Source organism: Aulonocara stuartgranti (genome assembly GCF_965226115.1).
Source record: "Aulonocara stuartgranti genome assembly, chromosome: 13".
Classification (NCBI taxonomy): Eukaryota; Metazoa; Chordata; class Actinopteri; order Cichliformes; family Cichlidae; genus Aulonocara; species Aulonocara stuartgranti.
In genome coordinates, this window is record NC_138949.1 from 6,246,658 (window position 1) to 6,535,015 (window position 288,358).

At 41.0% G+C, this 288,358-nt stretch overlaps 4 protein-coding genes across 22 annotated transcripts in view; 1 reads left to right on the plus strand and 3 right to left on the minus strand.

Moving 5' to 3' along the window:
- Positions 1-3,915: 3,915 nt before the first annotated feature.
- bcl11aa (BCL11 transcription factor A a) lies at positions 3,916-63,401 on the minus strand. 2 transcript variants are annotated; one of them, XM_082558113.1, is made up of 4 exons: positions 62,510-63,401; positions 56,556-56,715; positions 52,032-52,481; positions 3,916-9,761 (listed from the first exon to the last, which is right to left on the minus strand). In XM_082558113.1, the coding sequence occupies exons 2-4, from the start codon at positions 56,608-56,610 to the stop codon at positions 7,519-7,521; spliced, it is 2,748 nt and encodes a 915-aa protein (XP_082414239.1). In that variant the 5' UTR covers positions 56,611-56,715; positions 62,510-63,401; the 3' UTR covers positions 3,916-7,518. The 2 variants fall into 2 exon arrangements, with proteins under 2 accessions (XP_082414239.1, XP_082414240.1); XM_082558114.1 differs by lacking the exon at positions 62,510-63,401 and having other exon boundaries at positions 52,032-52,478; positions 56,556-56,938.
- A 3,847-nt stretch (positions 63,402-67,248) lies between these two features.
- Positions 67,249-186,366, minus strand: rims1a (regulating synaptic membrane exocytosis 1a; the record flags this gene model as incomplete). Of its 12 annotated transcripts, none has more annotated exons than XM_082558092.1 (34): positions 185,824-186,366; positions 181,820-181,894; positions 149,324-149,534; positions 143,536-143,547; positions 117,926-118,197; positions 113,618-114,312; positions 105,610-105,650; positions 104,162-104,275; positions 103,932-104,031; positions 98,455-98,578; positions 95,189-95,235; positions 92,838-92,950; positions 92,614-92,744; positions 91,887-92,058; positions 91,564-91,711; positions 91,269-91,325; positions 88,343-88,508; positions 87,794-87,898; positions 87,287-87,346; positions 85,195-85,272; positions 83,183-83,272; positions 81,936-82,019; positions 80,282-80,338; positions 79,912-79,977; positions 76,105-76,214; positions 75,896-76,014; positions 74,414-74,574; positions 73,964-74,178; positions 73,102-73,134; positions 71,958-72,123; positions 71,412-71,524; positions 71,217-71,318; positions 70,938-71,077; positions 67,249-69,614 (listed from the first exon to the last, which is right to left on the minus strand). In XM_082558092.1, the coding sequence occupies exons 1-34, from the start codon at positions 185,982-185,984 to the stop codon at positions 69,396-69,398; spliced, it is 4,557 nt and encodes a 1,518-aa protein (XP_082414218.1). In that variant the 5' UTR covers positions 185,985-186,366. The 12 variants fall into 12 exon arrangements, with proteins under 12 accessions (XP_082414218.1, XP_082414214.1, XP_082414219.1 ...); XM_082558088.1 differs by having other exon boundaries at positions 92,838-92,953; XM_082558093.1 differs by lacking the exon at positions 91,269-91,325 and having other exon boundaries at positions 92,838-92,953.
- A 7,727-nt stretch (positions 186,367-194,093) lies between these two features.
- On the plus strand, positions 194,094-227,857 carry asrgl1 (asparaginase and isoaspartyl peptidase 1). Of its 7 annotated transcripts, none has more exons than XM_082558148.1 (8): positions 194,136-194,169; positions 203,217-203,322; positions 222,763-222,958; positions 223,423-223,565; positions 223,881-224,035; positions 224,582-224,703; positions 226,122-226,232; positions 226,932-227,857. In XM_082558148.1, exons 3-8 carry the CDS (start codon positions 222,763-222,765, stop codon positions 227,135-227,137), a joined length of 933 nt encoding a protein of 310 aa, XP_082414274.1. In that variant the 5' UTR covers positions 194,136-194,169; positions 203,217-203,322; the 3' UTR covers positions 227,138-227,857. The 7 variants fall into 7 exon arrangements, with proteins under 7 accessions (XP_082414270.1, XP_082414273.1, XP_082414274.1 ...); XM_082558145.1 differs by having other exon boundaries at positions 194,137-194,169; positions 222,735-222,958; XM_082558144.1 differs by lacking the exon at positions 203,217-203,322 and having other exon boundaries at positions 194,094-194,169; positions 222,735-222,958.
- Positions 227,858-285,104: 57,247 nt separating this feature from the next.
- Positions 285,105-288,358, minus strand: part of ogfrl1 (opioid growth factor receptor-like 1) — a 10,500-nt gene continuing 7,246 nt past the window's right edge. Inside the window, exon 7 of the mRNA XM_082558139.1 lies at positions 285,105-288,358. This exon is cut by the window's right edge and continues 155 nt beyond it. Coding sequence (XP_082414265.1) covers positions 287,967-288,358 — 392 coding nt within the window. The 3' untranslated portion in view covers positions 285,105-287,966.

The window sequence follows — 288,358 nt, forward strand, 5'->3', positions numbered from 1 at the left end:
GCATCCACTGTGATTTTAAATGCCCTACTACTTTGTGCCTGATTTGCTGTCATTCCCAACCACTTCCACTTTGTTATAATACCACTAACAGCTGACTATGGAATATTTAATAGTGAGGAAATTTCATGATTGAACTTGTTGCACAGGAGGCGTCCTATCGTGGTACCATGTTGGAAATTGCTGAGCTCCTGAGAGCGAACCATCATTGTTTGTATAAGCAGTCTGCGTGCTTCAGTGTTTGATTTTATATATCTGTGTCCATGGTAGTAATTGGAACATTTTAGAAGTGAGTCTTCTAAAAGTCAGGACATGAAAGTAACTTAGCAAACTTAGTTGCACAAACTTTGCTTTTTAGTTTGTTTTCCTTGCATCCCTTTGCAGCCTTTGTTGTTGTAGGGAAATCTGAGGCTTTTGCACCTGAGGGCTGCCCAGTACAAGTGACATCTTTAAATGCTCTTCTCTGCACCAGCTGAGGTACACTGCCTTGGTCAAGGGCACCAAGCAGGAGAAGTTGTTACTCCCCCAGCAGCAGTGACTGCAAGATGTTAGAAACCTGCTCCCAGTCCCAACCAGAGATCCGATTACTTCCGAGTAACGAGTAAAATAAGGAATTACTATTGCAAAAAAAGTAATTGGATTACTGTTACTTTCCCATAAGCAAGCTGCGTTACTGCGTTACTAAACCGTGATTTCGTTTGCAAGAGTGTCTCATGACAATGACGTAAGTGAGTCCGACGTTCGTGGCAACAGCTGTGTGCAGATCAAAAATGGATAATATATCGATATATCGAGTGCGGGAGAGAGCATGAGCGTGCAGCGTTTAAAGCGTGGAAGTACTGACCTTACTTTGAGTTTGATTCCGTAAAAAGTGACAAAAACATTAGCGTCCGCTGTTCACTGCGTGGGAAGAAAACTTATTTTACAGCGAAAAACCCCTAAAGCACCGAGTACGCTGCCACAGGAATGTGAGATTCACAGAGAAACTCCTGGATCCTTCCACTGACAAAAGTTAAAGATCAGAGATCATCTCTGAATTGCGATGTTTTGTGCAAATGTATTTCAACCTAACATAACTCTGTCTTTTAAAGATAATTTTGGTTCTGATTCAGCAATATTTCCCACTTCTTGTGGGGTTTTGAATCACTTCTACTGTTTAGGTCAGTAACAGCATGCCAGGTTTGGATAGGATCTGAACAAATCATAAATTTGTTTTTGACCATAAGTCTTATTTTTATCATAATGCAGCATGGCCACATTGCTCGCTAAAGCTACAGTAAATAATAAAGACAAATAATTAACAACATCACTAGTTGATGTGCTGCAGATAAAATCTGGACTGGTTAGGGAATGGAAAATAACAAGAAACTTTAATAAATAACTTACTGATAACAGCACTGTGTGGAGTAATGGGAGAGTCCAAAACAGTGATAAAATCTATGCATGAAATCCAAGCTAACAGTAGCAAATGGGAGAATAAAACAAAGGAGAACAGAAACATGAGGAAGATACGACAAACTGTCAAAGACTGAGGGAGAAAATGGCATCTAAATACAGACAAAGGTGGAAAATGTGGCAGGACGGCAGTGCATTGGTTAGCACTGTTGCCTCACAAGCTGGTGGGTTTCAATGCACCATCTGACCTGGACCTCTTTGTGCATATTCTCCCTAAACCTGCATAGCTTCTTTCTGGGTACCCACAGTCAAAAAACAATGCAGTCAACTGATGATTCCTAACAGACAATAAGTGTGAATGTGAGTGCAAATGGTTGTCTGTCTTTCTGTGTTGGTCCTGCAACAAACTGGTGACCTGTCCTGGTCATACCCTAACCTTGCCCTATGGCAGCTGGGAAAGAAACAATAAGCTCTGGACAAAGATGAACACAAAAGGTACAGAATTGAAACTCAATACAAACCCAAATGTAATAAAATTCAGGATGCCGCATAGATTAAATAACAGATTAAAAGACCATGACACAGGTTTCATTTAATGTCTTAGCATTCACTAGTTTACCAGTGACCTGTCTACAGCAAGAGTTATGTTTTGTGTCAAGCACATTAGAGTTAATTAAAGTTTCACACATCATAGCACTAGTCTTTAAACAGGAGTGTTTAAAAGCTTTTTAACTCCAGACAGGTAAAAAAAAATCTATATAAAGGACTCAACATTAACCAGATACTAATCCTAACTCTAGATGGCTCACATGAAGAAAATGTTGATTTTGTGATCGGTATCCACTGCATGCATATGCTAAAGAGTGTGTGCAGTGTTGATCAATATTATAATAATAGCTTTGAAAAAAATACCAAACAACAGAGAGTGTACACATTTCTGGACTGTTTAAAGATGTGTTGATTTTTTCTTATGCTGCGTTAGGTGATCGGGGAAATCCTTTATTACGTTTCCTGATTTGAATGATTCCCACACTAAATGAAATTCACAATGACTAAATCTTACATGTAATAGCAGGTATGCGGGTGTTTTATAAGGATGCTCAAGTGTGTGTGAGAGCTGGATAGAGGGGTGTGGTGTGTGAAGGACACAGTGCTGATTGATCCTGACAGTTTTATGAGCCTTTGTGACTACTGAACAAACAGAGGGGTAATGGTAGATAATGATATTTACTTAAGTACATTCTGTGAAAGTATATGCATTCATACGCTGTATGTATATACACATGTGTGTGTATGTGAGACTGAGGTCCCATAAGGGACATCTATTATCAGCAACAGACACTCACTGTAGTCTGAGGAGTGACAGCATAGCGCACACATGTGCTTTAAGATAGTGTGCAAACTAAGTGGAAATAGTACCCACGTGCACTAAAACAGCTAAACAGCTGGACTGTGTTGACCAGCAGATAGGATGGCACATACACCCCCCCACACACACACGCACACACACACACGCACACACATACACAGAGCAAGTAATATAGTGGCCATAAAGTACTTGAGCAAAGGCTAGGGTGACTTCTGGGGTGGAGAGCTGAGTTCATTAGGTTCAAGGAACAGTGTGAAGCAAGTATGTCAAACATCAGTCCATCAGGGGCTAGAACTGACCTGCCAAATCACTCTAATTCAACCCACTGGATGTCTTTGGAAGATGTGAAGATGAGCAAAGATTTTGGACTTTTAACTGTAGCTTCATAAGTTTTTGAGCTTCTCCTACTGATAGAGACAGCACACTGATAGCTACACCAAAGTAACTAAGCAAGAAATGAACAATTAAAACTGACAGAAAAAAATTACAGAAAGGTTCATGTTCCTTCACTTTATATATATATATATATATATATATATATATATATATATATATATATATATATATATATATATATATATATATTTTAAGTAGGTTTATATATATATATATATATATATATAAACCTACTTAAAATGTAGTCCCAAAGAGTCCATATGCTGACAGATTTCTTCCATGACCATTTCTTCATTATGCAGACAAACAGTTGAAATCTACTTATTTTTCTTATATTCAATGTGTTGTTAAACTTGTTACTGACAGAAAGAGGATTTTCACTGGTCTGGCCCACTGGCCCAGATCAAAGTGGGTTATATGTGGCCCACGATGTAAATGAGTTTGGCATCAATGGTGTAAGCCTTGTATGTTAAGAAAATCAGATCAGACACTCGCTCACTCTGTTGGGGGAACTGAGCGTATGGACTTGTTACAAATGGCTTTTAATGGAAGAGTTTTGACCATTTTTTAAATAGGAGATTCAAAAAGATACAACAGTAATTGCTTGATGACGAGTTTGCAACTAAAACATAGCTGTAGGGTGGGGTGGGGGTAATTACATACACATACATGCATGCATACTTGAGATAACTTGACACACACACACACACACACACACACACACACACACACACAGTGGAGATAAGCAACAAGTGCCATTATACTTTCATTTTTTTATTAATTGTTTTTTGATAAAGGGACAAAATGGGTGTGTGAACAGGATTATGCAGACATCTGCCAGAAAACACAGACAGTGGTTTTCCCAATACAACTGAACAGAGACCCCAAACAAGTACAACAGAAATTAAAGAGCTCCAATGACCATCGGCCACCATTACAAAAAAAACAAATTAAAATTTAAAAAATTAAAATTATAACATAACCAAAAAAAGTAAGAAACCAAAAAAACCAAAAAGAATCCATTCCATGTCTCTGTTTTAAACAGAGCATATAGGTAATAATAAATAGTAACTCCCATAGTAAAAGATAAAGTTCAAGTTCAAGTTACAACAAACAGCTCTCAGAACAGGAATAGAAAAGGCTGATAACAAAATATTCCGCATTGCCATTTACAAAAAAGTCTCAACTCAAGCAGGCTTCTCCACGTCCCCCGGGTCATTTTTAAATATGCTTTGCATATGAAAGTATACCCAATCTAAATATAAAGCACCATTTAGTATTTGGCAATGAAAAAAACTGCAAAACATTAAATTTGTTTTTCAACGTATTTATTTTGACGCTTTTTCGTAATCCATGTACTGCATATGAAGTTTTTTTTTCTTTTGTTTTTTTCCCCCCTAGCTTCTTGATGTTGGAATGTTGTCAGGTGGGAGGGGTGAGAGAGACAGAAGCACACAACAGAACAGGCCGACGTCAGCTTGCATTACTGCATACAAGAATGGCAGCGGGGGGGGGGGGGACAAGGGAAGGAGGTCTGAACCAAAAAGCAAACATATGTACAACCACCTCTGTGGACAGGAAACAGCAGCGGCCATCTGATGGCCCCACGACGCCTCCCAATGCCACATATTTTAGCTGCTTTTTATGTTTTTTTTCTTTTATTTCTTTAAACATACAAATAATTCGCACTATATTATCCTGCCAAATTAAAAAAATATACCGTGGCAGCTTGGGATTTTTTTTCCACTACCAAAAGAAGGTATGGTAAATACCTTTAGAGAGAACAAGCAACAGTTAAAAATACGAGCCTCAATATAAATACTATAGTGCCTACTCTAAGTGAACATTGAATTCAAATACAATTCTAGAAATACAGAAAAAGTAGACCATAAATGTGTTTAAGCATAGGAATCGACATGAGTGTGCATTTTCCTATATTTTAAGTTCTTTATTATATATTCATATATAATTTTAATCCTTTCCCCAATGTATTTCAACCTGAAGAGCTGTGAAGAGCCAAGGCAAAACAAAATACGGAAAAAAAAAAAAATCACAGAGTTTGTTTTTTTTTTTTGTTTTTTGTTTGTTTGTTTTTCATCTTTTTTTTTGTATCATTTCATATATACTGTGATCGGAGTCTTGAACACCACCAAGACGCTGAGGAAAAGAGAAACGACAATTAAACTTAAATACATCTTCCCCTAAGAGAGCGTGAAGTGTTATTTGAAAACAAAAGTTTATTTTCATATCTATAATTAAAGGAAGATTTATACAAAAAACAGATTCTTGCAGTGTGGGCAACACAACTTGGAGTGTCAGTTGACAAGCCAGTAAGGTCTATAGATTATTCAGGTACAGACGACAACAACAACAGCTCCTTTAAAATAAAGAAGAAAGAAAAAAAGTGGATGTTACAGTGGCCAGCAGGAATGAAAACTGTGTCCATTTGACGGCCGTGTAGGAGCATCGGTTACTCGCTGTGAACCTTTGAATTTACAGATCTTGCTGACAACAATGAAATATCAGCCCAGGCTAAATGTTGGGGATTCCAGGGGTAACAATTTGACAAATGGTCAAAGGTGAAATGGCAAGGGTACAGAGGTCACGAGGGTGGAGTTACAACATATTATGTGTCTTATCTTTTACTGTTCAGAACAATGGGACCCTCATTGTCTGACAGCATTTCAGTGAGGTTTTCGTCCCCTTTGACGTAAACTTGTAAACAGGAAAAAAAGGAAACAGTGCACTTTATGTCCTATAAATGACAATCTAGCTTTTAGACTCAACCTGCATTGGTGTGGCACAATGCACGAGAGACGTCAGTACGTACCCCAGGTGGAGTGACAAGTGAAAACTGTGAACGGCTTGAATGAAACAACAAAAAAAAAAAAAAATCTGCCTTTGGGTTAAAAAGCAACAGCAAACAAACAAAAATGCTCTGCATTAGCCTATACACACTGATTAAAATGATCTCATTCTGATTTTTTTGAAAGAGCCCTAGAGTACAGATAGATTTTTTTGCAATTCTCTATTTTTTTCTCTGCAATAATACTTATGACCCTGTTTTGATACTGGAAATGTAAAGTGAAAGACATTGCCTCTAATCCCCGTAATATGTAGCTTCCAGTTCTGTGTAGCTTTCTGTCTGTCTAGCTTGTAGTTATTTCAATGCTCTCAAATAAAGTTAGCCTCATTTGGAGCTCATATATTACTTTATGCATTGTTCCACACACTGACGTATTGAAGCAGCGTTGTAGGTTTGTGCTAACGCAGATACATGACACTTCTCAGCCATGCGTTGTATCCCTCAAATTCAGGATTGTACACTACAGGTTACCTTTGTTTTAAAAGTACCTCCTCACCAAAAAACAAAACTACAAATAATTCAGATATACACAATACTGCTTGTACCATGCTTGCCATGAAATCCACATATTAAAGATAGCCTATTGAACATGTAATAGGTAGCTAAATGATGATTAAAGAGAACTCGCTGATCTTTCATCATGAATCATCACAGTCCATTTGAGCAGTCAGGTGCTTGATGCAAGGACCTTCGCTGGGTGGCTTATGTGACCCCAAACTTATGCCAGATAAGGTTATGGCCGATGCAGTCTAAAGATATCAAAGGCACTCTTTCTTATTCTACCGAATGATAGTACAAATTGAATTCTAGCACACCCTTGTCTTTTTTAAAGAAATTTCAAGGCCCACTTACAGTTTAGTCCTCAAGCCAATGCATGTTGGTTTTTTTAAACCCTGTCTGAACATGGTATCTTTTAGAAAGATCAGGATAAGTGCATTTCCAGGGTTGTAAGAAATGGATCAAGTCAAAGAATGTTCACTTTCCATGTTACAAAACAGAACTGTACATGATATGTGTTACAGAATGTATGCAGCATGGATGTATCTTTCTTGTCTTTTCTCTTTTTGAAGAATAAAAAGAAAAAAACTGAACAAGAGAAAAACAGCAACACATTTACTCAACAACTAACCAACCAGGGACAAGTTCTTTTCTTTTTTTTTTTCTTTGATTAGCAAAAACATACTATGCATGCTGACTAATTCTTAAAAATGGAAAAGGAAAACTCATAAAAGAAAATAGTACACAACATGTAAATTATTGCACAAGAGAAAGGCTCGAAGTTTTGCGTCAATGCAAGAGTATTGCCCCGATACAGATCATGCATTCAATGAGTAATGGAAACAGGGTGTGCTGGTGCAAAGCACATGGTCTTAAACTTCTGCCAGATTGGCAAAAGTGGTGTGTTGGGATTGGGGCAAATCTACAAGGGGCAGGGAATAAACCGGGGACTGATGGTGGACATAACTGCGGGGAAAAGGTCCCATTGTTCGGCCTTCTACTCTGACTTAATTTCGGTACTCAAAGGACGGTCACTGTGCCATTTTTTCATGTGTTTCTCCAAGGTGCTGTAGACACTGAAGGGCATCTGACAAATTTCACACTTGTACACGTCTTTGCCCACCTGACCATGGGTCTTCATGTGGCGAGTAAGTTTGGAGCTCTGGGCACATGCATAATTGCACAGCTCACACTTGTACGGTCTTTCCCCTGTGTGGCTGCGCCTGTGCACTGTCAGGTTACTGCAGTTCTTGAACACTTTGCCACAAAACTCACAAGTATCACTCCTGCGGCCGTCCTTGGAGCTGGGGCGCCCAGGACCACCGAGGTGTGGTGTGCTGCCCCCACTGCCTGTACCACTACGGCCTGACATCCCACCATCCAATTCCCCCGGAGGGGTTGAGAAACGCAGGCTGCCGTTCTCTGAAGAATGCTCCGATGAGGATGCAAAGGGCGATTGTCTGGAATCCCCAAAGTTCAGAAAAGGGTCCTTGAGTTGTCGGGAGGCAGCATAGCCAGCCAGCCACTGAGAGTAGACATTCTCAGTGTTAGGGATTGTAGAAGTGGGCAGGTCAAACTCCTTTTCCAGCTTGATACGTTTAGAGAAAGGACTGAGTGGACTGGGACTACCTAGAAGCAGTTTCTTGGAGAGGCCGACGGAGGCGGATTCATTAGGTGATGCTCCTCGACCGTTGACCGTTGAGACTGAGCCCTCCTCCCCACGATCGGTTTCCAGCACTGAGTCTCCATCGCATATCTCACGATTGTGGTGATGGTCTCGGTTGAGGTGGTGGTGCAGGTGGTTCTCTTGGGCCATGGCATTTCGTTTGTGTGCATTTAGGGCTTCACTGAAGTGCTGCATGCTCGCAGCAAGACCCATTCCCTGCATCACCTCAGGCAGCGAACGAGGGATCGAGCCCTCATCGGCCACTCCTCCCAGTCGACTTCCGATGCTGCCGTTGTTTTCATGCTGACGTGCCGTTTCAAGGTTCAAGCCAAAGTGATAGCTGTTATTGTTTCGTCTTGCTACCCTCTCTCCATTCTGCTCTTCCTCCTCCTCCCCCTCCTCTTCCTCCTCCTCTTCTTCTTCCTCCTCCTCCTCTTCTTCCTCCTCCTCCTCTTCCTCCTCCTCCTCCTCTCCATTTTCACGTAGCATACGGTCATTCTCACTTTTCAGCTTGGCCACCACTGACTTGAGGGCATTGCTTGCGCTGCCCACATGCTCACTAGTTCCAGGCTCCGGGGATGAGGCTGTAGAAAGCCCGTCTTCTGACTTGCCTGTATTTGGTGAGGACGATTTATGCATGTGTGTCTTCATGTGGCGTTTCAGTTTGCTAGCCTGTGTGCACGCATGATCACATAAGTGGCATTTGTACGGCTTCTCTCCTGTGTGGCTACGCCGGTGCACGATGAGATTACTCTGAAACTTGAAGGCCTTGCCACAAAATTCACAACACTTTGATTTCAACTGGGTGGTAGAGGAGGGTGTAGCCCCTGCTGAGGGGAGAGGGGTAGTGGGCGTGGTCTGAGAGCCCACAGGTGACTGCATGGAACCTGGAAGAGGCGGTGGAGTAGCAAGATATGGAGGTTTGCTGCCCCCTGCACCTCCTGTGCCTCCACTTCCTCCTCCTGTCTGGAATGGCTGGAGTAAGCGTTGCATGGGGCTTGGCCGGCTTGGGGACAGCGGGGGAGTGGACCCTGAGGTGTTGCCCGCCAGTTCCCGAAGCCGCCTTGAGAAGTCCATTGTTGGAGGGGGATCTAGAGGCAGAGGAGGATTGAGGCGCAGCACCCTGTCAAAGGCACTCGGGTGGTGGGCTGCCAGCGCCAGCTCCTCTGGGCTCAGGTGGTGGGGGTCCAGGTGGTTCCTTGGAGGGGGGCTGAAGAGGGGTGGTGTTGGGGGGAAACGCTGATGATGGCCACCACCAACAGCGCCAGTGCCAATGCCACCTCCTGCTCCAACACTGTCCCTTCCACCTGAGCCCGAGCCAGGGATGCGCAGGAGGTTGAAGGGGCTTGCATCAGGAGGCAGATGAAGGCCATGAAGTGGAGGCTGAGAAGGGCAGTCTGCGCCTCCGCCAAGGGAGGAAGGGCCACCCATGCGTGGGGTCAGAGGACTGCCATGTTCACTTTCCAGGTAGATACGGAAGCCGTGGGTGTTCTGAGCATGCTGCAGCAAGAACCAGGCGCTGCCATAAGACTGCTTACATGTAGTGCAGGTATAAGTGGTAGGCTCCTCCTTACCTGTTGTGACAAAGAAAAAAGAATGGGGGTTAGAAGAAATGATCAGTGACCTTCAACATGATGCAGACTTTGTTACATCTGAAACAGTTAATGTTATTGTACAGAAGCTGAATTCTTTTAAACATTTAATGCATTTCAAATGCTGCTCATTTAGTGTCATTTGACTCATTTTCATTGAAACAGCTGTACATGAACAGTGCTATATACGGAACGAAACACATGAAGAGCAACTTTGTTCTCAGCTGAACCAGTCTTTAAACCTAAGGCCTAACTGTTACAGCTTTTAAAAGTGGTCGGCACATGGTGTTGAGGGCTTTGCAAATACAACAGTAGCTTTTATTGAGGTCATGCCCCACATGAGTAGCATGTGAGAAGTGTGTGTGTCTCTCTCTTTTTCTCCCAGACTGCTTTGGGACATAATTTCTCCCTTTAGACTGACTGTGAGTCCTCCATTGTCAGCAGGAGAACAAAGAAACGGGGCTATCCCAGCGGACGACCACTTCCCACTGATCTACCAAAACAGAGGCTCACTGACAAACACACACACTCCCGAACACACAGGAGAGACAACACAGAAGAATCCTCCAAACTTGTAATTTACTACTTCCTTATTTCTCCAGCAACAACCTAAATACATTAACCACCTGATTCACTAGGTCATTGGAAACCTGTCTGGGGTTACAATTAAGAGTAGATCCATCCTGTTTCATAGATTTCTTTTACCTGCCAGGCGGTGTACTGCAATGACAAAATATGTGACTTCATTCAAAATGTAACATGTTCTCCCTTCTGAAAATTTGCCTATCACACATACGGTTAAAGCAAAATTCAACCGTCACTCATGGCAGGCTCTGGCAACCTGGAGGTTGAAGCCATGAGTAGTCAGAAATGCTCTTCTATTTTTATCTCAAATGTATGCAAGTTCATTGACATAAACTGTATTTTAGAGTCATATGTACTGCCCACACTTAAATGTGCATGCACACCCTTATTCACACAAACACAACAGAGCAGCTCAATCGCCCAAGGATGGTATAACAGTAGGAGTGCGAAAACATTTAGGCTCCAACTGGAGAGGAAAAATAACCCCTTCAGTCTGCTTCAAAGCATCTTCTGTCAGTGAAGCATGTAGAGTCACTTTGAGACAGCAACAAGAGGAACATCTAAAACAATAATTGCCTTTGAATGGCCCTGGTGACGATGACCTGTGGCAGGACCCGCAATGCATGTGTAATCTCATTAGGGCACTGATGGACGGCCATCAGCTCGTTTACAAGATTAGATGATAAACAAACCCCGCCATCACTGCCATTCAGAGTGCCTTCCACTATTAAGCACTGTGCAGCAAGGGTACATTAAACAAAGTGAACATGCAGATATGCACATTTTATACATTAACGAGTTTATGCATGATCAAAAGCCCAAAGCAAAAGAGAAAATATTCAGATAGACAGCTAGTGTGAGGTCAGTCTGGAATTTTAATTTACACTAAAACAGAAAGTAGCTATAGCATAATAGCTCTATATGTGACTGTACTGAATGACTAACACCATAGCTTTGTCCCTTTCACTACCAACAATCGTAAAATATCTCATTTAATGCATAAAATGCTTGAGCTGTCTTCAGTGTGTGGGTAGAAATAGAGTTATTTATGGAATAACAACAACTGCAATGAAAAAAAAAGTCAAAAAGTTGTAACACATAATAAGCTGAAACAGGCAATATTATTTCAAAAGCAAATGGGTGTCATTCTCGGGGTCGTAATATTGATGCTAATTATCTCAGATGATTTTTTGGTTAAAAGCTATTTTGTTGAATCGTGTCGTGGACAATAAATTACAAAACACCCCATTAATATGTAAACAGGTTAGGTGGGTTGTAAAAATACACACTAAATTGGGACGTATCACCTGCTAATTACTGGCAGAACAAATACGGCAAATTAACAGTGATACTAAAAGGATGTCATGGTTTAGCGGAAGCTTTTAGACGTCAGCACACTGCAATTTACCTCTAATAGCCAGAAAGAGAAAGTCAAAGAGGTTTTAGGGATGGAAAAAATACTTCAACAAATACATGCAAAGAGAAAATCTCTGTGTACGAGTGTGTGTTTAAATGAGATCTAATTTTACTGACAGTACAGAGCTTACAGACAGCGATTTAAATTGACAAAAGAAATGTTTTTATTCACATAAACGACAATGAATTGCGACAGAATAGCTTGTCGTCATAAGGAAGACATGATTGAGTTAAAGTGCGTGTGCGCGGGGGTCTGTCTGTCTGTGCATTTCAGCATCTGGTCGAAAGATTCGCCTTCATTTCCCTTCCCTTTTCCTCTCCCGGCTTCTCTTTCTGTACACACACACACACTTATCCCATATGACCAACCATTTGCAAAAGCAGCCAAATTATGGATCATTAAAATCGGCACAAATTACCACTAATTGTAGGCACCTGCAAAGGATCTAACCTGTGAATATCATTTGCATTATCAGGACCAGGGAGGATTCATTTATTTATTCATGTTTTTTCCCTTTGGTTGATCTGCTCTGGTCTTGGACACTGACAATAAAACTGCACTTTTTCTACCTGGACATTATTTGGCCTTCCCCTTATTGACTAGACAGTAATTTCAATTAAAGGTGAATCTATTTTTTGTTTTGTTTTTTTCCCCTGCCTGCCACAACTTTGGAAAACAATTTAAAATAATACTCTAATAGCCCAGAACTAGGGTGAGAGTTGAGGTCCTATTAGCTTAGAGCCAATAGGTTTAAAGGCATCTGACATCATCTGTCATCGTCCCCAGTTGGTTACCCCTCCCTCAGCCTGGTTCTGCTACAGGGTTCTTCCTGTTAAAAAGGAGTTTTTCCTTCCCACTGTTGTTGTTAGATCGCTGGGTTTTTTCTCTATTATTGTAGGGTCTTTACTTTACAATATAAATCTCCTTGTGGCGACTGTTAATTTCAATTTAATAGAATCTGTAATAGAATCCTCTAAACACTTGGTTTCCGACAAAAGCTGACTTAAAGAGATGGGGAAGGTGCCTAAAACTGCTTGTTTCATTCAGTGGTTGAACAGAGGATGTACCGAGGCTCAGTACAAAGCTACTCGAAGAATCCAAGCATAAGAATATGGAGAATAATAGGTCCCCTTCAAGCAGTTACAGTTTCAAGCAGTAATTCTGAATACAATCATCAAGGTGCCGGTCTGACATCTCTATTTTCATACACACAAAATGAATGAGTCCAACAGAACAGAAAAAAGGTACAATGTGTACTGAGTTAGCACAGTGTGAGCAAGTATAAGAACAAAAGCTGCCCTGTATCTCCCTGAAAAATGTCACTCTATTACAGACTTTTCAGGCAGAATAGTATCTGAGGCATGTTTTGCAGCAGTCAAAATACGACTATTAGTAGGAAGGAAGTCTAATATTTGTCTTACTTGCTGTGTAAAAAACAGAAACGCTTGTTATATAAAACTTAAATGGAGCTTCTCATGAGTTCCAAAATGTGCATATGATTTAGTCCAGTGGGACTGGGAACCCTACAAATAGATGCAAATCAAATCTGACAAAATAGGAAATATGTTTCTCATAAGGAATAACCTTCATGCCTTTGCTTCTGACAAAAATGCCTCTTTGGCTAAAGCGGTCACATGTGCAGATCATTTCATTTGTGCAGACGCTCACAATAAGCTTTGTTTTAAGACATCTTGTGGCAAAATGCTTGGGAATCACTGGTTTATCACCTTCTTTGAGAAAAGTTTCTCTCTATATGTGTGGTTCTGCTCAAACTGATACTCCTACAACACTATACAGAAATCTTTTTCTGAGGAATGTGGTGAATGTGCACTTAGTGTAAATCTTCAACTATGTCATTAAATCATGAGTATCTGCATATTCATAATTTTTGATTCATTCTGTGTCCCCGGGAAAGTACTGTCATTTGATTAAAAAAAAGACTTGTATAAAATGTTGACATTACAAACTGTCTGAAAACAAAAGAAAAAAAATGTTTCTCTCTGTGTATAAAGATGTGTGTAAAGTATTAAGTAAAACAAGTAAAAGGCACAATAGTGTAACTCTTAAGCTAATACGCGCCTTTTTGACTCGTAGCTCAGACTTGTCTGCATGCTGATTGAAACTGTAAGGTTAATGGATTTTAGAGTAGGCGACCGCTCCACTCTGTCTCCCTGTAATATACTCCCATCAGCCACTTCATTAGGCAAACTCTCCACCACTCCAAGGTAGAAAAATGAAGTGAGAAAGTGGAATGGAGACGGTGGAATGAAGACAGATCGAGCCAGAGAAAGAGAAAGAAAGAAGATGCAATAGAAGTAATCTCTGTGGTTTAAGTTTAGATAGAGGTGACAAATACCTCGCACAACTTTAAAGTTTGGCTGCACGTGTGCACCAGGTATATGGAAGGAGACGGGTGGGCAGATGGGGGAAATAATAACATCCGCTTCTTTACCGAGGGTAAATGTCAGAGCCGTGTGCCTGCTAGTGAGACTCCAGAGGACACACACACAGTTTCAGAAATGTCCTAGCACTCAATACCAGCCATGCTACAGTGACAAGCGCAGGCATTAAGCCTTATTAAGCCAAGGGCATTGCCTGGACACTTATGTGGTGCTAGATGGGAGAGGGAGGCAGTAAGACAGCTTGGCTCATGTTTCACAACTCCTTTGTGTGTGAGAGAGAGAGAAGGACAGAGTGCAGCAAGTTCCCCTGGCTCTACCCATCCCTCTCAACAACGAAGTGTAACACTCTGAGCCAATGGCTGTGCAAGGGGCTGAAATAAAGCCAGCGCACCAAAGCGTACAGCGACAAAACGGATAGATTGAGACCAAAATACACCAGAGCATCATATGTGGTTCAGGATTATTGAAATTGTTCTCCCAAGTCTTGGCATTCAGAAGGTGAAAAATAATTATTCTAACAGACACATCAAAAAAAAAATTGAACGCATTGCTTGGTGGTCAGGGTTAGGGTCAGGGTGCTGCACTTTGATAGTCTCTCTCTGAAGCTAATTTGTTTTACTTCACTTTAATTTTCAGCTTTTCTTCTGCTGTTATCAGCTATTTTTTTCCTTTGCTTTATAGTTTTTATGTCAACTGTGCTGTAATACTTTTTTTCTTTTTCCCCAGTCATACAGATACAGCCACTTAAAATGGTCACCTCGTCCCTGACAGGACCAGGATGGAATCCTGACCAACTGCCAACTGATAGATGCTCGTAATGATACTCCCCGCGTGTGACGTGGACAGCGCAACCATGAGTAGTGATGCCCCTGAGCATCATCTCTATCCTGTCGCTGTGAACACATGCAAATGGTATTCCAGGAATCACTGATAGAAAGCATTTACAGAACAATCATCTTCTTTGTATTTTGTATAAACTTTATTACAAAGTTCAAATGAGGAATTTTTGCTTTTCTCATTTTAGTGTTTGTTGTTCAGCTGCTGTTCTTCATTTGCATATCGTCAGCTTTTGAAATAAGAGCCTTCTGCAGACAAGCAGCAACCCGCATGTGACAGTAACACAGAGTGTGTTACTGTAGCTAATACACCTGCAGTCTTTGAATTTATAACTGTAACTTAAAAAGATGCAGAAGTCATTTCTACTTGATTGAATGATCTCACAAGTCAGAACATGCCTGTTTAGTTTATTTAGGCCTCAGTCAGAGAAACAGTTTTCAGTGCAGAGCTGCGTTCATGAAAACTCCGACATCAGAATATTAGTCTTTTTATATTGGGGTAGATGTTCTCTCCTCCTTGAAACAAATTGAAGATTTCAACAGAAACAACAAAAACTAAATATCAAGTAGGAAAACCCTAAATTTATGGAATTCACATAGTAGTATAGACTGCATTTTTTTGGTAGTCTTATAATGTTGTCGGCCACAGTGAAGACATAATGTCGATGCATGTAGTCACATTTTGAAGGTTAAAATGGCAAAAAAAATCTTCTTTTCTTTAAATATTCAAAAAATAAAAACGTACTGAACGATAGATGCTTACAGCATTTGAAACTGTTTTCCACAAGTTGCTGCAGTGACACATGACCTGTTACCTCCAAATGTTTCATGCATGTCTGTGTAACCAGAACAAGACATGTTGGTGGCACTAAATTAAAAGCGTCAGTGTATCTTTAAGATGGCAGCACATTTACAGTATAAAATGATTTTTATTGAATCCACCTCAGAACGTCAGCCAGCATAGTGGTCTGTCCTTCAGCCAGAATTCTGGCCTGTAAATTAGCTGGACTGCCACCATTACATCCCTCCACAACCAGCTGGGAAACAAAAATGGATGCCAGGTCTTGGCTACCTTCTAAGACAGACCTACAACTATCCTTGTAGCTTTACATGAATTCTTTTAATTCTCTATCATTTATGATGATTTCTCCATAAATCTATCCTCCTTATTTCCTTTCTTTTCTCTTTTCTCTTTTTTTTGGTACAAGCTAGGACTCTCCTCTTTATAGCCCTCCCCTCCCTTGCTCTCTCTCTCCTCCACCCATCGGTAGTTCTCTGGTGGTGTCCTTGGCTGGGTCCACCTCTGGGCGAGATGATAGTAATTGAGGTAATGGAACATCGCTAAAACAGGATTAGGTACGCATACTGAGAGTGAGGGACAATGTCCCTTAATACAATTTGGGATTTCCATCGGAGCCTCAGGCTTTCAGGATCTGCTGCTTGTATTTACATCTGGGCATCGCCGCTCACCCCTGATGAACCCCTGCTTTACCTTAAAGGGATACCTCAACATTTCACTAGAACTTCAGTTCTTTCCTTATGCTTCACCAAGCATGTCTTGCAAAGCTGGGGTTATGTTCATTTATTGTCAGATTAATTGTCTTTTCCTCTTTTTTTTAAAGAACAAAAAAGAATGAGGAATGTGCCAAAGCAAATAAAAATAGAAATAATTGAGCTGTTACATGTTGGTAAAAGGTAAGCCAGTCAGTGCGGGTCAATCTGATTTTCAAGGAATTTAACAGAATGCTATTAGAAGAATCTGCAAAAAAAACTGCAACAGCTAATGCCTATGATTGAGTTCAGTGATAAATATGAATAACTAATAAACCTAACAATTAATAGCTTTAATATTTTCAATGATTCGTTTGGTTGGGGCAATAAAAGTTTGCAGAAACATCATGGCTTGGGTTAAATGTTCCCCATCAAACAGTCAATTTCAGGGCTGGTCAGACTGTAACTTTAAAAAGGGCTCATAAATATAGGCAATAAATCTGTATTGCAGTGATGCATATATACATCTATGGAACATCTAGCATATTTTATTATAACGAGTTCTGCTCACCCTTGGCCTCACTCTCTCTACACATCCTCAGTGACTCAGATACTTCGGTCTCATACTTGATACACTGACTTACTTACTTTACTATATAAAAAGTCAGTTGTGGCACGGGGAGCAAACCATACCAAAGAAAATGATTTTTAAATGGCTTCAACAGGACATTGAAGTTATTGACTCCCCTATCATAAGCCATCCATCGTCTTCACCTCCCTTCATCTTTCCCCCATCATACAGCACTAAAGTGTAGCAGCTGTGGTTTGCTGCTTCTTCCAGCCTACTATACGTCTCACAAGCACTTAGCCATATCATTGTTGTCGTGTGAAAATCTTGCTACCCTAATTATAGTCGCGTTTCAAGTTTGTCATCTCGGAGCAGCATGTTTGTTCGAGCTGAAGATCAGTGCCCTCTAAACGAAACCATCTTGAGACCAAGTGGGTTTAATTCAGAAAGATGAGGCAAAAACAAGGCAATTACCAAAACCATGGTAAGAACAAAAATAAGAGTTTGGCTGCACTGCATACTTGAGTGTCATCCTATTATAGTGTCACTAAATTCCTCTAATTGTTATTTTGCCATCATTTGCTGTCTTGCCCTTGTAGCGAGTTAAATCCTGCAGCTCCTTTCTGTGCAGTCCATAGAAAAGCGATCTGTACAATCCTCCTGTCCTCCAATTATTTTCCCCTTTATGCTCGGGCCTTCTTACTAACTGGATGGCAAACAATTGGAATGCAAACAGTGGCAGCTGGTGTCCTGTCCGCTCACTGAGGGGAACGCCGCAGTCAAATAATAACATGACAGAAACTGCTCAAAAAAACGGCACTATGCTTGGAAGGAAATCAGCCACCATTAGCAACTATGAGTCACCAGCTAGCTCAAAGGAACTTCCTCAAACACTGCACTTACAAGGCAAGTATGTCAATCCTATTGCAAAGTTGTGTAGGCCGGGGGGAACGTACAACACCAATTACCTTGCAAGATAGGAAAAAGGTTCAGTGTTCCTCCTTCTTGCTGTTACACCGCACCCTGAAGTGTTTGTTCCCTCAAGATGGACTCAAGGACTCGACTTCTTTGACAAATGTAATGACTTTATTTCTACATCCATACATTTTCATTGGCGTTTGCATCTGCTGGTCCAGGAGGCCTTTGACCTCATCTAGATTCTTTTCCTTACAAAAAAGAAACAGCTGTGCAAACACACAGGTAAGGAATGTTCATCACAGCATTGCTTTGACCCTATCTGACTGTTCACAAAACTGTTGTGTAAAACTAAGGCAAATGCTTTTAGTACCACCCATGGCACTCAATGCCATAACTGCATTCATGCTTGAGTATGTTCATACACATGATGCCAATCGTCATACTATACCCCAGTTAATCTGAGAATGTCTTGATAAAATCAATATATATCCCGTGGACTATCAGCTTTCTTTGCAACAGAATAAAGTTTTCCAAAGTAAAGACAGAAACTCTGCAAAATAAAAAATATATATTTTTATCTTCAAAAGAAGGCAGATCAATCAGCAATGAAGTTGCCGGATTTATAGATGCTCAATCAAAGTGAACATCCAAATAAAATAATACATAAAAACACCTGCCAATGGCAAAGACCCACAATCTGAACTTAAAATAGCTGCGAACAAAAAGAAGCCTCCAGACCTGACAATAATGATCTGGTATTTTTGTGAGAGAAAGAAGGTAGAATGCATTTGAATGACCAAAAACAACAATGAATTATTGAGCCAGCCTGATTACATGCTGTGTGTGTGTGTGTGTGTGTGTGTGTGTGTGTGTGTGTGTGTGTGTGTGTGTGTGTGTGTGTGTGTGCCCGAGAATGTGCATGTCAGTGTGGTCCTGCTAAACAGCCATACACTGTAGGCTGATGAGCAAAAATACCAATACCGTCTGTCACTGTGTGTGTGTGTGTGTGTGTGTGTGTGTGTGTGTGTGTGTGTGTGTGTGTGTGTGTGTGTGTGTGTGTGTGTGTGTGTGTGTGTGTGTAGGATATATCAATACCTTCTGTCTCTGTGTTTGGAACCCCTGCTGGGCTACAGACTGTGCGATCTGCAACTCTCTCACCACTCTACTCGTGTGTGTCTGTGTGTGTGTCCATCCAGCCACCCATTATAGCTGCAATGTGACAAAGCTTCCTTTTCTTTCTCCTTATGGCATACACAAACACACACCACCGCTCGCTTGCTCTCTGGCTCTCATGCACACACACACACACACACACACACACACACACACACACACACACACACACACACACACACACACACAGTAATGTATCTCGTAAAGCCTGTTCTAATGACACAGCCTGGGCCCTTAAAACTGTGTTTATAAATGTAATTAAATGCACCGGCCTTTGTAGAAGCATCCAAGCACACTGTAGCAATGATCCAGTGTGTGTGTATGTGTGTGTGAGGGAGAGTGTGTGTCCATTTAGAAGACCAGTGCTCATGATGGCAGGGACAGCCTCCACTTAACCCTAAACCACCATGGTGAAATTACAGAGCATCCAAATTACAGCACTTATGTGAGCAGAGAAAGAGAGCGAGAGACTGGGGTTTGAAAGAGGAAACTTAGTCCTGACACACAAACACACACACAGTACTCAGTGACTCAGTGTGTTGACTTATACTTAAAACCCATGATGTAGAAACTTTCCTTCATCTTCTAATCTGTTGCAGATTGCTGACCTTAATCAGATTTGGGAGAATCGTGCAGATATTTGATCGATTACATCCTTTATTAAAGCCATATCCTTTACAGAAATGATGGACATTCCCATTGGTTTGTGGAGTCAGGTTTGTTTGCCAGATATGGTATCAAAAAAAACAAGAGGATGACTGCCAAAATGCAAAGGTTTACCTTTGACTGATAAACCAAGGGCACTGTCCACTTATACGATGGCAACTTATCAGTCATAAGGTAGTCACACACTCGAATCATACCCTGTATTCAAAACTACACCAACTGCAGGCTATGTCTGTGTTTCATATAAAGTCTATGATCAGACCCTTTATTAAATGATGTAAAATGTTCTGTAGCATTTTTTTGTCTCACTTCCTATAGATGGAGTAAATAAAATACATCACGTACAGTTGTAGGCTACATTTCTTAGGCAATATCCAGGCTGACAGGCTGCTCACTGATTTGACTGCAGCAAGACTGAAATGTGCAAAATACTGCAACAATTAGAGTCCTGTCCACACAAAAAGTAAAAACAAGTTTGGGCATGAAACCTTTGCTTCAACTCAATGCAAAATTATCCAGCCACTGCCCTGGCACCAAGTGTTCATGAATATAATCGATGTCCTGTTCAATAAACCAAACGGCTGTTATTTCAGCCCCTAAATGGAAACCTCTTGATCACCAGTATAGCTCACTAGTAACTGTAAGCACCACCGAAGGGCTCGCTGTGGGGAGAAGGTTTTACTGGCTAACACCAAAAGCCACAGAAACAATCACTTTTTTGGAAATAGGTCACATTCAAAAGCTTACATTATGTAACAGTGTTATGAATGGTGACGCTAACTTATGACATTCACCAGGTGAACCAATTAGAGGTAGACTGCATTTAACAGAATGCTAAACACGGATACTTTCAGACACTAGAGTCACCTTTTAATGAACTGTTAATGCAGTTTGACTTTTCAGTTTTTCTGAGATTTCCATGACTATGTCAAACAGGTAAAAAAAAATTAAAAAAAAAAGAAAAGAAAAGAAACAAACAAACAAAGAGAAACAACATAGTATGGTGACCCTGACAGGCCAAATGCACTGTCAGGTATCAAGCATGTACTTCTGCTGTGTTTTCTGTGCTTTCTGAACATGTCTGCAGCTGTAGTGCATTTGACCTCTCAGGGCCACCATACTCCCCTTTGGTGTCTGAAAATCGATAACATGTGGATAAAGCAAATTCCAACCATAACCCTGGATTTGGTGAATATTAGGAGGTTCACATAAAATCCATCAAAAAAATGTAGGGAAGTGCAATCTAATGGATATGGTGTCAGCTGGTTGTTTATAAAGTCACTAAATGATCTGAACTAAACATTTAAAACACTGTTCAGGGAGTCTGACGACAGCGGGAAGCTGTAAAGACAATTTAAAGTCTCTCTTTCACAGGATCTTCTGTCAAATATTCTCAGTCATTCAGTGATGTGCAGCTGTGATTCAGATACAGTAGGTTAACATAAATGATTGATCAGAATAGGTTGATGTACTTTTTCCTAAAAAATACACATGCTTTGTTTTCCCTAGAAACACACACACACTCATGTGTAAAATCTCTGATGAGATAAGAGCTCATGCTGAGAAGAAGCAGATTTTCTCTAGTGCCACAAGCAAGAGGTTGGTGGTCACTAAAGGCACACGCACACACACACACACACACACACACACACACACACACACACACACGTGTATATACACAAAGCCAGTCTGGTATTGAGTGATCTGAGGGACCTGCAACAGCTGCCAAGTAGGACAATTCAGTCATCAGTGTGTGTGTGTGTGTGTGTGTGTGTGTGTGTGTGTGTGTGTGTGTGTGTGTGTGTGTGTGTGTGTCTTGCGGTGACCACAGTGGGAGATCACTCTGAGCCGAGCAAACACCTCAGCTGGCCGGAGGCCCTCACACACAATCACACACACAACACAGCACTTTGCTTCCTCTCTTCATCTAATCCCTCCTATGTCCAGTTGGCTTCATCCCTCCATCTGTCCATCAACACTGCATACAGGTGGCTGTCCTCACTCTTTCTACCCCGTATCACTCGATCCCTCCATCCCACTTTTTCATTTTTCCTACACCTTGATTCCGTTCTCTGCCTCTCTTCTTCCCAACAACATCAAAATAAAAATTAGAAAGGGAGGGGAGGGCAAAACCATGGAAATTAAGGAGGTGGTGTGTGAGCAGACACAAGAGGAGCACGATGAGAGCCTAAAACACAAAGAGCCCCACACACACCCTAAGCGCCCACACACACAGACACACACACAAAAATTTACGCAAGATGTGGACGAGCTGTGACTCGACCGAAGAAGCTGCCAAAAACCTTTCGCTCACCTATTCTTTCACTCCCTTACACTTTCCCTACTCGATTTCCTCCCTCTATCCTTCCATCCTCCCCTCTTTTAATCCCTCCATCTTCCCCTCCCAGGTGGGAAGCACTCAGCGCCGTCTCTTTAATTGTATTCATCCGACAAGGCCAATCGATAGAGGACATATTTAATACAAATTTATGACTATCAGCCATCAGCGATAAAAAGCCTTTTTTTTCTCCTTCCAAGATAGCTCTTGCTTGTGGTGAAAGAGAGAAAGGGGGAGGAGGAGGAGGAGGAGGAGGAGGAGGAAGAGGAAATACAAGCCATCCTGCTTTTAACACAAACAGCCTCCCACAGTCTCACTGTCCGACCTTGGAGAGATACGGTTTAAGCTGTAGGAAAAAACATGAGAATTCAAGATTTTTTTTCCTTCTTCTTCCTTTTTCCTTTTCAGAAAAAGCTTTAACTTCAAGAGGGTCTCGGGTGTATTTGGGAGTTTTTTGGGATTTTTTTTTTGTAAAGGCATTTGATTTTTAGTGCACAGTTCACAAGAGGATTTCAGAATGGACTCCGGCGCAGCAGCAATTTTTGGCAGGCACAATAAATAATTATATCGACTGGTTATTTTCAGATTTGAGTGTGATAAACTGCTCCTCCACTGGGGGAAATTACAAAAACAGAAGCCGAGTGTGCCATTAAGATAGCAACATGATATACTTTACATTCTCAGGGTTGAATAAGTTGCGTTTTAAAAAGGCCATTTCTGGCTATTTCCACAAATTGCTGCCTCGCGAACTCGTGAAAGAGGACGAGTCGTGCGTTTGTGGAGAGTTCAATATTACATTGCCTATCAAAGTTTCAAGGTTTGCCCACTGTTCTGTTACTTTCAGAGACAAACAGCAAAAAGGAGTGTTGCAATGAGATAAAGCACGAAGACAAACTCCCCTTCAGCACTCCTTCACAGCCCTGTCTACTTAACAAACACTGTAGGCTTGATTCATTAGCGCTGCAGTCACTACACCCCGAGAGCCCTATCGATCCCCCCCAGACGTTTTCTACAGGCTGTTGGGAAAAAAAGACGAGCAGAGAAAGATGGAGAAACCGAGGAAGGGCAGAAGAAGAAGGGAAAAAAAGCCAAAGAGACAGGCTGAATATATGGCTCTGTTAATACGGAGCGAGCAGCAGTTTACCTGCCTCTTTAAATTCATTCTAGTGTGCGAGGCGACTGTGACGGCTCCCGGACAGAAAAGCCCTCCACTCGTCGCCAAAGGAAATCTTTCTCTCTCCAAGAGAAACAAGGTGTGCATGAGCTGGAACTGAAGTCAGAGGATGGAGAGATTTTGTGGGGTTTGTGTGAAACCACCAGTCAGATACATTGGAAACGCAGCGAGGGTTAGTATTTTGGGGGGGTTGACTCATCCTCAGTGAGAGAAAGTTTGACCCTGGTTCACACCCCCAAAAAACTTTTTTTTATATAGCATAGTGTCAGCTTTCAATCATCAGAGGAGCTATGGTAATCCTTTAATGCACACATACAGGGTGGGTTTTACAAACTGACCCCCCCCCCCCCCCCCCATCCCACACACACACACACACACACACACACACACACACACACACATACTTAGTGTGAGTGTGAAGACAGAGTGACAAAAAAAATCTGATTTCTGTCGAGTAATTTATGGCAAGAACAACCAACATATGCATTATTCATTACAACGTTTACCACCATTTACCCTGTTTTAGACTTTGCAAGCTGCATTTAATGCTTCATAGCTTTTAAAACATTATATTTGCGACATTTAATATATAAGACTCTATGAAGTTGTTGTAAGCAGGGGTATACACTTCTTCTATTTTCATAAAGCATTAACCTTTGTTAATTAATAACAAATTGATAGTTAATTAAACTGTAGTTAAAAAACCTTTTTCCCACTACTAACCAATGGTGAAATAATCTTTTATAATTCTTACTTATTAGTTATTAATAGTTTGTTCAACCATGTGACTCACAGGACACAGAGGCCTGTTCACCTTCTCTAACTGTTTGGTGTAAGCGTCACACTTTCTTGGTTGGACTCTGGGAAAAGTTACAGTTTGGGTTCAAAAGTAACCAGTAACAGAAAAAGATCCCTCTGAGTATCAGACAGGCTCATAGATCTGTACAGTAACATTTAGTAATAATTAACAAACACTTCAAATTATATCATCTCTTATTGGCTTTGACACACAGAAATATCTTGAATTGTTTTTATACATGCAATATAACATTACTTTATGTATACAAAATATCTATATAAACAGTGTTATGTTATAAGAATATAACTGTTTGTCACCTAAATATAAACCTATAGAACTGCATTATTATTTTGATATTTTATATTTTTAGTCCAAAAACTAATAACAAAGGTAAGCATGAGTAAGACTATTGACTATTAGCACAACAATAAGCATAATTATTATTAATTAGCTTTTCACTGTTTATTAACACCAAAGTAACAATTTAAATACATTTAATTAGCTATGAGCTTTCAATTTATAACTGAGGATTATTATGAAGTGTTAGGGTTATGAAAGGCTGCTGTAACATATAATGTAATAAGGGTTAAAAAGCCTTGGAAATATTAATATGTTGATGAATTTCGATATTCATGTATTTTTGTTAAATAATTATAGTTACAGTTTAATACCTTTCCCCATAATACAACGCCTCACCTGTTCATTTACATGTGTAATGTAAATGTGTACGTAAAACCATATTTTTACAAAAGGAGAACGTGAGGTTGCAACCCTCTGAAACTTCTGTCATGTAGGATGTAAATGTGCATAAGACACTTATTTTTATACGCAAGAATTGAAATGCAAAATCAGATGTTATATCACAAAAAAAGAATACATCTCCGAAAGCCACCACACCGTCTCCCATATTGTGTCACCACTGGGGCTGTGAAAAATGGTTCCAGCATGCCGGTGACCGGTCAGCACCTGCGTGAGCATATGGTACAGACAACATTTCTGAATGATAAAAGACTTCTGTTAGTGTGTGAAACGGTATTCATTTCTGCATACACAAACATGCTCACACACACACACAATGACATATGCCTGGGGCCAAGCCACCAGCGGTGGACAAAAAGGCCAGTAAATAATTGAGAGGTGTGAAAAGCAAAGCAGAGTGGGAAAGGAGAGGGCGATGGGCGGAGCTACAGTACACGTGGAGCTTTTTTTCTGCTGATCTCGTCAACTTTGAGCGAAAAAAGTGCAGTTCAAAGCTAGTTTCTCGTGTCTAAACATCTTGTTGTCTGCAGCTTTGTGTGTGTGTGTCTAGGTGTGTCTGTGTGTGCTGTGTTGGGTCCAAAGATGCTCCATTAGTGATTTGGAAAGTGGTGTGGGGGCCTGGCATTCCCATCAGGCCCAGTATGGCCTAAGTGCTGCACCACACACCCTCCCAAACCCTCACCAACCCCACCCTCATGGACACAGCCTGGATATGGGAGCCACCCCAGCCCCCCTTCCTCCCAACTCTCCACCAACCCTTATCCCACCTAGTGGGACAACCTAGTAGCGCCTCTCAGTCCAAAACACCACACACATACACACACACACACTTATTCATGGTCCACTAATGACCAAACCCAAACAGCTCCCAAACAACTCTAAAAAGCTATTAGGAGAGGGCATTTTGATGAGGAAGTGATTTTTTTATATGCCATTAAAAGCCATGGATAAAATGGGCGTTCGCGTAAATACAGCCACAGGTCGGAAGGGGATAGCCAAACAAGGATAATTGAGAAACCATACTTCCCCCCGAGATAAAGGTAAAGGAGTGTCCACATGTTGCTCTCTGTTAGTGAGGAGCAGTTGGCCAGTAGTTTCCTCTAGTTTTAAACATACTTTTTATGACCTTTTATTCTTTTTACCAATTAATTGTGAACTTGCATTTCTTTTCTTTTTTTTTTAACTCTTAAGCTCGCTTTTCTTTACTGTTGCTGGGAGGCCTTAAATACTTGCCCTCCATGGCCTCATAATTCATGAGATTTGTTAAAGTTGCCTCATTATGCTCATTCCCTGCTGTATATTTGGGGGGGGGGGGGGGGGGGGGGTTAGGATTGGCTTTGCATAATTCACAGTTGCAAACAATCCTTATTTAGTTTGGTGCAACCCCTTTCATGAAACAAGCTCCTTTAGCTCCACCCCCTTTCCCTTTAAGCTAACTTCTTTCTGATTGGCTGTGTCCTCAAGATGACCATATGACCACAGTGTTTGTTGGAGACGTGATAAAGGACCTCAACACACTTAAAATTTGCATTTGACATTTTATAATTTCCATGGATGGATTGTAGTGATAGTGGTGCATAATTCTGCATAGAAATTGTCCTCACCTTTTAACTGTTCAAGTGAAGAAACTCAGTCACAGAACTGAGTCTGTCATTCAACTCAATGACAAACTTAAAAGTGAAGTTCCCTGAAGAATGCTTCCCATGCACAGACACACCTGCACTTAACACTAAATGATTCAAAGCATTTTAGTGGCGTTTTTAGAAACATCTGTCTGTTTGTCGATTCCTTTGGACTTACTCTATACACAGGACCTTGAACATCTGTGTTTTTTCCGGGTTATGCACCCCTCCTTTATTATGATTTGTTTTATTTTGTATGAAGTTTCACCAAATTTGGATTATAGCATTTTAAATCCTCTATAAAAGGCATTGTGTAATTGTAGCATTTAATACCATGTAGTTAATAAGCTGTCCATCTAAACCCAAGGCGCAGCAACTACAGCAGCTCCTGACAGGGAGAAAGAATTCTGGTTCCAGGTTAAACAGGTTCTGTTCCTCACAAGTGGATAGCTTTGGGAATCTCGTCAGCTCATGCTCAGACATGATTTAAGGCTGAACTCTCCACGACACAACTTTTTCCTAGAAGGAAATGGCGAGCTTGGTGTACCCGTTTATTGCTATCCCTCCTCTTCCTTTTCTTTTTGCACCTTAAGATTTTTTAACCAGTTTTTTTCTCTCAACCATCTCCTTTAGAACAGATGAGGGGCGAAAGAGGAAGACAAAACACTGGTCATCATCAAGAAAATACACCTACACACACCTACATGTTCACACACAAACATACACACTCCTGGCTTATTCAGCTTTATCAGCAGGTCATTCAGCACTTCAGCAGTATTTGCACGGCCTCGTGATAAAAGAAAGAACACAAGTGAGAGAGAGGAAACATTCAAGAAGCCTCTGGGCTCAACACACACACACACACATACACACATAGAACACACAACATTAAGGGTAGGATATCTTTCTCCTTCTTGTTAGCTTTTAATAACCCACAAGGCCATCATATTCATAACAGCTATTAGGCAATCTTTAGAAAAATGCTTCCTGATGAGAAGGTCAGTCAGCCTATTAGAAAAGCCTATTGCTGTTTTTCTGATCATAAATCCAGCAGAGTGGCCACACGTGAAGAAAGAACTCCTCATTAGAGCCACCAGTTGCTACCCTGAGTGTCATAATGACATTAACCTCTATTACTGCTCTGAAGAGTCAGTCACAGTCTTTGTGCTTTACTTGTGCACACAAAGCATATGAAGAACATACAAAACATGAGGCCTTCTCATAGATTAAACTCCCATACAGGTTGGGCCATGTCTACTTACTGTCATTTTACCAGAGTACTGCTAATTTTATAGCACTCAACACCAGTGCATGAGAGTCTGAACAGGACCATGTTACCAACTATTAAGCTGCACAAATATTACTATTACTTTAAAGTAAAAAGTGTGAATATCTTTTTATTCAACACAAATTATATTTAAACCCTTAAAAATTCTCTGCACTGATTTTTATTTCTGATTAAATATTTAGATTTTCCTACAAAAACTAACATTTCCACTTCAGAATATCTCTAAACTTTCATTTTTTATTTGTCACAGCAGGAGCGGTACATGTGTTGGCTCATCTTAACAGGTTTTTCATCTCACTATTAATGACACCTGATTTCCTCGCTGTGACAAATGTCTTTAATGAAAGAAGCATTTGAAGAGTAAACTTTTCATTTGAACTGTTTTCCATTAAAGAACAAGTTGCCGTGAAGCCTCCTTGAAGTGTGTTGTTTAGAGTAGAGTGACAAAGACACTGCTCACAGAGGGGGAGTTTTCTGTGGATTGGATTGGAGGGGAAAAACCCTCAGATCTTATATAGATATCATAATATTCTGTACATATTGATCCCTCTTTATTTAACCTACATGCCTCTTTTCTATATGGAGGCCATATAGCAATGTGTCAGGTACACAAATTAATATTTCCTTAACGACAAACTTTAGTTTTACTACAGGGCAGAAGCTCCCTGACCTTGTAAAATCATGCACCACTTCTCTTTAAATCAGTTATACAATTGCTATATTTTCTCAGACCTGCTACCTGTAAGCCACACTCCTCTCTCTCTCTCTCTCTCTCTCTCTCTCTCTCTGTCCATCTAAGTCCCGCCCTCTTTTGCTTTTTTCTCATTCCCTGCAGCTGAGCCTTGTAAATCAAGTTGAAACATAACTCTGCATATGAGAGTGTGTGTGTGTGTGTGTGTGTGTGTGTGTGTGTCCATATACTGCATGCTGCCTACTAACCACTGCCAAAAAAATTTGTCCCAACCGCCCCCTTCTCACCTCCCTATATGTCTCTGCCTATAGGAGGAGGAAGAGCCAGAGGGGACGGAGGCGTGCGTGTATGTGTGAGCGTGTGTGGGATTAAGTTTGGCGCTATCTGTCAGGGTCACACGGGTTGAAGGAACATATCCTGGACGCTTATCTCGAGTGGTGCAGAGAGACAAAGTAACCACACGGTCTGCAGGTCTTCATGTAGAAAGAAAGAGTAGTTGAAAATAAACAGCCACTTTATTTCATCGTAGGAGCAGCTGTAAAATTCCATCTGAGTATTAATCTAAGTAACATCAATCTCTTTCAGCAAGTTAGGCACTGGTGATGGATAAAATAACCAGATCCAGCAAATTACATACCTAAACAATAAAGGTATTTCATATTAATCAATCAAGTCCAATAAGGCCATAAAGCAGTTTCCACACTCATTTCCAAGAATGCCCAAATTCCCTTAGTCAAAGCATTAAAATCCTGCCTAGAACACAATTTTCACAAAAACGTGCCCGCTTCAGTTTTGCTAAAGAATGAGGCCATGTCTGTTTTCTCCAGTCTGCAGGGCAGAACTGTTTGATTTGAAAAGCCAACACAACATACTGCAGCATCGACTGAGTACAGGATTAAAAAGCAGTAAAAGTGACTAACACAAAATAAGTGGAATTAAGTTTTTAAAGACAGACTGCTGATGGTGTAAATTGCACACCAGAATTTATAAAAACAACGACACGTGACACATTTTCTGCCGTCATACCACATAACCCAGTGAGAAGTGTGCTGTAGCAGCAGCTCTTGAAAACAGATATGCCATTAGCTTGAAAGTGCCACAGTCCTGAAACATGGATAATACACATTTCAGGACTACTCTGTCTTTGTCAGAGTGCTCAGGTAAAGGAAGAGGAGGCTGGTTCAGGTTCTTTTAGTAAACATTAAAATTCTCAGAATCACATCCTGTTATGCGACAATAGGCTCGCCCATCCATGGTGTAGTTTTTCTTCTTTGAATGTTGGCTCATCAGAGCAACGCACAGGAAACCAAAATAATAACCAAAAAGGGGGCTTTTAAAAGTATCAAGCAAGCAAATAAATGAATAAATATGCTATCTTTTGAGTTCACTTTTCACCCCCTTAAAAAAACACTGTATGTAAACCAAAATGTTTAAATGCTGAGACAGATTTTTTAAAAATTTCATGACCTATGTAAAAGTATAATTTCAGACTACTTGTAAATGTTGGATATATACTACTCTGTTGAGTTGTTTTGTCATTTTTTCCCCCCACTGTGTTATAGTTTTTACATTTATGATAGAACAGCAACGCAGTAACACCTTGAGTGAAGTGGGTGGTTGAGTTATTGATTATCACTGAAGTAGCATAGATAGGAGTGAGCAGAGTAAGAAAGAAAAAAATAAACAGATCGTAATTTTCTTGCCGGGTATTAATGTATTTGTTTTATAAACAATAAGCACAACGAACAGTTACTGCAGCATTTACTGTGAGGTAAACGCTACTTCTGAGTGCCTAAAACAACGGACACACGGTGCATAAACCCCACTATGAACAAAGTCGTGACTAAAACAAAATTGCAGCAGACTTGATAATCAGTGAAACTGAACTGTAATAAAATAGTGTAATCAGAAACCTTTGAATTCTAAAAGACATTTGAATTTTAAATCATCAGCTTAAAAAGAAAAAAACAAGGACATCAATAGCCTCAGACAAGTTGAGTTCTGCCAAATTCTTTGGGTTTACAGTGCGGTTTTGGAGGCCCCTTTAATGCATTTGGCTCTTCACCTTGTGCCTGGTAGTCCTTTTCAGTAATCAGTCTTTCCCTTTGTTAGAAGACTGTAAATATCACAGCTTGTGTTTACTGAGCTTGCACTGCCTGACTGACTAGTGTGCCGTGTACGTATAAATGTTTGAGAACTTCTGAGACTGAGTTCTGCTTCGATTGCTGCTGTGGCATCCCTCACAGCTCGCAATAACACTGCCACTGGTCAGTTTTTCATTTTTTTCTTTTTTTTTTAAATGTCATACAGTCAACAGTGTCAAAGACGTGAGCCACAGTGTGTCTGTTACTGTAATACAATGTAAATGTAGTGTTCTGAGAAAGACTAATGTGGTGTCAACTTGTGATTACAGCTCTCGTGTTAAAATATGGTAAAAAGAGACCAGTTTTAACCCGACTCTGGCACGACAGAGCTGAGCAATTTTTATGCAGAAACAGTGTGAATGTAGCTATATTCTTTATACGTTGCCGAAACTGTGCGAGAGATAGAGTGTGTGTGTGTGTGAGCGAGGGGAGAAAGTGTCAAAAGCATGCCATATTTAGGCCAGACTGGCACAGAGCGAAGACACCGACTAACTGTTGCTTTTCACACATCGTGCCGACTCTTTCTACCATCTGCCCTCCCTCTTTGTCTCACTGAGCGTCTGTATGTCGTTCTCCTTTCCTCTGTCGCTCCTTCCTAAACTGACGCTCTCTATCTGGCTGATAAAGTCTTGGCTATAACCTCCCACCACCTCCTTTCTTTCTCTTCTGTCCATTAAAAGAGCCTCAAGGTCTCAACAAGGCAGCAAATATATCTATTAAAAAAAAAACTGACGGCCATCATAGCTCTGTTAATGCACTCTCTGGCCTTAAAATGGTTCCTATTTGAATCTTTTCCCGACAGAAATGGTGTTATATCAGGAGTGAAAGGCATCGACTAAGTGCCAATATGTGTCAGAGGGCTGGTGGCTGCAAAAAGAAGAAAGAAAGACACTGGGAGAATTGTTCTCATGGTCTGCTGGTATATTTAGACTAGACAACCAGAGCACGGAACACAAACCACCGTGACTCACACACACAGCGGAGAGATTACAGACACACACATGTGCACAGACACAAATACACTCATTCATACACAAATCATGCTCAAATCAATCCCGTCGCAGACAGCCACGTTTCGCCTCAACGGCCTTTCGCATTTCTCACTACCCGTTTTCGTCAGGCCTGCAGCCAGATGTTCACGCACAGGTGAAAAAGAGGAAATGACCAGTATGAGTGATAATACTTGGTGGGGCAGGTGTCAGCAGTGGTCTGAAGGTGAAGTGCGGCTGAAGTTTAGAAGCTCACTGGTACATTCGGGTTCCTAAAGCAGCTTGGACTTTACATTATTTCCTTTCAGGCATGGTGCAGGGATACAGTTCAGACTGGCTTACCATAATTGGAGCTACAGATCCAATATATGGACGCAGTTACCATTTTACATATTTTAAATCATAATTTCCCCTCTAAAGCACCCCGTGTTATAAATTTATGCTGTTAAATGCTCAAATTTAGCATCAGAGAAAATATTACTGATGACATCATCACAGAGTTATTTTCTCCAATTTGATGAAGCTCCTCCAGACACGCAGACGTAAAAATCAATTTATTATAAAATGTAAAATAATTGATCTTAGTGTTCTTAGGGACGGCACAAAGTCAAATTCAGCTTTAGTTACAGCCGATCAACTGACCTCAGCGTTAAAACTGCACATCTGCAAGCTGCTTTGCAACCCAACTAAAGTGGTCTGAACTAAAATACAGTTCTGGTCCCAGTACCACTCTTCTCATTACTAATCCACACTAACTAGAAGCAGTTTGTTTAGATTTTCAACTCCATCTACTAATTAAAACCATGAGGTGAAGCTGGAAGCTTTTTGAAAACAAGTAAGTGGACGTTTATGAAGGTTTTTTTTTTTAAGAAAAATGATTTTTCAGGAGCTAACTACGTTTTGACGTACTACCCAACTGCAGTCCATTTAGTGTTTGAGGCTCAAAAACACAAGCATATGGAAAGTGCAGATTTCACTGAAGACATCATAAACATTAGCCTGAATGGTTTTCTGTATTTGTCCGACCTTTGCTTAGTGCAGTTTTTTGTTACTTATCAGTCTGAATGTGGTATCTGTGATCGGGATGGGCTCTAACTCAAACTGTACTTACATTATGCTCCACTTACGGAACCTGAAGGTGTAGATTTGGCTCATTAGCACCAGCAGAGTGGAGCTCAGCACCAGTCTGACAGCAGCGGTTGAAAACATTAGCATTCCACATGCTAACAGCAAGCGCTCCTGTAACCGTGGCCGGAGACCGACGGCCAGCGGTTGGGGGGCCGTGTTGAGCTAATAAAGTCTGTTAATTTAATTGGGCATTGGGTCAGTATGTCTGTCAGTGTGTGTTTGTGTGTGTCTGTGTGTGTGTGGCTATAGCTGGCTAACCCCACCAGATGAGCCTTCACCCCAATCACAGCCCCCTTTTCTGCTGGCAGCCTGCCGTTCGACTTGGCAGACACACACTCGCGCGGGGTCTGGTGTGCATGTGTGTGTCTGTGACTGTGTGCGCACGCATGCATGTGCGCTTGAGCCCGTGTGCGATTGCACAAGGGAGAGAGGATTATAGATGTTGAACATACACACGCAAATGAGCACAGGGCCTGACTGGTCTGCATGGCGTGTGTGTGTGTGTACGTGTGTGTGTTGTAATAAAGCCAGCAATGTTTTACTGGCCCGCTGACACAGTGCATAAAAAGATCAGTGGGCCAAATCCATTAGTAGTATAATTGCATTACATGGTAAATATTCCTAAAAGGTCAATATCTCCATTTGAAACATCACCATCATCACAGAGGGCTGCAAACGAAACAGGAATTCTGGGATTTTACAGAAGCTCGGGCCACAAAATTACACTTCTAGGCATCTATTATGGAAAAGATTTGGCCGGCAGGGCCGATTTTCCACCTCAAAATGAGTGAGCGTCAGCTTGTGGCAGTCCAGATGATGATTGTTTAACATGTTGACGATCTGAATTTGATTTTAATACTCCGAAATTCAAAATTTTATAACCAATATCGCCAGTGGCGCCCGGTCGCTTTTTACTCGGGGGATTTAATTGAAGTGATCTTGGACTGAAAATAAGCACGGGAAAGAGAGAGAGTGAAGGAGACAGAGAAACGACGGGAGTGTGGGCGAGCGCGAGACAGCAAGCGTGTGTGAGGAGCTGAGAGTGAAACTAACTTAATTTGGTGTTTATGTAAAGTAAGTCTGTGCATGTGGAGCGTATCACAGATCTATTTTCAATGACGACGAGGGATTAAGACGCTGTTTGGGGGCTGTATGCAAAATCTTTTCCTTTTTTTAACTACTCGGGAACTCACTGTATAGCTACATAATTTTCCACATGCATATGAATGAGATTAATGATAACAATGAACCAATGAATAACCATATCTAGTAGACAATTACAAGTGTCACAGCCCTTTTCTAATTTCCAGATATAACACCCTATGACATAAGAGTATGTGAAAGCGGGGGATGAGTGAAGTGATGTTGAGGAGACCCTGCAGAGTAATCACTCGCTCAAGCAGGAATTGAATGCATAGCCTCAGCTTGATAGTATTCTGTCCTGACCAACAGCAGCGAGCTGCCCTGTGCTACTATATGAAGCAGAGGCTCATGTTTGGATGGCAGGGGGACCATTGTTACACACTGTGACAGGCTTGTACTAATAAACTGCAAATTCATATTTGAGGACAAAAATAATGCGTGAACAAGGCTTCCTGAAGATGCCTGCTAAGAAACGGCTATATTAAAGCAGCTGCTGGCTAAAAATTTGTGCCCACACTATTATTTGGTGTAATTTCCACATGCTCGAAGGGCATTTCATACCAGAAAACATAAAACTAGAGTGTTTGCAGGTGCTACGCCATGAGAGACAAATGAGAAAGTATTTTTAGTTTTGTGAATAGGCACTTTATATTGTAAGATTAAATCCAACAGTATTAGAAAGAAGCCCCAACAATCAGATGACCCTCCTCCCCATGAGCAAGTGTTTGGCAATAGTGGGAAGGAAAAACTCCCCGTTAAAAGGAAGAAACCTCCAGCAGAACCAGGCTCAGAGAAGAAGAAACACTCAGTGCATCATGGAGAGCTCCAGGGTCACCTGATCCAACACTAATTACAAGCTTTTAAAAAAGGAAAGTTCTAAGTCTCATCTTGAAAGTAGAGCCTCTGTCTCTGAATCCAAACTGGGAGCTGGTTCCATAGAGAAGGGGCCTGAAAGTCTCCCACTGTACTTTTAAATACCTTATGTAAGTGAGCCAGCAGTCTGGGACGTGTCTTTAAGATAAGATGGGGCCTGATCGTTCAAGACCTTGTATGTGAGGAGAAGGATTTTAGATGAAATTCTGGAATTAACAGGAAGCCCCACAAACCATGTTTATTTTCACAGGCCCACTGTGTACTGATTCGAGCACAACGGGCTTGACTGACTGACTCGCCAACACTGTCTATTTTATTAAAACCAATATCTGACATAGTTGCATCATCGACTTCAGAAAGTGAGAAGGCAGATGGAGAAGAAAGCAGAAAAAAGAAAAAAGAAACAGGAACACAGAAACACACAGAGGCAACAAAAAAGACAACACATACTGCACGGTATGTTCACTCAAACACACACATAGCCTCCAGGCTATTGTCCTCCACATTTAGGTCACACCGAAACTAACAGCTTCTCACACACACACACACATACACACGTTCCCCAGGAGGTTCCCCTCACCTGCAAAGAGGCCAGTTTGGACACAGTGTCAAAGATTAAACCTGTGTTTTATCTCAGAGAAGGGGGCTGCCTGGGGGGGGGGGGGGGGGGTGCGTGCATGTGTGTAGGTGTGTGTGTGTGCTTATGTGTGTTAACTCAGTCCCCGTTCACTAGAGGGCAGAGGGTCACTGGAGAATACACTTTTTCACTGACACACGCGCACACAGCTGCCCTTCTCTGTGTGCGCGGTCAAGTAGAAAGGTGGATCTGTGTCAGGTAGCAAGGGTATTTACTGTTACTGAGACAAGCAGGCCGAGAAAACACAAACACAGCAGGGGGAGAGAGTGAGGGCGAGTGGGGCGAGCGACTTAGAGGAAGACTGGAGGAAGAAGCAAAGGAGAAAGTGGAGAGGGAAGAGGACGGCTCGCGATGCTTCTCGAGCCTTTCAGGGGCAAAAAAACAGCGCAGTCGTGTGCAACATCAGAGACTTAAACAGGTGGAAACAAAGCACATCAGACTACTCTACACTGCACTTTAATAAGTACACATGTTAACGCCAAAAAACACACTCAAGCAGCAGATGTCTCACAGTGGTGGTGCAGGAGAAGCAGGTGGGAAAAAGTGTGAGCAAAGATCTGACACACTGCAGTTTTAGGGAGGAAAGCCGGGTTGGACGTCCTGGATGATGAAGCAGACTCTATCACAAATTAATTAGAGTGCGACCCAAAAACAGCACACAAAAAAACCCTGCACACACTCCTCACCGCTCTACCATGTGCACCGCTTTCCCATCCAAATCAGCTCTTATATATCAAGAAACCACGCTCTCTTAACCTCCATTAACAACTCTGTCTGCTTACCGCTACACTTAATTCACTCCTCTAATCTTTGCTGAGCCTTCATATAAACATTTTATTCTACTTCTGTTGCTCTTTGCGTGCTTTTGCAGCGTTTTTCTTTTTGCTGGTATTTTTTTAAGTTGCAATTCATTTGATCTCTCAGGGCCACTGGAAATAAATCTGCTTTTATAGCATTGAGCTAAAATTATTAGTCAAGTAATAGATGGATGTTTGAGCACAAAAGCAACGTGCAACAAATGAAAATGTCCAAAAAGCATGTTGGGCCTAGCTTCTCAAACCGTTCTAGGTTGGTATAAAGTCAGATGAAACATTAAGTATTTCATTTTAACTTCATATGTCAATTCAATTCAATTTTATTTATACAGCGCAAAAACCACAACAACAGTCACCTCGAGGCACTTTATATTGTACGGTAGACCCTGCAATAGTACATACAGAGAAAAACCCAACAATCATATGACCCCCTATGAGCAAGCACTTTGGTGACAGTGGGAAGGAAAAACTCCATTTTAACAGGAAGAAACTGGCAGAACCAGGCTCAGGGAGGGGCGGGGCCATCTGCTGCAACCGGTTGGGGAGAGAGAAGGAAGACAGAGAGAACATTATAAATACAGAAAACAATCGGATGAACCAGCGCTGTAAATTCTCCTTCACTGCATCGTGAAATTAGCTGGACTTTCATGTCAATGGTGAAAGGCCTCTCAAAACAAGGCTGCCAACAAAAATCTTCCCTGACTGCTGGGTTTGTCTTATCTGTGCAGACTCACAAAAGCAGAGACTCAACTTGGGTCAAAAGTGGACAACAGAAAGGTGGTTAAAGAAAAGAAACTTGTTTCATTTTCTGTTTATACATAAAAAAATAAGGTTGTATCCTGAACAAGCCCTGGAGACAAAAAAAAGAACTCTGCATCCCTGAAAGGCCTTTTTATTTATCTCTCACTTTACTTATTTATTTATTATTTCTGCTTTCCTGCCATGCGGCCGGGGGAGAGAAGGACCACAGGTGCTCGGGTGAATCCGATGGACATCTGCAATTTATCATTCATACGCCACTGATGGCAGGCCGGGCCGAAATATGGCACGGTAAACACAAACCATAGATCATTCACGGACACAGATACACACAGACAGGCGCCGACGCACACAAACACACATCCGTGCGCATGCACGTACCTAAAATGCATCTTTGAAGACAGATGCTTTTATGCATTCACAGAGCTGGACACGGGTCACACTACAACATGTTTCTTGCAGCGTGGTGTTGATATCTTTTTCTTTCCATCGCCTTCCGCTTTATCTTTGTCCCTCTTTTGGGAGCGCTCGTCCCCCTCCTTCACTTCTATATCTCCTTGTTGATTTCTGGCAGGCCAGACACTTAAAAGCGTAGTCCCACCACCCTCCTATTAGTAAAACAGTAGTTTTGGCTTTCTAATTTGCTTTGTAACGTGTAAAGAGCAAGATTTTATTTCTCTTGAACAATTACTGCTTCCTTCTCTTTGGAAGTCAGAATACAATCCAACTGACTTCCGACCTTAGTTCCGTCTTTCCTTTTGTTTAGTCATGCATAAATAAAGAGATGATAGCATCCCACCCAGAAAAAAAATAGCTCCTATATAAACTTTCCTCCCTTAAATGCTCCCTGCCTCCAAACTTTTAATCCAGGCTTTAGAGGGATATATCACAGTGGGACATCACTGCTGGCCTGCATCTGCCAGAGTGAGCTTGGAGCTGATTTCTGTGTTTACATAAGATTAGAGCACAGGGAGAAAAGAAGGTGGCCGATATGGTAGCTCCAAGCCAAACAGCTCTCATTTCTAATGCAGCAAAAGCTGCCATAAACAGCCTGCAGGAGGGAGGGGGGCTGAGGAGTGATATAGCCAAAGGTAGGACCAGTGAGTAACACCACTTCCAAGCCCGAGGGTGGGTGTGTGTGTGTGTGTGTGTGTGTGTGTGTGTGTGTGTGTGTGTGTGTGTGTGTGTGTGTGTGTGTGTGGGCACGATGGCCTGCTTATTCTGGATTTGCAGCAGTGGTCACTGATCTTAGCCACACTTCCAACACGGCGATATTAAAAACCCATGAGAAAAGCCCCACTCAGGTGTTTTTGTCAAAATAGCATTTAAGGGTATAATTGGAAGGATTTAAGAAGTGTACTTTTTTTGTGAGAAAGAATTTACTTGTGATGGATTAAAGCTGAAAATTCCAATGTGCATCATTGGCAGGGAGGTGTATAGAGGTGGGGGTACTGTGACTGCAGCTCAGCCACCAATTCAAAAAGGCAACAAATTAAATGCTCATAAGAACAGACTTCTGCAACAACTCTTGAGAACCAAAGAAACAAAGCGGCTTTTCATAGCTGGGCACTTCCTCTCTTGGCAGTGTTTGCCAACAGAGGATGCTAATGCGTTTAATGTGTACAAGCTAAGATGTGGAGACACCTGAGGGGTGTACTACAAAATGAGATTAATGGCTTAGCGAACTATGTCAACCTTAAAGTCAGAGTTTCTGTGTCATGAAAGTGGCGCTCTTTTTACCTGACAAAATCAAAGGTGAACACATGGTCAGGAGCAGAATGTGGAAACTTTGCATCACAATTCACCAGGTTAACAATTTTCTGCAACACTAATCTCTTATCTGAAACGGTTACTGTTCATTCAAGAAATAATGTATAGTGTGCCTGCAGGACAGCTTGCTGTAAAAGACGCTGCAGCATTCTCAGCATGTATTTCAGTATATGTGTAAAGTCATGGGGTCCAGTTTACAGCTGCACTGAAGGTAAGAGCACACATAGATTCCACATACCACCTGACCTATCATATGTCGGACATGAAATCATACACACAGTATAGCTCCACCAACCAATGATAAATGACACAATCATGTGACAGCCCTGTCAGAAACATGACTCCATATCTATACAAAATAAAAATCATAAAGATTTCTTGGTCATGGCTTTTAAAACTCTCATGAGGACCAATGATTTGTGTCTCTCCAGACGTACATATTTACAGCAAGCATTTCACCAGAGCACGGCATCTTTCTACACAACTATGTGAGGTTGAGCTCCTGCACGCTCCTACATATCATACCTGTCGTGTATCAACCATGTTTCTCCAGCTGAACATGCAGCAAAGGAAAATTGCCTTTAAACATACAAACAGCCTTGCAGAATTCTGTGGATGTGTGAAAGAGGAGCAAATGATATAAGATATTAAGTTCTCTTTTTAATAACGCTTCATGAGGAACTTCTACACGTGCTTGACCTGCTGACTATAAAAAGCTTCTTTTCTTTATGTCAACAACCATTTTACAGTAACGCAACTCAGCTACTCCCGTCACCTCTGATCCTTGTTAGTGATGGGTTGAGGTGAACATGCCGTACTTTATTATACTGGCAGAAAAACACAGCAAAGCACATCCAAGTAGAGGGCAGAGTCTAGAAGAGTCAACATTCCTAACGCAGCCATTTTTAGAAGAAAAATCGACAGTATCAAACACCTGTCACCTGATCCCAAAAAAACAAGAGTGCTGCAAATATTCCCAGAGCAATACAGTAAGAAGAAGTAAAGAAGCACAGGATAAAGTAAATGCATCTTAAAACAAACAACAACCCCCATGACAGTTACAGCTAAAAGCTCTCCTCTTACTTCCTATATTGCAACCAGACAGCCAACTGACGTGAACGTGCCCTTAAGCAAGGCATCAAACCCACTGAACCTGCTGGGCAGCAGCAGCAGCAGTGTGAATTCACACACAGTGCGTAACCCTCCCTCCTTCCTGCTGATCCTCCTGACCCCGGCTGTTGCTGTAAATATCTGCGTGCTCCTGCACTGTCAACTCGCGCTCAGTTACACAAGCAACAGTTCCACGGAGGTTAAAACTGTATATTTTACTTCCTCCTGCTTTCCCTTTGCCTTGCCTGCATCTGTCCCATCTGTCTAACTCTATGCGCGGTTTTCCTTGTTTTCAGTCTTTCTGTCTCTTGAAGTGAAGGGCTCGGCAGGTCAGGGGCATTAGTGGAAATTCTGCTGTAAATTTCTCTGCCTGTTTGAACTTTTTTGTTGTTGTTGTTTTAATTGTTTTATTTTTTTTATTTTTCACTTTTCTGCTTTCCTTCTTTAACCCTGCATGGCACGGTTTCCATGCCAGCAAACCGGTCTGAACTAGTCCTGCTGAATTATGAGCGCACACGCATGTGTGTGTGTGTGTGTGTGTGTGTGTGTGTGTGTGTGTGTGTGTGTGTGTGTGTGTGTGACAGAGAGAGAGAGAGATACCAAAGGCTGTGTGTGCAGGTAGATAAAAATGAGAATGAGAGCTTACATTGAACACCAGGAGAGGGTTAATATGCAGAGCAGGAGCAAGGAAAGACGGTGTGTGTAATCACGTGTGCGTGTGCATGTGAAGCCCCCCCAGCACACACACACACACACACACACACACACACACACACAGCCTTATGACACCAGTCTCATCAAACAGTTGGACGTCGGCCAAGTTCATCTGTTAATGGACAGTCGCCACCAGGACCCAGTCTTCTCTACCTCGCTCCCCTGCGTCTTTCTCTCTCTTTTTCTCCCCCTCACATCCCCTGTCCCCCTAGGGCGTTCTACCCCTATGCCCTCTCCTCCTCATAGCCCCCATGTTTCTGTCTTTCTGCCCCCTCACACCCATTCCCTCCCCTCATTTCTCTCAACACCTCTCCCAGCATTGCAGATTGGGGCCTGCGTTTCCCTCGAACAGCAAAGATAAACAGTGTGTGTGTGTGTTTGTGTGTCCCTTTGTCTTGTCTGTCTGTCGGCAGACGGCGCTCGGGGTGTGTTGCATGTACACACAGACACACACGCACGCACACACACCTATGCAGTGGAGAGTACCTTTGAACAGACGGTTTTCAACAAGCTAGAAACCAAAAAAATAAGGACGGAAATTACACAAAGGCCAAAAGACGAGTTAGCTTCCATTAATTTAAAGGAGACAGACTGTACCTGTGTGTCTGAGTGTGTGTGTGTGTGTGTGTGTGTGTGTGTGTGTGTGTGTGTGTGTGTGTGTGTGTGTGTGTGTGTGTGTGTGTGTGTGTGTGTGTGTGTGTGCGAGTGAGAGAGAGAGATCAGCAGTGTCAGCTACAGTCCTGAGCGTGTTGAAACACATCTGTATTCCTGTGGAAAACTGCAGCACGGGAGAAGAAAAAGTGAAGAAAAAAGGGTGAAGACTGACAAAGAAAGTGAAAAGCAGGGAGAGTAGTTCATCAAAAGCAGGTGAAAACGTTTAAAATACATGAATTTTTTGCAGGGGCAGGAGCTCAAGGAACTACTTTCACACCTCTTCATTTTTTTTTTACATTTAGAAAGACGTCTTCATTTTTAAGCCCACTTTATTTTTATTTGGCGGAGGTGAGCATTAGCAAGTGTTAAGTGCAGCTGATGTGACGCCCGACGTAATTTGGAGGGCAATTTTGTCATCACAGCGGAAGTTAGATGATTGTGTGATTCTGCTGCAGGCTGGGAAATCTTAAGGACTCTCGAAGATTTTTATGATTTAAAAAACGTTCCCACCTTCACAGGAGAAAAAAAGAAATGAGTTACTTTTTGTTCTTCTTTACGTCCACCTTAAAACTTTGTGTTCTTAAACAGTTTTATTAAACATCTGGACAATAATGACTGCCACTGCACTGAAAAGTGTTTGGAAAGCAGCGACTGTTTCCACACTGACCACACACACACACACACACACACAGCAAACAAGTGTACTGCTAAACACCCGCGCACACCGAGACAAAAAAAAAAGTCTAAGAACTAGATTTTAATGGTTCTTTATCTGTTTTTTGGGGGGGATAAATTATCCATTAGATTTCATCATATCTTGCTGGGGCAATTACATCAAGAAAATGATAGCGGGCACAGGATCAATTATGCATGCCCTTGGCCAAAGACCAAGCATCGGGCAGAAGGAGAGGGCATGTATACACACACACACACACATGAAGAAGAGGAGGATCTCATAGATGTGGCCCATCAGTTCATCTTACTGCCTAAAAAGTTCATACGCTTAATAATTTAGCTGTGTTCTGGATACAGTTTCCCAGCTGAATATTAACAACTTTGAAGTGAGTAACAGCAGCCAGAGGTATATATATATAGTGTGTGTGTGTGTGTGTGTGTGTGTGTGTGTGTGTGTGTGTGTGTGTGTGTGTGTATTTGCAACGGGCTAAAAGAGACCTCAGGAAACAGGCCTCGTGAGTCCTACCAGAGACAACCCCTCGAAACACACACACAAACACACACCTTCCACTCGACTGCGTCCATTACACCACCGTTTGTAACATTGCTCATTTCTGGGCAATTAAGAATTCCTTTTCATCGCTATGTAGGTTCACATATCTCCCTCACAGCACTTGTACACAAACTGGGAAGACATGAGGAAAACGAGGTGTGTTTGTGTGTGAGGCTGAGAGAGAGGCTAAAAAGATGAGAGGAGGAAAAGCAACAAAGGGAAGCGGAGAAGAAAACATGAAGCTTAGCGCCCTCGCATTAGTTCTTCTTGGTTGCTGTTCTCACTTTCTTAATTGTCCAGCCTCGTTATTTGATTTAAAAAAAATGGCTTTATTTCATCGACTTTCCCCCCCTTTTGTCTTCCTCTCACAGGAGCCTTTTTCAGAATGAGTTTCTTTTTGAAGGCGTGCGTACAGGTGCTTGCATTTTGTGTGTGCACGTTTTTCTGCTGAGTGCAGAACAATGGAATTCATTTTCTTTCCGTCTCTTTTTTTTTAAAGAGTTTTCACCGATGTTTACAGAGAAACTCACTTAGCAAGACGAATCGCTGTCTCCAAAATGGCAGCCTTAGATGGAGCTGGGGAGGGACGAGGAGAGAGAGAGAGAGAAAAGAGAGGTATCTGACATCTGTTTGTTCAAGGAGAAACAGAAAGCAGTAAGAAGGGGAGGGCGCTAAAAATGAATAGGCTGACAGAACGAGAGAGCGAAAGAGAGATGAGCATTGAGAAATCATTTTACCATGTCAGGACCGACACGTACAGGAGCGAGCCAGATGGTTTGCATTGGGTGTGCTTTGTAAATTTGTGTGTGTGTGTGTGTGTGTGTGTGTGTGTGTGTGTGTGTGTGTGTGTGTGTGTGTGTGTGTGTGTGTGTGTGTGTGTGTGTGTGAGACGAGCAGTGTAATGAGGGAACAGACGAGACATCATGTAAATTAAATATGTCCAATCTCTGGCTCGCCTCTCAATCTTCACACAATAAAAAAAAATGTTACTTTCATTTATATCAGCCTAACAAACACACCCAGCTCACACAAACACACACCCACATATCTCGAAAGCAAGGCACGAATGAGAACATACACACGCACACACAAACACCCGTTGACATGCCAGCTCTGACAAGCGTGGCTGATGTGCGCCACGAATGTGCATGGTAATAGGCCAATCAAAAATGCAAAACAATTGGCAATTACTGTGAGGACCTAATGGTCATTAGAATTTACAACTAGGTAATGAACTAAAGTCTGCCCACTGCATGCATATTCATAAAGCCATTTGAGCTTTGAAGATTAAAGTAGTGCTTAAAATTCAAATGAGCCTCCGCAAATTATCAGGAAAAGTCAGTGCCGCCGCCGCCGCCGCTGCTGCTGCTGGTCCTGGGTGTGTTGGTGACAGCGATGGGGGAGTTCCCCATATGTGCTGTTTGTGCGTTTATGTGTGTGATTTTTTTTTAAGTATTATTAAGCGGCGTGTTCCTCAGCATCTCAAGATGGAACAAGAAAAATTACAGGTTTGTTTGTTACCTGACATATCACATGAAAATAATTTTCTGTGGCAATGTGATGGTTTTTTTAACTCATGAATGGAAATATTCAATTACAGGTTTTTAAACGATACCAAATGCATCTGAAATGTATTACAATTCTTTTTTTGTAATTCCACACCAACAGTCATGTTTTTCTTCTTTCTAATAATCAATATTAAAAGAGCAAATACTGCCAGAAACCGTGGGATCAGGTGTTTTCCTGGATTATGATCCAACAACGCTGTCTTATACAGAACTATTACGTAATGTAAAGGATTCAGAAACGTAGCCAAAATTCGACTATATGCCACGATACCATTTAGTTGAGGACAGCAACTACTGGAACTGTTGAGCGTAACAATATGCCATTTGGTTTTTAACAACTCAGTGGTTCTGGAAAAAGAAGAAGAAGAAAAGATGATACACAGTTCTGCTACTTGTTAGCACTGTCGCTCATGAGAAGAGTAGGGGGCATCATCAAACCTGATAACAATATAATTTTTCCAGAATTTTGCCATTCGTGGATAAAGAGTCAAATCTGTTTCAGAATTTGTGACAAAGCATTTTAGGAGTAAGTTTTTATTATCTTTTATTAATTGTTCATCAATACCGATCAATAAAATAGCTGTTTGGTTTGTAAAATGTTAGAAATTAGCAAAAAAAAAACACATCTCTCACATTATTTTTGCCTACAAGAATTCACATTTGCGGCTGAAAATGCTGATCAGCATGTCTGGTTACTATGATACTGGCTTTGCAAACTAGAAGAGCGAGGCTCATACCTGCTGGAAGTGGATGAGGGAGCGTTTCGGGCTTCTTGTATTTCTGGTGATTTTAGACTGCAGGAGTCAGGCAGTTTAAGGTTGTCTACTCTGTTGCCGAGAGTCAAACGTGTTAAACAAAAAATGGAACGACATGCGTTATCCTACTTTGAAGAGGACTTTATTTGGCACTACGAAATGCTTTCAATTTGCTGACGAAGGACAGAAAGTGGAGGGGAAAAGGTGGCGGGAATGACAGAAAGAAACAGACTGATGCACGTAATGCCAAAATAAAAGATTAGACCCACTCATACAGAGCTGTGCGTGTACAGTAAACACACACACAGTCATAGGGTGTGTGGTGTGTGTGCACGGCCCTCTGCTGCAGTTGTAGTAGCAGTTCAGCCAAGCGGGGAACATAAAACCAGAGCGAGGAGCCAGGCTCCTCCACACATATGCACACACACACACACACATGCATTGTCAGCTCTGGCACACTTCACAAAGGGATGTCCTGCATCCACACTGCCAGTTCACACACACACTTGTGCCACAGTCATGCAGGCCTGTTGTAATGACAGGTACATCTGCATGTACATGTGAATATATGCATGCGTGTGTACGTGTATCTGTGTGTGTGGTGTTTAGAGCCAGGCTGTAATCCAGTGGCCTATATAAATAAGCTTTGTAGTGTATAAACAGTTTTATGAACAGCCCTTCAACTGGCTTCAACATAATAAGAGAGCTGCGTTACATGTGCACCCCCCGAGCAGACCGAGCCGAGTGCATGTGGAATAAACACACACACACACACACAGAGCGAGCAGCGAGTGAGCCAAAAACAGCAGCTTTCCCTCTCACCACGAAGAAGTAAATGCAGCATGGATGTCGAATCATTCGCATAAACACAAAGAGCCAGATCAATAAACAATCCTCCATCACAGAGCGCGTACAGTAGTGGGCTTTGACGTCACGGACGTCGCGGACACGCTGTCACCGCTGTAAATACAGCAAACTGCTTTTTCTTTTCTCATCACGCCTGCCGCTGTCATTGTTTTGGAACGGGGTTTTGCCGGCCATGATCATCTGGAGGTGGTGGGGGACGGGGTCTTTTTGTTTCAACTGATCTGTCGCTGTGTTTGGCCGACGTCGCTGCGGCAGAGTGTCTGCGCCGCACTTCCCAGGGATCAGCTGTCAGTCAAAGTGTGTGGGCAGCGTGACGTCTTTCCCTCTGATTTTTCTTCTTTTTTTCACCCTTTGATGTTGTTGTTGTCTCTTGGTGGCGGTGGTGATTGCTGTCCATGCCCTGTTCTTTTTATATTTAGTCCAAACCCACTGCACATATAAAACTCATCACTTCCTGTGGAAGCAGGGTTTTTTGTCCCAGGAAGACTCAGCAGACAATGCTGTAAATAAAAAACGGCTCTTGTATCCATTTTAAATCATTTCCCACAGAGCTGACAAAGCTGATTTGCACTGTAAAAAATAAACAAAAAAAAAGAGGCTTCCATGTTTTGATCTTCCCATTGCACCTTATGTAATTTCCCACTTCATAGACAGTTCATGCTCTTCTTCTGATTAATTCAAGTCAATTCAATTCACAACAGCAGGCACTTTCTACCCCCCTAACATTCACGAGGTCACCAGCAACCTGTTCAGGCCTAGGTTCAGGTTCACGTCTAGCCTTTTGTATAATATCAGACATACTCAAAAGGAAATCGTACAAGAGAAGTAGCATGAAATACCTGTTTTGCATGAAGCTGAGATGCATTTTATCCCTGACCCTAAACAAGTGGTTCACCTGGCGGATGTGAAGAGGTTAATTAAAGTAAAAACTAGGCGACATCAGAGCGAGATTCCCAATGATCCCTGTGAGCAAGCACCTGACAAAAGTATGAAAGAAAGAACGCCACATTAAGGATTCTATTGTGTGATTTTAATCTATTTGTTATTAATATAATGAGCACTTTTTATTCTACATTGATTATGCCATGATCCGTGTGCAGAGGCATACTCAGCACATGTGCACACGCTCTCTACTCGTCTACTTACTCCAAAACCACCGTAAATGTAAACAGTGTAACATGTGCAAATTGAAACGGACGCTTCCTGCCCAACCGGGCGATGATTTGGAGGAAAAGGCTCCAGCTACTTTTGCAAAATGTTTTGCATAAATAGTAGAAGCCAGCACGCCTTTGCAACAATAATACATCTGCTTTGCATTTCATTGAAACGCTGCCATCTTCTAAGAAGCACTATAACAAAGTGAATCTGACGGTGACAAAGAAGCTCAACAGATCAAAGGTCACAGCAGCCGAGGTCAGCCTAATATGCGTCCAGTGTTTCAAAGAGTCTTTGCTGGAATGTCACTTTACTTTCCTTTGTTAGTCCTACTTCAGTCAAGAAATCAGCTGTTTAATGTCCCCTAGGGGAGTCACAAGTAACCCGGCTGATGTTTCTGTGATGTCATCAGGGTTACCTCACGAGTCAGCCTCACAAACCGCAGCAACCGGGTTTGAAGGATGAGGGGAAATTCTTCTAGAAGCAACTCTCGCTGCAAGGGCCCCCCCTCTTTTCTAGGATTACGTAGATTTACTGTCATTTCAGTCGTCTGAAGGACTCACAAACTGCACGTGTACAATCAGCAGTCAGATCTGATAAAGACTGCTTGGAAGGTTTGCCCAAAATAAACCTTTAAAAAAGTTCTACTTCTCCTACCATCTTGGAACTCTCCACTACATATAATGTGCATGACGTAGAGGCAGCGAGGGTTACAAACGTCAGGACACATCGTGCTTTTGCTGTGTCACCATCCAGCTTTGCAGAAGTTCAAGATAACTAGAGTGGCTCTCTAAATGAAAATGCAGGCTACGTTTTTGTTCAGCGCTGTGACTTATGTAAAAAAACTATGAGCATTATAAAACAGGATAAAGGGCGAATCAACAGGCTTGTCTTTGTTTTATTGCTACTCTTTAACACTCAGCACCAAAAGGCTGTTTTTTCCTTTGCTGTTGTCCATATGCAGAGCTTCAGTTACTTAATCATGAATTTTTTTTGTGAGCATCAAATAGAAAACATTAAGGCCTCTCTGAAGGATTATGAACTTTTCCCACTCATCTCAGTGTGCAGCATGCTCTACCCTGCTGCTGATGTTTCCTCGCACACACCGGCAGCGTTTGCGTTCGGCAGGCTTCCTTCAAGACAAAAGCCACATTCCCACTGTTCAAACGCTGCACTCGAGGCCGCTAAACAAAACGCAGTGAAGGGAAAGAATGAAAGAAAGATGGACATAAACAGAGGGAGGGGGCAGCAACAATAGATTAGTGATGGCAGCCAGCGTGTGAAATCTCTTTGTAGGCTCGCTGGGATGCGCCACAGCACAACACACATGGCCGCACACGCACACACATACACCGAACGTACTGTAATTGATTCAGTATCAATTGGCTGTCTTGGATTTGCATTGACTGCTAATGTTGCAGCGAGATCAAGAGAGAACGAAAGAAAAAGATAGAGAGACACCAGAGCCAAAACAGAAAAAAAGAGAGGACGAGGACAGACGTGAGATGGAGAGCGAGCGATCTGACACCAAGCCAGGCAATGAATGGGTGTTAAAAATGCACTAATGTGTATTGAGGTGGGCAGCATTAGCCGGTGATGATAAGCTAATTGCTAATCAGTAGATCATAGACTAACATGTTACGAGGCTTTGAGCCAGGATGGCTCCTCAGTGGGTTGACTAGCATGAAGAGCTGCATTTGCCTTTTTTTCTTTTTTTTTTTGAAAGGAAGGAAGGAAGGAAGGAAGGGAAAAAAATGGGAATGATAAATTTGTCTCAAGAAATGTAGCGATTTATCATCATGTCCAAGCGGCGATAATATCTGGGTTAATGAGCTAATATTGATAAGCTAATTCAGCTTATCAGCCAATAATTCTCAGTGAAATCACTGGTCAGTAAAGACGAGCAATTCTCCGCACTGGCCGTGTATCAATTTGAGCTCATTAACACAAATATTAGGACTGGTTTTCAGCCCTTTGTGCTAATTACGAGAAATCAACTGACAAATCAGGACAGCGCGGGGAAAAAATGCATTAGCCGTCGAAGTAATCCACGAAGAATTGATGCTAAAATTTCAATTTTCAAGCCTCTTTTTTTTTTTCAATTTGAGTAAAAGGAGCAAAGATGAAGACGCAGCCATTCACACGCAAATACACACACGCACACACGCACACACGCGGAAGCCCCACTCTTTTGAGACATTAGCGATGCTGTTTCTGAATGAGGGATGCCTCAGGGATTATAATCAGAATTTTCATCTCAGTCAGGGATTAATAGAATAAATGGGCAAGAGAAAGAGAGAGAGAGAGCACTAAATGTGTGTGTGTGTGTGTGTGTGTGTGTGTGTGTGTGTGTGTGTGTGTGTGGGTGGGCGTTTACGCTGGCTTTTTTGCATCACGATCTGCATTTTGCCTGTACAGTCCTCACTCTCTCTCACACACACACACACACACACACGCACACAGGTGTGTGTCAGCTCTACTCGGTCGGGGCTGTTTGATATGTAAATAGCAGCGTTCCGGCACAAGTCGGACGCTTTGTGTTCCTCTGAGCCTCACAGCCACTCTGTGCTTCTCTGACCACAGACATATTTTACAACAAGCAGTCGGAGCATCATTATATACATGAGAAGATACATGCAGGAAAAAGTATACAGCGATTAAAAAAAGGGAGGAGGGGGTGCTGTAAAATAATTCCTCCAATGTGAGATGAAAAATATTTGGTTGTTTCTAAAAGAAAGCAGATGGAGACAGAGCAACAACAACAAAAAAGGGGGGAAGGGAAGGAAAAATGAAGATGGTATGGTCCTATTTTATCTGATTTAAATGAACAGAGTAATAATGAGGCAAAAACTAAACCCCAGTAGAAATTCTGTTAGACTGAAAATACTGAGATTAATGACAAAACATGTGTCTACAAGTGTGTAGATTTTTTTAATGGCATTAATTGCATTTCTGTTTTAAGGCCTATCTGTGGGAGCAGAGGCCTCATACACAGCAAGGAGGAAGCAGCAGCCCTCACCTTGCTTTGCTTGTGTGTGTGTGTGTCATTGTTTTTGGATGGCAATAATCTCGGCTGAAATTCCAGCAGATTATTACTTTTTCTTTCACATATTTACTCCACCGTGACAGTTTGAGGTCAATTACGATGAAAGCTATGGGTTTGGTCAGGATGGGAGGGATAAGAGAAAGAGAAAGAGGAGGAGGAGGAGGAGGAGGAGGGAAACGCTGGCTTTGATTATCGGCTATCAGACTGAATGTGTTGCGCAAATTCAGCATGTGAGGTTTGTGCTGGTGTGGATCCAGCGGCTGGGAGAAAAGAAAAGAAGAGAAGGGAAGGGGGGAAAAGGAGAGCGGACAGGGTGTAAATAAAGCAGACGGACAGTTTAAAGGCTGGGGTTTTCCTTTTCCAGACGAAAATTCCCAACATTTAATAATAATGCTCGGCCGGTCTCCCGTCCACCTCGACATCGACATCAGACAAGATATATAACGCTGCCTTCTGAGCGTACAGCTGTTCCTACCAAGACGTTCCCACACACAACGCTATTGAAGCCACCAGACGCCGGTATTATGATGTAAATCGCTCTAATAACCCAGTTTAACTGGTGAGCGTCTGAGTGTGTGTGGGAGTGGGAGTGTGTGTATGGGGGGAGTGTGCAATCAAACATGCAGACGCTACAGAAAGTGAAAAAAAAGTCTTTCTAGAGCCGTAGAGACAAAGGTCAAAGGTCAAACCCATCCCGTTTCCTCGCCTCCACTGTAAATTTTGAGCTGGTGGTTTCGATCACGTTTGCTTCCTCAAACGCTGAAGCGGAAAAAACTAACTGCAACATTTAGGATTCCCGAGTTACGTTCAAGCGACAAAGTGTGCTGCGTTTCAACGCGAATGCGTTTCCGCTGCTCCGTGTCATCTCTCTCTCTCTCTGTAACAGCTAATTTAGTACAGGCAGCCCGCCACTAAAAACTACTGCTAATTAAAATGCACGAGAAAAGAAAGAAAGAAAGAAATGGCGCCGCAACAAATAATTAGTGGCGTTAAGACGCTTTAAATAAACGACTTTCCCTCCATGAGCAAAACTTTTTTTTCTCCCCCCCTCCCTCGCTCTGCTCGCCTCTCATTTGATTCCTGGGAAAAGGAAGAGAGGCGGAGCGGCTAAAGTGGAGGAAAAATAGCCAGTTTTACCTATGAAGTCTGGCACGGAGGTAAACTCAGAGAAGAAGAAGAATGAAAGCTGATGGAGAGCTGGGCTGCATTTAGTCGGGTAAGATGTGGCGGTGGGAAAGAGGGGGGTGAAAACCACACCAAGAGCAGGACACATCTGCTAGGGCCACATGAGAGGGAAAAACACACACACGCACACACACATTTCATGCACACAGATTCTCTGCACCCAAACTCAAAAAGAGGCCGCAGCTACTCCCCAGACTCAAAGTCACACACAAACACACAACTAATGCTGACCAGTGGCACCACAAAGTCAAGGTCACCCTTAGCTCTTTGCAACTGGCCTGTGGGATTCAGTCACTGTGGCCAAGCTGGGCAAACTGGGAAAACACTCACATTCCATAACACACAGACACACACACTGGAATTTTAGGGGAACTGTAGAAGGGGTGCACACACGCTTTTTGTTGATAAAAACACACACATGTAAAAAAAAATTTAAAAGAAAAGAAAGAAGAGAAAGACGCCCTAAATCAAACCACAGGGCGTCAACACTGGTGAACCCTCGCCACACCTGTGTTGTTTGTCTCACAAAGCCCCCCCCCCCCACACACACACACACACACAAACACCTCACACGCTCCACCCCCTTCTAACCACTAACAGCCAATCAGATTTCTGTCACGTGTGTGTGTGTGTCTCAAAAAAAAAACCCCAAACAAACAAAAAAGCTTCCTTGGACATAAAATGTGAAATAATGAAAGCAAGAGCTCAGGCTGCAGAAAGCACACACATCTGCTCATCTGCAGCAGTGAGCGCATCCAAAACACTGAGGAAATAATCTCGACAGTGAGCGCGTTAGAACACCTACGGGTGACATTTCTGACTGTGTCTTGGTCACTTTCTGGCTTCTGTCTGATCTGAATGGTTTGTTCACACTTAAGCTGATACTGAGGGGTCCTCTGGGGATATGATCTTGCCACATGGTGGCTGTGCTTGTATCCAGAAAGAGGTGATGTGTGTTGGTTGGTGTGAAAGCAGTTCTGGTTACCTGGGAGGGGCTCCTGTTTGGGGCAAATGCCCCGGGGTGATGAGAACCGGTCATCATCTTCGTCTGCCAGTGTGGCCTGGACACCCACTTCCAGCCTCCGGCTGCGCAGGGAGCCCATTGCAGGCGAAGGAGTGAGGGCCAAGCCAGGGGAGGGTGAGGGGGGCTTGTCCAGCCCCCTGCCCACAGTGAGGCAGGGCGGACCGTGGCATCGCTTCCTCTTGTGCTCAATGAAGAGCAAGATGTCCGCCAGGGGGAAAGTGGCCTGGCACTGGCCGCAGGTCAGCAGGTCCTGCTCCAGAGACGGGTGAGCGTCATGACCCAGCCGGGCCAGCCGGCCCACGTTCGAGCCCGGGTGGTGCCCGTTGAGGCTGCCACTCTCCTCCGAGTTCTCCGAGCAGCGCTCCGACAGCTCCTCCGACGAGACAACAGCCGTGGAGAGGGGCTCAGCTGCTGGCGAGTCAGAGGGGAAGAGGGAGAGAAGAAGACAGGGGTGGGAGGAAAGAGGGAAATTAGAAGGCGATGCTTACTCAGAACAGAAAAGCAAAAACCACATGTTTATATTTTCCTTTTCTCTCTCTCCTGTAATTCGAACCTATTAATACAGTTGTTTTTTTGTTTTTGTGAGAATTGATGACAAGGAAGAATCCACAAAACCTCTCTCAGTGTGGATCACAGTTAGAGAGACACAAAGCTAAATAAAAGGTCGGCATGCGGCACGCACAATAAGGGGGGTGAGAAAATGTGCCTTGTAATGATAGAAAAGCATGTAATACAGGGAAAATGATTACAACGCGAGCCGGTGTGGATCACAACAATAAATGGTGGGAAATTCTATCCTGAAAAGCTGCAAAGCTCCAATCAGATTGCTCCAAGATAACAATTTGGTAGCCAATGAGAGCTTAGAAAATGATGCTTAAACACAGTATTCACCGAAAGAAAAATAAAATAAAAAAAACTAAAGATGTGGACGAGTTTGACTTGCCTAACCTTGTTTGTAGAGGGTTTGATCCTGTAATCAGCAGAAGGGAAAACTGTCACAAACATGTCCAACATATGTGCCGGGGAAAGGGAAGAGAGGGCAGGCTGCACGAAGAGAGTGCGTCTGTGTGTGTGTGTGTGCACGCGTGCCCGTGTGTGTGCATGTATGCGTGTGGGCGAAATAAAACTCTTCCCTCAATCCTCGGCCTCGATTACATGTGGCTGACTTATAGTTCTTAGATACCAGGCTCTTGTACAGCGGGAAAATCGCCCCAAAATGAGCCGTTCAACCCGATTCCTCACCCCTCCGAGGCCGGATTAACTCCACGCTGCTTTTTTTTTTTAAGAAGCCTTTTGTGGAGGCCAGACTCGTCCTGCAGCAGGAGGGAGAGGAGCGGCGCAGTCGGCCGAATTAGGGAGGCGAAACGGGAGAACATAATTCACCGTCCCTCTTTTAAAGAAAATCTTCCAGTCCAAGGTGAAGAGTGTGACTCTGCACTAGCCGCCTGATGCGTGTTGACCTTCTTTACTCAGCCGCCAATTTCACATTTTAATGAACTTAAGACCACAGAGAATCAAAAAATAGATTTTAATTTTCACTGTCTGGCTGATTGGTACAGATTTTGTCTGATAACAGGGATAGGTTAGAGCTCCTGCGTGTGTGTGTGTGTGTGTGTGTGGGGGGGGGGGGGGGGGGGGGGGTCTAAACGTGGACTACATCCCCTCAAGGAAATATCATCAGAATGCCGCAACCCTGCGCGACATCTGTGCGCAAACTGGGACATGAAGATAACATGGTAAATTCCACCAAGACCGCAGCCCTGCTGCTGCCCCATCAACACCCCCCCCCCCCACACACACACACACACCCCACCCACACACACACACACACTCACACAGTCACACTTCTCTTTGATTTAACTTGGGTCAACACAATGCCACACAAGTTACACAACAGCTCCCAGGAGGAGGAGGGAGGAAGAAGAAGAAGAAGGGGGCATTAAATTCTCCGGATAAAACAACAATAACAACAAAATCTAATGGAAGCTGCATAAGCCCCTCACCTCTAAAGTTGAACTTGAGAGGGGATGTCAGGGGTGTTTAGCAGAGAATGAGGAGAGGAGGGCGAAAGACCTTAAATAAGATTTGATTCAAAAAGCATATGAACGCTAAATTCAACAAAACGTGTTTAAATGAGAGCCGTGTGTCTATTTTTAGAGCAGTGCAGGTAGATGAAATAAACAGGCAGAGAGGAGCAGAGAGGAGGATTATGTGTCTAAATCCACATGTCGGAACATGCACAACAAAGCTATCACATTTCCTAAAGGAGGGGGTGGAATAACTGTAAAAAATAAAGTTATAAATGTTTCATCAATTAGAAAATCATTTCAGCTAAGTCCACCGTTAAAGTTCCACCTCTCTCATCGATCTGTAAAAGTAGATGTTTAAACTGCTGGCTGACTGCCTCCCAGAATAAATTTTTTTTTTTAAATACCATCTTGGCAAAACATGAAAATGACTGATAATGTAGTTTATTCTAGAGGAGGAAACATCACTGAAAAAATAAACAAAACAATAAAACCCCACTGTTAACGTTTTAAATCCAGGCTGGTCTGTATGTGTAAAAGCAAGCACTGGGGCTGCGATGAAAATGATGTTCTATAAAAAACTGAAATGTAATAAAAAATTAAAGAAGAAGAAGGGAAAAAAATCGATATTAAAAACACAGGTGCTAAAACTGAAAACTGACCACACGATGTTGATTGGGTTTTTTTCTGAGGCCAAAAAATCTGAATTGCTTTAGTAACAAAATTTATGCAAAAATAAAATAAGCGTGTGTGTGTGTCAAGTGAGAGCTAAAGGGTAGGGGGGAGGGGTCAAAAGTCTGCAGAGGTGATGTATATTCTGAGTGTAAATAAATGATGCACAAGAACAATAAAAAAGAAAGTAGGTTTGAGGTGATGAAGAGGAATTCAGGATGGGGATGTATGGTGGAGGTGGTGTGTGTGTGTGGGGGGGGGGGGGGGGTCTCCCTGCTTTTCTTGTTTTCTCCCCCCCTCCCTCTTTCCTTCCCCATGTCTTGTACACTCTCCCTTTATTCTAAAGAGATCGCCAAATAGTAGCCCGTGCAGATAGGGGCGGCAGTGAAACTCATCAGGTCCAAGTCGAGAGCCGGATTTTCTGATCGCACTCTGCCTCCTAGCGACGGCACGCGGTCATTGTGACTGTCACCCAACTGGACACACACACACACAGACTCATACAGAAACACACACTCTGTCTCACTCCAACAGCCTAACACGGGCTACAGCCAGTCAACATACCGAAACACCGAAGCGTAAAGATGCCCAAATTCCCTCGTTTTCGTGTTTGCGGGCACTTTCCGTCGCTGAAAACGCTGCGAGGCGGCGCACCGTGCGGCACATGGCGCGGTGATAAACGCCACTTTGCCAATTGCCCTGCAGTTTCTCAGCACACTCATCTGCTCTCTCTCAAAATATCACGCTGAAATAACTCTGATAAAGTGAAATTAATTAAAAGATCCGGCGATAAAAGAACGCCGTGCGTAAAAGTAGATTGTGTCCACGGAGTTCAAACAATTTTGTCAGTTTTTTCCCCCTCACACACGCTGCAGCTCCAAAAACCCAACGGGCTGGCATTCATATCTTACCTTAGCTCTGTATAGCTTGGGAATCTATTTTTTTTAAGTTGGTCCACATTTATCTCTGTGGAAGGAGAGAAAAAAAAGACGAACAAAAAGACCGAGCTGGCTATGCTGTCGTCCTGTTGCTGTTTCTTGTCTTTAACTCTGAACTGCAGGAGGATCTGCACTTTCAGGAAGAAAGCCTCTCATCTAAACTAAACATCAATAAACAGCTTTTACACGAGAGGCACAAGGATTTTTTTTAAGTATAAGAAAAATATCGATCTGTGTCGTCCGTGTTGCTGATACAGAGACTGTCAGACACGAGATTTTTGTCCCCCCCCCCCCCTCCACTCGATCCAAAAATCCACCTCCAAGTTTTTTTGTTTTTGTTTTGGGGGGTTTTCTGAAAATAATCCCAAAAAAAGAAGAGATGTGAGAGCGAGCAGATGAACAAGCAGCATGCAGAACTAGCAGGCAGCGATATTCCGGGGTGAGTTCTCCACGAAGCTCCGCGGAGAGGACGCGCTCTGCTACCGGCAGCCCTGCGCGCTTCCACTGACCGGAGCGACCGCGGGGGCACCGGAGCCACAGCGAGTACATTTAACAGCCCACAGAAGCGAGAAGCTGCGGCGGGTTTATACCCACACACGCAAAACTTTTTCTCTGTGACAGGCTTTGAGGAGGAGGGGGGAAGAGATCTCCGAGCAGCTTTTACGCACGGAGGTGTCGCACTTTCTCGCCACGCTGTTTAAGTCCAGATGACCGCGGGTCCGAGCGGTGCGTCCGGTGTCCAGGAGTTCCAGCTTCGCTCCCGCCCCCTCCCCCCCCGAAAAATCGTAGCTGAATGAAGTGAAAAGGGACCCAGAAATGACATTTTGTTTTTCTCATCTTTTACTTACGCGAAAAATCCCGTTTGCTTAAGTGCTGGGGTTTGCCTTGCTTGCGGCGAGACATGGTGGCTGGCGGCGGCGGCGTTCAGCGCGGATCACATCGGGGAGAGCCAGGGTTAGAGAGGAGACTCCGGTGGGGCAGGAAAAAAAATATCTTCATCCAACGCCTCTGACATCCACGAGAAGAGGAGGCGGAGGGGCAAGGGGAGGAAAAAAAATAAAAATAAATTAGAAATAATATAAAGATGGCGCGGAGGCGAAGATGGATCGCGGGATCGCCGTCATGGCTTTTTTGAGAAAGGAGAGCAGAGAGAAAAAAGAGAGAGAGTGAGATAGAGGTGGATGGAGAGAGAGAGAAGGGGAGAGAGATGGAAAAAATGGCAAAAGCCCCCCCTCCCCCCCACACACACGCCACCCCTCCCCTCAACCCCCCCTCCACCCCCCACCCCCCTCTGAGCCGTGCAAGTTCAAGTGCACGGACGTGACGTTCCCGGCGAACTTGAACGTCAGGCGATGGACAGACACCCGACATACAAAAACATGGGCAGGGCCGAGGCACCCGAGTGGGAGTGGGAGTGGGAGGAGGGACGGACGGGACGCGCAGTAACAACACCAATGGACGGTCATTAGAGAGAGAGAGAGGGAGGGAGAGACAGAGAGCTCGGAGGGAGGGGGCTGGACATGAGAAATAGACCCGGTGGAAGCCAATGGACACAGAGATCAGGGGGGCCGGACAAGAGGCACTTGGAGGGAGGGAGGAGTGTGTGTGTGTGTGTGTGTGTGTGTGTGTGTGTGTGTGTGTGTGTGTGTGAGCGAGAAAGAGAAAGAGAAAGAGAAAGAGAGGCAGAGATGTCTAATGAAAGCAATATGCAGAAAGAGAGAGAGAGGTGGACGCAAAACAGGGCAAGGGAAACCGCGGACAGGAGCTCACTGGAGGGGGCGGATATGATACTGCTGCATATATACAGGAAGAGAGAGCGCGCGCGCGTGTGTGTGCAAAAGTCTGTCGCATGTAGCGGCTTCTGTTCGAGAAAAGCGCGCAAAAATAAGAAAAAGAAGAAGAACGGACACAAGCTCATCTGGACCGTGGACGGCATGCGCACGGACAAGCATGTGTCCTTAAAGCTCGGAAGGTTTTGTTTTTGTTTTTTTTTTGGGGGGGGGGGGGGGGGGGGGGGGTATCAGACAGAGCGATGCGTGTGTTAAAATGACAGACAGCAGCTATCCGGTTGCAGTGAACAGGACAAACTGGTCGGGCAGCCAAAGAAGCACAGGCACCGTCTATAACCTGGGTGGCTTCACATGCGCAAAGTGGGCTGTATCACTGCTGACCTCCCGCAGTAATAATGATCACAATAATCATAAAACACACACTCGTGTTTTGGAACAGTGTTAAAGTGTCAGACTCCAAAAACCTAAAAAGTTTAAGAAATTATTTACACGAACGTTGTTTTATGACTGTTTAAGTGAGTGAGGCAGACTGTACAGCACACTGATGCGCGATCATTTACACCAGCCTGACTTAACAAGGTCAGAGGAAATCAAAGCCTTCACTCCAACTTACAAACAGGGTTTGATTTTTAGTACTGATTGGTTTTAAGAAACTGCTTCGTGTCCTGAAGATCATGCCGGGGTTATTCACGCGAGCGTCACGCACACTGTGCAGAACTTTAACAGAGACATGAGCGTGTATTTTGAGTGGGGGTGTGGGGAGTATGTGCCCACACACGATGAGCACTACAGGGTCAACCCATTGCTTTCTTTCTCCCTATCCAAACTGAAGCCTCTCGCCACCGGCGGGGCAGTTAGTGCCCGCTGTAACAACTTTGAGATGAGCCTTAGGTTCGAGCTGCTTACGGTGCGCAGGGGAGGGTGTTTTGCTGCTGCTGGTGGTGGTGGAGGGTGGAGAAGAGGAGAAGGAGGAGGAAGAGGAGGAAGAAAAAGAAGAGGAGGAGGAGGGGGGAGAGCTTGTAAATACTCTGGTAATAAAGGGGGTTTGGTGATAGAACGGCAGCAAAGACGCGACTCCGCCGGTTTGTTCGGAGGACGCACAGAGGAGAGAGTACCGCCGGGGCCGGGCGGAGGAACCGGAGAAGGAGATCGCTGCGGTATGCCGGGAGGGGGAAGAGAGGCAGACGGAGAGGATCTCCCGGGGAAAAGAAGCTCGCGAAGCACCAGCGGCTGCTGAGCGGGAGGAGAGAGGAGGATCCGGCGGCTGCTTCTGGAGACCCGGAGATACGCGCACTGACCGCAGAGGACGCGCACTTAATACCGAGGGGGTGGTGGAGGTGGAGGGAGGCAAGGCAGAAAGGAGGAGGAGGAGGAAGAGGGGGGTGGGGGGGGGGGGAGAAAAAGAAGAAGAGGAGGCGGAGGTTCAGCGTGACCAGTGAGTGAAAAATTTCTGCAGGTTGCAACTCGCTGCGTGGCTTATTAGACCGACCGGTAGCGAGGCGAGAGAGTGTGTGTGTGTGTGTGTGTGTGTGTGTGTGTGTGTGTGTGTGTGTGTGTGTGTGTGTGTGTGTTTGTGCCGGGGGCGCGTGCACGACGATTATCCCACATAGGGTGATTATCCCGTTTGCGAGCGTGTGGTGAAGTTGAGGCAGATTTAAAGCTGAGCGGAGCAGACGGGTTTGATTTACTGCTCAGAGTTTGATACGAAACAGGAGAGCAGCAGTAAACTACAACATCTGCGTTATTGTTTAAAAGTACAATAATAATAATTATAAAATAATCATAATAATAATCCGTGTTACGAGCTATTCTGTGTGAGTGTAAATAAGAGATTTGTGGATTATTTAATCCAGCGTGTCAGATTTTAACTGTAACCCGTGTGTGTATGTACGTTTGCGTGGATTAAAATATCACAGTAAGTGACATTTAGTTATTTATCTATTGTAGGCAGGCAGTGAAAAGCAAAGGAATTCAGTGACGACGGAGAGAGGCATAAACCTTTCATTCTTCTGTCTTCACGGAGCGCGTTTTGTTTTGTTTTCTTAGGCGTTACGTGGACGTTCATTGTGGATTCCCGGGTTTAGTTTGTGCAGTTAGGGATACGTTTGTAGCGATTTGTTGTTAGAAATGTACTCTTTTCCCCCCTGAGGTGTGCATTGATCATTCAAAAGCTGCGTTAAAAAACAAACAAACTCCGTGCTGAATGTTTCCTCTCTGAAAGCGTTAAACACGGGTTAAAGGTGCCTCTCATTTGATAAATGACTTGGTCCGTTTCAAAGTGGGATAAACCGGGCTGGGTGGAGTTGGGGTGAAGTGGGGTTGTTTCGCTCTCGGTCCGGGGCATCTGGTATCCTGGGTGGCCTGTTGCTCGTGCTGGCGACAGGCGGCCACCGCTTCCACTAAACCTGATCCTGTAACTGTAGAAGGTGACACGCGGAGGTGCACCTGAGTGAGAGAGAGGAGCGGAGAGAGAGAAAACATCCAGGAGCAAGCTGGGAATCTGTCACGTGACTGATCACTGTGGACAGGTTGTTCTAACTTCCTGATCAGCGTCTTTTTGTTTTGTTTTTTTGTTTTGGGGCGGGAGGGGGGGGGGGGGGGTGAAAATTGGCTCCGTGTGATAAACTCTTCGCTTCAGCTTTGCGCGCACAGTGGGGCACGAATGTGACGTTAAACGTGGTTGTAAACAGGCCCGGACCATCAGCGTCCTCTGTCACCCGCACTTATTTAAGAAGGTTTTGTTTTTGTGTTGTTCATTACCCCCGCGCGCAGATCCGAGAACGCCAACCTTGACCTCTGTCTACACCCATCTCCATCTGTCGGCAACAAAGAATGTGTCTTCCTCTTCCTCCTCCTCTGCTCCCGTACATACACTAAGTCACGGTGGGACATTGATCAAAGCCCGCAGCGGTGCTCGGACTCGGGGAGTGAGCCAGGGGGGGGGGGGGGGGGGGATATGTAAATGTTCGGCGCGTCGCCTGATTCCGTCATAAATCAGTCAGGCTGCACGTTTAATGCTGCAGCAAGAGTGTGTGTGTGTGTGTGTGTGTGTGTGTGTGTGTGTGTGTGTGTGTGTGTGTGTGGCTCACTGAGGTCCATATTTAATCTTTTATTACATCTCTGTGTTTAAAGTAAGTGTGTGTGTGTGTGGGGGGGGGGTGTCAGGTGCGTGCGCGCAGATAAAGAGCAGACAGCAGGATGTTAGCTGCTCCGTATGTAGGCCACACGCCGCCTTTTTTAACTTCACAGTTTCGCGCTCAGCACTTTTATTCTCCGAGCACACCTCAGTACGCACTCTCTCACACACACCGGGTGACCGGACACTGGAGCACTTTGACGGGGGGAGGGGGCGTCAGATCGGCGGTGGTCACATGCGCGCCTTCCTTTGCACGCACGACAGCTCCGGGAAAATTGAGGTACTGGGGGCGCATTTCAATATATGGAAATGACCGGGGGTGGGGTGGGGTGCGTGAGTGTGAATGTGGGGGGGCTCCGGAGATAAATCAGCTCCACACACACCCCCTCCGTCCTTTTCCACGCTCCTTTTTATCCGTTTCTCTCCTCCTCTCTCCTGCTTTGATGCTTTTTTAAAAAACAATCTTAATTATCCAGAATCCTGTGCGTAAGAACGTGCGATGTAAACCGGCCTCACACACACTTACAAGGTTCCACCGGACACGTTCCACACGCGTATGCGGCCTAAAACGCTCCCGCTTGTGTAAATGAAAGGATCCGATCTCCATCCTGCCAGTAACACGAGCACACACACCCGAACAATTCGCGCTCGGCTGTTTCCTGAATTTACACACAAGTGCGGAATTATTTAGAGAAGTCAAACCTTTCCATTAATTTCCATTAATTGTTAACTCGGTTAGTACCTGCAAACCTGCTTCTCTTATTCGTTCTGTTCGTTCCTGAAACCACACACCAAACACGACAACAAACCATAAGAAAAAAAACACAGATAAAAAGCTCCAGATCCTGTAATTCTTTTTTTCTTCCTGTCCTTCTTTCTTTCTTTGCGGAGGAATTTCAGGCTCCAGTCCCCGCACATCCCCACGTATAGAGAGCATGCACACACACACACACCTTATTTTTTGATCCCACAAAGCTTTACAATAAGGCGAGCGGGTTGGATTTTTTTCTTTCCACAACGCGCCCATTATCACATCTGGAGATGTGCGCGCACGCCGTTGCGTCGGAGCGCTGGTATTAGATGAAATCGGGCGGGATTACACGGCTATAGAGCAAATTATCACCCCCCCCCCCCCCCCCCCCCACACACACACACACACACACACACACACACACACACACACACACACACACACACAACTTTAGATGCTTTCGTCCTCCCAATCTCCTTTTCGTGTGTGTGATGAGACGGTGAAGGTTCTCAGTCAAATTAAGGAGAGATGAGAGATTTTAAACTTCCGGTCAATGTTTAGGAGTCTGTTATTAATGTGTGGCTCACACCGGAAGCAGACATTTAGTGTGAGTTTTGCCGACCGATAAGGTCAACTGGGAACGCCTCAAAGGACCACAAACCATCCATCCACCTCCATTCACCCATCCTTAGCATACACAGGGGCGTTGATGGTGGCTAAGCCTAAATTGTTGTTAATTTTTCCCTAAATTGGTTCCTTTGGGGATGAACGACAGGAGGGGAACTGGGCACTCGGGACAGCCGAGTATTCGTCTGTCTCCGGGCCTGCAGATGCAGGGAGGGATGTCAGTAATGTCAGACTAGCACCATTTTAAGACTCGACTGCAGAAAGCTGACAAATAATCCAAAATCATTTGGAAAGTAATTTAGGACCAAGTATTATTGGAAACAGCTCACTGACTGACTCACACTGGAGGAAACATGCAAAACTAAACTCCAACAAACTTCAAAGCTGCTTTAAATGAAGAGCTGTATGGGTGCATGGTGTGTGTTTGGATGGTGTATGAGTGGACGGTGCTGATTAGGGTTCAAACAGCGACTAGCTTCGTCAGTCTCTGACACTCACCTTTTCCTGATCAGAATGAGCCCGGCAGCGCATGCGCTTGAAGTGAACGAAGCCTGGCTGATGTGTTTTATGTCGGGGTGAATAAAACCACAAACTCCATGATCGCTGTGACATAACAGCATAAAGACCGCCATTTAAATCAACAAGCTTCCAGTTGCGGTCGCTCGCCTTCTTTATTGTGTCCAAACAAGGACTCGAGCGCCCCCTTGTGTCCAATTGCGATCAGTATGAGAGCGAGTGAGAATATATAAGGGACCCCCGCTTTACAAAGCGCAGAGGGCCCGGAGACTCAGGATAGAAATATAATGGAGATTTATTTCAAATGAAAATAAATAAATACAAATAGTATTTGCTTTATTTGTTTTTGTTTTTTATCATATTAATAGTAGGAAAATACGTTTTGGACAAATAATTAGGTGATTTTACTTTCTGATAAAAACAGTTTTATTCATGTTTTTTGGGTTTGTTTTTTTTTAACGTAATATAAATATAAATTCACTGATGCCTCAAATCAATGAAATCATTCAAAGATTAGAAACTTAAGAAGAGAAGCAGCAGCGTGAGAGCTGCTGTTCAAGCAAGAACAAAGAATCTCAAATGTCGTTTTTGTTTAGTTTGTTTTTCAGGAATTTTTTTAAAGAAAAAAATAATAACAATAAAATAATAATAATAATAACAAATAAAACCTCAGAACTCAGAAATCTGGAAACAAAACCACAAACAAGCTCACCTTTCTGCTATCTGCTCATCTTCACTGAAAACACAGCTTAACGGTTAAATGAGCCGTTTATGATCATATTATTCTTATTAGATTTTTTAAAGCGCCTAATTTTAATTGTTTTGAAGGTTTTATAAATGAATATTTCAAGTAAAGGTATCTGTGCAGTGAGCTGTCAAATTGTGCTCTGAAAAATCTGTAAAAATATTTTATTATTATAATAAAATATTTTCAAATCTTTTATATACATTTTAAGTCTTGTATATTATTATTATTATTATTATTATTATTATTATTATTACTAAGAAATCGTGATCAGAGGCTAAATGATAGCATACGCCATAAATTGGGCCGCTCATCGGAGAGCTTGCAACGATAAATCCTGCTTTTTTCCTCTTTATTTTTTTTAAATGAATATCAATATTTTGCAAAACCCGCACAGAAAGAAGGGGTGTGAGGCAGAGGAGGCCAGTGCTGTACCCACAGCGGCGGTGCGGCCCGGCTGAAGGAGCGGGGAGCAGTGCGTAAGGACTGATCTCACGGCACCGACTTTCTAATGAGCTCTGGAGCGCTGACACACAGTCCTCCACGAGGGGTGGGTGGGTTTCAAACCATTACCACCGAGGGGAGCAGTGTGTGTGTGTGTGTGTGTGTGTGTGTGAGGCTGGGGCTGGTGGAGTGAGGCTGCATGACAAATCTAATGTGACATGACACCCTTCTGTTTCAGTGTGCCTGTTAACCAGCGGCCGTCACACTTCCCCAATCAGCTGACTGCGAACACAAAAAAAAGAAAATAACTTGTGTGTTCGCAGACTGCGTCTCAGAGGACGACGCGCCACGGCTGACAACATATCATTATCAAAAGTGCTCAATTATACGTTATATTGTAACATTCCACAGGCCCTCCTCCTCCTCACAGCGGAACTGCGTCCAGCAGAAGAGGAGGTGACCACACTCACTCAGGTTAGAGCAGCAGATGGAAGCAACCCAGTGTCCTGGTTATTACGGTGTGTGGCTCGTGCTTATCAAGGCCGAGCACTTTCCAAAATAAAGTCACGACGTGTTCAATAAAAGCATAGAGAAACCACAATTATATTATTAATAATAAAGAAAAAACAGGGGGGGCACTATTGGATCAGACCGACCAAATCTTAATATGTTAAATTTACACGTGGCTGCTGATTGGCGGCGTCATTTAAAAGATTGCCGGACAGGTGATCTGACTGGGACTTGTGATAAAGACATGAAATTTCACTCCTTATCTTTGGCTTCTTGTCTACATTGTTATTTATTTTATTACTGAGAGCCACAAACTTTTTTGTTTTTATTTGTGGAACCAGGAGCCCACCAGGAATGGAAGAATTTTAGTTTTTTGTCTCACTGCAGTGCAAACTGTAGACTTGTGTTTTAGGAAGCTAAATGGACTTTTCTCATCTGCAATCTGTATATGAGACCAGTTTGTGCCATAACACCACAGATGCAACACTCGGTCATTTTAACAGAATAAAATGTAATGAAATCTTGTTTCTCTTGCCGTTTTTATTTTTGCCTCTTTTTGTTTGTTTATTGCACTGAGTTTGACACATGCTAAGCATATATGTCATATAACAGCACAACAGGGATTGAAACTCAGTAAGTCTGTATTCCTCCGATCAAAGGCTCAGAACAGTGGCGCAAAAATAAAACTCACAAGCAAAAATGTTTTGCTTTTTAATGCTTTTTGGCTCCACCTGCCCCCCAGAGGTGAATCATCACTGCAAATGTGTACAAATTTGTTTGGAGCCATCACTTTCATCATTTCTGTCCTGATGGGAGTGCTCTCATCCAGGATGAAAATCTGTCTTCTGATGAATGGTGTTCCGTCCCTCCGGTGGACTTCCACAAACTTGGTGAGTCCGTTTTCACATTGTAGCTGTTCCACTTACACGTTTTGGTGATCAAAAAAAAAAAAAAAAAAAAAAAACCTTAATGAGAGCTTGAGGCGTTTTTTCCTTTAATTTGTCACTTGTTCGTGTGAGTATGTCACTATATGAGGCATTTAGTATTTTTGAATGAATTTTATGGGAGCTTTGGGATCGGGATTCACAAAGTAGCATTTTTATGTAAAAGAACAGAAAAAAATACTTTGCAAAAGAAACTATCAAAATGTACAGTATATGTATACAAGCTGAACGCATACTGTGTGTACTTTACAGGCATGGCATAATTTTCAAACTGTTTTCATTTATATTCGTCTCTGAAATATTTGTCAGCACAGTGCATCACCTGTCTTAGTGTAAACCACGCCTGACAGAGGGAAAATGATGAGATCCAATGTTTCTGCCAGATTTGCAAATTGATTCGTTTCAAGTCACCACTAGATGGCACTAAAGAGCTACGAATGTTGCACCTAGGGCTCAAGCGCTTCTTTCACTAACGTACACCGGACTGTATGTGTGTCAAGTAGTTTAGTAACTTTATGAGTTCAATTGTGAAATTAAAAAAAAAGCCAGACTATTTGTTTTGTGGCCAGTGAAAACAAAACCCATGAGAAATGAAAATGAAATCATGACACAGGCTGAGTGTAAAGACGGTATTTGCTCAGGAGGCTGGATGTATTGTTTGCTATCAATCAATCATAAATGCGTCAGAGAACTTTCCATCCTCTGATCTCGTACATGCACCTCCTTCATATCAGCTCACAGTTTAGTGTGTAACAAGGTTTTTATACTTAACTAACACTAAACTAAAAACTAGAACTAGAAGTCAAAATAAATTTTTGTTAAATAAACTAGACTTTTGGCACTGTTACTGTTCACACCGGGTTCTTTCTGTGTGGATCGTGCATGTTCTCCTTGTGTTTCCGTGGGTTCTCTCCAGGTACTCCAGCTTCCTACCACAGTCCAAAGACATGCACCTAGTGGGGTTAGGTTAACTGCTGATTCTAAATTGCGCAAAGGCGCAAAAAAAAAAAGTTTTTTTGTAAAATGTGACGAGCCATGAACTCTCCCATTTTTGCGCTGACACTGACCATAGCTGAGAAAAGTGAGGCCTGAAGTTCTTTGGATGTTGTTCTGGGTTCCTTTGTGACCTCCTCGGTTGGCCACTCCAGCAAAGACTCACCACTCTTCCAGGTTTTCTCCATTTGTGGGTAATGGCTCACACTGTTTCACTAGAGTCTCAAAACCTTAGAAATGCCTTTGAAACCCCTTCCGGACTGAGAGCTGTCAATGACTTTTCTTTAGATTGTGACATGGTGCATTGCTTTTGAGATCTTCTAGACGGCTTCACTTTATCAGGCAGCTTTCTTTCTGGCGTGTGGCTAGTGAAAGTGAACTCAGCTTTCAAAAAAATGTGGTTAATGACAATTAATTCATCATTTAACAATGGGGGTGGCAATTAGGGCCAGGCCGCTGTTCTTTGCATCACTTCCACTTTGTCGCACTGTCAACTTAATGCTGACATCATTGGTCAGGTCCAGCCATCTTCTTGCCTGCCTTAGATGCCAATCAACCCGCACTCTGCATACTTTCTATCTCAGTGCTCCTCTGTCATTTTGTGCAACTCACCTCCTTCTCAGTTTTCGCCTTGCCCTGGTCACTCAGAGCTCCATCCAACCCTCCATCTTCATCACCACCAATAACTGGACTCCAGGGGGTCCTGTCCTGATTCCAGTTACCACTGGCATTGCATTCTGCAGTGATGGGTCATCAGAGACTAATCTCCCAAAAGCTTAATTCATTTCTGCAACTCGAAAAATTATGCTCAATAATTCCAAATGACCTCCTTATTGAAGCATATTTATAGCCACTTGGGGCTGGATCTAAAAGTGAGACAGTTAAGACACAAGTGTACCATCATGTTGCTCATTACCACCATTCACCAAGTTTGTGCTTCTGAAATTGTGAAGAAACCTATATAAAAAAAAAAAATCACATTCAGCATATGACATGTGCCTTTAGTCATCAGGTACACAATAACCTGGGAGCACTGGGTTCAAAAAGGCCACGCTCTTCTTCCACACAGTCTTTTATTTGTAAATAATAAAAATGAACTCTTGAATATAAAACATACACATCAGTAGAGCCACATCTGTTATACAAACAAGAACTGTTGCAGTGAATACTTCATCTTTCGTCTAGTATCGTGGTTTGGGAGTGGGGAGCCATGGGCTGTAAACAATCAGTATTCCTGGAGTAATACTGACAAAGGAAAGGGGCAGTCGGCCGTACCGCCAAGTGCTTCAACAAAAAAACATCTGCAAAATATGTCTGCAAAACCAGGTTTCTTGTTGGCTTTAGAAGTCCAGTCCAAACCAATAAACGGGGGGAGAAAAACATGGTTTTCAGGAAGAGAAAGTAAACTTTGCTCCAATTGGTTCTGCTTGTTTTTCTGCAACTGGGACAAAATCAAAATAAAGGCCTATTGGCGCCCACTTGTGTCTCGTAGCCACTCAGCAGCTCAAGCACTGGGCGCGTATTCCCCTCAACAAGACCAGGAATGTTTGTGTGTCAGCGATGCGTTTGTTCGTTCATAACTTAAGTTCAAGCCTAATTTGTATGTACAAAGTGTGCATGTCTGCGTGTATTGGTGACGGGTGTACAGTCAGATACACTCTTTTTTTATATTCATATATCTATATCTTTATAATTTATATCAAACTCATAATGATACTTCATATACATTTAGCTGTTATACACACATTCTCTATCTCTGTCTCTAGCCCCGACCGTCATAAACTACAGTTTAGACACCTACATCCTCGGATACGCCAGGGGTTCGAGTATGCTCAGTACTACAGAACAGCACTGTTGTTCAAAGGGTTCAAAGAAAAAAATAATTCAGACAATTTCTTTTTTTCTTTTGGAGACTTCCTAATACGGATATTTAGACCCAGAGTGGTAGGCGAGGCCTGGGTGGGATTGTCACCCTCCCCCCCATTAGATCCGCTCTTGTTAGGGGGCGGGGATGGCTTGGCTTTTCTCGGTTTGTATTCATATTCAGTACGAGCAAACTGTACAAGAACATGCAACATACAAGCTGGCCTAAAAGTATGTGGAACTAACACACATAGTCTAGTCTTTTTTTCTGTTTTTGTTTTTTTGAGAATTGTTCCTTAATTTGTCTCGTCTTTCGATTTTACAAAAAAGTAGAGAAACGAACCGAAAAAACGAAACGGAACGAAAGAAAGAAACGTGCATGCAGCTTGGGGGCCGGGGAGGGGGCGTCCCCGAGTCATGCTGCTCCCTCCCACAGGGGGAGTTCGAGGGGTTTGGGGAGGGGAGGAGACGGGCGGTGGCGGTCGGGCGGAGGGTATTCAAAGAAATGTGGCCTGGCCTTTGTCATTGGCCTTTGGCATGCCATCGCTCATAAACCAAACATAGACATACACAGAGGGAGTCTGCACCATGTGGCACCATTCTGGACAGTGGGCAAAAACAAAGGCAGGAAAAAACAAAAGATCCAAAATCAAAAGTGAAATTCTAATCCGCAATTTGGTCTATGTTTTCTTTCCACACGGAAAAGGTTTGGCCTCGATTCGAATGAACGAGTCCAGCTTTTCCTGTCAAGGCTAAGAATGTGCGAGTGCATGTGCAGGCTCCCTTTCCATCACGGTTAAACGGGACCAACCCTCTGTCCCCTTGAGCTCATCACTATCGCCACGGTAAAACCTGAAGAGACAACAGCCAAACCTGTGAAGCCGCAACTATTTGCTACTTCCACACTTTTCCCTGTGGCCTGGCTGTAAGCTCTACTCTGATTGGCTGGAGGGTTACTAGGCGGAGAACCCCACTTTGTTTGGGTGCTCTGATAGTGGCTGCACAAGGAAATACGGAAAAAAGAAAACAATGTTGGACAGAAGCCTCCACTGCTGCAGGTCAGAGGAGAAAACAAAGAAAGCAAAACTTTGAACACAAAAAGGTGTAAGGAGGAGGGAGAGGGAAGGTGTGAGACGTGATTGTCAGACTCCAGCTAAGCTTTGATTGGCTAGTTCTATCTCTCCCTCTCTTTCTCACTCGCATTCCCTGTCTCTCCGTCTGGCTTTTCATCATTTGAAAGAGGGCTTCTCGTCGACATCCTCGGGGCGTGTTGTCACCCCTCTGCTCAGTAGTGGTCCAGTAGCTGTGGTCCATTATTCTATTTTGTCACTTAAGGGGTGTTGAGGGGTAGGCGGTCACCGTCCGGTCACTAGGACCGAACGCCCGGCGGCGGTCCTGAGCTGTCCAGTGACGTCTGAGACGCCAGCCGTGTGAGCGGAGCTAATGTAGGGTCCACCAGGGAGGATGGTGGAAAAAGTTTGTACCAGCCGATCACCGTACTAGAGAGGTCCAGCTCCTCCAACAGTATCTGTGCTACACCCATGAAACATTTGTGGTCCAATCGTCCATAGTCACCCCACACTATCACCTGGAGGAAAGAACGGCAGATGAATTGATTTAGGATTGACTGAAAAGACAAAGGTACAATCACCACAACACATAACCTTACAGATTTCCAGGTTCAACGTGCAAAGGAAAACAAAATGCTCATAATAAAAGATTTTAAAATGCTTTATGCATCACTTCAAATGACTTACTTACCATTTCATTTTACTTACAGTTAATTATTTCTTTGTTTCCTGTAAAAACCTGATTGCAACTAAGTATTTGTAAGCAAATCAAATCACATTCTAATTTCTAATAAAATACACTGAAATTCCTTTAATTACAGGGGACTTATACCCTTAGTTGTGGCCCGTATCATAGTGTTAACGTGTTCCGTTCTAATCCTACTAATTAAGTCAAAACAATAAAATAAACAGTAAAAACAACGCACTTTCTCAACACACTCGTTTTTGGGGTTAAACAAAAACTTGTAATTCCAGAAAAAAAGGTTGTCCACTGTGCTCACTGCGCCATTCAATGATGCAAACGTTCTTCTCGTGCCTGTACCCTGATCTGTGCCTTGATACAATCTCAGTGTCTCTGAAGCCTACAGACAATCTCTTGGACTTCATGGCTTGGTTTGTACTCACATGCACTGTCAACTGAGGCTGAATTTACCACCCCAATTTACCACATTTCCGATTTACCACGTCCCAAGCCTTCCCACGTGAAAGGTAACCTTCCACGTCCCTATGATACGCACCGGATTGTGAATGGACTCCAATGGAATGACGTAATAATCGTATGAGACAGTGTTTTCCAAAGCGATTCATGACAAAATAAAATAAATGTACAAGTGTAGATTCATTGCAAACGGTTCTCATGTTTCCGAACGCGTAACATACAGACGATTTGTCACATATCGTCGGTAATGGACTGCAATCAATCAAACTGCTGACAGGTGATCACTGGAAACAGGAAAGCGTCTCGGAAAAGCTTGTGAATGTACATGTTATATTTTGTTTTTTGTTTTCAGTAAAGCTGGAATAAACCTTATTTTACTTTGTAATTATGGGCATGAATCTGAGGTGAAAAATGAATTTAATCCATTTTAGAATAATGTTATATATGTGACGTGTACAAGAACATAAATGTGGAACACGTTAAGCACTGTGAATGCTCTCTGGATACTCTGTAAAGGCTATGGACTATTGGAAAGTACCATAAGTCTATTGTTCCAAGATATACAGTCTATGGCAGTTTCACTGTAATGTCCCCAATAACACTCTGACCTTTCACTATTAATACATTTTTAACTAGAGCTTCTTCTTTCAACGAGTTTTCCCATAAAAAATGTGATCATTACCTGAAGCACCTTGCCCTGGGGACTCTCATCGAAGAGCAGGTGCTGCTGGTAGAGCGGCTCCAGGGTCTTTCGTGCAATCTTAGTTTTCTTTTTGGCTTTACATGTTCCATTATCCAGCAGGTACACTTTTACATAGGGAGCTGAGAGAGTGGTCAGGAGAGGGTAAAAATAAGTTTTATGGGAAAAAACGGGGACAGTATGGAGGTTGCTTTAGGTTGCATCCACCTTAATTTAACTGTAAGTGCTACAAGGAATTAGTTTTGTATGAACGTGTGTTACCTGGGAGGGATTTAGAGCCTGGTTTGGGGGTAAGGCCTCGTGCCCTGATCACCTCCACCTCCAGCTGGCCTTTCTTGTCCATCAAACCAATCTGAACATCACCTGTTTTTAAAAACAGACCATTTCAGAGAATAATGTGCAACACACAAAATCTCTCTTTCTCAATTGAGCAGAGCTGATGAAGCTGTGACTCACCCATAGCTGGTGTCGCCAGCGTTTGTCTGCCCACTAGCTGACCGGGGCCTAATCCATCCAAGAAGTCGCTGAACTGACTGTCAGCACCCAAACGCATCCCTGAGAAGATCAAACTGACATACACAAACACAAATGAAACCTGTCCTCAGTTTTTGACTCCATCTAGTTTTTAGAGAATCAGTAAAAACTTTTTCCAAAAATTCTTAACAGCATTTGATGTTTGTTGTTTAGAAAGATAACTTTCTGTTCCCTGCAGCCAACAAAACAAAACAAAAATGATCTATTCTGATTGCTAAGAGTGCTAAAAGTAAGTAATAGTCGCAGAGTAGTCACTGATGACAACTCAGACCTAAGAGGGTTAACAATCAATTTAATCATTATTCAGAGAGCTAGTATGTTTGTTGGAGTTGGAGTTAAAATGAAAAAAAGACCCCAAAAATTGAGCTCTTAGAGGTTTGATAGGGAACATAAATACATCAGAGGAACACTGACAGTGCCCTCTGTGTGTTGTCCTGTGTTTTGGCAATATTGTCAGCATGTACGTACTTCCCCTCAGAGCTGTAGCTGTTCATGCTGCCGTCGGTCGACTCTCTGCTCGCCTGTCGGTTCATGGCTGACCCTCCTCGTGGATACTCCACCGCCATGCCCGTCTCCACACTCCTCTGGATGCTGCTGCTGCCGGCCTTACCCACCTTCTTACCTGCTGACGCTTCTGTTGCAAACACAGGAAAACGGGCTTTAGCCACTGGTCTTTGCATGTGTCATTCAACCCTAGGTCCTAATCAGTTATCAGGCATCTCTGATGGATTTCTCTTTTTTTGTTGCAAAAATTCAACATGATAACTACAGCCTAAGATATATCTCTTCAGGCCTTCCCATGCAAAATAACATCCCACGGTGACATCACCAGCATTTCAGTAATACACTATTGTACGACAGACAAATCTATGCAAATCTTTAGATGCTTTTATTTGGGAATTGTAAAAAAATTTTAATGGTACTTAGGTGATGAGGTCACTGCAGGAAAATCTGACTAAAAATCAAAAGTCAGTCCACTCACACCTCAAATGTTTAGCAGGGATGGAAAGGCAAAACTCAGAGGGTTGAGGAAATAACACAGTGTGTGCATCAAAAAGGAAGAGTTCAGTCATTTTCAAAAGCCTGCTGTTTGTTCATTTGTTTTTATCATAAACACAAAGTTCTTTCAGACCCACTTTAATTTTAAATGTAAAATTCAAAGACAAATATTGTATTCTCAGCTCATGAGAACACTCTGAATTCACTGAGTCAGGCTTCTTCCACGACCGAACCAGCCTTTAAGCATAATGGTTAAACAAGAGGGTGGAGTAAGGAAGCGTGCCGGAAACAGTTCAGGAACGGTGTACGGAGTGCTGGGAACATTCATCATTCCTAACTGAACCACTTCTTATGCTTTCTGTGCCTGACTTTGCCCTATTCTGCCTGCGTCTGTGAAAGTGGGACGTGAGTGTGATGTTACATCGAACTGCTGCTATACAAAGTACTTAAGGACTAATGCTCCTCCTGGTGTACAATGTGGGGTCACGCTCTGTTAATGATCCTGTATTTACTATTCTGCGTGAGGCAATGACTAATCAATTACTATTATTACACAGTTAACCTTCCTCCTTGTTGTATCCTACAGTCTCTGACTTCCTGCCTTTTGCTTTACCTTTCTGTCTGTCCGCCGCCTTACCCGCCGCCTCTGAAATAACACACATAACAACAACAAAGCCAGTAAACAACAGCAACATCAGCACACTGGTTACACTGGTAAACTTGTACATTTTTTAAAACTTATTCTTCAGGATTTAGTGACCACACTGTATTTATGTATGTATGTATGTATGTATGTATGTGTCCTTTATAAAATCAAAGTACCACTTATGAAATCCAGCTTGCTTTGTGTAGATAAAGAAGCATCAGATTAAGGAATCAAGTTCAGTTTAAAATGTTATAAATGTGTCCTTGAATTGTGTATTGAAGCGATATCAACTAAAAATTAAATTAGGGCTAAGCCATACTTTTGTGCAATGTGCACCACAAGATGGTGCAGCAATTCATTGTAAGTCCATTATTAAGAATCTGTTATTTACAGTAGTGCCTGGGGAAAGGCAAAGCCTCTCGAGGAAAGCTGGGGCACGGCAAAAAATTAAGAAAACCAAAAAAACCTTCCAGTACACCCACCAGTACACCCACCAGTACACCCACCAGTACACCCACCAGTACCCCGCTGTCGTCTGGGGGTGAAATATTTAGCAAAATTCTGCAAAAGGGTAGTCGTGAAAAAATCCTATTAGTAAGTTAACTTTTCTTGATGAGTTCTTGAGTAAAATTGAATTTTTATGTGAAAACTGTTATTTAACATTTTTCAGTTCATTTTTTTAATGTGGAGATGTATTTTGGTCATTTTTGAAAGTTAACAGACTCACAACACAGAAAGACAGAAAAAAAACAACATTCAAAAGTTTTTCCTTCTGGACAAATCTTTGCACGTCGTTTTTCTCGGACACTTGGTCAGTCTGTTGTCTGACCTGTCTGGCTAAGCTGCGAGGTACTTCGACTCCTTCTGGACGGCAGGATGGCGACAACACGCTGGCTCAGGCTTGAGCGCCGCTTCTTGATCCCGCTACCCAGGCTCCCGAGTGCCGTGTCTGACTGGCTGCCGTCAGCGTGCTCCATGCCGTAGATCTCACCACTGATGCTGGTGCTCTTCATCATGTGGCGACCCGATGCGCGCATGGCTCGGCTGATGGTGACATTATAAATGATAACACATGTTGTGATACCCTATTTCAAAACGTTTAAATGACAGTGTGTGTGTGTGTGTGTGTGTGCGTGCGTGCGCGTGCGAGTGTGTGTGTGTGTGCGTGTGTGTGTGTGTGTGCGAGTGTGTGTGTGTGCGTGTGTGTGTGTGTGTGTGTGTGCGTGCGTGTGTGCGTGCGCGTGCGAGTGTGTGTGTGTGCGTGTGTGTGTGTGTGTACCTGAAGCGTCCCCGGGGTCTCTCTGACTGGATGGACATGTAGCTGGTGCTACTGATGCGAGAGGCACTGCTGGTTCGAGAGATGGCTGAGACGTCGCTGACATCACTGTCTGAGGACTTATGGGAAACATTTTCACTACTCCTCCTCTGGTCCTTATAGAGCTGCATGAACCACACATCATCAAACAGATATTTTAGAAAACTGCTGTGAAAATGAAGCAAGTAATTCTCTACCTTACAGTATAAAGCGCCTTGAGGCGACTGTTGTTGTGATTTGGCGCTGTATAAATAAAACTGAATTGAATTGAATATAAAATGCTAGCGCTCTGCTGCTGCATCCTGATTGGTCCATTTGCTGATAGCACAACACGCTGATTGATAGAAAATTGCTGTTAGTTACAGAAAGGGATTTTACAACATTACATTTGGTGTACAAGCTATTAAAAATCTAAAACTTGAACCAGGTGTTCTCCATATAGACTGTGCATCATGATGCATCTTTTGGTGTGAAAAGTGAGGGTGAAGAGGAAGAACTGCAATCTTTCTAATGACCAGCAGAGGGCAACTCTGAGGTTTCCATAAAGAAGTCTTCTTGTGTGGACCGCTAAAGGGAAAGAACACATTTCACTCCATTTTTCATGGCCTCAGGAAACTTCCTGACATGTTTATGGTCTCAATCATTAGTTTTAAGCTGGTTGTTTCGTAAATCATAGTACGCATTAGAGTGAAAAGGGGTGACAAAGCAGCACAAACCTACTGTGTGCTACCATATGTCTCCCTTGGTTTGCCAGTCAGATGTGCTACTTGGGATCAGTGGGTGACATCACCTTAGCCATGCCCCTCTTTTAAATCTTTTTAAAGTCCATGCAAGCCTGAGTTCAGTACAGTGACAGACACTCATGCATTGCCATATAGGAGGATGACAAATTACAGGGCAACCAGCAATCTGAGTTGTTAGGTGGGACGAGACTACTGTACACTGGGAACTCCAGCTGCTGCTAATGTTTTTAGATGCTTAGATGCATCCAAGCTCTAATCACCTTCCACCTAAATGTTGTGTTTGTTCTGTCTGCTATATTAAAACATGCTTTATTTTCTGATTAGCCATCTGTAATGCATCACACAGACAAAAAGAAGAAGTTAAACTACTGGCATGTACATATTTTTAAACATCACAATATCAATATTAAACTATTTTCTCTAAGGGAAAAAAAATAGAGAAAGCAGACGGTATGGATTATACATTTCAAGATTCCAAGCGTTAACTCAGTTCTTGAGTGGCTGCCCATTTGGAAATGATTCATTTTATGGAGTGGTCTTCACCATTACTGTACTGTAATTTATTACTTTCTCAGACAGTCAATGCAATTCGCTGCGATGCACTTGAGCAGCATTATGGTTCATTCTTTCTGTCTGGCTGGAACCTGTATTGTCCTCCTCCACTCTCCAGACAAGCTTGTTTTAAAGCGAACGGTCAGGCTACCTCTCGTTTATTCTTGAGCGCTCGGTCAAGGTCCTGTTGGCTGGAGGTGGCTGGAGCTGAGACCCGATTGGAATGAACCCTCATCTGGAGCTGACGGACACGCTCCTCTGCTACCAGGGCTGCACGGTGAAGGAAAGAAACTTGAAAAACTAGAACTTAATCGGACACTGCACAAAGATGACCCTATATGGGTCAACCTTTCTTTGTACCTTGTTCTACAGTGCTGCTCTTGGGGGGAAGCTGTGGGAGTTGCCTCACTCTGCGAGTTGATGAGGACGTCACCGAGGAGGAAAGAGACCCACCACTTTGGAGGTGTCCCCTAACACAAAACAACATGACGGAAAGCAGAAAACAGAAGGGAGAGGGGAAGGGGAGACATGGTGGAGAGAAGAAATGTGAATATAAAGGAAGGATGAAAAGTGTGAAGATGGGAAGAAGGGAAAACGATATTAAAGTCATCACATTTGCAGTCGAGAGTGCCATTCGCTGGTGGAATTTGACGTCTTCACGTCATCCCATTCACACAGTGAACAAAATGTTGACAAGTACTCGACATTGGATGAACCTGCTGCAATTTCACATTTCTTGACGTTAGGCGAGTATCACTTAACATAAGGTTGCAAAACAAAGACATGACGACAGAAGCTATAGGAGGAACATCGACGTTGGAAACAAGACAACAGCAGCAGCAACATTTCGATCAAACATCATATTCACAGAGTGAAGCAAAGTGAGGCTTGTTTGGGGTTCACAGTGAGGGACTCTGTTGCCAGTAAGAGAAGCAAATCAAGATTTAAACAGTGAAACAACACACTGAGAAAGTGAAAGCCTTCAGGCACAAATCCCACCACGACTGTACACATCCATCCATTCTCACATAACACATATTCCCTCTCCTACTAGAAATCTTGAAATTTGGGGCTCCTTTCCACTGCACTACTAATAACAAGGGTTATTCATGACATTTTGTCATTTTATTTGAATATAGACTGCAAAGAAGTGGTTTGTAGCTTTTGGATCTGAGAAGTGAAACAAATGTATGAGTGCCTATAAACCAGCATTATTTCTAATGGCCAGCAGGGGGCGACGTCTCTGATTGCGAAAAAGTCTGGCTGAGTAAAAGGCTGTTTTGACAATTGGCCTCCCTTTCACTCAATCTAAACATTTTCTTGATCAGTCTGTGGTTTCATCCTAGTGTCAAGTCTTCTTGAAACCTTCAAGTTTTTAAGTTTTGTAACTTGGATTTTAGGAGACCTGGAATGTAAATGGAATGATTGAACACATTTAACACAATTTATTGGGCTATGTGCTGAATTTAGAGGTTAGAAACAAAGTATCATTCTGATACCAATACCAGCGTTGGTATCAATACAATACACACCTCTACTGGGTTTGTAAATCAGAGGCACCCTTAGCTCACCCGTGAGCAGATATATTCCTGGTCATTGATAAAATTACTGTTAAATGAAGCTTATTCATTGTCTGAGTATTAAAATGTTGAGATATGAACACTTACCAAAAATTTCCACATCCACTCAGAAATTACACATACAATGACTGCAGAGTCCACACAACACATATACAACAACTACACAAACAGCAGCAGCATCTGATGAGATGCAGCAAAGACATTTCACCAAACACACATACAAATGCTGACAGAAGCAGCAGCAGCCCTGTGTCTTTCCTCTCCACGAGTCTCTACAGTGAGCAAACAAGACTCTGCCTCTGGTTAAATGAGTTAGAGGAAGGCTGATTTAAGATGAATCCATTTACCAAGGGGACACAGTGGGGCTTTCTTTCCCCTGGAGCCCATTTAAATGGAGGTGGACTTGTTTCTGGTGTACATCGACACGAGTGCCATAAAAACCCAGAGCCCAGCAATACAGTGTGTAAGCAGCAGCATGCAGGGACAGAAATGAGGTTGAGGAATGGGAAAAATGGGGGGAAAGGAAGAATCCATAAAATATACAAGAAACGATGTTAAATGAAGGCAAACCTAAACAGAGTCGTTTATGAGTAACATTAGTTTAAATTTAATTAACATTTTAACAATACAAACTTCATAAGAAAAGCATGAAAAAGTTTTGCACTAAAGCATCACTACACTTTTAACCATGCCTCCAAACACAATGAGGACTATTAATAGTTTTATGCTTCTGTGTTCACAGCCTGAAGTCGCAAGTGATTGCATGTCCCTCAGATAGTGCTAACCAGCATATGTCAGCTTGTGTTTATGGTAGTAGACTGCACACTGGACCAGCTGGACCCAAATATAGTAATGGATCTGGATGGAAGACACAGCAGTTTCAGTCCTTTACCAGATTCAGTCCCAACATTAAAACCAGGCAAAACAAGTAACACACTGATTTCAGTTGTTACAGTTTACAATACGTTTATATTGTAAGGTGACAACCCTCTATGAGAAAGCACTTGGTGATTGTGAGAAGAAAGAACTCCCTTTTAACAGGAAGAGACCTCTGACAAATCTGGCAAAGCATCAACAGGAAGTAATAAAGAAGCAAACCAAAGGATGTGATGCCAGCATCCCAGTGCAACAGAACAACTGTCGAGGCATGCAGACTCCATGTCCCTACAGATCTCTCCCAAGGTGTCATAAAATTTTACAGGGTGGTTTTAATGTTGTGGCTGATTGGTGTCTATATAAACATTACAGAGGGCAATGTTTAACGCAGATGTTCTTATAATGAAAAAGTGTTTGCATTATTTTTTTAATATGTTTAGCTGGCTGCGCAATTAAGGCTTTGATTCACTGCATATTTCCATGTGAACAATGAAGCCCTGACCCCTGGGTACTCTACTCAGTGTTAATAACTGGCATTTTTACACATTATCATGTCATTATCAGCAGCTCCAATGTTTAAGAAAATATTAAACACAGAACCTAATTTCCTTTTTTATAAGCATTTTAGCACTTTCACTTTGGAGATGCTAATAGTAGCAATTATTCATTATATAAAAAAGTGACTTTTCCTACTACTTAACTAAAAGTCTTTAGTATCCTAAACAAAGGGGCATCTCTATAGTATACATGCAGTGGAAGAATCTAACACTTTTATAGCACTGTCTAAAAAATAAAGCCCTACAAAAGATATGTGGTAAAACCAGCAACATAAATTCCTGGTGTGACACATAACATTTGTATCAGAATATCTTTCATGCTTACAAGGACCACATGGAGCCCTTGGGAAACACGTACTGACACTATGTTCCATATCTCGATCATTTATTGCACGATGATGTACTACACTGTCACTGCAGATCAGCAGATACATTCATCTCCACTGAAATCAATGTGCACTTACAGGCTCTTTCTGACCACGACAACACAGAAACAGCCAATGAAAAAGGACCCTAAGTGATAACTGAAATTAAACTCACTAATTAGCTTGTGCTTGAAATTAGACCGTGGCAACCCCTTAAACTGAAAATCAAAGTGTCAAAACTGCTGTTCCTGCAATGGTTCCTTGCATGTCCTACAATCTCCACAGACTCTCATATATTAAAATGCTGATACAGGCAACTTTACTCAATCGGACTAGTGTCATTTGTGTCAGTGACCTGGTTCTCTTCATCTTGTTTGTCCTATTGGTGCTTTTTGGGATATTTTTAGTATAATTATATGACAAATAAGATCACCTGCTGTCTGGTACAGTCCATTAATGCTAATTTATTAGTCTGCTTACTTAGCTCTAATTAGCAGATATATATGATGCAAATGTGCCACCTTCTGGCTCTAGCAGCAAAACACAGTAGCAACCAAGGTGCTAGCATTGTGACTTCGAAATTTTAGAAATCCATGCTAACTTTCACAGTGGTTGTGCCTAACTGTGGCTAAGCATTAAGGGCCTCAAAAAATACTTGGACCTATTTATAACTACTATCTGCTACCAAGTACTAAAACACAGCTTCTTCCCAGCTGGTGAATGCATCTAAGAAGCTTTGTGTGTAAACAAGCCACCTGAAATACGCTGAGCGTGCCGCACACGCCTTACCTGCCACTGTCAAAGAGCTTCCTGCCAAGAGTGTGGCTTTCAGGTGTTTCCAGGGTCCGAGGCTTCCTGGAGAATGGTGGATGAGTAAAAAGGACAATACACCACAGAACAAAAAAAGATGGATGGATGGGTGAATGAGGGGATGGAAGAGAGCGTGATGGTGGATAAATCATTTCAATTTAGAAGGGCCTGACTCTGTCTGGAGCCGTCAGCGGCCTTATAAGTTTATGATCTGTAAAACAGGAAATAGGAGGAATCCTGTGATGGATGGTATGATGATGATAGGAATAAGGGGTGTTATACAGTCATGCTTCATCTGTAAGTGTTCCTGTGTGTGTGTGTGTGTGTGTGTTCATAAATGTGTGTGTACCTCTTCTTTGTACTGAGGTGAATTAAACTCTCTTGAGACGGAAGTAGCATCCATATTCTCCATTCACGGACATGAAGATGACAAGGATGATCCATGCACCGCCCCACGCACAAACACAAACACACCCACAGAGACACACACACACACATACACGATCACACTTATGATATGAATTGTGGATTGCATGAATTTTATACCACTAATGAGCAATACGCCTTCAAAAAAAGACTTCTCAAGACTAAGAGGAGAAGGAAAGCACACATAAGCTGCGGATGCAAATTCCTAAAACAAAAATGTAACTCGGAGAGACTGTGGGAAGCAAATGCAAAAGGGCAGGATTTCACACCAGAGCCAGTACAAACTACCTTAACTTCAAACGAGCACAAACCTGATACTAAAAATCACAAAGAACAGAAAGTCAACTAAACAAAGATACAGCAACAACAATCACGACCAAAAACTGCTGCTACCACTCTTTGCATTAAAGGGCAAGCCAGAAGAACACAACCCACACACTAAAAGCCACACAAATAACCCTTTACACAATGTGAGCGACAAAGTTAAAGAAAAAAAATCAAACTTGTATATGCCTAGAGGACTTTTTTTTCATTGGGACAAGTTCTACTTTGTAGATCGTATTCACTCTCACTGAGATCAGCTCATCTATTACTAAAGTTTGCAGCAGAAGGCTAAATTGCCAAAAGTGATAATAGATTGTGATTTTATCTTGTATTTGTTCAAATAAAAATGCAGTCAAAGTAAAAGGTAAGTCAATAGCAATAAACCTATATTTCTTGTATATATTCTTGTCTGCTTGATGTGCAACTACAACTAGAAGGTGTTAGCGTAGCCTAGCATGCAGTCTTAGATTAACAAAAAAGCTAGTCTGGCAAAGTCCAACCAAAGTATTACTGCTGGTCATATATTTTCATAAATGTTTCCTAAAATATCTTTTGTAATTGATTTATGATGACCTCATGAAATTTGAAAGCCAAAACCTATTGGTCTAGCAATGAAGTTGTACTACATGCTACAAGTGTTGCCAAATCTTTAGACTTTTTCCTCTTTTTGATTTTGGAAGTAGATAAAGTCATGTCCAGACTTCCCCTTTACTAAGGATCTAAACCTTATCCACCCAAACCTCTAAAGCTCACTAATCAGTTGGCATTTGTTATTTATTGCATCATTAGGACAAAGTCAGGGTAGTTATTACCCCATGTACTGAGTTTAGGCTAGTTTGTGCTATATTTTGTACTAAAATTTGTTTAATTACACTTGTTTTATATGATACAAGATAAAGTCACTTGCCAAACTTGCGGAGAGCTGACGAATTAGAAAGTTGAAAAGGTTAAATTGTAAAATCACTACTAGTCATTCATAGAAATATAACAATCTGGCAAAAAGAGCTTGGCATTTGCCTCAACCCAATAGGACCCAACTAAGCCAAGAATATTTCCACTGGGTTTGACAAAAATGTGTTTCTTACTAAAACTACTGTAAAAAAAAGAAAAGAAAAAAAGAAAGAAAGAAAGGAAAAGAAAAAGAAAGTAACTTGGCAAACTTTAGTGTTTGGGTCATAATGGCGTGAGATTTTAAGGCACAAGTCAAGCTCCAACAAGAAGCAATTGGGTGAGAATGGTCCACAAAAGGGTACCTGTCATCTTCAGGGGAAGCATGTTGAATAAGAATCCTTGGACTTGCCGGACGTCTTCGGGGCAGGGAATGGGACAAAGATTTTCTATGCGTACACATACAAAATACATCACCCATAGGACCAAATCAGCAAGTCATTAAAAATTCAAGAGATTCGCTTTTCCAGTGTCAGGAAAGCGCACAGTAAAAAGTTGATTTTGCTTGCCATTGCTATGGGTACATTTTGACTACCTGGGAGTAACAGAACAGGCTGTAAACACAATATTAGCACGCTATCACCTTATAAACTGAATATGGCAAGTTTGTTCGCAAATGTTTCCCCATTTTCACATTAGCTTTATTTTGTGTTGTGTTTCTAGACACTTAAACGCAAGTCTATATTTTTCTTTTAGCTTTAGCTTTTCTTCTCATTTTCATGGACAGCAAAGATCAATTGTTTGGGCATTTCTTTTCTGCATTAAAACGTGAATCCCACCGTTTACAGTGCAGTTATGTTATCACTTTACAACCAGAAGGAACAACATGAACGACACAGTGACTCTGAAGTAAATGGACAAATGCCAACAGGACTTTTGTATTAAGCATTGAAAAGACAAAAGTAACTAAAAAAGACGGTCTACTGCGAAGCAAGTTCAGAAGACCCAGGCTTTTTTAATCTTTGCTTGCAGGGTGGGTCTACCTTTGATTAATGCTTCACCTGAGGTTTTACAAAGGGATTTCACTAACCAACAGGTGACATCACAGTGACTACATCCATCATTTATTTGCAGTCTATAGGCTCAAGAGGTTTACTTATTGTGTCTCTTAGAATTAGTAAAACTGCATCATTTAGCCTTACTTTTGCTAACCAACTGATCTTGCTTCGTAGTACATCCTTTCGACCGTCTAATGTTGGGAATAGTTTCAAGGAAGTGACAAATCAAAAACTGTAAGGTACAAGTAAGGTAAACTGATTCCTTTGTCTGATAGCTGGTTATGAAGTTGTCTTTAAACTGACCCGAATACTCAGAATGCTGCTTGCCAATGAGACTTTGCAAAAATCACAACATCATCATGAACAACCTTGAGGACAGAGGTAACAAAGGGGATTTGCTGGAATAGTAGAGTGGTGCACAATAGTGGTGTAGGTGGGGTGAGGATGATATCAGGCTAGTGTAGGATCATTCAGAGGTGAAGGAACTACAAAGACCAGGGAAAGCTGAAGTGCAGGAGGACTACAGGAAGGGGGTTGGGTACAGAGGCTGGTACCTTTCAGTCTCTGGTGAGGGGGCATGATTGTTTGGAGCCAGACAGTTGGCACTAGCGCTCCTAACCCTGTCCAGAGAAGGCTGCAGATCACTAGAGGCACCACAGCACAACATGCCATCCAATGGAGGAAGAGGAGGAGGAGATGGAGAGGAGACAGGGTGGGAGGACAAAAACAGACACAAAGAGAAAAACAATGGACAAACAGAAAAAGTCTTTTAAAAGAAAGTCTGGTTAGATTTCCCTAATAATGCTGTTCTAAGAAATTAAACCATGACTGACCCAGCTGGTGTCAGGATGGCAGTGTCTGTACATTGCAATGGTTGACATGGAGATGGAGTATGGAGGAAAATGTGTCTTCTAGCTGTTACTGCCAAAACTAGACTGATTGATCTCTGCATTTTTCCCAACGCGGAACACTTAAACATCCATGTTAACCATAAACCATCATCAATGTGTGTGTGTGTGTGCCTTACCGATGTGTCACCTCACCAATAGACCACAGATGTGTGGTGGAGCGGCATGTCGCCATGACCATTTTCAGTCTCACTACAGAGTTACTTATTTAATATGCAAGCAGCGTGGAGCTACTGATGAAATGGAAATTTCAAAAAGTGGACTAAACTAAAGAAATGAAAGAAAACAGGTTGGAAACTAACCAGAAGCCCCTGCTGTGATGGAAGGACTGAACCGTTAACCAGTCCAATATAAGTTGACACTGGTACTACAAATTGTCTGATGGCTTCAGTATGCTTCAAATGGAGCGCGAAGAGCAAGAGCAACATCTAATAGCACCTCAAAGAACTTTTCTGACAATGAAAATGTCATCTGACTCAATTCTTTTGTTGTCTTTTTTCAAAGTCTTACAGTCATACTTGTTCTCTGTCGCTCTTGGCTAGGAGCGCTCAAGGTATGACAGCAGACAAAAAGTAGGCGCCATTTTTTGTAATCAAGTTCACACAAGGTTCTGCAGAAACCCTTTAATAACTGCTGTTAATAAACAGTAAAATGATAGAAACTTTTATTAACGCCTTAATGACAGTGAATGTTATGCTACATAACATTATACTGAAGCTCTTCTCGTTGTTTATCCAGTTATTCAAAAACTGCATTAGATCAGTGATTGCTAAAGTGTGAGTTCTGCAAGAGGTCATTTAAAATAAAAGCTGTTGATAGTGAATCAATTTCAGAAAATGAGCCAAATGAATCTATAAAAACAAAAAGATGAATAATAGAATGTACTCATGTAATAACTTATGTGGATGCTCCTGAAGAAGACATCCATGCAGGAAGCAACAAGGACTGATGAGGCAATCAGAGAACAAAAAAGTCGTCGGGATTCAGTAACTTGAAGCGATGAGTCAAAGTAACCGCTGGTAACGAGAAGTGGGCGGGTCCAAATGTAAACTTTCTCAACTTCAAGGCAAGTGATTGTATGAAATACCATAGAAGGATGCTGTTGGCTGGAATGTGACTGCATATTAAATACAATATAGCGTTACTAAGGCAACTAAAGCCTGAATTGTCCTCGATTAAATGCGATTAAATGTCTGCAACAAAGCAGCAGGTGACGAGCAAATTGTTCCCTGTGCTGTTGCCCCTTTGGTATTGTGTGCTGATAAGAGATACTGCATTCTTTAAAATGGCCAGCAGGGGGAGACACCTGATGTCCATTTGAAAACAAACATGGGGAAAAGAGCAAACACATTCAAGAAAAGATCTTTCTGAAAACCTTATGGGCTCAATTAAACATCTGAAGTACTATATAATGCAATTAATATTTAATGGGCATTTTTTTTTTTATCATGGTCCCCTTTAGAGGGATAACTTTATTTATTTAAAAAACAAAAAGCAAAATGTTCATCTTGAGGATTCACCAACAACAGGTGACAACTCTGAGCAGGTCAATCTTTTACATACAGTCTGTGATCTACCTTGGTAAAATGTCGACACAGGGAAAGTCCCTTCAGATTTGGACACTTTCTCCATTTGAACAGATTGAACTGAAGACTTACCTATTTGCCTGTTTGCGGAAACTGCTGAACAAAAGTGGCATCTTAGGTGGCAGTGTGTTATTGTGCCTAGTAGGTCTCCTGATGTTAGCATGCATGCAGCAGACACAAGCAGGAAAGGAAGCCGGAAGGAAAAGGAGGAAGAGCAGAAAAAAAGTATATAGGAGTGCATGGACAACCGAAAGATACAAAGGGGGAAAGAAGTGGCATCTTATCCAGTGATCTCATTGATTTTTGATTTGTTAATTATTTAGATTTATTTATCAACATGTTTCTAGATATTGTGGTCATTGCAAAAATCACTGGCTAAGATTTTAGGGTGTTAAAGCATAAGTAAGCACATTATCTCTGCATTAAGAGCGTACAGTCAGCAGCAGCCAGATCTCTTCTCTACAGACAAACTTAGCACTTTACACCCTCCTTTCCTCAAACACTTGTACACTTATACACTTGTGTGTATAAAAAGTACAAAAAGTGTCCTAGGTTAGATACTAACACAGCTACGGTTGTATAGGGGTTTTATATACCTCTAACAAAGGTATATATAGTGTAACTTACCTCTTTGGCTGTGTGCTCAAATGGCAATGTAAGAGTCACTACATTACACGTGAACTTAAAAATATAAATAATAATCAGTAAGAGTCATTACATGAAAACTGTCACGTTTGGGTTCCTAACATTTAAAGGGAAAAACAAAACCCCCAAAAATATAGTTTCCAGTGACCAAACACACTAAACCAAAATGTCTCCTGTGTCTCATGTAATATACGTAATAACTTTTTGGTATTTTGTTTATGTAGCACCAACACTTCTCTCTTAATGGGAAATGTAGCAATCAAGTGTGAAAAAGAAGTATTTTTGGATGAAATAATATTATTCATTTAGAGCCATGCAGTTTTACATAGGCTTACAAACAGCACTGTATATGTGTATATGTGTGCATACTGGTGTTAACGTTGACCACATAGAGAAATTCTGACACATCATTTTGAATTTTTCTATCCAATTAGATTTTACCTCATCTCAGGCTATAGTGTTGGCTGTATTCCTGTGACTGGGCCAAGCTAACTAACTGACAAATGAGCGTATTAATAAAAAAAAAAAGATATTTGACGAGTTCCCGAGCTTTCAAATCGTGCATTATTGCAGGTTTTAAAATATGCTATGAAACACAAAATTCATAGTTTGGTTTTTGTCCAGAAACAGGAGGACCAGTACAGTTTCCATGGAATGACCCAAAAGCCTTCAGACTAAATAAAGATATTGGAGCATCATGCAAAAAGTGCCCTAAATTGTTTCAGTCAGAGACAGAATTGGTGCATATTCATCATTTGGACGTATGAAAGCAGGTGTACACTAAGCAACATTTAGTTTTAAGTCTAGCCTAGGGGTGTCGAACTCCAGGCCTCGAGGGCCGGTGTCCTGCAGGTTTTAGATCTCACCCTGGGTCAACACACCTGAATCAAATGATTAGTTCATGACCAGGCTTCTGGAGAACTTTGAGAAATGTTGAGGAGGTAATTTAGCCATTTAAATCAGCTGTGTTGGATCAAGGACACATCTAAAACCTGCAGGACACCGGCCCTTGAGGCCTGGAGGTCGACACCTGTGGTCTAGCCCCTGCAAGCTGTACTGTTGGACTGATTCTTGAAAAGCAGCAAAGTCTGAAACCATGCATGGTCCTGTAGTGTCCTCTTGTGGATCTGAGGCAGCAGTACAGCTAGATTACCACAGGATTTCAGCTCACTGGCCTCCTTTTTGTCTCGTTATTTAGACATGACACATTCTGTTTTTCTTACAGTTATTTCACTTAATGAACAGACTAAAACCAACTAATGTGTCTGTGTGTAAGGTCTGATATAACTCGGTTCTCTTTTATAATGCTGGGAAGTCAAAGTTTGCATGGGACTTGTTCACATTTCTTTTCTGTATACATTTTACATTACACAGGATTTTTTTTACCTCGATTTCAGAGGCATATTCGTTTCACTCTTAAATAACAGTCTTGAGCGACAGACTGCAATTAGAGACAATCTGACAAAAACACACCTCATCTACAACCAACATGTAAACATGTCACGATTGGCCAGTTTACCTGGTGTGCAGGCACTCAGCACTTTTGCCTCGCATTGATTGGTGGATCGTGAAGACCTCACTGTGGTAACCATGGGGATGGATGACATATGAGGAAATCAACAACAGTTAAAAAAAACCCAGAAGAGCAGAGGGGAGAAGAGAGTGAATAGGAAAGAGAGCTTTGGCTGGTTCCACACAGTCACACAGATTCAGAAATTCAGTTTTGCAACCGAGAGCTTTCAACCTAAACACTGAGGTCTGAGGTCACCTCGTGCAACATGAAACTCAACAGATAGCTACGGCATCAAACGCTTTTCAAGAAACAAAACAAAAACAGACAAAAAGCAGCAACTATTTAAATCTAAGAGACCAGTAAACAAAGTTAGACTTGGCAACACAGGCACTCACACTCTGTACACACTTTTTCAGCGGATGCGGATTTGCACAAAAAACTAGGGCCTTGTACAACATAAAGCAACTCTGATGACATTTACACTACAAGTGGTGACCAAACACAGGCACGCACCTGTCGTCCAGATACCCTTCCCTTTGATGGCGACCTCTACCAGCATCGTAGTAGCGGGACGGAGAACGAGAACGGTGACCGTGAGAAAGCTCATCATCCAGGCTCCTGAAGGAAATGTAAATAAATAAATAAATGGATGGACGGATAAATGAGAGACTGACTTGTGAGGTTAGTGGTCAGGTGGTATTGCGGCACACTGCTGCTCGGTTTCATTTAGCTCAGTCACTAAAAGCAGAGCTGGCAGCACTGCATGTTCTGAGCCAGACAGACATTTCATTAGTAGATGGACTCAGTTTGCTGGCTTCCAGAAACACTCATGTCCTGTCTGTTTTTCCTGAATCTTGGTTTTGCCTCTTCCATGCATTCACTATCGTCTCCCCAGGCCGATATCGGTCTTTTTAAGTAATCATCGTCAGACGTGAATCGACAGAGCTCTTTCACAGGACTCAGCAATCGGTCCAGGGCAGTGCGTTCAAGACAATTTATGGCTAAAATATAACCATTTGGACAAATAATGGGGAGTAAAATCCTGCCTTACTCAACCCTCACCTCTGGGGGGGGACATTGGGTGGCCGCGACCGGATGCGCCCCTGCTCCTCTCGATGAGGGGAGACGGAACGAGAACGTATGTGATGGGTGGGGGTCCTCTGCTGCTCAGGGACCTCCAGGGTAGATGTGGGCTCCCGCTGCCTCTCCCTGCCACGTCCATCTGCTGCTATGGAGAAATGGCAGCACACATGCACACGTACATAAACAAGATCATAGCAAAGTAAGTGCAATTCAGAGTGTATACTTTAACAGTGACAAAACCTTCAGTCTCTAAAATTCATAAGAAAGGAACGGTATTAAGTAGTACTATATAATCCATATACAGTCTCTTCTTGAGTGAATAATATTACTAAAATGGGTTTGTTAACGCTAAGGTTTTCCATATGATCCTGGCAAACATTAATGATATACAATAACTGTCATTATGCATACATGGGAAGATGCGTGGGCCTTGAAGTTGCAAAAATGTGCTAATGGCTTTAAAATATGGCTGCTAGTCAAGATCAGTAGTGGAACATAGCCAGTATAGCCAGGATGAATTAGAGTGAAATGCATTTTTCTACAGTATCTTTTTTTAATCTGCATTGTTTCTTATCCACCACCATATCTGCATGTCAAAAATTTATACCAAAGCCATACATTAGCTACAGTCAGGCCGAATTACATTTATCATTTGCCTGCAAGACAACTTCTGAACTGTTTCCACTTAAAAAGAAAAAAAATCATATTAAATCATAACATCTGTGACTAAATCTTGTTAACAGTCTGCTGTTTTATACCATGTACATTTAATTTCATTCTAGTCACCTGCTACGTTCTGAACTAAACTAATGTCTATTACCCTTACAACATGCTATTAGCCTTCTACACTTTAGCACTAAAAATACAGAGGAATTCATGATACTACCTCATATATGATAATTAAATTCATGTTCATTTTCTGCTACCTTACAGCATTTGTTTATAACTAAGCCAATGTCTGCTACCCTCACAACACATTCTCACCAGAGTGATCATCGTGTAGGTCTGTTCCTTAACTCTTTCTCGATGCATTAATCAGTCTGGATGAAACTTATTAAATAAACCGCGTAGGGTTTGAAATAAATCTGTATACATGAGGTTTACTGTTATTAAATTTAGCTAAAAACCTTTTATTTCTGTGGCATTTGGTCACTGGAATGTATTGTCATGCATGTCTGTAAATACCTGTTAATCAAACAGTGATGCTAACACTGCCTTTAATTGATTTGTCTTATTACATGAATATGTAGCTTGCAATGAACAAGAAGAAAGAAATATATGTAATTTTTATTCATTTGGTGTTTATGTACAGAAGTTTTTGCATTCTCACTATATACACTGATATAGATCAAATAAAAACAACAACATAATTTAACATACACATCTGTGTTTTAGCGAAACACTGCAGGCCTAGCTAGTTTAAGTTACATTTTTATACCCAGAGAGGGTATAAAAGACACAAGAATTCATGCTACTGACCCTGCTTCCACTTATGTAGTTTAAACTCATGCTCATAGCCCTCACAACATGGATGATTGACTTCATGTCAGTAACCTGTTAGATACAAACACTATATAAAAGATATAAGAAGTCATGCTAGTGGCCTTCCACCTCATGTGTAACCTGATTTAAAACCATGCTAATGGCCTTACCTTACAGCATTCCTCTCTATAATTATGTTAATGTCTGCAAGTTTAGCTTTATTCCACATGCAATTTCCTTATATGCCAGTAGCATGTTACCTTATTTTATGTTAAAATACTTATAATTTTTAAAAATCTTGCTAATAGCCTATTAAATTACATTACTTGCAAGTTTAAAATGGATGTAGCCTCCGGGTTGGAATAAAAAAGGCAATAGGTGCCTTTGCCTGCTTTCTGAAGGCCAATACACCAAGGCCAACTGTGGTTGTAAAAACACTTTATTCCTACAGAAGGTTGTGGGGAAACAACCTTCTAACTAAACACTTTCCTGATGAGTTTATGTGCTCAGTAAATAATTTTTAGTCATAAATAAAAAATATAATATATTTTGTAACTCTTGTTCACTTTGTTTCACAATAGAACAATATACAGGGCGTGGTCATTGGCTAATGACGTGTGAATGACTGATTGTTGTTAGCCAATGACTGAGACCCCCTCCCTGTCACAACACTTTTTCTGGAAATCAGTGTGGTGATGGTAAAAACGCTAAGCCCATGGCTTCAAAACAGAATGTCATAAACCTGTGGATGATGTCACAGTACACACATCCATCTTTTTTTTTTTTTTTTGCAAGTTTTGCAGCATTTTCTTTTTCTATTTCCACTGTGTTCAACTAATCTGCTGGTTTTTTCTTAACTTGCATTTGACCTCTCAGGGGAATCATAGTTATCTCCAGTATGGTCCTTTCAAGCACACAGGCCCCACAAAAAAGCCCCACTCACCTCATCACCTGATTTTTCTGTTTAGCAGCCAGTAAGCTGGTTTTAAGGATGAGGGTGGTACCATATACAAGTATAAGATAAATGAAGATTATTTTAAACTGTAAATCTGGCAGATTTGGTAAAGTACACAAATATGCAGTTATCTTTGTACACTACTAAAGTACAACTACTATGTACTACTATCCATACTGGACTTATTGTGAAATGACCACAATCTGTCCCTATTAATGGATAATTTTAAAAAAAAACAACAACAACAACAACATCTGGTGCAATGTAAGAAGTTTTGGGGTCATTTAGAATCTCAAGTTATCAATTTTTAACCAAATAACTTAAATTCTGGATTACGAACCAAGCCTAAATGCAACCACTCTTTAGCAGATCTCATTTTTTAAAAGCTATAGTTACAAATAACACCGAGAACAGAAGTGCAAGCTGCAGAAAACCTGCATGTAAAACTAAGAAACAGTCCCAACCCACCTTTAGATACTACTGCTGTACCCTCATCAAATTCAGCCTCTGTTACACGCTGAGAACCTAAACAGTAACAGACACACACACAAAGATACCCACAGATGTGTACACACACCACACACACATATATATGGATGCACACATCAAATGCAGTATTAGGGAAATGGAGTGAAAGCAGACATTTACATAGACACGCATGCTAAACTGCTTATGGACAGGACACTTACACTTACAAGCAGAAATATATGAAAGAGCTTATGCATGTCATGTTGCACACGACACGAGATCTTGACAGACTTACGCTGCAATTTTTTGCCAGGGGCGTCTATGTGTCGTCGGGGCAGGTATGGGGAGGGCTGGGGCAGTGGTATGGATGAGACATCATGAGTTTGGAGGGGATACCAGTGAGGCTTGTCATCCAGTAAGGCCGTCTCTAGCTCCACCAGGACCTGTTCAAGTCACCAACCACACAGTAAATATGTGCTTGTAAAGAAGTTAAATGTTTAAGGGTTAGGCATTCATTTTTGATGGTTAGGGTTAGGGGCTAGGGAAAGCATTGTGTCAAGTAGATGTCTCCACAAGATATGAATACCCGGCATGTGTGTATGTGGATGTGTGTGCTACCTCTCCCAGAAAGATGCTGTCCTCCTCTGGAGACCTGGGTTGGTCCCACACGGTCAGCTCCAACATGTGGTTTCGGAAATCCCTGCGATGGACGTGACTGTAGACGAATGTCTGGTTCCACTTAGGCTCACAGGTCTTCTTCACTGTTTTTGTCCTTCGTTTGCTCTTGTCGCTGTGTTAAACAACAGATTCTTGTCTTTAAAGTCAGTTGAATGTTGATTTTGATTCTAGTCCCATTTGTGCCTTATTCAGCTGACTGGAACTGCTTTCTTTAAATATAAACGAGATGCTAAACTCACAGTAGAGTGTCTTTTCCCAAAAAAACCCTCTTCGATTGCGTTGTATAACATGATTACTGAAGATGTATTTTATCCATGTGAGGTCAAAGTCATCATCTGCGATCACCCTAACCCTGACTATACTATCAGAACATGAAATTTTTGTTCTTTTTACAAACTGTTCTTCCAAGTCTAAGGGACGAAACAATACTCATTCAATATCAAAAACTTGTGCATATTGTATTATATAAGTATATTCAATGCCAAACTCCAGTGTTTTACATTAAAAGTCACGTGCATGATTTGTGCAGTTTGCATAAAAGAATCGTGTCCTAGCCTTCGTGTCACAAGGGTTTTTTGCAGCTCTTTTGTAAATGGCCATAATTTTCATGCCAAATGAGGGCTAGGCATTGTGACTGTTCAGAGTGCCTGTGTCAGGGTTGGCATACCTGCGGTCAGGGAGGAAGTACATTTTGACATAAGGGCTCCTGGGCCGCCCATCAGGCCGAAGAGAAAGCTCCACAGCCTGCAGCACGTTCACTATGAGCTGGTGACCCACTTTATCGTACCACAGCTTCACCTGGATGAGAAGCAAACAAAAACAAATCCGATGCCATGTCTTCACATTTAGCAAACTTGAAAGGTCCTCCACAGTTCAAGTGCCCACACTCACTGAGAGTCGCCCTGGCATTAACTGCGGAGCATCTCGGAGCATCCCGGGACTGGAGGGAGACAGGACATTTAAGGATGGTCTCTCCATCTTCTGGGACTCAAAAGAACTGGAACCTGCTATGAAGGCAGGGAAAGCAATATGTTTGAAATCCCGAGCAGGAAATGCCAGCTGTCTTTCAGAAGGGAGTCAGACTGAAAACATAATCTGCTCCAAAACCAAAGGTGCGTTCGTTACTGAAACTCCAGACTCCTCAGAAAAGTTCACACAGAAACAGTTTAAAGTATAAGTCAGCTAACCTGTCAGGATGACAAATCACCACGCTTCTGTCCTAGTTAGAGTCCAGCAGGCTTCAGTGTGACTTGGGTCACGAAAGCCTTATATTCAATTACATGATCAAAAGTCATCTAACTAACTGCCTACCAGGAAACTGATCTTCTCCCGCTAACATTCATCACAGATGTCAGACATCAGTTAGTTTCAGGAAAAAAAAGAGTTGTCTAATTAGTCACTCAACGCAATATTAGAGGACATTATCAGCCACATGTTCAGAAAGGGAACAGAAAACTTCTAGTACTCATCAATCTCCACGTGTTTGAAGGGAACTGATTATGCTCATTTCAAACATGAGATTTTTATTCTTAGACTCTATTAGCAGGGGTGCACATAAGTGGTCCACAGGTGCGCATTAGCTGTCAAACTAAAAGACGCGCACCAGAAAAGAAGTTGCAACGTGCGTTTGCATACATAAGATTTTCTGGAGGAGAACAGACATTTGTTTAGAACTCTTAAAGATGTCGAAGAAGCTCCTTTAAGCAATTACTTTGGTGTTCCTCTACCTCCAAAGAAATGTCAGAAGGAGTCCGAACCGCAAAAGAAGCGCGTATTCTCTGAAAAGTGGTTGCAGGAGGTGAGCTGGCTTCAAACAAATGATGAAGGCACAGAGATGTGGTGCAGAATATGCCATGAAAATCCCACTCTAGCGGACAAAAACACTGCCTTTTATATGTACGCAAACACGTGTTGCAACTTCTTATCTATTTTGACAGCGAATGCGCACCTGCAGACCACTTATGCACACCCCTGTCTATTAGAATACCTTTGCATGATTTATTATTTGAAAAAAATCCTCATTTATGTCATATTGGGCTTTCTGGGCACCCTTTCATCATCGTTTGTCTTAGCCAGAGCCGTTTGGCTTAGATGATCATATTAGGACTATCTGCTCTTAGTGATGTCACACAGAGCCACAGATAGAAAAAAAACCTGTAAAGCAGTCTGAATCCTGAGCTCTGCAATCAATTATAGATAAATTAACATCATTATTTGATACTCTGGCTATGTTTAAGATGAGTGTCTGTTTTAAAGAAACCACTCAACATTTTAAGGGCCAATATTTATCTTTCTTGCTGGGAGTTAGATGAGAATATAAATACCAGGAAGAAATCAGTTTAATTTAGCATAAGAAACGAGGCAGGAAAATTTCACCAATGAATGAGCTCTTAATTTAAACAACTCCAAAACAGACATAACTGGCAGAGCCACTAGTGGATGTCATCTATTTAAAAAAGTATAATTTATCTATTAATTAGAAAAGAATAGGATGAAAAAAAAAAGCACATAGTGTACAAACAGCAAGGCAACGCAACTAATAGTCTTTATACCTCACCTTTACAACTCTACTAAAATACAGAAGGGAATATTTTTTTAACCTGTGCCGTACATTTGTCTGACAGTACTGTAAGTTCACAGTATTATTATGACGACTTTTACGCATAAAAAGCTACTTTCAGGTGCCCATTTGTCACAAAGGGTCACCACAGTGGGAAGCTGTGCATGTTTTGATTTAGCAGAATTTTACACTGGATGCTCTTCGTGACACAACCCCAAAGGGATCTGCTAGAATCAAACCAATGACCTTTTGGTTGTCAAGTAAATTTGTAAACCATTACGCTATTGAAAGGACATTTATGACATTTTTAATTAAGTGAATTTACTCAATATTTTTTCCACTAATGAAAACCACAAATTTTATTTTTTTACATTTTTGTGAACAGTTGAATAGTGTTTTTTAAAAACCTTTGAGGTAGTTCTTTCAGTTTTTCTTGACTCATTCACACAAGACCTAATTCTTAGAAAGGAAGAAAATATTTCAAAATTTTGGACTATTCCTTTAAGTTTATATGACATAATATGACATCCATAACATAAAGTATATAATAGTACATCAACAAACGTATTTTTTGCTATAATTCATATCATACAAATGAAATCAGCTAGATATACAGATATACGACATACATAGGTGACAAACAAGCACAGAGCAGTCTCAACATGTCAGAGGAGATACCTACTAGATTCTAATGGAGGGTGGGACGTGTCGGGGATTCTTGGGATATCACTGAAAGAGAAACCGCAAAAACACATGAGTCACAGTTGTACTGGCACTGAAGTCAGACTAAGAATGTTAGATGTAAAAGTGACACACAGGCGTACATGCATATTCAGACAGTAGTTACCACGCAGGGAGAAAGCAGCACTGTAAACAAAGGTTATTTGGATGTTGAGATTAAAGGATCATGTGGTTAAAAAAATGGAGAAGCAAAGGGAGATGTGAGTAGAGCAAAGCTCTTCCCGTGACTGCAGTGTTTCCCAGACTCACTCAGTTCTGTTCGACCAATCACAACTGGAAATTATAATGGGTGAAAACCATTAGCTCATTAGCGTCTATCCACACCGCCATCTTTTCTTATCCATCACCACAACCCATGGGAAACACCAGAATCCACTGCACCAGCTCAATGTAATGTAAAGGAAAAGAAATGGTAATCTGTGTAACACTTATCAGTGTAATTTTCTTTTTCAGTTGAAATTTAAAGTGTGCTAATCTTGGACTCACATCAGGCATGTGATGGTTTTACACATGAAGTGGCAGTGTTTTAGAGTTTTACTTACCAAACAAACCATTATTCAACAATCAAATCCCTAAAAAACATTCTTTTTGAGAGAAATATGGATACCACTCAAAGAGCTAGTGTCTGGACTTAAAGCTAACTAAGATAAACTAGCATAAAGTCTGGAAATAGCTAGGCTAGTCATCTCCTACCTTCAACTTTTTACTTAATGTATAACTGTCAGACTGAAATTTTCTTATTTCTGCTTCAAGTTGAAAGAAAACTGCTTCATTTAGTAAAATTTTTACTTGTAAATTCAAATATTAAACTGATAAGTGTTTCATGGATCATAGGTTGCCTTGAAACACATTCCAAAATCAAAAATAGGAAACATGTATATGGAAAAAAAAATATTGCTTGCTTTATGAAACCCAACTTCAGTAATTCAGAAATAAGGTACCAGGGATACTGTGTGCTGGATTTTATTAATAGACTGTATATAAAAGACAGACGTAGCCATCACACCATCCAGTTTTTAAGTGATGACGTGATGAATCCTGCTTCCAGGCCCAAACTACTGCGTTTAATAAGGCTGTTGTGTATTTAACATGTTTTAATGCTTTGTATCTTGTTGTATTAATCTCAACAAGCCTCCCAAAACAGTCAGTGATCACTGTTGGCCTCTCTCGGTTTTTATTACTGCTATTCATTTTAAAGCTCAGTTTTTAAAACTATAGCTAAGCCCATGCAGCAGTATATTAATGACTAACCTCTTGTTGTGGATCCTGGCATGCGATTGTATTTGTTCGTAACCATCGGGAACCCTCACGTTAACTTTTATCGAGTGCAAAAATATTTAGTGTTCATCCTCCAGCTTCACTGTTTTAATTATGCTAACATAGCTGTGTTGCTAGCGATCACGTAGCACATCATTATACACCAGCTAGCCAAGCTTCAGTAACCCTACAAACTTTGTTAAATTTCATAAATTCGGTTTTCATGGATGCCTGAATGTAAACTTAATTGTTACACCTGGTAGAGCAGCCACACTGATCATTTTATTACAGATGAAAGAGTTTAGACAGTTTTTAACTCTCAGTGACGCTGCAGTGATCGTGTGACTTAGGGACCTGCAGCGGAGTTTAGGCCCAGGCACGGCTAATGACGTCAGACTTAAAGACCAGATTGGCCAGTGCTTTGAAAAATCCTGTTCTTCCAAGTCCTGAGGATTGTTTAATGTTGCCATCTTCAGTTTTTAAAAACAGAAGTTGCAGCTGCGTAGTCATTCTAACTTGTCAATCACAAGACAGGCTGTTTATCTGACATGCCATTCTTATCGTCCTTTTTTGACTCCTAGTGGGACCAAAATTGAACAAAAAACCAATCATGTTGCATTCTATAACAACTGACACTAGTCGTCCTCTTGTGGCCATTTAAAAAAATGCAAGTTTACTTGCTTGCTGTGACCATCTTTTATATACAGTCTATGAATTTACTCGAGGGTAAGACTTAATCAGGAGTTTAAAAAATAGGAATTCCAGATGCTGCACAAACAGCTTAAAAGCTTGCGAAAACACTGATACATTGATGGATGTTTTCCGCTGGCCATTTTGCATCCCAACAGGTAAACTTGTAGTTTAATTTAGCACACAGTGCAGCTACTTTCATAAAACCGTATAGTGACATCAATTAGATTTCTCACTTAACAGTATTACAGTTAGTTCCTTTAGGGATGCAAAATGGCACCAGCAAAACCAAAATAGTTTCCATAAGCGTGGCAGAATTAAAAGGTCCTAAAAAAAAAAAAAAGATTACTTACTGATATTTTCTATACACCCTTCGTGAGTGTTTGGAGAGAAATTCATATATTCAACTTTTTTTTCCATCAATAAGCAGAAAAGTAAAATTTGAGAGCTGCACCAGTGGGCACTTTACTTTTAAAATAACCCACTGGATTGACCTTATTACACACAACAACAAAACGTATTCAAAATACCTGAAACCAGCTTGCACCCTGGTTTGTGTGACGTTTTTGAAATGACAGCTCTTGAACAATAATAGAAAATGAGAGGGTGACACCTCAAACTCCCTCTCTTTGAATTAAATTTTTCCAAAGCTTTGCTAATGTTAGCAATGTAAGAGTTAGCAAGTCTGCTAAATATAAGGCAAAGTTAGTGTACCTGAAAGCATCCAATTCAAAGTATCTCGAGAAAAATGAACTTTTTTTTGTTTACTGATGACTTTTGATACTAATGATTTGAAATGATACACTTAGAGTTAAAAATAAATTTTACTCAGGGCGTCTACTGAATTCAGAAGTATGTTCATGACTGTGCTTGTTGAGCTTTGCAATCCATCGACTAAAAACTTCACATTCAGCTTCTCCTGTCTTTAATGGAGCTTACAGACAGTTTTATTTGGTCAATAATAATTCAGCTTTTACCATCCGACAAATAAAAGCAAGTGCTTTTTTAAAGGGGACATATGAGAGATGGCTATCTCCCAGTCCAAAACTTGGCAGCTGCAGGCAATGGCCAGTTGTTTTTAATACGTTGAATGCAGCTGTGCATCATAACCTCCTGCTTTGTCTGAGGTCAACTCTGAGTCCAAATAAATGTTGCCTAATTAAATAAGGGTTTCAATTTACAAATAGACTAGTAACTGACAAACCAGGTAAAAACATATGACTCTGACAGTATACTGGACGTGTTTCATGCCTGACTTACCCAATAGGCCTGGATACCACCAACTCCACTTGAGGGTCAGCTTGAGACTCCAAGATGATGTTGTAAACCTCCTTCATAGTTGCTCCCGGTAACAGCTTCCCGTTCCACTGCAAAACCTCGTCACCTGAAATCAGATGTCCACATTGTCATAACTAGCTCAAAAGCCATGTCAAAGTAATGGCTGTTGACAGGATTATAACAAATAAAGTTTTTATTTGAAATTAACAAAACTAAATAAAGTTATCAAAGGACAAAAAAACATGACATATGTCAGTAAATGAGTCAGGATCATTGGCATGTTTGAACATGTGCTAATGTAGTAAGTGAAACATTGTTTGGGAAAAGAAGAGCACAAAAGTCTGCAGCAATAATAGCTTAGGTGCAAAGTTATTCTTCCCCCTGAGGTAACAAGTGGAGCATGCGTTTATACAGGGGAACACTGGACCTAGGTGTTCCCAATTCATCATCACCCAACCACACCCCACTGGACACCTGCAACACAAAACACAAAGACAAATACAACCTCCCAGCCCACGAGCCAAAAGAGACAGTGTCGTCAACTGGCACCACCACAGCCTACATACTACCTTAACCTTAGCAGCATGATCCCACATAAGAACATCTGTCAATACGTGTGACCATGGCCACTTCCACATTTTTAGATCTCTTGATTAGCATACACTAGAACTACAAGTTCAGAGACCACGCATCGTATACCACAAATATATAGCATGTGCCTTCCTCAGACTGGTAAGGGAAGTGACATCTTCCAGTAAAAGTTCCAGCAGAAACTATGGTAATATCCGACCATGCCTAAGAATGACATCAGCTCTTTTTTTTTCTTTTGTTCTCTGGCCAGCGCCTTCCCTTGGCACCCCTCGTTGTGACCACAGCTGACACCGGCCAACAACATGCTCGTTGTAGATTACTAATGGATAGCAAATTCACATTTAGCCAAGTCAGTGTTCAGTCGGACTGCAGACACTGTAGAGCTGGGCGATATATCGAGTTTTTAAAAAAATATCGATATATTTTTATACGAGATATAAGATGTGACAATATCCTTTATATCGATATAGTCTATGTTACGTATAATTATACTTGTGGAGCCGCAAGTTTGCCTCTCTTTCGTCCACTTTCGTCTTTACGCAACGTTACTCGGCCTCGCCTCTCCTTCACTGAACACAACTCCCCCTCCTCCCCCATCGCTTCACCTGCAGGAAGCGACAAGATGGACACGGCAAATCTCCATTAACGAGTTACTGCGCATCGCCCCGTGCGTGGGGCTGGACGGCGTCAATGTGTTAGCTAGCTAACCACGCTAACGCCATGCAGCCTAGAGGTGCTGCACGGACTAAAATCCTTTCATTTTCTCAAAAGTTGACAGCGTGCCTTATGTATGAATTCTGGTTGTGCTTGATGGCCGCGAACCGATTTTATGTGGAACACGGCGCTCAGCAATCTGTCAAAAAATGTTTTAATATGACTTTGCTAAGCTACGGAGCTGCACCGCTTGATGGATTGTCGGAGCATTACGGCTGAGCCTCGCGGAGTGATACGTACTGTGCTTCAACGTAATATTACCCTACTGTGTATAAGGACCATAAATGGCACCTGTTGAGAGACGTGGTTGCGAAGCGGATTTCAAACTCCAGGCTGTCAGTCACGCAGTACAAGTTGGGAACAGAGCAGCTGTGAAATCTGTCTTTGTTATTGTGCTCAGCGTCTTTTAGTTTACATTTTGACTGCACAATTGTGAGCTTTTTGTTATGCACAAAAACAACATTGTTTTCTTTTATTTATGGAGCATTATTATTTAATAAATGCTCATAATTTATTTTTGAGTAAATTTGATGTACATCTGCTCTATGTTAATAAAAGTGCCTGTGTGACATCTGGGACACAGCTTTGACTAAGAACTCTCTTCTTGTTCTTACTTTATGGCTTTAAAAAAATATATCGAGATATATATCTTATATCGCCATCCAGCTAAAAAATATCGAGATATGAATTTTGGGTCATATCGCCCAGCCCTAGCAGACAGACATTTAAATAAGGAACAAATACACAACATATGAATGCCACAAATGTCATTCTATACAACCACATCATCCAGACAGACAGTGTAGCATTCCAGATTTTTAATCAATAGGACCATTATCACTCGAACAGATAAACTTTACTCATAAACTTTGCAGATCAAACTTGGTCAATACAGTCATCCAATCATGGAAGTGGAAATGCAACAGGCTTAGTGATACTGACCTTGCCAAGAGTCTAAACAAAACCTGAGAGTGTTGTCACATAATGGGACAAGAAAACAAGGGAGCTAGAAGCTAGCCAGCTAGAAGATGATGGGTCGATGATGTTGTTTTAAAGTATGAACCTGACTTCTGCATCCAAGTACTTACACTTGTCAGCTGACACCTAGTAAAAGTGCTGCTTAATGGGGAATATCAATAATCATATGAATCATCAAATGAATTTGGTGAGTTTGTGAACGTGTGTCAGCAAATAAACGTTTGGAATTTTTCCAGCTCGTCACACAGAAACTCTTTTAGGTGAACTAACAAATTATTCACATTTATGAGAGTTTTGGTGCTTTAAACCAACCACATGCCTAATTCCCAGTACCAACTTTTTCCCTTTCTGTTACTACTAGTGACTGGGTAACCACAAAAGGGTGGTTTCAACAGACAGAGCTGTCTTTTCTTAAGCAACTCTGGTGTAGAAATTAAACAACTCTTTCGTGAGATCTGCTTCACCACTGTGGAAGGACCTGGCCTGAAAGAAGCATCCAACAACAGGCAGCACTTGATCATCAGGACTGAACTGGCACCACTCAGCCTGCTTCGTAAATGAGCTTCATCATTCCTTGCGATGCAGCCAACTTCTATTTTGCCAGCTACCTTCAAATGTATAAACTATGCTGGAAGTCATTCACATAGTCAGTTTAGTTTTTTGGAACATTGTCATCCTTAACCCTCAACAAACCCTCAGCACCGTATACAGAACAGGCAAACACCATGTCACTGGGGCTAAAGCCAGTTGTCACTTGTGAAACTTCTCTGGCTGTCAACATGAAGCATTGAAAAACCCTTCTACCAAAATCTGCCTAAGAACAGTGACTTTAGCATCTGATGAAAATGCTCCAACAACCCTGACTTTGACCTGTCCAGGGTGTACCCTTCCTCTCGCCCTAAGACAGCTGTGATAGGCTGACCCTGACCCTAACAAGGATAAGCACAAGAGAATGGATGGACGGGCCCTGACTTTGTGCTGATAGGCTGATGACTGGAAGTGCTGCACCTGAACTTGTTTTAACAACTGGGCAAACTTGGAAGGTAAAAATTAGAAGCCTGATCATTTTTGCATCACTTTAGGGATTTCAAAGATAGAAATAAATTGTCGCTTTCACTACAGACCTGGTTGTTACCAGTTGTTAAGGATATGCAACTGGGTGATATGACATATGACAATAAAAAGATATTTTAGCTCCAACTTGGAAGGAAGCAAAGGACCCACAAGTTAAGGAGCATATGCTCAAAAGGTTCTTCTGAAAAGGATATTGGGTATTCTGTCATGAAAATAAAACCATCCGGTGTAAACGGTAAATAAGCACCATCACAGGGAAGTTCTTCACATAAGGAACACAAGTGGAGTGTAGCTTGATGTGTTTCAACACAAGGTATCTCAAAAGAAACAGCTAGTCTAGCAGACACATTTACTTGTTTTTTTTCTTCAGAGCTTAACAATATGCCTTCATATGCTCTTTTTCCTGACACAACTTTTTGAAGTGTTCTTCCAAAACAACAAGACTCAAAAACTCTTAAAGAGATTTTATCTCTGAAGCTGCACAACAAATATTATTCAACAAATCAAGCAAAAACTCCAGGTAGTGCCGCTTATAACCTTTCCTATCATTCCTGAACTCCTCACGATAGGAACCATCCCAAAATAGCTGCTTTCACTAACTCAGTGAGTTGACGTTGATGCAAGGAGGTTTAATGATTACATTTGGCTTCCCAGTTACTTGCCATGAGCAGTAAGTTCTAATATATTCCAATATATTCCATAGCCAAGTGACTTGCTCCTAATCACTGCCACACAACTCCCTTCGAGGTTTTACCTCTGAAGATGCATGCCCAAGGCTGATATTATTTAACACATCACATGGAAACTGCAGGTAGGGCTGCTTATTCTCTTTCCTACCATTTCTAAACTGGTCGCGGCAGCCTCAGAAATGGTAGGAAAGCTAGGTAATACTAGCGAGCATCCCTTCTAACTGCATAAACAACACCTAACTAACTCAGGCCTAGTCTTCAAATTGAAAAGGATAGAACAAGGAAATAACTAGCATCTGGCAACAACCTCACACCCATGAAATGCACCCAAGACAAAAAGTTAAACTGCATTCAACCTGACACACAACCTAGCAAGAAACACAACCTAAGGAACAGTGCTGCTATGCCTTACAGGAGAAAAACTCCCATTTAAATTGTTACACATCAACATGTCAACACTTATGTTTCTTTGGTCAGGCAAAACCATGACTGTTCCAAACAACATAAATTTTTCTCACCCTTAATCAATCAGGTGGAAGGACAAACCCGTAAACGCCAGCTAATTGGGAAATTATCAAAGACCAAGGCCCAACTTGTAAAGACTGGTTCAAAACCCATGATAATTAATGGGACGTTACACCATTAGTCAAGTAAATGAATAGAATTGTTCTTTTTGCAAAACTACATAAAGTAACCAAAGGGGAAAAAAATGGTATATGTCAATCAATGAGTCAGTGATAGCATATTTTGTGCTAGTGTGGTGTGCGAAATATTATTTAGGTAGAACAGCTAATTTTGGCTGATCCCCCAAGGAGTTGCCACAATGGGTAGCTTTGCATGTTTGATTTTTTTTTTTTTACACTGGATGCCCTTCCTGACACAACCCTCAAAGGGATTTGTGACTAAATCAAACTAGGAACCTTTTGCCTGTTAGCCAAATGTGTAAACCACTACACTAGAAAAGCAAAAAGGTCTGCAGCATATGGAGTTAAGGATCACAGGAACACTAAGCCCAGGTGTTCCCAATCACTGATGACACAACTACACCACACCAAGCACCTGCAACACAAAACAAAAAGATACTAGCTCTTCTAAACACACTAGCGAAAAAGAAAAGACAACCTGCAGCATGCAGCAGCTGAATAGACGAGGTCGTCAGAACGTACAGCGCATCAGTTATGATAAGAACAACTACATTTTCACTTTGTTAGGCAAGATAAGTGTCAGGGTATCAGGTAAAAAAAAGATTTTTCTTATATCATCTATTGCAAGACATACAATAAGACTCTCTATGTGACAAAGCTTATTAAACAATCGTAGTTAGGACATTTCGATGTTTATAAAGACCTTACATTTGACTGATTATTACTTCCCAGCATTTGTGAGAGGCTACTGTGCCAATTTAATGGATACCTGCTCTCAGATGTCCCACCACATCAGCTAGGCTTCCCTTCTTAACCTTGGTGATGAAGGCTCCTAATCTCCCTGACTCTGTTACTCTGCCTCCCACCACCTGAAGAGAAGCAGACAGCAACAGTTAGTGAGAAATATCTGACAAGTGGACAACACAGGATGGCTCAGTTAGAATTAATAGACAGAAAAATAATTTAAGAAACTGTTTGCATGTCTGTGTGACCTCTGACCTTTAACCCCAGTAAAGCGCCAGCTTCTTTCGGCATGGCAGCAGTTCTCTTGCTGAGGGTGATCCGTCCAATCAGATGGTCTCCCTCCTTGGATGGCTGCCAGGTTACAGGATGCTGCAGCAGGACACAGGAAATGGTAATAAAAATGAGCAAAGTGACACTCAGACACATTCACAAATATGCACACTCACTGGTATTTACTTCATATATACTTTGACAAAACACTTTGAAAACTATCAATAATTTTAACTGATTACAGAGGTAGCTTTAAAAGACATAAGATCTGGCTTTTCAATTCAAATTTTAAGTGCACAAAAGTCTTGTTTCCTAAAAGTTGTTTCTAAGAGAAAAGTGGATACTACTCATAGAGCTAGGGTCTGAATGGTAAGCTTAACCAAGATAATTACCTCCTAGCTTCAACTCAGTACTTACTGTAAAACTGTGAGACTGAAATCAGTTTTTTATTTTCATTTTTAAAAACTTTGATTACCAATTTTCATTCTGGATTCATGTACTACACTGATAAGTGTTTAATGGACAAGGCTTGAAGGCCACTCCAAAATCCAAAACAGGAAGCATACGTTTTGCCTTATTTTTGTAACAGGCTGAATTTCTGTCTATACTGTAGCTGTAAAAGATGCGAGCTCTGATAAACCAGGATTTCTTTTGGATTTTTATCTTACTGACTGGACTTCTACTGGCCACAGTACACAGACTGCATTTAGCTCTGCTCTAAGAAGCCTCGATACAGCAGGACTGACTCATTGCAGTGCAGCTATAAAGATAATGAGTGTAACTCTCCCACAGGTACAAGAAGAAATCATACTACACTTAATGTTTTAATAATTTTAGGTACCATAACAAGAGCTGTAAGCCCATATTGGACTATTTAAAACTTCATAAATTATTTATCACTCTCAGTTAGCTGCCACACAGCCCAGATCAGACAGCTGAGCTGAGTGTATTAATTCAAATAATTCAAAGTCAGTATCTGCCTTTGTAATTATAGCATCATTGTTTTGGCATGGATATGTACCATATATAACATGACCTCTCTAGACTCAGCCCACAATGATTGATTTTAAACCAGGGTTTTTAAGTCAATGGTCACCACCACGGTCTTTAACAACATAAACATACTATCCATGTACTTCACAACAGTAAAGTAAGCATAGTCAATAACCATAAGACATCATGTGTTTTACATTAATAGATTCTTCAGAAAAATTGAAAAAACAAACTTTGTGGTAAGACAGGAGGATCAGACTGTAAAGAGACAAACACTCCATTTGGCACTATTTGGTACTCCAGTACATCCACATAAATGTTTACACACTTGGGACTTTAATTAAAATACAACAATAACACCTGAACAACTTCATGCTGATTCTCAAAACTAGCTTTAATGTATGAAAAAATATTAATCAGAAGGAAAAACACTGACTTACATGCCACACAGTGGGGTCATGTGGGTAGCATTCCCAGTCGCCTGCAAGAGAAGAGAGATCAGATCAGCTGGATAGATGTGGAAGTCGCAGAGGAAACAATGACCTCCCTTATATCTCCTTCTTCTTCTTCGCGCACGCACGCACGCACGCACGCACACACACACACACACACACACACACACACACACACACACACACACACACACACACACACACACATACACACACACACACCCTGTATACACAGCACATACCAGGAGTCCTCACACACACAGCTCAGCCAAATTTGGGGGCTCTTCAGGAGGTACTTGTTTACAATGGGGAGGCTTAAGTTTATTGAAAATTCAAGCCTGGGCTGGAATTAGAAATGTATCACCACGGCAGCAGGTGGCCTAAAAAGTTTTCCACTGAGGCAGCGATGACACCAACGGATGGTTAAGCCTTTTAAAACGCTTTAAATCCATCCAAGACACTTCAGAGATTAGGTGTTATTGATCTCCTCCAGGGGTAATGCCACAATGTAAGGCCAAATACAAGCACAAGCGTGTCAATAACAGATATTTTCTCACATTATTTAGGTATCGGGCATAGGTTGAGCCAATGAAACAAATATAGATATGTGGTAATAAATTATATGTGTTAATAAATATGTTTTGATAACCACTAAATTGATTCACTTATTAAGTGATAATAATACTAACGATCAGTTTTAAAGCTGCTATACATCATAAAAGTTAATATTGTTAAAGTCTAAATCACAAAATAATTTCCAGAAAGTTCTATTGTCTTTTAACATGGAGCATTTATTGACCGTTCTGACAAAATTATAAAAATTAAATATTATTTGCACATACTTTGCACTTTTTCTACACCCAAAATTTTTTGCAATTTATTGCTTAAAAATGTATCGTGCAATTTACTTTTTTTTCTGGGGAGTCCAACCGGTCGCAGCAGATGAACCACCCTTGCGTGCACCTGGTTCTGCTGGAGGTTTCTTCCTGTTAAAGGGGAGTTTTTCCTTCCCACTGTCGCCAAAGTGCTTGCTCAGAGGGGGTCATACAATTGTTGGTCTGTCCTCTGTTGTCTTTATATGATTGTAGGTCTATGCCTTAGAAAATGTTGCTATGATTTGGTGCTGTATAATAAAAACTGAAGTGAACTGATGTAGTCTTAAAAACTCTCAAACCCTGTATGTATCAATCATGATACACGAGACATTGAGGGTTAAATGCAAAGATATCGTTATGGAATTTGACAAAAGTGAGCTAAATAAATGCTAAAATTAAAGCTATTTAAATATTCATTCAAGTGCTTTTCAAAAGTATACAGTGCAAGAAACTGAGCACAAAAGTAAGAATAAAGTTATTAAAATGAGTAATTAATGATTAATGTTTTCTTTGTGTCTTTAAAATGTAAATTGCAGAATCACTTAAAACTGAAATGCAAAATGTTATTTCAAATTAATAAACACAGACTTTAAAGGTCATTTTTTGTAAATAAATTTATAAATCTTCCAAAACAAATCTAAGGCATCAACAGGTTTTAGAAAAATAACCGACATAGCTTTATGCCCCCAAAAATCGATATATTTTGTTGAAGAGATATCAGCTGAAATCAAACTAGGCTCAGCCATACTTTTATCTATACCACAAGTAGACGTAGCACGTCAGCGTCACCTTTGTTTACGCAGGCAAGTCATTTACATATTCAGATTTACAGTGGTAGCCTCCTAAGGCAAAACCTCTTTAAGAAAAGGACTAAAAATAAATATCAGGAAAGGCAGCTGGGTTTTTCTTATACTTTGTGGATAATAATTACAAAAGTAACTTTGAACCAAAAATCAGCGAGTGAGTAGGTTAAAAAGGAATTTTATAGCACTTTTTGTCACGGACCCAGTTCCAGGGATTCGGGGTCCATGAGCAGTGTGGACTACTATTGTAGTTATTATTATTATTATTATTATTATCATTATTGTGGTTGTTGTTATTATGGTTGTGTCTGCTGTCCTGTTTTTCCGTGTTGGTGTACTGTCAGGTGTTTAGGGGTGTGTGCTTGTGTATGTGAGGGTGCGGTCGTGGCAGGCACTTTTAGGCCTGGTGGGTGTGGCCCTGCCAGCTGACCGGTCCCACCCAGGAATCCACACACACCTGGCGCCGATCAAGCCTCGTCAGAGGAGCTTCAAAACAGTGTGGCTGAGAGCTCCTCGACGCTGGATCGTTGAGTGACTTCCCGTCAGTCTTAAGTGTATTGTGCAAGGTTAGTGCAAGTCTACTGTTAGGTTTTGTACTCACGGCTGCCTTTGGTATGCGTGTTTCCTCAGGAGGAATTGTGGCGACCAGGAGGCAGCACACGGAGAGTACACAGGGAACGGAGACAGAGCACGGAGCACGGGATAAAGGAGAAGACACGGAACGGGAGTTGGGATCGCACGGGGGGATTTATTGTTGTTCGGATTGTCACCACTGTAAATAAACACTGTTGCACTGTAGAGTCCTGCATTTTGGGTCCTCCTTTCCCCACATCCCCACGGTCTGCCAGCGAGACCGTGACACTTTTCACAGATAAAAAGCCATAAAGTGCTTCACAATAAAACACAAGAAATAAAAGCATAACATATCATAACAATTTAAAGCCACAGAATAAAACATAGTCTGTATAAACATGGGCTCAGCTGCTTTGTGATGGAGTTAATGGAGGCTATACAACATAAAGACAGTGGAAGAGAATTCCACAACCTCGGTGCCACTGCCTGAAATGCCCAATCTCCTTTTCTATTAATTAATTATTAATTTATTCCTAAGACTGTGTTTAGCTCTAGCTCGTGACGTAGACCAAAATCCAAAGCCTGTACACACGGGCTGCAGGGCAGTGCTGCACTGTGCGCAGGACCTGGACGACACTGTTATGACACAGAGTAAAACAGAGCCGAGCATTCCTAGGAGCCGGGGAAGCTATGAGGTTAATGGCTTGGGACAACTTATAGTGATATTATGTAATCTTAAAGCAAATGCTCAACCCAGTTCTTAGTTTCATAATTTGAGCGTGAACATAGTTTCATGCAGTGGGTGAGCCACATGGCTGCGAGTGTGTATTGTTTTTGTGTTTCGGCACTTTTAATGGCAACAAAGAAAGAGAAAACTCCACTACGGGCTCAGGACACGGTTTTGAACACAACTTGGAATGGAACTTTAACAACAAATAATATTTTTCACGTTTCCTAAAAGAGACAGTGTGAAATAAGCCCTTTAAAAATAAACCTTTACGATCCTAATAATAGAATATTTACAGAAACCCATCAATGTTTCATGGCCTACAAGGAGCCTTTGTGGAGGGTGAATCCACACATAAGGTTTGTCCATGAAATTAACAGGCAAATAGTTACCGTGTGTTAATTTTATGACATTTCTGGTGATTTTACTTTGACTGTGGCTAAAAATTCTTTGCTTATGCAGGAAAAGCCTTGGCCACATGGCCTAAATAAAATGTATTCTCTATAAAGAAGAACCTGCAGTTTGACCAAAACCACGGGAACCGAATTTATCCGGTCACAGCTCAACAAGACTTTGGCATTTTGTTTTTACAGTGTTCTTAAAACCAAACAAAGAGGAGCAAAAGCATTTGGAAGCTGCAAGTGTTACCATGCACAGCTAGCTAGCTTACTATCTCTAATAGAGCATTAATTGGTCCAGGATCAGTATTACAACTCAGCAATTACATTTTCTGAGCATTCAGCTAGCAGGAGTCAGCCAATTCTTTTTAACTATCACTAGCAAACCAACATGAGTAGCCTAAATTTGCCTAAAACAACAAACCTAACTTAATAACATATTTATTATGTTGCATAAATTAATAAAGAAAACACTTGCAATGCTTACCATTTATTCCAGAAGAAAGTTTTACATAACCACAGGCTTTTTTTATTGCGATGCTATAACATCACAACAACGTGATTGGTCAGTTGTAATGCTGATCATGGACAAACATTATTACGAAAATACAAGAACAACACCAACACAGGGATACAGATACACCCTCTAATAGTAAGTTATAATTACTTTTTTACATTTGTAAGGATTAGAGATTGCCTTGCTTTTGAAGAGAGACCCAGATGGCCACTTGAGGACTCGAAACAATAAGTTCAGTTGGAGCAGCCTCTCTCTGTCTCTCGCTAGCAAAGTTGACCCAGACAATAAAGTAAAGCTAGTTTTCGGCTACGAGCCCGACACAGAATCCAATGTATCACTCAGAAGTCCCTTTACTACTGTTCAGAGCTGCGGACCTGTTTTATATACACGCGGAATAGTTTTCTATACGAGATCGCTGCAAAAAGTGCAGCCTTACCTAATGTCCACCCTACTGTTACTCATTTTATATTAAGATTTAAAAATCTAGTTGGTATTGGTATGGCGAGTAACCTTAATAGTAATAAATCACACAGAAATAGTACATTCATGTAGTTGTAAAAAGCATGATAATATATTAAGTAATCCAAAGTACTCAGAATACGTTACTCTAACGTATTCTGAATACATAACATGGAAATACCCTACACTGTATGAGTACCATCTATTGTTTATGACTGTTTATGTCAAGTACCAACTACTTGACAGTACTTACCCTATCACTCAAAAGTCAGTAAAAATCAAACAAGTACCAATGTTGTGCATTTATCAGTACCTGTTAAAGGTTATTAAACACAGAAAGATAAAAGAAATTCTCTTACATTTACCAATATGTAGTAATTTAAACTAATCCGTGATCATGTGGTTAAAAATTCTTTTTTTAACTTCTGGCTGCGTCGGAACTGAAGCTAATTTTAGCTCTACACTTCAGTAACTCCATTTAACTTTAACGACAAAGAGACAAAACTCCTTTTTAATTTTGTAGCCCTAAAAGGCTACTGTTTAAACAGATTACATTTTCAAAAACACAAATACGTATCTATGCTAAACAAGTTATGCTAGAACATGATTTTACTTGTTTATCTTAGCCTACATCTTACACAGGGCTAGCTAGCTCTACAGCAAAGGGGCTGTTAGTTTATTTCTGTCTGGTGCCTGGTACAAGGACACTACATGCAGACATTGAGTACATAAAGGACCTTTTCACAAGGTTCACGTTTATAACAAGACTAGTGGAACACCAGCACACAGAGTAACTATTAGTTAGCTTTTAACTGTAGCTGATAAAACCTGCCAGCATCAGTTATTTTATCTGGCAAACTCGACTATAATCAATAAGTCTGCCTTTATTTACATCTCTATAAAATCCAAGTAAAACCAATTAATCTAAAATGCAATAGATTAAATACTGCCTGACAGAATTCTCAAGTGTTTGTATCATGTTTCCCTTTCTTCCATTGAGAGTGTGAGTTGGTAGCGCATGTTTGTATGTAGGACAATACTTGCACAGATCTACTGTGCCCCGAATTTACAATGATTTACATGCCTGGATGCTCCTTAGCTGCCAGCAACCACATCTTGGCGCTGACCTGGTCTCAGTCTCGAGCTAAAAAAGGAAGCAGCGAATTGCTGCCACACCAATGTGTTTAAAACCTGGCCTGACAGCACACTCTCATCCTAAACCTCCACATGATGAATGTCACAGCGGCTGGTGTGGGTCCAGGCTGGCGCTCTACCCTTTGCTCCACAGAATGCTCCACACTTTTGTTGGTTTCCAGTGAAAATAAAATTTAATGTAGCATGAGAATACAATCAGTGTGATTGTTGGGTTCTGTTAATTATTATTAGATGAGATGAGGAAAAGAGAGGTGAACTCTAAGAGTCACGAGTGATCTTTAAAGGCCCAAAAACCTTTTTAGAAAATCCATGCATCCTTACGTTATCACTTAGCTGAATGACATTACTTAAGCTTGCTGTTACAGTACATGTCTCAAAGGGTCAAACTGCTATCTAACTGCTATTTATGACTAGCTACTAACTACCTAAGGACCCAACTCTCATCACCAGCTACGATCCTCTGGACTAAAATTCAGGTAAGTTTGTGAGAGGAGTTTGCTCTCTACGCAAATTTCTTGATGCGTTTTGAAATGACAGAGCCCACAGGACAAGTGGCAAGAATGGGACTCCCAGGAAGTGATAGAAAAACAGCAGCTCTGAAATATGAGACTGGTCATATTTAACTCAAGCAATGCTTTTGTAGCACTGGTTACAAGCTGCTAAACAGTGAAAAATATGACTTCCTTCCAGCTGTGTATATTTATTTATGGCTTGTATTATTTTTAACACAGTCGGATACATAGCAGCCAGTCCAAATGCCTTGGAATGGTTAGTAGTGAAGTGACATAACCCAGCTTGGACATGACAAGGTTAGAGTGTAAACAGTTGTGTGTGCTCAGGCTTGGGGACATAGTTGGCTATGCAAAGCCACAGAAGGTCAAGCCTGGGATTAACTGGGGTCAAACTGCCCCCATCACAAACACACTACACGCACACACGTACATGTGTGCTCAGTGTGGGATTGTCCTCCCTCAGGGCCAAGCTGAAAACAATACAATATGACACACAGGAAAACGTTCAGATACACACACTTGTTAACGTGCATGGCAGTTTATTGGGTAGCTGCTCATTTTGACAACCCGGACTGCCGGCTACAGCCTGCTGCATGCACGGCACACAAAACATTAGAGAATGTCGCAGGACGTGCCACGTTTCTGCAGGCGCAGCCAGACCACGCCTCTCAAATGTTGCCTTTGCAAAGCTTGTTCTCAAGCCGTTTGGTGTGTAACACATGAGGTTTTAGCGCTTCACTAAGCATTATAAAAAAAACCTGATAAACGAGCAGTGCTTCTCCAAATCAGGAGGTTACATCAGAGTCGCCTCACCTGTGATCAGCGAGCGAAACGTTTGTAGCCTCGCAGACTGACACAGTGCAAGTGAGGATCACAGATGGAAACCGAACAACTGTCTGCACTTCTTAAATTCATTTCCCATAATATAGTGGTCAGATGGGAGCGTTCAAACATACACCCTGCAAGTGCAGCACCAATACAATGAAATGCATGATGTGAAATAAATTCTGTTGGTAAGGTGGGGATTTTTATGTGCCTAATGCTAAAGACCCACACAGTCTAGTGGGTGCCCTGGAGACTGGAATATAATAAAAAATAATATAACATTAACACAATGTCCTCCAGGGATCCCACTCTGGGTTGTCCATAGGGATCTAGTTTTTTTTTGTTTGTTTTTTTAAGTAATTGCTTCACATGTTACTTAGTATAGCTACAGTCCAGCAGTAAACTCTTTACAAGAGAGAAAGCACTAAATGAAGGTTTATGTTCATTCCAAATATTCTAACCGATGGTAATCCAAAATCAGTGGATGAATGTGAGCTAAGAAAGTAAAAGAATATAGGAATAAGAATAAGTTGTAATCTTTATGTGGTAGTCTTTAGAGGTCTTTATGGACTTTCCAGCTGATTTTAAATATGCAAAACATAATAATAACAGCAGGCTAAAAAAATACATGCGCTAGCTCAAAGCTTTTGTATTAAAGGAAAAAATCACCGGTCCTTAAGTTGGCAGTCCGTCAGGCTTATAATACACACTTTTATTGTGAAAGGCAATTTTTAAAAAGCTGGATTTTTTAAAATAATTGAAAATGAATGATCATCTTATTTTATTTATTTGATCTTAACTTACATCTTACTTACTAAAATGTTTTATTATTTTGCATGACTATAAATTTCCATCCTTTATATTATATTGTCTTCCTGGTTGATGATAGTTCACAGCAAAAAAACACATTAAAACAGAGATTTTGGTTTTAAAATCTAAATCAAAAATGTTGTCGCTTGAAGAACAAGGCTAATGTACCGCTCTGACTTAAGATGCCATAAACAAAGGGTAGGGTGGATCATTTCCTCATCTTCTGTCAAAATAAATATCTCGTGAATTGAATGGACGGATAAACAAACAAATGACCAGACAGATATCAATATATGCCACAGTTTCTTCATGAACAGAAGGTAATGATGGATATTCTCTCACCTCTCTCGCTGACACTTTCAATCTCGGCATCCTCACAGCTGCTGTACTCAGGCGTGGTCCCGCCCTCCTCCTCTGAACTACTGACGCTCGTTTGTCTCTTCCCTCCGGCCCCCTGCCCTCGTTTTGACTTGTAGGGCCGCGGCGGTGGCGGACGCAGAGATTCCGATTGATCAGAGCTTAGCGAATCGTTGCGCAGCATGCTCTCAGCTTTGTCCCGTTTGGTCCGTTTCACTGAGGGTCCCTGGCCCGGGGCTGAGCCAGGACCTGAATCAGGAGGTTCTCTGAGTTCAGGGGGAGGGGCTTGCTGTGAAAGAGCATGTTCATGCAGCCCACCTACCCCACCCGCTGTCCTCTGTCCAGGTCGGGCACCGTCCCCGACCTCACCTCCCCCTACGCCTGTGCCTCGACCCTGCCCGGGCACAGGATGGCCCCTGCCTCCAGGAGGGACGGGCCCTGCTTGTCGAGGGGGCGCACCGGTGTGGTCCATGTGATGGTAATCCCCCTCTTCTGTCCGTCTTACTCCAACACCTCCCACAGGATCGTGCTCCAGAGAACGTCCCTTTGTCAGGCGCCGACTTTCCCTGCGTTCCCTAGACTCCCCCCTGAGGTCCCGGTCCATGGAGACTTGGGTCTTCAGCCTGGGCTGGCCTTGCCGCCGCTCTCCCCGACCAGCTCCTCCACCCCGTCCATTCCTCCTGAGGAGGGAAAGTATACAGATGAGGGGTGATGTCAGACAAGATACTGGTTTGGTTAGAGAACTGTTCAGCAGGAAGCTTACAACGGCAACGTGTGAGTGACAATGTTACACAGGTTAATGCAAACTGAATCATCTCATTGTTTTAGCCTTCACTGCCAATAATAATTAACCTGTAAATCAGTATCTGTCACTCGGGGTGTCACAGGGCATTACATCATCACTTAACAAGTCGGCGATAGGGTGTTTTGTCACACAATCTGAAATTCCGAAGTTTTCTGTTCCCATTGAGTTAACAATAAATCATCACATGTGCGCGTAAGAAGGCTCTTCAATGAGTAGCTATATGATTCATTTGGCGGAAAGTGAGTCACAAACCGAGCATCACAGACAGCTGTGACAGCACGTGGAGGGTGGAAGACTTTGGTTAATGTATGTGGCTGCTTTTAGCTTCTGCTTATACAATGTATCCACTTAAGCCATGTGTGACAAATGCCACTGGTGTGATTTGCATCTGTTACCATTTCATTGTTAACATTAGTGTCCACTAACAGAATGTCACAAGTGAAAACTCGTTCTACTATTAAGTAGCCTCATTCTTCCATTACAATGAATGGCATAGGAAACAATGCTAAGAGGCATAATCCATCATTGTATAATGGAAGCAAATGAGGAATGTGGGAGATGGTGCTCAATAACACAAGCATTAGGACTGCTTTCTTTCTGCTGGCTGAGACAACACAAGATAAAATGGGCACTTTTTAACAATTTTACACATTTCACTTGCTCTTGAGGAGGTTTATGAAGTTCAATTATCTGGTGAATCCAGGAATTGATGGCTACCAGTACATTGTGGTTCTTTTGAAAAACGTGGCTCTTGAAGAGGAGCATCTCAAGAAAAGCAGTATTAATCAGTGAACCCCACAAATCCCAAATTATGGAACTAGCAGAGGTCAGAACTAATAGAGTAAAAAATCAAGATATCTTTGGCTCTGTCTTTTAAAAAATGTATTGTATGTATGTATTGCTAGTTCTCCAGCTATACATAAAGGGAGTGCTGAAATGCCATTAGTGCAATAAACACAAAGCAAACATTTGGACATTGAATAACCATTGGCTGGCTGTCCTTTCCACACATCTGATGTGGGATTTATGGTTGTGTGATGATGTCTGTTTGCAGACATGCGCTTATGTGCAGTGCTCTTGGAAGCCAGGGGTGTGATGGTGATGACAATATAAATAGGTCAGAGACTGACTGGTGGAGAACGGAAAAGGATCAACAGCAGAGTTCACCATGAAGAAGAAGAAAACAAATGAGAAAGTTATAAGAAATATAGAGAATGACTGTCATGGACACTTTAGATAATAAATAACATTTGGCTTCACCTCATCTATGCATTCTCCTCCGCTTATCCTTATCAGGGTTGTGGGGTGGCTGGAGCCTATCCTAGCTGGCTTCACCTCATTACAAAGATTCTTTGCATAATATGACTCCCGTCTTCTCCACTCCACTCTGCCCCCTAGTGACAACTCTAAGATCTAGTTGAGGATCTGCAAAGCTCCATGAAGGAGTAATACATTATGTAACATTAACATGTCTCTGCTAAATTTCATGTAGCTATATGAACATGTTATTTTTAAATTGATTTTTTTTCAGTACAGGTATCTGATCACATGTCTTCTTAACCAAAAAGGCTGTAAATCAATTGGGTTTTATATTTTTAAAGAAAACAAAAGCACATGTTTTTGCTGTTTATTGCAATAATATGAGAAATATTCCTGGTGTTACAGGAGGATTTGAGTGGACCCACTGCTGTTCATGTAAACAATGTCAACATCTGTCTTTTTACAGTGTAGTTTTTATTGTTCTGTCAGCACCAGCTCTGGCTTGGGAGATGATGTCCCAGAAAATATTGTCAGTAAACATTGGGAAAGGATAAACACCAACAGTATATTTTTACTTGCTTTACGTGTTTGTTTGTTTTTCTTTTTTTATTATTCCTCAAAACAACCTAATGCAGCGATGTTAGTGGTCATTGTCTTTGGAAGTGATATGATCTGAAAGAGAGTACCATCACTCCAGAGTAACTCCAGCGCGTGCAGCACCTTCTCATTTTTCAAATTAAGGTGGATCCCTCCATTACTGAGTCACAGTATCAGAGGGTGACAAATTAAGGGTGAATCATATGCTGTTGCCTTCACAGTACTCAGGCCTTAGATGGATTGATCACATTCTGTGTGGGAGTTTTTTGAGTATTGAGCTCTTGTCACCTCATTATGTAAATGTAGCAGCAATTTTACACATTGATCTTCATCTCTGTATCTGCATGCTACCATAAAATCCACAGGGTACCTGCACAGATATTAAATGCACATGTTGCTGCAAACAGAGGAAATGTATAAAATTGAGACCAGAGGTGCACATAGACTCATCATGGGCATGGACACTTAATGGGAATATTGGACTTTTAATTATGTTTAATTAATTGTTCTTTTTCAGGGGTAGAAAAAAATCGTACAGCATACATCCTTAATTACTTTATAAAACAAGAACTGGGTGCACATTATTATTATTATTATTATTATTATTATTTTCACTAATCCACAAAAGATCTAAATTATACACACAGTCTCAATTACATGATTCATGCATAAAAAATTATTGATTACAACTGGTAGTTTCTCTTTCCAGCATGACGAGTATTTGTTTTGGTATTTGGAGTATTTGGACTGACCAATACACAAATGGAAAGTGTGCTGCCACATGAACAAGTCAAATGCCTGAAAGGTTTTATGGTCAGACAAATTCAAGCAACTAACCACAATGACAAGAGGTATGTTTGGAGGAGTAAAAGCGAGCCTTTCAGAGCTAAAAAAAACTGTACCAGCAGCCAAGCATGGTGATGGTAGTGTTGTGCTCTGGGCTAGCAATAGTAGTCCACTGTAAAAGTGAATAATGAAGAAGAAGAACTACCTCCAAATTCTTCAACTTCCCCACAGATCAACAGCTGGATGGTTGAAACACAATTGGGTGTTCCAACAGGACAATGATCCCAAACACACATCACAAGTGGTTTTGTAATGGTTAAACAGGGTCATATTAAGCGTGTGGAATTCCCACCACCCCAATCTGAATGTGGACTACATTTCAAAGCTGGGTTCATCCCAGGAAACCAACCAATTTGAGTAAAAAATATCAATTCTGCCAAGATGAGTGGTCAAATATGCAGAATTAAGTCAGAAGCTTATTGATGGCTAGCAAAAGTATGTGGTTGAGGGACAACATGCATATAATTAAACCTGTAAGTCTACTTTGACCCCATGTTCATTTGAGAAAATCCAAAATAAATGCAAAGTTGTGCAGCCAATTCTTATTTTTTAAAGAGATTAAATCAATCATTTGGAAAAACAACTTGTGACCACAACAGCATTAAAAAAAAAACTTTGTCAGCAAATTACTCTCCTTTATATTTTAACATTGAACATTTCTCACTTTTTCAGTGATGTTCATCGCACCCATGAGGTAAAAGAATAAAATATGTCTTTTGTTTGCCCATGTCTGCATATGCATTTTTCCACAGAAACACGGGTTCTACTTTATAGCTCCGCCTTACGTGTCTCGTGGTGGTTCACTGAGCGACCGAGCATCAGTGCCAGGCGCGGTCCCAGGTGCGCTCGGTCGGTTGGGGTCGTAGATTGCAGTGGTGGACCCCGGTGGTGCTTGGGAGCGAGATCTGAGCTTCTTATCCCCGGGAGCTTGGCACACTGATGGCTCGCTGACGGCTGAACCGAGGCCAGCGGGCTTCCCGGGGGGCCCGGTGAACCACTCCCCTGGCTTGGTCAGAATCTCCTGCTGCTTTCGGCAGTTATTGCACACCCAGATCACCTAAGATAGAAGGAGCACGGGTGGGGATTACAATAACAGCCATATGACACATGCATCTTTATCAGCTAATCTGCCAACAAGCTGTCATCACAGAGGTTCTGCACAAACAGATCAGATAATATATGACATATACTTGCATAACACGACAGTGAAGTAGTGATGAGGAGCTGAACGCTTTTCACATTAGTATCACAATAAGGTGTCGAAGAGAAAGGAAATATTCTTTACTGCAGTTAGTAGAAATCATCTCAGCCAAGTATTTTGCCAAGCACTAATCTGAGGCACGGCTGTGACTGTCAAACAGGAAATGGAACAATGCACTTCCTAAAGAGCTGCTCTGCTGCCCAGAAAAAGGTTTTTATGGAAGCTTTTTAAGATCAACATCAAGGCAGTTATAGCAGGGAGCAGCTTTGCTTCCACTGTGGGCCGCTCTTGGCCTCCAAATGAGGAACACAAAGCCAACTGGATAATGAAAGGACACTCAAGTCGCTGCCAAACTGATATCTCCCGTCTTCTTTCCTTCTATTTGTCCCATCACACATATGCACACTGACTATACATTGGCTGTGCTGATGCACTACGGCAAAGAGTGAGTCCAAACGCAGACACGTGACACACGCATCAGACCCACACAGCTGAGTGAATTGCATAACCACTTCGGGATGTAGTGATTACTTGATGTTAACCCTTTTTGACAGTGACAGCTAATTCAGTTTCAAGCGACCAACAGACTTTGTACCACGTACAGTATGTGGCACGCTCAGACTTGGCTCCAAACAAAGCATCAAAGAAGCCTTTGACGCCAGTTTCCACTACTCAGCTGCTGTTAGATACTGCATTCATTCTATGAACAGACTGTAATCACTACGTTAAAGAAATGGCATCAAGTATAAGATGACACTTTTCCCCTCTCCGGTCCTCTTGTGCTGTGCAGCTAATGCCTTAAACCTGCATTTCTTTCTAATGGCCATCAGGCGGCGACTCTGGTTTCAAAAAGAAGCATGACTAGAAGCTTTCAGCTACCTTGGACTGTAACCTCAGTAAACACCTTATGGTCTTGCTCTAGTTTAAAGTCTTGTTGAGGACAACATAATGTTCATTTTGTGCACCGAGATCCCATTAAAGCTGAAAAGCTTTAGGACAGGCCTACTGAGGCCTACTGAGTGACTGACTAGTCACTTCTATAGACTGTATATTAAAGATGGATGCAACCCACCACCATGCTAGCGTTTCCTATTTATCATGTTTTTGACTATATATGCTGGGTTTATAGTTGTTTTTTAAATTGTCTTTAATGATCATTTCTTCTGTGTAGCTATTTTATATGTTTATATGTTTTTCTGCATTTGTTGTGGACAGCAAAGAAAAAAGATCTGACAGGGCAACATGTTTTCCACTGTGCATATAGCAAAAAACTTGAAAACCTATTCAGTGTCTGTTCTGGACTTGGCCTTTCTGTTGCTCTCCCCAACTTCAGCTTTCCATGTATCCACTATCTTCAACCGTCTTCTTTTGACTATATTTCTAAGACTTCAAAGAATCTAAACTTCAGACCAGGATAATCAATATTTAGCTATTGATCCAAAGAAGCTAGATGAGGGATTGTGAAGATGAGTCAACCTATGGTGTTGAAGTATTCAATTCAGTTCTATTTTGTTCTGTGTTTACTATACCAACACGCCAGCAGTCTTCACTCATAACACTTTGGAGGTATTTCATACCTGCTACTGTAGCTTTTCTTTCTACATCTGCAGAGCTTGCAAAGCTTGCAGTCGTTTTTTGTGGTCAAGTGAAAAGCTCAGGAGTACACAATTCTTTTTCATGCTGGCTTCTCTTTCATTTTGGTCTAATACTTAGATTTAGATTTTGCGTTATTATGGTAACATAAGGTGTCATCAGTGACTCTTGTCAGCTCCACTCCACGAGCTCAGATGAGGAGGTGTTCACACAGTGAGAACAGGGAAAGCACCCTGTCTGTAAATGACAGCAGTAAACAGTAAAGTCTCTCACACTAAGACCTTTTCAAATAAATTAGGTGAAAAAGATTAACACTTGATTTATTTCGATCCAGTTGGCATTGATTATTTTATAAATGAATACCAGAGCGATACACATTTATACCTGGACATATTCATTTTACCTTAGAAAGTTGCAAAAACAGTATAACAGTGTAACTAAAGCCTGATGTTGCTTAACACATAATTACTTAACAGTGCTATAGGACTGACACTTGGTATCTGCATGGTATTTTGGTATCAGCATCAAAATTGGAAAAAGTTTTTGTACATTTTTGTACATCTGACTCATCACCTCATCACCCTATTGATACCAAGTGTCAGTAGGGTGGCTGTGGCTGTAGCTCAGGTGGTAGAGGAGGTCATCTACTGATCGGAAGGTTGGTGGTTCGATTCCTGGCTTCCCCTAGTCTGCATGCCAAATATCCTTGGGCAAGATACTAACCCGAAATTGCTCTCCGATGCATCCATCGGAGTATGAATGTGTGTGAATGTCAGTTAGAAAGCATCTAGGAAAAATTTGCTTGTGCGAATGGGTGTGAATGGGTGAATGCACAAGTTGTGTAAAGCGCTTTGAGTGCTCAGAAGAGTAGAAAAGCGCTATATAAGAACCAGTCCATTTAGTCACCTTTCTTGCTTTCACTGCTAAATGTGGAGAGATCAGAATTTTCTGAATACTTTTTCTATCATTTCTTTTTTCTTAAAAAATAAAATGAAAAAGAAGCAAGCTGAGAAAAGGCAAATGTAATATCTTTGGAGCTTCAGCTTTAGCCTAAATAGATTTGTCAAAAATTGAGCACAGCACCAGCTGGTAACATCCATCCACCCATTCATTTTCTTAACTGCTTATCCAGTTAAGAGCTGCGGGTGGGGTGGGCTGGAGCTTATCCCAGCTGTCACTGGACAGGTCGCCAGGGCATCACAGCAGCTTGTTACAGTAAACTTTACTCAAAAGATCACTAACAAAACTAACAGAGGGCTCTGTTCTTCTGCTGTGCTACATGGCGGCTGCTCTTAAAAACAACAGTTTCTCTGTGCACATTCTCCACCACCATCAGCTCATATTGATAAGAGGTGTGGGCTACAGCCCAGAATAGAAAGGCAGAGAGAAGCAAGGACGGCTCGCAGTGTGAATGTAGCCTTACTCAAAGTGATATGAGAGCCAGAATGAGGAAGAAGGAGATGACAGAGGAAGTGAGGCTGGGCGGGAAATAAAGAGACAGTGAGTGGATGGAGGAGGAGGAGGGTGAGTGGAGGTTAGAGCCGGTCCCACTCCTCCAGCCACCAGGGTTCTCATTACTCCTGAGCACTCCCCAATGACTCTTTAAAGAGAGCTAAAATAAAACACTCTGGCATCACCCCGCTTTCCCAACTCTTCTTCTTACCATCTCTCGCTCCTCTTCCTCCTCCCTCCCTCCCGCTCCCTTACCCCACCACTTTCCCTTCCATTCCTCCCTCCTCCAGATTGCTTTTGATTAAAGCTACAAAAGCCGAGGAGAAAACAGCTTTACACCAACGCAGCTATATTTATCCTGCCAAACACCCCAGCACCACCGGGGAGAGAGGGAGACTGTGTGCGCACACAAACACACACATATACACAGAGCAAAGAAAGCAAAACACTGCCTCATGTGGGACATTATAGCTTCGGTGAAAACATTCACCAATCTGTGATTTTTCTGCAGCCAGACCGCCAAGGTGGATGGCTGCCAGATCAACACTGCAATGCTAGCCTATTCGTCCGTACATTGACAGGTGGGCCGACATGCCTCGCAGTCACACAGGGAAGTTCAGTGCTTTCCTAACAAATATTACTGGAACATCTTTATTTAATTTCTTCACTTGGTCAAAAAATCTTTTGATGTTAAAAAGGTGAAAAGAGAAATTTAATTTCAATCTTCAAAAATTTGTGAAAAAAACCCACAAAACACTTGAGTCACATTTGCCAGCAAAGCTATCATTTATGCTAATGTGCTAACATCTCTTTAAATGGGACCAATTAAACTTTTACTTATTATCTGGAATGTAATGTTGTACTTCTAAAATCAGACATAAGTGATTCTAAGAAACACAGTGTCTGCTTGGCCTCCAATAACACAGTGAGAACATTTGACCAGGATCTGTCCTTCAGCGTCCACATTAACAAATGTTTCTGATGTCTTTTTTCTTCTGCACAGTATTGCTAAACAGCCTGTCCCAGAATGATGCAGCAGGAAAACAAATGTGAGCATTTGTTATTTCTAAACCACACTTTTGCAATTCCTTTTTATCAAGTTGCTCTAAAAGCTCCTAGATAATCCTTTAGCAAGGATGTCAAACTTATTTTTCATTGTTGGCCACATTGAGACCACTTTACTTTTTGTTTATCTGCGGTCCCATTGTAAAAAAAACTGAAATTTCTATAGTAGGTAGTAAAAAAAAAAAAAAAAAAAACTATCAGCAGGCCTACTTGTGGTTCCTAAAAGTAGAATGGGATGCAAAGCTTCCAGCTTTCAGCTCCTCCTCTGTGGAGACAGCCACCCACGCTTCTTTTAAGGCTTAAAATTTTCCTTTCTGATAAATCTTAGAATTAGGAGTGGATCAGACCAAACCATCCTTTAGTTATTCTGCTATAGGTTATGTGCAAACCCAAGTTTTGTTTCCTCTGTCATAGACTACAAATTTTAAAAACAACTTGCCTTTTAATTGGGAAATTGTTTTTGAAGCAAAAACGCTGTTGAGATATTTCTCTCATCAGCTGTGTTTGGTGCTGAAGATGACACTGACACATTTTGCAAATTACCTTTGCTGATTTAGTCATTCACAGGGTGTGCTTTATACTTACAATACACAATTCACAGAGAAACTTTTTTTTACACTTTAGAAAGTATGCAAAGAAAGCTTGATCAGAACAACACCATTAATACCTTTTGACTTGCTTCCCATGAAAATAAATAATATGGACAAGATGTGGACAATTGTCATTTTAGTCACATGACACAAAACTATGGAAGAGTGAGGCAAGGAAGAGAGAGGAAAGTAGAACAGAAAGTAGAACACTGGTGAAAATCAATTTCCGAATCCCGGTTTCATGTTTCAACTTTAAGTTTAACACAGACTTCTAAATGAGCATTATTCAAGATGAACGTAAAGGCCTTTAGACAAAAAGGATAATGCAACATTTAACAACATTCTGACAGAGACGCCTGCCGCATATTTTGCTGTGAATGCAGATTACATTTGTCTTGATTTTACAGTGTTTCATTTGATACAACAGGCTCCAACACCACCAACTACAGCTGATGACAGGGTGCAAGGTAGAGGGCTATTGTAATGAGGACCTGCAGCCACGAACAAAAACAAGCAGTTGTGGTCAGAGTCCATCTATGGGGTGAGACATGTTTGTGATACGTTACCTGGCACGAAGTACTTCAAAAAACAGTATTGTTCAGTGTATGTGTTCCACTTTTCAAGACCTTTTGAAGTCCTCCCCCACCTACTACCGTGAACAGAATCCAAATCTGTGGGAAACCTCCAAAGATACATAAAAGGTACCACAACTGATCACTTGAACAATTTTAGACTCTTTCTCTGAGTGATCCCTTTTTTAAATACAGCCAAATTGTCAGCTCAGATGCTGCTTTTAACATATACCAACAGTTAAAAACATTTCAGCGGCGCAGCCTCTTGGTAAAAGCTTGCATGTGTTAGTGGCAATTTTAGGTGTAGTGCATGAAACAACAACATAACGCATTACTGTTGTCACTTGAGTAATCACGTCACAGTTTCAGTTTTGTTGTAGCTAGTGTTACGAAAGTTCTTAAATGGTCTGCATGACTGGCAGATAGGAAAAAAAAACCATCACACATGCCGTTTTCTTCCTACTTATATATTTTAGGTGATTACAGTTTGTGTGCAGGGAAGAAGAAACTTGTGACATACTCTGCAGTTTTTTAAGGGTGTGGAGATATGGACACTTAAATTTTGTCTGCACTAAACCATAAGAGTGTGATGGTGAAGTGCAAACTGCATCAAGGACAGGAACAACTGCATAATACTGCTAACAAAACATCAGGCGGATCTACATGTGGCCCCCTAAAATAATCTCTTGCCACCCCCAGTGCCACCCTAGTGTTGCATATGACAATGCTTATTTAAAAAAGCTACCATTAAGCTAGCATTAACACTTTGAGACTAGTTAGACGTAACACATAATTTGTAGATTACAGTAGCTGCACCGCATATTCCCAACAGCCTAGTACCACTTGGTAGGCTCAGTGGTTACAGGAAGGTATCTTGACTTGCATCTCCTTGGCCTGAATCCCTTGATATGTATCTTCTAGGCCAGTACCACATTGTTACATATCTTCTTGCTCTGTATCTTCTTCGGCAGCAGCAGCAGCAGCAGTATGCCTGTATCCTAAATAAACAAGCTCCCTAGATGCATTATATCCTCTCCAAGGTTTTGACGCAGTAGCTCTGCGGACTCTGAGCTCTGTTGGGGTGACAGACCTGGTCCTTGGGAGTCTGATGGTGCAGCGACACTGACACTTCTTGAAATGGAAGCGAAGCACTTGATGGTGGAAGCAGTTCCAAAGGGAAGGGGGGAGGAGCAGAAAGCCACCAGGCATCATCCTCTGACATCACAGCACCCTGTTTCTCTAGAGTCAAACTACGCAAACAGAAAGACAAGGTTTGAATGGCTGGACTCAAACTAGCTGTGTACGGCTACTTCCATATCTCCTGAATTATTAGCCTCCCCAGAACCTGGACCTCAACATTAAAGAAGCACTGTGGGATCATTTTGACAGAACAAAAGGCAGCAAACGTCCAAATAAGTGCTTTTGCTATCCTCCAAGCAACCTGGAAACTATTCCTGAAGACCACTTAAAGAAAATACAAGAACACTATTCAAGCTGTGTTAAAGAATAAAGGCAGCCATAGCAAATATTGACTTTCAAGCTCAAATTATACCAAACTATACAAACTCAGTTTCTGTCATATATACTGTACTTTACTGTAGGTCTTTTGTAGCTTTTGTATTTGTTTTTTGTCCTGTAGATTTGACTGAGCTACAAAAGAGACTAGGGCTGCCACAAACGATTATTTTGATAGTCGACTAGTCACCGATTATTTTTGCGATTAGTCGACTAATCAGATCATCATCCATTGGACGTACAGCGTACAGCTTATTGCACCAGCAGCATCTGGTCTTATATAACTATCATTAGCTTACAGCTTGAAGTGTTTGTGCTAACTAAAAATAAAGACAAGATGGTAGTTTATTAATTTTTAATGAAATTTGCAGATTGTTTCGGTGAAGTTTAATAAACTCCTTGCTTTCTAAAATATAACAGGACACCGGAGTATATTCTCCAGCGTCTCACACTTCTGATAATCAGCTGTCTGCTTGACAGTTTTAGCTGTGCAAAAACTACAACTTTAATCTCAGCCAAACCGATTTACTCAGGAACAAATAAAATACTAAAGAAAGCCAAACAATAACATTTTTAAGTTATCTAAGTGACTTATATATATATGTTTAACCTGACTAGCGAAAGACGGCGGTGGGTTTGAAAACGATTTGCCGGGAGTCCGGTGTTCTCACGGCTCTAGTTAGCCTAGCCCCCGCCTAGCTAACGAGCTAGTGGGTAACAGACGTCTCCGAAAACGTCGGAGCGCTTTTGAAAATATGCGGTGTCTTGATAAACTGAGCAGATATTTGAGGTTTACACAGCTACATTCTCGCCTGAAAATATGTTAAACGTTTATTTTGTGACCCAGAAAGAATAATAAGAGTAAAGTTAAAACTACTAGCTGCCGTCATTGTTGACAGCTGCGCTATGAATTCTGGGACACAGCTTCTTCTTCTTCGGGGTTTAACGGCAGCTGGCATCCTTGTACATGCAGTGCTGCCATCTTCTGTTTCAGTCCGTTATTACACTCTTAAATCCTACTACTCATTCCTGCGTCCTTTGTGATCTTACAAAGCTTCAAACGATGCGTCGACTATTAAATTAGTCGTCCACGATTTTAATAGTCGACATAATCGTGACTAGTCGACTAATCGTGGCAGCCCTAAAAGAGACCCCTCAACCCAAAAAATAGTTTCTCTTCTTCATTCACATTTTTTTTCTCTAATAAGACCTTATATATCATGAAGAGTGGCAAACACAACTCACTTTATAAAGCTTTACAGATCAAATACTTCTGGTTACTCTAACATTTAGCTGTTTAATATATAGTTGAATTTTCTTGTTAGCAAGAAATTTAATGTTCACCTTCTAGCTAGCTAGCCTTCCACAAGCTAAGTACTGACACAATGTCACCATAAGCCCACGAACCAATGACTGTAAAATGACTGTACTGTACTTTACAGTCATTGCCACAGACCACACATGCCAATTCTCCCGATTTTTCCAGGCGAATCCCGAATTTCAGTGCCCCTCTTGAAAATCTCCTGGAGTCACTCCCAAATTTCTCACGATTTTCCACACGGACAACAAAATTGAAAAACCATATCCCAGATTGGCCCAGCCAATTCCAGTTTCCATCAATGGCTAATGCAGCTACTTAGTTTTAATATTACTCTTATTACTCTTTCTGGTTTGCAAAATAAACTTTTAACATATTTTCAGGTGAGAATGTAGCTGTGTAAACTTCAAATATCTGAGCCGGTGAGAACAGCAAACTCCCGGCACATCGTTTTCAAACCCCAGCGGTCTTTCGCTACTCAAGCTAAACATGATATATAAGTCACTGAAATAACTTAAACATGTTATTGTTTGGCTTTTTTCAGTGTATTATTTTTTCGTGAGTAAATCGGTTTGGCTGAGATTAAAGTTATTCGATTAGATTAAATAAAACGTTATTAATCCCTCGGGAGGGTTCCTCACACAGCTGAATAAACGTCAAACAGAAAACTGATTAAACAGAAGTGTGAGATAGTCAAGAATTTACGCCAGCGTCCAGTTATACTTTAGATAGCAAGGAGCTATGTTTACACATAGCTAACCAGCTAGCTAACCAGTAGGGTTGCCAACCGTCCCTTAAAAAACGGAATCGTCCCGTATTTCGAAACAAAAGTACACGTCCCGTATTGAGCTAATAAGGGACGCACTTTGTCCCGTAATACAGTGAGAACCAAAAGTAGTCTATAAATGTTTATGGAATTAACGCTTTGTTTGAAAACATAATTCCCAGCCCCTCTCCTGCTTTGTGACCAATGAGCTGACAGCACACTTATGACAATTCGAGTATGACAATTCAGATTACCGCTCATCTCATTGGTCGAGGAAAGGTCGCTTGCGGAGAAAATACCGGAAGACAACAGATGACCACAACAAGAAGCATGGCCAACAGGGAAACAAACGCCAACACTGCGGTGCAAGTCTCGGACGACAGTACACCTAAAGCTGGGCAAACACTGTGCGATTTTTTTTCAGTCACGTTATTCAGCTCCTGCTCAAACTGCACGATTGACTCGCAGGGGTTAGAAGTTGGTAGGTCACGATGCAGGTCTTACACTATTGTCGTGTCCAAATTCATGGGCTGCATTCTCCTGAGGCCGCATTTGTAGACCGATTACGTCACAGCGACGCGCCGAAGGCTGTCCAAATTCGTAGACCCCTCCGAATGCAGCCGACAAATGCGTGCTCCTTTTTCCGAATTTGAAGGATGGGTCGGGTGTGTCCTTCGTGGCCCACCATATCCCAGAATTCACAGCGCGGCCCAGCCAAGCTCCAGTTTCCGGCTAATGGCGGCCGCTACTAAGTTTTAAAATTACTCTTATTAATCTTTCTGGGTCACAAAATAAACTTTTAACATATTTTCAGGCGAGAAAGTAGCTGTGTAAACATCAAATATCTGCTCGGTTTATCAAGATATCGCATCTTTGCTAAAGTGCTTCGACGTTTTCGGAGACGTCTGCTTCCCACCAGCTCGATAGCTAGCCGGGAGCTCGAGGGTTACTGATGCGGCCGAGAATGGCACAACTCCCGGCACATCATTTTCAGATCACCGCGGACTTTCGCTGCTCGGGTTAAACGTTGTCAGCCGGTGATCAGCTGTGATCAGCTGATCACGGGGCCGGGGTTAAAAGAGAGACGCCAGACATCATTCTCTTCGTGTCAGGAGCTCCGAAACTCTGCCGACGTCAGTCTCCGCCTGATTCAGCAACCGTGAGTGATTATCCCTTCAATCCTTTTTCTCTTCCCGGCTCCGCTCGCTCTCTGTCGGTAACGACCGTTCCGAAGCCACGCTTCGTGCACTGATCGTTACTAGAATAACTGCGTGCCTGCTCCAAACCCACCGCTAGCCTTCGCCGCGCTTGGGTCTAGCCAACACGCCACACGGGCACGCCGAATTACTGTGTGTAACCCGCCCGGCCGTGACAAACGTAATATATAAGTCACTTAGACAACCTAAAAATGTTATTGTTGGGCTTTTTTTCAGTGTTTTGTTTGTTCGTGAGTAAATCGGTTTGGCTGAGATTAAAGTTATTAGATTAGATAAAATAAAACTTTATTAATCCCCCGGGTGGGTTCCTCCTTGGTTTTTACACAGCTGACTAAACGTCAAACAGAAAACTGATTAAACAGAAGTGTGAGATGGCCGAGAGTTTACTCCAGTGTCCTGTTATATTTTAGACAGCAAGGAGCAGACGGCTGAGTTTATTAAACTCCACCGAGACAGCGGTGACGCTAATCAGAAGGCTAGACCGTCCAATTTCACGGCCGTTTACTTCCGGCCTACCCGATCTTCTGAGGACCCGGCCCACGTAGACCGCGAAGGCCGGGTCCTCGGGAGAATGTAGCCCATGAATTTGGACACGACCAATACCGCCCGATGCTCTGATGCGACCTGAGTGCTCACGCTGTGCGTCCATAAAATGAAGGTTATAACAGAAAATCTGTCGCTCTCTCTCTCTCTGTCTTTCACTCACACAGACACACGCCACCACCATCAACTTTGCTAAATTGCTAATGAAAAACATTGATCAGGCAGCTGTGATTAAGCAGCAGTGTAGATCCAACTATTTTCACGGTTGTTGTGGTCGTGATAATTTTGTGAGGCCACATCGAAAAGGCTCGGATGAGCTTTCCAAAGTTCTACAAGTTGTGCCTCCATCGCTTGTGTCCAGATCACACGCTGCACAGCCGTGCTGCTCCATCTTTTTCACCGACGTTTACGTGTTTGCGCGTGAGCAGTGTGAGCGGCTGTGGTGACACCCTCACGAGCGATTGATGATCGGGAGCTGGTCGTGAGGTGTTAATCGCTTCTCGTTACCCCACGTATACTACACGATGCACGATGAAGGCCAAAATTGGGCCGATCACCAAATCGGTCGCACGACTCAAAAATCTTCTCAAAATGGGCCAAAAATCGCACAGTGTGAGCCCAGCATCAGAGCAGCAATGTTTGTTGCTCAGAGAAAGAAAAGAAAAAAGGCTGCAAAAGTACAGGGAGGAATGGGAAAAGGAAAACACCTGGCTGGAAAAGTGCACGATAACACCTATAAAGCGCACTGCACTGTGTGCCGCGCACTTTTTCCATAGGCATGCTTCTAGTGGTGGGCACATGAAGAACATGAGGGGCGTGAAAGCTCGGGGAACCCTTAACCAATTTCTTGTCCGCCAGGCCACGGCAGAAGCAGATATGGTATGTAAACATTGGTTTGTTGTTTTTAAACCCTCTGGTTAAGGTTAATATGGGCATGTGCAGTGAATATCAGCGCTATGTGGCCAGAAGTGTGATAATATAATTTATTTTGTGTAATAGACAACTGCAAGGATAGATGATTATAACAAATAGATGACTAATACATAAAAGTAATACATAGATTAATAATGATGATGAGTTATGATGCGTAATCATGGGAACAAGTGGGTTTACAAACAGGAGCAGCTGATTAGCATTAGAAAAGCTGAAATAATACCTCAACTGAAGCCAATTGTACTAAATGCACTAAATGTGCACAGTTACAAGAATATTTTTCGTTCTATTGCTTTCTATTAATTTATATAATTTTAAGTTAAGCAGGACAGAGTTCTTTTAAAGAAAGATTTACTTATATTCTCAAAAGTTAAGCATGACAGGCTTCTGTTTAAGAAAGAGACCTGTTTTACTGTGTTAATGTTGTCATTTTGAGCTAAAAATGTTTCCTATATGGTCATATCACAAAGAATATGCATCTGCTTAAATCAAATTCAAGTCAAATGGTTAAAAAATAATTTCACACACAAAAAAAAGAGCTACCACACTAGGAAGGGTGAAGACAACTGGGTTGCCCGGCCCTGGCCACGAGGTGTCCCTTATTTATTTTTCAGGGAGTTGGCAACCCTACTAACCAGCTACCTCGTTAACTATGTTTACACATAGCTAACCAGCTAGCTAACCAGCTACCTCTACTAATAACTAAAGTTGAGCAGACACTAAACAATGAGCTCATTCCTTATCAGTCACACTGCTACATGTCGGCGTCATCAGAATACTGCAGGTTTGTAGCGTGGAAACCGTAGCATTCCTCCCACGTGGGTTTCATATCGACAACCATCCTGACGTACCTGCCTGGCATCGTCCTTGAATTCAGTATCCGATTGTTCAGTCTGACGTCACTAGCCGTGTCTGGGTCTAAACTCCGCTGCAGGTCCATATATCAAACGATCACTGTGGCATTACTGAGAGTTGAAAAACTGTCTAAAGTCTTTCATCTTTAATAAAATGATCAGCGTTCTGCTCTACCAGGTGTAACAATTGAGTTTAACATCCAGGCATCCATGAAAACGGAATTTATGACATTTAACGGAGTTAGAAGTTAGCAGGGAGTTAGCTCGCTAGCTTCTATCTAAATACAATATAGCATGTCCTGACTGCGGGGTTTTGGAAACAAATTAAAACGTACAGCTCTGTTATCACTTCCAGCATAAATGAAGACAGAAAACTAAACAGCAGTGACGTTTGTAGGGTTACTGAAGTTGGGCTAGCTGGTATATAATGATGTGCTACGTGACCGCTAGCGACACAGCTATGTTAGCTTAATATAAACAAGCTAACTTTTTTTTCCACTCGATAAAAGTTAACGTGAGTGTTCTCGGTGGTCAGGAACAAATGTAATCGCATGGCAGGATGCTGTAAAAGGACCAAACTTCAGCCAGGAGAACAACTGAGATAATCCATCCACAATACGAGGTTAGTCATTCATATACTGCTGCATGGGCTGGGCTGCAGTTACATCCTAAGGTTTTAAAAACTGAGCTTAAATAAATGATTAGTGGTAATAAAAGCCGAGGGAGGTCAACAGTGATCACTGACTGTTTTAGGAGCTTTTTGAGATCAAATAGAAGAAAATACATAACATTAAACATGTTAACAACACAAAAGCCATATTAAACGCAGACTACTTTAGACCTGGAAGTAGGATTCGTCGCGTCATCACTGAACAACCGGATAGCCGCTACATTTTGTTTTTTTTGTTTATTATTTCAAGTACAAATAGAAATATGCTAATTAGTGTTGTACAAATTCAAAGGATACAATGAACTGCCAGAAGGAACGCAGAAACAATATAACCATATAAAACAGAGATAATGAATGTTGACATCGAAATAGATGTTCACATGACCAAGATGCAAAATGTGTATCTGTGTTAATTTGTATCCCTGTAGTCCTCCTAAAGTATAGCGTTCCATGTCAGCTATTACTGATACTATATATTTAAATAATAACTACAATTCTTTTCCCCTTTTGACTGAATACTGACTGAATTATCTCTTTAGAAGACAGTTGACTGACACAAACACAATTTTCATTATAAAGTAAAACATGTGAAACAGAGCCACGCTGCAAACAAAACAGATCATTTTCATTGTAAACCAAGCCACAGTTGGCATGTTTCTACATCTACATCATTATGTGGGAATGACATGTTTTCAGAGCACAGTATTCAGAATGACCCCCTAACCCCAACCCTAACCCCCAAACTCTGGCTCTTGGTAATCACATTATGATTACCAAGAGGATTCAGAGTGAAAAGCAATGCATAATGTTGTCTGTGTTATAGTCTGACAATGGTGGCCTGACTTGTAATCTGTATTCAATACTCATCAGGTTGTAACATGTCATCACTGACTAAAATTTAGGGAACCTTGTCCTACCCAGCAGGTCTTGATGAAATTAAGAGCCATAATGGATTTTTAGATCTTGTCTGGTATTTAAAATCTACAAAGAAATAAGACGGTTCTTCGCTAAAGAGTTTAATTCTCCACTGTGTTCACCATCCCCTTACTTACTTTCCAAGCTGTCATTTGGAGCAGATCAGGAGCGTGGTTTTATTTGTGCTATGGGAGAACGAACCAAACCCTTCTCTGTGGGTTCAGCACAACATGCAGCACCTCTCATTTCCAGCAAAAACTCAAGCCAAGATCCCAGGAAATCAACAGGTACAAAACCACCGACTGTTGACCAATCAGTTCTCTGGAAAACACCATCAACGTTCCAGGAAGAACCCATGGACACCTCAATACACAGATAGTATGAGAGTATACACAGCTTTGTAGGTTCACAGTCATCCACCTCACGGCAGTTGTAAGTGGTTGAGTTGAAGGCAAGTGCACTTTTTTTAGGTTCTTGAAGACATTTCACCTCTCATCTGAAAGGGTTCCTTAGTTCTAACAACTTATTGTAGAAATGAGATATATATATATATATATATATATATATATATATATATATATATATATATATATATATATATATATATATATATATATATTCTTTTATATACCTTTCTATAGTTAAATAATCACAGAACAGGTCACCCAATCCTTGTGCTTGACATTATTTCTAATTTACAAGTAAGCCTATTTACCACTTGTTTTTTACTTTTTTCCTTACTTACTCTCAGACTCTTTCACAGTCGCAGAGCGCCCGCTGAAAAACACTGAACTACCACTGAAACTTTCTTCCACACCATAACAAAGTATCAAAGCACCACGTACACAACTGTAACTCAAGTAAGACCTCCCTGTTTCTTAATGGCAGAGCAGTAATAACTTACTAACTTAACACAGTCAGTGTTTCTGGCCAGTTTTCCAAAAATAGACTTTGTCATAAACTGTATGAATGATAAATGTGTGTGTATGTGTGTGTATGTGTGTGCGAAAAATTAAACTTTAAGAAAAACATGTTTTGGGTTAGTTTCTGAGGCTGGACATCTTCTCTGCCGGTGTACTTCCTCTCTTACGAACACTTGACTCCTGTCTGGAGCGGTTTTCACTCCTATGAGATGTTCTCCACATGATGATACTCCATAACAAATGGCTAGTCTTGTGGAGATATGGAGCTGGTGAGGTGTTCTTTTATGAGAGAGTCACTTAATCCCAGAGTAATCCCTGTATTAGATCACACTCTGATGGAGAAACAATCAGAGAAGAAGGAGGAACTGTTGGCAGGGAGACTCTTACACACACAAAGAAAATATATATAACCGGCTCCTCACAAGAGCAGTGATGCAAACATGCAGATCCAAACGTCTTCTCTTTTTCACACACACACAAATTGCAACAACAGCAGCAACACGTCATGTGACCACAATGAGACCACCACTAACACCCCCCCCCCCCCCTTCCCCCTTGAGATGAGTTTGTGAGTGAAGGAATGAGCAAGAGCAGGAGAACAGCCCCTCCACAGATGGAAACTAGGACACCAAACTCCTGTGTGTTTGTTTTGCGTCCTGCTGCATCTGAACGTGTTTGTGCGTGGCCATCTGCGCCAATGTGTTTGCTCCTGTCATCTTTACTCGCACACATGTGTGTGTCTATATATATGCGTTTGGATAACAGTGAATAATCCAGTGATGGAACCTTGAAGTTGGAATGCTGATTGTTTGTTTCATGAAGAAAGGAAGCATCCCCCAGGTCACTGGCAGACCTCTTCAGCACAGATTTAGGCTACGTCCACACTAGCCCGGATAGATTTGAAAACGTCGTTTTCGTCTGAAATCGCTCTGCGTCCACACTAGCGTTTTCAGTCGTTTTCACAGAATGTGCGTCCACATTAAAACGGCCAAAACCGCTCACGTTCCAGTCCTGTGAGAATTAAGTATTTGAAGAAAAGCTGTCTGGAGCATGTACAAACGGATCTTAATCTTTTTTAGGGCTGTCAAAATTGAGAGCAATCAAAAGAACTGCTGTATAATGTCCTCTATCTTTGTTTAATTGGTCACATGACTGCATCACATGACTGAAACGCGTCATCATTTTAGAAAGTCTGCGTTTTCGAGTGTCCACACTGCAGCTGGACAGCTCTGTTTTGAAATGTATGCGTTTTCGAGAGCGTTTTCAAAACGCTGCGTTTTTACTTGAGGAAAACACCGTCTCAGTGTGGACGGGAGGCCAAAACGGAGAGAAAACGATGCGTTAGTGTGGACGTAGCCTTAGGTATGTTACAAGCCTGCCACATGATCAGAAACTTGAAACATTTCAACTCTTTCACAAACATTTCACCTTCAATTATTAAAATTCCATCTGGATATGATAAGTGAAAATTCTATAAGGAGCAGATGTAAACTTTTAAACCCAACCGTAAACAGGTCTCTGGTGACCTGGTAAAAAAAGAAAGAGAGGCTACCTGAGCCAGTCAACATAGTTTAAGTCAGATTTGAGTGAACCAGGAGCTGTAATATTCTGGTCATCCTCCAGTTTATTTCCATCCAGTTTACTAAAAACATGACTCACTGTCATGTTACCCCTGCCAGCCACTATTCTACTAACATCTTCCAATGCCTGCTGCTTAACAGGTGAAACAAATAGCACATTAACATCCAGGGAGGGAAGGGGGAGGAGGGGAGGTAACCAGGAAGTAAGATCAACCAATGACAGCTTGACGTATTGCACTGGCAGCACGCGAGGGCGTCCATAAATCCTGCGGTAAGGATGAAAGACTGCCACAAAGGAGATTAGTGTCCACAGCAGCTAATGAGGCACTATATCAGCACAACCCGGCACCCGCAGCAACACATACAGACATACATTACACACATCTCCATACACGGAAAGCTCACACACTAATAAATGCACTTGCAGGCACCCGAGTATATTGTGTTTGTACTGTAACCCATGAAACAGTGGTCTCACAAGCAAGCACAGAGCATGAGAGGCTGCACGCACTAGTACAGCACAGGTTTAGATACAGGAGCCGGCTTTACCTGCACCTCGTCTCTGTCTCCAACCTAGAAATATTGGGGTTCCACTAAAGTGAGAAAATGATTAAGGACACCGTGCCTTATTGTGGCAGTTAATGTTTGACTGCACGTTGGAACACTTTGTCTCCAGTCACCAACACAGTTTCCACTCACACACTGAGTTGTAGTACTGCAGGTGAGTTTAGTGATGATGCTGTGCTTACCTTTCTTACCACTGTATAAAAAAGGTACATTTCTAATCTAATCTCTAATCAACACCTGTTAAAGAAGGTTTGCTTACATCAGAAAATGAGTAGCCATTTTCTTAACCCATTATCCAAACAGATTTGCGTTGGGGTCGAAGCCTTTCTCAGCCGATATTTGGCAGGAACCGCAGTGCACCCTGAACAGGCAGTCAGTCACAGAAAACCCACACAGGCACAGAAAGGACATAGTGAAGCAACAAGTTCAAACCCAGAGCCTGAGTGTGAATGGTTGTCTGTCTCTCTGTGTTAGCCCTGACAGACTGCCGACCTGTACCCCGCCTCTTGCCTTATGATAGCTGGGATAGGCTCCAACCCCCTGCGACCCTGATAAGAACAAGTGGACGGATGGAGGAAATAAAGTGAGAGAAAAAGACGTCCACAGTTTAAATCATAAATAATAAGACAAAAAACCTACATTATAAACTAGGACTTTAAAAAAATCTTGAGATGTACTATTCAGCCCTGTTCACTGAAAACACATTAAAGACTTGCGCTTGAGAATCTATGAAATCTGTGCTGTGAACCTATGAAAATCAACTCACCCCTCCCTGGACAGCACCTATTTGACCTCGTGCCCTCTGGTGGGAGGTACAAATGTTTCAAAAGCAGGACAGCCACGCTGAAAAACTGTTTTTTTCCCCCCTTGAGCACTAAGCCCAGTGAGTGGACCCAGTGAGCCACACTTACCATACTTTTATATTTTTGCAAATGAGACATTGGGTCTCAATGGGACTACCTGCATAAATAAAGGACCAACATTATTATGATTCAGGAATGATACTAACATGGGGATATCAGATCGTGTGCTATTTCACAAAACTAAGAATTCTACATAAAGGGGTAACCACTAACCCAAATGCTACCCCTAACCTTCAATGGGCAGGGTTCAAATGGATGTTAAAAGATTAGCCTCAAGCTACAGGATTCATGCCTACTTGCCATAACCAAAACGAAAAGCTTATGAAAGACTAACTTCTAGGCCAGCGTGCATGCTTCAGACATGCTTCAGACATGCTTCAGACAAAAATATCAACTGCTTGCCACTGCTGTTTCTTAAAATGTGTTTGATTAGCAGGAGACTAAAACTACTAAATAAACCCTAGTTCCACAACGAAATAAATCACCTACTGTAAAATCTGATGGATGGTAACAAATTAATCCTCCAAGATCTAAGACACCACTGACGCCAACCCTAAACCCCAAACTCTGGCTCTTGGTAATCACATTATGTCATATTTGTTATTTTAATAATGATTTACCAAGTCTTGGCAATCATGGAACATTGAAAACAATCATTCTAACAGAAGTGCATCAATTGTGCTTTTCTTTAAAATATAGTTAGGGTAGGGTTACAGCTTTCACCAGTGATGACTGAGACTTGAGAGAAAGTTAAAAGAATGAGTAATAAGTAATTACTCATTCCCTAACTTTACTGAACTGACGAAAGATACAGACACTAAAAGCAGCATGAACTGTCCATATATGATTTTTATATGAATAATTTTTTACATTAATTTCTATGAATAATGTGCCTTCCTCAAGTACAAGGTGTCTGTGTATGTGTGAGTGTTTGCTCTTAAGAGTGTGTGCCACACCAACCAGGAGAGAGATGGCCCCCTTAAGGCCAGTCAATGAGAGACGGACGCGGAGACGGACGCAGTTAGCAAGACTGGCGATCAATAGTAATCATGAGGCGCTGTGGCGTTTACAGCGGATGACACATCGCTCCGGCTTTTTCTACTGCACTGCACACCGACACAAAGCAGCACAGAGCCATAATTCCTTGCAAGCCTAGATCAATAGATATACATTTGCACAAGTGTGAGGCACATACTATATTTTGAAGTATCTTGGATTTGATTTTATTTCATAGGATAAGACTAACTTTTTGCCCTAGTGGCCAGCAAATAGAAGTAGAGTTAGCTACAGCTGGCCACTTCACAAACACCGTGATGCTTCTAATAAATCAACACAAGCATGACACAAGCGTGTCTGTGAGCTCATAAACACCACCCTCAGGAAAAGATAAGTGTTACATTATCATGAGGGCAAGATAAACTGAGGTGATGAATGTACATGCTATCAGTCTTAAAGATAAGGCATTGGAGGAGGCTTGAAGGGAGGGGAAATACACTGCTGAAAAAGATTAAAGCAACACTTTAAAAAGCACATCAGATCTAAATGGAAAAAAAAAGAAAACATGCTGGATATCTATACCAACAAGGTCTGGGTCATGTGTTAGGAATGAAAGGATGCCACTTGGTTTGATGGAAATGAAAGTGATCAACCTACAGAGGGCTGAATTCAAAGACACCCTGTAAATCAACATGAGAAAAATTCACACAGCAGGTTCTCCGTAGTTTGTATGGACCGTGGATCTGTCCAGGAAAATCTCCTCCCAGATCTGGACCAGGGGAATACTGAGATCCTGGACAGTCTGAGGTAAAACCTGGTGGCTGGATGGAATAAAACATGATTTCACCGAGGTGTTCTACTGGTTCTACAGTTCCTTGATCCTCCAGGAACTCCCTGCATACTCTTGCCACATGAGTTCAGGCATTGTTGTGTGCCAGGAGGAACCAAGTCCCACTGCAATAGCGTCCAAAGATTTCATCCCGATACCTTAATAGATATGACTGCCCAGAACATCACTGACCCACTACCAAAGTGACCATACTGAAGTTATAGACAGTATAACATTCTCCATGAGTTCTCCAGACCCACAGGGCGCAGGTGGAGGCCTGCTGGAGGTCATGTTGTAGCGCTGGCAGTGTGCATTCTGTTCCTCCTTGCATAAAGGAGCAGATACCGGTCCTGATGATGGGTTTCCGCAGCCCTGTCCAGCTCTCCGAGAGTAGAATCTTCACCACATTCTTGAGACTGTGCTGTGAGACACAGCAAACCTTATGGCAATGGTACGTATTGATATGCCATCCTGGAGGAGCTGAACTACCTCTTCAGCCTCTGTAGGTCCAGGTATCATGATCCCTAGCCAAATACAAAACTAATGAAAAACAGTCAGAAATGACGAGGAGGGAGATTGGGGGTTGTCTCATTGTTGCACCTGTTGTATATTTCAGTAATACTAAAGCAGCTGACCCTAACCTTAAGCAATCAGAAACAATTAATGTTAATGGTCATTAACTTCATAATAATTCATAATAATTTAACTCCTAAATGTATTATTAGGAAAAAGGAAGATGTAATGTCTGCATTCTCTCGATTTGCCTTTAGAGTTCTGAAAGTTTTGTATTTCTAAAAATTAACAGCATCTATAGTCTGTAAACATCCCTGCCAGTAATTCTGAATGAGAACTGGTCTAAAAACAGCAATCTACCAGCACCGAGCTGAGTTACAGTCACATAAAACCCACCCCCCCAACAGAAATACAGCCCTGGACATTACAATGAAAGCAAAGAGAGGGAAAAGAGGTGTTTGTGTATTTGTGCATGTGTGACGGTGAAGTAACACAAACAGCTCTTCTGTAGTTCCCCATGAGAGGAAGAATCAAGACTTCAAAAATGGCCCTCTCTGTGAGAAACACTTGGCTTCAGTACAACAACACGCACTCATCTCTCCACTAGAGCACAGGTATCACTGCAGATAATGAGCGCTGAATATCATTAGCACAACACGCTAGCCTGCGTGCACCACACGCTTCACATCCCTGTGCCTATTAAAACTTTATTTATCGTTGTATCCATCCATCTACCACACTTCATAACACAACGAATTAAGCAGACACATGTGAGAATGACAGGGAAAAATATAGTGACTATTAGTGTTTTTTTCAGTTTCCTGCTTTATATTACTTTGGACTGTTTAATGAAAAAAGTGTTCTTTTTTTTAACAATGACTTATTGAAAGTGTTCATTTTTAAAAGCATTAGTATTTTTGGTTGCTGTTATGAAACACCAACAACTTTGTGCGGTAAGCGCTGCCAGTTCAAACATGATTGTAGCCAATGTAATACAAAAATGGCAAAGTGGTGTTAAAGCTGTTACGAGAGGAGAATTAAGAGTTGTAAAGAAAAAAATGATACAAAAACATCCTGAGTGATAGGGCTGTTCAATATAACGATATATATCGGATGACGATATGAAAACGTCTATCATTTCATTTTACGCTATCATTTGTTCCGTGGTGTCGCAAAATAAACTGTTTACGGAAATATTTTTTATCAATTTGATGGTCACTGTAGTGTTAATTTCTTAAAGTTCTCTCTTTCTCTTATTTTTAATATAGCCACACTACGGAAGGACAAGTGCCTGTTTTTATGCGTTGTCATTAGCAACAACGAAGGTAAAACCATTGCGTGCTCCACTGTCCGCTTATTTACACATAAACCTTTCACAATAAAGCTGAAGATCCTGTTGAGAGTTTTCAAAATAAACTGAATCACGTGAAAGAGTAAGCAGAGTGTGCACGGATGAGAAGCAAAAAAGAGGTGCTAAAAAATAGACCCTAGATTCAAACATTAGAGCGGGCTTTTCCCCGGAGCACACCATGTAATAAATACCCACAAAGAAAATGTCTAAAAATGTATAGTTTCATGCATCGGTCAAAACACTTGACTTCAGGTACACGACCAGCTAAAAAAAAAAAAAAAGACTTCACGCAAATCAAGTTGCCCGAGATTCAGAGAATTTTCAGAAAATGTAAAATTTTGTGATGTATATCGTTGTTGAGACGATAAATGTCTTATGTCAGAATATTAGATTCTGGTCATATTGCTGAGTGGTTATGGAAACAAAAATTATATTCTATATTTTAATGTCCTTCCGTTGGCTGCGCCTTCATCACACCATATACCTAGCATCTTCTTCTGTCACGCTAACGTCCTCCTTCACTACACCCATGAACGTCTCTGTGTTCTTCCTCTTTTCCTTCTGCCTGACAGCTCCATATTCAACATCCTAGCAATTCCAAATTTGAAGGAGCGCAAAACATAAAAGTTAAAGATTGTTGTATGCTAGCTAGCTTAATGATTGCAAAATCAATTGGGTATGATTTTAACAGCAAATAAGCAAATGCTGTAGTTAAACAATGGAAAAATGTCAAACTGTTTTAGAAAGGCTGATAAAATCTATGCAGAAATACAATGAGTTGTGTTTACTAACGAAAACCCTGTTACTAGACCTGAATACCAAATAATGGTGAAAAAAATAAATTATAGAAACTAAAAAAGTGAGAAAGTATTTAAAAAAACACATTAAAACTTTTTAAATGTATGCCAGTTAAAATCGAAGATGGCAGACTTGCATTCATGCCTGTTATACTTGTTGACTTGTCCACTGCCTGGGGTGCATGCGCAGTTGGTGCATTGTAAAATCTCTACAGCTCAGTTTGCACAATCACAAAAAATTGGCAAGCATGCAGATGTCCAAATGGATCCTCATGCTCACCGTGTGAAGACGAGGTTTATGCGTGGAATCACAGACACTTAAACTGTAATTGAGGTCTTTGTGTTCCCACGAACTGCACTGGGCTGGTGAGGTCATTGTGAGGACACGTCCTGGTCCAAAGAAACTGCAAAATTCAACTAACATGAAAGATCTAGTTCATTATAAACTACACCCTATAGCGTAGTTCTGATTGACTAAACTGATGGACTGGGAAGGTCATCAGTCATCCAGATCATTGTAGTCTAAGGAGCTTGGAAAGAAAAGTGTCTGGACTTCTTTAAGTTTCTTGAAGACGTTTCACCTCTCACCTGAGAAGCTTCTTCAGCTTCTTGAGTTCTAAGGTCAAATCGTGGAGAGTCCCAGATTTTTAAGCCCTATGGGAGTGTCCCCCAAGAGGGTCATGTACCCCCTATTGATCCTCTGCCTAATCACACGAGCCAAGGTGCGAAAATGGGTGTGGGTCCCAATCAGCCAAGGTATCGAATGAACAATTTTCTGTTTGACCAAAATTCCACAAGGGTAAGGACAAGGAAACATTCTGCCACCTACATCTTCAGGAAACCATCATGACAACAACTAGCACTTCATCATGTGATTTGCCAACAACTAATACTGCTTCTGCCCCTGAGAGCGGCCGTCATGAGCCCTCACGAGCCTGCCACTCCTGCTGGGGGGGCATTTCATATAAAACTGTATTACATCCATGGCATGAAAGATTAATAATAACAATGACAACGGTACAAAATGCATTATATAATAATATGCACTGCCAATTGTCACCTTTGCTCTCTTATAGTTTTTTCAGATTTTTTGTCATTATCTTGAATTGCTAACCAGTCATTGTTTTCTGTGAACTGAAATAAATTCAAGTGTGTGCGACTTCATAGACCAAACATGACCCTGTTTAGAAACACTATTAAAAACATTTATAGTATACTACATAATACATATCATTATATCACTCACAGCAAGAATTATACTTGCCAGTGCTTCAATTTAACTTTGAGTGTTATATTTGAGTGGAGTGGACAAAGCAGGGAGTAACTTTTGGTTCACTGTGCCAGCCAAAATTAAAGTAATTAAATGAATCCATGTCAAGAGTAATTCAAACCTGGTCTAGTATCCGGCTACATAAGGCCTCCATTCAGCCAAAACTTTCCTCTTTAGAGCCAGTGCCTCGCGTACCAAGCTTTAGCAGGGAGTGGGACCGCTATGTACAGCACACCAAAGCACTGATGGACACTCGTGGCAATCCAGCCCAGCCAATAAAGATCAAAGTGCTGGTTTGGCAGCTGCCCTAAGGACAGTCAGCCAAGGCCAAGAAAAATTCTAAACCCACACACAACTACACAAGTAGGGGAAGATGTTAAAGGCATCTCTGCCAGGTACGCCTGTCATGCAGTATCATGTTGAACAACCAGGCTTAATGACAATGAGGAAGTTTACAGTAGGGACCAATGCACCGAAACACTCGTGGGTCAGTAATCCCAACATACAAGCCACATATGACAGCCAGTAAGGTGTTAATTAAGCTAGGCTGCACGTTTTGATATGCTTGCCCCATTTCAGCATGTACAAAAGTTAGTTGTGGGTTCTTTGGGTCAGTTTTAGTGTCCAACAGGTCAACATTTGCAAAAACTGGGCAATTAAAGCTAGATTTAGAAACGTGGTTGCCCGACAGCTTAGGAGACAACACCAAAGGGTTAACAGACAAACATAAATCAGATACAGTTTTTGCTTTTTGAAGACGCAGTCTCTGAAATTATTGTAAATCAGTACTATAGCTAGATAGCTAGTGAATATATGCTGAATATGTTGACAGGTGTTCCCAAAAAAGACAAATCCTGCTTTAAAAAGACACCATAAGCTAGCTACAAAGCAAACATGTCACAATCAACAAATGAGAGATGACCAAGGATAGGTAAACAACAACAGACACACCAGCTATTAATACGTAAACACAATATCCATTTCTTGCAAGAATTAGGATTTTGTTAACTACTTGTGAAGATGCTTCCAGTTAACTACTAAATCCCTTTCTAAAAAGATGTATAATAACTAAGCTCTGTCCCACACTGACAATATTACACATCTTAAATGTCAAGATGATGAGTATGTTTCTTTTCTGGGCCTTGTAATCTCCCTATGTTTACCTAGGACTGCTGCCACTTCCTCCCACATGTTTTCATTTGCAAATCTAAAGTTGTCCATACAGTGTATTGGTCTGTGTGCATCATCTACCTCTGAGGTGGCAGCGTGCATCTGACTGCAAGAATATCATCAAAGCAGATGAGTGTTTTGTTTTAGTCTCGTTATCATGCCATAAATTAAATTGTAATTGTGCTGTATTTATAAGGTAATATTTTCACAATAGAACTAATAGACGCGTGAAGACAGAAGACAGGGTCTGTTTTATGTACATGTATTTTCTTAAAGGTTTTGGTCAGAGTTATGTGCTCCAGAAAAGAGAGAAGAAAAGATGCATCACTCACCACTTTGTCCTCCTGCAGCCCAGTCAGCCATCCATGTATAATGAAAAGAAAGACAGAAAGAATGTGAACAAAAAAATGGTATCTGAAAGCATGGCAATGATCCTACTGTGCAAGCCTGCAAGTCACAAACACCGTCATACGCAGATATTTCAGTTTCCAATAATATTCCCATCACTGAAGATGAATGAAAATGCATTGCCCTTTAAAATTCCTCATTTACATCCACCACAAACACAAATACCTAACAGTTGCTGGCCTACAACAGCACATGACAAGATTCGTGCATGGTTATAGCCTCCCTAAATTAAAACGGAATGTTTCTGATTTATGAAAATGAGGTTAAAGCAAAACTATAAACCAACTTCAAGCTGAAAGAAGAATACAAAAATCTATCCGCTCTATCCTCAGTTCACAAATATGAACATAATCTATTTCATTGTTTAAAAGCATATAGAGCTAAAGCAGACAGCTTAGCTTGCCATAGGAAAGCTCTTTACTCTGTCCAAAGGCCTACCTACCAGCTCATTTCGAGTTCACTAGATAGTAACAATAACAATATAGTAATGTAACAGCTTCTTCTCAACCTAAAATGAATCTTTAAGCCACTGAGGCAACCCAAGTGATTAACAGACTACAGACTGTCCACAAACATTAGCAACAAGTAGTAGCAATCTCTGGTCACAGCTGACTCCATCTAAAATCAAAACTGTGCTGTTTGTGTACAGATTAAACCAACACTTAGTTTAATATTGAGTTTTAGAGGTAGGCATATACTTAAATTAGCGTTAGGCTAAGTGTGATCAATCTACAACCTTTAAACAAACCTAAGCTAATCCGCTAATGAATCTGGCTCTAGAGAAAGAGACATGATAAAAGACACAAGGCTCCGATTCTGCAACAGAAACTATAACAGTTAAAGCAGAACTTTATTTTAAAACCCTGTCCTGGGTTTCGGTGATGACTATCTTTGGTGAACTTGAGCTGTGTGCTGTCAAAATGTGTATTTTTTAATTGTTCTCCAAAGTTTTGGCAATCACTGAATGAAAAATAATCATCAATTCTGTGTCTCCAAAAGATGTAGATTTAGAAAGACACAGATTTGTATCTTAATGGGCACTGAACAACTGAATATTACTAATTTTTCTGTTAGACTGTCTCGTTAAGGAAACTGAAAAAGATTTGCTTCTGTATAAATGATTGTATTCCTTTAGTTATTTGAGTAAATGTCCAGTGGTGGTAAAACTCAAGCCGGTATTCTTGAGTAATTTCATGTCTTCCCTGAGTCGTAACGCATGTTTTCTGTTCACACTGAGCAAAGTTAACAAAGTATAATTAAACAGAAAGTCAAACAAACATTAATAAACAGTGTTGTGAGTCTGCTTGTGTGTATGTGTGCGTACCTGTCAATGTACCTTTCAAAAAGTTTCCACTAAATGTAACGCCCCACCCCCCACCCCCCTGCTGAACTCTCCCCACGTTAGCCACTAACTAATTAGGATGTACTTTTGAGCATTTGTGTGTTTGCGTGTGTGAGGTCATTAAATGCCACAGCGACAATTCAGGGGAGGGGATGTGGGGATTGGGGGGTAAGACGGGATGTCACTTATTTCAGAGGAAGACTTGCCTCCCAGCATCACCACACACGCACATACACCCCACTGTGTGTGTATAGGGCACCTCCGGACCCCTGGCAGAGCGAGACAGAGTGAGAGACACCCCCCTCTCCCATCCACTGCTCAGTCTAATGCCCAATTAACCTTTACCAGGTCTCTCTCACACACACACACATGGTAACACACACAGAGCTCAGATACAGTACATTTCGAGAGCACATACAGTACGACCCACGGCTCATCAGCTCCATCTGAGTTCCAACACCTGAGGCCTGATGTGATGTTCAGTGCGTGCTTTTATCACCAGCTGCTTGTAGGAAGTATACTGAGTGTAGATTTAATTTCAATTACTTATTCGTGTTTACAACGTTACCATAATTTAGAAAAAAAAAACATATTGCATCAAATAAGACTTGAATCTTGAGGATAACAGCATAAACTCAGCAGGAAAGCGAACATGCGTAGGTTGGGCACAAACAGCATCAGTCCATCTAAAATCAAACATTCCTGCTGCTCAACCGTCTCAAATTTCCTAGCAATCATTATACATGTCCAAACTTTGGGTCGTTCAGTTTTAATGCAAATCAGAGATGGCTGAGCAGAAACTATTGTAAAAATGTGATGATTTGAGATTTTAGTGACCCAGGTCTTTAATGAAATGTATGCACATATTTAAATAACTTATTTTCTGACTTGTGATTAGAGCGCCATCTGGAATCTCCGGTATTTTGTTCCTGCTGAACAAGACGACATGCTGATTTTTGCTTTAGTGGCACAACTTGTCGTACTTGCTCAATCCAGCAAATACAACAAGTCGATTCATGCTGGAGTCATTTTTGCAACTAAGAAATTTATGTTAAAAAGTATTGCGCGTGCTTTATTTTACATTAAACTATATGCCAATCAGAAATGGTCACTGACTGTCTTTTTCAATATTCGTATTAAGGTGTGCTCAAATATGGGATTTTGCAGGACTGCTGGAGTTTTATTTTTTCATATTATTAGTAGCCAATACTTTTGGGGAATCTGTCCCAAATGACAGATTGTGGTTCATTTTGATGTTGAGAAAGATCAGTGAAAATGTCAGGCTTTTATCTTTGAAATATTCCTGTTCTAACGTTGCCATGTCTGAAAAAAAGGCTCGAAAGTGGGTCAGTGGACGCCTAGGAATAAAACTCTGCATATCTCTTAGTTCAGTATAGTGTACACACAAATTTAATAAAAGGAAAATACTTCTGTGTTTATATATATATTAGGGCTGCCACAAACGATTATTCTGATAGTCGACTAGTCACCGATTATTTTTGCGATTAGTCGACTAATCAGATCATCACCCATTGGACGTAAAACCTACAAGCTGTAGGTTGCACCAGCAGCATCTGCTCTTATCTAACTATCATTAGCTTACAGCTTTAAGTGTTTAAGGTGCTAACTAAAAATAAAGACAAGATGGTAGTTTATTAAATTTTAATTAAACTTGCAGATTGTTTCGGTGAAGTTTAATAAACTCCTTGCTATCTAAAATATAACAGGACACCGGAGTAAATTCTGGAGCATCTCACACTTCTGATAATCAGCTGTCTGTTTGACGTTTATTCAGCTGTGTAAAAACTATAACTTTAATCTCAGCCAAACCGATTTACTCAGGAACAAATAAAATACTAAAAAAAAAGCCAAACAATAACATTTTAAAGTTATCTACGTGACGGCCGGGAGTCCGGTGTTCTCACGGCTCTAGTTAGCCTTGCCCCCAGTTAGCTATCGAGCTAGCGGGTAACAGACGTCGGAGCGCTTTTGAAAATATGTGGTGTCTTGATAAACTGAGCCGATATTTGAGGTTTACACAGCTATATTCTCGCCTGAAAATATGTTAAACGTTTATTTTGTGACCCAGAAAGAATAATAAGAGTAATATTAAAACTAACTAGCTGCCGCTAGGGCTGAACGATTATGGAAAATAATCTAATTGCGATTTTTTGCCCCAATATTGCGATTGCGATGCGATATGCGATTATTTTTTAAGGTCTTTGTCTTCTGTATTATTAAACAAAGACAAGCAATACATCATATAGTATGGCCAATACTATATTACATTAATTTTAAACTGTTCTTTCCTGGAAGACAGACCTCTGTTATGATGACATGAGGTGAAGCATGAATTGATGACTGACATTTTTATTTAACTTCTTCAATCACAACAGTATATTTGAACATACACAATAGTTTATTTTTAGCTTACAAACATCTGAGCATAAAGTGCTGACAAGGAACCCTGGTGTAAACATTAAAATGAAAGTCAGTACAATGTGCAGATTGCAGAAATATACATAAACAAAATCAGTGGCTTTACCACACTCAGTTTTTCGACATCTGTGAACTACTAGACAGTCATTCAATTAAAAAATAATATTAAATAAATAAAACTAATAAATAAAAAATACACACATCTTACTGATCTCTGCAGTCAGTAACATTACACATAAAGTGCAAACATAATAGCAATTGTATAAACACACACACAAACACGCCTTTAAAGTTTAAAGGCGTGAAATTGGACGGTCTAGTTCTGATTAGCGTCACCGCTGTCTCGGTGGAGTTTAATAAACTCGGCCGTCTGCTTCTTGCTATCTAAAATATAACCAGACACTGGTGTAAATTCTCGACTGTCTCATACTTCTGTTTAATAAGTTTTCTGTTTGACGTTTAGTCAGCTGTGTGAAAACCAAGGAGGAACCCACCCGGGGGATTAATAAAGTTTTATTTTATCTAATCTAATAACTTTAATCTCAGCCAAACCGATTTACTCACGAACAAACAAAACACTGAAAAAAGCCCAACAATAACATTTTTAGGTTGTCTAAGTGACTTATATATTACGTTTAACCCGAGCAGCGAAACTCCGCGGTGATCTGAAAATGATGTGCCGGGAGTTGTGCCGTTCTCGGCCGCATCAGTAACCCTCGAGCTCCCGGCTAGCTGTCGAGCTGGTGGGTAGCAGACGCCTCTGAAAACGTCGAAGCACTTTTGCAAATATGGGATATCTTGATAAACCGAGCAGATATTTGATGTTTACACAGCTACTTTCTCGCCTGAAAATATTTTAAAAGTTTATTTTGTGACCCAGAAAGATTAGTATGAGTAATTTTAAAACTTAGTAGCGGCCGCCATTGTTGGAAACTGGAGTTTGGCTGGGCCGCGCTATGAATTCTGGGATATGGTAGTAATTTGGACAGCCTTCGGCGCGTCGCTGTGACGTAATCGGTCTACAAATGCGGCCTCAGGAGGATGCAGCCCATGAATTGTATAATATAATCGCAGTATAATCGCAGCCTTTGCGGTTAGAAAATTGCACTTGATCATGTCGCGATATTATCGCAAATGCGATATATCGTTCAGCCCTAGCTGCCGCCATTGTTGGAAACTGAGCCGGGCGCTATGAATTCTGGGACACAGCTGCTTCTTCTTCTTCGGGGTTTAAGGGCAGCTGGCATCCTTGTACATCCAGTGCTGCCATCTTCTGTTTCAGTCCGTTATTACACTCTTAAATCCTGCTACTTATTCCTGCGTCTTTTGGGATCTTACAAAGCTTCAAACGACGCGTCGACTATTAAATCAGTCGTCGACGATTTTGATAGTCGACGTAATCGTGACTAGTCGACAAATCGTGGCAGCCCTAATATACATTACTGTGTTTTTTACATTAACCTATTTAATTCTGTATTATTGTATCTGTATACTGTTCATTTTACTAACGTATAAAGCAGTTTGGGTTGTAGGATTGTGATCATGTTCTTTTTTACAATACAGAAAAGAATGCATATTGAAGATATACAAATTAAAGAGCGTGTACATCACTCGATATTATACTTGTGATACTTTTTAATATCCAAACTCTTCAAATGTGACAGTGCTGTATTTCTTCCAGACAGCTGCAGCTCTGTCCGGGAACTGATGCATATTGCTGTTTAGGAGAATGAGTTTCAATTCAACCTTTAATAACGATCAAAGTATTATCTTTTGTCCTCTATTCTTTTTGCCCTTCACACTGAAACGTGTGGAGGATACTGCATCACACTTTTGTGAGGGCAGGTTTAATATTTGCTATATTGCTGTGTGCTACTTCACAAGGATAAAAATATGTGTTTTTGTGCTGAGAAAGTGTAGCCTTCCCTCACCGTGTTGGATCGCAGGGACACACGCCCCCCACAGCGAGCGCAGAACTTGGTCTGGCAGTACGAGCACGGGTTCCCACAGCCATCTGCGAACTTGGTCTTGTGGCAGATGCCACAGGTCGGCGCATCGTCGCGGTGAACGGCCGAGCCTGCCGCTGCCGTGGCCTGTCGGATCACAGTCTCTCTGTAGCTGGATAACTGCTGCTGGATACCTCTGCAAAAATAAAATCAAACAGAAGCATGAAGACTTCTGCATTTTTGAAAGGAGGCCACGTTATAAGTTACCATCTCAGGATACATTTCAAAAACGAAATGTGCTAATACACTTGAAGGAAAGGATGTGTCAAATGTCACCCAAGCTCTCTTGAATTTCACTGGTGTTTTTTTCACTTCAGTCCAAGCGTATTTTACTCCTTACTGTGTCGTAATCGAGCTCTTTACCGTTTTAGTTTGTGAGGACATGTTTTACTTTCTATTTCACCATCCTCAGCAGCAATGCGCGTCTCTGTAATGCTAAACACAGCAATGGTTTGAGCTGTGGATTTATGTGTCACCAATGCTACAATTTACTAATTAGAACAAGAGTATAACTTTTTTTAATGCTAGCATCCACAGCGTCATTATGAAGGTTAATTTATTAAATGTGCACTCATCCCACTCTGTGGACTGGGAGGTAAAGTACAAGTTTGCGGTTCTACCCACATTAAAAACCAAGAAAGAGTCCAGCATGCATATTTTAACCTAAACCGTTAGCTTTTCATAAACTTAACCAAGAAGATTTGTTTTATAAACCTAAGTAAAAAAGAACTGCTTTGCAGCAACACCACTGCCTTAAACTGTAGTTTCTCTAACAACCACTTGAGGCTGGTTAATCTAACTGGCTAATACTCAAAGTATAACACTGCCTCTGCTGGTTTAGTCCTCATGCAGAAGAGCATCCTGCTGCCAGGTGTTCCCCAGGTCAGGGACACAAATGCACCCAGCCATCCATGTGAAGAAAAAAAAAAAGATTGATCACTTTCTTCCATTGCTCTGTTGTCCAGGTCTCATGTGCACATTGTTATTGCTTTTGGACAGGGGTCAGCATGGCCACCCTGACTGGTCTGCAACTCTGCTGCCCCATGCACAACAAACTGTGATGTTCTGTGTATTCTGACACCTTTCTACCAGAACCAGCCGTAACTTTTTCTATAATTTGAGCTACAGTAGCTCGTCTGTTGGAGCGGACCTCACAGCCGGCCTTCACTCCCCATGTGCATCAGTGAGCCTTGGCTTTCATGACCCTGTTAATGGTTCACCCCTGTTCTGACCACTGCAGACTGGGAACATCCCACAAGAGCTGGAGATTTGGAGATGCCCAAAGCTGGCCCAGTCATCTGGCCATCACAGTTTGAACCTTGTTAAACTCACTCAAAATCTCACACTTTCCCATTTTCCCTGCTTCTAACATCAACTTTGAGGATAAAATACTCACTTGATCCCTGATATATCCCACCCACTAACAGGTGGCATGATGAAGACATAATCAGTGTTATTCACTTCCCATGTCAGTGGTCATAATGTTATGTCTGATCGCTGTAATGTTTAATGTGGCAAAAAAACAGAATGAAATAAAGATCCTGCTGCATCTGTAAAAAAAACAAAACAAAAACAAAAACAAATGTTATGGAAAAATCATAAATCCACAGAATACTACTGCTTTGATCCACTAGGTTTAAGCCTTCCACAGTAATTCCACACACTGTGGATCACTGCAAACGCAAAAAGTTAAAGGACAGAAAGATACAATAAGAAATTACAAAAGAATGATTGTTTTACTGGATAAATAATAAAGAAAGGGGAGGAGAAATGAACTGAAACCACAGTATGAAGGAGACAGTTGTTGCATTAAGTTCAGTCGATATCAGCCACTCTCCACACTCTCTGTGTTTTGGTGCAGTCAACTCTTTTTGTGTGTGTGCTTTTGTTTCAGGCTGCTTTGCCAACACAAGAAACTCTTCGAATCGATATGAGAAAGAGAGGGGAAGAGTATTGGTTTTATCAAAGGCATTACAGTATGCTGATTAATTGGATTTCACACTGTGGAGATTGAGGAGAGAGCAAATAGAGGGGAAACAGACCAAAGAGGAGAAGAGCTGATGAATAAGGTGAGGACAGAGGATGTACTTCTTTATGTTTCACTTCCAAACACTACTCGGCATTCCCATATGGAAAAGAAATAGTAAAAACTTATAAAAGGCTTGCATAAGATGGCCTACTTCATATAGTGAAGGCTTATATGACTTACTCATGAAAGTGGCCACTTTCGTATATTGTTTTAGTAAGTATCCAAAACATACAAGTTTCATTTATATAATTTTTCTAGGGATCTTATATCTGTTTTCACTCTTGTATGCTTTTCATACAAGTTTCACACAAGACAGATACAAACTTTATAAGACTTATATACATCTTTTCCATATGGGATAACATGTACTAGGCTACAGGCATTTATTAGAGCTGAAGAAGACCAGCCAAATTACACATAATTAAAAACTACATTGAGTTAAATGACTACAATCATAATATAAAGACACTGTGATTTAATTTTAAAAGCCTGGAAGAGCACGCAACACCAGTTGGCCCCTCTGGCCAACTGGTGTTGGCCAGAGGGGCCGATGGCGCGATATGGCAGCCTCGCTTCTGTCAGTCTGCCCCAGGGCAGCTGTGGCTACAACTGTAGCTGCCTCCACCAGTGTGTGAATGCGAGAGTGAATGAATAGTGGCATTGTAAAAGCGCTTTGGGTGCCTTGAAAAGCGCTATATAAATCCAATCCATTATTATTATTATTATTACAATCATAATATAAAGACACTGTGATTTAATTTTAAAAGCCTGGAAGAGCACGCGATATAAAAAACAGCAACAAATGCAAACTTACAGACAAGGAGACAAAAGTAGGACAACCATGGTCCAGAGCCCCTTCTCGTCATCTTTTAACACACAATACCCCCCTGTACCAATGTGTTTATGAACAAAAACCTTTAAAAAGTGCACGTTGGGAGGCAGGCAGAAGGCAGGTGTTTCAGTGCTATCTATTCAATTCAATTCAATTTTATTTATATAGCGCCAAATCACAACAACAGTCACCTCAAGGCAGACTGGGACCAGTTTTTTCTGTTTTGACTTGACGTTAAATAAAAAAACTAAAATGAAAAAGTTTAGGTTCAAATATGGCACATGTTGTCTATCTGCAGAAGGTTTCTTTGGCGATCATGGTTAGACTCATCATGACAACACCATCTTTTGCCAAAAACTTCACGCCTTCCATTTCAGACATTAAAGAACTCCTATAAAATTCTGCCTGCCCTGCATGTTTCAGAAGAAAACATCCAGCGGGTCATAATGTGAATCCGCACATCCACACATGTGCTCCTGACCAAACGTCAGTATGTGATGACCTGCAGATGAAAGCGGGTTGACTGTTAGTCCATTCACTGTTTCACCACAGGAAGCAGGTTGAGCATTTCCTCGTCTTGGTCTCATGATACTGAATTTGCCAAGCGACGGGTGGACAAACCATACTGAAGTCTCACATACATGTGTATCTGCGAGGGAATTTCTTTCAACTCACTGCTAAATATGGAATGAAGAATGAGACATAAAGTCCTTTAATATCACGGACATATAGAGCAGCTTAATAGTTCATTGAGGTAAAGCTCAAGACATTTTTTGATGACCATCAGGACTGAGTGAACCCTGTGACAAGTACTGCTAAATGACATGAAAACAAAATAGAGATATAGAGATTTATACAGAGATATTTATTTAAAATATAAGCAAATTACTATAAATGCAACAATCTGTGGTTTAATGATCAGCCTGCAGATAAATTTAGATGTGAACTGAGTAGGGTACAATTTAAGGTTTTACAACTGGAATCTTAAATTATTGACCAAAGAAATCGGTGCATGTGCTGTGTCCCTTAAATGCCACAGGCCTGGCAAAAAAGTGCTCATAGAGCAGCTTTTTGCTAGTAATGAAATAATACGGCAGTGAGCTTAGGGATGGTGTGACATTAATATTTATGATGTGTTAGAGAGGGAAAAGAAAGAGGAAAGGAGCAAGTCGTCAAAGAAGAGGTGGGAAGAGACCTTACAGGAAGAGAAAGTAGATAATTAGAAGAATAGAAGAAAAGGGGAATAACCGGGAAAAAGGAGAAAAGACCCAAAAAATTAAGTTGTAGTAAAATTAGAAGAAAGGAAGGAGGATGGATGAGAAGAAAGACGACAGGAGAGGACATACAGTAGGGAGAAAGAAAGGGAAAAACAAAGAGGTGAAGTGAGGGCGGAAAGCGAGGGGAGGAGAGATGAGGATGAAACGAAAGAAGAGGTGGCAAGAAAAGAAAAAAGGGGAGGAGAGGAAAACAAACCAACAAGTCACAGAGACAGAGAGGATCTATGAAGAAATCAAAAGAAGGAAAAGGGGACATGAAGATTAAAAAGACAGGAGAAAGGGAGGGGAAATGAGGAAAGGAAACAAGGTGGAATGGTGGGGGGAGGAGAACTAAGAGAGACTGAAGAACAGAAGTGGGGAAAAGAAATGCGAAGAGGAGAAAGTGAAAGGGAAGAAGAAGAAGAGGCAAAGCAGAGGAAGATGGAAGAGGAAATGAAGAGATGAAAAGTGAAAAGTGAAAAAGTGAAAGAATGGAGGGACAAAAGAGAAGCAGGGAAGTGGAGTATATAAGAAACACCAACTGTTTAATCGCACTGTCATAAAGACAAACTGCTCCTTATCACAATCATCGAACAGAAATCCATGCCTTTGTGGCAGCCTGGTAGCAAAAGTGCATACAGAGATGAGGTTGTGGCGGAGGAATGGATCACACACAGGACACTCCAGATATTAATGCTCCGTTATTGTTTTTAGATTTATTGCTCTCAGTTTAAATGTATTCTTATCTCTCCATCACACTTTGGGCAGTTCTGGTTACGTATAACAGCACCAACCCTGTTACAGCACTGTCTGTCAGACAGGCCTGCTCCCATCTGATATCTGTATCAGCAGATAACAGAAGACAAGATACTTGTACTGTGTGACTGTTCCCATGTGAACAGTCACAACATAACTTCTCCATCCTGGCGCAACGTTACCTCAGATGCTTTAGGAACAACATCGACTGTAGCTGCTAAACGCAACAGAACACGATTTTCTGCAGCACTACTTACAGACCGGGGCTCAGCGGTGCAGGATGCTCCCCCATCGGCTCAGGCGGTAAAAAAAACTACAAGTTCCAGCAGCTGAGGCCCGAGTAATCAAAGTCCACCAACTAGTTGTTTGCTTGAGATTTGGCCATTGCTCCTTTGGGTGCAACAAGACAAACCGTTGCCTCTAAATACAGCCTTCAGAGATGTCAGGGCCCAGTAGGTGAAATACAAGCTTTACCTCTGTAAATGTTAGCACCTGCTCAAACACACACACACACACACTTCCTGGGAGTAACAGCCAAAGGGCACAGAGAGGTCACCTGCTGCTGCAGCGCTGCAGGATTTACTTCCTGATCCGTGGCTCTCACTGAGCCCGTCCTAACCCACGGCTCCTGTCAGCTGCTAATAGATTTAGACCAGTATCCAGTACGGACTTGATTTATGGAGCCTGCGTGGTTGGTTATGCGTATTGTCGATCTGATCAATATGACACCAGTTGTCCGTGGGGAAGCCTTCAACCCGAACTGAATAAGATGTTGCTGTTCAGGTTCAGCACGAGAGGGATTTACGTTTAGCTTTTTATGACGATTATCAGCATCTTATTTGTTATTTCAGAGGTGTTACTGTTGATGACGCATGGCTGCAGTCCAAAATAGCTTCTATTGGTATTAGGTCTAATAAATCCATGTTGGCTGGAAGTAAGTATTCCGAGTATTAAATGCACAGAAGGTGATCGGGGCATTTGCTCATCCTTATTACATCTCATTTTCCTCCATCCTCAAGATCATTCTTTGTTGGGGGTTCAGTGAGTTCTTTCATTTTTGCCCCCAAACATTTAACTTCTACCTTTCCACACATTTTGACACATTTTACCTTTGTCTGTTATTTTTCTATTATTTCCATCTCACAGGCTGTATTTAAAAGATGGAAGTAGCCACTGTGAACTCACCCATTTGGGGCCAGTCGTACGGTTGGATATATTTACAAAATGTGATTTTTTTTTTCCGTTCAGTTACCAAATATATGATCCACAGCTACACATCCAGCTAGATTTGATTTAGAAAAGATAAGAGTAGTTATTGTAAAGACAGAGATACAGAGAGCCTCACTGTGTCATGTTGAATTGTCAGCTGGTACCAAACATTATGTTTTCCTTGAGAGAAAAACAGGTTGGGTCTAAACTGGTGCATAAAACTTCAGCAGAATGTATAAAACAGTATTTAAATTGTTTTTTTCATCCCAAATGCTAAATCCAAGCCTACATCCATGCTGCTATTTGCCTTCTATTCTGAAAGTAGTCATTTCCAAAGTGTGGGTCGATGCCCCCTAGTGGGCCGTGAAGGAACTGTTGGTGGGCTACAGTAACTTTGAAATTAAGTATGTAAGGTTACATATTTATATAAATGTATTTGTATAAAAAATAGATGAAAACTGGTGATAGGAGGTGGTTAGTTTCTAATGTTACTCATTACTCTGACCTAAATCTACTGCTCTTGTATTAAAGTTTGTGTGCCAGTGGTAGGTGGTAGCAACAGAGTAGCAATTTATAGTTAACAGCCTGTGTTGTTTGCATTTCTTAAATAAAAATTTCAAGAAAATTCATCACTTTCTCTTATACTTTGAGTAAAGTGAAGATTTCAGATTGGCTGGGCCGAATGGGATTTTCTGTTTTTTTAGGTGGCCGCGGGACTCTTGGCTTTGGGAATGGCTGCTGAAGAGGATCACAGGGGGGATGGAGCTCAGCCCAGCTGATATGGGAGCAGGAAGGGACGACAAGATCACCCAGAGAACATTGAGAAAACACGTGGAGTAGGAACATACAGTATATACACAAAGGCCACAGCCAACCTGAAATGTTTTTTTTTTATCTGTGATTTACAGTTATGGGTCAAAGGATTTTGATCACATGACATCCCAGCTTGCGTAAGCCCATAGAGCAAGCCACTGCAAAAACTCAAAATCTTACCAAGTATATTTGTCTTATTTCTAGTCAAAATTATCTCATTACACTTAAAATAAGACACAATCAGCTACAGGGCAACATTTCAGTAAGCTAAAGGAACTTGTTTCAAGACAGTGAATCTTGAAACTAGAGAAAAACTAGAGATTTTTCACTTGTTCCACTGGCAGATTTTTTCACTTAATACAAGATATTTTAGCTTAAAATAAGTGAAAAAATCTGCCAGTGGAACAAGTGAAAAATCTCTAGTTTTTCTCTAGTTTCAAGATTCACTGTCTTGAAACAAGTTCCTTTAGCTTACTGAAATGTTGCCCTGTAGCTGATTGTGTCTTATTTTAAGTGTAATGAGATAATTTTGACTAGAAATAAGACAAATATACTTGGTAAGATTTTGAGTTTTTGCAGTGTAGGGTTCTCAAAGTTCCCCCAAAGTCCCCAAACAGCCACTAGAGGAATTTTGCGCAAGCAAGAAAAGGAAAAGATTTTAATTCATTTAATTCATCCAAATTCATCCACAGTCACCATGAGCCAGACTCTACTCAGATTAGCTAGCTGTCACGTGTTATGTAAAAACTGTAGACTGCCCTCTGGTGGTCAAACTATGCAATGTCAATACACATAACACGGTTGATGTCTCAACAGAAACTAGGCAGCAGGAACAGTAATGTGCTCTTGTTTCTGTGTGTTTTTGCTACAAATCTAGAAAATCAAGTTATTAAATCCTCTGTCACAGGTGAGAAAAAAACCCATCTCCGTCAAATAACAGCCCTGGAAAATGCAGACATGGATGGTAGTAGATTTAATGAGAGCAAGAGAGTGAGAGGACAGAGAGTGGAGGGAGGGAAAGAGAGGCAGTGAACGAAAAGATCAGAGGGAAACGTACAGAGCGACGGAAACACGGATGGCAAGCTCATTAAGAAAAATATCCATATTCAAATGTAGTGAGACACAAGGTTAAAGCAAAGTGAGAGTAATTTCTTCACTTTCTTCTGCAAACACACACATGCTTCTAACAAACTTGCCTCACTTTCCCATCACAACATTCGATGGAGCTCACTGCTGAACAACTAAAACAATAAACCGTGTGTGTGTGTGTGTGTGTGTGTGTGTGTGTGTGTGTGTGTGTGTGTGTGTGTGTGTGTGTGTGTGTGTGTGTATATATATATATAAATATTTTAAACAAAGGATCCATGATTCAAAGCAGAAAACAGCATTAACATAAAGTGTCTCATAATTAAGCTGAGCAGTACTAACAAGCTCTGCTCTCTGACTCTTTGCATGAAGGGAAACCAAAGTTTTGTCCGTGAGAATCTGAAATGATTTGGATCGCATACACATACCAGATACAGACTACAAAAAAAGGACTCCTCATTTAGTCAGGTACTGAGATGGAAAAATCCTGTTTTGGGGTGTTTCACTTGTACCCAAAGAAGAACAATCCCAAACCTGCATTATTTTGTTTAACCTCTTAACATCTGCCAGTGACCTTTCTAGGGTTAGGATTGAGGGTAGTGTGTGTGTGTGTGTGTGTGTGTGTGTGTGTGTGTGTGTGTGTGTGTGTGTGTGTGTGTGTGTGTGTTTTTTTCTTTCTTAAAGCATAATGCTAAATAGGAACATTTTCAGAAATGTTTCATATTTAAATGATGTAAGGCTTTTTCCAAACAGATGAAAATTCTATTATAAAGAGCGAACACTAACCAAAGCCAGGCCCTCCTTATAATACAATACACCATGTCTGGGAGAGAATATATATATATATGTATGTACAGCCCCTAGGAGTTAAATAATAATAACATGCAGGTAACTTCCGGAACAAAAGATGCAGAAGCCCCCTGGTATCAGACAGATTTGCCACCTTAATACACTCTTGCGCCCATGTCCACGGAACCAGACAAACATGAGAGACTAAGTCGTACCTGTGTGTGTGTGTTGACTCTGCAGGGATAATATCTAATGACAAAATGTCAGAATAATTCATTGAAAGTAATACAGAAAACCTCCAGTGCATTTTAGCCTGTGCCTGAGTTTTATCTTTCCTGTAAAACACATCTCCAACATGAGCAGATGGAGATGCAGCACGACGTGGTGTGGGACTATTTTCTTCTGTGGATAAATACACATTTAGTAGTCGCCCATTTACAGAGGCAGGATGGTATATGTGGGAATGAGTCAAAATAAAGTACAGTTTGGAGTTTCTCACCTAGTGTTACAGCATGCATACTCTTTCACGTGATTCAGTTTATTTTGAAAAGTCTCAACAGGATCTTGACCTTTATTGTGAAAGGTTTATATGGAAAATAAACAAGCGGACACGCGATGGTTTTACCGTCATTGTTGCTAACGACAACGCATAAAAACAGGTGCTTGTCCGTCTGTAGTGTGGTTATATTAAATATAAGAGAAAGAGAGAACTTTAAGAAATTAATATAGCCACTTCAGTGACCATCAAAATGATGAAAAAATATTGCCGTAAACAGTTTATTTTGCGACACCACAAAACAAACAATAGCGTAAAATGAAACGATAGACGTTTATATATCGTTATGTCGATATTTGATTCTACTGAAATCCATAGCATCGCTCAGTTTTATGGGTATGTTTGTGTCTCACTAACAATGGACTGAGCTTCTCAACCTATGAGGTAGAGCTGGGCGATAGAACGATAACGATATGTACTGCGAAATAACTTTTTCTCAATAGAAAAATTAAACTATTGTGATAGGCCTCACCGCTCTTGTCCTCTTAAAAAAAAAAAAAAAGAACAGCCAATCCAAATTAAGTAGTGCAGAGCCGAACCAATCACAGCTGCAGCGTCACGTCACGTGACTTGTTACGTACAGCACAAGTGCCAGGCCGCACATGTGTATTTGTTTTGGGAAGCAGCCAGCCGCTGTGCCGCCCGGGTATTGGAGGAAATGAGTGTGCAGACTAGAGAAAAATCAACCAAGAGCATAACCAAAGGTTACCGAAGATAAAACAGATGATGGTTCCAACGCCGGAGAGATTGTCGAACAGAAGAGCCATAGAAGTTCCGTAGTGTGAAGGTATTTCGGCTATTTCAAGTCAAACAGAGTAGCGCGCACTGTAAATTGTGTCGAAAGCAAGCCTGGAAATACAATAAACCGGTGCATGCTCAGTCTCTGACTGGAAGCGCTAATTTGTCATTCGGCTTTTGTCAGACTAAAGTAACTGTTAAAACTGTTTGAAAAGCTCAGCTATACAACAAGGAGAGATTGAGAATTTCCTTTTAGTTCTCAGTTTATTTGATATTGACAAAAGTTAGTCAATTTACTAAGATTTATTTTTAGAATTAATAATTTCTAAGTGGAATTGACAATTTAGTAGTCTGTTTCGTTTGTTCTATTTTGAAACTTAAACACTTTAGCGGCTGCCTTTTGTGTAGTTTGCAATATTTGCCTTTATTTATCTGAAAAAGTCTCATGTTCCTTAAGTACATCTCCCCTGTTGAACTTATTATGGGAAATAAATATTTCAATCAAAACAAGCTGCTGATTATTTCACATTTTACTTGTGAGCAACGGCACATTTAAATCTTACAAATATAGTTATTTGGCTTATATCGTGATAGATATCGTTATCGCCTGAAATGAAAAAAACATATCGTGATATGAAAAAATCTCATATCGCCCAGCTCTACTATGAGGCCAGCAACTTTCTTCTGGTTATATGCACATGCACAATGTGGACAAATCTATATTCTTTCATGGGAGATTGCTAGAAACCACTGTGCTATGAAGGTACCGCTGGCTCTGTTATCACTGCTCTGAGATCAGTTTCTCCACCTTTTACTACCATTAGCTAGTAAATTAACTTCTGTCTGTCATTGTCATAAGATATATGTTTACTCTTACTGACCATGATTTAGAGAACTTAGAGCAAAGTGAGAAGTTTTTAATAACTTTTAATAATACAATACAAGGCAAAGAAAGCCTTGATGATGGAGAGGGGATGTCAACTTCTGCCACAGCCAAATCGAACAGATGTAGGCTCCACCAGCATTTTCAAATTAGCATCTAGAAAAACAGTGGGTTAAATGAATGTATGAAGTTCAACCACCTGTTTTGCTATAACACCATTTTAATTTTTAATCAGCATTTAAAATTCTCCTGTAGATATTAACAGTTTATTATGTCCCACAGTGCTCAATGCTTTTATTTCAGCTGCAATGTTTTAAAATATTAATATAATGCTGGCTTGGGCCACGCCAAACACCTCCAATGAGCTGAAGGAGGTGGCTAAGAAGAGGGAGGTCTGGTTATCTCTGCTTAGACTGCTGCCCTGTGACATGAAACCAAATAAGAACCTGGAGGAAATCCAATGGATGGATGGATGGACGGATGGACATCTTGAGTTTTGCAATCTTATTTTCAGCAGATAGTTCCTGGTTGGTTTCTTTATGTTTATATTCTCAGGTCATCTTAATTCTAGTTTAGTTATCTAGGTTTTGTTAATGGTTATAGTTTAGATTCAATTTCTTATTTCAGTTCATCCTTCCTCTTCCATTTTTCCTTTGTCATGTTGTCATCTCTGATTTAAGAATTCTCATGTTTTGGATTTCCTGTTTTATTTTGATAGTCTCTTGTCTCTTGTGTTTTGTATTTCGTTTTACTTTCCCTGCCTTGTCATCATGGATTAGTTGAGCTGTGTCTCTGCAAACAAGAAGAAGACTTACAGTAAGAATATAGCCCATCATGTAATTGAGTTCAGTGTCAGAATTTTGAAGATTGCAGACTTTCATCCAAAGTCAATGTGTTTGTTTGTACTTGATGTTTAATATGGTGCTAAGGCTAGCTTCATTAAAGGTGCCCTAATGGGAATACCAGCTATGTTAGCAGAACACACCAACTATAACTAAATACAATAAAATTTGAGCTGTACGTCAAGCAATTCATGGTTTTAGCATAAACATATAATCATTTGAAGAATACAATTTTAATGTTACTGATGAGTGACACAGTTAACATTGATCATCTCATTATAATGCAATGATATGGTGCAAAAATCTTGCTTCCTGGACCTAAACAAAACCACATGCCATGGCAACAGCACTCACTGATGGCAGCTACATTCCCTACAGTGTAAATGAACTGGTATGTATATAGCACTTTTCTACTCAGAGCACTCAAAGTGCTCTTTACTACAAGCTGGGAGCACACAACGTGTTATTCCATGCCTTTAATTGCTTTTGAAATGTTCTTGGGTATCTTATCCTAGAGCACTTCAACTTATGGTTTCCAAAGAAGCTTGATCCACATATGCTTCAACAACGTACAAGCGTGAGGTTAGGGGTTGCCACCTCAGCATCTTGTCAGGTTCATCTCTTGCTAATGACCTACTAAATTTTATTCAGGTGTGTTACAGCAGGGGCACATTTAAAAGTTTCTGAACTCCAGCCCTCGAGGACTGGAGTTTGACACCCCTGATCTAAAGGATCCACTAACAGTGTCAGTGGACAGGGGCAAGTGGCAGACACCACAGGCCTCCCCTACAGGGCCCTTGTTCACGCTTTGATGGATCAGAGCTTTTTTAGTGGCACAAACGTTACTTAAACATAACTATGCAAGTTTTATTGTGGTCAATGTTAGGTGTGTATCACATCTATTCCTAGAATTGCACATAGGGTTCTTGAGTTCACTGCAAAAACAACAATTAATCTTCAGGCTAATTGCCAGAGAGTGAACGAGAGGCTTTTTGGGACCTGATGAAGTTGCCCATATAACCTTATTACCAGCAAACAAATGCACCAATTCTTCACCAACACTGTCTTTTTGATTTATATCAGTTGAATCTAAAGCAACCAGCCGTTTTAGGAACTTTAATTACTAATGTGTTTCATGTTTTTTTAAATAAGAATTTAGAATGGGAAATCAGAAATGCTGCACAGCTTTGTTGAACTTTTACACAGAAATATGCCAGTCTGTACAGGCTAAGTTAAAACATACTAAGCAACGATGCAGTTTTAATGAAGATTTTCTTAAATTTTAACCACAGTTGTTACAGTGTGTCCTCTCTGCCTTTCAATTTCCCCAAAAATGCTTCCAAAAATGGTTCTGGCTTTGTCTCTCTCAGAGCCTGGCACCTCATTCAAAGCTTAAAGTTACACTTAAACAACTCCAAAAAAGTTAAAGACCCCAGCCTTGACATGACAGTCGATGTGTCCAAAAATAAGGCTGATAAAACAGCTGAGTCTTACAGTCCTTGAGCGTCATTACCACTTCTAAGCCAAACGCTGGCACCGCATTCACTCGTCCTGGGCGTTCACAAAGCGTGGGGGTTGGGGAGGAGGGATGGGTTTGGGAGGGCATCAGGTTGGGAATGGGTGCCAGCTTCAACTCGTTTCCTGTAGTGACTCAGGCCTCTACGGCAGCGTATGAGTCACTCCTCCAGTTCCGGGATCGATATTCAAAAAAGCAGGGAGACATGAATCAAATAACAATGAGTCAGTGTCAGAGAAAACCACCTCATGGCCATTTAGAAATTAACCGCTCCAACTTTTCCTCGTCTCATTTTCTTTCTAACACTTTTTGAAAAGCATTTTTTAACTGACTTCAGACTCTTGTTACTCCATTCTGTTGTGAGATGTTTCACTCTCTCCAATTCTCAAACTTGTCTCGCTGTCACCATCCTCTTTTCCTTCCTTCCCTCTCTCTGCTGTCTTCAATCTATTCCACACACACACACACACACACACACACACACACACACACACACACACACACACACACACACACTTTTACTGTAGTCATCTACAAGACTGATTGAAACTCATTTGGTGTCCTATAATAGATGAGTATTAAAAAACTTTCCTCCTCCTCCATGCTATTTGTGAGATTGAATAGAAGGTAAAGTGCATGCCAAAATTAAAGACGAGTTTCCTGTTTGCAGCAGCCGTGTGTGTCTGTATGTGTGTAATGTGGATACACAAAAGGCATTTATTGGTAGACAAAAGGAAAAAAATCCTCCTCCTCTCCCTTTAACACCTTATTCTTTGCAGAAAATACTTTATCACCTTTGCAGGCTTCAAATTGTGAAACTAGTCACACGCACACTGCAGTTATTAGGCAATCATGAAATGCATGTAAGAAACAAATGACAAAATGAGTCAAAACTACGGTGTATTATAATCTACATATAAAAAAGACGTGTAGGATCCAGGTAAAGTTAGCCATCTAAACTAACAAGTTATTCCAGAACTTCTAGTATGCACAGTCAGAGACATTAGAAGAGACAGACACACAACAAATGGAAATCTGTGGACATTAACAAGGGAAAACACTTTTAAAGAACTTGTTTTTGAGGGAAGTTTGGGCAGTTAATCAGGTCGAGGTGACCATTGAACTCAAAGGATTTTTTCGATTTTTAAAAAAGTGAATAGGTGTTTCCAGACGGCTCCCCAGTTGCAAAACTATGTCCTACAAGGAATTTGGCGCATTAAATATAAACCAACCACTTCATTCACATTGAGCTTGAATGTCACATAGTAAACAATACTAAACAATTCAAGTGTTCAACCCTCCAGCAAAGCAAGCTCAAAGAAGTTCAAAACCAGCTAGGCTTTCAATTATTCATTAATTTGTTGGGTTTGTATCACAGTCTTATCTGTGACTCAAAGGTGGTGGCCTGCAGGCTACCACCTACACTGATATTTATAAGAGTGGAGGAAAAAAACAGATACAGCACAGTACTGTGATAATTATAAACATGTCGCCTCCTATCAGGCTCGTTTGACCTGATAGGAGGCGAACAGCTGCAGTTTGACTTGTACTGACTGCAGTCGCTCTCAGAGACATTTTTGAAGGTTTGTAAATAATTGCTATCAAAAGTATGATGCAGACAGCAGCACAACTCGAGCGGACTCTACTCAGCTGGATGCCAGCCGGTTGTATTCTGTAGAACAGGAAGGTTCTTGAGTGCAAATGTTATAGTTACATATACACATATCTTGACTAAAGTACTGGTACTATGGGTAAAGTATTGTGATAACATCGCGATGTGTCTGGTGAATCCCACGTCTTCAATAAGCATTTTCATTAGAGCGCCCCATAAGCAAAATAAAGGCTATCCCAACTTTGACCTTTGTAGAAGACAGGGCTTTAAAATTAGTCAAATTGAAGGGGCTGCTTTGAGGCACCAAAAACTGTACCGTGGTAAATGTGTGGGGCCTTGGGGCCATGGGACACTACTATTAGCATTTTTAGCCTTGGTCCAGCCTTGTATTTATTTGTGGGTGAATAGAACAAAGAACTGAAAGTAAATCTACATGCACACTTGGAAGAGATCAAATCATAGGCAGTTTTCGGCAGGAGGAGGGATTACCGTCAGCTCTCCATTATGCCATGGGTGTGGTGTGGAGCTCATAAAAGATAGGAACAGACTTGTTGGGGGAAAATAAACTACTTGAACGCAGTGTGCACAAATGAATTTTCAAAAAATGAGAGAGTGAGATCTAGTCCACCAGGGACCCAGACAATGCTATAGCACGAGCCACTATCAAGCCATTAGTTAGAGAGGAAGAAGAAGCAGAAGCCAAAGAAAATCTCTTTATATTGTTCAGAGACAAACTTAGAGTGAAATTCAGATTTTCCAATTTTATTCTTAAAGGGATTTACACGGGTGGTGTACACATTGACACACAGACCCAGTAAAACAAAATTACCCAAGCTGGTCCCAGACTGGGTCTGGCTCCTTAGAACTGGTTGGACAGTTGAAGACATCCAGAGTCTTATATTAATATTTTCCCTTAAAACCTGTTTTTTTAAATAACTTGTTAATATCCACCAGCTAGCCAGCGATCTGGTTAGTGTCATGGTTTTCCCCTTATTAGAATACCCTAAGGAACATTTTATATAGTTAAAGATCCTTTTTTTTCAATAACACCAACCTTCTTCTGTGCCTGCCTCTCCATTAGAGCATGTATGTGCTGTGCTGTGGCATGGCTGCTCACCATATGGCAGCAGGGACACGGAGAATCTCTTGCTCTCTAGTTTTCTCTCTGTGTGCCAAGCTCTGCTGTTCCTCCTCCATCCCTTCCCCTCCCTCTCTTCCGTCAGAGAACTCACCATGCTGAGCTGCCTGGGTGTACTCTCACCTCCCCCACTCCCTCCATCTATCTATGCTCCCATCCTTTCCTTATATCACTCTCTCTCCTATGCCCCTACAGTTTCTGATGGAAATCATAACTTTTTTTTTTTTAAGCTGGGTTTGAAGGTTTGAAATCTTATAGAAAAAGAACAGATTATAGTTTTGGGAAACCCCGCCAAAGGGAGGAGGGAGGGGGGATTATTCCAAAACTGACAGTGGTAATTTAGTACGCATCATGATGAGGGTACAGTATGCACTGCTTCTCAGCTCGCTAAATGATTTTCTCTTTCTCGTCATTTCTTCCTCTACTTTTCTCACCTCCCGTTCCTGCTCCTTCTCCTCATATACTTCTCTGACTGCTTTTCCACCCACTCTCTCCTCATCCTCGCTCTTTCTCACTTCTTGCCTCTCCTTTTCTTTACCACTCTAATGTGCCTTCCTCATTCTGTTGAAATGATGCTCATCTTGCAATCGTGAAACGCATCTCTGGAAATAAAAATGTATCTTGACTCTTCCGACAAATTTCATCACTGGTTTGTCACCGTCTGAAGCAAGCAGCTCTCGCTCACGAAGGCCTCTGCTGCAGGGAATGCCTGTGCACTCAAACTACTTTCACTCCTTGGTTTATCTCAGTAGAAGTAAGAAACCCTGCTTTTAAACTGCATTCAACAACAGTCAGGCAATGTTTTGTCTTTTTTATGAGCAGTCTTCGTTTCCAATCAAACAAGACAAAGGGCAAATTAACTGTACAGAAAAGATGGACATACTTGTGACAAACTCGGACATGTTTGAAATTCTCTGCCAACATTACTTTCGTTACTTTTAAAGCATTTATAGCACCCTATAAATCTCCATTACAATGTGAGGGGCTTTCTCTCGATGTTGTTAATCAAGGTCTGTGCCTCATCCCAGTTCTCTTCCGGGGGGCTGCTCGAAAAGCACAGAAGCAGCGAGAAAATGGCTAAAAAGGAAAAAATGTGAGGAGAGGAGTGAGAAGAAACTCTGGCTCTGTCATGTAGACTTAATTACTCAGGCTCACACACGCTAACATACAAACACACACTTATAAATAGACAAATACCAAGGGATGACTTTTTTGGGGGGAGGGGATTATTTTTAAGATGAGATAAAGCACCGAGTGTAGAACAGTGAAGGAGAGTGAGTGAAATGAAGCCAAGCTGTAAGAGAAAATTAAAAAAATAAAACACAGAACAAAAGATAAATTTAAGGAGAGAGCGAAGGAGAGCGAGGCAGGACAGATGGAGAGAGCACCAGAGCCAACGGTGGAGCTAAGTGGGTAGTGTGCTCCCCAGACAGCGCTCCATATGGCCTGGCAATGCCATACACAGCCAGGCAGCACAAACACACGCATACACACTGCACTCAGACACACACAAGTACCCAAACACTCCCCGCACAAACAATCAAATTCACACACGTAGTGCATATTGACACATTACCATGTACCCACACATGTACAGAGTTCAGTCTGAGGAGCGATGCGACTCCAGCCGCTCTTTTAAAGAATACTAAACCATCACGTTTGATGTGTTGATATTTGGTGTTTGAAGGCACCAAATTTACTGTAAGCACAAAAAATTTAGGTTAGCGGCGGCAGAGATTTGTCCAGCTGGACAGATTTATATTTTACCGCGTGAAGGGGAAGGAGAGCAGTTTTGTGCAGCCTTCAGTTGTCTGTTCACCGAATTCAGTATGTACAACATTTGTTCGTGTGATTTTGAGCCAAGACGTGACAAGAAACGTTTTTTTCTTTTTTAAATCGTCGCTCTCAGATATTCGTCCAATGCTGCGGCTGCTGCCCATAAGCCAATACATGAGCCTGCGTAATCGTTGTGTTGCTCCCAAGCATTGAAAAATTTGGAGGGTCGTGCCAGGAAGGGCATCCTGTGTAAAAGGTTTGGCAGTCCAAACATGGAGATAGACCAGGGCGATGTGACCAAAAATATTTATCACGATATATATTTGAAAATTTGCGATAACGATATAACCGATGATATAATTGACACTAGACAAATTACTTTACAACTCCACAACTTTATTAGTGCAAAAAAAAAACCCATCAATGTATTTTCACTTAAACAAGCAGCTGTTTTTATGTGCATTAAAGTTATATAAAAATGTAACACTGCAAAATTTCTTGCTGACAGTTTAACCAAAAGGCATTTCCAGTGGAAACTGGCCGACATATCCTCAGCATAACCATGTATAATATCCACAAAACTTAAAAGAAGTTATACACACACAATACGGTAATATTATGTTGAAGCACAGTACGTATCACTCCGCGAGGCTCCTGCCTACGATAGCCGTAATGCTCCGACAATCCATCAAGCATTGCGGCTTCGTAGCTCAGCAAAGTCGTACTAAAACATTTGACAGATTTTCGAGCGCCGTGTACATAAAATCGTTTCGAGGTCAGTAAACACAACCAGAACTCATACATAAGGCACACGGGATTATAAGGGGCTCTGTCGATTTTCAGAAAAGTCAAAGGATTGATTTTAAGTGTATTTTCCAAAAAACACGGTAATAACGACGGCCCGCTAGCATGCTCTACCAAAAATAGTGCTTTGTTGTGTATCTGACGGACGAAAGCTAAACCAGTTCCACACTGAAGTTGCAGCATTTTTACAAACCAATTCTGGTTCATCCGTTTCATTCAGCAATACGCTTTCGCCCTCATTCTTCGTCGCTGCCATGCTTTTTCCACCATGTGCGTATGAAAACAAAGGCACTGCGCATGTGTGTTTTACCCAAATTCTATCGCGATATTTCATTTTCTTATCGTTGCCCAACATTGAACAGTGCCCAACAGTGAACGGTATGATATGGAGATCACAGTGATTCCATACCTGATTGGTCCAGGCCTGGAAAGAGGCGGCTGTGGCGAAGGTAGCAGCCCAAAGAAGAAGAAAAAAAAGATGGCTTCTAACGCAGTTTTAGTAAGTCCTATAAAATTTGCCAACACAACACGTAGCAGAAAACAGGAAGGTAGATTTTGCCCAGTTACCTGACAGAAAGAGCAGAGGGTGAGATAAAGTGACCAGCAAACTTTGCAGCCCTTCAGTTTATAGTTACTACTTTGATTTTATGTTCAGAATACCGGTACATATCGCTGCATGTAGAATAATAAAGTAATACTTAGGAATTGGATCTTCTGAGATCTTCTAAGGTCTAAACCATCATCTGTGACCCTACCCCTAACCCTAAATTATTATTTTTTTAATCTATTTTGGTCTTTCCCAATTAAGGTGGTTGTTGGATTGTCTTTAGAGTTGGAAACCCTGCTTCTGAGGGTGCAATCATTCTCTGAAACCGCAGTTTCAGTATCAGAATTAGAGAAACTTTATTAACCCCAGAGGGAAATTAAGTTGTCATAGCAGCAAATATACAACAAACATCAAGCACTTATATAAAATGAGTGTAGAAAAAGAGATATTGATAGATAAATATTAAGATAAATAGACAAATATAGGGATAAAGGTATAAATATGCATATACATATAAATATAAAAGGACAACAGTGTGCAAATATTTGTCGTGGTGTACAAAAGTGACAGGATGCAGGTTCTTTTATATCTTGGTTTTTGGGCGATGGTTTTGATTCGTAAACTTTTTTGAGGGAGGGGCTGGGCGGCTGGTTGAAAACTGGAAGGAATGAGAAAATTTGTCTTTGAGTCTTTGAGCTAGCCTTTTGAGTTTTGACTTTTAAGTTTGGTGAATTATGTAGCTGGGAGGGACACGAAGTAAAACTAAATACCAAACACACTAAAACAGAAACTAGTGGATATATTAGAAAAGGATGTTGAATAAGGAGCTGCTGGGCAGGATGAAAAGACTACAGAGGAGAATCATGGATGTAGTGAAGGAGGATATACAGAGGGTTGGCGTGACAGAGGCGCACAGAGAATACGGTGAGGTGGAGGCAGATGAGTCGCTGTGGCGTCCAAGGGTAGGGTATATTTAAATCTCAAACAGATTCAGAACTGATCTGTACAAGCCTTATTCCTCCAGTAACAATTCAGAGAAATTTTGACCCAGCACCCTTGCACAACGCAAGTTATTTTGCTGCCTCCAGAAGCTTCTCTTCCCTTTGCATTGTGATTTTTCTAGCTGTTTCTTCACTAAATTTCTCTGCTGCTTTTTTACGTCTTACAGGTGGCGACTGGTTTAAGGGCAAATAAGTTGACTGTTTCTCAGTGACAATCAACGGATTGTCACTGAGAAAAACAATGAAGTTTAGTCCCCTTGAAAACCACGAATGGACCCTCCAAAAAGCACATGTGCATGGTCCATGCGTGATGTTTTAGAAAAAGGGTTCATATTTGTGTTCATGACAAAAAAACGTTCTTTAGTGCAACACTAAGCTACACGCTTGAACATCTTTGTTTGAGTCACGCTAATCATATCATATCATTTCAATCCTTTCTGCTGATGTCTGTATAGCAACCTCCAGTCAAAACCATTCACGTATCTGATGCTCACTGTGAGTCTTATTCAGTACGCATGGAAACCTCTCACACGTACAGAAATGTGAGCGTGTGTCAGGTCCCTTCCAGATCCCCGCTGAAGCAGAGACTTGCGGGAAGACCAGGATAACTGCCAATCCCTGTAGGGAGTAAGGAAGTGACTCCTCGCCAATCCCAGGGCTCACCGAGGTTACTATGGGGCTGCTGGGCCATTGCCATGGTACCCTGCCATCAGGGGACACCTGGCCAACTGCATTTGTTGATGTGAGGTGTAAACATCCTTACACCGCAGTACATCCATGCTGCCTCGACATTAGCTCTGGGGGAGCGATGAAGATTTTTGGACTATGGGAACAGTCCAAAAAAGTGTCAACCCTAAACAGAGACAATAATCAATCAATATTATGAAGGCTATACTTCCAAATGTCATGTAATTATTTCAATAACTTTACACAAAAAAAGGTTGAAATTCAATTTCATAAAAGCCTGAGTAATTATTAAGATAATTAATTTTGGCAAATTAGTATTCTAATAAACACAGGTCACTGCGCAAAATATGATAAAATATTAATAAAACAAAACATACTCATTGAAAATAACACAAGTTCTTTACTGACGTACATTGTGACAATAGTAAGATAACTGGATGAAAGCCCTGCATATGGTGATTAACTACAGATGAAGGGTTACTTGTTCCCATACAGACAGAGAAAACGCTACAACTCCTGGTTTTATTTTTTAAGGGTTTTTTTTTTTATAGATTGAAAACGAAGCCATGAGATTAACTGAAAAAGTGGACAGTATTCAAGTCTAGAATAAAATGTTTTTTCTCACAAAGCTTCCAGATTACCAGCAGCTCAACCAGCAGCTCACCAGAAGTCTATTGCTGTGACTACTGAGCTAATCAACCTGACAAACGTTTGGCATAAACTGACAATCACGAGCCAGGTTTGCTCCCTACGGTTTTTACAATATTTCTGTGAGTTATAGGGATGTCAATCCAGAAGCAGTTCTTGTATAGAAACACTTCCCAGTAGTCTGTTTGCCTAACGATTCCGCTTATCGGTTTCACTTGTACTTGAGCTACAATCAGCTGATTATAGTTCGGCACCTGCACAGACAGCATGCTAAGGCTAAACTAGCCAGGAACCCAGAGTGATGTTAAAGCTGAGTGAATGCTGACCCCAGCCCAGCAGTCAGACCCTGAACTTCAACAGGTAACAAATGGATGAGCAGTCAGACTGTAGCCTCCATTTCTACCTGCTCATTTTTCTATAGTAAATCACCGTGGCGATGGCTTTAAAGTCTCTTTGTGCTGGTTTCCATCTTTGCTTTGTATTCAAAACTAAATGCTAACAGAAAGATCATATGTCCTCATTAGGATAGGGATTTGTGTTAGTGTAGGCCTCTAGCCTGTTGGCTTAAATTGTTAAATGCTAATTATAAAACAATGTGTTTCAGGTCATTTTATAAAGAAATGCAAAAGTAATGTATTGAGTAGTGTAATGAATTACTGTCTCCTGGGAGTAACAAACTAAATTACTTTTAAGGAAAGTGTTCTGTGTAATATGTGTAATACATCCACTCCACTCTGATCACAACAAAAAGGGGGAATTCCTCCAACATGCACACACTTTGCAATGCAAATGAGCCAATGAGAATCGATAAGAGAATCACAATCTCTAAATTCTTAAGAATTACCATTCTCAGTGAGTAAACACTACACTGAGGTGTACTTAATAACTAGTTGATCAGCTCATATCGAGTTGATCAAAAGAATGGAGCACCATACCATAATGTTAATTAATTAAACAATCATTTTCTGCCAACTTCACCAGACACATATTTACCTAACAGCCAACAAGATTCCACAGCTGAGACACCTTATATGCTGCTAATTGGCAATAGATGCTGTTCATAAGATTTTATCTTTCTGGCTAACAATGCTAGCTCAACTTGGTCAGTAGGTGACCAGCTTATTAGCCACTATGATAAGGTACAATAAGCTAAAAAGACTTCAAAGGTTACAAACTTTTGATTGACCAGTGTCGGAGTGTTAAAGAACAGCTTTGAAATTCTCATGAGTTGTCGCAAAAGAAAAATTACCATCATAATCCAGCTACCCCTTCGGCGCCAGCTGTGGGCTCAAGGCCGGAGCCGAACAAAAACTCCCTGATAACGACTGTGTTGAGTCTGTTCCTTCCCATTCCATGCAAGGCCACCTGGGTTGGCTGGAAGACTGTTTACTTAGCCTGGCGGGGCGAAGGACACTGTCTCAGCTGAACTATGGACACGTACACACATACATATACTAGAGCTGGGCGATATGAGATTTTTTCATATCATGATATGTTTTTTTCATTTCAGGCGATAACGATATCTATCACGATATAAGCCAAATAACTATATTTGTAAGATTTAAATGTGTCGTTGCTCACAAGTAAAATGTGAAATAATCAGCAGCTTGTTTTTATTTAAATATTTATTTCCCATAATAAGTTCAACAGGGTAGATGTACTTAAGGAACATGAGACTTTTTCAGATAAATAAAGGCAAATATTGCAAACTACACAAAAGGCAGCCGCTAAAGCGTTTAAGTTTCAAAATAGAACAAACGAAACAGACTAAATTGTCAGTTCCACTTAGAAACAAAATATTAATTCTAAAAATAAATCTTAGTTTGTTTTACAGAAGAACAGACAAAACTGACTAACTTTTGTCAATATCAAATAAACTGAGAACTAAAAGGAAATTCTCAATCTCTCCTTGTTGTATAGCTGAGCTTTTCAAACAGTTTTAACAGTTACTTTAGTCTGACAAAAGCCGAATGACGAATTAGCGCTTCCAGTCAGAGACTGAGGCTACGTCCACACGTACACGGGTATTTTTGAAAACGGAGATTTTCCGTTTTCGTTTTAAAAAATAATCCGTCCACACATAAAGGCAGAAATGAAGGAAAACGCTGCTATGAACATGCCAAAGCAGCAGGTGGCGCTAGATTCCTAACCGTGCAGAAATGTTGGCCAATCAGAAGTCTAGAAGCCTCGGTGGGAAAAAGTAAACAAAGCTGGGGCATAGAAGCAGAACAGATTCGTGTGTGTGGACGGACAGTAACTGTGTGTATATGTAAGCATTTAAACACTGCAGAGAGTAGAATTAACAGTATTGTAGAAATTCATTTCACCGAAACAATAACGTGGCGCACAGTGTGACGCATGCACCAGTTTATTGTATTTCCAGACTTGCTTTCGGCACAATTTACAGTGCACGCTACTCTGTTTTTTGTCAGACTTGAAATAGCCGAAATACCTTCACACTACGGAACTTCTATGGCTCTTCCATTCGACAATCTCTCCGGCATTGGAACCATCATCTGTTTTCTCTTTGGTCACGCTCGGTTGATTTTTCTAGTCGGCACACTCATTTCCTCCATTACCCGGGCGGTACGGTGGCTGGCTGCTTCCCAAACAAACACACGTGCGGCTTGGCACTTGTGCTGTACGTAACAAGTCACGCGACGTGACGCTGCGGCTGTGATTGGTTCGGCTCTGCGCTACTTAATTTGGATTGGCTGACCTTTTTTTTTTTTTTTTTTTAAGAGGACAAGAGCGGCGAAGTCTATCGCGATAGTTTAATTTCTCTATCGAGTAAAAGTTATATCGCGATACATATCGTTATCGTTCTATCGCCCAGCTCTAACATATACTGATACTGATAAGCACTCACTGACGCATCACCCTCCCTACCCCGGATCCAACGCCACCTCCAACGCTTACCTCCCCTCTGATGTGGACATCGGGTCAGTTGGAGGTGCAGTCAAAAGATTGCAGCGGTCCCAGATCAGATGTACACACTGGAACACTTTCCCATGTTGCTGTCTGTGTTTATTGTGCTATGGTGTGTTGATATCTGTGCATTCCTGTATTATCCTTCTGTGTTACACATTTCAATGTTTTTTGTCCTCGCTACCTAGCCTGACCTGTCTCCCCAATGTGATGTTTGTGTATTGTATGTACGGTCGGTAAGGTCTGTCATCTCGGTTGTGGGCAAAAGACCTGCAACTGACAAATAAAGGCTATCCCATCTCATCTCATCTCAAACCAGGTACCATGTTATCTAGGGTCTTTAGACTGACTGTGCTAGACGCACTCTTTTAATTTCTCTTGCTGTAGCTATTTAGCTACAGCTAAATATTACTGACACTATGTTAGCAAAGAGGAAAATGCAAAACTATTGATCTGTTTTGGAAAAGATCATTTTTAAGTAATGTTAAGCTATACTACTACTATAAATTCAACCCAAGTGCAGCCTAGTGTTTGGATAGGAATTAAAAACTTTATCCTATCACAAGCCAGTTACAGCTAAGGAGAGATTATCGATCACAGTAAAGATTAAAAGCTGAGACATACAGTGATTGGCCACAGCTCCATCACCACACCTGTAAATGAAAGCACAGCTCTGAGTTTAAGTCTTACCACTATCCAGGTGGACGGGTTAAAAAATAATCCAACAACCTAAAGTTGTTATGAAAGATGAAATTATCATTTACTCATACCAGGGTGTAACGTAATTGTTGTTTTTGTTGGTATTTTAACTCTAAGGTGCCTCAAGTGGCCAATCTAGGAAGTGAAGTTTTTGACATTTTCACATTTTGTTCATTTTTGTAGCCCAGACGCTGCTAGGTGGTGTCTGCCCAATGCATTTTTATTTAAATTTAACCAAATCTCAGAAATTACATGTATGCTTATAGTAGCTCAGCAGTTATTCCAGTGGTTGCTTTACAGACATGATATTGTCTCTATCCCAGTTCAGTGCCCCATGAAAGGCTGAAGGAAAAGTGACTGTAACGTCTGGTGTTCACAGGAATTGCGTTGGGAACACTAACCAGATAAGCGCAGATTGTATAATGTTAAAAATGAGGGTCATATTGTGGGATTCCTCAGAAAAGCAGATGTGCTCCAGCTGACTTACTCTGTAATCCCACCTCACTTTCTGATCCAGCGACACACTCACACACACTCCAACACACATACAGTGCAAATAGCACATAAACAAGCTTTATCCTTTGATCATTGTGTGGCAAAAAAAAAAACAATTTCTGGCTGCAGACGTCACTGCAAACAGGAATGCATGGAAACCCGGTTTTCAGTCCACAAATAAGCCAACGAAGACGGGGGTCCTTGTATGACATCAAAGAGTGTTTTTAAAGCAGCACTGGCAATTCAGGTCTGTATTAACGACTATTGATCAAATAAGCAGACTTTAAAACACACACACACAGACACACACGCAGCGGTGGAAAGATGATCACTGAGCAGTTCCATTATAAAGAATTGTTTCTGACCAACCCATCAAGCATCCAATTCCCACTAATTGGAGATGAGATGGGAAGGGTTATTTCGGAGAAAGCTAACCTCTAACCACCTGCACTCTCAGTAGGATGTTTGCTGGAAAGCTTGCTAATGAACTGGAGTGTTCAATTTACAAGTATGTAGAAGTAAATAGGCACACAATAAATCTACACATGAAAGTTTCATTTTTGCAACATTAGTCAATACAGAACTAGGGCTGAACGATTATGGAAAATAATCTAATTGCGATTTTTTGCCCCAATATTGCGATTGCGATGCGATATGCGATTATTTTTTAAGGTCTTTGTCTTCTGTATTATTAAACAAAGACAAGCAATACATCATATAGTATGGCCAATACTATATTACATTAATTTTAAACTGTTCTTTCCTGGAAGACAGACCTCTGTTATGATGACATGAGGTGATGCATGAATTGATGACTGACATTTTTATTTAACTTCTTCAATCACAACAGTATATTTGAACATACACAATAGTTTATTTTTAGCTTACAAACATCTGAGCATAAAGTGCTGACAAGGAACCCTGGTGTAAACATTAAAATGAAAGTCAGTACAATGTGCAGATTGCAGAAATATACATAAAAAAAATCAGTGGCTTTACCACACTCAGTTTTTCGACATCTGTGAACTACTAGACAGTCATTCAATTAAAAAATAATATTAAATAAATAAAACTAATAAATAAAAAATACACACATCTTACTGATCTCTGCAGTCAGTAACATTACACATAAAGTGCAAACATAATAGCAATTGTATAAACACACACACAAACACGCCTTTAAAATTTAAAGGCGTGAAATTGGACGGTCTAGCCTTCTGAATCAGAAGGCTAGTTCTGATTAGCGTCACCGCTGTCTCGGTGGAGTTTAATAAACTCGGCCGTCTGCTTCTTGCTATCTAAAATATAACCAGACACTGGTGTAAATTCTCGACTGTCTCATACTTCTGTTTAATAAGTTTTCTGTTTGACGTTTAGGAGGAACCCACCCGGGGGATTAATAAAGTTTTATTTTATCTAATCTAATAACTTTAATCTCAGCCAAACCGATTTACTCACGAACAAACAAAACACTGAAAAAAGCCCAACAATAACATTTTTAGGTTGTCTAAGTGACTTATATATTACGTTTAACCCGAGCAGCGAAACTCCGCGGTGATCTGAAAATGATGTGCCGGGAGTTGTGCCGTTCTCGGCCGCATCAGTAACCCTCGAGCTCCCGGCTAGCTGTCGAGCTGGTGGGTAGCAGACGCCTCTGAAAACGTCGAAGCACTTTTGCAAATATGGGATATCTTGATAAACCGAGCAGATATTTGATGTTTACACAGCTACTTTCTCGCCTGAAAATATTTTAAAAGTTTATTTTGTGACCCAGAAAGATTAGTATGAGTAATTTTAAAACTTAGTAGCGGCCGCCATTGTTGGAAACTGGAGTTTGGCTGGGCCGCGCTATGAATTCTGGGATATGGTAGTAATTTGGACAGCCTTCGGCGCGTCGCTGTGACGTAATCGGTCTACAAATGCGGCCTCAGGAGGATGCAGCCCATGAATTTGGACATGTCCAGAGTATAATCGCAGCCTTTGCGGTTAGAAAATTGCACTTGATCATGTCGCGATATTATCGCAAATGCGATATATCGTTCAGCCCTATACAGAACCATTGGAGTTTCCTAGATAATTGATTGATACGAGTATTATGATCAAGGTTCAAGGTTCTGGCGTACTTGGATTGCCTTATTATCATATTCGCCAACAAACGACTGCACAAGCTCAGAAAACAGACGTTCCTTCATACAATCCTGGATCAAACTCATAATTGACTTTTTTAATAATAGATTGTGTTCAGTTTTTCATAACTTTGTACTGTTTTAACTAAAGGATGCCTATTGAAAAGCTGAACATTATTCTACTGGTTAATGTTGAGTTTTGACTTTCACTTCCTTAAGAAACCAACAAAATACTACGACAAAATAATTTGCAGTACTTTATTCCAAAGTTGGAATAAAGACGGCAGGAAGAAGTAACTTTACTGATAAGCACTGTTTGTAGGTATGCCATGAAAACATTTAATGATATACTGAACAAAAGGACCTTCACCCTATAGATGAAAGCTCAGCCTGACAATATATCATTTCTATTGAAAAGTACTGACAAGGTGTCATGGTCCCTGTGCCTCACCAGCTGATCCTGTATTAGGCAACATGTGTTTTCTCTCTCTCTCTCTCTCTCTCTCTCTCTCTCTCTCTCTCACCTGCCGGGGCGGTGCTCATTTTGGGCTCCCGCCCCTGGCCCACGCACCTGCTGCCTATCGGGATGATCACAAGGCCGATTTAAGACAGCAGCACTGTGTCACTCGTCGCTGGATCGTTGAGCTATCAGCGTCAGTCGCTCAGTAGTTTGTGAATCTGAATCTGTGAGATCGTTCCGTCTGTTCGCCTCTAACTGAAATTTCTGTGTACAGATCTTTCCCGGACCTTTCCCTGCCTGCCTGTCATCCCGTGGACGAGTGAGTGGATTGTGTTTACCCAGTGTGGGGAGTGAAGAGACAGAGAGCCTTTGGAGGGCGTCAGCTTCCCGTCTTTCCCCTCACATACCCCGGAACCCTGGACCCCCCTCCCCTCCCTCCAGCACGTTGTAAATAGCATCACCTGGTGTCGTTGTGTAAATAAATTTGTAAACCCTGTAAAGAGTCCCGGTCTGCGCCTGAGTCCGTTAATTAAAACCTGACACAAGGGGTGGAAGAAACAATCGGTACTGTATATCTCACAATAATTTCTGCAGCAATACAGGGACACCAAATATTGATATTTTATTAAATAAATCAAAATACTGTGGGAATGCTATGAGTAAGAGGTCTCATCTAATCCACCACCATCCTGAGATAACGCTGGGTGAGTAAACTTACAGTATATTGAATCGAGTCTGAATGAGCCTTGGCCAATGAGTGTGACTCAAGGAGACTCGACTCAACTGTCTTAATGGGCTCAAATTGTATTCTGGTTATATATCTATAGAACAGGAAGACAGCTTACATATCTTTTGACATGTCTATCTAAAATCTCCAATCATTATACACTGGATTGAGATCTGATGATTTTGACACTAATCAAACCATTCAGTGACCCATATACCTAAAAAATGGGTGTAGTGTTATTCTAGGAGACCACTCCATTGGGATAAAAATGTCTTATTGTCATAGGATAACGGTGATCACCCCAAAAAACTTTATTTTGATTTGCAGTGGCTTTTTCCCCTAAAGCTGGGGTATCAAACATAGGGCCCGGGGGCCAAAATCAGCCCGGCAAAGACCCCAAATCTGGCCCACTAGATTAGATTTTGAAAGAGGGCATACGTTTTGGACTTTTAACTGTATTTTTAAAGGTGGAACAGCTTTTGCTACTAATAAAGACCTTCCCCATGACCATTTGTATGACACAAAAGTAAATAAGTAATAGCTTAACACTGAAATGACAGGAAAGTTCCTGTTTTTCACTATCTACTATAGAAATTTCAGTTTTTTACAATGGGGCCACATAGAAAAAATGAATTTTTAGTGAATTAACAAAATGTTTCTATTTAATAATAATAATAGGTTATTCTGGCCAATGCACTACTAGAACTTTTTCTTTAAGATGTCTCAGGTATCGGGTCAGGGATAGCTCAGTAGGTATAGTGGTATAGTGGTGGCCCCATGATCGAAAGGTCGGGGGTTTGATTACAGCTAAGCAAGGTACCATCCGTACACACTGCTCCTCGGGCTAAATGCAGAGAGGAATTTCCCAACGGGGATCAATAAAGTATACATTATGATTAAGTGTGTAGTTATACTTCTTTACACTTATCGAAAGGGGGAGTTTCACTGATCCAGCCCACTAGAGATCAAAGTGGGCTGTACGTGGCCCACAATGTAAAATGAGTTTGACATCCCTCCTCTAAGGGGACAAATGGACCCAAACCATGTCAGCAAAATGTCCCACACAGTAACATGACACTGGATTCTTTCAGTCTAGTTCAAGTGTTTTTTTCTTTTATATGTACACTATGCTGAAACTGCATACGTAAAAGATAGACAAAAGTATTGGACAACATCTAAAAAACTGAATTCGAGCATGGTACTGTAATAGAATACCATTCCTGCAACAAGTCAGTTTGTGAAATTTCTTTCCCCATAATAGAGAGTCCATGATCCCATGATGTTTCCTTGATGTAAGTGGTATTTTTACAAAGTGAAAACATTTTAGAACCACAACCACTCAGCCATGAACTCACGTAACATCACAGAGCGGGGTCACTGAGTGCTAAGGCCCACAGTGCATAAAGGAAACCAGCGATCAGCTCCTATACCTGCACAGGTACAAACCTCCTGTGTTAAGGTTAGCATAAAAACTGTGCACCAGAAGCCTCGTGGCATGGGTTTCCATGGCTCCTGCAGGACTAATGTGTAGGTTTCCCAAGCTGTTGTCCATATGGTGTATTATGTAAAGAATACAGGCTGATCTCTATAGATATGTATCTTAATCAGAAATCTTAATTCCCAAAAAATGGGTCTAGACATCAGCCCAATAAATCTAGTATGAGCCAAACTATAAATCTAAGCTAACAAAAATATAGTGATTCGTAGTTACAAGTGATTGAATACTAATAATATATTACTATAATAATTATGAATACTAAATTAAAGTGCAAGTGTGATAAAGATCTTTGGTTTGAAGTTTAGCTTTAGTGCAATATATGATCATGCTAACCTTTGACAGAGAAGAGAGACTGATTATTATAGAAGAAGGTATTATTAGATTGCTGTATCCTCTTTTACAGTGAATGAAATATAAAACAGAGTTAAAAGAAAAAAATAACTAACTGGAAGAGACCTCATTTTCACTTAGCAAGCAGCCACCAAACAGCTAACAGCCAGTTAGCTTGACTGTATATAGGGAGAATGTTTTCCAGGTAGAAAGCTGCATTATGCTAGCTAAGGGACAGTGCTTACCTTCTCTATGTTACATAGTAGGTGAGCATAACAGTTTCTTCTTTTCATTCTTCATCTCTACCTAAAACTGTTTTATGTGTCTTCAGAAGCATGCATCCATCCTAAAAGTTTGTGTACAGCACCAGCTTCCACCAACAAAGCTAGTGAGTAAACATGACTAGAACAAAACCTAGTTTAGATACTCCACTGACATTTCCATTCATTCTAAAGGAAACGATAAAGCCTTTCAGGTGAGACATTGCTGCTAATTCAGCTTTTTAGCAGTCTTTAGGAGGCATCATTTCCCATAACCCCCAGCGCTTTGTGACCTCAACGTCACAGCTCAACAGAAGAGTACAGGGATCACAGCTAGCTGACAAGTCCATAAAAAAGACTGAACACTTATAGGTTACTAGACAGCAGAGATTATATCAGCTAAAACAACAAGAGGATTACTAAGCATTTAAGATATGGACGAAATCAAATCACTATACTCTCCCTGACAATCTTCAGGTTTTTCTAATGAAACCGGAAGTTTTTTTCTGCCATCATTAAGTTTGAAATGCCAAAGATTGTATAAATTCAGAAATCTGCATCAAAATCAAAAAAATTGTTACATTGCATCTGATTTTAGAAGGCAAGAAAACGAAACATAAATCCCATTTGCTTTTGAAACTTGGATTTAAGGATCTTAGGTGGGTTTTTTCTAAAGGAAAATGATGCCTCATGTTGCATAAATCTGTTCGAACATGTGAGAGGAAGATGACGCGAAAGTCACACAACCGCATGATAGAAGTCATTCCTCCAGACGAGCAGTTTTGGCAGAAGAGACGAGCAAATTGTGAGACACACAGAGCATCTGAATCCAGCCTTTAACCAGCCACTCTACGGAGGAGGAAGATAACATCAGCTAGTCTCTAATGACTCAGGCTCTGGACTGGACTCATCAGACCAACCATGTCCTTCTTTACAGCGGAAGCTCTGTAGGTTGCCGCCTGACAGATGACAGACAGCAATTGGTCTGTTTGTGTGTGTCTTAGAGACACAGAATGCTAAAATAAAAGTTTAATAAACATAGAAAATAAATCTAAACGTCTAAATGACGTGCCGTGTATTTCTGTTCCACTTAAGGTATTATGCAAATTGCATAATAATGGCTTGAGTCACACTTGCAAAAAATAATCACCATCGTGCGTGTTTATCTTTAATACCGCTGATTCATCTGAGGTGTAAAACTGAATTTCACAACAAACATGAGAAACACCGTCTCGATTGGAGATTGAGGCCAGAAAGGCGACTTGATGCTAAAGTGACGCAAAAGCAAATATTAGCTCGCATTTTTAGCAACTTAGGGCCAGTTCCGCATCGATGGGGTGGTATTGACCTGGTGGTTAAAGAGTAGCTGTTGGCACTCACCGGACGTCGTTTTGCTGCGGGGGTTTCTTCTGTCCAACCAGGTTCACTGTTCTGGCTTGGATAGGCTTTTCTTCTCTGAAAAACACAAAGTTAGAAAAGTGCAGTTAGTCCAGCGTTTTGCTATGATTTTGTTTGATTTATGTGCTTCGTCCAGCCTTGGGGTAAAGGCTAGGGTTAAGTTCACGTCTATCCCTTTATAACTTCTACAAGGCATCTGCCCTGAATCCTACTGTCTGACAAAGCAGGGCAGACCTGTCTTAATGTTTCTCTCCTATAAGCTGAAACATCTAAGCATAACAATTAGTCCAGAATTCAGTTACATATTGGTTCATTTTGGTACATTACATGCTAGCTTGTAATGTCAATAATTATCTTGTTATCTACATAAAACTTTGTGTCCTGGCATTGTTTTCTCAGTCCTTATTCAATTTTCATCCATCCGCTTCCACTTATCCTTTTCTGGAGCCTATCCCAGCTGTCATAGGACGAGAGGCGGGGTATACCCTGGACAGGTCGCCAGTCTGTCGCAGAAAACCATTCGCGTTCACACTCACACCTATGGGCAATTTGGATTAACCAATTAACCTATCCCCACAAACTGCATGTCTTTGGACTGTGGGAGGAAGCTGGAGTACCTGGAGGGAACCCACGCAAACATGGGGAGAACATGCAAACTCCACACAGAAAGACCCCGGCCTGATGGCGGAACTGAACTCAGGACCTTCTTGCTGTGCGGCAACAGTGCTAACCACCATGCCACCGTGCTGTCCCTTATTCAATTTTATTTTTTCAATTTTACTTGTTCAGTTTTAGCAGAAATCTGCTTGAAACAGGTTCGAATCAACACTTTTTATCTTGGGAACAATCGGGATACCGCTAGGCATCGATGACGGGCCTTAGACAACACTGACATGCTTTCAGTATGTCCACTGACACATCCACAGTGTGATTCAAAACCATCTCATCCATAAACATGAACAGCAGGCTCTGATCAGTCTGATCACAGAGGGAACTCAAGAGAGAATTCCCCGCCAACACCCACGCTGTCTAAAACAGAAGACGTTTCTTTTTATTGTCAATACCGTGGGTACCCTGCTCGTTCATTATGAGACATTTTTGGCACATCAGGAATCGAGATATCTCTTCTACTGACAGTTTAAGTGCTTATACACTGACAGTAAAGGTAGCTTCGAGAACCTTGGGTTACCCCGATGTATAATATGACAATTCTTTCAAAAAAGGGGGTAAAAAAAAGTACTGTTTTACTTTGTACGTGGTACAAAACTCATAGTGAAACATCCTTGGGTTGTGTAATTCATCATAGCAAGCATCAAGGCTGAATATTTCATGTTAAAGATTCCACTGTGTTAGCGTAAAATCACAGCCTAATATTTGGTACAGTAATAGATTCAATATTATATGAAACTACAACTTATTTGTCAATCATACAAAAGGCAAAGTTCAGCATCCTCATAGCCTACATGACGGTTAGAACTACTAAGCTGTATCTTAGGCACAGGCTAAACAAGCACATCTTCAGAAGCTAGAAGATGTGTTTCTAGAAGGTGTTACAGTTCAAATAAACTCTCATATATGCACGGTTCCTCTGTTAAAGGCGTACATATGCCAGACAAGCAGAAATTCCATAAGAGGTGCTTGTCTAACTAACTCTAACCAGGTCAGCAGTCAAATTTGAGCACATATCACATATGTATAGTACAAAAGATTCTTTATCTATTTGAGCTTCTGGTATTTCCTCTGTGTTTTGTCTTCAAGGTGAGACAAGTAACACATGGAACCCTCTATAAAAATAGAAAAATAAGTTATCAATTTGAGGAACCTTTATCATACAGTACTTCAACATTGTACACCCATCAGGCAATGGTTCTAGGATTTGAGTTAAGTTGATGTTTTTTTCTGTTTGGAGCAGCCAAAGTCCTCCCATAGTCTGGTGACTTGTCAGGAGTGTACCCCAGGTCTTGCCCAATCACAGCTAGAACTGGCAACTCTGAATTGGACAATGTTTGAGAAAATGGATGGATGGAACAGTGAAATGAAAAAGCTTCTAGAAGAAAAACTGTAATACCAAAATGGAAGTATGAGACTTTGTACAATTCAGCATGTGGCTTTGAAGCCAACAATAACTCTACACCTAGACGGGTCACCAGCAGCAACCCCGTTTTAATGGGTAATGGCCATGGAGTTTCTGCTTAACACTGGATAAAATGCACACATTTGTACTATTATGACATGCCTTTATATTGAATTTAAACCAGAGTGTGGCCAGAGACACCACTCATCGATTATTGAAATTATTATTGCTTTCGATTTCCATTTTTCTACCTCAGATCATTGAAAGCAGAATACAAATCATGCCCATTATTGCTGTGGCTTTAAAGTGAGGTTTGCACGCATGCACTGTGAACATATGCGCATTAATAGAAAGTAAACTGATGTGAGTATATCTTAAACAGCTCGTAAGTGGAGCGTATTCTCTGCCTCTGTTCATTACAGCCCACACTTCCCTACTCCTGGTACACTTAGCACACATGTATTAGTCAACCAACCAGTGCAGCTTTTCAGTGCAGACCCATTCGTACGAACATACACACACAAACACACACACACACACACACACACACATACACACTGCTTTGCTAACTCAATCCAAACACTGGTGAGAGGAAACAGTGCTGAAGCCTATATAGGCTTGGACATGTGTGTGCTGACAGCCTTATCCGCAGCTTCCTCACTATGACATGAGTGAATCCACAGCTCTTTAATACATCACTGAAAATGATGCATAACCACTTAGGGCCGCAGCTATATACTGGACATTTCCTTCTTTAGAAGCAATGAATCGATCTTCCGTTCCAGTGCTGGGCCATCGTTCTGCACAGAGGGCTTAAAATAGAACAGGGACGTAAAGCTTGAGGAGCGCCTCTCTTAGGTGGGTCGTTCTGCCTTTCTTTGTACATGCATGCGTGCGGCTCCCGTGCATAACGTGCAGAAAACATGAGAAAAGGCGTCGCTTAAACTTGATGCATTTTCTGGTCCTGGGGGTGGGGGGTAAGGAGTGTGGGGGATGGTGGAGGGGGGGTGAACATATAGGTTCGTTCCTGCGCCGATTGCTGCAACAAACTGGAGCAGACTTTTCTCCATTTAATGTGGGAGAGAAGAGGTAGGATACACACAGCGATGTAAGTCACTCTTGATTCAAAATAACATGACACAGGCACCTTTTCCTTCCCTGCTAGAGGCCCACTGTTTCTTTAACAGCCTGTGTGATGTCTGCTGCAAGAGCACTGGCCTACATACAGTGCATAAGGCTGGGAAAGGCTCAACCGCACCCCAGAGCTGAGAACAGCAGCTGTTGAGATGGATGCTGCACAGATAAAAGCCAACAGGGAGGGCTTTACTATTCTCAGCGCCAGGCTTCACTGAGCCTCCTGCAATTTCCTGCTGAAATATTTCAGGGGAAGTACAAATACTTTCCACCTGACTCGGGCAGTGGCGTTGGGTGACGATGACAATCTCAAGGAAAGAAGTGCAGAAGAGAAATGTGTATGATTCATCTGGGAGGATGCTGCTGCTGCTGCTGGGTGACACACCCCTTCCCTTCTTCTTCTTCCCTCCCCTAACAAGTTACACCTGAGCCCTCACATCCAACGGGCCTGCCCACAGGAGCGTTCCAAATCTGTGAACTGGACATGCATGGACTAAAGCCTATGAGGTTCCTCCGGCACAGAGCCTGTGAGTGAGTGTGTGGAGGGACCTGCAGGATGTACACACACACATACACACATGCATACATGATCACATACAGTGGAGTCCTGCAGCACGGGTCCTGCAGCTGTCACATTGTGTCCATACAGAGCAGACTTTCATGGACTTCAGAATGGAAACTGCCCAGGTCTAGTCTTCCTCTCTCTCTCTCTCTCTCTCTCTCACACACACACACACACACACACACACACACTATCTTTTTGCTTTCCCTCTCTTACTTTAACATGGCCTCCTCTTTCGCCTCTTCCTCCCGCTGCCGAGCCAGCACAGCCATGATGATCTTCCTCTCGTCCTCCGTCAGGTGACTGAGGTCCGGCTCCGGGATGGCCGGGGCGACGGGTGGGCGCGGGCCGCCCCGAGGGCCCACCGAGGCAAACATCTTCCCCGCCGCCGCCGCCACCACCACCACCACCTTGCCCCCTTCCTCTTCCCTCTCTCCCACCTCCTCCTCTTCCTCCTCCTCTTCCCTCCTAGCCTCTGTCGGGATCACGGATAGAAAACCCGCTGGCGGAGCCCACGGATCACGACATGGCCCACGGACAAAGCGGCGGTTGGAGCATCTGATGCGGTGTTCCCATGACGGTGGCGGGGGGCACCCAGGGCGGCGGCGGCAGCGGGCTCGGCGCTAGCTGCGGTAGTAGTAGTAGTAGTAGTAGAGGTGGTGGTGGTGGTAGCGGTGGATGTGGCGCTTTGGTTCCCGGTTTTAGCCGCTCCTTCTCCCTCTTGCTGCTCCGCTGTCTTCTCCCCCCTCCCACCGCCCGCCCGCCCGCCTCTCCCCTCCACCGCCTCCGTTTCACGGGGAGCCCATGTCTCCGGCGGTCGCTCGCTCGCTCGCTCGGGATGATGACTCGCGGGAGGAGGACCTCTTTTCCTTCCTTCAGGCCGGGCAGAGAGGAGGAGGAGGTGGAGGAGGAGGGGGGAGCGGGGGGGTGGGGGTCCCCCAAAGGCGGCTCAGGTCTTCGCTCGGTGAGCCGGGGCCGGCTGTTTGGCTGCGGGGCGAGGCGGCGACTTCTTGTTTTCCAGCGCCGCCGCTGATGCTGCTGTCAGGGAGACGAAACAGTCAATGGGACCGCAGCCCCTCGAGCGCGTTCACTCCTCTTACGGCGGGAGTGCGCAGCCCTCATTTGAGAATGGGGGCTCCACTCACCGTTAAGATGCGCGCTCACGGCTGTCTATAGCACACACGGGAAATAAAGGGTTCCTTTAAGGGTCCACTGTGCGGGTTTAACGCCGCGTGACTGCATCCAAACACGAATCCTTTTATTCGTAGCGTTGTGTTTTAAAACAAAAAGTCCTGGTGTATTTTTCACTACATACCGGTTCATAATCATAATTAAAATGTGGGAGAAAAAACAAGGTAGCTTCGGGATATTTTGAAGGAAACTATCTAAAAAAGTGAGTCGAGGTTGGGGCTAATCTTACGCTTATTACACTATTATTACATATTACTATATAATTATATGTAGCTCTTAATTTATTCTTGTTGTCTGTTTCAAGAGTTTAAACCACATTTAGACTTAATTAGGATACATTTCATATTTCATTAAGGAGCTTTAATTGAGGGTCAAAAAACTGAGGATCCAGAAAACAACTATTTTCCTGTGGACCCCCATACAACCAGACTTCTTTCCCACCAAATGAGTTGCCCGCTGCTGGCTGTCAGAGAGAATTTAGTTTGGAGGCATTTGTGCACTGGATTCACATTTCATCCATTTTCAGTATACAGTTTATGTAGCACACATAACATCAAATTTACAGCTTACACCAAGGGACTTCAGCAAAGATACAATTGTATTACAATGCATGCAGGCAGAAATATGTTTTTTTAAACGATGTTTATGATATAATAACTGCTTTACAGTAGCATGTTAATCATGTTTGGATCTTCAAGTAAACAATGAGAGCTATTTACACCTTCCATGGCTCCAAATCTAAGCGATGCTGTTTCTTCCATTGTTATTTCCAGGCTTTCTCATACAGAACAGAAAAGAAAAAATACAGTGACAGAAAGATTATGAATCAAAATTCTTATATAAAGGGAGAAATCTAAAACACACAGGCTGGATTTAAATGAATGAATGCAGGGCTAAAGAACCCTTTTCTAGCACTGCAGGAAACCCTTTGCAGTAAGAGTGCAGGGACTCTCCTCCTCCTCTCCCACCAATGATTGCGTGTTAGGATGACGCGAATCTCTCTTTTTCTCCCTCCTTCCTTCCTCTCTCTCTCTCCTTTCTTTCCTCCTTGTCTACCCTTCTAGCAACCCTTACTCCCACTACACACAGTACTTCCCCATGCTGAAAAACACTCAGAAGGGAGCGTGAGGTTTACCACATATGTACGCTTATAAGGTGACATTTACAGTATGTCAGTATGCAACCCTCTAATTACAGAATGTGTGGTCTGCCGAAACTGTCCTATTCATATACGGGAGATAAACCACAAATGGGGACTGTAGATCCCACAAACTGTGTGAGACAAGATCGTGTGTTACAGTGATCTAAATATAGAAACACATCTTGTCTATTTTTAGCCAGAAATGCAGATTTGGCAAGAAAAAAAAGAATATATTTCGCTTTATTATTAAGCATATTTTTATTCCGAAATAAACAAAGTTCCATAAGTTCCTCATTAAGTTCCTCTCAAAGACCTCTGCATGTTGCTTTGTAAACCTCAGGAGCTCAGACCTCACTGTAAACTCAGTTTCTGTTTCAGCACCACGGTCAGCACACTGGTGGCCTGTTGCTGTTAGTTGAGAGCCAGTAGCACGCTGACACACGAGACACCAAAAACATGCCCGCCTTAGCCTAAAGTGACTGTCAAATAATGTTTTTGTAAATTATTGTTGGAGACTAACTGTACAGTTCATCCAGCCACACCTGTCTCACATAAAACTCTGAGTTTAATGTAGTACGGTTACACTGAGGGCTGGACCCTCACTGAGTGGAAGGTTTTAAGTGCTTAAAAATGTCTTTAGTCTTTGATGTATGTAAAAGAAAACAAGAAGTTAATAAAAACACAGAAAATTATTATTTTCTTTTCAGACTTTGAAGACACCACAATTTTTTTAAGTGTAACACTGCAAATGTATCATGATTAACATGATGTCAGAGCATTTCAAAATGACCTGTTCAGGTCCTGAAGCTGTTTAACCAATGTGTCATTTTTTACAAAATACGATTGTTTCTTATTATTATAAGCAAGATCTGATTTAAAAACATAGGCCAGCATTGATTGACTTCAGCTTCAGCATTAACACATTTAGCTCATAATAACAAATATTAGTTAGTCTTGTTTCCACACGTTAGATCCACAGGACACACCCTCTAATAGTACCTTATCAATATCTAGGCCGTCATCTTTTGGACTTTAAAGTAAAAGCCCTTTGACTTTTCCTTTTTGACTTAGTCTTTCAACAACTTCAGAATTCTGTAAAAAAGAAAATTCCTGTTTCCACAGGCTGATTGCAATCCATAGAAAAGTTAACACCCTCACAGGGGTATTATGTCAATGTCAAGTCAATCTGATATTTAATTTCAAAGTATAAGCCCAACTTCAGCATGGATAATGCAATAATTTAAACACAACATACTATAGCAATGAAAATCATTTTCCTATTTTTGTATATTGTTACTGTGTTGGTCTTCCAGTTCATCCAGTTTTCAGCATGGACACCCAGATAGACACCATGCTCTCATCCTGTCCTTTATCGTCCTTTATCACACATGATGGCAGTTGGTTGATAGTTCTTAAACACTGATGGTGTTGACTTCATCAATACAGGAACCAGACAAAATATGTTCCATAACAGCAGTGTCTTCTCCTGCTTCAGAAACAGGTTGTAAATGTTACTCAAGATGACAGACAACTACAGTGGCTTGCAAAAGTATTGGGCCCCTTGAACTTTTCCACATTTTGTCACATTACAGCCACAAACATGAATCAATTTTATTGGAATTCCACGTGAAAGACCAACACAAAGTGGTGTACACGTGAGAAGTGGAACGAAAATCATACATGATTCCAAAACGTTTTTACAAATAAATAACTGAAAAGTGGGGTGTGCGTAATTATTCAGCCCCCTGAGTCAATACTTTGTAGAAACACCTTTTGCTGCAATTACAGCTGCAAGTCTTTTAGCGTATGTCTCTACCAGCTTTGCACATCTAGAGACTGAAATCTTTGCCCATTCTTCTTTGCAAAACAGCTCCAGCTCAGTCAGATTAGATGGACAGTGTTTGCGAACAGCAGTTTTCAGATCTTGCCACAGATTCTCGATTGGATTTAGATCTGGACTTTGACTGGGCTGTTCTAACACATGGATGTGTTTTGTTTTAAACCATTCCATTGTTGCCCTGGCTTTGTGTTTAGGGTCGTTGTCCTGCTGGAAGGTGAAGCTCCGCCCCAGTCTCAAGTCTTTTGCAGACTCCAAGAGGTTTTCTTCCAAGATTGCCCTGTATTTGGCTCCATCCATCTTCCCATCAACTCTGACCAGCTTCCCTGTCCCTGCTGAAGAGAAGCCCCCCCAGAGCATGATGCTGCCACCACCATATTTGACAGTGGGGATGGTGTGTTCAGAGTGATGTGCAGTGTTAGTTTTCTGCCACACATAGCGTTTTGCATTTTGGCCAAAAAGACCAGAGCACCTTCTTCCACATGGTTGCTGTGTCCCCCACATGGCTTGTGGCAAACTGCAAATGGGACTTCTTATGGTTTTCTGTTAACAATGGCTTTCTTCTTGCCACTCTTCCATAAAGGCCAACTTTGTGCAGTGCACGACTAATAGTTGTCCTATGGACAGATTCCCCCACCTGAGCTGTAGATCTCTGCAGCTCGTCCAGAGTCACCATGGGCCTCTTGGCTGCATTTCTGATCAGCGCTGTCCTTGTTCGGCCTGTGAGTTTAGGTGGACGGCCTTGTCTTGATAGGTTTACAGTTGTGCCATACTCCTTCCATTTCTGAATGCTCGCTTGAACAGTGCTCCATGGGATGTTCAAGGCTTGGGAAATCTTTTTGTAGCCTAAGCCTGCTTTAAAATTCTCAATAACTTTATCCCTGACCTGTCTGGTGTCTAAATCCAATCGAGAATCTGTGGCAAGATCTGAAAACTGCTGTTCACAAACGCTGTCCATCTAATCTGACTGAGCTGGAGCTGTTTTGCAAAGAAGAATGGGCAAGGATTTCAGTCTCTAGATGTGCAAAGCTGGTAGAGACATACCCTAAAACACTGGCAGCTGTAATTGCAGCAAAAGGTGTTTCTACAAAGTATTGACTCAGGGGGCTGAATAATTACGCACACCCCACTTTTCAGTTATTTATTTGTAAAAACGTTTTGGAATCATGTATGATTTTCGTTCCACTTCTCACGTGTACACCACTTTGTGTTGGTCTTTCACGTGGAATTCCAATAAAATTGATTCATGTTTGTGGCTGTAATGTGACAAAATGTGGAAAAGTTCAAGGGGGCCCAGTACTTTTGCAAGAAACTGTAGGTGAGTCAGCAGAGCCCTGTGGTTGATACCACCATAACCTGTAGCCTTCCTTGCAGGTTTAAAGCCACAAAGTTTACTCAGGGAATAATCAAAGACATTAGTGATGTTTGGAGGCCAGAGTGTGGGGTGGAAGAGCCAGTAGAGTTGCAAACTGAACCAGCTGAAAAAATTGTTCACCTCATTTCTCTCTCTTCAGGCTGCTGACTGACTGCCTCTCACCTTAGTCACAGTAATTATCTTCATTCCTTTCCACACATCCTTCATGCTTTTTAACTGCCAATTGAGCTCCAGTCTTCTGTTGTATCAGTTGTTAAATTTCAGTACCTTTACCCTTAAATATGTTTGATACTCATCAGTTCTTCCCTGTCACATGACCTGAGTGCTTTTGATATTAAATATATCAGAAGGTTTTCATTTTGAAATACAAAATCAGAATCATTTGATTATGACTGAATCAAATCATAAAAGGTGAAGTAAAATCAAGTTGAAATTGCTAGTATCTTATAATTCATAGTAATATCATTCTGAATAAAGAAACCAAACTGCATATAAAAACATTTACAAAGGGAATTATTTTTAAATCCAAGACCAGAAAGACTTGATTTTGACAGTGTGCAGCTTTGAGGCAGTATGTTATGGATTTAAAGTGGAATTATTCCATAAGAACAGGGATTTTCCTTTTAACAGCATTCTGAAGTCACTGAAAAGTAAGGTCACACAGACAAAGTCAAAGAGCATTTACTCTGAAATGCAAAATCAGACTGACTTCAGATTGACATGGTACCACTGTAAGGACTTGTATGGTTGACATGAACTCAACGTACTGTAGAAACAGTAATTTTTCTTTTAACAGCACCCTTACTTAATTAAAAAAAAAAGCTCATATCCAAGCAAATTCAAAGGGGTTTTACTCTGAAATGCCACCGGGAGGGTCTATAGTGTCAACATATACTGCAATTAGCCTGTGGAAACAGCAATTTACCTTTTAACAGTGTCCTCAATTCATTTGAGAAGTTGTGCATATACAGGCAAATTCAAAGGGCTCTTACTTTGAAATGCACAACCAGACTTACTTGACACGGACATGGTAGCCCTGTGAGGGTGTACGCTGTTGTTCTAGAGTGAAATTAGAATTTTCCTTTTTACAGCATTCTGAAATTCTCGAAAGAGTAGCTCAGAAAGGAAAGTTCAGAGGGCTTTTACTTTGAAATCCAAAAAAGGACTGCCTTGATATTGGCTAAGGTACTACTAGAGTACTGGGTGTATCCTGTGGATCCAGCATTAAAGTGTGAAAACAACACTAATTAATATTTGTTATTATGGACTGAATGTGCTAATGTTGAAGCTGAATTCAAACAAAGTTGGCTTTTGTTTTGAAATCAGGTCTCCACATCTCTTACCGTAAAACTTAATATACACTAATATACATACTCAAAACTAAGTTGGGGCTGGCTTGACACCAGTTTTATACTCCCTTCTCTTCAGTAGGGCTAGCTAGATGCTGAAACACTGCAACTTACAGACACCTGCAGTTGTTCCAGGGACATGAGTGAAGTTAGCCCTCCACCTTTTCTAGTGTCAAACATTTGTGCTGGTTTGTGCCACTATCATTTTAAAGATACTAATAAAAGTTTCTAGAGGTCATCCAAGGTCAACCAGGGCCCCAACAATACTCAAATCAAACAAAATTGATGTCATGCATTTGTGCTACATTTGAGCTGCTAAAATTTTCATTTGTGCTGCTTTTGTTTTAAAGAATTTATTATTGGAAGTTTAAAGGTCAAAAGGTCAATCATCACAACCTTTTCACAAAGGGGCTTGTTGACCTTGGATGACCTCTAAAAACTTTAAATAATATCTTTAAAATGATTGCGGCACTAACAAAAACATTTGCAGCACAAGCGTAGCACAATTGACTGAGACAAATTTTGTTTGATTTGAAACAGTTGGGTGGGGGGCAACTTCACTCCGGTGTTATGGCAAAAACAACAACAAAACCCCCACATCCCCACCTTTAACCCGTGACTTTGGCACACGTCGTCTCTTTTTATGCAACATGATTAATAAAGGAACAGAATTTCCTTTCATGTGTTATTGTTTAGGCTCGAATTGTTTTGATGTTTAAAGCCTCAAAGTGAGGAAATAATAACTCGACCCAAATCCATTAAAGCAAAAATAATGAGTCCATTTTTAAAATGTAAATACTAGAAGTACAGATATTGGTTTAAAAAAATGGCTTTAGTTGGGATGGTGGCACTGTTGCCTCAGAGCAAGAAAGTCCTGAGTTTGATTTCACCACCTGGCTGGGACCTTTCTGTGTGGTGTTTTCATGTTCTCCCCGTGCTGCGTGGGTTCTGTCCGGGTACTCCAGCTTCCCCCTACAGTCCCATGTCTTTGGACTGAATTTTAATTCAACATGTTTATGCAATTTTACTAATTTTGAACTTCCATTATCTGTTTGCATGTCTGCATGTATTAGGGTGACTGTAAACTATCTGCAGGGTTACAGAATGCCTTAGAACCTTAAAAGATAACCTGTACATTTGGGCATATCATTTATAAAAGATTATATAGAGACAAAATTTAAAAAATATGCAGTCTTCCATTCAGCATGGTCGGTTTGGCACAGAGAGCTAGCAGAGTCTTAAAATTGCCCTGTACAGGTGTAGATTATTTGAACTGAGCCCTCATGGGCTGCAGTAAGTAAGCCACAATATAAAAGGAAATAAGCCACGTTTGATTTCATAATAAAAACAAATCTGTATTAACAGACTTGGAATAAATTCAAAAAAGCACCACTCCAGTTTGTGCCTTAAATAAATAATAACATAATATAATTAAAATAGGCTAACAATCGTATAGACCAGATTTTTTTATCAACATGTTCCCATTTGCAAATGTCACCTTTGTCGTGTGCTGCCATAATGTAAACACAAATATTGTTGGTCTAGTCTAAGGAGTCATTTTTTATTATTTTGAAAGCGTCAATTTCGTATACCGGAAGTACTCCTGCTTCTTCTGGACTTGATATTTCAAGGCGCAGACGCGTGTGTGTTTGGATCTGTGTGCTGCGTGGTAAGTCAGCATATGTTTTTATGCTTACTTTCATGTCATCATATGTTCACGTTTTTCATACGTTGGCGGTGAAAAACCCGCGTGTCCGGTAGCGTGATGGAACAGTGAGGATTAGTTTGAGTGCACCGAGAATGATTTTCAGATTAGAATTTAAGAGACGTTGAATTTTATATACCATGAAGCTTGCTGGTTTGCTGTTACACTGTTAGACAAACTGACCCTCTTTGCCTTCGCTTTTCAGTTACCATATTTCGGTAACTAAATATTCAAACATTTCCTGTAACTAGAGCAGAGCCGGGTGCCTTCGTTACGGAGTAGTGATATGCGGATCGATCCTGAAATATCGATTCCTCCGATACCAATCATTTATGTTCTAGAATCGATTCTCACATTACAATATCGATATTTTAGTAATTTAGAGTAAATTTGTAGTTTACCATTAACAGGAACACAGTGGAAAGAAACTATAACAGTCGGATTGTCTACATTCAAAGGAACTACTTCCTCTTCCGCCTTTCATAGTCATGTGCGATATAAGATAAGATAAGATAAGATAGAACTTTATTAATCCCTCGGGTGGGTTCCTCTGGGAAATTCGACTTCCAAAAAAAGCACAGCAACGACCGAAGTTACAGTTACAGAACTGTTATTTATATATATATATATATATATATATATATATATATATATACACACACACACACACACACACACACACACACACACACACACACATATATATATATATAAATACAGAGACAAATATAAATAAAATATACAAAGGGGATAAATAGAATAAATAGGAATAAAAAATAAAAATACAAGTGAATTGCACATTTCAAGTATTGAGTATACGGCTGTATAAATGTCTCGCCGCCCCTTGGCGTGCGCACTCACAATGATGGCTGAGCGTAATTGTGCAGACGTATTTTACCTCCACAAACAGCTGAGACGTGAAGGTATCTCTCGTCTTACACACGCTGCATTGGCATTGCACCTTGATAATAAACTCATAAAAGAGGTTGATAAGTTACTTTTCAACTTTATCTGGAAAAATAGGACACACACTACATTAAAGAAACAGTTCTTATGAACTCATATGTCAATGGAGGACTTAATGTGTTAGATTTTAACACTTTAAATAACACATTCAAAATAAATTGGTTAAAGAATCTAATTACTAATCCTACTTCCATTTGGAATACTATACCTGTGTTCATGTTTAAGTTAGGTGGCATTGAATTTTTCCTTACCTGTAATTTTGATATTGATAAAGAGAAGGAACCGAAGGCCGTAATCTTGAGGATTGAGTGAAGAATCTGTTGTCTGAGGCTCTGGACATTGAGATGGGAGATTACTACGAAATAGACAGAATCCATCGGGTGGGGCCAGCACCTCCGAAGCCAGCTGCGGACTCCAGACCGAGACACATCATCGTTCGCTTCCTACCGGATAAAGCCAAGATGTCCGTACTGGCGGGTGCCAGAAAAAAGAAGCAGATCATTTGGAAAGGCATGAGAGTTCGTTTTTTCCAGGATTATGCACAGGAGGTACAAGAAAAACGCCGGAAGTTTGATGAGGTGCGTCGCTTGTGTGCAATATTGGCTATTCCCTTCGCTTTCCGGCTGTTATGACTTTTTCAGTGGATAACCAGTATCATCAGTTTTCCAACCCAGCAGAGGCTAAGCAATTTCTAAGCGGCCTGGATTCGGCTAACATTCCGGGTGATGTAGATTAAGAGGATTTTATAAGCTATGGGTTAGTTTACTTCTGTGGGGTTTTTTGGGGGGGGGGGGGGGGGGGGGCACGGGGGACGTGAGGAGGGACGCCATTATGGGATTTTTGAGTGCCACTATGGGCTCAAAATGTGGTCATAAATATTTTGTACTTGTAAAAAAGATTTGTATGTGTAAAAAAGATTTGTGTGTGTGTAAAAAAGATTTGTGTGTGGACTTAGAAAAAAAAACCCTGCAAGTTACAAGTACGGATTTTTGACCCTATTTTTCTTCCCTTCATCTGATTGGTCAATGTCATGTCAATCACAAATGTAACAATCCAATCAGAGAACAGATGGGTTTGGCTGTCGAGGGGCGCTTTTTTTGAACTGCAGGTCTTTGAAGGGAATAAATGCCCTTTTACATGCCAACCCAGCGTTTTCCTTCATCACCACGAAGGAAAACAGTCTGTGGTCGTCCGAGTTTGGTGATTTTTATGTCACAGGTCTACGTGTTTAATACAGGGACTTCCACAGCCTTTTCAACAGCGCTGCGGACCGCGGGGTGGGGGCGGGCAGTGTTTTGGAAATGACAGTCTTCTTTACAAAGCTTTCTTCATAATGCTTTAGCATACATGTTGGAGGTTCCATTTTCTAGGGCAGAAATACCGGGGTAACTCGCATATCTCACGGAGGAATAAACCATACACACGTTGTTTAGAGTTTTACATCAGAGGGACACACCTTCCTCTGCATCAGCATTTATTGCACACACACTTCCGTATTTATACCTTTCAGGTTAAGAGCACATACATATATGATAGGGCAACACCCCCACTTGCTCTTAACACTATACATTACACATTTACATGATATACATATTTACATGATATTCACATATCAACATTTTATGTTCCAAACAAAATATGCGTAAATCTATTTTCACTTTACTTACAGCCTTAGTCATGATGTCTGCTACCATGTCTTCTGTTGCACAATATTTAACTTGTACTTCCTTCTCAGTTATAGCAGACCTAATAAAGTGATACTTGATATCGATGTGTTTGCATCTTTGACGGTTTATAGGATTTTTGGACAATGCAATTGCACCTTGATTGTCTGCAAGAATGGTAACTGGTGAATATTGCCTTTTAATGTCCATGCCATTAAGTAGCTGTGAGAGGTATAAGCTTTCTTGTACTGTGGCGGCCATCGCCATGTACTCTGCCTCGCACGTTGACAAAGCTACTGTAGCTTGCTTCCTGGTTTTCCAGCAGATCACTGGCCCATTTTTGGATAGTACAAAACAATAACCCGTTGTACTTCTCCTGTCACTCAAGTCTGTGGCCCAATCTGCATCGCTGTATGCTATAAGATTTAGGTTTCCTTCTATCCTTTTATAGCACAGCTCTTTGTTTAGTGTCCCCTTAAGGTAACGTAATACATGTTTTGCTGCTGTCCAATGATGCTCTTTTGGCTCAGACAGGGATTGTGACAGTTTGCTCACTATCCAACTCAAATCTGGTCTTGTACATGTCATTAAGTAAATCAAACTGCCCACTAATTCTCTATATTTTCCTGAATCAACTGATTCACCATGTGCACCAAAGTCATTTTTGAGTTCACAAGGAGTAGAACGTGGCTTACAGTCAGACATTTTGAACTTTTCCAGGATTTTTGTGATGTACCGTGTCTGATTTAGTCTTATCTCATGGTTCTGTTGTATACAGTCAATACCCAAGAAATGTTTGAGCTCACCAAGATCCTTCATTTTAAATTTCTCATCCAACATTTGTTTCACGTTTCTGATAGCGTCTTCATCGTTGGCAGCTATGATTACATCATCAACCCAGATGATAAGAATCACTGTCTCACTCGCTGTCTGTCTGGAATATACACAATGGTCTACAGGATTTTGTTTGTAACCTTTTGCACATAAATGGTCATGTAACATCTTATTCCAGTTCCTGCCAGATTGTTTCAAACCATATAGTGATTTGTTTAGTTTACAGACCAGTTTTTCCCCTGTGTCTGATTTTACTTCAAAACCTTCTGGTTGCTGCATATACACCTCACAATCGATTGGGGCGTGCAAATAAGCAGTCTTCACGTCCATTTGATGGAGTTTAAAGTTGTGCTGTACTGCTAATTGCATCAGCGTACGCACTGACGTCATATCTGCAGTCGGCGAAAAGGTTTCTTTGTAATCAATGCCTTGAACTTGGCTATAGCCTTTAGCAACATATCTTGCTTTAAATGTTTTAGTCTGATTTGGGTTCTCTTTTATCACATACACCCATCTCCCCCCCACTGCATTTTTACCTTCTGGCAGCGTGGTTAAAGTAAACGTGTTATTGTCTTGCAAGGATCTCATTTCATCTTCCATAGCATCTGACCAACACTTAGAGTTCGATGACTGCATAGCTTCTTCAAAAGTCTTTGGTATGTCATACATCACCCTGTAACAGTAATCTACAGTCAGCGATGTTTGGTCGTCTTCTGCAGTTTGGACATAGTCTTTCAGGTAATCTGGCCTTCTCCTGTTTCGTTTGGGATATCGTTCAGACTCTGTTCTATCACTCTGTTTGTCTGAGTTTTGTGCATCATTTATGCCATTGTCCTGAATGTCACTTTCAGGTTCCAGGATCATACTTTCATCTGATCTCTGGTCATTCCCTGTTTTGTCCTTTCTAGCGGGGTACTTCAAGATGTCCCCTGGAGTCAAATCATCATCTCCATTGTCATCAACCTGAGTGGTCTGGGTTTGGTGCTCAACTACACTTTTAGTGAGGAACTTGACCAACCTATGTCTAAGAACTCGTCCTGTTTTAGGGTAGTAGATTAGATACGACGGACTGTTTTTATCGTAACCCACAAAAACTCCTTCGTCACATCTCGCGTCTAACTTTTTTTTGTTGTGCCCGTAACTGTAGCAAACTGATCCAAAAATCCCCATCCTCGACATGTCTGGCTTCTTTCCTGTCAGCATGTAATAAGGGGTTTGCTTTGTGCATCTGTTGTAACACCTATTACGAATTACTGCGGCAGTCATAACAGCATAAGTCCATAATCTCTTTGGCAGGTTACTTTCGATCAACATACACCGTGCCATTTCAAAAAGTGTTCGCCATTGTCTCTCGGCAGTCCCATTCTGATGAGGTGAATACGGCGCTGATGTCTCATGCCTTATCGTGTTTTTATTTAACAATGTCTGAAACTCTTTAGATGTAAATTCAGTTCCATTGTCTGATCTGATTCTCTTTACTTGCCCATAGGGGGCGACGTCTGCCAAAAACTTTTCAGTTGCTTTTACGGTGTCACTTTTAGCCTTTAGAAAGTACACAAACATTGTGCCTGAGTAATCATCAGTAAATGCTAACGTGTACCTGAACCCGTCTTTAGCTTCTGGTTCTATCGGTCCAGCTAAGTCAGTGTGCACTAGCTCTAATGCTTCTTCTGCTCTTTCATCAGGCTCTCTATTCCTGGTTTGGATAAATTTGCCTTTTGTACACACTTCACAGTCTTGGTAATGTTTAGCTTTACCTTTTATTTTCATACCCTCGGTAATGTCCTCTAGTTTAACCAAGTCTTCATAGTTGCAATGGCCGAGGATTTTGTGCCAAGTTTCTACATCATGACAGCCATTGCATTCGTCGTTGTCAACATAATGATCAGATGTAACACTGTTCAAATAGTATAGGCGTTCATATTCACTTATCTTAAACCTTGTCCCGTTCTTATGGATAAGCTGGTTGCAGCCCTTCTTGAAGGTTACTGAGGCTCCTTTGGCCGTTGCCGCCTGAACCGAGAAGATATCTTGCGGGTAAGAGGGAATGTAAAGTGCTCCCTCCAGTGTCGCCTTCACCTTTCGTCCCTCGCTGTCTTGTAGATAGACCTCCACATCTCCCCTCTTCAGTGCAACCCCACTCGTCCTGGTTCCGTCAGCTAATTCCATGAAGTGTCTTCCAGGTGTGAATGTCTCATCAAAACTCTTAAATCTCTGAATGTCCGTAATAATGTGAGAAGTGGCCCCTGTATCAACCATTAGGCCTTTTCGGTGCTCTCGTAGCTTCTTAATTTAGCTTTGAATTCACTAAATGTCATTGCTTTGTCACTGTGGGTTACATGTATGGCAAACGGCTTGAAAGATTCAGGCAACCCTTTTAGCACCATTGCAATAAGCAGTCCATCACTTAACGTCTCTTCTGCATTCCTCAGAGCTGTAATGGCAGTCTCAGCCCTTATCATATAGTCTGTGACGCTCTCACTGGGCGTTTTCTGTAGCGACGTTAGCTCCGTGTACAGGCTAATCACGCGTGGTGTCCCCTTACCGGCGTAGTGCTCTCTCAGAATTTCCAACGCTTTCCGTCCGTCATCCTTGGCATCTCTCATCACGAGTGAAAGACTTCTATCATCCAATACTTGGATTAGCTCTGCATAAGCTACTTCATTCTTTTCATCCAAGTCCTTGTCTTCTTCCTCTGACTCGCCGGGCTCGTTCAGAATGGCAGCCTTTAGCCCAAGTAGCCGCAGGTATCCCAGGAACTTTGTTTCCCACAATTCGTAGTTTCTCTCGTCTCCGTCGAAGCATAGACGGTTCCACCGGCTTCCCACATCCCTTCTGGGCCCATAACCTGTTGGAGGTTCCATTTTCTAGGGCAGAAATACCGGGGTAACTCGCATATCTCACGGAGGAATAAACCATACACACGTTGTTTAGAGTTTTACATCAGAGGGACACACCTTCCTCTGCGTCAGCATTTATTGCACACACACTTCCGTATTTATACCTTTCAGGTTAAGAGCACATACATATATGATAGGGCAACAATACATGTCTCTACAGAGGACACTTTATGTCCTCTACAAGAGTTTGTTTTTTTTTGCTAGTTCAATAAAAACATGTATGCTAAAGCATTATGAAGAAAGCTTTGTAAAGAAGACTGTCATTTCCAAAACACTGCCCGCCCCCACCCTGCGGTCCGCAGCGCTGTTGAAAAGGCTGTGGAAGTCCCTGTATTAAACACGTAGACCTGTGACATAAAAATCACCAAACTCGGACGACCACAGACTGTTTTCCTTCGTGGTGATGAAGGAAAACGCTGGGTTGGCATGTAAAAGGGCATTTATTCCCTTCAAAGACCTGCAGTTCAAAAAAAAGCGCCCCTCCGACAGCCAAACCCATCTGTTCTCTGATTGGATTGTTACATTTGTGATTGACATGACATTGACCAATCAGATGAAGGGAAGAAAAATAGGGTCAAAAATCCGTACTTGTAACTTGCAGGGGTTTTTTTCTAAGTCCACACACAAATCTTTTTTACACACATACAAATCTTTTTTACACACACACAAATCTTTTTTACAAGTACAAAATATTTATGACCACATTTTGAGCCCATATGCCACGGACCAACGATTTCATGGTTTTGTTTTGTTTTTCTTTTTTTCCAACTGTGTTTTGTTTTGTTGTTCGTTTTGATGGTATGGTGCCAACTGTCCTGTATAGACCTATTTTTTTAGACCACTGGGTTGTCTTATGTAACTGGCTTTAAGATTTGTTATATGGGTAAAAAATGAGATGTTCTACTGGATAAATCTGTACAATAATTTGGCTCGTGTGGTGTTATGGAGTTATGTAAAATAGTGTCGTGGAATATAGCGGGTTGTCATAATGTTATTAAAAGGAAGAAAATCCTCACATACTTGAAGCAGAAAAAGACAGACATAGCCCTGATTCAGGAGACCCATCTCGATGAGGTGGAATCATTAAAGCTTAAAAGAGATTGGGTGGCGCAAGTTTATTTTACTGCATTTTCGGCTAGAAAAAGAGGGGTGGTCATATCGATCAGAAGAAATTTGGATTTTCAGGTTTTTAAGCATTATACAGATCAGGAGGGTAGATGGGTGGTTTTGGATGCATGTTTACAGGGGCGGAAAATGACATTGGTCAACATATATGCTCCCAATTCTCCTCAGCCACAATTCTTTCATGAAGTATGTAACATGGTGCGGACTATAGGTAATACAAATATTGTAATTGGGGGAGATTTTAACCAGGTCAGGGATGTATTGTTGGATAAATCCTCTCGTACTGGACTAAGTAAGGACCCAGTTAATGTTGCAGTGGACGTGATGTCAGAGGAATTGAGCCTGGTAGATATATGGAGACTTCTTCATCCTCAAGAAAGAGATTATACTTTTTTTTTCGCATCCTCACTCAACCTACTCCAGGATAGACTACTTCTTGGTGTCCCGTTCTCTGGCAAGTCAAACTATTGGGTCCTCTATTGGTAATATTGCTGTTTCGGATCATGCTCCCATTGACCTTGTTCTTTCTGGTACTGATAATATTAAACCGTCACCTAGGTGGCGTTTGAATAACTCATTATTGAAGAATAAGGGTCATTGTGAATGTATAAGGGAAATGATAAAGGAGTTTTGGTTGCACAATGAGGGCTCTATTGACGACGTTGGAATGACCTGGGACGCTTTTAAGGCCTGTTTGAGGGGGCGCCTTATCCAAATTGCTCCTTGATTAAAAAAGCTGAGAGGGACAATAGTATACTGGAGAAAAAAGCGGAATATGCAATGTTTTGTCTAAATCAGAAGTATTTTGAACAAGTGGAGAGAACAGGTAAAATGTTGGCACACAAGTGTTACGGATTCAAATATTGGGGATGGATACAAGAGGAAAAACCACAATAACAACACTGGTCCGGCCGGGTTGAGTCAAACGATGATTTTAATGATCACATGCGTGGGAGATGGACACCGTACGCAGACAGCATCAGATCTCAAAATGGAGCATTGATCAACCTCTTATAGCCTCTAGTGGCCCCCACCTAATCATAAAAGCCTAAACATTCACATTCTTTCTCTCACACAGCGCCTAAGCTACGACTCCCTGTTTATCTGCTCCTGCTGAGATGGGGCAGAAAACTCCAGTATGTTCTGTTCTCTTCTACTCAGACAAATAAGGCAATGACTTTCTGCGAACAGTATTTCTTATAACTCAGCAGTATAATGCATCATATAACAATATCATTCATTCACAATAAATTAGCAGTCTAATGTAATGCAAATCAGTTTAACAAATGCAATAGTTATCACCTTCTTCTAATTCAGGAGAATAATGCAAACTAAAACTACATAATAATTCACAATCTTTAATTAGGGGTATAACATGGCATAAAATAATATTATAATCTCACACAGGGTTAAGCAGATAAAATCTAGCAACCTTATACCATCTATTTTTGTTCCTAGTAATAATAATAAGTTGACCACCAGTAAAAAAGAAATTAATGATATTTTTAATAAATTTTATCAGGAGCTTTACACCTCTAATGGATTGGTGGAGGAACAGAGGCTGTCAGATTTCTTCTCTTCTATTAAAATTCCCAGCCTGTCTGAAGATCAAAGAATTGTATTAGAAGGTAAGATTACACTAATTGAAGTTAAGCAGGCAATTGGCAGTCTTAGATTGGGCAAATCTCCAGGCAACGATGGATTTCCATCAGATTTTTATAAGGTGTTTGTGGACGAATTAGCTCCAAGACTACTGTCGGTATATCAAGATGCGTTTCAAAGAGGGAGACTATACCATTTAGTATGCGATTGGCAGTGATCACGTTATTACATAAAAAAGGGAAAGACCCACAGTATTGTGGGAATTATCGCCCAATTTCATTAATTAATGTGGACGAAAAAATTATTTCTAAGATACTAGCTTTTAGGCTTGAGAAAGTTCTTCCGTATTTGGTGCATAGGGATCAGGTCGGTTTTGTGAAAAACAGAAGTTCTGCAGATAATCTACGTAGGTTATTGCACATATTCTGGAAGAGCAGGACTAATTTAGACCCTTTCGTCGCGTTCTCCTTAGATGCAGAGAAGGCCTTCGATAAAGTTGAGTATTCCTTTCTGTTTTATACGTTGAAGAGATTCGGTTTTGGTCCCTTTTTTAGGCAGTGGATTCAGGTGGTATACACAGATCCAATGGCTACAGTTATTACCAATGGGATAATGTCACCCTCCTTTTCGTTAAGTCGGGGTACTAGACAAGGTTCACCCTTATCACCTCTCATTTTTGCCCTGTTTTTGGAGCCTTTGGCTATTGCATTACGTGAATGTAAGAAAATCAGAGGGTTGGATATGGGTCAAGAAGAACACAAAACCTTTTTGTATGCAGGTGACATTTTACTGATCTCAAGTAACCCAGAACAGGCCATTCCTGCAATTTCCTCAATTATTGATTCCTTTTCTGTAATCTCTGGCTACACCATAAATTGGTCTAAGTCGGAAGTTATGCCCATTTCTAAATTGTGTCCGCCAGTTATGAGGAGCTCATGGCATTTCAAGTGGATGCCCGAGGGTTTGACTTACTTAGGGATTAAACTGACCCCTGATTTAGACAACATAATGCAAGTAAACATCTCCCCAGTGATTCAAAACATTCGTCCGCTGTTGCAGAATTGGGTTAAAATAAATCTGTCCCTTTTGGGCAGAATTAATTTGGTGAAGATGATTATTGCCCCTAAACTTCAGTACTTTCTTCACATGTTACCGATAGCAGTCCCACATAACTTGCTAAAGCTTTATAATGCATGTGTGGAGGGGTTTTGTGTGGGCAGGCAAAAAGCCATCTTTTAATCGGTCCAAATTATATGCTGCTAAAGAGAGTGGTGGGTTGGCATTGTCCGAGATGGTCTGGTATCATTATGCTTTCTCCCTCTCTGTTAGTTAAGATACATAATTCCTTTACTGAGAAGCCATCATGGGTTGCGATTGAGGAAAGTCTTGTGGCTCCTTCGTCTTTAGAGGCCTTCCTTACTCAGAAGGGAAGACCACTACCGTTTAAAGATCCAGTATTGGCTTTCATGCAAGAGACCTTGTTTAGAGCTCCCCAATATACCAACATTAGCCCTTATCTTACCGCTAGAGCCTCTATCTGGTATAATAAGAAAATATTAATTGGTAAGAAACCGGTCTGGTGGGAGGCTTGGGCTAGGACAGGTATCAATCAGATGGGGGATTTATTTGGGCAGACTGGCATGAAATCGTTTGCAGAAATCAGACGAGAATTCAATCTGGATCCAAGGGAAATTTGGAGGTTTTTTCAAATAAGACACTGTATTAAAACCATTTTGAATAATAATCCAGACCCTCCATCTAGTATTCAGAAGTTGTTTGTAGCCCCTGGTAGGGCTGGGCGATATGACCCAAAATTCATATCTCGATATTTTTTAGCTGGATGGCGATATAAGATGTATATCTCGATATATATTTTTTAAAGCCATAAAGTAAGAACAAGAAGAGAGTTCTTAGTCAAAGCTGTGTCCCAGATGTCACACAGGCACTTTTATTAACATAGAGCAGATGTACATCAAATTTACTCAAAAATAAATTATGAGCATTTATTAAATAATAATGCTCCATAAATAAAAGAAAACAATGTTGTTTTTGTGCATAACAAAAAGCTCACAATTGTGCAGTCAAAATGTAAACTAAAAGACGCTGAGCACAATAACAAAGACAGATTTCACAGCTGCTCTGTTCCCAACTTGTACTGCGTGACTGACAGCCTGGAGTTTGAAATCCGCTTCGCAACCACGTCTCTCAACAGGTGCCATTTATGGTCCTTATACACAGTAGGGTAATATTACGTTGAAGCACAGTACGTATCACTCCGCGAGGCTCAGCCGTAATGCTCCGACAATCCATCAAGCGGTGCAGCTCCGTAGCTTAGCAAAGTCATATTAAAACATTTTTTGACAGATTGCTGAGCGCCGTGTTCCACATAAAATCGGTTCGCGGCCATCAAGCACAACCAGAATTCATACATAAGGCGCGCTGTCAACTTTTGAGAAAATGAAAGGATTTTAGTCCGTGCAGCACCTCTAGGCTGCATGGCGTTAGCGTGGTTAGCTAGCTAACACATTGACGCCGTCCAGCCCCACGCACGGGGCGATGCGCAGTAACTCGTTAACGGAGATTTGCCGTGTCCATCTTGTCGCTTCCTGCAGGTGAAGCGATGGGGGAGGAGGGGGAGTTGTGTTCAGTGAAGGAGAGGCGAGGCCGAGTAACGTTGCGTAAAGACGAAAGTGGACGAAAGAGAGGCAAACTTGCGGCTCCACAAGTACAATTATACGTAACATAGACTATATCGATATAAAGGATATTGTCACATCTTATATCTCGTATAAAAATATATCGATATTTTTTAAAAACTCGATATATCGCCCAGCTCTAGCCCCTGGCATTAATAGAATCAGGGCATCCAAATTCTATGGGATCTTCAGAGAGGCGCACTCTCCCAATTTGGGGGGACTGAGGCAGTGTTGGGAGAAGGATCTGGGTATCCAGATTTTAGAGGACAGTTGGAAGACGCTGGTTTCATCATGGTATGTTGTTTTCATGACATTTGTTGTTGTCTTTTTTTTTTTTTTTTTTTACTTTGAAAGTCAATAGAGGGAAGAAATTGTCTTAATGTCATCAGTGGTCAAGGTTATGTTTTGTTTTTAGGCACCCGGGTGTTTTGCCCCCATTGCTTTTGTTTTTGCTGAAGTTTCCCAGGAGGCGGTATATCATTTTGTTTCTCCTGGGTTTTTTTTTTTTTGGTTTTTTTTTTTGTGTTTGTCTGTTTGTCTTAGTTACTGTTAGTCCTTATTTGTTGGTTGTTGTTAAGAAACGGACAGAGAACTGACAGTATGATTATTCCAGTTGTATATTTGTTAATGTTTCTGTCCATCCAAAATATGAATAAAAAAAAAAAGAGAAAAGATATTGATAAAATCCCTATAAAAGTCTCTGCTTTTCATCGTCAAGCTTTTTTTAGCATGGACTCTTATTTACAAGCATAACTTTAGTCCACACAGTTATTATATCTAGAATAACAAGGATATTTTATTTAAAAGAAAATCTCTCTTCTTAGATAGTTGGTTTAGGAATAACATTGTTTTAGTCAACCAATTATTTGATTCGAATGGTATGCTTTTCTCCTATGAAGAATTTTGTTTACATTTCAATTTAGCTATAAATCGTCATGATTATACAAAAGTATTTGGCTCAATACCATCAGGGGTTTGTATGCTGTTTAAGAATCAACCTAATATCACTTCATTCCACAGCCCGTTGGCATCTCCTATACAAACTTTTGTTGGCAAGATTTGCTTTTCTAAGCAATCTAAAAACAACAATAAATCTATCAGATCTTTATTTCAGAGAAGCATAACCACGGTACCATATGTAATTTTTTTCTGGAACCGGTTGTCAGATGGTATTATGTGGAACGAAGTTTGGCGACTCCCTAATCAGTTTTTAATTACCAATAAAATTAAAGATATTTCTTATAAATTAATACACAGAATTTATCCTTCTAAAGATTATCTTTAAAGCAAATTCAATTTAGACATTGATACAAGCTGTAGCTTTTGTAAAACTTCCAAGAAATCTACTATACATCTTTTTTGGCAGAGTTTATGTGTTTTTATCTCAGAAAATGTATTTAAAGGATTTGTACTGTTTTGGAAATATGTTTTATTTGGTCTACACAAAAACCAAAGACAATTCAACTTTGATAACAGATATCTGTCAGTCTGCCCCAGGGCAGCTGTAGCTTGCCTTCACCAGTGTATGAATGTGAGAGTGAATGAATAGTGGTATTGAGGAAGCGCTTTGAGGGGTCCCGAAAAGCGCTATGTAAATGCAATCCATTATTATTATTATTATATATGATTAACTTGTTAATTTAAATGGCTAAATTTCATATTCACAAGTCCAAATGTTTAGGAAGACATCCCTCTTTTTATGTATTCTCCTTTGAACTTGTACAGTATCTTAATTCAATTAAGAACTCCACTAACCCAAAAGCTATAAAAACTATTGGTGTTTGTGAGAAAATCAAAATCTTTCAATCACTTTATTCTTTGGCTTGATCAGTTACTTTCCTCCTAGCATATTTATATTGTACGTTCTGAATTTTGTTTTTTTATTTGGATTGACTATGGTATGTAATTTTATGGTACTGTTTAATTGTATTTTGTATTGTACTGAGGTTTAAATGAAGGTTTGAAGGCCCCCCCCTCCCCCCCCCCCCAAAAAAAAAAAAAAAAAACCCAAACAAACAGCTGAAACGTGGGCTGTGTCCCAATTAAGAGACTGCACGCTTTTTTTTTTTTTTAAACTTTATTTATCACATTTTAGACATACAGTCAAGTAAAACAGGGATCAAATAAAAGATGACATTGTGGTAGTACAATGAAGAACAGAAAGAGTGACAAGGACAGTGAGACAAAAGTGAGTACAAAAAATAAAATAAATTAAGGGGAACATAAATAAACAGAAGTTTGCAAGACCCAAAATCAAGTTAGCAGTTTCAATCGGTTATAGATGTTAACAGTCTTGAGAGCCTTAGTGTTTTTTGATGAGGAGATTGTCCTTATATATTGTGCAAGTTCCATTTTTAATATAGGAAGTTCAGGCTTTCTGCCGAGGACTTTGCTTTTGTGTATATGAAATTTTGCAAAAAATAAAACCAAATTTATAAAGAAGAAAGCATCATTGTCCTTGTCTTTAAAATTATAATAGCCAAAGATAACATCCTTATAGTATAGTTGAAGATTAGGGAGAACAAAGTCAGTAATAAACTTGTGGAAATCCTTCCAGAATTTACATGTAAATTTACATGACCAAAACAGATGAGAAACTGTTTCAGGTTGCTCTTGACAGAAGGTACAATTTACATTTATTTCAGCCATAGTGGAGCACTGTGGGAGCATCTGTGTAACATGGACAGACCAGATGGGATGGCATCGAACACTATTGAGAATTCTTTAGGCGTTATCGGTACATTGTATCTCCTGAGGAACTCAGAGTAATTATAAAAGAGTCCATCTTCTCTATATAACTGACTAACCAAGATTATTCCATTATTAAACCAGTTATTTAAAAAAAGAGTTTTATTTTTATAAATAATATTGCAGTTATTCCAAATAAAACAGTTTTGTGGAGAGAAATTGTGTTTGTAAATCAGCGCCCATGCCAAAAGAATTTGTTGATGAAAGTGAGAAAGTTTCAGTGGTATTTTTGGAATACTATAATTGCAGAGCAGTAGGAAGTTAAGGCCTCCTAAATTAGAGAACACATGATAAGAGACCGCACGCTTGAAGTATGCATTTTGAGTGTGATTACGTCACCGCCACGCGACGACGGCTGTCCCAATTTGAAGTTTACTTCAAATGCGTACTCCAAATGCACCGTCAATTTCCCCAAATATCAAACGTGGTCCGTGTCACTACCCGATCCGTACCGGAAACCCGATCGGTACCCCGCATGCGCGAAAGGTGTCTACTTCTGGTCGAAGCGTTTTACGATAGTTACGGGTCAGAGTATCTGTTAAGATGTTAAGAATAACAAGTATCTCTTAAAATGTTTCCGATAATGAAACATTTAATAGAATGTAGACAAAAACAAAAAAATAAAAAGATAGTGACAGATCGGGGCTCCCGATCCTTACTGCGCATGTGTAAAGTCGGACCGTACCGCGCATGTGCTAGGGTTTTCTTCTTCTTCTGTTCGTTTAATGGCAGTTTACTCCCCAGTGTACGAGGATACCGCCACCTGCTGACCGAGCGAATGAACCCTATTGTAAACTGAATTAGCGTCATTACAAACGTGTGTTAAATTTGATTTAGTGATAATCGAGTGTGTTTATGCTTGTCTGTGTGGAGAGGATTGTTGGAAAAGTGATGATAATGTCCGCTATCACTGTCAATTGCCAGTAAACACTTCATCTGGCTGCTGAATCTTCGCGTGACATATTATAAAGTCTGTATTATTAACTCTGTCATTAGGCACCATTCTTCTTATTTTACGGCGCTGTTGTTCAATCGGGGAACGCTCTCTGTTGAGGAGAAAAGCAAAAATTTGTTGCGGATACGGATTATCCATTGTTTAAATGTCTCGGTAGTCGAAAAGGAGGCAGAGCTGCTGAGAAATGCTAGGAGCTAACTGGGCGCTAACCGTATCATTCAAATATATGGAATGTCGCAATGTTGGCAAAGAGAGGAAGTGACGTAAGATTTGCGCATGCGGGGTACCGATCGGGTTTCCGGTACGGATCGGGTAGTGACATGTACAAATCGGGTCTACCTGATCCGTACCGCGCATGTGCAGGGGTTTTCTTCTTGTTCTGTTCGTTTAATGGCAGTTTACTCCCCAGTGTACGAGGATACTGCCACCTGCTGACCGAGCGAATGAACCCTATTGTAAACTGAATTAGCATCATAACAAACGTGTGTTAAATTTGATTTAGTGATAGTCGAGTGTGTTTATGTTTGTCTGTGTGGAGAAGATTGATTGGAATAGTGATGATGATGTCCGCTATCATTGTCAATTGTCAGTAAACACTTCATCTGGCTGATGAATCTACACGTGAGATATTACAAAGTCTGTATTATTAACTCTGTAATTAGGCGCCATTCTTCTTATTTTACGGCGCTGTTGTTCAATCGGGGAACGCTCTCTGTTGAGGAGAAAAGCATGAATTTGTTTGTATACGGATTATCCATTGTTTAAATGTCCCGGTAGTCGAAAAGGAGGCAGAGCTGCTGAGAAACGCTAGGAGCTAACTGGGCGCTAACCGTATCATTCAAATATATATATTTTTTTATTTGTATAAATTAACAATTACAGCGCATATCTTACAAATCAAAAAGATATGTACAAGTATAAATATAGGTGGTTAAGAACAAAGCAGCCATCGAACAAAGAACAAAAGAACAGTATAGGTCAGAAATAACATAAAGCAGCATACAAGTACATTAAATGACCTTCCATATAAAGTAAAAAACAAAGAAATCAAAAATACGCACACACAGTCTAGCTACATCAGTTGAAAAGCAGCATCAAAAATTCCAGTAAGGTGTGAGCTTTATTTAAGTTACACTTGTCTAATGAAGCCTTCAATAGAAGGACTTCATTTTTAAAGTCAGCAAAAATCGGAGTAATTTTCAAGAAGCGACATTTATGAATAAAAATATTTGCAACTATAAATAAGTTCTTAATCCCAAATTCTATTTTCTGTTTGCAGGCCAAATCGAATTACTTGAAAGGTTAGAGAAGGGCAGTCAATATTTTTAGAGGTTAACCAGTTCTGAAAATCATCCCAAAAAGATCTGGAACTTTCACATGAATAAAAAAGGTGCTCTGTAGTCTAAATATCAGTGTTGCAAAAAGTGCATGCGTTCGTATCTATATTGAATTTCTTGTGAAGATAGTCCTTGGACGGGTATATGGCATTTAAGATTTTAAAGTGATTTTCTTTTGCTTTTGGTGAAATTGGAAAAGAAAGATACTTAGTCAAAAACCTCGAATTATAATCTTTAAACAGATATTTTCTTTTTAATTGAGAAGGAAAAAGTTGTTTGGTTAGAATTGTCCTTAAAAATGTAATATTGCATGTCTTTCCTTTAAATTGACGATCATCAATAATTAAGGACGGTTCACGAATTATAGAGGAAGAATAGGTTAAACTGGCTTTAGCCATCTGAATCATTGCAGGGGGAATGGCTTTCACAACTTTAATGAATTTACTTTGAGTACATGATAAGCCATAATTATCTTAATATACATTGCCGTCATTGTCTAAAAGGTGTAAAACGGTCCAAATTCCATGATCCCTCCAATCCTTATAAAAGATGGATTTTCTTTTTTATCAATATACATCTGTTGTTCCAAATCGAATTTGTATGTGGAGAAAAATTATGCTTGTAAATCATTTTCCAGTACTGGAGAACCTGTTTATGAAAATTGGATAATTTAATTGGTAATTTGGAAATTTCTAAGTCACACTTTAAGAGAAATTCAATGCCACCAAGCGTCTCGAAAATTACTTTGGGGAAATAAAACCAAATACTGTTTGAGTTATTTATGAAAGACTGCAACCATTTGAGTTTGATGGAACCATCCACTGCTCAAAATCAATCGCATTCAAACCTCCTTCTTCAAATGATTTCACTTCATCGTTTTTCCTAATATAATGTTGCTTGTTTCTCCAAATGTAATTAAAGTGAATTTGATTTATATTATTGATTAGTCTATTGGAAACATATAAGCATTTGATGGAAAAATCAGTCGAGAGTAGAGCAGGGCGATATGGCCAAAAATATTTATCACGATATATATTTGAAAATTTGCGATAACGATATAACCGACGATATAATTGATGCGAGACAAAATACAACTCCACAATATTACTAGCGCAAAAAGACAACCTTCCATTTATTTTCACTTAAACAAGAAGCTGGTTTTTATGTACATTAAAGCTTTATAAAAATGTAACAGTGCAAATGCAAATTCCTTGCTGAAAGTTTAACCAAAAGGCATTTCCAGTAGAAATGGGCTGACATATCCTGAGCATAACCATGTATAATATCCACTGAAGTTAAAAAGAGGTGCTTTGCAACATTAAACTGCAGTGTGCAGTACGCATTTTTCGGACCATAAGGTGCACGGGATTATAAGGCACATTAAGCGAAACAAAGCAGTCAGATAAATCAAACTTTATTAAACTCATTCTTCTTGCTTCCTCCACTTCTGTACCATTGATTCATTAATGTTGAATTCTCTGGCAGCTGCTCTATTCCCATGTTGTTGCAGTATATTAATGACTAACCTCGTATTGTGGATGGATTATCTCAGTTGTTCTCCTGACTGAAGTTTGGTCCGTTTACAGTATCCTGCCATGCGATTGCATTTGTCTCTAACCATGAAGAACCTTCACGTTAACTTTTATAAGTGGAAAAGTGTTAGTGTTCGTCCTCCAGCTTCACTGTTTATGTTATGCTAACATAGCTGTGTCGCTAGCGATCACGTAGCACATCATTATATACCAGCTAGCCCAACTTCAGTAACCCTACAAACGTCACTGCTGTTTAGTTTCCTGTCTTCATTTATGTTGGAAGTGATAGCAGAGCTGTACGTTTGATTTTTTTCAGAAATCTCTCCGTCAGAACGTGCTATATCATGCTTAGGTAACTAGCGAAACGAGCGAGCTAACTTCCGCTAGCTTCCTGCTAACTTCTAACTCCGTTAAATGTAATAACTTTTGTTTTCATGGATGCCTGGAAGTTAAACTTTATAGTTACACCTGGTAAAGCAGCAATGCTGATCGTTTTATTAAAGATGAAAGAATTTAGACAGTTTTTAACTCTAAGTGATGCTGCAGTGTTGTTTGACCTGAAGAATACGGAGTTTAGGACCCAGATTACTCCCAGATTTAAGAGCATCTTAGTCCGACAAATATGACAATAACGACGGACGCTTGCATGTTCTGCAAAAAATGTGCTTTGTTGTGTATCTGACGGACAAACACCAAACCAGTTCCACATCACTGAAGTTGCACCATTTTTACAAACCAATTCTGGTTCATCTGTTTCACTCAACAATCGGCCATGTGCGTATGAAAACAAAGGCACTGCGCATGCGCGTTTTACTCCCATTCTATCGCGATATTTCATTTTCCTATCGTTGCCTAACATTATACCGGTATTACCGTGAACGGTATAATATGGCCCAGCCCTAGTCGAGAGATACCTTCTGTTTTAGTAAGCAAGACGCATCCAAAGATGGAGAGGTCTCTTTGTAACCAGCTGATTTGGATCTTTTTAGATTTCTGGGTAATATGCTCAAAATTTAGATTTTCTCTATTATTTGTATTCTTTGAGATTATAATACTCAAATATTTAATTTCAGTTTTTATAGCTATGTTAAGAGAGATATTGGGTTTACAATCATGAATAGTTAATAATTCGCATTTTCTAATATTCAGGTACAAACCAGAGGCCTTTGAAAATAGTGAAATTTCATTTAGTGTAAGAGGAACCTGTGACATGTTCTTTAAAAACAGTGTAGTATCATCTGCTAATTGACTTATGATCAATGGGGCTCCCATCAAATTCAGTGGTTGAATATTTGGATTGTGTTTCATGAAAATAGCTAAAAGTTCCGTTACAATAATGAAAAGTAACGGAGAAGCTGGACACCCCTGACGGATTCCTCGACTGATGTTAAATCGTTTAGACGTTCCAAAAGGTAAAGAAATAGAACTATTGATGTCAGAGTATAATAAAGAAATTAAATCTATGAATTTTTTTTACCAAAATACTGTAAAGCTTTTAAAATGAAAGGATGTTCGACCGTATCAAATGCTTTATAAAAGTCTACAAAAAGAATCACACCATCATCTTCAATTAAGTGATTATAATCCAGTAGATCTAAAACCAATCTAATATTATTGTGGATAGAACGATTTTTAAGGAACCCAGATTGTGTTTCACTAATAATCTGATCTAAGCTGTCCTTTAATCCGTTTGCAATAACATGAGCAAGAATTTTATAATCTGTATTCAATAGAGTAATTTGTCGTAGATTATCGATTAGTCTTTTATCTTTACCAGGTTTGGGAATAAGGGAGATAAGACCCTGTTTCATTGCCGTTGCTAATGTTTCATTACTAATGATTTCCTTAATAGTTTTGAAGAAAAATTCTTTTATTTCTTTCCAGAAGAATTTATAAAAGATGGCAGTCAAGCCATCCCGACCAGGAGCTTTGTCCATTTTCAGTTTGTTTAAGGCTTGATCTAAGTCATCCAGTGATATATCAGAATCACAAATTTCTCTGAATACAGAATCGATTTTTGGAATATAAGGTTCAATCTGATCAAAAACGACAAAAGGGATTTCTTATCAGCCTCCGATATAAACTGTCTATTACAATAGCTATTTATATTGTAAAGTAATTTACTTTCAGATTCCTTTTGTTGTCTACTTTTCATTTTACTAAACGTAATTGAAAATTCTCTAACTTTAAATTAAAAAAATTCCCATCCGTGTGTGTAAGTACCAATTGTTCCATCATTGCAAATTTCATGGAGGAGGTCTTTAACCATCTTAACATACTCATCATCAATTAACAGATCTGCATTGAATTTCCAGTAATCTTTTTTAAATTGTTTTATTTTCAGGGTTAAGTTTAAGAGTAATAATACTGTGATCTGTCAATGGGGCTGCTGAGATGGAAATATGTGAAACATATCTATATAGTAAAGTCGAGCCCAACCACAGATCTAATCTGGACATATTATCTCCCACCATCAACATCTCCCACCCCATGCAGCAGACTGTGACAGCACTGAGCAGCTCCTTCAGTGGGAGACTGCGGCACCCACGGTGTGGGACGGAGAGATTTCGCAGGTCTTTCCTCCCCACTGCTGTCAGACTCCATAATAAAGACTTTAACTGATCAAGCACACACATCCATACATATGCAATAATACTAAGTGCAATAATCCTTTCTGTCATCGTTGTATTTTTACTCAGTTGTATATAGTATTTGTATTTGTATTCTATTTTTATCTTATTGTATATTTATTTTATTTTATTCTACTGTATATAGTATTTTATTTTATTCTATTCTGTACAGTTGTGTACTGTATTTATTCTTATTGTATTCTAATTTTTGCCTCATAACTTTTGCACTGTCCACTTCCTGCTGTGACAAAACAAATTTCCCACGTGTGGGACTAATAAAGGTTATCTTATCTTATCTTATCTTATCTTATCTTATCTTATTACCATTTGGTTTAATCCAAGAGAATTGAGTAACTCCAGGCTTTTTCTCTCTCCGTATATCACTTAAATTGTTTGAATCAATGAACTTTGTTAGAATTGGATTCCACTGATTAATACTGTATCTAGGAGGATTTCTATCCTGCCATTCATTTGGAACAAGATTAAAGTCACCGCCTAGTAATACATGGTCTGTGTGGTATAAAAGTTTATACTCGGAAAGGACATCTGTTATTTTTTCCAGCATGAGCTTATTTAGAGTTACAGAGGAGTACCCATAAACATTTACTAGAATCACAAATGAACCATCAATATTCAATACAACTGCCAGCCAGTGTCCTGAATTATCAGCCTGAAAAGTCACAACCTTCCCTGGACATCGGTAGAAACAGAGAGCTACTCCAGCAGAGTGGTTGGATCCGTGGCTGAAGAGGATTTTTTCACCCCACTGATTTGACCAGAAGGTGGCATCAGCGTCACTTGAATGAGTTTCTTGTAGTAAGGCGCAATTCGCTTTTAGCCCTTTGATAAACAAAAACATTGCTTTTCTTTTAACGTTATCCCTGAGACCTCTAACACTCAACGACACAAAGGATAAAAATGTGCGTAGGACAAAAAAAAACCAGAGTTCAAAATATTAAGAATATCAAACTTGAATATATACAAAAAAGAAAAATTTAGTTTACTTTCCTGTTTAGGGAAAGGTGAAAGAACAGCGGTGCCGGCACCTCCTATCCCATTCAAAACTGTCAAACGTCCCTCTTTATGTAGAGTTCAGAGAATAAGTAAAAATGCATTTTTACTTATTCTCTGAACTCTACATAAACTCAGTCAGACTCATAAACTCAGTCTGCTTCTTGCTATCTAAAATATAACCAGACACTGGCGTAAATTCTCGACCGTCTCATACTTCTGTTTAATCAGTTTTCTGTTTGACGTTTATTCAGCTGTGTGAAAATCCCGGAGGAACCCACCCGGGGGATTAATAAAGTTTTATCTAATCTAATCTAATCTAATAACTTTAATCTCAGCCAAACCGATTTACTCATGAACAAATAAAACACTGAAAAAATCCCAACAATAACATTTTTAGGTTGTCTAAGTGACTTATATATTACGTTTAACCTGAGTAGCGAAACTCCGCGTGATCTGAAAATGTTGTGCCGTTTTCGGTGGCTTCAGTGACCCTCGAGCTCCCGGCTTGCTATCGAGCTGGTGGGTAGCTGATGCTCCGAAAACGTCGAAGCACTTTTGCAAATATGCGATATCTTGATAAACCTAGCAGATATTTGATGTTTACACAGCTAGTTTCTCGCCTGAAAATATGTTAAAAGTTTATTTTGTGACCTAGAAAGATTAGTAAGAGTAATTTTAAAACTTAGTAGCGGCCGCCATTATTGGAAACTGGAGTTTGGCTATGAATTCTGGGATATGGTAAGACACGAAGGACACACCCGACCCATCCTTCAAATTCGGGGAAAAGGAGTCATTTGTCGGCTGCATTCGGAGGAGTCTACGAATTTGGACAGCCTTCGGCGCGTCGCTGTGACATAATCGGTCTACAAATGCGGCCTCAGGAGGATGCAACCCATGACTTTGGACACGACCAATGTCCGGTGCACGCTTCGTGGTCCCATATATCCCACAATCCATAGCGCAGCGGTGGGTGTGGATAATTAGGGAACTGTGCTGTCCCCTCTTCTCTTCACCCTGTACACCTCTGACTTCTGCTACAACTCTGAATTATGCCATATTCAGAAGTTTGCAGATGACACGGCCATCATGGGGTGTATCTGGGATGATCAGGAAGAGGAGTACAGAAGTCTGGTGAGGAACTTTGTCGCATGGAGTCACACAAACCACCTGCAACTCAACACCTCAAAGACTAAGGAACTGGTTGTGGACTTCGGGAGGTCCAGAGAAGGTCCACTGCCAGTTCAGATAGAGGGGGAGGAGGTGGAGGTGGTCAACAAGTACAAGTACCTCGGGCTGTGGGTGGACAATAAACTGGACTGGTCATGCAACACAGAGCACCTGTATAAAAAAGCCCAAAGCCGACTGTACTTCCTCAGGAGGCTGAGGTCTTTTAACATCTGCAGGAAGCTCCTGAGGATGTTTTACCAGTCAGTGGTTGCTGGAGTACTTTTCTATGCTGTGGTGTGCTGGGGGAGCAGCACAGCAAAGAGGGACTCATCCAGGCTGGAGAAACTGATCAGGAGGGCTAGCTCTGTGGTCGGCATGAAGCTGGACACTCTGGTGACAGTGGCAGAGAAAAGGACATTAAAGAAACTGATGGACATTATGGACAATGCTGGGCATCCTCTGCACACGGCCATAAACAATCAGAAGAGTCTGTTCAGTGACAGGTTGCTTCTCCCCAAGACAAGAACTAACAGACTTAAAAACTCCTTTGTCCCACACGCCATCAAACTGTTTAACTCCTCTCTGGAGGGGAGAGGGAGGGGAAACAGGAGGGGAGAGGGAGGGGGGAACAACTAAGCTGCAGTGCCTCTTCACCTCACTGTACAATACCTTGTGCAATACTTTTTGTAAATAGTCAACAGTGCAATAGACTCAATACTTGAAATGTGCAATTCACTTGTATTTTTATTTTTTATTCCTATTTATTCTATTTATCCCCTTTGTATATTTTATTTATATTTGTCTCTGTATTTATATATGTGTGTGTGTGTGTGTGTATGTATGTGTGTATGTGTGTGTGTGTGTGTGTGTGTGTGTGTGTGTATATGTGTATATATATGTATGTATACATATGTATGTATGTATGCATATGTATGTATACATATGTATGTATGTATGCATATGTATGTATGTATGCATATGTATGTATACATATGTATGTATGTATGCATATGTATGTATACATATGTATGTATACATACATACATATGTGTATATACACATGTATGCATATGTATGTATACATATGTATGTATACATACATACATACATACATATGTATATACACATGTATGCATATGTATGTATACATATGTATGTATACATACATACATATGTATATACACATGTATGCATATGTATATGCATATGTATGTATATATGTATGCATATGTATATGCATATGTATGTATATATGTATACATATGTATGTATGTATGTATACACATATGTATGTATATATGTATACATATGTATGTATGTATACACATATGTATGTATGTATGTATGTATGTATACATACATACATATGTATATACACATGTATACATATGTATATGCATATGTATGTATATATGTATACATGTGTATATACGTATGTATGTATGTATACATGTGTATATACGTATGTATGTATGTATGTATACATGTGTATATACGTATGTATGTATACATGTGTATATACGTATGTATGTATACATGTGTATATACGTATGTATGTATACGTGTGTATATACGTATGTATGTATATGTATACGTATATATGTATACGTGTGTATATGTATACGTATATATGTATACGTGTGTATATGTATACATGTATACATGTATACATGTATACGTGTATATGTGTGTATATGTATACATGTATACGTGTATATGTATATATGTATATATATGTATATGTATATATATGTATATATATAAAACAGTTCTGTAACTAACTTCGGTCGTTGCTGTGCTTTTTTTGGAAGTCGAATTTCCCAGAGGAACCCACCCGAGGGATTAATAAAGTTCTATCTTATCTTATCTTATCTTAATTTTGCTGCAAAATACGGCAGAAGGGAGCGGCCGAAGATTGAACTGTCAAAAGTAAGTACTGAATATGATGTCACTTATGTGCGAATCTTTAATAATGAAGAACATTAAAACATTACTGTTGGCCACATATCGGCAAAGTTATGTGACATTAGCAGTGTTGGGAAGGTTACTTTTAAAATGTATTCCACTAAAGATTACAGAATACATGCCCCAAAATGTATTCAGTTACGTTACTCAATGAGAGTAACGTATTCTGAATACTTTGGATTACTTAATATATTATCATGCTTTTTACAACTGCATGAATGTACTGTTGCTGTGTGATTCATTACTATTACTGAAGGTCCTCGGCTCCGAACCGTAGTAAAGGGACCTCTGGCTAATACGTCGGTTCCGTGTCGGGCTCATAGCCAAAAAATAGAGACAGAGAGAGGTGTTGAAAGGCTGCTCCAACGGAACTTATTGTTTCGGAGGAAAACATGAACACAGTGTACAGTCGAGTCTTAATAGCTTACTTACAACTGGGCTCGTCAGGCACTCTTCTTGGCTGTAGTGGTTATTATTGTTTCTGCTCGGTGACAGCTCGTACTTTTCCACTCACATTTTCCTCCCTCCTCACGCTCACGGACACATAACAGGTATGGCAGTCCATTCTCCCTGCAGCACGGACTACACTGCCATAAGGCTACATTCTTTAGGCTTATTAGCTTAGCACAACAACAACAACAACAAAAAAGCGCTCTCTCACCCAGGAAACACACAGTCGCAGAGAGAGCGCGTCACCATGGCAACCGTAACGCTGCCGCCTGGAACAACAGAACATAGCTGTCAAACAAAACCCAAACAGTCCTGACCCGCCACAATATGAAACAGGAAAATACCGCCGTGTAATCCATTTATTTCAACAAAGTAACTGTATTCTGAATACCACCTTTTTAAACGGTAACTGTAACAGAATACAGTTACTCATATTTTGTATTTTAAATACGTAACGGCGGTACATGTATTCCGTTACTCCCCAACACTGGACATTAGTGATGTTTGTACTACGTCAGCGTTAACTTGGTTTTAAAGCCTCTACTCTGCCCAGTTTGACCCATTTAGCAGAAGTCAGCCTGTTTAAGGCTCTGATATCTATTCTGTATGACCTAAAGCAGTTATGACATGGTCTGATTTTCTCACCCAATAAAGGAATATTTAATACATCAGTCTACTCTTCATTCTATCAGAAACAGTTATCACAGCTCGTACATTTTGTTTTTACACATATATGTAAGCATTGAGCCAAATGTAGTAATGCCAACATATTAAAAGAACAATATTTGTCTCATATATAATACATCTATATACACACTGTCAAAGATACTTGTCTTTGAGTGAAGATTTAAGGTGATAGGAAATATAAATAAATGCAACTTGAATCTTTGACCTAGAGTTCAAGCTCACTGCTGTAATATATATCATAATAATCTGACAATATATATAATATTGTCCATATTATACAGTATTTACATTACCACAGTGAGATGATTTTAGTCTCATGAACAACATTAGCTAATTGTTATTTACTAACTAATCTTGAAATGACTGTTCAGTGCAGAAATGAAGCCCAACAATCATGTTTTACAGTCCCGTGGTCTCAGCCTCAGATACTCAACTAATCACAGTGATGTCATGACAAAAATGAATGACCAACAAAACATTTTTTCTCCTTCATTTCTGTCAAACAATGCTGTATGTAACATTTCTCGCGGTTAGTATCATGGTTGCTAGGCAACCTGAACAGCATGACGAAGGCTAGACCGTCTCATTTCACAAGCCTCTCACTTCCGCATTTCTCGTACTTATAGTACGCACCGTACGTAGTAAACATAGTGCGCGTACTTCAAGCGTGCCGACCCTGAATTGGGACACAGCCGTGGTTTGCGACACATGTGGCAAAAAAGTGCTCCAAGAGTGAGGTGTTGTGGCCATACTAGGGTGACATTCAAAAGACCTGTTTGGGGGGGGGGGGGGTCAAAATTCAGAGGCTGCTTCCACCTGAGGACCCGGCCTTTGCGGTCTAAAGAAAGCCGGGTAGTGCATCACAGGCTCCCTCGGTGGAGTGAAACTCTGTCGTCTGCTCCTTGCTATCTAAAATATAACCGGGTGCTGGCGTAAACTCTTCTGTTTAATCATTTTCTGTTTGATGTTTATTCAGCTGTGTGAAAACCCCGGAGGAACCCTCCTGAGGGATTAATAAAGTTAAATTTAATCTAATCTAATAACTTTAATCTCAGCCAAACCGATTTAATCACAAACAAATAAAACACTGAAAAAGCCAAACAATAACATTTTTAAGTTATCAAAGTGACTTATATATCCTGTTTAACCCGAGTAGCAAAAGACCGCGGGGGTTTGAAAATGATGTGTCGGTCGGCTCAGATATTTGACGTTTACACATTCTCACCTGAAAATATGTTAAAAGTTTTTTTTGCGACCCAGAAAGAGAAATAAGAGTAATATTAAAACTAAGTCGCTGCCGTCATTGCTGGAAACTGGAATTGGTTGGGCCGCACTATGAATTCTGCGATATGGTTTTTCAATTTTGTTGTCCGGGTGGAAAATCTGGAGAAATTCGGGAGAATCGTGCCCCACGCACAGGGGCTGCACTGTGTGGGGCTAACTTGAGCTAACTTGCTAACGGAGAGTTGCCGTGTTAATGCGGTTATGGCGCACACACACACACACACACAATTTAGTTGACTCTGCAATGAAAGCTGAGTTTGACAGGCTTAAAATCCTATTTTTGCACCAAAATGGGGGATTCCCATAGAACTGGCATATGCTGGCATAAAAAACAAAACAAAACAAGAAGACAACCTCGCTGTTAAAGAGAAGCTCTTGACCAAAACATGCAAATGATTTACCAGTTGGAGATAATGTTTCTGAATTTCTGGAAATTTTTTTGTTTTGTTTATTTCTTTGTTTGTTTCTTAACAGAAGTCCAGCATATTTGTGCTTTTTTTATCATCTGTTAAGCAGTGCTGAAGTCTTATTTTTTGTAAAAAAGACAGGTTGGCCTTTTTATACTGTTACGGCCTCTGGCCTCAGGTGGCCCCGCCTTCCTCTATGGAAATCAAAGTGCTCCAGGACTCACGGGGGATTGGCTGGCCCGGACCTATACTCGCCCCAACTTCATGCAGATCAGAGCGTGTCAGACCACTCACACCATTGGCTGCTGCAGGAGCCTTGAGTACGACAGACCAATGACACAGCTGCCTGCAATTACCTGAGAATATAAAAGGCTGTGGATTCTTCATTCGTGGAGGGACTTGTTGATTCGAACAGACTGTGTAGACTGTCCCTCTCATTTATGTTACATCCGCTGTCGCCTAGCAGAGCCGGGTCGTAACAATACCTGTTGCTTAACATAACCCGTGTGTGTGTTTGTGTGTTTGTGTGCGTTAAAAATATCTGTTTATGCTGAAAAATTCACCAGATATTATTTGAGTGACACTTCTTGCCAGATGACTGACCTCTTGCCAGTGGTGGTGGTGCATGGAGGGGCAGGGTTTGTCCCAAAGGAGCGGATGGAACTGTCCATTTCAGGGGTTTGTGCAGCAGTGCGGACAGGGTACGCTATCCTCAAGGGAGGGGGCAGCAGCATGGATGCTGTGGTGGAGGCTGTGAGCCAGATGGAGAATAACCCTGCCTTCAATGCAGGTAATGGAGAAACTCAGAATTTTATTAAATATTTTCACTTACTATATATATATATATATATATATATATATATATATATAGACACTATGAACAGAGAGAAATTAATATATTACCTTTTTTGTTTTTTTGGACACTGAGATGGTGTAAGAAAATTTTAAATATTGGGTTGCACAAGGAATCAAATTCAATTGGTTAAAAAAAACACTGCACAAAAAAATATGACCAATATACCACACAAATTTTTCTTATTTGATTTTATATATTTCACTGATGTTGTGGTATCTCTTTTGTGAAAGTAAAGCAGTCAATAAGAATTTGTTGGGATGAGAAGAAACAAACAGTTTAGCTGTTGAGTAAACCTGCTGCGTGTAGCTCTGATCACCTAAGAGACACCAACAGGCCATATGTCACTGCAGGACACTAAAGATTCTTGGAGCTGCATCATTTCTCAATTCATATTTTAGGCTGTGGGTCAGTGCTGAACATCAAAGGAGAGGTGGAGATGGATGCTATCGTGATGGATGGCAAAACACTGGCAAGCGGAGCAGTGTCCGCAGTACGCAACATAGCTAACCCCATCCAGCTAGCAAGACTTGTTATGGACAAGGTATGCATGTTTCTCCTGACTGAACTGCAGGAACTGTGTGGAATCATGCATGTGTGGAGACCGCTGTGGATTTTTATCTGAAAATACATAATGGACACCTACAGGACCTTTCTCCCTTCATCAGCACCTTTATCTATCAATGTAGCTAAAGGTGCTGATTACAGCCTGTTTACAGCTGTAGCTATGATTCCTTCTTCTGATAAGAACAAAATTCTATATGCTTGAACTGAAACCGTTAGTATAGTCTGGACGAAGCACAGTATTTCAAATGTGCTCTGTAACTTTTTACAGTGTGAACTTTGATCTTTGCTTCAGACCAGTCACGCGTATCTGACAGCCGAAGGTGCTAATCAGTTTGCTCGATCCATGGGGATCGAGGAGGTCCCCCAGGAGTCCCTCATCACTGAGTATTCCCGCATGCGCTGGAGGAAGAACCTTGCACCTGATGCCAACCCTGTGGAGTGCCAAATGTGAGACACAACAGTTTTAAGCTTGCTAGCATTATTTATTTTCATTTTTTAAAGTAATATGAAATGAAATGACCCCTTTTAGTATGTAACCGATCAATAGACATCTCTGCCGTGCACGCACTGATCCATAAGCTCACTGTGTTGCATAATGTGGACTCTGACTTCCTTCACTCACGTCTCTTAGTGTAGATAAAGGGAGGAAGCGAGTCTTTGCAGGACTTACACAAACCCAGAAAGATGTTATCTCACTTTGAATTTTAAAAAAAGACTGAAAAGGAATATTTGGCAACTAATTGGGTAAATTAACAGCGGGTCAGCAAAATGATTGGGTATTTAAAAAACAAACATCTTAGAGAAGCAGAGCTTTTCCAGTCCTTTTTACCAGTCTGTAGAAAACTGCATAGACGTTGGTGTTGAGCAGTTAAACAAGAGTACCTAATGAAGTGGCCGCTGAGTGTATTTGACACACGGAGAGGAAAAAGCAAAACAGAACAAAATAGAACTAGAGCTCTCAGATATGTTCTGCTGCTCTGCTCTCTTTTGTAGGGGGAAGGCAGGCACAGTTGGTGCAGTAGCAGTTGACTTAGAGGGCAACTTAGCCTGTGCAACTTCCACTGGTGGGATGCTGAACAAGATGGAAGGTCGGGTGGGTGACACCCCCATCATAGGTCAGTTCACACATGCCTGGTAATTATTTACATGCAGTTGTAATCGTTTTTGTGTCTTCGCTGAGCTTTTAACCTTTAGCCAGTCTTAAATGAATAGTTATTTAGTGAACAATGGGAGTATGGTTAATATTTGATTCAATTCTAGGTTACCTAAGAATGTTTTGTTAGACAGCAGCAGGAAAAAAACTTCTGACCTAAATTGTATTTAAACATAGGTGTATGCTGTGATATCAGTGGCTAAATCCTAGTCTAGTTTGGTAAACGGCAGCAACTTGCTTTTGGTAGTTGCGTCAATCCCATCTAATCTGTCACTATCGATAAATGAGTGACAGGAGTATTTTTTTGAAACAAATGCTTGAATTAAAAAAAAAAAAAAAAGACTGTCTGCAAAACTTGGGCAAAATGTCCAAAACTAATGCAGAACATTAATTAAAGAGACAAATGTGCAGAATCAAAGTTTTAAAGCAGTGGGCTGCTTTGCAAAAGGAACTGGAACTTATTTCAATCAATGGATTACAACAACCAAAAGTCTGAATCACAACAGTGTTGCTGCCTGCTGTGGTTCAGTTCAAGCAAATTTAAGGGAAAGCCTTAGTCTTCCATCTAGTGAAATAAATGTGTAACTGCATCCATGTGCAGGTGAGACTTCAAAAAATGTTTTTAATAACAACATTTTCAACATTTCATAGCAGAGCCTCTTTATTGACAGTATTAAATGTCCAAATGCTGTTTCAAGAACATACAAGGTGGCATGTAGATAGACTGTATATAAAAGACAGATGTATTCAGTCTGACACCCATGTGTCACCCAAGTGGCTTGCTCAATGTATTTAGTGTTTCAACTGCGACAATGTTGCACAAACGGCCATAATATTTGCCAAAATATTACATTCAAATGTTCCAAAAGGCACCAAAACTGCAAACTCAGTGGGGAGATCAGACTCAAATGAATGTAAGTAAGGTTGTGCCATATACTGTATGTTACATCTGCAATAGTGTTGATACAAGCAATGCCATCTGCACCTTCTCTAGCTGCTTCACACAACGTTCATATCCCCCGCCTCTCACTAGCAGCAGAACACACCTCCCTGGTCCTTATAAGGCATTTTGGGAGGTCAGTAAAGCTCCTGTTTCACAACATCAAAATATTAAACAGTCATCATAAATTTTATGATGCTCGGCTGGTGCACATAATAACATTAGCCGTTCAATTATTAGAATTGTGACTACACAACAGCAGCATTAGCCATCTGTCAGTTTTATCATTAAAGACACGGCTAAAATCTGTTCTCCCAGGGCTGCCTCTGGGTGTTGCTAGTGTTTTCATAAAGCTTCCAAACCTGCTTATAGCTGCAGGAAGATCCAGAGAACAGCTCAGTAAGCTGTGCAGGATGGCTGAAATATTTTGTCTTTGTCAGGGTCTGGAGGGTATGCTGACAACCAGTCAGGAGCAGTGTCCACCACAGGCCACGGTGAGACCATCATGAAGATTACACTGGCCAGACTCATCCTGTTCCACATGGAGCAAGGTAACACACACACACACACACACACACACACACTTGTTTTCATATCTTAGTAAATACATCTCATTGACATAATGCTTTCCCCAGCGCTTACCCTGACCCTAACCATCAAAAATGAATGCCTAACCATAACCTAGTTGTAACCCAGACACTAAAACCACACTTTGAGCTTAAAAAATGCCTTCAGACTTGTGGGGATGGGCATCTTGTCCCCGTGAGTGACTGTTGGTCCCTAAAAGTATAGTAGCATGCCAATTTTCTGTCCTCACAAAGATGTCTAAACATGTACACACACACACAAATCTGAGCCACTGTGGCTGAGGGGGTTGAGAACCAGCTGCGAAGTTGGTAACACTTTGCCACACACAGCTTCAACTCTCATATTTGATTTATTTACATCCAGAAAAAAACTAAAACTCCTCAGAGGAGCCGCGACTAAGCCTTTTTACCCATGGGACTTGCATGCACTGTTTCTGGGGTCCTGGAAGCTATTTGGACCTAGGTTTTTGTTTGTTTTTCCTTGATTTGTCCTTCACTGTAGCAGTATACCAATTATCCCAGTAAAGCTCTTCTTGTTTTCTTCCTGTAACCAAGTTTTGACTTTAGCACAAATGCTAACTGTAACAATGAGCCTCTCTCCAGACTGTTCAATTAAAACAAAAAGAGTTAAAGTGCTGTTTCTTGTGTCTCCTCTTTTGTCAGGTCGGTCGGTAGAAGATGCCAGTGACTTGGGCCTGGCCTGCATGCAGTCCAGACTTGGGGGGCTAGGCGGGGTAGTGACAGTGGATCCTCAGGGCCACTGGGCTGCCCGCTTCAGCAGCAACTACATGTCGTGGGCTGCAGCCCAGAGGGATATTGTGCACTATGGCCAGTACTCTGGAGAACACTTCACCCAAAGCATCAACTGATGGATGTTGTTGTTCTTTTTTTTTTAACTATCATTTTTAAGAGAGAATTTGATACTACTTGGACAACAAAAGAAATTCAGTACAAGTTTATCCGGGTGCTAAGATAGATGGTCATTGTGTATTTGATTAAAACACAAAGTTATAACACAAAATGTTTTTATCCGCAAAGGCTTACAGAGCCTATGAATTCTAGGCTGGAACTAATTTCAGATTACACTCTTAAAACTGATCTTTAATGCAGTCTTAACATTGCCTTAGTGCTTGTATGTTAGCAATCACCAATCACATCAGGCCTAGCAAGGGCTTTATTTAGGATAAATGGTATTAAGCAATAAGTTCAAAATCACCAGTAAATCATGTGTAGATGATTGTTTTTGGCAGCATTGTACCAGAAACCAAGTCCAGACCGTAACCGTGAATACCCATGAACGTTTTTTTATTGTATGTTCATTAAGTTCAGGTTTCGAGTGAGTCTGTGCAGGAAGCAAAGTGGACACGAGTCCTGTAGGTCCTGTACAGGACTTAAGAACTCCAAGCCATTCATTTGATCTCATTTCTTAAGAATAAAATTACAGAGTTGTTTAAATTTCTTGATTGAAAAAAAGAGTTTTCGTGAGATTTCTTTAAATGAATGTTTGAATGGCAATCACAGCAAAATAAATCGGAAACTGAAAATGTGGTGTGGGGACTTTAAATAAACTGAATTGAAATATTTGTGAATGTGATCTTCAGATGTTTTATTTTTACCGTTTTTGTGTTAATGTGATGTCAGTGTAAATTACTGAACCTCTTCAGCTTCCACTAATCTGCTCTTTGATGACGTTGTGCAATCAAGTATTGTGAAAATTTTATAGAGAACTGCTGCCTTGCTGCTTTATGTGTGTTAAATGTGCTGGCGGATGAACTGACCCAGTGTCTGTGAAGAGCTGCTGATCACATAATGATTGTTAATACTGATTGTAATGGCTATCTTTGCTTCTTCTTGGAGTTCTCTATTTCTCTTATATCTAAAATAAGAGTCTGGATGGACAAGAGGCTGTTTTACGTGTCGGTTTGTGCAACAACGACGGTAAAACCATCGTGTCGCTCCGCCATTCGCTTGTTTTATTTCTCACAAACTTTTCACAAAAAAAGCATCATATCCTTTTCAGGCTTTTCAAAATAAAACATGTAATAACTATAAATGGCGCTAACATTCCGGCCCCTAATTCTTACTGCTAAGGCATAACAATTACATATTAACACAATAAAGCGTCATTTAATATTAACACTCATAATCTAACTGGCTTAACCAAACATTATATGAAACATAAGTCATATGTGTTGAACATAAATCTGTTACACATGAGGCTGAGATTCAAACTGTTGCCTCCATTTCAAGCAATTAACATAACTTGTCGATAGGCCTCTCCAAAACGCTAGTTTTGGTTTTGACAAACACACGTCTGACAAGTCCATGTGAGTCTGGAACTGATCTCTCAACCTTTCCCATTAACCAGGAACCTCTTGGTGCACTGTCATCAACTATAAGAACAACATCTCCTGGTCTCAGATTTCTCCTAGTCACTAACCACTTCTGTCTTTCTTGTAGAAGCGGCAAATACTCTTTATTCCAATGCTTCCAAAAAATGTCTGACAGGTACTGCACCTGTCTCCACCTTTTCTGTCCTCTCTTTGAAACAATCCAGGTGGCAGTACTGGCTGCCCTTTAAGAAGAAGTAGATGATTGGGTGTAAGTGCGTCTAAATCATTGGGGTCATTAGCCGCTCTTGTTATTGGCCTGCCGTTGACAAATGCTTCAATTTCACATAGCAATGTCCGCAAACATACATCATCCAGACGTTGCTGCTTTAGGATCTGGTTAAGAATTCTCCTAACTGAGCGAATTTGCCTCTCCCAGATTCCTCCAAAAATGTGGCCCTGCTGGGGGGTTAAATATCCAGGTGATGCCCTTTTCCATGAGCATTTCTGAGATTTTTGAATGATTCCATCCCTTGATTGCTTCACGCATTTCCTTTTCTGCACCCACAAGGTTAGTGCCATTGTCTGATCTCATGACAGACACTTGACCTCGTCTTGCAATAAACCTCCTGAATGCATTTATGCAAGAATCAGTCTCAAGTGAGTGGGCAACTTCTATGTGTATTGCTCTAACAGCAAGACATGTAAACAATACACCATATTGCTTAACTCTGCTGCGCCCATGCTTGACCTCAAAAGGTCCAAAATAGTCTATGCCCACTTTGCGAATGGAGGTTTGTCAGGAATCAGGCCATCTTGTGGCAAGTTTGCCATTCTTTGTTCACCAGGTTTCGGAGATGTCCTTCTACATGTTACACACTTTGACAGGATCTTTCTTATTGCTGAATCTTCCTGTGGAATCCAGAATCTCAGCCTGGATAATGTGTAATTCCTTCCTCCATGACCTGTTTCTTTGTGAATGTGTCTCAGAATCAAAGTAGAAACATGATGACCTTTAGGGAGAATCACTGGATGCTTACAGTTTTTTCTGATTGCTTAAGCACATTTTTTGTAACTAGTGGCTAATTTTGCAAAACTCTTCACACAAATAAGAAAACCTGTCACCCAATCAGCAAAACATTGTAGTTCTCTTGTAAAAGAGAATAACCCTTGCTTAACTCTCCACACCTTTGTAAAAATGGTATTTTCGTATCCAACAGTTAACACAAGCCATCATATTAATAAGCACACAATGCACCAACTAAACACTGATGGTATGAATACAAAACACATCTGGCTTTTGCTTCCTCTGTGCACAAGGTAGGCTATGTCAGTTTGAGCTCATACTTCTGTCATAGATCCATAAGCATAGAGGGATCCAAACTTCAAGTACTGGTGTTTATTCAAACACATCAAAACAAACACAAGTGTTTATTTTCAAGTATAGGATTATTTGCAGTCGCCATAATGACTATATGGGTTACTTGGTCTGCAGTGAACATGCTTCCTCTGCCCCCAGCATCTGGTCATCTAGCAATTCTGTAAAGTAACAATTTCAGTATTTTTACATCAATGGTATTGGTGTGTTTCTCATCAGCATATGGCAGTGCTACAAATCTTTGTGCGAAGTGACTGTACTCACCGATTCTCATTTCAAGATGTCCTTATGATGCTTGCTACAGTGTAGCGGCTCGAGTTAGGCTGGACCCGTTGGCCAGTTTCCCTCAGGGTCATTCCACGGTTGATTACATGGTCCACTATTGTAGCTCTGATGTCATCAGCAATTCTATTTCTTACTCTTCCTACCCTTCCTCTCCCCCCTCCTCATCTTCCTCTCCCCCCTCCTTGTCTTCCTCTTGCTCCTCCTTGTCCTTGTCGTCCTCTTCATCCTACTTCTTCACCTCCACATCCTCTTCCTCGGCCTCCTCTACTTCTCACTCTTTCTGCTCCCTCCATTGTACTCCGCACACACAGCTTACCTGTATTATAGTGCTTAGGCTGATTGCAAAGTGAACTAATTATCTAAAAAAGTTCTCACATGTGACAGTGTGCCAGACAGTTGGCAAATTAGTGTTAATGATAGCCATACATGTGTATACTTTTGCTAGGAGTGTGTTGGAAATTTGGTAATTGAGTGTTGTGCAGTGAATTGTGCCTACAGTTTTGCAAAGTGTGTGTTACAAAATTGCAAACTGAGTGCAAAGCAGTTTTTGTGCTTTTAGTTTTGCAAACTCAGTGAGTGGTTTTGCTATAAGTCTGAATAGTTTTAGAGATTGTGCTACAGGAATCACAGTTAGTGTTTAGGCATTCAGAAAAAACTGTAACATCGGCTGGTAGTGCAGACTCATGCAACCTACCGCCAACCCTTAAAACTCCATCCTGGACAAAAGGATCCAGCTTCGCAATGTGACTGCTCCTTTTAAGCTTGTCACCTTTTTGAAGACTTGCAATTTTTTCTGTGAAGCTTTGATTTTGACAAAACTTAACAATCTCAGTTTCTCCCTTTGCAACATCTGCAGTAGTAAGTGAAGATCCCTTAATACATGTTTTGAACTGCTGCATTTGACCTGCAACCTTTTCAGATTTCCTTTTGCTGCTTTCACAGCCACTTGCTTGTGACATGAGAAGCTTCCGATGCAACTTAACCTGCAAAGCAGCTGCTTGAACATAAGTATCCAGGAAACTGCCTTTTTTAGACGGTACCAGTCTGAATAGTGAGAGATCAGTTTGTTTACTGGATTTTCATGTAATTTTGTAACATCCACATCCTGTCAAAATGCCAAACTACCGCAGTGCAGTAATGCAGAGGGCAGAGAATCTGAAAAGAAAATTAATTAGAAACACAGAGTTTCACAAGGAGTATCAGAGCTTCATGTCTGACTTGCTGAATAAAGGCTATGCAGTTCAGGTACCAAACACAATACCCCTGAAAATGAGAGAGTTTGGTACATACCACACCATGGGGTGTACCACCCCCAGAAAAGAAAACTCTTGTGTAGTTTTTGACTGTGCAGCATCCTTTCAAGGGAAATCACTGAACGAAGAACTCTGACAAGGGCCAGACCTAACGAACACACTGATTGGAGTACTAACAAGGTTTAGGTGGGATCACATTGCCTTGATGTCAGACATAGAGGTGTCACCAGGTGCGAGTACCTCCAGAGGACAGGGATCTTTTGCGTTTTCTCTGGTGGCCAAATGGGAACTTGAATGAACCTCTGCAAGAATACTAAATGATGGTGCACTTGTTTGGGGCAACATCCTCCCCAAGCTGTGCAAACTATGCACTAAACAAAGCAGCAGAAGATGCTAAAGAAAAAATGCCACTAGCAGCAGTTAACGCTGTTCTGAACAATTTTTATGTAGATGATTGTCTTCTGTCAGTTTCAGATGAAACAGAGGCATGTACTATGGTCAGGGACCTGACTGCATTGTGTGAGAGTGGAGGATTTCACTTAACAAAGTGGATGAGCAACAGCAGAGTTGTCCTTGCTTCCATTCCTGAAAAGGAAAGAGCAAAAGAGATTAAAGATTTGGATTTGAGACATGATGCAGTTGTCAGCACATGAATCCTCAACAAGGCTACAGTGAGGCAGGGAAGTTGCTGTTTTGTCATTATGGAACTGAGAATTGCAACTGCCTACATGAACAGAGCATTTGATTGGCCACAAATCAAAACAGATGATGCAAAGGCTCTTCATAGCTATTCACTGTTTCTCACTGGTTGTAACAATGCAATGCAAGACATCAGTCAACTGCAAGAGATGGAGATCCCCACGAACCTCAGAGTTATTGTCTCTAAACTGCCATACAAAATGAGAGAAAAAGCCTCTGCTTTTGACATTCAAGAAACAAGTGGAAGGAGAGCAAAGTTCTCAGATCTGGTCAGATTCATAAACAGACAAGCAAAAATAGCTGCAGATCCTTTGTTTGGTGACATTAAGGATGCTGAAGATAAAGCAAAGTCGTTTGCAAATATGAGAATGACTAGATCATCCAGGCAAAGGGGAAGCACATTTGCTACAAGTGTAACACAAGCTGCAAATGAAAGGTCACCTGAAATTAATAAAAGTGCTTCTTGTCACACTAGCAATGCCTTCCAGAAACGATGCATATACTGTGAAAAACTGCATACACTGGCAGAATGTCAAAAGGTCAGAAACCAGCCTTACAAAGAAAGACTAGAGTTCCTTAAAGCAAAGGGTCTGTGCTTTGCATGTCTGACACAAGGTCATCTGAGTAAGGACTGTAAGAAAAGATCATTGTGTGAGTACTGCTCTAAGAGACATCCAAGTATGCTTCATTGGACAAGGGAGGAGGACAGTAAGGCAGACGATTGCATCCAGAGAAATGTCTCAGACATTCCCACAACAAGTGATGAAACACACAGTTCAGGCAGAATTTGTGGAGCCACAGGGGCCGGAAAAGGCATTCATGTGTTATCGATCGTTCCTGTGTCGGTTAAGTTAAAGAAAGCCAATAAGTTGATTGAGACTTATGCATTCATGGACAATGGGAGCCAAGCCACGTTTTGTTCAGAAAAGCTGATGAGACAACTGGGTGTAGAAGGTAAGAAGACAAAATTCATGCTTCGCACAATGGGACAAGAAAAGATGGTGACAAGTTATCACCTGTCAGGATTAGAAGTGTGTGGTTTAAATGAGAACACCTATATACAGTAGATCTTCCTGACATTTACACTCATGCAGACATTCCAGTGTCTAGAGAGAACATCCCTACACAGGATGACTTAAAAAGGTGGCCACACTATGCGCTTACCTGCTGCTCTCTGGCAGGTAGCTCCATGCCCTCCTGGGTTTCAAATGCACCTTAGAACACACATGCATCAACACTACAATGAGCGGGTGGAGGGAGGTTTGGAGTCTTCTCTCACCCCCGTTCTCTGCGGCCTGCTGGAGCGGGGGGCTAGGAGGAGGAGTTGGCCGTCCGACTGCGGTCTGGAGTGTGGGGCCTCCCTGCTGCTGCGGAGTCGGGGCGGTCTGCCTCTCCCCACCGCAGGGAAAAGGGTAACACCACCTGGGTCTGGGTGCAGTTCCCCCTTCCAGGGGCAAGGGTACCTAGACCCGGTTCGTAGAGTACGCTTGGGGAGTGTGATCGTGTGTACAGCGTCTCTTTATGTTTGTCTCCACGTTGGTTGAGTGTGGAGTAAGTGCATATGAGAGCATGAGGGTGGGAATGGATGTTTGTGTCTGTGTGTGCCTGTATGTCTGTGTCTATATGTCAGGTTGGGTATCAGACGCCACCTCTCTGGGGACATCTCAGGCCCTCCAAGGTTTGGAGGCCTATCTCCACCCACCACCACTTCCCCTGCCAGTGGCGGACTCCCTCAGGTGTCGGTGCGTTGGTGGTTCTTTGTGTCTGGGGATGGGCGTCCAGGTACACACCGGCTCACTCCTTGGTGGCCGCTTATCGGGGCCTGGAGCCTGGGGCTCGCTCGGGCCACTTCGGAGGTGGGGTGCCCCCGGCTTCTCGGCCTGGGGCTCGGTCACTCAGGCACAGCTGGCTGCCGGCGGAGCTCACGGGCGCGTCAATGCAACCCCCCCCCCTGGCTTCTGCTCCGCGGCTGCTGAGTGAGCCCTCATCTGGGACTCTCCTCAGCTCTTTCTGGGACAGTGGCGCGGCTGCCCCTCTGTTGGTCTTCCTTGGTCTCTTGTGTTCTGAGGGCCTCTGGATGTCTGGAGTTTTGATCTCCTCCATACCTGCTTCATGCCCTGGAGGACGGGGCTGTGGCGTCTGATACCCAACCTGACATATAGACACAGACATACAGGCACACACATATACAAACATCCATTCCCACCCTCATGCTCTCATATGCACTTACTCCACACTCAACCAACGTGGAGACAAACATAAAGAGACGCTGTACACACGATCACACTCCCCAAGCGTACTCTACGAACCGGGTCTAGGTACCCTTGCCCCTGGAAGGGGGAACTGCACCCAGACCCAGGTGGTGTTACCCTTTTCCCTGCGGTGGGGAGAGGCAGACCGCCCCGACTCCGCAGCAGCAGGGAGGCCCCACACTCCAGACCGCAGTCGGACGGCCAACTCCTCCTCCTAGCCCCCCGCTCCAGCAGGCCGCAGAGAACGGGGGTGAGAGAAGACTCCAAACCTCCCTCCACCCGCTCATTGTAGTGTTGATGCATGTGTGTTCTAAGGTGCATTTGAAACCCAGGAGGGCATGGAGCTACCTGCCAGAGAGCAGCAGGTAAGCGCATAGTGTGGCCACCTTTTTAAGTCATCCTGTGTAGGGATGTTCTCTCTAGACACTGGAATGTCTGCATGAGTGTAAATGTCAGGAAGATCTACTGTATATAGGTGTTCTCATTTAAACCACACACTTCTAATCCTGACAGGTGATAACTTGTCACCATCTTTTCTTGTCCCATTGTGCGAAGCATGAATTTTGTCTTCTTACCTTCTACACCCAGTTGTCTCATCAGCTTTTCTGAACAAAACGTGGCTTGGCTCCCATTGTCCATGAATGCATAAGTCTCAATCAACTTATTGGCTTTCTTTAACTTAACCGACACAGGAACGATCGATAACACATGAATGCCTTTTCCGGCCCCTGTGGCTCCACAAATTCTGCCTGAACTGTGTGTTTCATCACTTGTTGTGGGAATGTCTGAGACATTTCTCTGGATGCAATCGTCTGCCTTACTGTCCTCCTCCCTTGTCCAATGAAGCATACTTGGATGTCTCTTAGAGCAGTACTCACACAATGATCTTTTCTTACAGTCCTTACTCAGATGACCTTGTGTCAGACATGCAAAGCACAGACCCTTTGCTTTAAGGAACTCTAGTCTTTCTTTGTAAGGCTGGTTTCTGACCTTTTGACATTCTGCCAGTGTATGCAGTTTTTCACAGTATATGCATCGTTTCTGGAAGGCATTGCTAGTGTGACAAGAAGCACTTTTATTAATTTCAGGTGACCTTTCATTTGCAGCTTGTGTTACACTTGTAGCAAATGTGCTTCCCCTTTGCCTGGATGATCTAGTCATTCTCATATTTGCAAACGACTTTGCTTTATCTTCAGCATCCTTAATGTCACCAAACAAAGGATCTGCAGCTATTTTTGCTTGTCTGTTTATGAATCTGACCAGATCTGAGAACTTTGCTCTCCTTCCACTTGTTTCTTGAATGTCAAAAGCAGAGGCTTTTTCTCTCATTTTGTATGGCAGTTTAGAGACAATAACTCTGAGGTTCGTGGGGATCTCCATCTCTTGCAGTTGACTGATGTCTTGCATTGCATTGTTACAACCAGTGAGAAACAGTGAATAGCTATGAAGAGCCTTTGCATCATCTGTTTTGATTTGTGGCCAATCAAATGCTCTGTTCATGTAGGCAGTTGCAATTCTCAGTTCCATAATGACAAAACAGCAACTTCCCTGCCTCACTGTAGCCTTGTTGAGGATTCATGTGCTGACAACTTCTTACCAAATCTCTGGGTTCACCTCTGGTGAACTGTTCAAGGTAATATAACCTGTCACTGTCAGTTTTGTCATGAATTGTATGGTCAAAGGCTCTTATAAATGGTATGAACTCAAGTGGATCACCACTAAAGATGGGAATGTCTCTTTGAGGCAAATGTGACAGTCTATGTTGTTTGACTAACATCTCAGTGATATCATTTTGTTTCAACATGACTTCACATAGATTCATTGGAATAACACTGGCATCAGTTTGGTGCAAGTCATCATGTTCACCTTGTACCTTTGGCTCTTGGAAGCTGAACTGCTTAACAGCTGATTCACACTGTTCCACATCATTTTTAAAGCTCTCATATTCACAGTCCTCTAACACTTTTATTTTGGCTGTAGAAGCAGCAATAGCTGTCTCGATCTCAAGCTGTTCTCTTCTTGACTTTAACTTACATTCTTCAATGTCCAAGGCTTGTCTCTGTTTCAAGGATGCGGCTCGTGCGAGCAGAGCAGCGCGCTCTGCTTCTTCTTTCTGCCGTACAGATGATACTAAAGAAGCTCTGCACGACCTTGATGAGCAGCTACTGACTGAGCTTCTTCCAACGCTGGTATCTGATTTCTTTGCAGGTGGTCTAGCAGTCACTGACATGCTGTCATCTGGGCTCATGTCATCTTGATGCTGATGTCTTGTTACGATGATCCATTTCTCAACTTCAGTCATAAACGCACTGAACTGCTCCTTTTTTGGATTGAACCAGAGCATCTGGTCCACATTCCTTTCATCTTCTGGCAACAGCGACAGTACATAGTCGTTTGCAATTGTTCAATTTTAGCACGACTTGTAGCTTGGCAGCATATCATAGTCCAAAACTTTATCCATGAAAGCTTATTTCTTCTTTTCTTAGATTCTTCATGCATACAGCTCTGTGCACTTAACTGACTTGCTGTATCGAACTTTGTACGATCTCATAGCGATGCACTCGTCTCGCTCGGGAGCATGATGGTTTTACTTAATGTAATGGCTATCTTTGCTTCTTCTTGGAGTTCTCTATTTCTCTTATATCTAAAGTATGAGTCTGGATGGACAAGAGGCTGTTTTACGCGTCGGTTTGTGCAACAACGACGGTAAAACCATCGTGTCGCTCCGCCATCCAATCGTTCAGTCTGACGTCACTAGCCGTGTCTGGGCCTAAACTCTGCTGCAGGTCCATATATCAAATGATCACTGTGGCATTACTGAGAGTTGAAAAACTGTCTAAAGTCTTTCATCTTTAATAAAATGATCAGTGTTCTGCTCTACCAGGTGTAACAACTGAGTTTAACATCCATGCATCCATGAAAACGGAATTTATGACATTTAACGGAGTTAGAAGTTAGCAGGAAGTTAGCTCGCTAGCTTCCATCTAAATACAATATAGCATGTCCTGACTGCGGCGGTTTGGAAACAAATTAAAATGTACAGCTTTCTTATCACTGCCAACATAAATGAAGACAAAAAACTAAACAGCAGTGACGTTTGTAGGGTTACTGAAGTTTGGCTAGCTGGTATATAATGATGTGCTACATGACCGCTAGCGACACAGCTATGTTAGCATAATATAAACAAGCTAACTTTTTTCCCACTCGATAAAAGTTAACGTGAGGGTTCTCAGTTCTCAGTAAACATGTTAACAACACAAAAGCCATATTACAGTTTTTGCCCGTTGCTTGAACACTATAAACCCATGCTTAGACTAAAGTAACACAACGTGAAGCTGTTGTTACCATACCTCAAACACATGTACCCCTACCTTAAACAAAAGCGCTGCTTTGCACCCCAGTACCAATTATGCAACACACCTACTCCCTCATGCAACACACATGGTCCTGCATGCTACACTCTATTTCATACATAAGACACTTCGCTCACAAAATGAAATCTCAGGGTGCCATTCGGAAAACACATGTATCCAAAATACAAAACACATCGGGTAATTGCAACCACTCAAATACACACCTGAAGGCACCTACTTGCAAAACCGAACACCAATTAGCCAACTACAAAAAGCCCTCAGCGTAGCCATTCCAAGAACTTTGCAAGCATGGATGGAGGGAGAGCAAGAGGATATTTACCCCGGTGCCTAGCGGGAGAGGACATTGCTTGCGATGTTGATGAGGTCCTGTGGCCAGACCCCAACAGACGGCGGGATCCATGAGCCCACTTATGCACAATTGTCATGGTTTTTTGTGTTTACAGTATAGTGTTTTTTCTATTGCAGTACTATTGTGTTGTTGTTGTTTTATTTGCTGTACCTGTATTCATGGTACTGCAATGTACAGTATTGAGTAGGTCTATTTGCGTTTATGGTTGTTTGGAAATGTGTCTCCTGTAAATGTGCCTTCTGAATAAACAATGGGAATCAAGGACTGCAGTGTTTTATGTACAGCAGACTAGTGTGTTCCCCCTGATCTGTGAGTGTTTGCATATGGTGCAGGTATGTGTCATTTTGTCAACAGAGTTACATTTTGACAAAGGAATGTTAGGTTTTGACAGCAGAGTTTAGGTTTTGGGAGTAGAGTTCCAATTTGGCACAGATGTGAATAGTATATTTCCCAGTGTTGTGTCATGTGTACTTGTGTGTACAGTTTTGGCACAGCGAGCGGGGTTTTGCAAAATGTGTTCAAGCAGTGGGCAAAAACTGTAAATGCAGACTACTTTAGGCCCGGAAGTAGGATTCAGCAGTAAGTCACTGTAAGTCTTTCTGGTATTCACAGACGCGGACTAAAGCTTTCTTGGCTGCTGCCTCAAAGCACACTGTGCGCTGTCTATCTTGCGTGCTGCACAATATCGTTTATTATTTAGTAAATATTGATATCTATGACTAGCTAGTTTATTGTGATGGTGCTTTGTTTTCTCTATTATTATGTTGCTCTTTGTTGTTTGCTGTCTCCTCTGTTTGTTTTTTTTGTTTGTTTTTTTTTTTCTCCATACAGGTGACCCAGGAGTTCTTTTTTTTTCTCTCTCTCTTCCCCCCCCTTCTCACCGTCTCTTCTCCCCTTTGGTTTTCTTTCTTTCTCTCCCCCTCTTTCTCTCATTCATTCCCCCTGTCCTATTTATTAAAAAAAAAAAAAAAAAAAAAAAAAAAAATGACAAAGGATGAACTGAAGCTCTGCCATCACGTAATGTCGCATACTGCTGTTTCTGATGTCATTTAAAAAAAAAAAAAAAAAAAAAAAGAATAGTATATTTCCCAGTGTTGTGTCATGTGTACTTGTGTGTACAGTTTTGGCACAGCGAGCGGGGTTTTGCAAAATGTGTTCAAGCAGTGGGCAAAAACTGTAAATGCAGACTACTGTAGGCCCGGAAGTAGGATTCAGCAGTAAGTCACTGTAAGTCACCACTTACAGTTTTTTCTGTATGCTTAAGCACATTTTTTGTAACTATTGGCTAATTTTGCAAAACTCTTCACACAAATAAGAAAACCTGTCACCCAATAATCAAAACATTGTAGTTCTCTTTCAAAAGCAAACACAGCTAGATTAACTCTTCACACCTTCGTAAAAATGGTGTTTCCGTATCAAACAGTACACACAAGCCATCATCTACTAAGCACACAATGCGCCAACTGCACACTGATGGTATGAATACAAAACACATCTGGCTTTTGCTTCCTCTGTGCACAAGGTAGGCTATGTCAGTTTGAGCTCATACTTCTGTCATAGATCCATAAGCATAGAGGGATCCAAACTTCAAGTACTGGTGTTTATTCAAACACATCAAAACAAACACAAGTGTTTATTTCCAAGTATAGGATCATTTGCAATCGCCATATTGACTATATGGGTCTCCACTAGATGGTGCTGTCTCAATACAGAGTAACAGAAGAGGACGGAGCCAGCTTCTGTAGAGCTTCTCGAACTGTGACCTTTTTTTTTCTTTTGCTTTCTGCCTGAAGACAGAAAATATCCAGATATAGGGAATTTACAGTGTCTGAGTAACAGGATGTTAGAGTGGAGACTTGTTATTTTGATACTTAGTATCCACATAGACTGTTTCACGGGCAAGATGTGTCGAACATCTTAAAAGAACAGTGCCAAAGTGCTTTTCTAAATCTTATGACCACATAAACAGAATGAAAAAAAATATACATAACGTTAAGGAAAATATAGTAATTGAATTCCCATCTATGTTGGTACAAGTGAACTAAAAGAACTTAGAATAAGTCAAACATATAAGCCACATACAGCCCGTTTTGATCCCAAGTCCCCTTCCTGTGTCACAAGTCAAATGTTGAATCGCTCTAATGTTTTTACATAAGAAACAAAAGTACAATTTTAACAGTAAGTTGCTTTGTGTGTAAATGTGAAAATAGTGCCCTAAAGTGGGGCTCTTGAAAAGGGAAACACAAAAAGAAATGAGAGCAGAGACATTACATTAGAAGACCTCCTACACGGGCTTCTTAGCTTATTCCTAGTGTGGTCATATTTTGGAAAAAATAATTAAGATTGCATTGAGCTTTCTGGGGAGGCTGAGATGGACATTTCAGGCACTGCTCTTTATCCAGATAAAAGTAAAAGGTTCTTACAGTTTTTTCTGAATGCTTAAACCCTAACTGTGATTCTTATAGCACAATTTCTAAAACTATTAATACTTATAGCAAAACCACTCACTGAGTTTGAAAAACTAAAAGCACAAAAACTGCTTTGCACTCAGTTTGCCATTTTGTAATACACACTTTGCAAACCTGTAGTTACAATCCACTGCACAGCACTCTTTTTGCAGAACTGTAAACACAACTCACTGCTTTACACTCAATTTCCAAATGATCAATGCACTCCTAGCAAAACTATACACATTTAAAGCCATTATTTACACTATTTTGCCAACTGTCTGGCACACTGTCACATGTGAAAACTTTTTTAGATAATTAGTTCACTTTGCAATCAGCCTAAGCACTATAATACAGGTAAGCTGTGTGTGCGGAGTACAATGGAGGGAGCAGAAAGAGTGAGAAGTAGAGGAGGCCGAGGAAGAGGACGTGGAGGTGAAGAAGTAGGATGAAGAGGACGACAAGGACAAGGAGGAGCAAGAGGAGGACGAGGAGGGGGGAGAGGAAGGGTAAGAAGAGTAAGAAATAGAATTGCTGATGACATCAGAGCTACAATAGTGGACCATGTAATCAACCGTGGAATGACCCTGAGGGAAACTGGCCAACGGGTTCAGCCTAACTCGAGCCGCTACACTGTAGCAAGCATCATAAGGACATTTTGAGAATCGGTTAGTACAGTCACTTTGCACTAAGATTTGTAGCACTGCCATATACCAATGAGAAACACAATACCATAGATGTAAAAATACTGAAATTGTGACCAGATGCTGGGGCAGAGGAAGCATGTTCACTGCAGACCAAGAAACCCATATAGTCAATATGGCGATTGCAAATAATCCTATACTTAGAAATAAACACTTGTGTTTGTTTTGATGTGTGTAAATAAACACCAGTACTTGAAGTTTGGATCCCTCCATGTTTACAGACCTATGACAAAAGTACGAGCTCAAACTGACATAGCCTACTTTGTGCACAGAGAAAGCAAAAGCCAGATGTGTTTTTTATTCATACCATCAGTGTTTAGTTGGTGCATTGTGTGCTTATTAATATGATGGCTTGTGTTAACTGTTGGATACGAAAATACCATTTTTACAAAGGTGTGGAGAGTTAAGCAAGGGTTATTCTCTTTTACAAGAAAACTACAATGTTTTGCTGATTGGGTGAAGGGTTTTCTTATTTGTGTGTAGAGTTTTGCAAAAATAGCCAATAGTTACAAAAAATGTGCTTAAGCCATCAGGAAAAACTGTAATGTATAGATACAGTAGGTAGAGTCCATTCAGTCCAGTGACCAGCAGGAGGTGCCACCTCTGGCTGCAGAAGGTAACTAGGAAAATTACCACCAGGCACCTTTGATTCATGACCTCAGTAAACTCTTTTCTGATTAATTTTATTACAAGAATAATTTATGTTTCTTATTGTTTAATAAAAAACAAAAACAAAAACAGACCTGCCCAGTGTATATCATATACAGTTCACTGTATGGCCTCCTTTCTCCCATATGGCAAACAGTATCAACAACATCACTACATCCTGGAGCGCACAATCACTATTCTCAGTCACAGGGGGCTTGTTTCTGTGTATGTATGAATTGTTCTGTTGTATTGCATTATTTTTTTATACATTTCTTTCACATGTTTACATGTGGTGTATACAGCTGAAAAAGAAGCTATGAAAATCAATATGCGCTACTGTTTAATGGAAAAAGAGAATGTGTTTTTGAAGAATCCACAGGTAAAGTCCTGAACTGTTTATCCAAGTTTGGGTGATGGGTACATCCTCAACAGGTCATCAGCTGATCACACTGCTAACAAGTTTGGTTACTGCTGCTGTGGAGACTGTTTAGCTGTCTTTAGGAAAGGTATCTATTTCTCAGATATAACCAGGGAAAGAGCAGCCATGGGAAAGTTGGGGAGAGTGCTGTTAAAGATATTTAAAGATACCCAAATGGCTGCAGAGCATCTTGTTTCTACACCTTTCAGATGATCAGTGATCACCTGTGTGTCAATCCCAGGGAGCACTCTACACATCACATCATCGCTGCTCTCTGGCTGCTTCTAAGAGATCAGTGAAACCCGATCATTACCACTGTGCTTGTCTCTCTGCTGCTATGTTTGTATTTTCATGTATATGAAACTTACATTTGCTTAGTAAACAGGACCACCCCTGACGTGGTTTCCTTGATGAAAATTGTGTGTTCTGCGTTTAGATCAGCACCTCTTTTGAGATTGAACTGACTCTCCAGTTGAAAGATAATGATCTACTGTCTAGAAGAATTGACACTAATGAGTCTTTCCATTCTGTCGCTGCTGCTCAGATCGTGATTACTAATGCAGAGGCTTTTTCCAGTAAAGGCAGTAAATGCCTTTACCCCTGTCAGTTGCGTGTTTCCTACCTTATTTGCCCATGAGACGTGTTGGAGTGCACTGATGTCTGTTCTCCAGCTTTGGCTTTTTCATATTTATGGCCATTTTATAAATCTAAAGAAGTGCTTAAGAGGTCACTTTGAGTCTGACCTTTCATCTTCGACCGTCAAATTCTAATCAGTTCAGTTTTAAGTCGAGTGAAGCTTTGTGATATTATGTTCATATGATAGACAGCTGGTTGGAGTAACACAAGGATGGACGTTTTACCTGAAAACCTAGTGGCCATAACTGTGCAAAGTGTTTTATGGATTATCCTGATGGTCAATAGGGAAATGGTAACAATAAACCGGATAAAAGGACTCTTACCACACATAACTAAACCAATGTAGAGAACAGTAGCTTTTACAACATTAAATAGTACTGGTGGTGTTAAAGTTAACAAATTTGCCATTCTCTTCTTTTACCTCCTAGCTATATAAATTTGGTTCCTACTCACAAAAGAAAAACTATACAGAGAAAAACCTCTTCTTTTGTAGCTATAGTTTAGCTATCACCTGGAACATTAGCATGCTGGCAATTGCTAATTAAAGCTCAGTCTTGCAAAAATGCTACATGAAATGTTTTCATGTAGCATGAAAAGTTTTTATTTGGGAGTTAGACAATCAAGTCCCTCCAGTTCCTTTAATGTCTCAAAATGCCTGAACAACTAAGAGAGAATCATATTTAAAATCCTCACATACAAGCTCTTGAATAATCAGGCCCCATCTTTTCATAAAGACCTCCTAGTACCATATCACGCCTCCCTCAGAGACTGTTGGTTTAGTAGAAGCAGGGTGTTCAGCTTTCAGGCCCCTCTTCTGTGGAACCAGCTTCTAGTTTGGATTTGGGAGCTCCACTTTAAAGATTAGGCTTAGGACTTCCCATGATGCACTGAGCATTTCATCTTCACTCACCTGCATTTAGCTCCCCAACTGGGTCTAGACTGGGTCTAGAGAGTATTTTAAATTCAGGGAATTTAAAATAGAAAGTAGCTCGTCCACAGAAGGACTGGTAGCTCCCCTTACGATAAGGGTTCAGATCGCGCGAACAGGTGTGAAATGTGTGTGTTTAGTTAGTTTGTTTGCTTGTTTTAATCAATTTTAAATCATGCTTTTATTTGTTTTTGTTTCTAATGTCTCTGTAAAGCACTTTGAATCACCTTGTTGTTGAATTGTGCTATACAAATAAATTTGCCTTGCCTTGCCTTGCCTTAGTTGTTATTAGCCACAGTTTACCCTTTTGTTCTTTCTCTCTCCCCAGAGTTTTCTCTGTATTATTTTAGGGTCTTTTTGTTACTACATGGAGTACCTTGAGTTTGACATGTGTTAAGTTATAGTGCATGAGCCCGTGCTGACACAAGTAGAGCATACTCTGGATATAAAGTTCCTCATTTGATCTTGGGCACATAAGGTTTTTTGACTGAACACTGTTGTTTGGTCTCCAAGCTGACATGATAGTTGGGTCCTCTGACACAAAAGTTGTCTGTTCTGAGAGCAAATTTGAGAAAATGCACACTGGCCAGAGGTCAGATGACATCACCTTGAAGGGGACAGTGGTTTTATGGACAGAGCTGCAGGACTTTTTGAGTCTGCTTTGTGCTTTTCAGTCTTGACCACTGGATAGCCTGACTGAGACCGTTAGATCATTAGCATCGCTAAAACAGATCAACATGTTGAACTTGCATTTAAATACAGTTCTCAATCAATGTTTGCATAATTATGAAATTATGTTTTTATAATACAGTGACCTGCTGTAAACTTTCAGCTGATATCGTCTGTTGGTCACACATCCAAACGCTGCTGTGAGTGTCAGCTTTCTTACCTATCACCCACATCCTCATGTGCTTTGAGTATAAACACTTGCCCTTCTACCCTTAGCTGTGTAACCCACTTTCAGCAGGTTCTACTAGTAGGTTTGTGCACTAGCTTGTAGCCAAAACAATGTAGCAGTGAGGGCAGTGGAAAAAGCAAACAGCTAAAATGTATACTGTTATTTCAGGTTAAAACTGCTGCTGTTCCAAGGGAATTTCACCAGTGTGAGGTTAAATGAAATCTACAAAGTCTAGGTTTTCCTTTTTATTGTTTTTGTATTTATAAAATTCCCTCATCTGGAGATTTCCCTCACTATGGGTCAGCTCCTGTTTTAAAAATCAAAGTGCTGCACATATAAAAGGGACTTGACTGGATGTGTAGTACATTCAGAGGTTAATCTTTCGAGGTGAGCATATTTGGGTCGGCTCTCTCTCCTTCAAGGGGCCAGTTCAGGGTTAGGATCTGGGCTTGCCTGGGGTTGCCCAGACAGCACACAGCACTTGGACAAAGGCTGTCCAGCCCTGAACTCTCAAAGTGGGCCATGGCAAAGCCAAAACGGCCTTTATTTGCTTTTAATAGTTAGTTTATTCAGAACTACTTCATGAAAAACACCATGTGGTATTCAGTGAAACCTGTTGGAATCCAGGTACTCCTCCTGCTATCGCCTTCACAGCTCTTTGATGCTTAAATCGTTGTTACGTAACCAGCACTGGCTGGGTGGGCTAATCTCATAAAAAGTAGCTGTATGATGACGGTTTAGGGGGAAAAAAGATCACTAGTTACATTTACACAAATACTTAACATAAGTAGGTACTTTACATGAATGGTACACCAATCTTTTACAAACAGCCTATGGGCAGAAATGCTGATAGAAATCGAATGCCACTGTCGCCTTTTGTTAAATCGTTATAGAGGCAGAATAATCTCAGGCAGAATAAAGGTGGATTGCGCCAGTGAAGACTGGTTGATGCCTATCTAAATACAGTACAAGGATTACTGTAAAGTGTTTGCAAGCACAGCTCCAGCTAGGATGAGTGTGTCTGTCTGATGCATGATGTCAATTGAATTTGGTTTAACACTCTGATGTTACAGTCATCACAGGTGACAAGCAGAGATGGGCAGTAACGCGTTACTGTAATCTGATTACTTTTTTCAAGTAACGAATAAAGTAAGGGATTACTATTGCAAAAACGGTAATTAGATTACCTTTACTTTCCCGTAGGAACGCTGCATTACTGCGTTACTAAAACTGTGATTTTTTTGCGAAAATGTCTCATGTAAGCGAGTGCGCTGTTGGTGACAACAGCTGTGTGCAGATCAACAATGGATCACATATCGAGTGCGGGAGAGAGTATGAGCGTGCAGCATTTAAAGCGTGGAAGTACTGACCTTACTTTGAGTTTGATTCCATAAAAAGTGACAAAAACATTAGGGTTGTGCGTGGGAAGAAAACTTTTTTTACAGCAAAAGAAACCCCTAAACAAGCACCGAGTGCGCAACGACGTAATGGGAAATTCATAGAGAAACTCGCGGATTCTTCCACTGACCGCTGCGGCACACCTGCACCAGGGTAAACCTCCGCCTAACCCACTCCTGCTTTACAGGTGAAAATAGAGCAACAGGACCGCTAGTCTTTGACTTTATTTATTTTCTGCTGTGTTTTACTTGCATCTATTTGAAAGACTGAGTGTAAACACAAAAAATATTTTATTTTATGTGCTGGAATGTGCAGAAAATAGTTTTTAAATGTTAAACAAATTTATTAAAGTCAGAGAATGTTGCATATAATTAAATTTTTGCTTGATGCATAAAGTTAAAAGGTTAAAACTGATAAAACAAGTTAAAAAAAGAGACTTTTCCATTTGATTACATTTTGTATGATGGATTATGCAGAAAAAGTAGAATTGGGCTGAAAGATTTATCGCTTTATCACCTATTCAGGTTGTAAATCGTGTTTTTAAAAAGTAACTAAGTAACTAAGTAACTAAGTAATTAATTACTTTTGAAAATAAGTAATCAGTAAAGTAATGGGATTACTTTTTTGGGGAAGTAATCAGTAATTAGTTACTGATTACTTTTTTCAAGTAACTTGACCAACACTGGTGACAAGTAATCCTACGCCAATCGTATATTTTAAAGAAAAGCAAAACAGACTTAATTGATTTTTTTTTTTCAGTTGAATCACACAGAATGGTGATTTTCTTTGTTTCCTGATTGCAAATCTGGGAATGATAATTAAATCAAAATAAAATTCTGATTAAAAAAACATATCCTGGTTGCCTAGGATTAGTTATGGTTATGGTTAGAGTTCTCGGTCAGCTTAAGTGACATATTAGGCCACAGAAGGTTGACGTAAAATATAAGCATTGGATGAATTGTATTTAAATACAAATTAAATACATTTACATGCATCTATGCATTTTTATCTATACAAGATAAAGAGGAGATACAATTATGTATTCAAATTTAAAAGGTTAAGTGCACACGTTTTTCTTACAATATTTGTTTAATTAAAGTATTAAGTCCTGGTAGCCTATTTGCTACAACAACAGTAATAGTAAGCTAACAAGGGAAGTCCATATCAGACATTGCATAAAATGATGTGAGTTTGTGTTTAGGTACAGCTATAGTTAGGCTGTTATATTTTCTATACATGTTCTCAGGATACATAATCCTTCACTTCAGAATTATATGTGGTGATCAGACCTCAGGTCAAATATTCTTTCTGTCCTTGAATCCAACGAGCACCTGCTTTTTGATACCTGCGCATTACTCCTCAGCCAACATACTGGAATCTGTTAGCTCTTTTGAGGCTACGAACTGTAATACGTTTTCTAATTTATAGCCTTTAAAGAACATGAATACTATTAGATTATTATGACATGAAAATTTGTCAGGGTTTGACTATGTCCTTCTGTTACATGTGATCAACTGAGGCTTCTTGTGAGAATAATAAAACTGCAAACCCCTTTACATAACCAGCAGTACAAGTTGGAGAACATCTGCACATAAAAGGAGACACACTATTGAAACATTTTGAGCTGAGTCGTGCGGAAGGAAAGAAAATCAGCGTACAGCTGACCTGCCAACAGTCTGCAGCCGGAGGTCGATGCGGGCTCTGCAAGGTTAGATCTTTCCTCAGTGATCACCTGATTAACCTGTAGTTGTGTTCACGTATTCAGTCAATTCTTTAAAACGGCCTCATTAAAAACGTGATAAATAAAAGTTTTATTAGAAGATCAGGACAAACAACGTGTGTGTGAGTGCGTGCGTGCGTGCGTGTGTGTGTGTGGCTGTCCTACGGCCTGCCTGCTTTTGGCCAGTCTTGAAAAACAACAAATTGAACGTAGTTAACAAGGTTATACCGGAAATAATGTAAATACTTTCAAAACAAAAGCATTAATTTTACTGTTAAATGCATCAAATTCTATTCAAATAAATACTTGGTAAATATTCTGTTTTCTTAACAATGTTTAAGTAGTTATAGGAATAATGTTCGCAAACTTTTACTTAAAAAATGCGGTATTTTTAAGCGGAAAAATATGACCGAAAAACGCATCGTTTTTGAAGCAAACTTGACAGCGGTCAGCATAAAGGGGCGGGGCTCCGTCCAACGTTCTTCCTACAAAAACCTAGAGTTGACAGAGTGCAGGCTGAGAGGAGAGCAGGTTCGGCGGAATAATTTTAAGAAGAACTTTATCCCTGCTCCACCATAGACTCCCGGGACAAGTGAGCGGCACTCATGGAAGACTTCGTGTATTTTCTGACCCTCACTCGACCTCTTAACTGTTTTAAAAGAATGCTAGTCGGTGTTATCCCGAAATACAAAGAGCAGCAGAGCTGGCCCTCTGCCTGCCGCAGCTGTCCGCGGAGGACGTTAACACGGTGAGTTTAACTTACCTCTGCACTCATTCCGTCCTCTAACTTCTTATGGTGCCAAACCGCCTTCAAAAAAACAACGACCTTTGAGATACCGGAACTCTCAGCACGTTTCCATACACCGGAGAGTAGTCATTTAGCTATTCACGTCATTATAACATCCAGTTCTTTAGGTCGGCTCAGCTGTAACATCAAAAGCGCAGCTAGTTGCGAACAAAAATAACTTTGAGAATCGGTTCCTCTGTTTTCTCACACCTTACATCCGCATAATGAGCCAATGAGCGGAGTCAAGCGACATGAGAACCAGAAAAAGATTTCACCGGAGAAGTTGTTACATATCTGCAGGCCGAATATGCAATAATTTCTGTTATAATCTGGCCTTGTTCTCATTGTGTACCCTGTATGTCCTTATAGACTGACACTAAAGTTTGTAGGGGGCAGGTTTTCGTGTGAGGTTTGTTGAAGCATCACTTGCCCATCAGTCATTACACAGTTGTTAAAGTTGTGCTTTTAGTAATGCTGCTGTTCTTTGGAATAAATCCCAGGGAGTAAACAGATTTATTTCTCAAGATGAATACAATTAAGAAAACCGCCTGTCTAGATCTGCATGTCATCTCCCTAACTGAATCTGTTTATGACAGGATGCATTGCCATTTCTGTTGGATTAAATTGTGCCTGCTGCTACTTAGAAGTAAGAATAATCAGATTACACAGAGTGGTTATATTCAAAGAAGAAAACAGGGTCTTCATTTTTACTAACTGGAATCGCAACTTCCATGGGCTATAGTGGTCTATAAATATCTCTTAGTTCTGAACCTTTTAAAGTTCAAGTAGGCTACTCCAGAAATACTATGAAGCAGTGTAATCAGGTCACACATTAATAGAACAAAGAGATGCAGAGGAGGACAAAGCACTGTAAACTCCATGCAGCAAAGGTTACAGGGCCCTTATGGGATGATGTATTATAAGTTGTTTTGTTTGTTTTTTCGCTCTAATGATCACCAACCAAGAGGTCACAGTTCAGTCGCACTGTCTCTGGTTTGACTCTTAAAAGTAATGTGTAATCTGTATCGGGTTGCGCGCTGTATGAAAGCGAAGCTCTGGGGCCGGCCCATTCACCCGGCTCTTTCCTCCCTTGGGATGGAGGTCAGTTTGGTTCCCAGACATGAGTGTGAGGAAGACAGAGGCACAGTGAGGAAGAAGTAAGTATTATTCCTACAGCACAGGAATGAGCACAAAAAGACGTCTCATTTTTCTGTTGTCACTGTCGCTACTTGGATACGATAGTCTGGTTTAGATGTCTGCTTATATACCACCATTCCTTTTTTTTTTTTTTGTTATTCTCTTTTTATTAAACAACCTATATAAACACAAATAATCCAAAATAAACATATAATCAAGAACAGACGTAAATAAAAAAAAAATAAAAATAAAAATAAGAAAAACAGACGGGTGTACCCTCTAGTGTGTATGTACTCGCACACACATATTCACTCACACACCCATATTCTTAAGCATACATACACATACCTACTTACATATGTGTTCACTTGTAGTCTCATACATACTAACATATACATATAAACACATAACGATTCAGAAATGTGGCATATATAGTTACAGAGATTCAAACAAGATCGGGTCTCCTTAACCGGATGTAGTGTTTCCATTTACCCCAAATTTCACTAAATATATCAAACTGGAGTCTTTTAATGAAGGTAATTCTTTCCATTTTAAACATCCCATGTACAGTCTCATGCCAATCACCCAGTGATGGAATTTTTGCACTAAGCCATTTCTTGGTAATAATTTTACGGGCAGCCAAACTCAGGATACCATACAACTGCTTAGACATTTTATCTACATTTACTGAGTATAAATATCCAAACAAAAGTTCGTCCCAATTAAAGGGAAGCTGCATACCAAAAATAATCTGCAACTCAGAGTGGATCAATACCCAAAAAATGTTGATCCTTGGGCAAGACCAGAACAGATGAAAATGTTTTACTCCTTGGGCCCCACAATTTCTCCAGCAATTAGAGTGATTGAAATAATGTTTACTTTGTGCAGGGGTAATAAAAAACCTACAGATACTCTTCCAACCGTAACATCTCCATGTATTAGAACTAGAAATTCTCCACTGAAAAGCGCACTGCTCATACCAAATGTTATCTGATATTGCTATATTTGTTTCATTTTCCCATTTTTTTTTGATGTAGGTAGTATTCCACTTCTTAACCTCTTGTATACCCTTGTACAATCTTGAAATCACCTTAAGGCCTGTGTCAGCCTGATAAGCCTTGACAAATATACTCAGAACAGGTAAAGAAAAAAGATCTGTTCTCTTAGGTATAAAATTATATAGATGATGCCTAATTTGTAAGAACCTAAAAAAGTCCGTTTTACTTAACTGGTATTGATCTTTTATTGATTGGAAGTCCCTAAGAATTCCCTTATCGTAAAACATACAATATGCCGTTAAACCTTGTCCAGACCATTTTTTATATCTTACGTCCAATTCATTAGGTAAAAAATCACTGTCAAAAGCGCACCATCTTAAAATCCTAACCTCTTCAATCCAATCATTCTTATTAAGAAATTGTAACCAGAGTTTTAAAGGTAGGTTAATCCATTGGTTTCCTTGATGAATTTGTTTTTTAATAAGTGTCACATCCCCTAGAATTGCCTGAATTGGAGAATCTTTTAAGGTCACTGTTTCTAGTTCTTTCCATCTCGCTTGATAATCTACATTACACCAACACACTAATGTCCTCAATTGAGCAGAAATATAATAGTCTTTCAAACATGGGAACCCCAACCCTCCTTTGTCTTTAGCCAACTGAATAGTTTGGTACTTAATCCGTGGTTTTTTCCCCTGCCATATAAACCTAGAGATTATTTTGTCCCATTCCCGAAATTGTTTGTCAGTTATTTCTACAGGGAGTGTTTGGAATAGGTAGAGCATCCTGGGCAAGATATTCATTTTAACTGTATCTATACGTGATTCAAAATTTAAAAATGGTAATAAATTCCATCTTTTAATATCCTCATTTATTTTATAACTTAAAGGATTAAAGTTTGCATTGTATATCTTAGACAGATCTTTAGTAATATTTACTCCAAGATACTTCATCTGCTCCGTTTCCCATTTCAAATTGGCTTTAGCCTTAATTTCATAATTGGGCTCATAGTTAAAAGTTAATATCTGAGTCTTCGATATATTTAGTTTATAACCTGATATTGAACTAAAGATCTCCAGAAGTGACAATAGCTTGGGGAAAGTAGTGTTTGGATTTGTCAAATAAATCAAAATATCGTCAGCAAACAAGGAAATCTTATGCTCTCGACCCCTAATCTTGACTCCAGTAATAGTATTGCTTTGTATTACACTTTGACTCAGGGCCTCTATGAAGAGAGCAAAGAGTGAGGGGCTTAGAGGACAACCCTGACGTGTCCCTCTCTGTAGGTTAAAAACATTTGAAAGCGCCCCGTTAACTTTGATTCTTGCCTTTGGTGATTTATATAATGCTTGTATAATCCTGATAAACGATTGATGGAATCCGAATTTATCCATGACTTTGTATAAAAATTCCCAATTAACCCGATCGAAGGCCTTTTCTGCATCTAAGCTCATAAGGACCATCTGAATTTTATTTTTCCTAACATAATCAATAACGTGTAGTGTTCGGCGAACATTATCTTGCGTTTGTCTCTGCTTAATAAAACCAGTCTGATCCAAACTAATTATCTGAACAAGAATATTTTCAATTCTTTTGGCAAGAATGTATGTAAATATCTTAAAGTCCTGGTTAAGAACACTAATGGGGCGGTAATTTCCACAGTCAAGCCTGTCCTTTCCTTCTTTAGCTATTATAGAGATAGAAGCCTCATTCCAAGATGGGGGAATTACTCCCGTCTTTAAAATATAGTTGAATGATGTTCTCATCAAAGGAATCAGTACCTCTTTCATTTCTTTATACCAGTCTGATGGGAATCCATCTGGGCCTGGGCATTTATTCGGTTTCAATTTTGTAATAGCTTTTTTAATTTCAAATTCAGATATGTCCTTGATTAGGGTTATATTCTGTTTTTCATTCAACTTTGGTAAGTCGAATGAATCTAAAAAAGATATCATACCTTTAATATCCACTCTAGGTTGTGTATATAGTTCTTTGTAGAATTTTAGGAAGGCTGACTGTATATCTTCAAGTTTATACACAATGTTATTTGTTTGAGGGTCCTTTATTTTATATATTGTATTTTCTAATTGTTGTTTTTTTAATTTATAAGCCAGTAATTTAGCAGATTTGCCTCCTACCTCATAGTATCTTTGTTTTAAAAAAACCATATTTTTTTGTATTTCACTTGAAAAAATTTCATCGATTTCGTTTTTCTTCTTTTGTATTTCTAATTGTAAGTTTGTAACTGCGCTTATTTTATGGGCATCTTCAAGAACCACCATTCCTTTTTGTGCAAAAAGTTTAACAGAAGAAAGCAGTTTGGTGTATTCACGTAAAAAGCTCACATAAATATTTGATAAATGTAAGAAAAATGTTGGTGTCATGGTGTCCCTTTTCTTAAAATGCCAGTACCATGTAACAGCAGAGCCAATAATCTACTAGGAGCACTGGGATGGTCAAAGGATCAGTTTGTTAACCAGTAAGCTAAATAGCCTGCTTTATCTTTACCAGTGCTTTACAGTAGTTTCCATGCTGTATGCTGTGTTCCTGCTATAGATTACACAGGAAGTGCTTTAGTTAGCTGAATGCACTCCACGTCCTTGTGTGCTCGCCTGGGTTTGTGTGTGCAAGTGTTTGTTTGTTAAGTGTGTGCAATCTGGGTTGTTTGTGTTTATCTAGGCCTCTCAGCTCTTTGTGTTTGAGGAGGGGTCTCCGGCCTTGCGGGGCTGACCTCAGGGTTACTATGGAGACCGCAGGAGCCACTTCCTGAATTCTCAGCCCATCCCGCAATACATTACAGAGCAGGGGACCCAAACTCGAAGTGAGGACTGGACTGGAAACGAGGGAGGAAGGAAAACCTAATTCTGTTTTAATGGGATTATTCTAAGAAATGGAAAGTAATGGTGCAGAACTAATATGGACCTGAGCTGAAACAAGCTGAATGCACTGCATGCTAACATTTGAAGACAAGTCTTAGCTTTAAAGTCTGCATGATCCTGCAGAGTCTCTGTAAAAGTGAAAATTAAGATGTCCAAATTAAATCAAATCAGATAATTAGGTAATCCCATAAACTTGGCATCAGACTGCTTTCAGTACCAAAAACAGTTATTAGTCTATAAGCTGGCCTATCAGAAGAAAGCAGGCTAAGAGGGAAGTAGCTAAAACTATTGGGGATAAACTGAAGTTGTATATTAAGGGTCAATTTAAGATTTTTTTTTTCCAGCTGTTTCATGCTTAGCTACTGTAGTTGAGTCCAAGAATACCTGTATGAACATAGCTACCGTTACATCATCCAGGGATTTCTAAAGTCCTGTTTTAAAGCCTTGAATTGACCTTTTCTGCCATTGCTTTCGTGGTCGTAGACAACCGGATGTGACAAGGAGGGGTGTGCCTGACTGGGAAACCACACGCTTATTGGTTAATGACTTGTGGTTGCACACTTTTTAGCCAATAAACATGCGGTTTGAATACTATAGATGGACCTTCATTTTGTAACATGGTGTAGCCAAGGTTTTTTAGCACTAACTAACTAAATAATCAACTTGCTCTAAATATTTAGCTTAGTGCTTTTCCAAATTCTTCATTCCGTATTTAGTGGTGAATTGAACAAAATTCCATTGTGGTGACTGTTAAGTTCCGTATGGGAACCTTACGTTGAATGTGGCGCATGATAGAAATGCAAACGGAGAGTGTAACACTACATTCACAAAGGGACATAATATATATAAAGATCAAAAGAAATTGGGATTTATATTAAATCTTTTTTTTTTTTTAAAGCATTTAGATGTTAATTATCGCTGCAAGTCTGATGATGTTTGTACAAAGTTTCATTCAGATTATCCCACCTATTGCAGAGAAGATGGGTTCATACAGATACACATGTAACTATGGTCATCATAGTAAAGAAGAAGATTAATATCATATGTCTGGTTTTTATTAGGTTACAATTTATAGGGGAGAAAGTCAGCCATAAACAGCACTAGATAGAGAAAAGAATACTTTCTGCTGGCATTTTGGAGTCACTGAAGAGGGCTGGTTAAAGAAATGGTTTATTATTAGCTTGCAAAGCTGAGCTCAGCTTAATTTCAGTTCAGTAATTAATGCACAGACCTGAGAAGTACAAGTAAATAATCTTCTCTCACTTTTGGGAATAAACGAATAAGTATTTCCAAAACTGCTGGATCATTTAAAACTGTAACAGTAAGTATTTATATTTACAACTGCTAGCATGTTGGTGTTGGTGTATTTTAGCAATGTAGACCAAAAAGTGTGTGAAACACCAGGGCATATTATTACCAACTTTTCCAACTAAAGGTTCCTGAGAGTCTCTTTTGCTTTGCAGCCAAGGGTGTTGAGAAACATTAACTCCTCATTTTGGTCCTCTAGGAGTCAGCGATGTTAATAATCAGAGGTTCTGGTTTCACGGGCCACCAGCTCTGTTAGTATTCACAACCCTGATCGGAATATCCACCGGTCCGTTAAACTGCTGACAGAGACTCATACACGAGGCCAGGTCATCAGAGAGAGAGAGAGAACTAAAGAGACAGATCTGAATGGCAGAGGAAGGGAGGGCCTTAAAAAAGGGCCGGATTTGTGCTATCAGATAAAGAATGGAAACTTGTAGAAAAACTCCAGCTACACTCAGTGCTGCTGTGAAGGTCGTGGCCAGGGGCGAGCCTGTTAATGAAGGTGCATTGTAGTCTGATTCTGAGAGCACTTGTTTTACTTCAATGCTAGTCATTTGGGAGACGGTGTATTTGTGTGACGTGTTTTCAGAAACCTTTTGGCTTAACTGTGAAAAGCTTGACGCTTGAGCCATGGAGTGAAGCTTGTAAATGTAAAATCCACTTAGCTGAGCAGTAACTAGCCAAGTGTAGGTGTCAACTTGATAATCCAGGAATCCAGGTACTTGGTCACCAATTGTACTTTTATTAGGAGTCAGGAGTGTTCTTGGTGGAGGTGTGCGGGTTGGCCAAGGGATATAGTGGCGTGTACTGTAAAATCTGGACTCTAAAGTGTTATTGCACTTATTGGTCACACCATATACCTTCTTAATGCTTATACGTTAGTAACTTGACTCAGAAGTGCAATGATACTGTAAGCAACCAGCAGTTACTAGTATTTGTATTTTGACCTTAAAACTCATCCATCAATGCAATTCACAGGCCTGCAACATGTTTTTGGCCTGTATCAGGAACAATGTTTCAGCCACACTTTAGGTAGGAATGTGCACCATGTGAAGCTTGATAGAAGCCAAAATATTGTAAGTAAAGTAATTCTTCTGAAGTTTGATATTAACTTTAAGAATAGGCAATAATGCAATGAGAAATGTGGTTCTCAGGCTTTCAGAGCCCAGAAAAGCTCCTCGGTTTACATGATTGTTAGTTATTTATTCTAATGACCAGTGTAACTATAAGTTATCACACAGCAGTTCTAATGTGGTCATCTTAGTCATCCGGTCCCTTATCTGGGCAGAGTTAACTTTACATTCAATTGTCACCAAGACAGTGTCCATTCATTCATCCATCCACCCATCCATTTTATGCTGCTTATCTGGGTTTGGGTCACGGGGCCAGCAGTCCACACAGATTTTTTTGATTTTTTTAAAAGAAAACTGAATCAGCTTGCTGTGTAAGTTATATTTCTATCACTGTATTTGCTCTAGAGTTCTTCGGTAGATTTCACATCAGGATTTATTCAGTCAGTGATATGTATCTGTCTTCTAATGTTCCAGCTGGCATCAGATGCACCACATTTACTAATTTACAAAATTGTCGAGTTCAGCGTGGGACTTTTAGCTCTAAAAAGCTCATTTTATTTTACTCCTGCATGTCAGATGACTACTTATAGAAAAAGATAATTTATGGCACGACTAAAAAAAAAAATGTTGTTGTTTGTCCAGAGTATCGTAGCAGATTTCAGATTTACAGATCTGACTGATTTGACAAAAGAGCTACAAGAAATAGATGACTAGCAAGACCAAAAAACCCCCCCAAACAAACCTCAAACCCCTAGTTTTAATCAATACAATACGTGAATTTTAATCTCCTCTAAAAAGTCAGCAACAAATCTTCTAGTGTACGTTCTCTGGCAACTGAACAAATGAGAAGCTGCTGGACTTCAAACGCTCACTTTGGCACAATACACTGCTAAGGTCATCTGAAGTGCGTGTCCTTGATCTACTGTACCTTTTAATGGTGTTTGACCTGGCTCACTGTGGCTTTCTCATTGTGCTGGTGTATTTGTGATGTCAGTGAAGTGCCTCTCGAGTGCATGAAAGAATGTGCAGACACAGAGTTTGCTATGCTTTAAAGGTTTCCTCTGTAGCATTTTTAAACATCCATGTATCACCTCTAAACTGCCCGTCACCTTGGAATATTTACTGTACACAGATCAGGCCATGATAGATGGCCTCTGCCTTAGAACACTGATGTTTTTAATGCTGGAAGTCTTGCAAATTCTAGAATCAATTTTTCTTCATTCTGCTCATCCCTGTTATGTACTTTTAGTCAAAAGTATTTTGCTGTATATAATTTAATTATACTTCCTTTGCTAATATGGCTGAGGACAGGTTCATGACCTCCTGTTACCTGTCTTCATATGGAGTAGTCTGGTAGCCCTTGCTCCACCTTCATCCTTATCTTACTGTTTCGACTGCCAAATATCATTTAACCCTTTAAAATAAAGTGATAAAATAATTTACTGCCATACTCTCTCATTCAAATTGTACACTTCTCTATACCCAAACCCTCGGTGTAAATTCTAGTTTTCCAGCTTTTCCAAACAATAAAACTGCAAAAGAGCTTAGTTTTTCAAAGGCCTTTTCCTCGTGTTTAACCAAATGCCGGCTTCATTTTGGCAGCGAGCTGTGTCAGGAGTTTATCTTCTGGATTTTACGAAAGCCAAACTGAAAAGCAGCCCGTAGTCATGCACTGCTTTAGACGATAAGACAGGAGGCGTCTGACAGCCTGGTTTTAGAATTGGATTTTACTCTTTGTGCTGTTCTCTACCGAACGCCAAAATGTCAAACTATTGCTACATAAAGTTGATACAAAAATCGCAACCATATTTCTAAATGTCTTGATGGATGCTCAATCATCCAGGTAAGGAAATCCTGAAAAGCTGGACATAGTGTTTTCCGTGGGATACGCTACGTCCAGAATCAACTTTTTGGGCATATTTCTAAATGTTAGCTCTAAGTACTTTTCCTGTATCATGTCTACAAAACTTCATTTTCACATGAATTTCCTATTCCCCATTTTCTCTACAACTTTAGACCACTGATAGAAGGTTTTTGGTTGGAAATGATATTCATTCTGCTATTCTTGGATATAGGTAAAGGGCACTCACACTGCACTACTACACAATTACACAAAGACATTCTTGCAAATACATTTTTCAAACATCATTCACAATAGAACAATAGGAGCTGTTTTCCTCCCATTTCAAAATCTGCTCTTGGTTTTTAGATCATCTGGCAGCCTGTTAGGCAACAGTACAGATTGTATTCAAACCTACAGTAGATGCTGTGAGGAAAGATCAGTAGTGCGTACATTTTTTATTTCTCCTCTTCTGTCTTCCGCTTGTGTGTGTCTCTCTCTCTCTCTCTCTCTCTCTCTCTCTCTCTCTCTCTCTGCTCTGTTTTTAGCTGGTTGCCAAGTGCTAAGAATCTGGGGAATGCAGGATTGCAATGTCCTGATAAAGTTTGCTTTGTTCCCCAAAGTGACCTGAGTGAGAGAGGGAGGACTAGCCATAAGTCCACATACACACATATACAGTCCACATGCATGCATGCTTGCACATGAGCAGTTTGTTTTTCTCCAAAAGGACACTGGAGTGCGGAAAGCAATAGTAACCGAAACTTAGTGTAAAGCAGGTGCGCGCACACACACACGCGCGCACACACACACACACACACACACACACTATATATATAAATGCAGACACGGCTCGAGGCCAGTAGCATGTACTATTGCGTCAGCAGAATTCATGAAACGCTGTCTTTGTCTTGCATTGTTAAACCATCCATTTACAACAGACAGATTTCTCCTTTAAGGGTTAACATGATATTTCATTTCTTTTAACCCTATAATTTTCTTTGTGGTCCAGTGGAGGCAGCTTGTGTGTCACTGGTATGACTTAAATGACAGAATCTGCTCAAAATGTGAGGAACAATCTTTGTGCTAGTGGCTAAATTACTATAAAAGTAAACAGGTTACAGCTTGAAGGTGTAATAAGAAAATAAAAAAGTTGTTATGTACATGCACAACGGAACATGCAAAATGATTTCCTGTTTTATTTTTACTCAGCTAGTTAGCAGTGACCGAGCAGCAAGCTTTTAACATCCAACAAATCAGTGAAAACTCAGTCGGGGTTAGGGCTAAGGGGAGCGTTTGCCTTAGCTACATGCTAAATTAGGCGATTTCTAGAAACTATGAGATTCATAATTTTGTCATTACAGTTTTTCTTTTTGTTAAGATTTTCCTTTTGGGTTTTCCGGACAGGAAAAATGGTCTAAAAAGATGTAGACGTTAAACCAATCATAACCCTATCCATAGATGGCTCACCAATGATGGTTGTCTTCCCTGCTGTAGCATTCTCATAGCAAGGAAAACGACATTCTCAAGGCAAAAAGAGCACTGTTTAGCTTTATATGGTCTTGTGCTCAGTCTTACTGAATTGACACAAATATTTCTGCTTATACGTTATTATCTTGTGGAAAGTCAGTATGTACAGCAAAACCTGTAACTTCATTCTTGGTTTAGGAATTTAAGAAATTTCATTTAACCACATTGTTAAGTAAAGTAGACATGCTCAGTATGCATGTAATGTCTCAATCAGTGTCTGTATGATGTAAATCTCATCATGCATCCATCTCCACAAGCTAAAAAAAGCTAACAAAACAATCAAGTGTCCTCTTTTTGACGTAATAAACAACGCAGCTGTTCTTTTTGAACATCATGAGGTTGCTATTGTGTTTTATGAGTACAGTGTGATGCTGTAGACATTCTTCAGATTGTGGTATGTATAGAAGTACATGCAAATCTGTAGCTGTCCACAACAACATTAATGACATTATAGAAAATGACAGCTGGCATGTTATATTTGATTTAAGCCAACTGAGAAGTGGCAAAAACTCCAGTTCCTCTAATGGTCACGTGCAAAAACAATGTCAATCCCACAGTTCTCAAAATGCCCAACTTTGCAATAATAAAACAATATTGTTAATGTAGCAAACAGTGGTTCAGGTCACATGTTTGGATTTTTAAAGGCTTACAGTTAGGGGTGTGGTTTTGACTGACAGGTGTTCAGACGTCTAAACATTTTGCAGCATTTTTTTAGAAGATGTTTGTGTCTTTGAGTTAGGGCTTCATACCCGTACACTTTACAAAAGTAGCTTGCTAACTGAGCTTGCTAACTGAGCTTGCTAGCGTTAGCAGATAACAAGCACACCATGCGTTCGTCACCGAATCCAGAGTCCAAAGTAATAATTGCCCATCTTTTATATACAGTCTATAGCTCTATAAAGAAGCCTGGTCTTTCTAACATGCACAAGCCGCTAAAATAGAACAATGATTGGTGTTAGTTATATGTAGTAGCAAATGTCAAGAACTCCAAGTGACTTTACTAAAACTGGGTTAAATGTAAATGGTAAAGATTGATTTACAATAACTTAACACTTGAGGTCTTTGTTATTGGAGCAGAGGGAGGGAACCATGGGGAAGCAGCATTCCTGTCTTTATCTCAGTGCAGGACACATGTGATTACATGCACGCTTGCTCTTTCACTCTCAATTTCTACCAGTCACACACACACACACACACACACACACACACACACACACACACACACACACACACACACACACACACGGGGGCACATTCATGCTCTCAAAGCCATGTACACTCATTTACATGTACTCTGCTGTCTTTCTAACTCTGTCTCTCTATCTCTCTCAGACACACACACACACACACACACACACACACACACACACACACACACACACACACACACACACACACAAAAGAATGCCATTCCATTATTGTATGTATGGAGAAAAAGTGGAGGAGAGAGGAAGAAACAGGAAGTAGGTGTTTGGGTTGGGGGAGGAGGGTCAGAGAGGGCACTATGGGAGTCCTGCACATTTATTTGCGTGTGAAGAAGTAATTAGATTTGTGTGTGTGTGTGTGTGTGTGTGTGTGTGTGTGTGTGTGTGTGTGTGTGTGTGTGTGTACATATGCTGAGCTGTGGGAGTGTGTATGGTAGCTAAACAGAAATGCAGGGTTGTGTTTACATGGTAAATAGTGTGTATGTGTGGGTTGGGAGTTTAGGTTGTGGAATGTCACATGCTGATAGAATGCTTACTGGACAACAAAGGCAGGGCAGCAAAACATAGTGGAGACCAGTAATTATGCTGGTCTGTGCTGCTCAGCACTTGAGTCAGCATAGAATGAAGGCTGTAATGTATGAACTTTGCTGGGGAGGCCCATCATCAGTTGTTTTCTTTGAAAACTTATCTCGCATCTATGTCACTGTCATGAGGGTCGCTGTTAACTCTCACAAAGACTAGTTTTACAAAAAAGTGTGTAGCGATAGGTCAGCCTAAGTTGTGGTCTTAGATTAGATCCGAGTTAGTGTCATGAAAAGTAAAGCCAGACTTTTCATTTACAGCCTAAATTTGACAGCTTCTGTTGTCATGGATGACTTCAGCCTCTTAGTTACATCATTGGTAAACTGACCAAAATAAACTGCTTCGCATATACATACTAAAAATCTGACATATATGAATTTAGCTGTACAGCCAGTTGGCATTGAGTCACAGTAACATATATTTTCACACCTTATCATCAAATCCTCTGATATTGCTCGCTTTTCTCAAAGCCCTCTCCTCTTTCTCTTGTCTCTATATAAAAGTGGAGTGGGACCTTACCAGCTCCGGCTCCTTTCACACAAAATCAAAAATGATCTTACTTTACTTTTTGTTGGTTTGGGTGGGTAAGATGATGTGTTTGCGGCACTGATCCCAGCTCGAGCACAACTTTACATTCACCCTGAACTTGTGTTGGATGATGGATTATACCCTAAACAGGGCGAGGCTGTGTGGAAGTTTGAGATGTCAGAAAGACTGGAAGTGACACAGACACCGCTGTTGCCTTTCAGTCCAAGTTGGCAGGAGGACAAAAAGAAATCTTCCCAGTAGAGATGTGTACTCTTACGCTGATAATGTGTCCAGTCCTTTGTTTTTAAGACTCACTCCACAATCATGAGACTTTCAGGTGATGACACTTGAGTGCATAACTGTGAGGATCATTCTCATTTTATTAGTAAGGTTGAAAGGCACATGACGTGTGCTTTGAATTATTTCCAGTGCAGATCACTCTGATTCAAGCTTGTATTTTTAAGTGACTGTTGATTGGCTAACGGAAATGTTTGTGTGTTCATAGATTCTTCATCCTCTCCGGGCCGGTTGGCAGTCAGGGCTACTGTAAACATCCTTGACTGGAAGCTGGTGTTAGTTTCTGGGGCTTTCAGTCGGATGTTTGCAGCAGCCAACTGCTAGTACCATCACTGCGACAGGAGTGAAAACAGCTGTAAGTATAGTGACTGAACTGTCATGAACAATATAAGGGAAAGATCAGACATAAAGGAGAACCGTGTCAAAGGAAGGTTATGGTTTAAACTGAGTTTGAAAAAATGGTGCTAAAATGAGTTCTGTGGGCAACTAAGAAAGCCAAGAGGTAAAATGAACTATTCTAGGGAATAAGTGGGCCTGTAAATGGACCACTCCTCAGAAATGAGCTGACTCTTCTGCTTGGGAACACAGGAACATACCTGCATCCTAACCAAATGAGAGGAACCTGAACCTATAAGCTAATGCGCAAAACGATTTAAAGCAAAGGGGGGAAAGGCATAGAGACCGCGACAAAACTCAATACGGAGAAGCCATGTGCCCCCTGTGCTAGGACAACAGGTGGTTCGTTCCAAATTCAGTTCTTTCTGTTTCAAACAGCTCCACCTCAACTTCATAAAAGCAGCACACAAGTGAAGTCATGAAAGTTTTTCTAAATCAGTGACAAGACGCCAGTGAGGATGGTGTGAGTAATATTAAATAACATTAACCAAATGACTAAGTATACTTTTTTAAAAGAAACTTAAATGGAGTAATGATGTTGGAATGTTAGAAACCATAAAACTCTGTTTAATTAGTGCTATGAATGGCAGATGATACAGAGTTTGCTGAAAGCTAAACTGTTATCAGTGATTGGCTGATTTGGGGGAAAAAAGGACCGTTTCCCCACTGTCATGTTCCCACATTGTTTAGGAGTGTTTTGATTAACGGGGTTTTGGATCCATTTTTAGGCACTAATGGTATTTTCAGCTCCCTCATTGTGTATATGAAGCTGTGTAAACTGTGATCTAGACAGGTGATCAGGTCACTCTGCCAGAGAGCAACGCACACGGTCTAAGAGGTGATCTCTGCAGAAACCATCACAGAAATGTGTATCGTATGGCTGTGAAGAAATGAAAAACATTTCAGAAAACTTCATACTGCATTATTTTTTTTTTGTTGTAAAGCTGTAAGGTGGTTACTAAGTAGCACGCTTAGCAAAAATACAAAAAACTGTGCACCAGTGTGAAACGGCTGGCTTTGATAGCTGTCTCCACTCAGGCCATTCAATTCCCAGTGGATGGGAGCGGCTTCATCCTCTCTTGAGACAAGGGCTGGGGGGAGGAATGGGGAAGAATGAAAGGAAGGAGTGGGGTTGAAAGGAGAAAAGCAGGGATAGAAGGTGAGGATGAAGATGAAACGAGGGGTGGAAGAAGATGTAGGAGTGGTTAAAGTTCAGAAAATTTGACTTAAGGGTCTAAGAGTGTGGTGGGTTTTTTTTTTTCTTCTTTCTTAAATTTTTTTTAAGATAAACCATGTCATCAGAGCTGAGGGGAAATGGGTGTAACACAGACTAGAGGGCCACAGACAGGGAAGGAAGGAAGCTTTCTAATATTACAAACTGCCCCCACCCCCACATTCATCATACATGAATGAAAACATGCTGTGCTGCTTGTCGTTTCTGTCTAAACAGTCTCAGCGTTCCTTCCTTGGTGCTGGAAAACCCAGGAAATGGGCCTGTTCCACTCACAAAAGCCCCCCCTGCATAAAAGAGGGTCTCACCAAGGAACTTAAAGATGACGAAGCTGCATGTTTGTTGCTGCACAAGCTTCTGTGCTAAACTGGAGGATATAATTGTAACTCTGCAGACTCACCGGTAAAGCTATGGACCGTGTTTGCAAGTATTAATACTGTCAAACTGAGAGTTAAAATAAGAGTTCAAAATAATTTGCTTATGAAACAATATAGTTTAGTGTGCTTTACAAAGGGGGCAGGGTGCCGCAGTGGTTAGCAAGACACATTGGCTTAATTGGCGAGTGTAAACTGGCTGCAGGTGTGAGTTGTTTGTTAGCCCTGTGTTAACCAAACGGGCTTCACCCTGAATGTGATTATGTGAACCCGTTCACATAATGAGTACTCAATGTTTTGGCATGGATGTGATGTTGGAAGAACAGCAAGGATACTTCTGTTTTCTTGCCTGTTAGAAGTGTATGTATGGGACTGAAACACAAGGAAGCAGGAAGTGTAAGTTGGTGCTGTGAAAAGTAGTGCGTTCTGTAAAGCGTTCTGAACTACCTCACTTCTGAATTGTGATGTCCATATCAATTTGCCATGACAAGGGATTTTTTTTTTTTTTTTGAGAGAATAAAGAATAAACACTGATTTTATTTTCTGTGATTTGGAATTTCTGTTATTAAGGTATTAAAATTAAACTTTGTCCAGCCTGACATTTCCTTCTGACCTCTGAGATCCAGGAAGTGTAAACATCCTACACTCTCGGCATCTGCCCTCTGGTGGCCGGGAGTGGGACTGTTTGCACTCTCCGGCTCAGGAACTCTCCAAACAGCAGAGGAAAGTTGACACTTCACATCTAAATCCAGACTGTAGATTGTATCAAATTCATTTGATAAATGTTAATCCTGAATGTGTTCTGAAAACTTTGAGTTTGCTGATATACAAAAGTTTTTCTTTATACGAGTCAACAGCTGAGCCATGGACCCACTACTTGCTTTCAATAGGAGTGTGGGGTTTTTTTTTTTCTCCATTTTAGCTTCATAAGGACCTCGTTGGTGTTAATTTGAACTGTCTGTACAAATGATGGAAGTCTGTGTAAATAAAAGGCTATTAAAGTTTCAACTAAAGGACTAGTGTGATTCCTTCAACCTCAGATGCTGTGAATGCTTAGCATTTGGGACAGGAAATGGGGAGCGGCTCACTTCTGATTGGTTGTTTTCCCTGACCCAGAGACCCTGGTCATGCCTCTCCCACTGGGGCTGGGGGTGACACGCACTCTTCAGAGCATGTGACCGAGTCCAGAGAGTAGAATAGAAAAATGAGTTTTCCATAACTCTCTTTAGGTACCAAAACTCTTTCAGCACTAGAAGATGAAGTGAAAGTCTACATAAATCACCACGTTGTTTTCTGACCTATTCATTTTAATTTAGAGGAAGCATTCAGTGTGTTTCCTGTACTTAAACTTGACTGTCAATCTACACCTGGGGGGTGGACAATTTTACAGGATGGTGAAGTTTTATTATTGTAGGTCTTTACATTACAATATAATGTGAAGAAAACCTCAAGAGTCAAACAATGTCCAAGCACGTTAAAGACAGTAGAAATGGGGAAAACTCATGACAGGAAGAAACCTCCAGCAGAACCAGGCTGAGGGAGGGGTCTGTCATGACCAGTTGGGAGTGATGGCAGGAAGAGAGCCAGAGGTTAATAACAAACTCCCCTACCTATATACTTTACCAAAAAAGAACATTTTAAACTTGGACACCTACTTTTAGGATTGTTTCAGGAATCCAAACTGGGAGCTGCTTCCATAGAAGAGGGCTGTGTAAGCTGAAGGCTCTGCCTCCTATTCTACTTTAAAGTACTCTAGGTTCAACAAGTAAACCTGCAGTCAGAGAGCAAAGTGCTCTATTAGGGTGAGAAGGATTTTAAATTTGATCCTGGATTCAACAGGAAGCCAATTATGCTCTCTACTCCTGTCAGGACCGTTAATGCAGTGCTTTCTTACTTTGCAGTGACCAGTACTCCGGTTTTAGCACAAGTAATATGAAAACTTTTTCTAAATATATTTTTAAAAAAATCATACATCATATGAGAAGACACAAATCCATAAGATATAGCTTATTTTAGTTTCAAAACAAGCAACCTCTGAAAAAACTGAGCAAAGTCAACTATGGGAGTGTGTGTGTGTGTGTGTGTGTGTGTGATTCAGAGAAGGTATAAATTAGAGATGGACCGATCCGATATTACGTATCGGTATCGGTCCGATACTGACCTAAATTACTGGATCGGATATCGGAGAAAAATAAAAAATGTAATCCGATCCATTAAATATCACGAAAGCACCTCACAAAACTTGCAACACGCCGTAACTCACCTCAGAACGTTAGCACGTCGGAGCAGTATGCATCACGTGATAGAGCGGCTGTGGCATGCGGGACCTGTCGGTGGTCTGGATAGCATGTGGAGCTTCGCTAGCAACCCGGCATTTCATCTCCGACAAAGTTATCCCGAGAGAAGTAAAGCAAGTGTGTAAGTCCATCTCTGAATGTTTGTAAAGCATTCCTGCCTTAAGCTTAACAAGCGACTGTCTCTCCTGCTGCTACTTCAATCATGAAACTGCTTAATGATCAGCTGATCGGCTTTTCTGTGGCGAGTCCGTGTCTCTAGTTTGCTTTTGGCCCACTTTGCACCAGAAAGAGGAAACCAGCGGCTGAACAACAGCAGTACGTTTAAGCTTGATAAGCTGTTGTTAGAATTTATTTAATATTACTTTCTACTCTTGGATCTTTTTCTACGTAGCTGACGGGTGGTAACTGTGCAGGGGCGGATCTAGCAAAGTTTAGCCAGGGGGGCCGATAGGGCAATAACAGGGAAAAGGGGGCACAAAGACATACTTTTCTTTCTTATTCTCATTTAAAATGTCGAGCTTTTAATAAATAATTATCTGACACCCAAAGTTTTAATTTGATGCAAAATGAATAGAAGTCCATTACTGTATATAGTAACTATTAAGTCTAATATACATTCAACAAAAATATAAACGCAACACCTTTGTTACTGCTCCCATTCCCCATGGGATGGACGTAGAGACCTAAAATTCATTCCAGATACACAATATAACCATCCCTCCCAAACAGTGGTCACAAATCAGTCCAAATGTGTGGTAGTGGGCACATCTGCTATATTGAGATAATCCATCCCACCTCACAGGTGTGCCACATCAGGATGCTGATGTGACATCATGAGTAGTGCACAGGTGTACCTCAGACTGCCCACAACAAAAGGCCACCCTGGAATGTGCAGTTTTTTGCGCTATTGGGGGTCTGGGGACCCAGAACCGGTCAGTATCTGGTGTGACCACCATTTGCCTCATGCAGTGCAACACATCGTCGCATGGAGTCTATCAGATTGTCAATTGTGGCCTGTGGAATGTTGGTCCACTCCACTTCAATGGCTGTGCGAGGTTGTTGGATATTCGTGGGAACTGGTACACGCTGTCGTATACGCCGGTCAAGCACATCCCGAACATGCTCAATGGGTGACATGTCCGGTGAGTATGCTGGCCATGCAAGAACTGGGACATTCTCAGCTGTCATCTGCCCTGAACAATGTGAACCATGATTCATCCGTGAAGCGCACACCTCTCCAACGTGCCAGACGCCATCGAATGTGAGCATTTGCCCACACAAGTCTGTTACGGCGACGAGCTGGAGTCAGGTCAAGACCCCGATGAGGACGACGGGCATGCAGTTGAGCGTCCCTGAGACGGTTTCTGACAGTTTGTGCAGAAATTGTTTGGTTGTGCAAACCAATTGTTCCAGCAGCTGTCTGGGTGGCTGGTCTCAGACGATCTTGGAGGTGAACCTGCTGGATGTGGAGGTCCTGGGCTGGTGTGGTTACACGAGGTCTGCGGTTATGAGGCCGGTTGGATGTGCTGCCATATTCTCTGAAACGCCTGTGGAGACGGCTTATGGTTGAGAAATGAACATTCAATGCACGGGCGACAGATCTGGTTGACATTCCTGCTGTCAGCATGCCAATTGCACGCTCCCTCATTGCTTGTGGCATCTGTGGCATTTTGCTGTGAGACAAAACTGCACATTCCAGGGTGGCCTTTTGTTGTGGGCAGTCTGAGGTACACCTGTGCACTACTCATGATGTCAGATCAGCATCCTGATGTGGCACACCTGTGAGGTGGGATGGATTATCTCAATATAGCAGATGTGCCCACTACCACACATTTGGACTGATTTGTGACCACTGTTTGGGAGGGATGGTTATATTGTGTATCTGGAATGAATTTTAGGTCTCTACGTCCATCCCATGGGGAATGGGAGCAGTAACAAAGGTGTTGCGTTTATATTTTTGTTGAGTGTATATATATATACCCTAGTAAGCTATAGTACTTTTTCCTTTGGGAAGGTACCATCTGTGCAGTCTGCAATTTTGTTGAAGAAAGATGTTGAATCTATTTAATATTTCTTGAAAAATAATTGATTTCTGTGCTTTTTTTTTTCACACTGCATCAAAATAAGGTTGATTACGTCGATTAAGCATCATGAGGTGGAGCGTGAGGGGTGGTTCCCTATTTTTTATTTATTTATTTTTGTTGTTGCTGGGAGTTGGAACCCTATTAGTTAGGTTGCTTAATATTTAAGCTAAGTACTCTTTAAAATACCAGAATAGGGAGGATGGTGTAGGTTTAAGTTTATTAGATTGATCAGTATTGCTGAACTATGAAATATTTTTTTTTGCATACAGGTATAACAGAATAGCTTTAGTGTAGTTGTTGTTTTAAACTTGAGTATGAACTTATACAAAATGCAGCAAGATATTTAAAAAACAGTTTTGTTGATTAAAAAACACTATATCGGATTCATATCGGTATCGGCAGATATCCAAATTTATGATATCGGTATCGGTATCGGACATAAAAAAGTGGTATCTCTAGTATAAATGTTATACTTGATTCTAATCTGCTGGAACTGTAGCTGTTAGAACACAGAACACACCATGAATACCTTTTCAATCAGTCAGGTTTCACTTTCATGCTCATTTCTTGCCACAAGATGGAGGCATAAAATCACAGTAACATCACATACTGTAATCCAGTATGTGCTTCAGCGGCTACCAACCTATAAGATGTCATCTTTGACTGAAGTTCAGGTTGAAAAAGCAATAAGGAGGAAACAAAAAAGCACTTAAGGTTGTTGCAAATATGTCTCCATAAATGTGTGTCACCGAAACACCAAACAAGTGCACTCATTTCCATCAATCACTTCATACATCATACAAATTACACACATGTTACAGTATGCAAACCCATTTTCATATGCTCAAATGTAGCCTATACTCGTCCCCTCCTTCCTCCTTTGAGCACCGCATTTTCGCTTTGAATGCTAAACATAAATTAAAATGCTGCCACTGTGCTGACTAACCATGCTACACATGAGCCTGTTGTTGGAGAAAAACCACTAATGTCACATCTATGATGCTCTTGCTGAAAAACAAGTTGTTGCATAGTTGAAGTCAACAGCTTTGTGACAGGGAGCAAGGTCAGGAAGTACAAGTACTCTATTTCCCAGCACACCCATCAAAACTTCAGACAAGCTGCTTATTTTCAGTGGAGTGTAAAATAATTGAGTAAATATTGGCAGTGCAAAATTCAGTTAATTTGATTTGAATGGTCACAGATCTGGCTCCTCTTTGGGCGTCTTTGAGATGAGTTTGAAATGTGTTCAATGTTATACATTTTCTTCTTACACGTATAATGTTATTCTAGATCTCAATTCATAAGGAAAATTTATACTTTAAAAAATATATATTTTAGGTTTTGGTTTATGCAGTAGTACCATGACTTAAACTGGTTTATTGTTCCAAGGCATGGTATTCAGAATTATCTGAGGGCACATACGCAATCTCTTCTTGCACATAGTTTTCTGCTTATAAGGCAGACTAGCAGCAAGTTAAGATGAAATGACAACTCCCTGCTTTCTGCATCTCATAAAGCAGAAGTACACTCTGTGTCATCACTATAGTTTCTGCCACAATCGAGAAAAGACGGGGAAAGCCCCCGAAACCAAAACAAACCACCGAGACAGGAATAGCGCTAGTCGAGTTTTTACACAATCACAAAAGTATAAACATCCATGCTCAGGCGACTCTGATGCTCATTGAAGCAGCAACTTAGATTAAACCTACATGGAGCCATTTGGAGCTGTACTTTGCAGGGGAAAAAACAAACTTTGACCTGTGTGAAATAAAATGAAATGAAAATGAATATATATTGTCAAAGCATGTTTTTCAAAATTGATTAAATATGCTTAAAGTTTTTAATGTTCAAATATAGCTATAAAAGTTTCCATGCATGTTATACCACTTGACTATGTTACAGGGCAGCAGTTTTTACTTCCCCAGGCCCCTCCTTCAGCTTGTCTGAGGGTGCACAGGGGTGTTTCCAAGTGAGATGATAGAGGTCAAAAGAGATGTAATCTTCCTCTGTCCTCACATATTGTGAAAAAGAGGGTGGGGTATCCCTGAAGCACATCACCTAGGAGGCATCATAGTCAGATGCTTTATTCACTTCAACTGGGTCCTTCTGATGCGGCTCATCCGTGAGCCCCAGGGACCATTCAGAGGAATCCCATTATCAACACTTGTTTCTGCAAGCTTGTCAGTCGATCAGTAACAATAGGCTTTCATGCTGAAGCTCTTGCTTGACCACAACAGGGTCCATCACACTGCACCACTGTTGCACATCGGAGAACCTGAACATGCACGAAGATCTCCAACAGCAGCAAGTTTTCCCCAATCACAGTTTGCCATTTATATAGAGATACTGAAGGTGCAAATATAACTTCCCAGATGAATAGATGAAATAATGCCAGCTGAACACTGCTTTTGTACCATCTTGGGGAGCTCTCTGCATTGAGTGAATGCCTGTCCAGGGTTGTTTCATTTTGACTGCTCTCACTCTCCTCCCCACTCTTTTTCTTTTACCACTTAGAATTTGCACAGTTACTCTGTTTGTCCAAATGCCCAACATTTCAACCCAGCTCTCATTCCCAGATCTGCACAAGATCCTCCTGCATATTTTCATATTTTAATAAAGTTTGAGTGGGGTCAGGTGAGAACCTTTTGCAGATTTGACCAGTTCTTACGGGAAAAGAACCACAGTCAGATTGCTAATGGTGGCAACGTTGACTTGTAATGAGGGGAAAAGTGATTGAGTGAAGATGGGATGTTTTAGACAGTCTGTAAATACTGTATGAGCGTTTGGTTGAATAAGAACTTAGATTTATCATCATTTAGATTACTCACCTCAGGAGATCTTTATCTAACATCCAACCTGCCATCACATGGGTGCTGCAGTATTAAAGACTATGTTACTGTATTTGATGTAATATGGCACACCTCAGAATGAAAACAGCCTCTGACTGGGATTGATTGATAGACAGCTGTGTGTTGTCAGGAAGCTGAAAATGGTTTCATGAGGTTCATTTTTCCACCGGTGGTTTTAGTGAATGCAGCTAGGACCAGGAGCATTCATCTTTCAGCCTCAGTACTGATATCTGCAGACGGGCGAGAGCAAAACAAATCTGCTGCTGTGTGTTGCAGATCTGGCCTTTTAGACTTACTGTTGTGAAAATAAGTGAGTTTTGGTGATTGTCAGTCTCCAGCGGTGTCTGAACTTGTAATCACCCCTTGATGATGAGAGTGGAGAACATTGTGAAATATCTCTTTAAAGACGCAGCGGTGTGTTGCAGTACATGCTGGGAGGAAATGGAAAACGAGAGGAGAGGAAGCACATGGAGACACCATCTGCTGTTGGGCAACAATGCAGAAAAAAAGTGCCAACCCCCCCATACTCCACCCACACACACACACAATATAAAGAAAAGGGCAGACAGAGAGAAAAACAGCCAGAATCAACACTGTGGGCATGTCAGAGAGAAAGTAATGTGTCAACATTTAAGATTCACAAAGGATGAGAAGATTTGATGCACAAAATCACGATAGCAGAAAATGAAGCAAGTATAGAGCACGGATATTGATGTACTTTGTTTAATTCACATACATTTTCTATTCTTTGCATCCAAACACCTACAAAAATGATGGTGTTCCTATTAGATGAAGCCGTATTCTTAAAGTGCCCAACGTGAGAAACATGGGTACTTAAAGTGCCCAACGTGAGAAACATGGGTACCCACAATGACACAGCATTGTGACATTGTTACTGCTAGCCAAACTGCTGTGTGTGTGTGTGTGTGTGTGTGTGTGTGTGTGTGTGTGTGTGTGTGTGTGTGTGTGTGTGTGTGCATACGTTTGTGTCATGGGGGTGCGTTTGTGTGACCATCAGTTTATTATGCCACTGTGAGTTACTTCCTGGTTTATTACAGGAAAAGTACTTTTCATTACAGCATTACAGTAAAAATGAAGACAACATGCTACATTTATACTTCTGTATTTTATATTTAGAATATATTTATGTAAGTTTCTGTGCTTGTATCTTCTTATGTATTCATGCATTTTTCATCTACCTATCTATCTTTTAACCCCCACCCCCTCCCAAAAAAAAGAGAAAAAAAAGAAATCATACAGAAAAAAACACACTGATATGAAAAATGACAGGAACATTAGCAATAACAGCTCTGGTAAACTCTGAGGGAGAAAAAAGTCGATCATAAATCTGCCTGGATGCCCAAGGAAGACAGTGATAATGGATGACTGCAGAAACTGCAGAATCCTTTCTGTGGTAAATGAAAAGTCCTTCACTGAATTCAGTGACAGTACACAGTACAATCTGACAGTGACTCAAAACACACTGCAACATGAAGTACGGAGTTTTTGAAGTTTTTGAAGCTGAATTTTCCTATTGCTTGCTAAACTGAAGACTAAACTGAAGGTAGCTACAGTAAAGACCCGGCAAAGTGTCGCTTAGAAGCTAACAGTGTCTGGTGACATCCACTTGAGTCTTTACCTGCAAAGAAAATTGGCAAAGTGTTGAAAGTGAACTTTTAATTTTTTAATATATTTATTTGACCTCCTCAAAATGAGGGACTCTACATGAAATAGTTGTAATTCTAATACAGTTAACTTGGTTAAAAGTATATGGGTATAACTCTCTAGACCCTTATGAAAAGGACACCGAGGGAACAGTTTACCCTGCCCGGGATAGGGTTACCGGGGCCCCGCCCTGGAGCCAGGCCCGGGGAGGGTGCCCGAGGGCGAGCGTCTGGTGGCCGGGCCTTAGTCCATGGGGCCCGGCCGGGCACAGCCCGAAGAGGAGACATGGGCCCATCCTCCTGCAGGCCCACCACCCGCAGGAGGCGCCATAGGGGTCGGGTGCATTGTGTGCCGGGTGGCGGCCAGGAGCGGAGGCCCTGGAGGACTGACCCCCGGCTGCCAAGACTGGCAATAGGGACATGGAATGTCACCTCTCTGGTGGGGAAGGGGCCTGAGTTAGTGCGTGAGGTTGAGAGGTCCCGGCTAGATATAGGAGGCTGCTGCATTGAGCTGCGGCCGCAAGGTGGTTGGTGCCTGCCGTGGTGGTAATCCCCGAACCAAATGGTGGACACCAGAGGTGAAGGGAGCCACCAGGCTGAAGAAGGAGTCCTATCGGGCTTGGTTAGCCTGTGGGACTCCGGAGGCAGCCGACAGGTATCGACAGGCCAAGCGGAATGCGGCTCGGGCAGTGGCTGAAGCAAAAACTCGGGTGTGGGAGGAGTTCGGAGAGGCCATGGAAAAAGACTTTCGGACTGCCTCGAAGAGATTCTGGCAAACCGTCAGACGTCTCAGGAGGGGAAAGCGGTGCTCTACCTGCACTGTGTATAGTGCTGGCGGAGTGCTGCTGACGTCGACTGAGAAAATTGTCAGGCGGTGGAAGGAATACTTTGAGGACCTCCTTAATCCCACTGACACGTCTTCCGAGGAGGAAGCAGAGTCTGGGGATGAGGGGAATGACCCGCCAATTTCCGGGGGCGAGGTCACTGAGGCAGTTAAACAACTCCTTGGTGGCAGAGCCCCTGGTGTTGATGAGGTCCGCCCCGAGTTCCTGAAGGCTCTGGACGTTGTAGGGCTGTCCTGGTTGACACGCCTCTGCAATGTTGCGTGGAGATCAGGGGCAGTACCTGTGGACTGGCAGACCGGGGTGGTGGTCCCCATCTTTAAGAAAGGGGACCGGAGGGTGTGTTCCAACTACAGGGGGATCACACTCCTCAGCCTCCCTGGGAAAGTCTATGCCAGGGTGCTGGAAAGGAGAGTTCGTCCGTTAGTCGAACCTCGGATACAGGAGGAACAATGCGGTTTTCGTCCTGGTCGCGGAACACTGGACCAGCTCTTTATCCTCTCCAGGATACTTGAGGGTGCATGGGAGTTTGCCCAACCAGTCTACATGTGTTTTGTGGACTTAGAGAAGGCATTCGACCGTGTCCCTCGGGGTGTCCTGTGGGAGGTGTTGCGGGAATATGGGGTGTCTGGCCCATTGCTACGGGCCATTCGATCCCTATACAACCGTTGCAAGAGCTTGGTTCGCATTGCCGGCAATAAGTCGGACTCGTTCCTGGTGGGTGATGGGCTCCGCCAGGGCTGCCCTTTGTCTTCGGTTCTGTTCATAATTTTTATGGACAGGATTTCTAGGCGCAGCCAAGTGGCGGAGGGCTTTCGCTTTGGTGGCCTCAGAATCTCATCTCTGATTTTTGCAGATGATGTGGTTCTGTTGGCTTCATCGGGTGAGGGCCTCCAGCTCGCACTGGAACGGTTCGCAGCCGAGTGTGAAGCAGCGGGAATGAGGATCAGCACCTCCAAATCTGAGGCCATGGTTCTCAGCCGGAAAAGGGTGGAGTGCCCACTCCGGGTCGGGGATGAGTTCCTGCCCCAAGTGGAGGAGTTCAAGTATCTCGGTGTCTTGTTCGCGAGTGATGGGAGAAGGGAGCCGGAGATCGACAGACGGATTGGGGCTGCAGCTGCAGTAATGCGGACGCTGCACCGGTCCGTCGTGGTGAAGAGGGAGCTGAGTGTAAAAGCGAAGCTCTCAATTTACCGGTCGATCTACGTCCCTACCCTCACCTATGGCCACGAGCTGTGGATAGTGACCGAAAGAACGAGATCGCGGATACAAGCGGCAGAAATGAGCTTCCTCCGAAGGGTGGCTGGCCTCTCCCTTAGAGATAGGGTGAGAAGTTCGGCCATCCGGGAGGGGCTCAGAGTAGAGCAGCTGCTGCTCCACATCGAAAGGAGCCAGCTGAGGTGGTTCGGGCATCTGACAAGGATGCCCCCTGGGCGCCTCCTGGGTGAGGTGTTCCAGGCATGTCCCACCGGGAGGAGGCCCCGGGGCAGACCCAGGACACGCTGGAGAGATTATATCTCTCGGCTGGCCTGGGAACGCCTTGGTATTCCCCCGGATAAGCTGGAGGAGGTGGCTGGGGAGAGGGAGGTCTGGGCCTCTTTGCTTAGGCTGCTGCCCCCGCGACCCGGCCCCGGACAAAGCGGATGAAGATGGATGGATGGATGGATGGATGGGTATAACTCTATCACAGACCTGACAGTAGACTATTACTTAACCCCCCATGATGGAGACTATTCCTTCATCTCTAAACTGCTGGTATTCAGATTGTATCCCACACTGATCCACAGGCTGAGGCTTTCAAAAATCCACACATTTGAAGTTGACATTTTTAGATAATTAAAAAACATTTGAGCTAGGATTCAAACTACTTACCTCTGCTGGCCCCCAGATATCTCCATTTAGTTGCTGTGTTAACTTAAATTTCCCTCACACTTCCTGAAGGTGTTTTTGTGCCTGTCTGTGATGTAGGCTGGATTTTTCCAAGGAGAACTGAACGACCTAAACTCACAATTATTTCTGCCATTTATTCCTACAAACCGCATCACCTTAAAGCTGGATCCTTAATGTAAGAGTGGCTGATTGTAGTGATAAAAATATGCAGGGAGTGCAGAATTATTAGGCAAATGAGTATTTTGTCCACATCATCCTCTTCATGCATGTTGTCTTACTCCAAGCTGTATAGGCTCGAAAGCCTACTACCAATTAAGCATATTAGGTGACGTGCATCTCTGTAATGAGAAGGGGTGTGGTCTAATGACATCAACACCCTATATCAGGTGTGCATAATTATAAGGCAACTTCCTTTCCTTTGGCAAAATGGGTCAAAAGAAGGACTTGACAGGCTCAGAAAAGTCAAAAATAGTGAGATATCTTGCAGAGGGATGCAGCAGTCTCAAAATTGCAAAGCTTCTGAAGCGTGATCATCGAACAATCAAGCGTTTCATTCAAAATAGTCAACAGGGTCGCAAGAAGCGTGTGGAAAAACCAAGGCGCAAAATAACTGCCCATGAACTGAGAAAAGTCAAGCGTGCAGCTGCCAAGATGCCACTTGCCACCAGTTTGGCCATATTTCAGAGCTGCAACATCACTGGAGTGCCCAAAAGCACAAGGTGTGCAATACTCAGAGACATGGCCAAGGTAAGAAAGGCTGAAAGACGACCACCACTGAACAAGACACACAAGCTGAAACGTCAAGACTGGGCCAAGAAATATCTCAAGACTGGTTTTTCTAAGGTTTTATGGACTGATGAAATGAGAGTGAGTCTTGATGGGCCAGATGGATGGGCCCGTGGCTGGATTGGTAAAGGGCAGAGAGCTCCAGTCCGACTCAGACGCCAGCAAGGTGGAGGTGGAGTACTGGTTTGGGCTGGTATCATCAAAGATGAGCTTGTGGGGCCTTTTCGGGTTGAGGATGGAGTCAAGCTCAACTCCCAGTCCTACTGCCAGTTTCTGGAAGACACCTTCTTCAAGCAGTGGTACAGGAAGAAGTCTGCATCCTTCAAGAACAACATGATTTTCATGCAGGACGATGCTCCATCACACGCGTCCAAGTACTCCACAGCGTGGCTGCAAGAAAGGGTATAAAAGAAGAAAAACTAATGACATGGCCTCCTTGTTCACCTGATCTGAACCCCATTGAGAACCTGTGGTCCATCATCAAATGTGAGATTTACAAGGAGGGAAAACAGTACACCTCTCTGAACAGTGTCTGGGAGGCTGTGGTTGCTGCTGCACGCAATGTTGATGGTGAACAGATCAAAACACTGACAGAATCCATGGATGGCAGGCTTTTGAGTGTCCTTGCAAAGAAAGGTGGCTATATTGGTCGCTGATTTGTTTTTGTTTTGTTTTTGAATGTCAGAAATGTATATTTGTGAATGTGGAGATGCTATATTGGTTTCACTGGTAAAAATAAATAATTGAAATGGGTATATGTTTGTTTTTTGTTAAGTTGCCTAATAATTATGCACAGTAATAGTCACCTGCACACACAGATATCCCCCTAAAATAGCTAAAACTAAAAACAAACTAAAAACTACTTCCAAAAACATTCAGCTTTGATATTAATGAGTTTTTTGGGTTCATTGAGAACATGGTTGTTGTTCAATAATAAAATTATTCCTCAAAAATACAACTTGCCTAATAATTCTGCACTCCCTGTATAATCATCAACTTTAAAGTTCTTCTAACTTTTGTGGAGTTGTGTGTCCCTGCAGAGTGTATTTTACACGATATAATGAGCAGAGAAGTCATTTAAATTTTTTTTTGTTTCTTTATTGGGATTTAATAATATTCAGCCTATAAATTTTCACAGTTGTGTTAGCGACAACTTTGTTAAGCATCAGTGGCTGTGTCAGCAGTGTTGTTTTGAGGAGCCTTCTGGGGAAACGAAATCACATGTAGTCTTCACACTGCACATGATTATTCTCTCATTAGCATTTTATCTGCACACATTGTCTGCATGTCTTCAAACAGTGTGACATCAACCTTGTTTTACAAGCTGCAAACCTGCCCTACTGACATCCTGAAATATGTATGAAAGTAATACAGCTTCAACTCCTGGATCAAACCATGAAACTGTCCCTGCTGCTGTTTTTTTATAGGAAGTGGATGAACCCAGAATCTGAGTTTCTTTCTTTTCTTGTATGTTATTTTCTCTCACAAAAACACAATGTTTTCAGTGTGCTAATATCATAGCATTTTAACTTAACATCCATTAACATCTGGAGCCAGAATTCAATTATATTCTTTAAAAGGGCTTTAAAACACTCCCAGTAGCACCATGAATACATTAAAAAAAAACCCTGATTTAAGGAGTTAATATTAATTTATGCCCCTCTTTTAGCAAAGATATACCAATCTCTTTTTTTAAACTACTTATGCTACGGTCATACCGGATGAATGGATGAGTATTTTATTTGTCCCGGAAGAAACTTAGACATCCAGTTGCTTGTAAAACACAAGACATCAAACAAGAGACAAATACAGATATATATACACAAGAAACAGTAAATAGAGGCCACATGGGAGCAATACCAATACGGGATAACAGAAGTTTTATGGTGAGGAAACTACAATAGTGAAGTGTTAGTCTAATGTCAGACTCAATAAAGAGAGCTGTTCCTGTTATATGATGTCTGTGGGGTGTATTTTATGGCAGGTGACTTAAAATGAAGGTAGTCATACAGGCAAACAGCACATAATTCATTCACAGCACAAGATTTATGACTACTGTACAAATTGGAATAAGCTGTACCAGAAACTACATTAAAGTGAAGAGTAAAAGTTTCCATGGAACTAATATAGTCTGTATCCAGAATCTTAGCACTGGTTTGCACAGAGTTATGCTGAAAAATCAATGTCTCCCCTCTATTTCTGCAATGCAATGAAGAGTTTCATGGCTTGTGGTGCAGGAGCCCTCCTCAGTCTGTTGGTGGTGCAGTACAGTGACAGCAGTTTGTTGCTAAACATGCTCCTCTGTCACAGGAATGTGTAGAGAATGGCTTTTGTTGTGTAGATGGGACCTAAGTGTTACCTTAATGTGCACTGAAATTTGAAATGGTTGCTTTGGAAACGGGGACCAGTCCTGCGAGCACATGTTGAGGTTTTACAAACTCACTTTCTGTGCAGCCAGTTGGTCACAGCCGCTACTTGCAACTGGTCATTGAATGCTGAAAAGTTCAGTGGAATCACTGGGCAACTTAGTTGCAAGGTGTTGCCATCGTATTTTTTTCTCTAGTATGAGTGAGGTATTCTCTACCTTAAGGTTGTAAGGTAACTATTGCTCCCAGCTGTCCTAGGTATGCGTGCCGGACGGGTCCTCAGCCTTAATGTCATATCACCCTGAGCATAGCTGGTGTGATCTGACCTTGTTAATACTTGGATGGGAGACTGCCTGGGAATACCAGATACTGCAAGCTTGAGGGTGGCTATAGTTCAGGGGGTAGAGCAGGTTATCTACTAATAGGGAAGTTTGGTGGTTTGATTCCTGCTCCACTCTGCATGATATTGAACCAAGTTGCTCTATAATGTGTTCATCAGAGAGTGAATCCTAGACAGAAAGCACTTATGCATAGAAGAAAGTGCTTGTATGAATGCGGGTGATTGAGGTATGTTCTAAAAAGAGCTTTTAATGCTCAAGCAGAATAGAAGAACCAGTCAATTTACCATCCATCACACATCTATAGAAGACAAGGACAAAACCTTACGCAACCTTTGGTTTTATCAGTGGTGGTTAAGAGTCCAGACGTTATAGCATGTATACATCCATGTGACAACTCAATATGTTGGTTTACTGAAGATAAACAGATCAGCCTGTCTGTGAAGGTTCTCAGTCATCCAGGTTATCGTAGTCTAAGGAGCTTGGAAAGAAAAGCGTCTGAACTTCTTTAAGTTTCTTAAAGACGTTTCACCTCTCATCTGAGAAGCTTCTTCAGTCCAGCCTAACTATTCAATTTAAGCTTAATTAGGGTCAAGAAAAAATGTCTTTCATGGTTTACTGTACTGTGGAGACATCAGGAGCCTTCTTTTCAATATTTTCTACAAAATGCATCGTGTACTGTAGATCATACCTCATGCTGATTTTTGGAACCACGTGAGGCTGCTCCTCTGATGCTTCATTTCTTTTGTCTAGCTTCATCAAGGCTCATCAACAGCAGCAAAGAAGAACAGCTGGATTGACTCTGTCACCAATGGGACAAAGTAGAAAGTCGTAGTAGGAGCGAGATGAGTCGCGCTACAACAGAATCCATGTTCTTTGAAGACTCCGTCACATCTTTCTGCTTAGGCAGCAAGTGTTCTAATCTTATCCCACTTCTTATCTTTCAGTTTCTTTGTAGAGAAAACTCCTCTCACAGAGGGTTCTTCAGTCAGTTGCTATTCACATAATCTACAGCTCCTTCTTGCGCTCCCTTTACTGAGGACTTTAATCCTATTATTCAGCTGGTAGATCTGCTGCAACAGATGTGTTCTTTGTACCAGAGAAGCAGAGCGTTATTTCTTTCTTGCTGTGGCTCTGGAAGGCACAGGCAGTCCATGATTGACTGTAAGATGCTTCAGAAGTGACTATGCAAGTAATGAGTGCTTAACAATACTCCTAAACTACATTAGAAACTTAAATAAAGGTTGTCAAGTGTTGTGACAAATGGAAGCAGCGCATCGTGTCATTTTTAAAAATGCATTTTATAGGCAAAGTATGTGCTGCCTGAGGTCTTTTAGCCCTGCTGTTGTTAATTTATCTGTACCTTTGTTTGTCTGTGCGTCAACGTATAATTAAACCATGTATGAATGTGCAGTGGTGTTTTACGCCTGCCAAACTTGTAATTTATCTCTTGTTTAGACACCATGGAAAATGACAGTGTAATTGTTTTATTAAAAACAGATGATTATGCAATAAACAATGTTCTCCGCAAATAATACTCGTGAGTAATTTATGCACGCTTCAAGGCAAAGCTCAGAGTGACATATGCAGTAATAAATTCTGGTGACACTCATCAGCCCAGTGTAATAGAAGCTAATGACTACAGCTACAACAGAAAGTACATGACATAGGACATAAAACTAGGCACTGATGTTTTGTGATCAAAAGGATATTGATTCCTTAAAGTCCCACATAAACACACTTAGTAGCACAGGGCAAAGCCTAACTGGGGGATACATAGCTACATGTATCCCCCAGCTATGTATCCCCCTGAGCTGTAGCTCAGGTGGCAGAGCAGGTCAGCCACTAATCAGAAGGCCATTGCCAGTGTGTGAGTGCGTGTGTGAATGGGTGAATGACTGAATGTAGTGTAAAGCGCTTTGGGGTCCTTAGGGACTGAGTAAAGCGCTATACAAATGCAGGCCATTTACCATTTGCAGGCCATAGCAAAGGACTAGCAACGATGTGGCAAACAGAGAAAGGAAAATATGTCTACTTGCTAACAGATGAAATAGCTGAAAAAGATCTAAACGAAAATCAGCTGAGGTAAGTGACTGAAGTGAACAAGTATTGCAAAGCCATAGTTTCGTGTGAATTACTATGTATTTGGACTGGACAGAAGTGAATAGGGAGAGAAAAAGTGATAGAAATTGTATGACTATATGTGAAATTTTCAGTCACTAATATTGTTATTACCAGTTGTTAAGAATATCAAAAATTACAAAAGTGATTTTTATTTGAAGTAGCCAAAAATGCTGAAATACACTTCGCCCACAAGCCTGGTATTCAGATGAAAAGGAGACTACCTTGTTAGTTACTGTGTGAAGTCTATATTGTTTAAAATATACAGTATAGCATGACAGGTATTTATTTATTTATTTTTTTAAGATTTTAAGCTATATAGCTAATTAGCTAACTATTTAGCAAATTTTGCTGGCTAACTTAACAAAACTTGTTTTGTTTGTAGATAAGTGAAATATGTGTTCCATTAGTTTTTTCTGTCACAGGGGCACCAGACTTCCCTGATCCTGGCCACCTCTTCCAACTCATCCCTGAGGATTTCCTGGCCAGCCAGGAGGTATAACCTCCCCAGCCAGTCCTGGGTCTGCCCCAGGCCTCCTCCTGGTAGGACTAGTATCAGTGCTCAAAAGACCTCGCCCACGAGTGTCCAACTACGTCATAGTCAGATGCTTGAACCACCTCAACTGGCGCAGTAGCTATACTGCGAGTCCCTCTCAAATGACCATGACCCTGTCTCATGGAGACTCAGGCATCCTTCAAAGGAAACTCATTTTCGCCACTTTCATCTGTGACTTCATTCTTTCGGAAATCTTCAGAGCTCGTGAATGTAGGTAAGGGTAGAAACATAGATTGACCAAATCAATAGCTTTACATTTACACTCACCTTTTCCTCCCCACAAGAGATTAATACTGCCCCAGTCCATCTAACATCTCATACGGAAGAGGATTCTCAGAAAAAAGTCAGAATTATGGCTTTAATCTCAGAATTCTGACTTTTTCCTCAGAATAATTTTTTCTCAGAATTCTGAGATTAAAGTCTTAGAATTCTGACTTTCTTCTCAGAATTCTGGAAAAGAAGAAAAAAAAGACATGCCCACTTTTTTTTTTCCAGTGGCCCTAATCCTCTTCCGTACATCTCATGCCCCACTCTGATGATGTTTATGATGATTTGGATCATTAAACAGTCTCTTTAAGATCAGGTCAAAAGCATTTCAATACCCTCATTTTGTTTTTTGTTTGTTTGAGGCACAAACTGATGGCCGGACATTCTACTTCAGGATTTCTAGTCAAGAATTCATGGCACATCAGTTACAGTAAGTTGTACAGGTCCAGAAGTAGCATAGTAGCTTCAGACCATCACACTACCACCACAATGTTTGACTGCTGGTATATGAGCTTTTTATGAAATGCTGTTTATGAAATTTTAAATTCTGTCTCGTCAGTCCACAGAATATTTGGGGATCAGCAGTGGTTTTGTTCTTGGAACTCTTCCATTGATGCCATTTCTACCCAGTCTTTCCTATTGTTCAATTGTGAACTTTGACCTTAACTGGCTGGCCATTCCTGAGAAGGTTCATCAATGATCTCTGTTTTCTCCACATATGGGTAATGGCTCTCACTGTGGTTGACTGGAGTTCCAAAACCTTGGAAATGGGTTTTAAACCCTCTCCAGACTTCTTCTTCATCCTGGCGTTGTTCCCGCTGGTGCAGGGTCCGCGCTTCGGCAAAGGTTTCTCCATTTGGTTCTGTCCAAGGCGTCCTCAGGTAATGTGTTGACGGTCTTAATGTCCTCCCTAATTTTGTCCATCCACCGTTTCTTCGGTCTGCCTCGAGGCCGGCATTCTTCTGGGTCGATCGTCATAGCCATTTTTGCTACGGAGTTCTCATCGCTTCGAATCACGTGTCCATACCACCTCAGGCGGGACTCAAGCATCTTTTCCTTAATCGGGGCTACGCCTAGTCGCTTCCGTATGTCTTTGTTCGTAACACGGTCCCGTCTTGTAATTCCTAGGCTCCATCGGACCATGCGCATCTCCGTGGTGTTTAGGGCCTGTTCATGTGTGGTCAATGCGGGCCAACATGCGCAGCCATACAGGGCTACTGGGCGGACCACCGTTTTGTAGATTTTATCCTTGAGTCGATCTGGCACTCTTCTGTCGCAAAGGATACCAGTGACCTGTCACCATTTTAATCAGGCTGCATTTATTTGTGCTTGGACATCGGAGGTGATATTTCCATGGTAGCTGATGACTGAGCCCAAGTAGCGGAACTCTTCTGTCTTCTTCAACTCTTTGTTGTCAATTATGATGGTGCCAACAGTTTGGGGGCCTCCTTCCAGGTATTCGATCTTTTTCGTGTTGAGCCGCATACCATATTCATTGAGCCGGGTCTTCCACAGTTGAGTCGTCATTTGGGTCTCTTCTCTGTCTTTGCTGGTGAGGATTACGTCATCGGCAAAGAGGAGAGACCATGGATGAGGTAACTGGAGGTTGGCCGTGATGGTGTCCATACATAGAATGAAGAGGAGGGGTGACAGAGCTGATCCTTGGTGGACCCCAACACTAACTGGGAAGGGAGATGATAGTCCAGCGGCGCATCGGGCTGAACTGGTGACGTTGTCGTAGAGGAGCTGTATCCATTTGACATACGCCTCAGGGACACCATGCGATCTTAGGGAGTGCCATATGAGGTCATGGGGGTACCCTGTCGAAAGCCTTATCAAGGTCTAGGAAGGCCATATGTACTGTCTTGTTCTTTTCCCTATTCTTCTCCAGCAGGAGGCGGGCGGCGTGTATGGCGTCAGTTGTTCCGCATCCCTCTACGAAACCACATTGGTTGGGGGTGACGTTGACAATTTCCCGAAGATGTGCATCGATGACTTTTTCGAAAATTTTCATCGTGTGACATAGTAGGCAAATAGGACGATAATTTGAGCATTCGGCTACATCCCCTTTGTTCTTCCATATGGGTATGGTAATGCTGGTCGTCCAGGCCTTCGGGACTTCCCCTGTGCTGACAATGTTGTTAAACAGTTCTGTCAGGATGGCCGTTCCTGGTTGCCCGAGAAACTTCCAGACTTTGGTTGTTTCCAGTCATGGTTCCGATATTGATTGTTCCAAAACGAAGATGGAGTCGTCTCTTTAGCCCAATCCGTCCATGAGTGGGTAGCCCTTGCTGATTTCCCATGTCGTTCCGTCGAGAACGGCACGCGTCGCCTGCGGGGGACGCCCTAGCATTTCCCAAATTTTGACGTTCCATTGCTATTTGATGCGACAATTTGAAGATTCGATCGACTTGTCGCACCGCCTGACATCGAAGACCATCACCGTTGGTTGGTTATCCAGGAGGCACCGCGAGGAGGTGGTGATTGGATTTTGCCTCCCTCTCCAGGGAGGCCCTCTCCAGACTAAAAGATTAAAATTAATTTGTTTTGTCTCATTTTGAGTTTTTTTTTAAATCATAGCATGATGTGTTGCTTTTTGAGATCTTTGCTTCACTTCTTCACTTTGTCAAACAGGTTGTTTTGATTGATTTCTTGACTCAAGAAGTCTGGCAGTAGTCAGGCCTGTTTGTGGCTAGTGAAATTGACCTCAACCACAAAGATTTTTCCAAAATATCTTTAGCCAATATTAAAATGTAATGATCTGAAACATTTTAATGCAGAAAAATGGCTAAAAATACATCAGGAAGGGGGAAAATATTCATTCATAACACTGTACCTGCTTGAATTTAGTTAGTACTACTTGTGCATCAAAATGAGATGACAAATGAAACGAACACTGTTAATCCACAACCCCATTTTTATTAGAGTTACATGTGGCAAAATTCACATTTCAGGGTTTATGTCCACTTATTGTGGCCTGTCAGTTCTGAAAACCCCCCAAAACAAAACTGTGTTCAGCAAGCATAGTGAACATTTATCAATGTAGCAATCACAATTTATTCAAAGAAACAATACAAACAATTTCAAGTGTTATATAGTATTAACTTTTCCTCTATATCAGTTCTTCTAATGTATTCCTGCCCATACTCATATACTCATAGTGTACATGACTATATTGTGGACAATGATGTAGATATCAAAACGCTGTACAAAAAACAGGATGTACAGGAAAGACACTCCATACAGCATCCAGATAAAAATTAAAAATACAAAAGAGGCACTTAAGAATATCACACAGACATACACATACTCACATATGTACATGTGGAGTATACTAGAAATCAGAATACTTGAGCCCATGTTATCATATAATTCACCTGAAAAGTTATTTTTACAATTATATCAGATACACTTGGCTGGAAAGCAATGTCAAAACCTTGTTAGCTAACATACGCATGGCCGCCTCCTACAGCAAGAACAGCCAACTAAAGAAGTTTTAAACTTCAATCTTTCTTATACTTAACATGGCTTTTAATCTATTGCTACTAGAAGCATACAAATAACTATTAAGATAACACCTATAATTAAAAAACTTAGCTTTTAGTTTAAGTTGACTGGATAGATCAATGCACACTTCCTGATGTCTAATATTTGCCTTTTATTGAAAACTAAACATGACCAAGGAAATGCTGGGGGCGATGAGTTGACATTAACCTGAAATAAATTATTCCAGATTTGTTTTTTGTTTGTTGTTTTGAGTGGCAAGCAAATTCATCTTAAAAGATTCTGGCAGAAATATCAGCAGCACTGAAAACCTAGCCCTAGAAACATTTGAACTCTCAAAAACATGGGCTGAGCTATGGTTGAAACCTAACAAGGGTGTTTAACTTCTCATTTCAGTAAGTCACATTATTGCAAGGTTAGACAGTATCGTCACTATATCATGACTATGATGCACAGCCTTTTAAAACCTACAGCACTTTTAACAGGAAGACACAGATTGTCCAAAAAGTGCAACACACACATAGACAGTATCAAAGTCTGACATAGCTTTGAATTAAAATGAAGCCAATCCGGATTTGCCTGAACCCTGCTTTTTACCTAAAGTCCACCAGATGGCGATAGCTGTGGATGCAAAAAGGCTTCCAGTGCTATAGAAGCCCGTGGAATTCAATTTTTATTTGGTCTTGACCTTTCTAAACCCTTATCTGATGAGTTTATGGGCTTAGTTACTGAATAATAAAAAGATTAAGTCTATTGTTGTAAATCTTGGTCATACAATTTTTCCAAATGGAAGATTATTTGTGGTACAAAATGCTCATTAGCTAACAAGACCCACCCCTCCTTCTCATATCCATACATTTTGGGTAACACTATGGTATCCATCTTTTATACTGTCTATGAGAACACACTGCACACCACCAGTCTGATCACATTAACTTCAATCCATAACTTCCAGTTAAGAATGGAAGAAGGCTTTTAGGTGGCATAACACACTGTGGAGGTGTGGCAGCCAAGCTAGCTCACGGCTGTTTTTCACGTCACTAAAACTCGATATATATAGTATATTATAATATAATGTGATTACAGTAATTCCTACTTTGGAATATGATTTGTATATTTTTATTTATTCATAATTTAACCAGTTTAATTATGCCTGTTTGCTAGTACTGATACAAACACCATCTTTAGCTTGTAACTGGTGGAAATTTCCGGTAACATTGGTACTAGCATTTCTACTCTTTGCTGAAGGATTAATAATATTTTCTGAATTCTTGCCTACAAGACCAGAAAAAAATGAACTGCGACAAACCTATCTGACACACTTTGTATTTTCCCCTTATCTTTTAGACTGAAATACAATGTGCATTATTTTAATCAGTGTAGTCACTGCCATTGGATAATTGGCTTTAAGCAGCCCTGGGTTGTTATATAGCAAAATATTTATTGCACAGTTTTAGATTTCACAATTTTCTGCAGAGTTCACAGGTAATAATGTCACCTAAAGCCTTTCTTTTCTTAAGTATTTCTTAAAGATATCAGCTTACCAACACGTTTTATTTTTTGCTATATAGTTCTGTACAATTTTCAGCGGAATTGGCTACCTTTAACATGTAGAGAGTAAAATCGCAGTGCGGATACATAACTGAGCTGTGCCTAAGATTAACAACAAAGTGAAAATTTCAAGTCAGTGAAGTTAAAAAAATCTATAAGTATTGCTGACAAATTAGTCTTATTTCATATGCTTTTTACATGACATGGAAATAAGACAAATTCTTCCTTTTCACATTTGCTGTACAGACCCTGTACAAAAGGAGCTCAATCCAGGGTGTTGTTTGGTGGAGCTCCAGCTACATATTTCAATAATCTCACCATCCCAACACCAGCAAACATTCAGCATTCCAGGCCAAAACTTTAAATAAGGCTTCTGTCAAACTTTCTCTACTAGTTTAGATAATTTTGGGATTCGGCTATCTTAGCTCAGGATACAAACCCCACCAAAAGCACAAACAAACAAAAAATAACCCAGCTTTAGATTATAATCCCAAATTCAGTTAAGATAATTCTCTTGCAATAAATAAAAGTTTATAGTCAGCCCTTAAACTAAACAGATTCTAATGATGTGTTCATTAACAGCTCAAACATCTGTACCTGTGTTTTACTGCCCTGGTTTGCATGTCCTTCCACAAAGCAAGTTTATTTCTTTACAATTTAAGTGGTTCATTTTGTTTTTTGTTTTCTGCTTTCAAAACTTTTCCCTACAAAGGAATCATCTCATTGAACTCATTCCTCTCTGCTCGAGCTCCCACCATCATCAGTGCTCCTCCCATGTTGGGACCAAGTCCCGTGCAGCCCTTGAGTCCTCCTTCAGCCAGCTCATGGCACATCGTGGCATTGTGGGAAGACACAATATTTCCACTACCTGCAGGTGTGAATATGGTGCTCTCCATCCCCCTCCTCTGTTGCTCTGGTGTTGGAGCAGGCGCCCTAATCCCACTACTTCCAGCACCCACGCTACCTCCAGCACCAGCACCACCTCCCCGCTTTTTAGTTGGTGGTCCCCAGAGGAACGCGTGGGCAGGTCTGTAGTGTTGGCGGGCATAGCAGAGCAAGCGTCGGCGGGTGGCTGGCAGGCGGATGGTGTAGACAA

Coding starts and splice junctions, on each gene's coding strand:
- bcl11aa (XM_082558113.1), bottom strand. CDS start 56,610: ATGTCTCGCCGCAAGCAAGGCAAACCCCAGCACTTAAGCAAACGGGAT. Junction 52,482..56,555: donor AAGCAAACGGGATTTTTCGC/GTAAGTAAAAGA, acceptor CTGACTCGCCAG/CAGCTGAGCCCCTCTCCACG. Junction 9,762..52,031: donor CAAACAGGAGCCCCTCCCAG/GTAACCAGAACT, acceptor TTGTCACAACAG/GTAAGGAGGAGCCTACCACT.
- asrgl1 (XM_082558150.1), top strand. Junction 222,959..223,422: donor TAACCCTGCCTTCAATGCAG/GTAATGGAGAAA, acceptor TTCATATTTTAG/GCTGTGGGTCAGTGCTGAAC. Junction 223,566..223,880: donor CAAGACTTGTTATGGACAAG/GTATGCATGTTT, acceptor TCTTTGCTTCAG/ACCAGTCACGCGTATCTGAC.